Source organism: Carcharodon carcharias, chromosome 14 (genome assembly GCF_017639515.1).
Source record: "Carcharodon carcharias isolate sCarCar2 chromosome 14, sCarCar2.pri, whole genome shotgun sequence".
Classification (NCBI taxonomy): Eukaryota; Metazoa; Chordata; class Chondrichthyes; order Lamniformes; family Lamnidae; genus Carcharodon; species Carcharodon carcharias.
In genome coordinates, this window is record NC_054480.1 from 43757799 (window position 1) to 44014341 (window position 256543).

General features: G+C 43.3%; 2 protein-coding genes across 2 annotated transcripts; both read right to left on the minus strand.

The window, feature by feature from the left end:
• Window positions 1–95357: 95357 nt before the first annotated feature.
• On the minus strand, window positions 95358–198241 carry ada (adenosine deaminase). Its single transcript, XM_041205606.1, has 11 exons — window positions 198026–198241; window positions 195008–195069; window positions 179105–179227; window positions 158205–158348; window positions 150598–150713; window positions 146921–147045; window positions 119332–119403; window positions 112623–112724; window positions 112375–112442; window positions 99331–99460; window positions 95358–97364 (listed from the first exon to the last, which is right to left on the minus strand). The coding sequence occupies exons 1-11, from the start codon at window positions 198071–198073 to the stop codon at window positions 97260–97262; spliced, it is 1095 nt and encodes a 364-aa protein (XP_041061540.1). The 5' UTR covers window positions 198074–198241; the 3' UTR covers window positions 95358–97259.
• A 20799-nt stretch (window positions 198242–219040) lies between these two features.
• On the minus strand, window positions 219041–243263 carry ccn5 (cellular communication network factor 5). Its single transcript, XM_041204709.1, has 5 exons — window positions 243145–243263; window positions 242399–242615; window positions 233776–234024; window positions 222749–222963; window positions 219041–220147 (listed from the first exon to the last, which is right to left on the minus strand). Exons 1-5 carry the CDS (start codon window positions 243202–243204, stop codon window positions 219896–219898), a joined length of 993 nt encoding a protein of 330 aa, XP_041060643.1. The 5' UTR covers window positions 243205–243263; the 3' UTR covers window positions 219041–219895.
• Between the last annotated feature and the right edge of the window lie 13280 nt (window positions 243264–256543).

The following is a 256543-nucleotide window of genomic DNA, read 5'->3' on the forward strand; positions in this document are numbered from 1 at the left end:
TCCTTCATCCCTAGTACCATACTAGTAAACCTCTTCTGCACCCTCTCCAAACCCTGAACACCCTTCCTAAAGTGTGGTGCAGTGAACTGAACATACTCCAGCTGCAGTCTTATCAGAGTGTTATAAAAAATTAGGATAGCTTCTTAATGCTTGTCATCTATGCCTCTATTAATAATTCCAAGGATCCCACATGCCTTTTTCAGAGCCTCTTTATCCTATCCTTCCATTTTCAAAGTTTTGTGTCCATACACCCCCAGGTCTCACTGTTCCTGTGGCCCCTTTAACATTGCACCATTTAGTTCATACTTCTTCTCCTCATTCTTCCTAGCAAATGTATCATTTCACATTTCACTGTATTAAATTTCATTTGTCATGTGTCTGTACATTTGACCAATCTGTATCAGTTCTCATGAAGTCTGAAAACAATCTTGTTCATTGTTTACTACATTTCTGAATTTCATGTTGTATAAACCCAGGTCCAGGGACTGATTTTTCCCCTCCAGCACTGGGCAACTCATATCAGGAGGCCAAACTGGAGATGTGGGGCACTGCAAATTTGTACTTACCAAGCCATTCATGATGGATGTCATTTTCCTTGGGGCAGGAAATGTTGCAGGTCACCCAATGCTCATGTAAAGTAATGTCAAAGGATCACCATTTAAATGTCTTCTGCACATACAATTTTCCGTAACATTGGTATTTTCAGCAACTAGGGTGGGTTCCTGAAGACTGCTGTGTAAACCACGTCAGGTAAGTCAGTTCATGAACCTTGAGGGAAGCTGGCTGTGCAGTCGGGAACCTTTTGACAGCTAAGTTTAAAAGGTCTTGCCAGCATCAAATGTCATAATTAGATGTTTTTTGAGAAGTTAACTATGTCTTTAATGCAGTGATTGATCATAGGGCTATGTCCTTAAAAAATAAGTGACTATTAAATTGACCAGCATTGTGTAAGTGTTCAGATACTTTAGAGTACTTTATCCAACAGTAGTGATAATCTAATTTAAATGGGTCACCTTTCAGTTTTACATTGATTTAAAGTCCTGACATCTGTAGAACCCCTGAAAAAAATTGAACAGATGCCAGACTTCACTGAGTGAAACTCCATCTGGTATGCCTTTGAAAAAAAGGAGCCAATGGCTGGACGCCTTGTCAGGCAACTTCAAAGACTCTGTTGTATTAGTTCTATAGGTTTTTCTTATTCAGTTATGCAATGAAATCTCATTATGAATTCATGGTTGAATTCCAAACCCCATTAATCGATTTAGCTCAGCAGGTGTTGTTGACACAACTATAGAGAGGACAGTGTACATTGTTTGATTGACAGTTTTGTGAGCAGCTAATAGGATTACATTTTGAATGGTTGTTTGGTATTTTGACAGATTAGTGAGCACTTGAGAGACAAAAGTTTTTTCAAGGGGAGTTTCAATGGCTGTGTGTTTGATTGGCAGTTTTATGAGCTTCTAAGAGGATTATATTTTCAACAAGAGGTTGAATAATGATTTTTAAAAAATTTTATGAGCATTTCAATGACTTCCCAGTGTTATTATATGGCCCACGGCTTCTGTGGATACTGGGTTTGTGGGTATGGAGGATGCATGGTGCATATGCAAGGGACATGGGGGCTAGAAGGGACTATGGGGGCATGGGTGCATGGAGGGAGCATGGAGGATATGAGGGACATGGTGAGGGACATGGAGTGAGTAATGGAGGGTTGGTGAGTGGGAGGTTAAGGCGAAAGGGCTGGAGAGCCTAATATCCACATAGAGAACTGGGCCAATGTTTTTCAAAAAGGAATCTCACTGTAAGGTACAAATAGAACTTTAATACTTCCATAACATAACAATTAAAACAAAGCAAAAGGAAGTACAGTCTTGTCAGATAAAACTCTATAGCATGAAGTCCAAGCATTGGTTAGCTGTTGCTAGTCTATTAATAACTTTGCTATTATTCGTTGTAATATCCTGGTGAACATTCAGAAGCATAAGCCCAAGGAATTTGTTTTCACTGATTTATTTGTAGAGTGTCTAGCTCTGGAAGACCATTCTAAATAACAATCTCAGGCATTGTCTTTCAAAAGAAGCATGTCAGGGCATTTGAATACCTTGAACACCCTCTTTGCTTGCATTCATGTTTGACATTTAAATGGCACAAATGTTACCTACCATTAGCACAAGTTGGGATGTTAACTATATTCTGCTGTAAGGTGGCATGAGCTGTTTCATTATTGAAGGAGCTGTAGCAATGGAATCATTGGAAAATGACCTCACTCTCAAGTTTTATGACAAGCTTTTACCCTTTAAAAGCTGCTCCCTTTTCTGCCTTTTGCGCAATAAGTTAGGCTAGGTTTTCCCGTGTCTGTTTGAAAGAGATTGTGCTTCTGTCATAAAATTCAGCATGGCATACTTCCATGCTTAAGGCTGAAATTACAGAATTGGAGGATAAATTATAATGTGTGGTCAGTATCAAAAATAATGTATTCAAGAGTTTCTTTGCCTTTTAAGTTCAGCCTTTTTTGTGTTTTTTTTTGTAAATGATTACCAGATTGCCTTAAATTTAATTTAACTTTCAAGATTCAACTGACAGACCAAATTTGAATTTCCATATTTAGACTACACACTGCTTCTTTTGTAATGCAGTTGAAGGGCATGTGGAGAATAGGCACTACTGATTAATTCAGCTTGTGCTTCTAAATGTTCACCAGCATATTGCAATGAATAGTAGTGAAGTCATTAATAGACAAGCAACACCTAATCAATGCTTGGACCTCATGCTACAGGGCAAGTTTGAGGGGAGGTGGGGTGGAGAGTGGAGGGCAAGAATGCAGGCAAGCGGGCAAATACATTTTCCCACTTACCTGGCCAAAACTATGGCCACAGGCGGATTTCCACTCCACAATGGTGGCCCAGCAGCTGTGGCCATTTTCTAATTGTAAAATTTTAAAAGTCGCTGACAGGGTGCCTCAAGTTGAAGGCCTCTCTGCCTTACTTACAATGGCAGGCTGCAGTGCCTTCCATGCTGGAGAGCCCTCCCGCCATCCTTAATTGGACATCGAGCATGCCCTTTTGTCAATAATTGGCCGATTCAGGGAAAATCACTGCCAGGTGACTGTTTCTCACACTGCTGAGTTGGAATTCCCATTTTACCCCAATGTCAAGGTCCCGAACCAAAAGGTAAAATCCTATCCATTGAGTCTAATTGACAACTCCTCCTCCCTATGATCGATGCTTTCCATTGGTAGTGTAGGGTTGGTTCATTTACCCTTGTAATCCTACTTTTGGCACTCTTGCCTGAGTTTATGCATATTTTGATATCTTTTAGAATTTGAAGCTTTATTTCTTCTCATTTCCTGTAGTCTGCCTGTATGGATAATCCCCTCATTCATAAAATAAACACATTTTTCCAGTTAACCTTAAATGTAGAAGATTCTAAAACTTTTTGTTTTGTTCTTGCCAGGCTCAGTCTTGATGTCACATTGCATTCTTCACTTCTGCTTGTTTGTCTCCTATTTCCTGGCCTACAGTTCAATATTGCCACTTTAATTCCTTCTCATCAAATTGCTTCCTCTCCTGTTGCTGTGTATTAATGATAAGATTTCAGCTGATATGACAAGAGTGCAAGTTTCCAACCATCTTTGTGAGTTTTAACGCATTAAAATCCTGTAAAAAGGGAGCATCAGAAATTTCAATTGAGCTGTTACACCAGGAATGTTTGTCCCTTTCCTAGTCATTGTATGTTGAAACCATAGCACTGAGAAAGAATTGTGCAAAGACAGAATGAAATAGTCAGTGAACTAGGGCAGCATTAGTATTTTTTCAGAAATAACATTTTGGGATTGTTTTACATTTGGGTCACTGCTATGACAATTGGAATGAGAATAATGTTTTATTTAACTTCTTAAAAACATCAGGCATCCTCATAGCCAGTAACGCTATTGACTTATGTAGCTCCCCCTGTGTGAGCATGGATTAAGATCTTTCTCGTTCCTGGGCATTAATCTCTTGAGTTTACTTCATATTTCATGGCAGTTACATCAAAATTGAAAAGAACGGTTTGACTTGATATCACCAGAAACAGTTTGCAATTCGCACATCAATTTTCTTCACATTCAAACTGACATATTTTATCTAATCTTCCCTCCTTCCTTCCTTTCCCTCACCCACTATTCAATCTTTCACCTCTACCTTTCCTGCCTAGCCCCTTATCCCTTCTCTTGCCCCTTTATTCTCTTTCTCACCCTTTTCCCATCCTTCTCTCTCACCTCCTTCCTCACTCTGTTTTCCACTGTTTTCTGCTTCCTCTGAACACTTCCATCCCCACCCTTGCCTCTGGAGTGTAAGAACATGAAAATCCATGGTTATGGATGGATGCCTACCTTTTCGGTCACTAATGAACTCACCATCTGGGAAGGTCAGGGACCTGTTTCAAAGATGCAGTTTATGGTTGGGAATTTCACAGAATCACACAATTGTTACAGCTCAGGATGGTGCCACAAGTGGCTTAGAATCCGCCAAGTGCCAGTTTGTGGGGATTAGATAATAAGGTCCCACATGCTGTGGGCTGGAGTTAATTTCATTTCTTGCTCGAGGGAAAGCTAATTCTTTCCCTCCAGCAGAACGAAAGAGGCTGGAAACTGCAGTCTGCAGGTTCTCTATTCAGTAAATGTGTTTAATTTACATTCTCCAACACTTGGGCTACCGTTTTATGATCTTCTGGCTTGTAAAGTGACAGAAGTTTTTTAAAATTTATTTGTGGATAACGATTGTTCTGCAAGATAACTTTGATGTGCTCAATTTCTACGCCAAGCTTGCTAGGTGAGCAAATGGCAAGGGCCCTTTTACAAGATTGCAGATAAGCCCAATCTTACACCATGTGAAGCTATTCAAATCGTTATCCTCACCACATTATTATTTGCTGTGTATCGTGCAAATTTGCCAAAGGCCACCATTTTTCGACATGAAAAGAGCCCAGTCTGCCTCAAATTACTCTGGAAAGGCAAAGTATCTCAAAAATTTGAACAGGTTAAGCAAGCTGTTTCATGCTGCTATGATGCAGTGGCTATACAAGTGATATTTTCAACTATCAGGATGTTGCCGTCAATCCAGAAAGACCTTCTGCCTACCACACAATCGAACAACATCATGTGTCAATCTCAGCGCCCGTGCAATGCCAAGTACGTAGTCATACATCTCAGTGATTGGCTGATTGAGACAAACAGCATGTTCCTCAGCTGTTTGTAATAGGCAGAGTACAGGACGCACTCAACCAGCCCATGCTGGCAAATCCCAAAACAAAACATCTGCTGTGAGATGTGATTCCGTGATTATTCCATTTTGGAAACTCGGGTGTTATTACAACCACCACAGGAATGTTTATGGTGGTACACTCCATCAATTATGTGTAAATGCTACAGCAATTTAAGTTGATAGCAATTGCATAGTTATATGTGGAAATCGAGCTCATAAAATGGCTCTTTTACACTTGCTAGAAGCGACATATGTTCATACACAGGGACTCGTTCTCTGCAAGCAAAAATAATATGTTCAAGCTTTGTGCCTTTTTGAATTACCTGGGAGATTGGGGAGCCTACAGTTCCATCAGGCAGAGAGCCACAAAGGACGGGGGTATAGGGGTAGTGTCATCTTGGGGTGGTAGTGCCCACGATGTGCACAGGGTACCCCAACAATGGATGTACCCCCTTCCTTCCTGCTTTTTCACCACAGATGGTGTGGGCAGCATAATATTCAAGTTAATTGACTTGTTAACAAGCTTATTGCCCATTAATTTTTTTTTTAAATGGTGGGCAGGCTGTCAATTTTGGCACCTGTCGACTTACTGTATTATTGAAATCTGTTTTGTTAAAGTCAGGTTCTCAACCCAATGTCATCACACCAGATTTTACACATGGGTGGGATGGCAGCAGTCCTGATTTGCAAACATAAAATCCAGCCCCATGAAAGACCAAAAAAGAGACAGAAAGAAAAAGTTTAAATTGAAAGTTAACATTTTTGGCAACAATTAAAACCCAAAGAAATTAGACTCCATACTTGTAATAATTCATTTTCAGTGCCAGAGAGGTTGACTGTCAATAGTTAACATTTGATATGTCATTACAAGCGTACTTAGACTGAAATTAACAAGACATAACTTCCTGTGACAAGTTTAGTTCACAGAATCAACAACCTCTCACCAATTCATGCATTTCAATGGGGAGACAGATCATGAAATACTGTTTTTTGTGAAGATTATGGCAGTGCATCTCATCTCATAGAACTATTTTTAGATTTCCACATATAAATCTATGTGAAATTATTGTAGCATTTATACATAATTAATGGAGAGAACCACCATAAAATAAACCGTACAATGTACTTTGTAGCCTTTTTTAACCTGTTGTACATTTTATTTAAATATAATTGACCAAGTAATTGCAAATTGAATAACGTAAGCCATGAGCTTGCAGGACTTTTTGAAAAGAAAATTAGATTTTTTAGATGAAATTACTTGAAAAACACAGAAAACATTCCTGTGATGGTTGTAATAACACCTGAGTGTCCAAAATGGAATAAATCATCAGTAACGTCCTCTCACCTCTTAAGTAAACAAAATTATTGAAGCATGAAGGCTCATTGGCTCTGCTGTTAACATTTTGTTTTGGCAATTGCTAGCTCTGATAAGGAATTGAAAAAAAGTACATGCCATAGATGCAGTGTAGATTGTTAAGGTAGCTCTTTTGAACTACAATTCCATTTAACATCATGGCAGTGGGTTTCAGTAATGGATTCCTGCTAGCTAATTCCCATTTATTTGAAAGGGCATCTAATGAACTTAGTTTCAATTTACTTTTTTGGCAACCAATTATCCTACAGAAAGTAGTGTTGAAGAATGGCTTTGGAAACTTACCAAAGACATGTTTTTATAGTACTGGGCAAGTTATTTCCTTTCAACATGCTGGATGAGTTAATGTTTTAATTCTACCCCTCCTAAGGCATATGTCAGTATGCATCTTAGACTTGTGAAAGTGTATCCCCTTAAGAGTATGACTTTCCATGTAATTTCCTTTTTAAGAAGCTCATGAAATTATTGCAATTTTGTGTGTTCTAACATTCGTTGTGGAAAGAACAATTAGCCCTCTATCTTTTCGTTTCCCCAGACTCCTGTCCAGAGTCTAAGGGTAAATTTTTTAAATCTTTTTTCAATATTTCTTAAAAATCAATTTGAAACCCTTCATTAAAATACCGCTTTCTCTTTAAAAAATATTTTATTCTGACTTCTATGTATATACTTATTACTTTTCCCTTCTCCCTTTCATTGTCTAATGGCGTGGCGGGGAAGCTCCTCTTTCTCAGGCATCTGGAGTCCAGGAAAGGGACCCTAAGGAAGACAGCCCCCTAGCTTTGACAATGATGCCCCCCCCAGCCCCCCACGCTCCCTCACCGGACCCTCCCTGTCTGGGCCCGCCTACCCTGTCCCACTCACCCTGTTCCAGGCACTCCAGCTGCAGTGCTGTTACTGGCTACCATTCCCAGTGGTGCTGCCGACACTGGAGAGCTGTGACCTCCGAATGGTTGGCTGCTCTCTGAGGTGGGATATTCACCCGCTCCAGGAAATCTGGGGGAAAGTTGCCCCAATGAGCTCCCGGATATGGCCACGGCTGGGTCGCTACCAGTTCTCCCTCTCAATGTTTCAGATCAATGACTATTCATCAGAACAATAAATTTATCCACTCCTAAGTACTCTAGCTGCAAATGAGAACCAGTGCTGAAAAATGATTTTGCAAACAAAACAGAGAAAGTCAAAGTTTTAACTACAAACATATTTTGCTTTTAATTATCTGTGAATTTAAATGGATGAAATTTGATATTAAGTACTATTGTGCCAAGCTGCCAGTAGCACATGGACCAATGACTTGCCAGGCTTACTATATCCAGAGAAAACCTGCCCTTAGCTCGACAATGCAGCTTTCAAATTACCTAAAAGTTGAATAAGAAAGATATTATTCTTGAGGAGAAAAGGAATTGGAAATAGTGGTACATCTATTGAAAAATGAGAAGGTCATTAATGTGAGAAAAGTGGCACTGACTCCATGCATTTCCTTGAAAACTGAAGGGCAAGATGTTGAGGATAGCATGTGACTATGCTAAATTTAGAAAACAATGCTGGTTTGTATATGAAGAGCACTCATTATTCAAAGAAATCCAACACTCGTATACAGTGAAGAATATTGGCAGCTGTTTTTTTTGTGAAATCAGACAGGTTATAAGATTAAATAATAAATAAATATAATGACAAGCCAAGAACCCTTGGATGAGATTTGAATGCATTCCTACTTAATTTAAGTAGAATTTAACCTACAGGGAGGGATGCTGAATTTCTTTGCAATGCTAATAAATTGATCCTGCTCTAAAGGGCTTTTTAGGAATTGTTCTGCAACTGTGTTGCATAGGGGTTAGCAGCAGTGGAACTTGGTGCATCTTCATCTTAGTCCTAAAATTCTGAAAGCCCTTTATGACCACATATCCTCTCCATTGAAAATAGCCTCAGACAAAAATATGTCATAAGGCCTGCTTGTGACATGTTTTTAGTTTATTGCTTCCCCTCTTCCACACATCATATTGTGTGCCTTTTATAATAGTCAATATATCCTATTTTTTGTTTTCAATCTATAAATTTAAAGAAAACACTAATCTTATTATCTAGATTGAGCTCATGGAAAGCAATTACACAGACCTGGTAACAAATGATAATCTTTTAAAACAAGCAATTATACTGATGTATTAAAGTATCAATTTACAGGTATGTTAACTGTTTCCTTATTACACTTGCAACTTTGTGATCTTGTAAGTCATCTATAGATCATCTTTTAAAATTGTGTATCTTGATTGCAATTGTATAAAGCTTCTGTTGGAGATGGAAATGCCACCAAGGCAGATATACATTTACAACACAAAATCTTATTCCTCAATAACAAAATTTCATTTGTAAATGTTTTACCCAACTTTTCATAGTATTTAACATTTCATTAATTTCCTAACACAAACTAAACTTGCTTATCTTAATTTCAACAGTGATTGATGGGACGAATGTGCAATGTTCATATGCTGAATGGCTATATATTTACTTTTATATACGGCAGGATATTGAGAGCGGGGAGCGGAGCCCGCTCGCTCACACATAAAATGATGTGGGATGATTCCCGACGTCATCCCGCGTCATTTCAATTTTCAGGTCGGCGGGGGCGCAGCCGAATCAGCTGTGCGCCTGCCAACCTGTCAATGGCCAATTGAGGCCATTTAAAAACTAATTGAAGTATTTAAAGGACCTGCCCGTCCAACTTAAGGTTGGCGGGTAGGCCGGGAGCCCTGGCAGGCTTCAGAAAGAGCATGAAACCTCATCCACGAACGGGATGAGGTTTCATGTAGGTTTTTTAAAATTTAATAAAAGTTTAATTAAAAGTGATGGACATGTCCCAACTCATGTGACAGTGTCACGTGAAGGGACAAGTCAGGGAAATTTTATTTTTCTATATTTCACATTTTTGAATTTGGCGCCGATCTCCCTGAGGCAGCACTTATCCTCAGGGAGATGGATGCATGTAAAAGAGCGCACTCTCGGCTTAGGGAATCCTGCCCCCACCTGCACAGGGAGCGCAAAGCGCTTCCTGGCAGACATCATGATGGGAGGGCCTTAATTGGCCAGCTCACATAAAATGGCGGCACACCCCCAATTGGGGGCACCGATCGGAGGCGCGCCCACACACGCCCACCCCTGAACTTCTCTCCCGACAGAGGGAAAACTTTTCCCATAGTGTAGTTTGTGTTTCTGTTAAGATGTGTTTTGCACCAAGGTAGTTCAGGGTTCTGAGGATTAAATGTCATCATTAGTGAATGTTTTTGTTTATGACTTTTCATTTCCTGGAAGAACCGTTTTGATTAAACTTAGTTTTTCGAGATATGTTTTGTATATGTTTTTCAAAGTCAGTTAACCCGGCAATACATTCTTATTGAATTTAAAGGGCTTATTTATAAAAACTGGGTTGGTACTGGTTATATTTTCTGTGTCCCCTGTGTTTATTATTGGATGATAGGACACCCAAAAGTGTCACACAACTACTATTTCCTGAAGCATTTAGAATAAGATTATGGCATATTACTGAAAGTAAACCTAATTCTGATTGGGTCTTTTTTTTACGTTTTCTCTTATTTGTCCATTTTTTGTGCACTTTTGAGAGTTAAGTTAACCCATCCTTTGTCAGGTAAAGGGAAAAATGAAATAAACAGCTAACGTATCCCAATGATTTCAGCAGGATTGTAGTTGATGCAGTTATTGACATGCTTTTGCAGAAACTAAAGTATGCTCACAAGCTATGGTTGAGGAAGGGTATTTGCGTGTAACAGTGCTCTTAGTATGTGCTACTTGTTGAAATCTAGCACAATGAAGCCACGATAATCTAGTCTTGGTAAAATGATTTCTTTACTACTTATAAACAGCTTTTTAACTGGCATGTACAGTTCCATGTCATTGATTGTGTAAACTGTCATTTACTTTCAAGATCAATCTCTTTATGAATAGCACATTCTTCTTGCAGGGGGAAAAATTGGCTTTATTGCATTACTAAGCATTAGATTTTACATTGATTTGCTTGCTTTGAGAAAGTTAATATCACTTGGCTATTTTTAGATGACAAAATGTAGCAGCAATAATGCAGAATCAGATTGTGAGCTTGCAGCAGGATTAGTCTCATCCAAGGTTGCATGTCTGCATCAGAATCATTCAGGTTCTACTCTGGAACACTTGAACCATTTTGCAAAAGTAGCCTGAAGTTGTGAGATGTTTACATAACTTTACAGAGTGTGGATTCCATCATGTTGTAATATGTTCTATCTTTACATGGCATTCCGAACTGATCAAGTCAATGCCTAGGATATTGTCAATGTGTAAATAAATATGTATAGGCAAAGCAAGCCATTAACCAGCAAGGGGAAATCAGCTAGCAGTTTCAATGCAACAGGTTTAGAAGGTGGGGGAGTAATTAGACCTGGAATGGAAGCAAACGCGGGGATTGTTGGGGAGAAGAGGTGCCAGTGGGAAAGAAAGAATTTACACTTATAAAGCAATTTTCACAATCTTGGGACATACCGAAGTGGTTGGTCACTAAAACGTGTAGTCACTGTTGTACTGTAGATAAATACAGCAGCCAATTTGTGCACAGCAAGATTCCGCAATCATTATTGTTATAAATGATTAGACAACCTATTTCAATGGTGTAGACTGAGGGATAAATGTTTATCAGAACACCAAGGAGAACTCCTCTGGTTCTCTTCAAAGATTGCCATGGGATATTTTACATGCTTACAACTTTATATCTCTCAGTAGCCATTGACATAATTGACCACACCATCCCTTTCCAATGCCTTCAGTTGTCTAGCTGAGTGGGACTATCATTGCCTATCTCCACTCTTGCTTATTCAATGATTGCCAGGGATTCTTCTTCAATGACTTCTCTTCCTTTTCAGTGACATAATACAAAAATATAACATCAGATTTCACATATACCATGACAACATCCAGCTGTGTCTCACCACCACTATTCTCAACCCTTCCAGCGCCTCAGCATTGTCAGACTGCTGATGAACATGCAGTTATGACCGAGCTGCCATTCCCTCCAATTAAACATTGGGGAGACCTGCTTCAGCTTATCCACTGATGAAGCAATCATCCATGTTTATGTTCCCTCCAGACTTGACTTTTACAATTATTTCCTGGATGATCTCCCATGTTCCACCCTGCACCAACTTACAGTCAACCAAACCCCTGCTGTTGAAATCCTAGCCCGCACCAAGTCCCACTTGCCCATCAACCCTGTGCTCGCTGATGCATATTAGTTCCCAGCCCACCAATACCAACAGAATTTTCATCAAATAGATATTGGGAGCACCAAAGCCATTGGGCTGAATCGTCCCAGATTTGCACTAAGTGCGGTAGCAGGTGGGTAAAATGACGTTTTACCCACCGGCTACGATAGCGGGTTTTTCCACAGTAGTGTGCCAAACCCGCCACATTATTTATGCATTCCCGGGAAACATGCCGTTACCATGGCCGATGGAGTGTGTGACCTAATGTGTGCACTGCTGTGCGGGCTCAACTCCATCGCTGATGCCATAGTTGGCCTTCAACAGTGTGTATGCGAGAGAGGTGCCAGGCAGCTCGAACTCACTCCAGCTACCCATTCTTCTCAAGGAGTCATCCTGAGGCCCCCGGGCACCCATAGGGAGGAGGATCAGTAGGTGCACACCCCAGAGCCATCCATTCAGGTCACTCCGGATGTGTCCAGCCCATCCGAATCCCATCTTCCTGTGTCCTCAGATGCTCCAGCTCTGCAGACTGTGGGGAATGCCACTGCCACACAGCAAGACCCCGAAAACAAACCAGAAGCCTCCAAGTCTCCAGAGGACACCCACCAAGATTATCACAGACAGGGTGTCACAGTCAGCAGGCTGCCTCCATTTCTGCTGTGAATGTTCGTGGAGCACCAAGATGTAGCGGCAGGGTTAGGGAAGTTAAGAAGAATTAGTTGCGCAGCCTGGGCATGGGTGTTAATCACTTGCACATACTGTTCACTATTGTCATTAAACTCCCAAGAATGTTTCCCTTCCTATGGCTCCTTATTCTGATGAGCAGTGTTCTGGTCACTCAGATGTGAAACCTTTCTGCACAAGATAAAGGCAGGTGTCTCAGTCCAGGGCCTCTTTCCTGTGCTTTGTGCAGCCTTCAAACCAAAGTGATGGCCCAGCCTCACACTCCCTGGACACATTACTGATGCCTGCACCTCAGCGGTGCTTGTCATTGCTGCCAGAATGTAGAGGGCAGGTGCTACAGAATTTCGTTATTCTCTCTGTGTGGATTCAGCACCTTTAAGATGGGGCTAGCCCCCATCTCTTCAGCATCTGTGACCAGTGAAGCTGTGCTCCTTAAGGGGCCAGGTGCTGAAAGAGGATAAAGGATCAGATGCTTTTAAAGTCTTATGGCTGCGTCTCCATCATATGACCCTGATCACAGAGCGCAGACATTCTCAGAGGCGATGTGAAGATCTATGGAGTGTCTTCACTGCATGTCGTCATCATCCTCCTGCAATCAAACGACTATTAGGGCCTCCACTGCATCTCTATGACAGGAGCATTCTCATAAGCCAGACTGTAGTCAAAGGTTCACAGATGCAATATGAGGATCTATGGCATCACCTCACTGCATGTTGTCATCATCCTCCACAAATCAGGCAGCTATGAGGGTCTCCAGAGCGTGCCTGCCTCATCGAGCCAGCACGAGGGGCCTCATCCATGTCACCGTCACCTTCGAGGACCTTCCCACCCTCATCCCCATCGGCGTCCTGCTCACCCGAGGAGACCCCCAGTTCCTCCATCTCCTCCTCAGTCAGCTCGTCTCCTTGTTACAGCGCCAGGTTGGGGAGGGCGCAGCAGACAACGACGATGCATGACAGCCTCTGTGGACTGTATTGCAGGACTTCATCAGACCAGTCCAGGCACCGGAACCTCATCTTCAGCATCTCGATGGTCTGCTCCATCAAGTTGCGGGTTGCAGTATGAGCCTTATATCGTCACTCTGCTGCAGTTTGAGGCTACCGCACGGGTCTCATCAGCCACGGCCTCTGCCCATGTGCCCAAGGATACATCCCTGCAGCTTTGGTGGACCCTGGAAGACTTCAGGGATCTGTGACCGACTGAGGATATAGGAGTCATGCACACTCCTTGGAAACCGTGCGGACACCTGCAGGATGTATTTCTGATGGCCGCACATCAGCTGCACATTCAGCGAGTAGAACGCCTTGCAGTTGCTGTAGTTCAGTTGCATGTTGTGACAGAGATCTGAGTGCCAGGTGAATGCAGTCGATCACACCCTGCACCTATGGGAAACCCAAGATCTGGGAAAATCCAGTCGCTCTTGCATCCAGGCTGTCCTGGTTCCAGGGGAGATGCACAAAGTTGTGTGCCCTCATAAAGATGGTATCCGTGACCTCATGGATGACTTTGTGGGTGGAGGCTTGTGAGATCCCACAGAAGTCACCTGTGGAGCTGGGAGCCTCAGTCACTCGCTTCTCCATTGTCTTCACTCTCTGTAGGCCATCAGGCTCCATGACCCTGATATACTCCTCCTGCAGGATGAAAGAGAGAGATATGTGGTTAGCATGGGTGTACTGAGAACCTGTCCTGGTTAAGTCTGAAGGACCCTTAATCATCCCAGAGAGTGCTGGCCAGCACTTAGATAGCCAGAGTTTAATGTACTGCATGGCTGCCCGAAATCCCATCCTCCTCTGCCCCACTCCACCTGACCAATTGTCAACAGCTTTTCCCATTGGACTGCATGCTGTGCTCTCAGCTCAGGCACAGGCATTCTCCTAATCTGCACTGCAAGGCTGCACATTTAGCTTGAACCATTGGGGAAGATCGGTCGAAACTGGGATGCTGACGTTGCAAGGCGTAGTGAGTGTTTCCAGCACTGACTGCCCCATGGCCAGCTTTAGCAAGGAGATTCTACAACTTGTGCAGTTACCCAACTGTTCTGCAGTCTTCTAAAATGCTCATGACTTTGCAGTCTGTGCTGGGTGGATAAAAAGATTTGGAGCACTTGGTGGCACTTTGATACCTCTGCATGCTTGAGTGGGCAGATAAGCTAATAGCCCGACTCCTATAATATCAATGTGGCTGCGCCTGAACTGTCTCAGCACAAAGGAAGATGGTTGTGGCTGTTGGAGGTCAGTCATCTCAGCTCCAGAACATCACTGCAAAAATTCCTCAGGGTAGTTTCCTTGGCACAACCATCTACAACTGCTTCATCAGTGACCTTCCTTCCATCATAAGGTCAGAAATGGAGATGTTGTTCGCTGATGATTGCACAATGTTCAGCAGTATTCGCGACTCCTCAGATATTGAAGCAGCCTGTGTCCAAATGCAGCAAGACCAGGACAATATCCAGGCTTGGGCTGACAAGCAGCAAGTAACATTTGACCCACACAAGTGTCAGGTGATGCTCATCTCTAACAAGAGAGAATCCAACCATCGCCCCTTGATGTTCAATGGCATTACCATCACTGAATCCCCCACTACCAATATTCTCGGGGTCACCATTGATGAGAAACTGAACTAGACTAGCCATATAAATGCTGTGGCTACAAAGCAGATCAGAGGCTACGAAACCTGCGACGAGTAACTCACCTCCTGACTCCTCAAAGCCTGTCCACCATCTTCAAGGCACAAGTCAGGAGTGTGATGGAATACTCCCCACTTGCCTGGATGAGTGTAGCTCCACAACACTCAAGAAGCTTGACACCATCCAGGACAAAGCAGCCCACTTGATTGGCACCACATCCACAAACATTCACACCCTCCACCACCGATGTACAGTAGCAGCAGCAGTGTGTGCCATCTACAAGATGCACTGCAGGAATTCACCAAGGCGCCTTCAACAGCACCTTCCAAACCCAGGACCACTCCCACCTAGAAGGAGAAGGGCAGCAGTTAGGTGGGAACCACCTGGAAGTTCCCTTCCAAGTCACTCATGATCCTGATTTGGAAATATATCACCACTCCTTCACCATCGCTGGGTCAAAATCCTGGAGCTCCCTTCCTAACAGCACTGTGGGTGTACTTACACCACATGGACTGCAGCGGTTCAAGAAGGCAGCTCACCACCACCACCTTCTCAATGGCAACTAGGGATAGGCAATAAATGCTGGCCCAGCCAGCAGAGCCCTCACCCCATGAATGAATTTTTAAAAAGCTGCAGAGGGATGGTCACTTTATACAGGCTTCCCTAGTGCATGGCTGCTTCCCTGGCCCACACTACCCTGCACCCCAAATGTGTGTGTGCTATGTTCAACAGCAGGGCTGCCCCTGCCCTTGCCCTTGCCCTCCCCCCACATGTCGCTTCAATGGCAGGGCTGCCCTTTCCCTCCCTCCCCTGCAAAGCTCTTCAAACTTGAAGTCCGGTGGGTGACCCTGGCGAGTGCTGCACTGTACTCACCTCCGAGTTCCCCTCAAAGTGCAGCCCACCAAGGCTGCGACTTTTATGTGCTGTTGTGAACCATATCGGCATGCTTTCCCACCAAAGTGGACTGACGATCCAGCAGTGGGGGAAGATTCCGGTGAACTGGCCTAATAATAATATGCAGATGTATTACAATGAAGTGTTTTGTCATTTTTTAACAATTAAGAATACACACACAACTATCTGCTTCTGACCCTCAACTTCCTGTGTAAAAAACAGAAGGTTCCTTTATTCCTTATCCTACACCAATGGGCAATACATCTAGGACTTAGCACACCCTACTGTCAGATTTTTTATATAACACTTACTTTTAATTAAAATGTCCTTTTACAAAAATGCATAACCATTAAACACAAACATCACATCTCCTCCCTCTTCAGCCAGGAACAAATCAGTCAGGCAGTTTGCAAATTTGATTTGGTCTAGAGAGAAGTGTTGGTTTAGGTATCTCAGTTTATTTGCTTAGAAATGGAAGGTTCTGCTGTTCCACTTGTTTCTGTTCAGGTTCAACCGTTGCACTTACTGGCGCTACAGGTTTGTCTGTTGAATCAAGTCGAGTTTCACCAAATGGAGCCGATGTTTCCCAGAAATCTTCTGCCGTGACTGTAGATCCCTGGAAATTTGGTTCCTTGGATTTGGCTTCTCTAATCTGGCTAGTGTGTCTCTTCCAGATTCCACAGGAAGATTCAACATCATAGGTCAGTGGTCCTCGACGCTTGTTGATTCTTCCCAGGAGCCACTTTGGTGTCCCACAGTAATTTCAAACCCAGACCAGATTAAACTCACAATCTGGTTTACTTGTGTCATGTAACCTTTTCTGATCAAGTTGCCTTGAACCAATCTTTCTTTTCAAATCTGGACACAGCAAATCCATTCTGGTATGGAGTCATCTTCCAAACATCAGCTCAGCAGGAGATATGCCTGTTGTTGAATGTGGAGTGGTATGATACATCATCAAAAAGTTCTTCAGCTTCAACTTCCAATCTGTTTGCATCCTCCCCTTCAATATGGCCGTTTTGAATGTCTGGACAAAGCGCTCCACTTCACCATTTGAGGATGGGTGGTAAGGCAAGATAAGAACCTGCTTGATCCCATTGTTTTTCAGAAATGTTTGAAATTCACATGATGTGAACTGTGTGCCATTGTCAGACACAATCTGCCCCGGCAATCCAAAAGTAGTGAACACATTCTGGAGAGCATCAATGGTCTCTGCTGAAGTCATCAACTTCATGGAAATAACATGAGGCCACTTTGTGCGGGCATCCACCACAATCAGGAATATGTGCCTGAGAAGTGGTCCAGCAGAGCCCACATAAAGCCTCTGCCATGGGTGGTCAGGCCAAGTCCACGGATGTAATAGGGCAGGTGCAGGAGAAGACTTAATTTCTTGGCACGGAAGGCAATCACTGACCATGCCTTCGATGTCTTTATCCAGGTGTGGCCACCATACATGTAGACGAGCTAATGCTTTCATTTTGGTGATTCCCATGTGACGGAGGTGAAGTTCTTCTAACACTCATGTTTGGAATTTTGGAAGAATAACAACTCTGATTCCCCATAACAAACAACCATCTTACAGAGTCAGTTCAAATCTATGCAAGTAGTAAGGTTTAAGCTCAGTAGTCACTTCTTGAGGTATAGACCAACTCTCCTGTGTGTACAGATAAACTTTGGAGAGCAAAGCATCCCTCTGTATTTCAAGTCGAATTTGATCTGCTTCAACAGGTAACATGTCCCTCTTGTTCACATTGAAAACAGTGACTTCACTTTGGGTTGTGGAGCTGTGGTGTAATGGAAGTCTGGAAAGCGCTTCTGCATTTTCATGATTCTCAGTAGAGTGTAATGTAATTTCGCACTGGTAAGCAGATGAGATCAGTGCCCACTTTTGTAGGAGTGCAGCGCCAAGTGTCAGGGTTTGTGACTTCGGGCTAAGAAACCAGGTCAAAGGGTCTGTAATTTACGTGAATTTATGCCCATACAAATATTGGTGGAACTTCTTGACTCCATAGATTAGTCCAAGCGCTTCCTTCTCAATTTGGTATAATTTTGTTCTACCTTGGACAGTGTGTGTGAGGCATATGCATTGGGCCTTTCAGTGCCATCAGGAAATGTGTGGGAGATGACAGCTCGAACACCATGTCCAGATGCATCATAGGCCAGGCTGACAGGTAACCTTTCATTGAAATGTGCCAGGACTTTAGCAGATGTGAGCTCCTGCTTGAGTTCCTTGAAACTTTCCTGTCAGACTTGTGACCAATCCTATTTTGTATTCTTTCTCAGCAGATTATTCAGTGGTGCTGCCTTGGTAGCCAAACTGGAAATGAACTTTCTGTATTAATTCACAAGTCCTAAAAATGAACGAAGCTCCTTAATATTGTTGGGCTGTGGTGCATTCACCACTGCCTCCATCTTTCTGGGTGAGGTTGAGAGGCCAGTTATAGTCACCACATATTCTGATAGACCCATCATCCTTCACTACTGGGACTATTGGAGCTGCCCACTCTGCGTAATCAAATTTCTCAATTAAAAGAAAGTTTTCAAGTCGCTCTAGTTCCTGCTCAATTTTCTGTCGCATTGAGTAGGGAACTGAACGTGGTTTGAAGAACCTTGGAGACGTTTTGGCCTTCACAGCATGTTTCGTTTCAATGTCTTTAACAACTCTAAGACCTTCCTTGAAGACACCAAGTCTAACAAGGACTGCAACATGGGGATGCAATGCATTTTATTTATTTTATTCTAGTCCAGTCGAATTTCTTTTAGCCAGTTCCTGCCCATAAGCGTTGGACGATCCCCTTTCACATTGATAAGTGGCAACTTTGCTATTTGATCTCCATATTTAGCTTGAATGGACATTTTTCCAAGAATATTCACAGGCTCATCAGTGTATGTGCTATGCTGATGGAGGGTTTTCGCCAATGGGCATTCCTAGAAAATTTTCTCCCATATCTTCTCTGAATCAATAGAAACAAATGCTCCAGAGCCAACCTCCATTTCAACCATTTTACCATTTAAGACAATGCCAACTTTTAGTCCTTCATCTAATTTCAGATCAGACTGAATGCAATTCAATTGCTTTTCTGCATTGTCACTGTTAGTTTTACTTTCTGTTTCATCTGGACTCACGTTACTTTTGTATTTTGTTTCCATGTGATGTACTTTTTTAAACTACCTGTTTATTTTCAAGCGTGACTTGTCTGTGTGCTCCTCATGATGCCATTTTCTTGGTGGTACTGCTTTACCGTGATCAGCCCTTGATTTACATGCATACTGTATGTGTCCTTTTTTTCCACAGTAACAACAATCAGTGGTTTTCCCCTTATAGGATTCTGCATTATGTGCTATTCCATTACAGTGGTAACATGTTTGAAAGCAAGTATACCCTGACTTTACTATTTTAACTTCAGTATTGTTAGAATGCGCTTTCAAATCTCCAGATTGTTTCTCTGCCGTTCCTATGCTTTGCGCAATTTCAGACGCTTTCTTCAGTGTCAACTCTTGCTTTGCTAACAGCCTACACTGAATTCTTTCATTTCTTAATCCACAAAACAAGTGATCATGCAACATTTCTCCCAGGTAACCTTTAAAGTTGCAATGTTCTGCTAATTTTCTCAACTCACCAGGAACTGGGAAACTCGCTCACTCTCATGCTGTTCTCTTCAGTGGCATGCAGGATGGATTCTCATGCACATGGCTTTACTGTGAAGCAGCCACAGAAGTTGGAATGTCACAGCTAAGGGTCTGCTCACAATGAATGATGGTCGAGGGGGTGGAAAGGAAGGTCCCGCTGTGTTTGGAAGAGGAAGATGTACCGGGGGGTGGGGGAGGAAGACCTGGGATTGACTGGCAGAGGAAGAGATGTCAGGATGGGGTGAGGTTAGGAGGGGGGGAATGAAACTGTCAGGGTAGGGTGAAGTTGGGAGGGGGGAATGAAGATGTCAGGATGGGGAGGTTGGGAGGGGGGAAATGAAAGTGTCGAAGGAGAGGTTAGGAGGCGGGGAAAGAGTGGGGAGGAGGGATTAACAGGGGAGAAGATAGCAACTGAGGAGCTAGGTGTAAGGGAAGGAGTGTGGAGGTGGAAAGGGATGCGGAGAGGGGAGAGAGTCAGTGGGAAGGAAGGAGTGCAGAGAGGAGAAGGAGTCCGTAGGGAGTAAGGAGTGTGGAGAGGGGAGAGAGTAAGGCTGAAGAAAGGAGCCGGAAAAGGGGGAAAGACTATGAGCTGAGGAAGAAGAAAGGCTGGAAGAAAAAGTAAGGAAGGAATAGTGCTGGAGGAAGAAGTAAGGCTGGAGGAGTCGGGACGGGGGAAGGACTAAGGGTGGCAAAGGAAATAAGGGTGTCTGAAGGAGTCAGGAAGGGGGAAGGACTAAACGGGTGTGGAGTCCGGTGGAGGGAAAGGACTGGGGGTGGGGGGCGGGGGAGGGGTGCGGGGGGGCGGGGGCGGAGTCTGGTGGGGGGAAAGGGTTCCAAGGGAGGAAGGTGCCCCAAAGGGGGAAGGGGCATGGAGTGGGGGTGTGCCCAGGTGAATGTGCAAGGGACATCTCTGAAAAGTCCATGACTGCTTCCTGGGGAATGAACTGAGGGTGAGCACGGAACGAGAGAATGGTGAGAATGACCGAGGGCAGAGTGAGGCGGTACAGTGGGAGGGTGAGGATTTGACGGTAGTGGTAGAAGGAATGGCGAGGGTAGCTGGTGGGGACTCAGAAGCAGATATGGACCCTGGGAGTGGGAGGGAGGAGGTCGGGGTGGTGAATATGGATGGAGGTGGGATTTTCGGAAGGAAAGGAACATGCATGTTCATCTGGACTTCCCCGCATGTGAGCTTCTGATGGGCCGCAGGCTAAGAACCCACCTTCCTTTCCTTCCTCACACGATGCCACCAAATGTCCCGGTGGAAGACCATGATCAGTCTAGAAAAAAGAAACTTACAGTGCAAGTCAAACCCATACTTTTAACCAGAAACACAGGGCTCATGACCTTTCCACTTTCGAAAGGGGAGAGATGGTGTGGATTAGAGAGAAGCAGCGAGAAGGTCCTGTAATAGAGAAGTTACAGCAACTGAGATTGTATCTGGTCAAGACACTCAGTCATCATTGAAAGGAACAGAACTGCCCTGATTTCAAGAGACAGAAGACCATTAACAGCATGGACTGCATACCCTGAACCTCAAGAGAACATCACACCTACAGAACCAAAAATAATGGAAACCAAGCATGACAATCCACAGGAACTGACCTTGGAATAAATGGATTCCCAACTACGTCAGAAGGAACTCTGCACCTATTCAGGAAGCCTGGTGACACCACCTTGGAGACTATCGTTTTAAAAGCAGAGACTTTGGGGGGAGGCATAGGAGGATGTGTACATAATAATATGGGAATAAAGCTGCAGGGAGAGAGATGTAGAGTAAAGGATTAACTCTATTGATAGCTGCTGAGCATGTATGTAAGGACCTATATCATAGTGATGTCACTCATTGAGAGAAGATGATTGAGAAACATCTTAGAGAGGAGCTGTACCTATGTCCTGATGTTCTATAACCTTGTAAATAGGGATGTAAATAAAGGTATTTTGAACGAAAGACCATTGGCTCTAGCAAGATCTTTTCTAGAGTACGAAACCAAGGAATCCCCAGACAAACCAACAATAACAGGTATTTAATGTCCTCACCAGTGCTCAATCTGGCTTTCCACTGAAACCACTTACCTCCAGAGCTTTGGTACAAACATGGATGCAAGAGCTGAATGCAAGAGGAGAAGTGAGAGTAGCAGTCTTCAATCACCCAAGGAGCCTTCACATAACTGAAGTCAATGCGGAAAAACATACTGATGGTTGAAGTCATATCTGATGCAAAAGAAAATGATTGTTAGGAGTGAGAATGTCACTGCAGGAGGGCCTCAGGGAAGTGACCATCTGCAATAACTTTCCTCTATTGTAAGGCTAGGAGTGGGGTTGTTTGCTGGTGTGCCTACAATGTTCAATTGATAATAAAGCAGGTCATGCCAGCATACAGCAGGACCTGGATAACATCCAGACATGGGTTGATAAGTGCTATGTAAAATTTGCACCACATAAGCAAAAGATAATGATCACCTCGCATAAGAGAATACCCAACCATATCCCCATGATCTTCAATGGCACTACCATCACTAAATAAGTGGAGTAATTAGAAGAGTTGCCACTGATTAGAAATGGAACTGGATCACTGTGGCTACAAAAGCAGGGGGAAGTATAGGTTGGATACCTTACAATGAGTAGCTCATCTCCGGACCCCTTGAAACCTATACATTGATAAAGATCAAGTCAACAGTCTACTGGAAAACTCACCATTCATCCAGATGGATGCAGCTGCAATAGCATTCAAAGCTTGACCTCTTCCAGGACAGAGCAGTTTGCTTGATTGTTCAGGCCCCTAGTTTCAATATTTATCCCTTCTGTCACCAACAAACTGTGGCTGCAATATGTACCATCAATAGGAGGCACTACAGCAGCTCACCAAACTTAGTTTGACAAAACCTTCACCCCTCAAGACCTCTACCACTGAGAAGGACATACGAACATTTGAACAAGGAGCAGGAGTAGGCCATTCAGCCCCTTGAGCCTGCTCCACCATTTAATAAGATCATGGCTGATCTGATCGTAGCTTGAAATCTGCATCCCACCTACATCCGATAACCTATCACCCCCTTGCTTACCAAGAATCTACCCACCTCTGCCTTAAAAATATTCAAAGGCTCTGCTTCCACCACCTTTCAGGAAGAGAGTTCCAAAGGCTCACGACCCTCTGTGTGAAAACATTTCGCCTCATCCCTGTTTTAAATAGACAACCCTTATTTTTAAACATTGACCCTTAGTTCTAGATTCTCCCACAAGAGGAAACATCCTCTCCACATCACCCTGTCAAGACCCCTCAGGACCTTATGTGTGTCAATAAAGCTGCCTCTTACTCTTCTAAAGTCTAGTCGATACAAGCCTAGCCTGTCCAACCTTTCCTCATAAGACAACCCACCCATTCCTGGTATTAGTCTGGTAAACCTTCTCTGAAATGCTTCCAAGGCATTTACATCCTTCCTTAAACAACGTGACCAATACTGTACACTGTACGCCAAATGTGGTCTTACTTGTGCCTTGTACAACTGAAGCACTTTGTATTCAATTTGCCTCCCAATAAATGATAACATCCTATTAGCTTTTCTAATTACTTGCTGCACCTGCATGCTAGCCTTTTGTGATTCATGTATTAGGACACCCAGACCAGTTCCCCTCTACCCACAGCACATGTTACTTCTTCAAAGAACAATAAGTTGGTTAAACATGATTTCCCTTCCACAAAACTATGTTGACTCTGCCTGATAACTTTGAGCTTATCCAAGTGCCCTGCTTTAAGAATAACTTCTTTAATAATAGCTTCTAACATTTGCCCTATGACAGATGTTAAACTAATTGGCCTGTAGTTTCCCACTTTCTGTCTCTCCTTTTTGAATAATGGAGTAACATTTGCTATCTTTCAATCTAATGGGACCATCCCTGAATCCAGGGAGTTTTGGAAAATTAAAACCAATACATCAGCTATCTCACCAGACATTTTTTTTAAGACCTTAGGATGAAATCCATCAGTACCTGGCTCTTGTCAGCCCGCAGCTCCAACAATTTACTCAGTACCACTTCTCTGGTGACTGTAATTTTCCTGGCTTCCTCCCTCACTTCCATTTCCTGATTTATAGTTGCTTCTGGGGTGTTACTTGTATCCTCTATAGTGAAAATTGATGCAAAATACCTGTTCAATTCACCTGCCTTCTCCTTGTTTTCCATTACCAATTCTTCAGACTCACTTTCTATAGGACCAATGCTCACTTTGTTAACACTTTTCATTTTTAAATTATTTATAAAAACTCTTACTATTTGTTTTTAGATTTCTCTGTAACTTTCTCTCATACTCTAATTTTTTCCTCCTTATTAGTCTTTTAGTCATTCTTTGCTGTTCCTTATATTCTGTCCAAGCTTCTGACCTGCCACCCATCTTTGCACAATTATATGCTTTTTCTTTAAGTTTCATACTATCTTTAACCTTTCTAGTTAACCACGGATGGTGTGTCCATCCCTTGGACTTTTTCCTCACTCGTTGGAATTTATCTATTCTGCGCATTCTGAAATATCCCCTTAAATGTTAGCCATGGCTTTTCTACTGACCTATCCCTTAACATAATTTGCCAATTCACTTTAGCCAACTCAGAAGAAAAGCAGCAATGTTGTGCGTAGACCATTGCTTCCAAATTCCCCTAAGCTAGTGTAGGAAAGGACGGTGTATATCCCTGGGAGAAACTTGGGGTGGGACTTATGGGGTTTGTAGATAAAGAGCATTTTAAAAGAAAGGCAAGAGGAATGGAACAAGTTGAACAGCCCAAGGAAGAAAGTACTAAAGAAATAAGAGGTAAGGCCATATGTGACTAGATGAAGAAGACCACACCACCACCATGTCAGTTTAGACACATGGGAGCAGAAGCCTGAGGAACTTGCTCATCCTAGTCCAGTAAAGGCTGTGACAGGAGTTCTGGAGTGACACAGAATCATGTGGCCTACAGGAAGCACGCAGATAACCCTTAACCCTTTTCCCTCCTAGAATGAAAACGCAGACTAGCAAAGGTGAAAAATAAAAACAAAAATCCATTAAGAGACAGCTCCAGACTATGAATAAGCAGACACACTCGCTCCTTGGCCCAATTGGGCCCCAAGGATCAGGAACAAATAACTTGCATCAACTTGTAAATTGTAATGCTTTCAGTAGACCTAATTATGTTGGAAACTTTAATGTTTCATTCTACAACTCCAGTGAGCAATAATCGACATGGCCATGATAAATAAACTCTTGAAAAGTAGTAAAATAAAAAAGTTGTAGCATAATTCCCAGGAACTCCTTTCTCTTGTTCAGTTACATTAGCATTTTGCTACTGCTATGAATTGCTCTTTGGTGTCTATTTGAAGATCAGAAGTAATTCTATTGATTTAAGAATGTTCAGACATTAACCAAGCACTTATAGCTTGGCTAAAGTAATGGGATGCACTCTTTAATTGACTTTCAAAGAAATTCTATTGATTCAACATAATTAAATATGTCAGAGTAAGCCAGTCTCTGTATGGGAAGTCAATTAAAATCTTCCTGAAGTGGCCATTAAGTTCAAAATGTGATAGTCTGTGAACATGATAGAATAAGGTAACAGTACTACCTCTGCTTTCTGTTTTTGACTTGGATGCTGGAGTAAGTACTTAAGGAGCAAAAGAAGCCAATATTTTAATATAATGTAAATGCCCCATTTCACTAATATGTAAATTATAGTATTATGATTGAATAAAATCTGTGGTCTATTTATGCTTACAAATACAAATTAGTGTAATATTTCTGGTTTCTAAATGCTTGCAACACAATTTCATTTTGTGAGTAGGAGCTTTAACAGAAAGTCAAGCTAATATTAATTTAGGCAGCACAACTTAGCTGCACAAAATGTACTTTACAGTATTACATGGTTAATTTGTAAATAATTACATCTTTGTAAATGAAGGATGGGTCTGAAATTATCATAGGCATTAATTTGTGTGACTGTCCTATATTAAAAATGTGCATTATATGATTACATTGCTTCTTGTTAGGTTACAGTATCGAATTTTTCAAATAATTATGTGTACCGACATTGTGGGTCAAGTGGATTAAAAGCTATACTTCTATCACATTCCAGCATTCAGTTTCTGTTTTCTTTTTTAATTTACTTCATTCATGGGATGTGGGCGTCACTGGCTAGGCCAGCATTTATTGCCCATCCTTTAATTACCCTTGAGAACTGAATGGCTTGCTATGCCAGTTCAGGGGCATTTAAGAGTCAACCACATTGCTGTGAGTCTGGACTCACATGTAGGCCAGACCAGGTAAGGACAGCAAATTTCCTTCCCTAAAGGACATTAGTGCACCAGATGGGTTTTTACAAGAATCGAAAATGGTCCCATGGTTATCATTAGGCTTTTGATTCCAGATTTTTATTCAACTCAAATTCCACCATCTGCCATGGCATGATTTGAATCCAGGTCCCCAGAACATTACCCTGGGTCTCTGGATTACTAGTCCAGTCTTCAATTTGAGAATAATGCATTCAAACATATAATCATCAGAATACCAAGTAAGATTGCTGGATTTTATGTTTCTGTGTTCATCTTGCAACAACAATTCTATAGTGTACATTCGTTAGATTAACTCCATGTTTTGAAGAAAGTACTGTTGTTTGTACATGCGCAATCTGGACAGAACTTTCTGCTCTCGCTGGTGGTGAGCTTGTAGGTGGGAAGGGCTTATAATTGGGCGAGATGGTGGTTTATGGGAATCCTGTAGCCTTCCTGCCAATGCCAGAATTAAGTTTATGGTCGACCTTCCTGTCCCACCACCTAGTGAGGCCGTTATGTGGCCAATTAATGACCATAGGAGAGCCTCATCCCACTGCTGCTGGTATTAGCCCAAATTGGGGGGGTGGGGTAAGGGAGGAAAGGTGGGGGCCCACAACCAAACTGAGTGGTGTAGTGGTATTGTCACTGGACTAGTAATGCAGAGATCCAGGGTAATGGTCTGGGGACCCAAGTTCAAATCCCACCACAACAGATGGTGAAATTTGAATTTAATAAAAATCTTGAATTAAAGGTCTGATGATGACCATGAAACCATTGCTGATTGTTGTAAAAACCATCTGGTTCACTAATGTCCTTTAGGGAAGGAAATTTTCTGTCCTTACCTGGTCTGGTCTACATGTCACTCCTTACCTACAGCAATGTGGTTGACTCTTAAATGCCGTCTAAACAAGGGCAATTAGGAATAGGTACTAAATGCTGGCCTAGGCAGCGATGCCCATATCCCATGAATGAAAAAAAACTCAGTGCCTGATTGAGGGACTGGACATTCGGAAAGTGGAACTCTCTGAGAACACCCCCCTGCCCTTATTTCTAACCTCCTATGCACCACATCCCCTGTAATCCTCACCCTGCGAACCCCTTCCCCCCACATTATTTACCTACAGCCTGGGTTGCTCTGTGATCGTGGAAATCTGGTGCCTGTCCTTCCAGCATCAGCTATGTCCTCCCCAGTGGTGCTGCTCAGCACAAGAGCTGCTGGCCTCTAATCGGTCAGCAGCTCTCAAAAGGTGAGACTTGCGCCTCCAGGGACTTGACTCCAGAAGAAGACCCATTGCTGATCTCGACACTGCCTGTTTTGCTTGTGGTTCGAGGGCCTTCCCGAAAAGAGGCAGCGCGGATCCAGTGCCGGCTCTCCAGTTAACAGGCGAGACCCCGACACCTCAACAAGATTCCACCCTCTGACTATACATTAAAACTTCTACTCATTCTTTGTTGTAGCTGTCTGGGTACAAATTATTCTGTAGTTACTGCTGCCATCTGTAGGAAATTCCAAAGGTATCAAATTATCACAAATACCTTTTCAATAGTTCACATTCCTGACAAACAGTATGCTGTTTGAGGAGCAATTTGCACACTGATCTAGCAGAATGACTTATTTTCAAGTTTGAGGTATCTTTTCTATTGTTGATCTGAGTTGGAGACAACAGTGTTCAGTGAGCTGAATCCTAAGATTATTAAAAAAAAGAAAAGACTTGCATTTACACAGTGCTTTCCATGACCATCAGACATCTCAAAGCACTTTACAGCCAATGAAGTTATTTTTGAAGTGTAGTTACTGTTGTAATGTAGGAAATGTGGCAGCTAACTTGCACTCAGCAAACTCACACAAACAACAATGTGAAAATGACCAGATAATCTGTTTTTTAAGGGATAAATATTGGCTAGGCTAGGACAGTAAGACTAACTCCCCTTTTCTTCAAAATAGTGATATGAGATCTTTTACATTCATCCAAGCAGGCAAATGAAGCTTTGCTTTAACATCTCATCTGAAATATGGCACCTCCATCAGTGCAATGCTCCTTCAGTACTGTACCGGAGTGTCAGCCTTGATATTTCTGCTCAAGCCTGAGAGGGGGGGTTTGAACCTAGAACCCTGTGATTCAGGGGCAATTGAGCCATGGTTGTCACAGATGAGTATCATAAATATTAGCTATCTTCCAATATTACCACTTGCTTTCAACAAAATACTTTTGTCTTGTTTTCAGATTTAAGAGTTCAGAACTAATGTTGATTTTTAAATATCTGTACTATTTTAATAGTAATGAGTTAGCAATTCAAAATCAATACAAGCAACCTGCTTTTACAGCTTTGATAACTTGGAGCTACAGTGGCTTCAAAATGTATTTATAAGCTGAAGCAATTCACCAGTCTTATAGATGGTTTAGATGATTAAGAGATTTGCTTCTTCAAAACATGCTGGTTTCATTTGGTTTCTGGTGGTGCTCATTGTATTGCATATCCTCTTCCACCGCCTCTCTCAGCCCATATCCTGCTCTATGGAATACACCCCATCCTCCTCCCTATCTGTGGTGGATGTAACACCTCTCATGGTACTATTTTGAAGAAGAGGAGAAGAATTGACCTCAGTGGCTTGGCCTATATTTATCCCTTGATCAACATCACTAAAACTGATTCTCTACTCATTACCACATTGTGCACGGCAATGCAGCGGGAGCTCATTTGTTTCCCACAATACAACAGTGGGTACACTTCAGATATACTTAATTGGTGCAATCTGCTTTGTGATATTCTCTGGCTATGCAAGGTGATATATAAATGTAACTTTATCTTTTTCCTAGCATTGGGGGAATTTGACTATCTGGGATCTGTTTGCCCACACACATGCACCCTTTTCTAGTATTGCTACAGATCATCATCAAGCTGTTGGGGGCGGGGGGGGGGGGGGGGGGCAACGGGGGGGCATGGTCCAGTTGTGAGTGGGAAAGGAAAGTGTCCGGAAAGGGAGTGGAGGTGTGAGGTTGGGAGGGGGGTAGTGATGGTGTCGGAGGGGTGAGGTTGGGAGGGAAGGAACAAAGGCTTTAGGGGAACTAGAGCCCCAGCAGGTGCATTGAAAATGCTAGGGACATTGAGATGAGTGCGATGAAGGCTCCACATGGGTGGGAGAATGCTTGCATGAGGCTCCAATAGCCCTGCCACACACACACATCTCCCTCCAGAATCACTCGTGGTCTGGCTGCATGCAGCTGAACTGTTAGTGGACAGGAGTGGGCTCACGAAGCCTGTAAATGAAGCATGAAAGCCACCAATATACATTCTTCACTGAAAGTGAATATATTTTCAGATTATGAAGTGACAAACTGTGTTCACCCATGCAACCACTTATGATCAGAAATTCTTAACTTTTCTAGGCCTACTACTTCTTCTAGGTGCTGCACTGACATCCACAGGAGAGATGGAGATAGTCTGTGCAATGGTTGGCCCTGTTGCCTCTGATGACTTTGGCATGGGTGCTATGGAGAGCCGAGGCCTTGAGGGCCCCAGCTTGTTTTGGCTGTCCTCTTGTGGACCAATGACAGAAGATGAAGTTGAGGGGGCACGGGCAAAAGGGACTCGAAGGGAGAGGACAGCTTCTCAGATTTCTGAGTGGATGACCCTTGGGTGTCCAGCTGCCGCTCCTCCTTCCTTCAGGTGCTCAAGGGCCCTGGCCTGACTCCTTGAGGGGAAGAAGCATCTAGAGGGATGTTGACGTGCCATTTCCCTCTCACGTTGCCACTGCAGGAACTCACCTATGGCTACCACGATGGGGCATGTACGCATCTCCACATTCTGCTGGACCGTGGCGCAACACTGCATCAGAGAGCAGGCGGAGACACTCCTCTGACTCATGCCTCTGTTTTGAGGGCTTCCAACAGCTTTGCATGATTTTCCCCTGCCTTCTGCTAACTCTCCACAATGAGTTGAAAGGCCAAATCCAGAGGCTCGTCACCTTACTTGGACCTCACAGAAGCCTCTTCCCCAGCAGTCCTCAAGTGCCAGGGAGCTCAGCTGTACCTGCCTCCTCCTACTGCAGACACATGTCAGTGCGGTAAACCACCGGAATGTAAACCTGAGCCTGCTCTACATCTAGGACCCACCAAGGTGTAATTCTATGTGCTGGTGGAGGATGTGGGTAAGCGCTGTGACAGGTCTTCCAGACTGTGTATTTTCAGCTCTTCAATTTAGGAGGTGTCCTCTTGGATGGAGGTGAGGACCTGGATGGAGCTGAGGGACTGGCTGGCTGAGGGTGTCGGTCACTGTGCGCTCCCTGTGAACCAAAGTAGAGATAATTCATGCATGGCAGCAGAGTCAAAAGCAGGAGAGAGAGCACTCACTGTTACATTGAGAGAGGGATGATGTGGTGCAGAATCTGCACATGCATGTTCAGCACCGCCGTCACCATCACCGCAGGCATGGTCCATGTCCTCACCAGTCAGCGCAATGGCACACACCTCAAAGTGAGTGAGGGGTCTAATGTGGGTCACTCCGCCCCTGGTCTGGGATCTCTCCTTGCTGATGTGAGCCAGCTTCTCTTGCATGAAAACCGATGGAGAGAGTGTGAGCAGGATGCATGGCACTGCATGAAATGTTTGTGTGGTGAGTGGAGTCATGGATGGGATGAGGATGCGATCTCCAGAGGATATGAGCCTGATGGAGATCTGAGGGTGTGTGTGAGAGTTAGTAGTGTTGTTCCTTGAGGTGCGAGATCCTTGCAGATGTGTGATGGGTTTGCGAGTGCATGAGTTGAGAGTGATGAAAATAGTGACTTAACCTGATGGAACGGATGACATCATTCATCCTCTTCCTGCATTGGGTGACTGTCCTCTTTTACAGGGCGTTGGAACACTCCGCTGCTGCCACTGCCTCCTATGCTGGATTAGCGACCTTGCTTACTGGCCTTCACCCAGAGCGGTGGTAGTGGACTTTCTGGCGGGCCTCTACTGCATCCAATAGGCATTTGATGGAGGCGTTACTAAACTTGCGGGCAGCCATCGGTCCCCAGCAGCTTCCTGTCCTTTGAAGAGTGCTAGCCCTGTTCAGGGGCGGCCTTTAAATATGATGCCCGGTTTACTGGCCTGAGGTGATGGCGGGGCAGGCGAACCAGAGGTTGCCCCACCAGCAACTCAGCGTGTTTCCTGGAAATGCATAATTAATGAGGTGGGAATGGGACAATATGGCATGAAAAGCTGCCATTGTGGCAGACAGGTAAAATGTCCCTTTTCCCGTCCGCTATCACACTTAGTACAAATCTGGGATGATTCCGCCCTATGGCTTTGTTCAATTTGATAGCACTGTCTGGGAATACGCAATTACTACAGCAGTGTTTTTTAATATGCCAATTGCGAATTGGCCATAGGTATGAGGCGAACTGATGTTTTTCACAAGTGAGATATTTTAACCAGATGGACATTAGGACTCTGTGGCAGCCCATTTGTCTAAGGATACAGTTCCAGCCTGTATCTGACACAATCTGTAGTCACATCAATAGTAAGTAAAAAATCCTGCAGGAAAAACAATCCTAAACATTAAAGGAACTGCAGCTCCATTAAGGTATGTGGTAAAGAAGCCGTTGAAGGAAACAAAAAGCAGCTTGAAATATTTTAGTTGCTACACCACAACTGGATGCTGTGTGGTGATGAGTTGCTGTTACTAACAATATTATTTGACAGAGCTGCTGTCAGTCCGCAGTTTTGCTCACCCTTAGTCCTGTCCCTCAATCATAGTTCATCTCTGGGAGATTGTTACAAGATTCGCCTCCATCCTTACATACATTTTGTATCATGTGGCAAAAAAGATAACCTGATTGCCTCAAGTTTGGTAAGCATTGAAATCCTATTGAACAGGATTACAGAATATTATAGTTCATTAAGTTTTAACAGAAATCAGCCTGTTCTCAGCTCTCAAAGCATGATGGTAATTTAGCCAACCTTGGGCATAAAGTTAATTTTTAATAATGCCATTATGGGACTCCTACCTCAGAGTTTCCTATTTACTTTATCATTTCCAGTATCAGAAGACCTATTTTGGAAATGCTCATAGTGCTATCATAAATACACCATAAGCATTAGTTCTGGGAAGCTAGCGAAGATGAAGGTGACTGGGGAAAGAAAGTGGTTGAGGGAAAATGGGGGACAGGAAAGTGAATAGGGGAAGAGCGAGTGAATTAGAATGCAAATGGATGGGGGAACAATGAATGGTTTACAGGGCTAATTGAATAGTGGAAGATGGAGAAAACAACAGAATTGGGCAACAGTGAGGTTCTTACAGAAAAAAAATGAGGGTGTGAAAGCAGAATTTGGATTTCCAAGAGATGGGTGAGAAGCAAACAGCAATGCAATAACGTATAGAAGAGTGGGAGGCATGTACGAGATATGAGGGAGTATGTGAGAACTTGTTGGCAAGGGGCAAAAGGCCAACAGATGAAGCAAAACAGGAAAATGAGAGATAGCATAAAAAGATCAAGGAGATAGGCCTGGGTGGGGTAGGTAGAGATGATGAAAGGAAAATGTGAGAGAGTGAAGACAGTTGTAGGGACATAATGAATAGGTCAAAGAGTGAAAGTAAATGAAAGCTGAAGAAAGGGAGCTGGACAATATAAGAGTGTGATAAGTGGAGGGGAAAAGAAAGGGGAGATGTGGAAGGCATCAAAAGAGAGTCACAAACAAGCTTCATGGAGGGGAATAGCGTGACAGAAGAAATGAAGAATGCAGAGAAATTAGTTGGAAAAACAATAGGTTGAAAACACTGAACATAGGAAACAGCGCTGCCTCCATTATCAAAACTTCCTCTTCTGTAACTTGCAACTTTGAATAAATTACTTCTCTGATTTTGTTGCATCATTCACTCCCAAAAGCAGGCTGAGTGACTCATTTTAATGGAGTTGACTTGCACCCTACCCTCTATACACTTGTGTGTTTGCAGAACCCAAGAGTGTAAGAGCAAAACACCGCAACCCAAATCAGATATCTTTGTATGTGATATGTGTTTTTCTTCAATCTTTCTTTTAGATTGAGCTAGCACTGGAAGGTGCAAGGTCAGTTCAAATTATTAAAATATTTTTTACAGTAGGATGCACAAAAGTGCAATACTTATAGTCAGATTCACTTGATTCTATCCATCAAGATTATCTCCAAGAAGCAATGTTAATTTAATTACTGTGCTATGCCAATCCACTTCCGTTGCCATGTTGGTTAACTTAGAATAACTTATCTGTTTCCTGTCTTTCCTGAGCCTGCCATTTTTGGAAACTTTACTTCATCTGCCACACCTATTGCAAAGCGAAACTCTTCTTTAATCGCCGTCAAAATTCTGCTTTATTTCTGACTGTTAATGGTTAAAAAGAGGTCAAAAATCTTCCAATGTAGGTGTGAAGTGAAATGTTCATCAAGTACAGAAGCAAGCCACTGAATAGCTAATCATTGACAGTTTGTGGAAACAGCATCAAGGTCAGCTAAGACACAAACCAAGATACTGTCTATGCTGGAAATCTGAAATGAAAATGGAAAACACTGGACATATCGAATGCACTTGGAAGCATCTGTGGAGAGTAAAATAGTTAATGGATGGAACCTTCCAGTCTGGATTATAAATTGGCAGGTGGGAGTGGAAGTGAGAGTGATTTCGAACTGGTGATGGGATGGCTGGCCACACGTGATTGCATGCTGGTCAGCTCTCTAGATATGCATGCACAAAGAGCATGACAAATCTTGTGGTGGAGTAGATGGTAAGTTGGCACAAACCTCCCCCATCCCACCTCCCCGCTCCCCCCCAACCCCCAGCCCTCACGTCACGGATGCAAAGGTCCAGGTACCATATTTAAACTGCATCTGGATGGCCATGCACTTATTGCAAGCCATCAGCATCTGCCTGGGTCTCAGAGTGCGCATCAAGCCTGCGGCCAAACCTGCCTTCCTGGATATGTCTCAGAACAGACAAAACATGGCTCCAAGGTTCAGTGGTGCCTCACTTCAGGTGCGGCCCGAGGCTGTCCAGGAAAGGCCAGAGGTCCTGTTTCTCAGGTATTACATCAGGAGACCCTCCTGTCAATCCAAGGCAGCCTGGATGGAGGTAGTAGTCCAGGTCAATGCCAGCCATGGGACCCACAAATGAATGTGGCTCCAGTGCAGGAAGAGGATGAACGATCTGCTATGTATCAGAAGGGTAAATGGCACTGTCTACTCACTGCAAAGTGCCACTTAAAGCATCAGGCAGTATAATTGTGAGTGCAGAAGGATATCAGATAGGAGGATTGCGTGCAGGACTCAGCAGCAGATGGAATATGTGGACTGAATGTCTGGCAGTTACTTCTCGCTGTGAATGTTGTATCAGTTGCAGGACAGTGTAGGTGTCAAACGTTTATTATGGAAGGCTCAGGAGCTGGCATAGGTCCTCTCGTTCATACATTCATTTGCATGAAGACATGCTGCACTGACCAGGGTAATGAAAGACATGTCCACACACACTCCCTCAGACACCATTAAGCTAACTTACCTTGGATACATAATCAAGAGACCCTTGGCTTTGTGTCTTGGATGCGCCACTGTCATCAGACATGACCGTCTATCCGGGTACCTCGATGTTCTAAACTGGCAGATTGTTGCCATCTACCACCTGGGCACTATGGAGCTGTCACCTCCCACCCTCCTTCCCTCTGCCCCTGCCTTGGACAACAAGAGATGCCCTGCAGCACATAGTTTGCTGCAGCTCACAGCCTTGCTGGAATCTTGCTTGAATGAGACCCACGAGTCATGAAGGAATGGTACTGTTTTTGGGGATTGAGATAGAGAGGACAATGCACCTGAGCATGGTTCTCCATCTGGTTGGCTCATGATTATTAGGGTGCCCCTTTACTTGGCCCATTAAGTACGCCAGTAACTCTTCACACCAGCAAAGACTCTCCTACTTGGGTTTTGGCTATTAGTGAAAGACTGTGCTCAAACCTATTGATCAGAAAAGTGGTATGCATTACTTTTCAAAAATGCTTCCACCCTCCCCTGTCACCCACAAAGATCCCCCATCATCCTTCACCAACAACACACTCTCATTCCTCTCCCTGCCCGTTACCCTTGAACCTCCACAACCCTGCAGCTACCACCCTACCAGATTCAACTCCTCCCTCACTGTCACTGTTCTCTCTGCTTCCCTGTACCCTCATTGAAATTCTCATAATCCAACCATGGACATCAGCAACCCCACCCCACATCTCTTTCTCATACTCACTACACAGAAAGTGCCCCCCCCCCCCCCAACAACAGGACAAATGCATTCATTACATGCTTATCCTCCCAACATTCCCAAAGAGTCTGACTTCCTTCCCCAAACACCCTCCCACCCAGCCCAGAACAATCTGACTTCCTTCCCTGGACACCCTGGCACCCTGCCCCAGATAATCTGACTTCCTTCCCTGGACACCTTTTAATCCTGCCCAGCTGACCTTTGCACCTTTGCCCAGCCCCAGTTCCAACCTTCTCCAATGACCCTGCCTCTCGTGTCCAGCCTCCTTGACGCTTGCCCAGTAGACTCCATCCTCACTCCCTTGGTCACTCTCCACGCACCTTGGACAACCGACACCTGAACTCAATCATGCCCTACCATGGAAGAACCCTCCTGAAAGAGGTCAAGGCAACAGCTACTCACTCCAAAGTCCAGAAAGATGACTACCGCACCATTCATATGCAGTCATGAATCTGAAGGCATGTATTTCTCACTCCAGATAATTTAATTGGGAGAGGGAACTTAACTCTGACAAGTTGGCCTTTTAATGACCATGCATAACATGTAAATGCATGCAAAAACTCTTCACGACACTTTCTGTCAGGAAGCTGAACCCGTCTTCAAAGTTCCAAGAACTTAATTGCAAAAGTTCATCCTGCCATCGGGATTCTGAATTTTGTCTCCTACACAATTAACATCCTCTGCCCACCTTTCTTCCTGCTCCCAGCAGCAGCAGGAGATTCCGCCCAATGTTTCGAGTCTGCGACTTTTCACAGAACACAAGATTAGCTCATTCACAACTTATCTTAACTACCTAATATCTCAGCCCTTTGTGTTTACTTTCATTAATTCACAAAGCTTTTAACGTTAAAAGTAAAATCCTGAAATATGACATTAATAATTCTTAAGGTTGTCATTTTCTTTCCTGTCAGTATTGCTTTCAGCCGTTAAGCTAAGGATCAAAATAAAACAACAGCAAAGTGAATGAGTGCTAGGGAATGTACAAATCAAAAATGAGGAGTGTGCCTAGGAAGCTAAGAATTTATGAAAATAATTTTTCCCTGAATAACTGGTCAATGAAACATAACAATAGAAGAAAGGGGGATGTGAGCTAATGACCTCTTCCCAAAAGCTTTTGGAAATAATTTTCAGCTGACATTTTTCTTATCTGCAACTGAAATTTCTAATGTACAAAATTTTTTAGTCAAAAGCCATCATGAATTATGGTGACATTTTCACCTTCGCTACCTGGCAGAGTGGATCACTCACTCTTGCTCAATTTTCATTCTGTTGATTTTGGAAGTAAAGATGAAAATCTACCCTGACATACACATGACAGCCTTTCTCTCTCTTGTATTTTTAAAAATCTTTATTTTAAGTTTTCATTTTGCGGTCTTAGCCTTAGCTTCAAACAGATATTCTTTCTCAGAAGACTTGAAGGCAGTTATTAACCACATCCCTGTTCAGGATACGCATGGATCCTGAACATGTGTATTTCTTATAAGTGCCTAACATAGTCCTGTATATCACTACAACAGACTGCAAATTATTTTCACAGAGATGAAAACAAAAAACTGCGGATGCTGGAAATCCAAAACAAAAACAGAATTACCTGGAAAAACTCAGCAGGTCTGGCAGCTTTCTATTGCCAGTAGTTCTGTTGAAGGGTCATGAGGACTCGAAACGTCAACTCTTTTCTTCTCCGCCAATGCTGCCAGACCTGCTGAGTTTTTCCAGGTAATTCTGTTTTTGTTTTGCAAATTATTTTGTTGCTTTTCAATTATCAATCTCCTCTGAATCTCCCATGGTGAGGTTACAAGGCACAAGTTTGGGGGTGGGGGAAGGATGTTGCTAGGGGTTAATTTGAGGTCTTGTTGGAGAGGGAAAGGATTAAGGTAAGGGGGACAGCTTTCAGATGATTCGCAGCTGATATTTTAGTGTTATATATATATATATATTTAGCAGACTCTACACACATATGTAGAGCCTGTTATGACATTGCTGATAAGCTGAGGCATACATTTTCTTATCCGTCTCTGATGGCATTCTCACCCATTCTCTCTCACCCACTCCCTTATTCTCTTTTACTCTTATCCTCTCTCTTTCACACTCTATTTCATGTTTTCTCTCTCTCTTTCACTTTCTTGCTTTTCCCCCCTTTCCTGCTTTTCATCTCTTTAGCTCTCTTTTGCTTTCTCCTTCTTCTCTTGCATGCACACACTCTTTCTTTTCTACCTTTCACTCCTGCCCCGTCTTGTCTTTTGCTCTCTCACTCATTCATGCTCTCTTGCTTGCACTTGATCACTTTCTCCTTTTTGCTCACTCTTTCTCTCTCTTTTGCTCTCACATTTTTCTCATTCTCACTTTCTCTTACTTTATCTTTCCCATTCTTCCTTTCTTTCTCTTTTGCACTCTCCCTCTCTCTCTCTCTTGCTTTGTTCTCTCCTCTGTCAGTAAGAAGCATGACCACTGGTCACAATGACTGCAGACAGGTTGAAATGCTGCAGTGGGGATGCTGCTCTACTTTCCTTACCTCATGTGCCACAACTCCAACACACAGGGCAGAATTTAATGCCCTCCTCCAAAGCAGGCTTGGAGGCAAGGGGCACTTAATCAGGCTAAAGGGTGACCCCACTGCCTCCCCACCTCTGACCCGATTAAGTCCGGGGAATGAAGGCTCATGTACGGCCTTCCCATCTTGATGTCCATTGGGGGCCTGAAGTAGGATATTACTGCCCACTCAAGGGCCTCATCCCACCTATTCAACCAGCAGCAGGCGGAGCAGTTGCTACACAGGAAGTCAAATAGATAACCTGTCATGTTTGCTTGTGGGTTCATGGGGTGGATGGAGGTGGGCTACCCGCTAGCGTTGGTGGGGGCATCTGGAATCAGGATGGGGTGGGGGCCCGCTGAGAGCCACCCCCTGCCCTTTCCTCTGACACCTCCTACCCCTGACCAGAATGTGACTTGAGAAAAAACATCAGACTACTGAGAGACACCTGGCCTAAGATCCGAATAAAGGATATCAATTTTCTATTGCCAGTAGTTACACAGAAAGTAAAATCATTCTGAAAATAAGTATAAAATGGTCCATTATTTTGGTACATGGTTGCAAGTTTATTCAACAAAGTGGAGTGCAGCTGAATTAGTGAACTTTGATTATAATTGCAACTCTATGATAATGTGCTGTGAAATAAAACAGCTTAATGATTTGTGTCTGACCTTGCCTTGCTAAGTGCCTTCCAAGAGATTGAAGACATACCAGTGTGGAAGACACACATATCCAGTTTAGGTCACAAAGGGGTATTATTGTTACATCCCAGATTACACCATCATGCAAGTATGTATATATATATAACATATATATGCAGTGTGAATCAACTCCCATAAAAGTAAGACTCTTGTGTCATTTACAGAAGAAACTGATCCCACAAAACCTGCGATGGTATGTACAGAAGATCTGCATTTGTAATGGGCACAAGTCTGGTACTTAGAGGTAGGTTAACCTGGTTTATACAGTTGGGATGGGGAAGATTTGAGTGTAATAAAACATAACTTGTAGTCCTCGACTGACAGCTTACAACACTAGAGACAATTTATTAAAAGCGGATTACATTGGCTGGATGGATTAAGAATGAGCTTGGGAGCAGAAGATAGAGGGTGGTGATATATAAAAAATGCTCTGTCTAGAGAAAAGTAACCATTGGAGTTCCATATGCCCCTGAAGCCTGAAGTAAACCAGTTTCTTCGAGCAGTTTTTGATTATCATTTCACAGGAAAGAAGGAGCAATTAATGCCTCCAGTGACAACAAATCCAATTAATTGAAGTCCATTAAATCTTTCCCTCTCTCTCCTTCATCAAACATAGTATGTGCATGTTGGGAATTGCAGGAAAGTGAATATTGAATATTATTGTTCTGTAACTTGAAAGGATATCCATGCTGAAAATGTGATAGGATGTACACTCATTGGCAAAAGCCAAAACGGAAAAGGATTTAGAAGCCATTATGGAACATAGATTGAATGTATCTTTGTAAGCTTGTTATTAATGAAGAAAACTGGGCACTGGGGATGTATCTAGATGACATTGGATACAACCAAAATGTACACCAATTCTGGAGTATTGCAAGCTGTTTGTATCTTCTTTGCCATAGAGTGATATAAATGCATTAGAAAACGTTTTCAAAAGAATGCCCATGATCAATCCAGATCATGGGGTGAATGGGATGACTAAACATATCTTCACTGGAGGAATCTTTGCAATCAACTTCTTTGTTATTAACAAATGGTCAGCATTATTTCCCCATTGTAGACCGCTATGCATTATAAACATTGACAGCACAACGGGTGGAGATTTACTACAATACACAACTAATGCAAGATATGCCAGATAGTGTTGATTCTGGATATTGAAGCCACAATTTGAATCGATCTAATCCATGCTGCTGTCAATTGCTGGGGATACTTTGGAGATGATTTTAGTTTCCAATATGGCTTAAAATTGGGCACAGACAGGATGTACCTGATCAGGGAATTGGAGATAAATTTGATCTGTCTAATTAGAGAAACATGGGAAATAGATGCTGGAGTAGGCCATTCGGCTCCTCAAGTCTGCTCTGCCATTCAACTAGATCATGGCTGATGTTCTACCTAAATGCCACTTTCCTGCACTATTCCCAGATCCCTTGGTATTTTTAATATCTAGAAATCTGTTGATCCCTGTCTTGAATATACTCAATAACTGAGACTCTACAGCCCTCTGGAATAGAAAATTCCAAAGATCCACCAACCTGAGTGAAGAAATTCCTCCTTGTCTCAGTCCTAAATGGTCCACCTCTTATTCTGAAACTGTCTTCCCTGGTTCTAGAACCCCTCCGCCCCTGCCAGCCAGGGGAAAAATCTTTCCTGTCAAGCCCTATGGTAATTTTGTATTGCCCTTGGATGAATGGAATTTCAGACACGTTGTGGGGCAGATGGTGGAAGCTCCCATTCAGAAGAAGAGAGACTTTGGACAAAATCAGTTTTGTGTTGTTTATGGCCCTGTACCACCAGTTCTTGTTCTCAGTCACAAAAGTTGAAGAAGTTGGACAATTATTTCAAATAGAACCTATCTAAACAGCCTAGCAGGTGATGGATTTCTTTAACAAAAACAAAACTAGCTGGAAAAACTCAGCAGGTCTGACAGCATCTGCGGAGAGGAACACAGTTGACTTTTTGAGTCCGTATGACTCTTCATCAGAACTAAGGAAATAGAGAAATGAGGTGAAATATAAGCTGGTAGCGGGGCGGTGGGACAGGTGGAGCTGGATAGAAGGCCAGTGATAGGTGGAGGCAAAGAAGACATTGCCAAAGATATCATAGACAAAAGGACAAACGGGTGTTGATGGTGGTGATATTATCTAAGGAATGTGCTAATGAAGACATTAAGGGTAGCAAGCAGGACAAGCAAGTGGCAGATGGCCCTAGTGGGGGTGGGGTGGGGGGAAGGGATCGAAATGGGCTAAAAGGTGGAGATAAAACAATAGATTGAAATAAATTTAAAAATAGGTGGGAAAAGAAAAATATATTTTTTTTAAATTATAAATAATTGGAAAAAGAGGGATTGGAAAGGGGGTGGGGATGAAGGAGAGAGTTCATAATCTGAAGTTGTTGAACTCAATATTAAGTACGGAAGGCTGTAAAATGCCTAGTTGGAAGATGAGGTGCTGTTCCTCCAGTTTGCGTTGAGCTTCACTGGAACATTGCAGCAGGCCAAGGACGGACATGTGGGCATGAGAGCAGGGTGGTGTGTTGAAATGGCAAGCGACAGGGAGGTCTGGGTCATGCTTGCGGACAGACCGAAGGTGTTCCGCAAAGCAGTCACCTAGTCTGCTTTTGGTCTCTCCAATGTAGGGGAGACCGCAGTTTAAGTTGCTGAAGCATATATTCTGGTAATTTGAGGCACTCAGCTTTGTGAAAGCAGTTTGCCCATTTTGCAAGCAATCTAGCACCTTGCAGCATGGGTGTCTTTCTAGAAATCTACTATATTTGGCATATTTGGAGGAGGATTACTTGGATCCAGCCTTGTTCTCTCTACCTCAGAGAACTGTGGATGCTCAATAGTTGAGTATTTTCGAGACAGGCCACAACAAATACTCCCGCATTTAACAATACAGCAATCTGTGCAGAGATAACAGTCCATCAAGAAAGCAGTAACAGACAGAAACCTTTAGGACAAGCTGAAAAATTCATGCCCAGGAATTATTTTGCAACTGTCCTTCTCAGCACAGCAGTGAATGTCACTAATACTCAGCAGTGTGCAACACATACAAATGCTAATCCACTATTTGGTAGAGCAAATACTTTCATCACTTTTTCTATCAACATCTAGAAACCATTCTCCAAATGGATGAAGTTTCCAAAAGCTAAGGTGTCATGGACATGTTGGCCCCTGTGCTTCTGTCCTGTGCTTCTGTCCACCATAGTGCAGACTCATTAATTGCAAAGGCAATTTGTGCATCATTTGTGCAACTCCATTGTGCAACTCCATTGTGCAGCTGATCTGAGACCATATTCAAAGGAACATGCAAATCATTTCCCACATTCTTGGTAACTGCCATGATTCCTTTATTTCAAACAACTTAGTCCCCACCCTCATCACCCATATTGTTTAGGCTTGCAAAACAGTGAGAGATTAGTTGGAAATTGTATGGAAATGCCTATTGCAAGCCTGATTTACTACACCTGTACACAAAATACGTAAACCAGCTGAATAAGTATTCATACAAAATCTATGCTTCCACAAGAAGCATCAAGGACACCACATGAATTTTGAAGTAATAATTTTTGATGGGAACTGGAATACAGCCTAACCAGAGTGCTTAAGCATCAAGTTACTTGATGCACTTGTGCTGTTGGGATAAGGGGGGCACTTTTTGGAAGGCAACCTGCAATTAGTGGAGTGCCACAGAGATCAGTGCTGGGGCCTCAATTATTTACAATATATATTAATGACTTAGGTGAGGGAAGTGAATGTACTATCGCCAAGTTTGCGGATGGCAGAAAAATAGTTGGGAAGGCAAGTGGTGAAGATGACACAAGGAGTCTACAGAGGGATATAGGCAGGTTAAGTGAGTGGGAAAAAACTTGGCAGATGGAATATAATGTGAGAAAATGTGAGGTAATGCACATTGGCAGGAAGAATAGCGGAGCTGAATATTATTCAAATAGAGAAAGACTGCAGTAGGCTGCAGCACAGAGGGATTTGGGAGTCCTTGTGCCTGAACTCCAAAAAGCTAACATACAAGTTCAATAGGTAATAGGGAAGGCAAATGGAATGCTGGCCTTTATTTCAAAGGGAATGGAGTATAAAAATAGGCAAGTCTTGCTAAAACTATACAAGGCACTAGTTACATCACATCTAGAATATTGCGAACAGTTTTGGTCCTCTTACTTAAGGAAAGATATATTGGCATTGGAGGCAGCCTAGAGAATGTTCACTAGTTTGATCCCAGTTATGGAGGGATTTTCTTATGAGGAGTGGTTAAGTAGGTTGGGCCTGTATTCATTGGAATTTAGAAGAATTAGTGGTGATCTTATTGAAACATGTAAGATTCTTAGGGGGCTTGACAGGGTAGATGCTGAGAGGTTGTTTCCCCTTCTAGGAGAGTCTAGGACCAGAGGGCATAATCTCAGATTAAGGGGCATCCATTTAAAACAGAGATGAGGAAGAATTCCTTCTCTCAGAGGGTAATCAATCTGTGGAATTCTATACTGCAGAGGGCTGTAGAGGCTGGGTCGTTAAGTATATTCAAGGCTGAGATAGACAGAGGGAATCAAGGGTTATGGGGAAAAGGCAGGAAAGTGGAGTTGAGGATTATCAGATCCACCATGATCTCATTGAATGGCGGAGCAGACTCGATGGGCCAAATGGCCTACTTCTGCTCCTACATCTTATGATCTTATGCTGTGGAGAGGGGGTGGCAATTTCCCTCTTGAGGAGAAAGACACAGTGGGGAAATTGCTGGGGAGAACCAGTTGCCAGAATTGTCTGCCAATATCTGATTTTAATGAGTGCTTCATATAATGCCCCCCTTGCACTCTCCACCCCACCCTCACCCCGCACTACCTAACCTGCTGCATTAACAGTCCCATTAATCATCATCTCTATTCTCTGGAAGTATGCATTACTCCACAACTACAAAGCAGAATTCAGCACATTTCAAGTTCTAACCTATGATGTTGTTATGGGAGCACACTCAACACAATGCAAGGAAGATACCACCATATTGTATTACGCTACATTATTTTATTTCTACTATTTGCCAACACTTGTGTCTTCCATTGATCATTTACTGCAAACACGAATGAACTACTGCGACAAGGTGCACCCCCAGTGGGCTGGAGATTGGAAGGGAGGTGGCTGGTTGCCATAAAGATCCTTAATGTGGTGATGGTGGCTGTACTTGGCAGCCTTTGTACGATTTATTGTAGACTAGAGTGCAACCATTTTGTTTTGCATATTCCAGTTTACAACTGACAGCCTATCACTGTTTGCTTTGGAACAGATTCTCTCTGGCCTATTATCAAGAGTAATTTTCAGAATATGCTTTGTATTATAAAGCAATAAAAAATTTGTGTTAATCTATGGAAATAATGTAATGTTTATGGAGTATTGCTACTTTTGGTGCAGTTTAGTCTGTTTTTGTAATGGCTGTCCCAATGTTATTGCTGGCATTCCCCTTAATTGATCACAAAGGGGATCACACAGAGACTAAAGACTAATAGAGGCACTAGAGTTGGATTTCAGATTTACATATCTGTTTTATTTATGTGCAGCCAGAAAAAATAGGCAGTGTTTTATATGGAAAGAAACCAAGGAAATTAGTGAGCTCAAAGCTTAACTGGGTCTGATGACATGCATGATCACTTTCCAGCTGTGGTCAGGCACCCAAGTTCCCAAATAGCAGAAATGATGTGATAGTAAAAACATTCAGCAATGTCTTCTGGCTTTGAATATGAGTTTGAACCCAATGGAAAATCTTTAATTGAAAACAAAGCACTGGAAATGCTCAACAGGTCAGGCAGTATCTGTGGAGAAAGAGAGTTCAGGTTTCAGATCGATGACCTTGTGTCAGGCATGGAGGTTGCATCATCTTGGAGACCATCAGGAAGTCAATGCCCAATGAGTGGAGCAATGACCTGGAGACGATGCAGTGAAATCTGTGGATGGAAAAAAAATGTAAACCAGTCTGCTGGATTTTGACAATCTCTGCTGAAAGCACTGTACCTCATCTTTGTGACTTGCTAGAGACTCACTACCTGGAAGAGAAAGTTAAATATCAAGAAGATCACCAATTTGAAGTGGCTGGGAGCTCCTGAGAATGGCATGGGAGAGTACCTGTTCAACACAGCCTAGGGGAGAGCGATTAACCTGACTGCTAGGGTGAAGTCTATAGTATTTAGTAATCTTGAACAAAAACAGAATTACCTGGAAAAACTCAGCAGGTCTGGCAGCATTGGCGGAGAAGAAAAGAGTTGACGTTTCGAGTCCTCATGACCCTTCGACAGAACTTGAGTTCGAGTCCAAGAAAGAGTTGAAATATAAGCTGGTTTAAGGTGTGTGTGTGGGGGGCGGAGAGATAGAGAGAGAGAGAGGTGGAGGGGGGGTGTGGTTGTAGGGACAAACAAGCAGTGATAGAAGCAGATCATCAAAAGATGTCAACGACAATAGTACAATAGAACACATAGGTGTTAAAGTTGGTGATATTATCTAAACGAATGTGCTAATTAAGAATGGATGGTAGGGCACTCAAGGTATAGCTCTAGTGGGGGTTTTTTAAAATTTTTTTATAATGGAAATAGGTGGGAAAAAGAAAATCTTTATAAATTATTGGAAAAAAAAGGGAAGGGGGAAACAGAAAGGGGGTGGGGATGGGGGAGGGAGCTCACGACCTAAAGTTGTTGAATTCAATATTCAGTCCGGAAGGCTGTAAAGTGCCTAGTCGGAAGATGAGGTGTTGTTCCTCCAGTTTGCGTTGGGCTTCACTGGAACAATGCAGCAAGCCAAGGACAGACATGTGGGCAAGAGAGCAGGGTGGAGTGTTAAAATGGCAAGCGACAGGGAGGTTTGGGTCATTCTTGCGGACAGACCGCAGGTGTTCTGCAAAGCGGTCGCCCAGTTTACGTTTGGTCTCTCCAATGTAGAGGAGACCACATTGGGAGCAACGAATGCAGTAGACTAAGTTGGGGGAAATGCAAGTGAAATGCTGCTTCACTTGAAAGGAGTGTTTGGGTCCTTGGACGGTGAGGAGAGAGGAAGTGAAGGGGCAGGTGTTGCATCTTTTGCGTGGGCATGGGGTGGTGCTATAGGTGGGGGTTGAGGAGTAGGGGGTGATGGAGGAGTGGACCAGGGTGTCCCGGAGGGAGCGATCCCTACGGAATGCCGATAAGGAGGGTGAAGGGAAGATGTGTTTGGTGGTGGCATCATGCTGGAGTTGGCGGAAATGGCGGAGGATGATCCTTTGAATGCGGAGGCTGGTGGGGTGATAAGTGAGGACAAGGGGGACCCTATCATGTTTCTGGGAGGGAGGAGAAGGCGTGAGGGCGGATGCGCGGGAGATGGGCTGGACACGGTTGAGGGCCCTGTCAACGACCGTGGGTGGAAAACCTCGGTTAAGGAAGAACTCTTTCTTGGACTCGAACTCAAGTTCTGTCGAAGGGTCATGAGGACTCGAAACGTCAACTCTTTTCTTCTCCGCCGATGCTGCCAGACCTGCTGAGTTTTTCCAGGTAATTCTGTTTTTGTTTTGGATTTCCAGCATCCGCAGTTTTTTTGTTTTTATCTCTGTGTTTAGTAATCTTGTTTACTTAGTCTTGTGTATAGGACTGCCATCCTATAGGGAATGATGGCTTGTGACTTGGTACAAAGAGCTGAGTGATCTGGACTTAAGATGTGAAATATAATATTAAGTAACTGCAAATAAACTGTTCAGCATTGAAATAAATTCTGACAAAAGGTCATTGACCTGCAGTGTTAACTTGGTTTCTCTCTCCTCAATGCTGCCTGTCTTGCTGAGTATTTCCACCATTTTCTGTTTATGTTTTGGATTTCCAGCATCCAAAGTATTTTGCTTTTGTATGGAAGATCTTTTACCTGCTGTGACTGGTCTGTGTATTTGATTAACACTTGCAGTTAGTCTCTGATAGTAGGACCCCGGGCAGGATATTATCAGCAGCAGACAATTAAGAGGCTGCTGCTGGAACTGCAGTTCCTACACTCAGGGATGAGACTCAATAGTTCAAATTGTTCCTTTTCTAGGCCTGAGCCTGAATGGCATTGCAGTAATAATGATCATGTTAAAAGGAAACTTGCACTGATAATTATGAGCCCTAATTTCCTGTAAAGAGCTTAATGGGCAATTAATGTGTAAACCTAGAAAGTGGTTAAAAATAATGGGGAGGTTAAGGGTGAGACTCCATTTGTGAGGCAAATGGCTGATCAGTGTAGATCGACCAGCAAGTTCTGGAGATTTGCAACTCACTTCTTCCCTGAACTTGCTAGCCATTTTGCACATTAATAACTGCATTCTTTGGACATTAGGGTAGTGGGTGTCTGTTGGTGGTAGAGGCAGAAATTTTAAACTCTTCTAAAAAGTACCTGGATCTGCACCTAAAGTGCTGTAAGCTGCAGGGCTATGGGCCGGGTGCAGGAAGGTGGGATTAGAAAGGGCAACTGGGTGTCCTCGGGCTGGCATGGATAAGATGGGCCGAATGGCCTCCTTCTGTGCTGTAATTTTTCTATGGTTTCTATCTTGCATTTTCATTTCTAATTTTTCCAGGAAGATCTGCATAGTCCATTATATTTAGAGTTAAATACCAAAACATATGGCAATGTGAGGAATATGGGTGGCAATTTATTAAGTTGCAGAGGATGGAAGATTGGGGAGAGTTGATCAGAGCTTGTAAATGCAATATTTTCATAGCTTTTTATGATGTGGGTATCTATGTGAACACCAATTTCTTCTTAAGTCTGACACATGTTGCAATTCATTCTATCACAATTTTCAATTAAAGCATACTATTGTTCTCACATTTCAGCTTTTCTATTCAGTTTTAGTGGTGCTGATTCACTCCTCCTCACTGAACTTCTAGGTAATGATTTGGTATGTTATAGTTACTTGTCATTGGCGTTGTGAATCATGTGGCTCTGAACTCCTTTGTCATTATATTAGGTGTCTTTCTTTCTTTCTCTCTTTCTTTCCCCCTCTCCCTCTCTTTCTCTCTCTCACTTTCCCTCCCTCTCTTTCTCTCCCTCTTTCTTTCTCTCTCTCCCTCTTTCTTTGTCTTTCTTTTGCTCTCGCTCTCTTTCTTTCTTCCCTCCTCTCTGTTTCTGTTCTCTTTCTGATCATGCCAGTAGCACTCATGCACTACTATCACTCTCCATTCCTGCTTGTTAGCCTGTCTATTTTAGGGCTGTGGATGGCAGTGGCAAGTCCCTCACTCTGTTCCTCCTATTGCCACTCATTGACATTTCAGCCTGTGTCTGCTTGCTTGGCTCTGTTTATATTTTAATTCTTTAAAGTGCTTATACTGTACAAATGCAGGATATATCATTTTAGTACTTTTAAAAAGCTTAGTTTCCAGCTCAATAATGGGAGAAACAAACTTTTTCATTTTTTTAAATTGACAATTTTGGAGTAAGGGAAAGAGGTAGAGAATTGGAGGGAGGCTTAACAGAAGGCAGTGATAGGGGTTATGGAGAGGAGATTGTGTGGAAAGGGCATAAGTTAACATACAGTAAGGGATTATTGCAGAGCAAGTAGCAGGAGTGATAAAATATTTGATCTCCCATGCCATTACTTATAGTGAGCAGGAAGATTGGTAATATAAATGATACCAGAGTCTTGCCCAACATCATCTCATTCAAATAATGCAAGAGAAGAGCAAGAGTAAGGCCCTAATATAAGTTCAGTATGCTCAATTTGAATGTTAGCAATGGATTTTACATCACCATGAAAATTGAATTTTGTCATTGGACTATACAACTGATTAAATTGGGCAAAACTCCAAGACTGATCTATAGAAGAAAATGTCTTCCAAAATAATAGTCATGCATGCTGTATGCAGTCTTTGAGCATTTAAAACATGGATATTTTATCCAAATCCAGTAACGAGTCCTCTTTATATGTGAAAAACATGTTTTGTTTTAGTTTGATCGGGATTTTGTATAGTGAACAGCACCCCACTGATTGAACTTATTTATTCATTCAAGCTGGCATAAGAGTGACTGATCTGATCTCAGCAATCTTGGCAGTGGTTCATGGGTATTAATAGGTTTTAAACACTATCATACTTACTGGTGTCTTGAACTCGGGCTTCAATTCGTAAATGGCAATTAACTTTCCCACGAGAAAATTAAATAAAAATGTGAGTTTCAAGGCAAGGGAGCTCCTAACCTTTCCTTTCTGACAGCAATAAACTGTATTTAAAAACAACACAGCTCTATATTTTATTAGAGAGAATGATTTTTTAAAATATCATTTCTACTCCAAGCCAGAAAACTTGCCTTGGCTGTGGAATTGATGTTGCACTTCTTTCAACTGGAGCATCATGTATTTGTTCCAAACTATTTGTTGCTCAGACTTGCATTTCTGCTAAGCTGCTACGTGGAATGAATATTTCACATTAATCGTAACTCATGCTGACTGATCCTTGAGTAGCATTGACAGCAGCAGTTGATAACAACATTGTCTGGACTGCTCTGCTCACTTGCCTTTTCATCCAGCTGGACAACAGCTTAGCTTGTGGAATGATAAAAGAGAAAAAAAATTCAAATGATTTTTATAAAATCTAGAACAGCCGCAGTATTTGTCAGAACTTTAATGGAAATGGAATTATGGGGAATTTAATGCCTGCTCCGACCAACACCGTCATCACTTCCCACCACCATGCCCCCACCCCCGCCACCCCCCCTCGGCCCTACTGAAGCAACTTTGGAGGCAAGCGGGCTGTTTAATTGGGCAGGAGGGTCCAGATGTGGATGCCGCCACCTTCTAACTGAGCTCTGGGAGCGGAAAGGGTGGAGGACAGTCTTCCTGCCTTCAGGCCAATTGAAGGCTCCTTTGGGGAGGCAGTGGCATTTGGTATTGTCACTGGACTAGTATGGACTAGTAATCCAGAGACCCAGGGTTTGAATCCCACCATGACAGATGGGGGAATTAGAATTCAATAAAAAAATATGGAATTAAAAGCCTAATGGTGCCCATGAAACCATTATCAATTGTTATAAAGACCCATCTGGCTCACTAATGTCCCTTAGGGAAGGAAATCTGCTGTCCTTACCTGGTCTGGCATACATGTGGCTCCAGGCCCACAGCAATGTGGTTGACTCCTAAGTGGCCTAGCAAGCCACTCAGTTGTATCAAACTGCTATGAAGTCTATAAGGAATGAAACCAAATGGATCACTTCGCATCCGCCCTGTCAACACTGCAAAGTTCCCCTTGCTAGCATCTTGGGGCTAGTGCTAAAATTGGGAGAGCTGCCCCACAGGCTAGTCAATTAATAGCCTGACAAAGTCGTCCTCACGGAATCATATCTTGCAGATGATGTCCCAGACATGACCATCACCATCCCTGAGTATGTCCTGTCTCACTGGCAGGACAGGCCCAGAAGAGGTGGCAGCACAGTGGTATACAGTCTGGAGTGTGTTGCCTGGGAGTCCTCAACATTGATTCCAGACCCCATGAAGCAAGTCAAAAATGGGCAAGGAAACCTCCAGTTGATTACCATGTACAGCCCGCCTCCCCACCCATTAGCTGACGAATCAGTACTCCTCCATGTTGAACACAACTTGGAGGAAGCACTGAGGGTGGTAAGGGTGCAGAATGAACTCTTGGTGGGGTACTTCAATGCCCACCACCAAGAATGGCTCACTAGCACCACTACTGACTGAGTCCTAAAGGACATAACTGTTAGACTGGGCCTGCAACAGGTGATGAGGGAACCAACAAGAGTGAAAAACCTACTTGATCTTGTCCTCATCAATCTAGATGTTGCAAATGCATCTGCCCATGACAGTATTGGTAGGGGTGACCACTGCAGAGTCCTTGTGGAGACGAAGTCCCGTCTTCACATTGAGGATACCCTCCTAGTGTTGTGTGACACTATCACTGTGTTAAATGGGATAGATTTCGAATGGATCTAGCATGCATGAGGTGCTGTGGGCCATTAGCAGCAACAGAATTGTACTCAAACACAATGTATAACCTCATGGCCTGGCTTATCTCCCACTCTACCATTACCACCAAGCCAGGGGATCAACACTGGTTCAATAAAGAGTGCAGGAGGGCATGCCAGGAGCGGCACAAGGCATACCTAAAAATGAGGTGTCAGCCTGGTGAAGCTACAACTCAGGTCCACTTGCATGCCAAAGAGCATAAGCAACATTCAAGATACAGAGCTAATCAATCCCACGACCAACGGATCAGATCTAAGCTCTGCAGTCCTGCCACATCCAGTCATGAATGGTGGTGGACAATTAAACAACTCACTGGAGGAGGAAACTCCACAAATATCCCCATACTCAATGATGGAGGAGCCCAGCACATCAGTGCAAAAGATAAGGCTAAAGCATTTCAACAATCTTCAGCCAGAATTGCCGAGCAGATGATCTATCTCGGCTTCCTCTGGATGCCAGTCTTCAGCTAATTCGATTCACTCCATGTGATATAAAGGAATGGCTAAAGACACTGGATACTGTAAAAGCTATGGGCTGTGACAATATCCTAGCAATAGTACTGAAGACTTGTGCTCCAGAACTTGCCACGCCCCTAGCAAAGTTGTTCCAATACAGCTACAACACTGGCATCAACCCGGCAATGGAGAAAATCGTCCAGGTATGTCCTATACACAAAAAGAAGGACAAATCCAAACCAACCAATTGCTGCCTCACCCGTCTGCTCTCAATCATCAGTGAAGTGATGGAAGGGGTGATCAACAGTGCTATCAAGTGGCACTTGCTTGGAAATAACCTGCTCACCGATGTTCAGTTTGGCTTCTTCCAGATCACTCAGCTCCTGACCTCATAACAGCCTTGGTTCAAAAATGTACAAAAGAGCTGAACTCCAGGGGTGACATGAATGTGATTGCCCTTGACATCAAGGCAACATTTGACCAAGTGTGGCATCAAGGAGCTGCAGCACAACTGAAGTCAATGGGAATCGGGGGAAAACTCTCCACTGTTTGGAGTCTCATATGTAGCACATAGAAGATGATTGTTGGAGGACAATCACTTCAGCTGCAGTTCATCACTGCAGGAGTTCCTCAAGGTAGTGACTTAGGATCAACCATCTTCAGCTGTTTCATCGATGATCTTCCTTCCATCATAAGGTCAGAAGTGGGAATGTTTGCTGATGATTACACCATTCATGACTCCTCAGACACTGAAGCAATCCATGTTCAAATGCAGCAAGACAAGAACAATATCCAGGCTTGGGCTGACAAGTGGCAAGTAACATTCATGCCACACAAGCGTCAGGCAATGACCATCTCCAATGAGAGAACCTAATATGCGCTTTTTGATGTTCAATGGCATTACCATCACTGAATCCCCCACTATCAACATCCTGGGTATTACCATTGACCAGAAACTGAACTGGACAAGCCATATAAATACTCTGCCTACAAGAGCAGGTCAGAGGCTAGGAACCCTGCAACGGGGTAACTACCTCTTGACACACCCCAAAGCCTTTCCACCATCTACAAGGCACAAGCCAGGAGTGTAATGGAATAATCGCCACTTGCCTGGATGAATGCAGTCCCACAATACTCAAGAAGCTCAACACCACCCAGCACAAAGCAGTCTGCTTGATTGCACCCCATCCACAAACATTCACTCCCTCCACCACCGATGCACAGTCACAGCAGTGTGTACCATATACAAGATGCACTGCAGGAACTCACCAAGGCTCCTTTGACAGCACCTTCCAAACCCATGACCACTACCATCTAGAAGGACAAGGGCTGCAGATGGAAACACCACCACCTGGAAGTTCTCCTCCAAGTCACACATCATCCTGACTTGGAAGTATACTGCTGTTCCTTCACTGTCGCTGGGTCAAAATCCTGGACCTCCCTTCCTAACAGCACTGTGTGTATACCTAAACCACACGGACTGCAGCAGTTCAAGATGGCAGCTCACTATGACCTTCTCAAGGGCAATTAGGGATGAGCAATAAATGCTGGCCCAGCCAGCGACACCCCCATCCTATGAATGTATAAGGGCCTTATTCTGCCACACATGGTATTCTGATTTGCCTGAGGCCTAGTGGGGTTGGGGTGGGGTCCACCGTTCTCAGGCACTCTGTGCCCAATTGAGGGACCTGGCATTGGGAGTAGGGGACCCATGGAAAGCTAAGCCACTACCCTTGTTTTCATTCCCCCCACCCACCCCACCCACCCACCACCGCTACTCATATCGAGCCCACACTTAACTCCCTTCACTGATCCAGTGATGATCCCTGGGTATAAGTCTGAGTGTAGTACCAGCAGAGGCTACCACTCTGGTGGCACTGCCGGTACTGGAGAGCTGTTCGCTTCTGATTGGCCAGCAGTGCTCGGGGTGGCATTTACTCCCTGCCTGAGGTTTAACTCAACAGGAGGACCAACACTGTCCATGTAAGTGTCAGATTGCCTTGGAATAGCATTGGACCTCCCGGAGAAAAGCGGCATGGATTGTCATCAGTTTTCCAGCCAGTGGGTGGTTCTTCCATCACTAACATTAAATTCTGCCAAATATCTCTGCGTACTGACATCACCTTTTGGAATTTAGTAGCCAATTGTAATATTCATTGAATTAAAAAAAACATCCAACTAAGTTCAATGTTGTGGTTCCTGTTGTTCTTGTTAAATATTCTCTTAATGTTTTGAAAAAAATTAAATAACTGGCTTATCCAGAAACTGTCAATTGGCCGCAAAATAATAGCAACAATAAAGATAATGATTTTTGATTGATATGATCTTTTCATACTACAAACTCCAAAGTATACACAAAGTAGCAAGAAAACTATTCCTTGATCCTGTTCATGCTGAGTGTATGCATGAAGGCAGACAAGACAGTTATTGCCTGTCTTACCTCTCAAGTGGGTATAGCAGATCAAATGATACTATTTGAAGAAGAACAGTGATGTTCTTCAAGTGTTACGGATAATATGTTATCCTTTGACTAACATCATTAAAACAACCTATTTTCCTTATTGCTGTTTGTGGGACCATGCTGTATTCATGCTCCTGTTACCTCTAGACTTGACTTTTCCAATGCTGTCCTGACCAGTTTTCCACCTCTACATTACATAAGCTGGAGCTCATCGAAGATCTGCTGCCCATGTCCTAAATCACACCAAGTGCCTATCAATTATCACCCTATGCACGTTGATCTACCCTTGCTCCCACTCTGTCCAGTGCCTCAATTTTAAAACAGTCAGCCTTGTTTTCAAAACCTTCCATGGCTTCACACCACCCCATCTCTGTTACCTTCTCCAGCCATACAACCCTCCAAGATTTCTATACTATTTTAGTTCTGGCCATCTGCCTTCATCTACCTGGCTCCCAGCCTCTGGAATTCCCTCCCTTTATATAATTCTTTGCATCTCTATCTGTTTTTCTTCTTTAGGATTCTGTTCAAAACCTATCCTGTACTTCATCTGTACTAATATCTCCTTGGCTGCATTTGCTGCTCCCCACAGCCAATGCTGGGCATGCATAGTTGATTCTGTTGCTCCCTTATGTCATAGAAAGTGATGGAGTCAGCTGCAGCCAGGACCAAAAATGGCAATGCTCAAATAATCACAGCTGTGTTTTCTCCCCTTGATCTGGTAGCTTTAAGTTTTTTAAAAATTCATCCACGTAGTGTGAGCTGCACTGGCTGGGCCAGCATTTATTGCCCAGCCCTAGTTGCCCTTGAGAAGGTGGTGGTGAGCTGCCTTCCTGAACTGCTGCAGTCCTTGTGGTGTAGGTACACCCATAGTGCTGTTAGCAAGGGAGTTCCAAGACTTTGACCCAGCAGCTGTGAAGGAACGGCGATATATTTCCAAGTCAGGATGGTGAGTGACTTGGAGGGGAACTTCCAGGTGGTTGCACTCCCATCTATCTGCTGCTCTTGTCCTTCTAGATGGTAGTGGTCGTGGGTTTAGAAGGTGCTTTCTTAGGAGCCTTGGTGAATTCCTGCAGTGCATTTTGTAGATGGTACATGATGATGGGTTATTGGGTGTATCCATTGCTTTCATCCCTACATCTGCACTTGGTATTTAAAGACAACATTCTCATTCAACACTCTTTGTCCATGTCAATTTAGTTTATTAAAGCCACATAATAAAACAATAATGTTTCAACGATTCACACATTTTATTAATATGAGTCAGTTTTAGCATTTGCAAATTAATAATAAACATCTATTATTTGAACATATTTGCTCTTGAAAAAGTTTTACATCTAATTTACAATTAAGCCAAGTCCATCCTTTTCCACTTCTCAGGCAGCAAACTTTGCAAAATAGGAATGATCCAAGACTTTGTGTTACTGGTCAACATTTTTTTTAAATGAAGATGTAATACATGTAATAAAGTTTGCTAGTAATTTGGGACATGTGTTTCTACCATACTTTATGTTGTAAGAAAGGAATTTATTAATGCATTTATAAAGTTTATTTGTTAGCAGTCTCTTACAAAAGCTTCGGAACTATTCATGCATGAGCAGAAGTGGCCTGGCAAGCTGGGCGCAGCAGAATGACGGTCATTGGCGTTCTGCACATATGTGACCCAGTGTGCATGTGCAGAGGGCCCACCTTACAATGGCAGGAGCTACAATGTATCTCCTTATGCGATTTGGTGACAAATGTGAAGTGCCTTGTGACAAATTACTGCGTTAAAGATGATACAGGCTGATTTTTGCGGTGAACATTAGAGCTGAAGTGCTTGCAAAGATTTGTGGTAGGTCAGAAGATTGGTCAGCAAAGAAAGACTTAAAACAAAGAAGAAAAAAATAGAGTATGAGAGAAAGCTAGCTAGGAATATAAAACCAGATAGCAAGAGTTTCTACGAGTATTTAAATAGGAAAGGAGTAACTAAAGCTATTGTTGGTCCTCTGGAGATTCTGAGGAATTGATAATGGAAAACAAGGAAATGGTAAAGGGCTGAACAGGTGTTTTGTGTCTGTCTTCACTGTAGAACACTTAGGGCAGAATATTCTGTTCGGTGAGCGGGGGGGCGGGGTTCACTCGCCAACACATAAAATGATGTAGGTTGATGTCGGGCATGCGTCTCGATGTCACCCCACGTCAGTTAGATTTTCAGTTTGGTGTAATTAATATGATTAATGGACCTACCCGTCCAACCTTAAGGTTGGTGGGCAGGCCAGGAGCCCAGGCAGGCTTCTGAGAAAACATGAAACCTCATCCACAGGGGGGATGAGGTTTCATGAAGGTATTAAAATTTTTATAAATTATTTAAATAAAATAAATTGACATGTCTCAGCTCATGTGACAGTGGCACATGAGTGGACATGTCAGTAATTTTTTCCCCTTTATTGAAACTTTCAAATCTTAGCTGATCTCCCTGAGGCAGCACTTTGCCTCAGGGAGATGAGTGTGCTCTTTCACACGCATGCACGAAAGAGCCCACTCCCGGCTCAGGGAATCCATCCCCCCCATCCGCACAGGGAGCGCATAGCCCTTCCTGATGGATTTTATGTTGGGTGGACCTTAATTGGCCCGCCCACGTAAAATGGCGGCACACCCCCAAACGGGGGCTCCGACCAGGAACCTGCCCACTCGTGCCCGCTCCCACATAACCCCACCCAACAGGGGGAAGATCCTGTCCTTAGGCCGGGGTTTTTGGGGCCCGCCACAGTGGGCTTCCCCGTTGCAGATGCAGCAAAGCATTCAAATCTCCATTGTCTTTGGCAGGACTGCAAGATCCCGCCAGCAGGAGAGGCTGGAAAATCCCACCCTTGGAAAACTTCCCACATTAAAACAAGCCATTTTTCTCATTGCTGTTTGGGGGACCATGCTGTATTCATGCAAAGATACTTGAAAATCAAGAAGTGAACAGGAGAGAGGAATGTAAAACAATCTTCATCACCAGGGAAAACATGCTGGGAAAACTTTTTGACCTAAAGGCTGAAAAGTCCCAGGACCAGATGGCCTGCATTCTAGGGTCTTAAAATAAGTGGCTGCAGAGATAGTACAAGCATTCATTATGACCTTCCACAATTCCTTAAATTCTGGAAGGGTCCCAGTGGATTGGAAAATAGAGAATGTAAGTTATATTCAAGAAAGGGAGGAGACAGAAAACTGGAAACTATAGGCCAGTAAGCCTAACATCTGTCATAGGAAAATTGCTAGAATCCATTATTAAGGAGGCTATAGCAGGATACTTAGAAAATCATAAAGTGACCAAGCAGAGTCAACATGGCTTTGTGAAAGGGAAATAGTGTTGAAATAATTTATTAGTTTTTTGAGGAGGCAACAAGCAAGATAGAAAAGAGGAACCTGTAGAATGGAATACTTGGATTTCCAAAAGGCATTTGATAAGGTGTGACATTAAAGGTTAGTATGCAAAATAAGAACTCATGGTGTAAGGGATAACATATTAGCATGGGTAAAGGATTGGTTAGCTAACAGGAAGCAGAAAGTAGAGATAAATATATTTTTTTCGGGTTGGCAAGCTTTAACCAGTGGAGTGCCACAGCGTTCAGTGCTGGGGCCTCAACTATTTGCAATCTACGTCAATGATTTTGATAAAGGGACCAAATATATGGTTGCTAAATTTGCTGTTGACATCAAGATAGGTAGGAAAATAAGTTGTCAAGAGGAGATAGAGTCTACCAAAGGATATAGACAGGTTAAATGAGTGGGCAAAAAATTGGCAGATGGAGTATAGTGTGGAAAAGTGTGAACTTGTCCACTTTGGCAGGAAGTATAGAAAAGCATTATACCATTTAATTGGAGAGAGATTGCAGAACTGGGTATCCTGGTACATGAACCACAAAATGTTAGTGTGCAGGTACAGCAAGTGATTAGGAAGGCAAATAGAGTGTTGGAATTTATTGCAAGGGGAACGGAATATAAAAGTAGGGAAGTTTTACTCCAGCTGTACAGGGCCTTGGTGAGATGACACTTGGAGCACTGTGTACATTTTGGTCTCCTTATTTGAAAGAAGATATAATTGCATTAGAAGCAGTTCAGAGAAGGTTCATCCGACTCATGCTTGGGATGAAGGGCTTATTTTATGTAGAAAAGTTGAACAGATTAAGCCTATACCCGTTGGAGTTTAGAAAAATGAGAGATGAGCTTATTGAAATATATAAGATCCTGAGGGGACTTGATAGGGTGGATACTGGGAGCATGTTTCCTCTTGTGGGCTAAACCTGAACTAGGGGACACAGTTTAAGAATAAGAAGTCTCCCTTTCAAAATGGAGGTGAAGATTTTTTTTTCTCACTCAGACAATTGTTAGTATGTGGAATTCTACCTCCCCAGAAAGCAATGAAGGCTGTGTCACTGATTTTATTCAAGACACCGAGTTATATAAATTTTTGATAGACAAAGGATTTAAGGGCTATGGGTGGAGGTGGGCAGACAGGAAAGCTAAGTTGAGAACACAACCAGATCAGCCATGATCTTATTGAATGGTGGAGCCGGCTCAAAGGGCTGAATGGCCTACTCCTGCTTCTAAGTTCTAAGTTCCAATGACAACTACATTCTTTCAATGTAGGTTCCAAGGACAACAGATGACACTACCACTGGAAATCTTTTTTCCTATACAATAAGGAATGGAGGCTTCTCACAAAATAAACATCTTGTTTAAAAATGTAATTGGATTATTTACCGTTGAAAATTTATCAACAGTAGTTTGCACACAATCTGCTGCTTCTGCATGTTTTCACTAAAATTTTTGGCTGCAAGCATCTTAAAGAACTTCTACACTTCTCAGCTTTGGTTCTATTGACAGGATGCATCATTGGCTGCTGGTTGGGGAGGTAAACAAGCTTCACTTCCTATAAATGAAGCTGCCATAAGAGAGAACATTTCTTAAAATAGAAAATTGGTTTAATATATTGTCAGCCAGATGTCTGCCCTTATAAAGTTAGCATGAATTTGCTTCAGTCATTTGTTATGGATTATGTTATCTCTGCTTATTCAATTGCAGGTGCAGCTGCTTCCAAATTTGTTTCAAATGAAGGATATAAAAGCCTCATTAAAAGAATTCACTACTTCAGCACGGTCAGGTCGTAGAGATGCCGTGCCTGACATAAAGGAGCCACAGGGAACTTCAGATGATACCGGGAATACAAGCAACTCAACCACAGATAAGGACAGGAATGCAATCAAATCAAAAGGTTTTTAAATCATTCCAGATTTAACAATTTAATCTCTTACCAGAGGTTAAGCATAAAGGTTGCTCTCTATAGGGGAATTATTTTTTGAACTTTGTATGGTTATAAGTTCTAACTTTTTAAATGAACTTTATCTGCAAAACTACCTAATATGAGTGTTTTAACACAGAATATTAAATGATTCTGATTTGAACCTACATTAATAGACTTCTCAAAAGCAGAGTGCTTAAAGACAGGATGCATTGAAAACTCAAGACGAATTGGAATGGGAAAAGACCATCTGGTTCAATCATTACATTTCTTCTTCCTCCTCTTATTCCCTCCAATCCCACACTTTCACCCACCCCCCACCCCTCCCAACACATCAATGCAGGACATCTTAGACTGCAAACATTACCACAAGCACCATGAACATAAGCTTGGTTCTGTTGCCAGGGTGCAGTTTCGACTGTTGGTCAGGAAGAAAGAAAATTTTACTCCTCACAGCTTAAACTAACAAAATCAAGAACATATTTTTACAATAAGTTGATTTAATGTTTCATTTTGCACCTGGTCTGTTTAAATTTAAAACCCGCTTTAGTGTCATTTTACTTTAAAAATAAGGCAAAATGCAATGTTTAATTTTTTTGATGTGTGTTCGTTCTTCAATTCCTATTGGCTTTTGGCATCACTAACATATCCTGCCAAAGGCATGTGATTTGCCCTAAAACTTAGTCTTTCCACAGTAATGCAATAACTGCTTATTTCTCAAGGCACTTTGCCCATTCTATTGGCACTTCATTTTGAATCCTTTAAATTAAAAGGAGAAGTACAATTCTATACAAGAAGTTGCAGAATCTGCCACAGTTATATTCATCCTAGGATCTTAAAAGTTTTAAGTGGCAGCAGAGATAGTGATGCATTGGCTGTAATCTTCCAAAATTCTTGAGGTTTTGGAAAGGCCCCAGGGGATTGGAAAACTGTGAATGTAAAACCCCTGTTCAAGAAAGGAGAATGACAAAAAGCAGGAAACTATTGGCCAGCTAGCCTAACATTTGTCATTGGGAAAATGCTGAAATCCATTAGTAAGGAAGCATTTAGAAAATCATAATGCAGTGAAGCAGAATCAATAGGGCTTATGAAAGGGAAATCATGTTTGACAAATTTATTAGAATTCTTTGAGGATGTAATGATCAGGGTGGGTAAAAGGGAATTGAGTAGATGCAGTGTATTTGGATTTCCAGAAGGTATTCAAATAAGGTGCCACATAAAATATTACTGCACAAGATGAGCTGTCATATAAAAGGTTACTGCACAAGATAAGAGTTCATGGTGTTGGGGGTGATATATTAGCATGGATAGAGGATTGGTTAACTACAAGGAACGGAGGGTCAGGAATAATGGGTCATTTTCAGTTTGGCAAACTGTAACCAGCGGAATGCCAGTGGGATCAGTACTGGGGCCTCAACTATTTACAACCTATATTAATGACTTGGATAAAGGACCAAGTGTACTGTAACCCAATTTGCTGATGAGGCAGGAAAGCAAATTGTGGAGAGGATAAAAAAAGTCTGTAAAGGGATATAGTAGGACATGAGAGTGGGCAAGAAATTGGCATACGGAGTATATTGTGGGCAAAACTGAGTTTGTCCACTTTTGTTGGAAGAATAGAGAAGCAGAATATTATTTAATTGAACAAAGGGTGCAGAATGCTATGGTACAGATGGGCCTGGGTGTCCTTGTACACTAATCACAAAAAGTTAACATGCAGTTATAAGAAGTAATGAGAAAGGGATTTAGAATATTGGCCTTTATTGCAAGGTGTAACGAGGAAAAAAGGTAGGGAAGTCTTGCTACAACTATATAGGCATCAGTGAAACCACACCCAGCTTACTCATATGGTTTTATTCACCTTATCTAAGGAGGCATATATTTGCACTGGAGGTAGTTCAATGATGGTTCACTAGGTTGATTTCTGGGTTGAAGCGGATGTCTTATGAGGAAAGGCTGGGCAGGTTGGGACTTTTTTCATTGGAGTTTAGAAGAATGAGAGGTACTTTTATTGAAACATTTAAGATTCTGAGGGGGGTTGACAGGACAAATGCCTAAGGATGTTTCCCCTCATAGTGGAATCTAGAATTTGTTTTTTTATATTCATTCATAGGACGTGCGCATCACTGGCTAGACCAGCATTTATTGCCCATTTCTAACTGCCCTGTTATGACATGGCACATGATGTGTACCAGGTGGACCAAATCCATGAGGGAAACATGGTCATGTTATCACAACAGTTTTGCAATTTGTATTTATTACGAGAAGATGTGTGCACTGAATTCAGAAGTAATGAGTCCACTAAGACCATTAAAGGTTTTAAAAGTTAAATTAAAATACTTATTAACAAAATAAAAGATTTCAAGCATATACATAAGACTACAATTACTTAATACTATAACAACTCCTAAAATTCCTAATTAACCTGACTCCCAGTTACACATCCCCTTTAAGGCAACAGTCCAAAATAGATTTTAGATTTATAAAAGAAAGCCAGCAATTTTGCACGTTAGCCACTTGACAATGGAATTCCAAATGGCTTTCTCCAACTTCAGTTACTGGACACAGCCGACTTATGTACAAATAGCTGGAAGCTTCTTCAAGGCTGTTTCACACACTCTTGTTTGATCTTACATGGTCCTCATCTCACATAGCCTTTCATTCTCCTTTATATATGTTTCTCTCCCTTTAATATGTAAATTCCATCGTTCCATATGGCTTTGGAAGTGTACCTTTCCCATAATGTAAAAATGTTCACGTTACCAATATTGTCAGTAATCTTTGGGAAAAATAAATACACTTCTTAGCCTTGCTTATCTGGCTAGTTATAAATAGACTAACATCCCTTTTAATTCCAAACAATCCCTTCACTTATCTAAAAATGCAAATTCCCTTCACAACTTACATGCTAAAACCCCATCCATGTTTAACCATTAGCATTTCAAACACATTTCTATACCTAGCTTCTTTTGATAATTTCAAGCTTGCAGTCTACCTGACTCCAAAATGTAATTAAATCACACAGACAGAACCAACTAAACTCACCCCCAAAAATCTGCTTTACAACAAACCAGAAAAACATCCTGAAAATTATTATACTTTCACAACACCTCCATCCTTATGGAGAAATGAACTGTCATAATTTAAAAAGATGGCTTCATTTTCTCAACTCATCTCACACTATTTACTATACTTACCTATATACCCAAACTATTACATTACCAGGTGCATGCATTAACAAAACAATATATAAAAAATCCTTGTTATTAACAGAGGTCTTTTCAGCCCAGTGTCTAGGTTTTAAATCTCCAATTTCCTTTGAACTTTAAACTCTCAACAAGGCGACTGCAATTAGATTTTCTCATCCAGCCATATGTATAATATCATGAAAGTATAATAAATTTCATAATATTTTTCTGGTTTATTGTGAAGTAGGTTTAGCGGTAAGTATAGTTGGGTTTGTCTGTGTGTGGTTTGATTACATTTGTAGCCAAGCAGACTGCAATCTCATCAAAAGAAGTTAGTGCTTGACATGCTAATGAGTAAACATGGGTGCTGGCTTAGCATGTTAGGTGTAAAGGGAATTTGCATTTTCAAATAAATGAAACAATATTTGGATTTCAAAGGGTTCCAGTCTTTTACAAGTAGCCAGATAAACAAGGAATTTGTTTATTTTTATCAAAAGTTACTGGCAATATTGGCAACATGAAAGTTTTTATATTGTGAAAAAGGTACAGTTTCAAAGACATATGAAAGAATAGAATTTACATATTAAAAAGAGAGGAACATATTTAAAGGAGAATGAAAGATTATGGGCAGAATCTTGCCCTTGTTGAGCGGATTTGACGGGGGCAGGTAGGGTCCAATGAGAAGCCGACCATCGCCCGCAATCAAGGCCGGAAGGCAATTTCACGCTGGCGAGCCAGTTAAGGCCCTCCTAGCGTGAAATGCAAGTGGCAGCGCTCAGTGGTGCCTGTGCGGGCTGTTTTGGGGGGGGGGGGTGGCAGTGCGAGCAGGGCAAGTACGAACTTCGTGCAGGTGCACGAGTGTGCGCTTCATAATCTCCCTGAGGCACAGAGCTACATCAGTGAGATGAAGCATTTTCAAAAAAAATAAAGAAATGCATAATGTAATAAAGCATGTCCCCTCATGTGACTCTGTCACATAAGCAGGGACGTGTTATTAATTAAGTTTTACATTTTTCATTTTATTTTTATTTTCTTCAGGAAACTTCATCCAGCCCATGGATGAGGTTTCCTAAAAGGTGGAAAGGCCAGTTGGCCTTTTCGCTTCCCTGCTAATCATAAGGTTGGACGGGCAACAAAAAATTAATTTAAGAACCTTGTTAATGGTCTTAACAGGTCTTTTAATTGTCAGTGGGCTTGTTGCCGACTCCAGTGCATGCCCGCCAAACGAAATATTGCACGACTGCGCATTGACGTCGGGGCGCTCAACTACACGCCTAACCGCTGAGCTAAAAATTTCACCCTATGTGTCAGAAGGCCATGCAAGATCTAACAGGGCTGTGTGAAATAGTCTTAATGAAGCCTCCAGCATTTGTGCATAAGTGTGTTGTCATACGAAACTGGAGTTGGGGAAAAGCCATTTGGAATTCCACTGTCTAGTGTATTGTGTTAACTTTCTGAGTTTGTTTTAAATCTAAAATCTATTTTGGATCATTGCCTTAAAGAGAATGTAACTGGGTGTCAGGCTAATCAGGAATTTTAGGAGTTATTATGGTAGTAATTGTAGCCTTATGTATGTGCTTGAAATCTTTTATTTTGTTAATAAATATTTAAATTTAATTTTTAAAAATCTCTGAAGGTCTTGCTGGACTTATTACTACTGAATTCAGTGCTCGCATCTCATAATAAGTGCAAATTACAAAACCATTATGATAGCACGACCTAGTTTCCCTCATGGATTTGATCTGCCTGGCACACATCATCTGCCGCATCATAACAATAATCTAGAAATTAAATGGTTGCAGTAATAAACTCTATCTGAACAGTCTTGCACTTGGGTCTCAAAATTTGTCCAGAAATTTTGAAGGATTGTGGTCTGTATAAACAGTTGTTTCTGATGAATTGTTTGCAACATAAACCTTGAAATACTGTAATGCTAACGCCAAACCCAGCATCTCCTTTTCAATCGTTGAATAGCTTCTCTGTCGTACGTTCTGTTTTCGTGAAAAATACACTATCAGTTTCTCAATTCCAGTTTCATCTTCTTGCAACAGTACAGCACCAATACCTGCATCACTTGTGTCAACGGCCAAATTAAATTGCTTGACATAATTAGGTACTGCCAAAACTGGTGTCATAGTCAATACAATTTTTAAACTGTCAAATGCCTTCTGACACTCTTGTGTCAATTGAAACTTCTTGTTCTTTTTTAATAGCTCAGTCAACGGAACAACCACATTGCTAAAATGCAGTAGCAGTAAAACTGCTACCGGTAAAACCCACTCATGCCCAGAAATCTCAAAACTTCTTGTTTGGTTGTAGGCATGGGGAAATCCACAATGGCTTTGACTTTCACATCTATCAGAGCCACCTCACCATGTCCAATGGTTTGGCCTAGATATGTAACTTGCTCTTTTGCAAACTCACTTTTAGCTAAGTTCATCACCAAATTAGTTTCTTCAACTCAATTAAACAGTTCTTCCAGATGTTGTAAATGCTCCTCCTACATTTGACTGAAAACTATCAAGTCTTCAATATAAACGGTACAATTGCTCAGCTCTGCAGTTACTTTGTTAGTCTTTGAAATGTTGCTGGTACATTTTTCGTACCAAATGGCATAACTTTAATATATTGCATCTAATTTCACAAAAAATGCTATCTCCTTTGCTCTCTCTGATAACAGTACTTGCCAATATCCACTCAGCAAGTCAATCTTTGTGATAAACTTTGATTGTCCCACTTTCTCAATGCAATCTTCCAACTATGATATAGGATATGAATTGCTTTTGTCACTGTATTCACCTTTCGATATTTCACACAGTTTATGTGTTCCATCTGCTTTTGGTACCATCACAATAGGCAAACTCCAGTTACTGCAACTAGACTCAATGATGTCATTTTGAAGCATGAATTCAATTTTTTTCTGTACTTGTGATAATTTTTCTGGACTTAATCTATAAGGTTATTGCCTTATTGAAACTGAATCACCCACATCTATATCATGGGCAACATTTTCCCCCATCAGGGGGGATGTACGGGAGTGGGTGCGAATGGGCAGGCTTCCGATCGGCGCCCCTAGTCGGGGGCGCACTGCCATTTTATGTGAGTGGGCGCATGCACGCGCAAGAGCGCACAGATCTCCCTCAGGCAAAGTGCTGTCTCAGGGAGATTGGCTCCAATTTAAAACTTTGAATAAAGATTAGAAAAAAATTTCCCTGCCAGGTCCCCTCATGGGACACAGTTACATGAGTTGGGACATGTCCATAACTTCTATTGTAAGATATTCTGCATTTTTTAAATCACTCGTGAAACCTCATCCTGCCCATGGATGAGGTTTCATGTTTTTTCACAAGCCCGCCTAGGCTCCCGGCCTGCCCGCCAACCTTAAAGTTGGACGGGCAGGTGCATTAATGAGTTCAATTGGTTTTTTAATGGCCTTAATATGCCGTTGACTCAAATGCGTGCCCACCAAACTGACAATCTAAATGTTGCAGGGTGACATAAGGACACACGCCTGACATCACCCCACATCATTTTAAGTGTCGGCGAGCAGGCTCCACCCCTGCTCGCTGACTGGAAGATGCTGGTCCATGTGTAGCTGCACTTGTCCTCCCCAGCTTATTTCCACAAATAGCTTTGTGTGATTGCAATAGCTTGTCCAAATCACTTTGACACTTGTCTGGAAGGTAAATCAATATTATACTTAAATTTACAAGTACCCCCTCATTATCCAATTTGGTTAGAGGAAAATCAATTTCAGAATCCATCATTTCTACTTCCTTCTCCTTATCTACCACCACTAATACCTCCTTTTGATCCTCTTCCCTATCAAAGTACTTTTTAAGCAAATTTACATGGCACACCATCTGCTTCTTTCTTCTATCTGGAGTATCTATTAAATAATTTACTTCACTCAGTTTCATTTCAATTCTGTAAGACCCAATAAAGCTTGCCTTTAATGATTAACCCAGAACTGGTAATAAAACTAACATTTTTTCCCCAGCAACAGGGCTCTCCCATCTGCCTTTGCTTTCACGACCTGCTGTGATATCTTTAAATGTTCCCTCGCTAACTCACATGCTCTGTTCAATCTTTCTCTGGGCCTGAATATTGCCATCGGCATGTGGGGGCGGGCCCAACACGCTGATGCGCAAATGACGTGAGATGATATTGGGCATGCGGCCCAATGTCATCCCACGTCATTTAGATTTGTCATTTCGCAGGCATATGCCAGAGGCGGCTGCGTGCCCGCTGAACTGTCAATGGTCTATTAGGGCCATTAAAAACCTAATCAAGCTTATTAATGATGCTGCCCGTCCAACTTTAAGGTTGGCAGGCAGGCAAAGAGCCCAAGCGGCCTTCGCATTTTTCAGGAAACCTCATCCACGGGTGGGATGAGGTTTCCTGAATGTTTTATTAAATAAGTAAAAATTTTTCCCAAAATATAAAAGCATATCTCATCTCAGGTGACACAGTCACATGAGGGGACATGTTTAGGTAACTTTTTAAATGCTTTGATTAATTATTTTGATATCAACTTAATCTCCCTGAGGCAGCTCCGTGCCTCAGGGAGATTGCTGAGCTCTTTTGCGCGCATGCGTGAAAGAGCTCAGGCTCCGACTCTCCCTCCTCCCCCTGCCCGCACAGGTACCACTGAGTGCTACTGGCTCTGCATCAAGCTGGGCAGGCCTGAATTGGCCTGCCTACATAAAATGGCGGTGCGCAGCCCGCGCACCGTGTCTGCTCTTGCCCAACCCACCCGACATAGGTAAGTTTCTGGCCCTGAAATTTGTCACATAACCCAGGAGAGTAGTTTCCAAATTTTGACCCACCAATTTCTCATGAACCAACTTCAATGGTTCCCTTAACTTATAACCATAGACTAATTCAAAAGGACTAAATCTGGTCGATGCATTAGAAGCTACACTGATAGCAAATAACAAGAATGGAATTCCCCTATCTCAATCCTGTGGATCATCATGACAATAAGCCCTCATTGTGGCTTTTAAAGTTTGATGTCATCTTTCCAAAGCACCTTGTGATTCAGGGTGGTAAGCTGTTGACTTAAACTATTTTATGCCCAAACAGTTCACTAATTCCTTAAACAGCTGTGACATAAAATTTGAACCCTGATCTGATTATATTTCTTTTGGCAAAACATATCTTTTAAAAAATGTAGTCAACTCTTGCACAATTCTCTTTGCTGTAATATTTTGCAAAGATATCACTTCCAGAAACCTTGTAGATACATCCATTATTGTCAGCAAGTATTGATTTCCACTTTTAGTCTTAGGAAGGGGTCCTACACAATCTGTCATGAGCCTAGTAAAAGGTGCCTCAAGTGCTTGAATTGGAATTAAAGGTGCTGGCTTAATCTCTGCTTGTGGTTTCCCCATCACTTGACATGTGTGACATGTTCTACAGAATCTGACTAAATCTTTATGCAATCCAGGCAAATAGAAATGTTTCTGTATTTTTGCCTGAGTCCTCCTAATTCCTAAATGTCCCTTATTGGAATTTCATGAGCTACTCTTAATATTTAATTTCTGTATCCAGATGGTATAACAATCTGATGCACTTCCATCCATTTTCACCTGCTGAAACTTGATATGGTCTCCAATTCCTCATTAACACATTACGTTTAAGGTAATAACATTGTCAAGAAGATATAATTCTCATACTCCAGAATTTTACATTCGGTGTGTGGGTGCATGCCCGACATGCATGAGCGTAATATGGCGCCTGATGATGTCAGGACTGTGTCTTGACATCATTGCACACTTGGGCGATATTTCATTCACAGGCACACACCAGAGTTGGCTGCGCATCCGCCGATAATTGAAAGGCCCATTAAGGCCATTAATGAGCTAATTAACTTGAAATTTACGCTGCCCATCCAGCCTAATGGTTGGTGGGCAGGGGAAAAGGCCAAGCAGCCTTTACATTTTTTAGGAACCCTCATCCACGAGCAGGATGAGGTTTCCTGAAGCTAATACAAATTAAATAAAAACATTATTTTGAAATTAAGAACATGTCCCATCTCATGTGACACAGTCACATGAGGGGACAAGTTTCATTAAATTTTTAGAATCTTTATTAACTTTTTTTAAAGAGCACTTCAATCTCCCTGAGCCAGTTCTATGCCTCAGGGAGATTGAAGCTCACTTTCGTGCGCATGCATAAACTGCGTGCTAGACCTGATTCTCCCTCCTCACCCCACCTGCACAGGTAGCGCTCAGTGCCGCCGCTCACGATCCACACACGGCAGGCCTTAATTGGCCCACCCACATGAAATCGTGGTGCGGAGCTGATCGCAGATGGCAGTCAGCTTCCCGGCTGCCTCCACCCACTCCTGCCGAGCCCGCCTGACAAGGGAAAAATTCTGGCCATAACGTTATTGGAATTTATTGTAAAATAGTGAAATAGTGGAATGTGTATATGTGTGTGTGTGAGAGAGAGAGAGAGATTTAATTGCTTAAGAGGCAGCTAGTCTGGGTGCTTTGATCTAAGAAGTGAGGGTACGTTTGAAATGTTAATTCAATAAACATGGGGAAGTTTGAAAACATAGGTGTAAAGGTAACATTTACATTTTGAAAAAAAAACCATACTGGATTGTTTTCAAAGGAGGGGTGATATGTGTCACCTAGCCAGTTGAAGTTTAGAAACAGTATGTTTATTTTTCCCAAAGATTACTGGTAAAGCTTAGTTCTGTGAGAGGGTTTTACTATCAAGGAGATAAAGTCCAAAGATAGTGAAACAATGGGTATTTGCATTCAAAGAGCAAGGTATGTATAAAGAAGGAGCAAGGACTGTGCGTAAGGGAAGGCATTTTTAAGATCTTACAAGTATGAAAAACCTTCAACATCTGTGCCTCAAGCTGCTGTCTTCAAAGGACTAAAGTTAAGTAAACTCACTTGGAAGTCGACTTGTTCAGGCTATCGTGTTTCTTTACCTGGGTCTTTTAAAATCTATGGGGGAAATTTTCTCCCCGTCATCAGGGCTGAGTAGGAGCAGGCGCAGTGGGTGTACAGCATATCACCGCCTGCAATTGGCTGCGTGCCATCATTTTACGTGGGTGGGTCAATTAATGCCTGCCCAGTGTAAAAGAGCGCAGAAATCTCCATGAGGCACAGAGCTGCCTCAGTGAGTTTAATTTCATTGTGAAAAAGTGGATAAAAGATTTTTAAAAATTATTTGGACATGTCCCTTCATGTAACAGTGTCACATGAGCTGGGACATGTCTATGAATTTTAATAAAAAATTTTATTAAAGTTTAAAAACCTTCATGAAGCCTCATCCTGCCCTTGGATGAGGTTCCATGAAAAATAAGAAGGCTGCCTGGGCTCTTTGCCTGCCCGCCAACCTTAAGGTTGGATGGGCAACCTTGTTAATTGTTTTAATTGTTATTTAAATGGCCTTAATAGGCCTTTGATAGCTCGGCGGTGCGCAGCCGACTCTGGTGCACACCCGCCAAACTGAAGATCTGAATGACGTGTGGTGATGTCAGGACCCACGCCTGACATCACTGCTCATCATTTTACGCATCAGTGAGTGGGGCCCGCCCCCGCACGCCGACCAAAAGACCCAGGCCTATGTGTCTTACTGTTGCCTTAACGAAAGGAGTTCGATTGAGTAGGGGATTTAGAAGTTATCATAGTAATTTGTAGATCAATGTATGTATTTAATATCATTTCTCTTCTTAATAAATCTTTAATCTAGTTTTATAAAAACCTTGGTGGTCTTATGACTACTGAATTCAAAGCATGCATCTTGAAATTTATACAAATTTAAAATTAGTTGTGCGATTTTGGAATTGTCTGCCTCAGAAGGTGGTGGAATATTTTTAAATATTGAATATTTTTAAGGCTGAGGTAGATAGATTCTTGTTTGGCAAGGGAATCAAAGATGTTAGATGGGAATGTGGAAACCGAAACACAAGAAGATCAGCCATGATCTTATTGAAAGGCAGAGCAGGCTCGAGGGGCCAAATGGTGTACTCCTGTTCCTAAGATAATAACAAAAAACTGCGGATGCTGGAAATACAAAACAAAAACAGAATTACCTGGAAAAACTCAGCAGGTCTAGCAGCATCGGCGGAGAAGAAAAGAGTTGACGTTTCGAGTCCCCATGACCCTTCAACAGAACTAGGTGAATCCAAGTGGGGGGGTGAAATATAAGCTGGTTTAAGGTGTGGGGGGGGGTGGTGGTTGGGTGGGGGGAGAGAAGTGGAGGGGGGTGGTGTGGTTGTAGGGACAAGCAAATAGTGATAGGAGCAGATCATCAAAAGATGTCACAGACAAAAGAACAAAAGAACACAGAGGTGCTGAAGTTATGATATTATCTAAACGAATGTGCTAATTAAGAAGGGATGGTAGGGCACTCAAGGTATAGCTCTAGTGGGGGTGGGGGGAACATAAAAGATTTAAAAACAATGGAAATAGGTGGGAAAAGAAAAATCTATATAAATTATTGGAAAAAACAAAAGAAAGGGGAAAGAAACAGAAAGGGGGTGGGGATGGAGGAGGGAGTTCAAGACCTAAAGTTGTTGAATTCAATATTCAGTCCGGAAGGCTGTAAAGTGCCTAGTCGGAAGATGAGGTGCTGTTCCTCCAGTTTGCGCTGGGCTTCACTGGAACAATGCAGCATGTGGGCAAGAGAGCAGGGTGGAGTGTTAAAATGGCAAGCGACAGGGAGGTTTGGGTCATTCTTGCGGACAGACCGCAGGGGTTCTGCAAAGCAGTCGCCCAGTTTACGTTTGGTCTCTCCAATGTAGAGGAGACCGCAATGGGAGCAATGAATACAGTAGACTAAGTTGGGGGAAATGCAAGTGAAATGCTGCTTCACTTGAAAGGAGTGTTTGGGCCCTTGGATGGTGAGGAGAGAGGAAGTGAAAGGGCAGGTGTTACATCTTTTGTGTGGGCATGGGGAGGTGCTATAGGTGGGGGTTGAGGAGTAGGGGGTGATGGAGGAGTGGACCAGGGTGTCCCGGAGGGAACGATCCCTACGGAATGCTGACGGGGGTGGGGGGAAGGGAAGATGTGTTTGGTGGTGGCATCATGCTGGAGTTGGTGGAAATGGCGGAGGATGATCCTTTGAATGCGGAGGCTGGTGGGGTGATAAGTGAGGACAAGGGGGATCCTATCATGTTTCTGGGAGGGAGGAGAAGGCGTGAGGGCGGATGCGCGGGAGATGGGCCGGACACGGTTGAGGGCCCTGTCAACGACTTTGGGTGGAGAACCTCGGTTAAGGAAGAAGGAGGAGATGTCAGAGGAACTGTTTTTGAAGGTAGCATCATCAGAACAGATGCGACGAAGGCGAAGGAACTGAGAGAATGGGATGGAGTCCTTACAGGAAGCGGGGTGTGAGGAGCTGTAGTCGAGGTAGCTGTGAGAGTCAGTAGGCTTGTAATGGATATTGGTGGACAGTCTATCACCAGAGATTGAGACAGAGAGGTCAAGGAAGGGAAGGGAAGTGTCAGAGATGGACCACGTGAAAATGATGGAGGGGTGGAGATTGGATGCAAAATTAATACATTTTTCCAAGTCCCAACGAGAGCATGAAGCGGCACCAAAGTAATCATCGATGTACCGGAGAAAGAGTTGAGGAAGGGGGCCGGAGTAGGACTGGAACAAGGAATGTTCCACATACCCCATAAAGAAACAGGCATAGCTGGGGCCCATGCGGGTACCCATAGCCACACCTTTTACTTGGAGGAAGTGAGAGGAGTTGAAGGAGAAATTGTTCAGTGTGAGAACAAGTTCAGCCAGACGGAGGAGAGTAGTGGTGGATGGCGATTGTTTGGGCCTCTGTTCGAGGAAGAAGCTAAGGGCCCTCAGACCATCCTAGTGGGGGATGGAGGTGTAGAGGGATTGGACGTCCATGGTGAAGAGGAAGCAGTTGGGGCCAGGGAACTGGAAATTGTTGATGTGACGTAAGGTGTCAGAGGAATCACAGATGTAGGTGGGAAGGGACTGGACAAGGGGAGAGAGAAGGGAGTCAAGATAACAAGAAATGAGTTCCGTGGGGCAGGAGCAAGCTGACATGATCGGTCTACCGGGACAGTTCTGTTTGTGGATTTTGGGTAGGAGGTAGAAAAGGGCCGTCTGAGGTTGGGCGACTATCAGATTGGAAGCTGTGGGAGGAAAATCCCCAGAGGAGATGAGGTCAGTGACAGTCCTGGAAACAATGGCTTGATGTTCAGTGGTGGGGTCATGGTCCAGGGAGAGGTAGGAGGAAGAGTCTGTGAGTTGACGCTCAGCCTCCGCGAGGTAGAGGTCAGTGCGCCAGACAACAACAGCACCACCCTTGTCAGCGAGTTTGATGACAATGTCAGGGTTGGACCTGAGAGAATGGAGTGCAGTAAGTTGAGAGAGATAGAGATTAGAATGGGTGAGAGGAGCAGAGAAATTGGGACGACTAATGTCGCGCCGACAGTTCTCAATGAAAAGATCAAGAGAAGGTAAGAATCCAGAGGGAGGGGTCCAGGTGGAGGGAGAATATTGGAAGTGGGTAAAAGGATCTGTTGAACAGGGAGAGGACTCCTGCCCAAAGAAATGAGCCCGGAGATGAAGACGGCGGAAGAAGAGTTCAGCGTCGTGCCGAGCCTGAAATTCATTGAGATGAGGGCGTAAGGGTATGAAACTAAGTCAAAGACAGAATTACCTGGAAAAACTCAGCAGGTCTGGCAGCATCGGTGGAGAAGAAAAGAGTTGACGTTTCAAGTCCTCATGACCCTTCGACAGAACTTGAGTTCGAGTCCAAGAAAGAGTTGAAATATAAGCTGGTTTAAGGTGTGTGTGTGGGGGGCGGAGAGATAGAGAGAGAGAGAGGTGGAGGGGGGGATGTGGTTGTAGGGACATTTGATGATCTGCTTCTATCACTGCTTGTTTGTCCCTACAACCACATCCCCCCCCTCCACCGCTCTCTCTCTCTATCTCTCCGCCCCCCACACACACACCTTAAACCAGCTTATATTTCAACTCTTTCTTGGACTCGAACTCAAGTTCTGTCGAAGGGTCATGAGGACTCGAAACGTCAACTCTTTTCTTCTCCACCGATGCTGCCAGACCTGCTGAGTTTTTCCAGGTAATTCTGTTTTTGTTTTGGATTTCCAGCATCTGCAGTTTTTTTGTTTTTATCTCTATGAAACTAAGTCCTTTGCTAAGCACTGAACGTTCAGCGTCGGAGAGGGGAAGGTCTGGAGGTATAGTGAATACACGGCTGGGGCTGGGATTGGAAGATGGGGTGGGGACAGAGGGACAGGCAGGGGTGGAGGGTCCTAGATGGGTGTTGGTGTCGATGAGTTGTTGGAGCTTGCGTTCCTTAGCACTTGAGAGAAAGAGAAAAAGTTTCTTGTTGAGGCGTCGGATGAGACGAAGAATAAAATGAAACTGCGGGCACGCGCAGCTTTGAAAAAGGGTACGGCGGTGCTGCTGGAGGGAGAGGTCGAGTGTGTTCATATGGCGGTGCATGGCACTGAGTGTGGATCTCAGAATGTGACAGGAACAGCAGTCCAAGAAACATTTTATGTCCCGGAGATACCTGTAATCCTGGGTGGGTTCGAAACATGAGGGGTGGAATTTCAATTGAAATCCACGTGGGGTAAGTCAGAGACGGAGACAGTCACTGAGAAAGGAGATATGGCTGTGAAAGCGAGTTTTTAGTAAATACCTTGTCCTGTTCCTATTTCTTATGTTCTTATGCTGTGTGCCAGATGGACTAAATCCACCAGGAATTTAGAAGAAAAAGAGGTTCTTTTATTGAAACACTTAAGATTCTGAGGCAGGTTGACAGGGTAAATGCCGAAGGATGTTTCCCCTCATAGGGGAATCTAGAATTTGTTTTTTTATATTCATTCATGGGATGTGGACATTGCTGGCTAGGCCAGCATTTATTGCCCATCCCTAATTGCCCTGTTATGACATGGCACATGATGTGTGCCAGGCTGACCAAATCCACCAGGAAAACTTGGTCATGCTATCACAACAGTTTTACAATTTGCATTTATTATGAGAAGATGTGTGCACTGAATTCAGAAGTAATGAGTCCACTAAGACCTTTAAAGATTTAAAAGTTAAATTAAAATATTTATTAACAAAGTAAAAGATTTCAAGCATATACATAAGACTACAATTATTTAATACTATAACAACTCCTAAAATTCCTAATTAACCTGATTCCTAGTTACATGCCCCCTTTAAGGCAGCAGTACAAAATAGATTTTAGATTTTTTTAAAAACAGCAAGTTAGCACACTACCCACATGACAGTGAAATTTCAAATGGCATTCTCCAACAGCTGACTTATGCACAAATGGCTGGAGACTTGTTGATGGCTGTTTCGCGCACTCCTGTTGATCTTACATGACCCTTGCCTCACATAGCCGTTCATTCTCCTTATATATGTTTCTCTCTCTTTAATATGTAAATTCTATTGTTCCATATGTCCTTGAAACAGTACCTTTCCCATAATACAAAAACTTTCATGTTACCAGTATTGCCAGTAACCTTTAAGAAAAATAAACACACTCCTTAGCCTTGCTTATCTGGCTAGTTGTAAACAGACTAACATCCCTTTGAATTCCAAAAAATCCCTTCACTTATCTAAAAATGCAAGTTGCCTTCACACCTTACATGCTAAGCCAGTATCATGTTTACTCATTAGCATTTTAAGTACATTTCTACACCTAGGCCAGAATTTTAATATGACACACGATGACATCAGGCGTGCATCCTGATGTCACTGCACACCCTCACGAGATTTTGCTAGGTGGGCACGCGATGAGCATGGAGGCACGCCCGCCATTAATTAATGGGCCAGTTAAGGCCCCTGAGACACCAATTGACTCGGAGTTTACGTAGCCTGTAAATTTTTAGGGCATCACGGGCTCTTTGGGCACACGGGTAGGCCACATTTTCAAAAACCTCATAAAGAGGGGTGAGTGGGCTTGCTAATGTGAGATGTTTGTACTTTAGCTTATAAGTTGCTGTTGCTTGCTTGTGTGAACAGGACATCTTCATTTCGCTTCAGTGCTGCTTTGACAGAAATAAGAGGCTTCAGTTCAGGACTCTGGAGGAGTTATATCACTTGGATTCTTCCAAGTATCAGACAGCCTCCCCTTACCCTGTGAATGGGGTCTCTGCTGGAGGCACCTCTTCTGAGGAGGAAGAAAGGGCCAGAAGGGGGAGGAGGCCAGGAGTCCATATTCAGGCTCCAAAGAAGCCACCTGTGGGTGGACTGGCGCAGGCACAAGGGACGCAGGGCCAACAGGAAGTCCAAGGCAGAAAGAGCCGCAGAAGGCACCACTATCTAGGGTGTACAGGTGGCAATGCAGCTACCTCTATATGTCTGAGGTGCAATGCCGAATGAGGCTCCACCTCTCTAAGGAGACAGTGACCTCCATCTGTCAGATGATCAGCTCTAACTGTGTGGGTGGACACACCATGCTAATGGTGCTGAAGGTCACAGTGGCCCTCAACTTCTATGCCTCTGGCTCTTTCCAGGAGTCGGTGGGTGATCTTTGTGGAGTCTCCCAATCAGCTGTCCAGAGTTGTGTCGAGCTGGTGACAGACATTATGTTCAGGCGTGCATTGACTTTCATTCACTACTGCATGGACAAGGCCGGCTAGGCAGAGCGAGCCAGAGTGATTGCTGGGTTCCCCTGCATCCAGGGTACAATCGACTGCACACATGTGGCCATCAAGGCACCAGTAGGTGAGCCAGGTGCCTTCATCAACAGGAAGGGCTTCCACTCCACGAACGTGCAAATAGTGTGTGATCACAGGATGCAGATTCTGCAAATCTGTGTAAGGCACCCAGGCAGCTCCCATGACGCTTACATCCTGAGACACTCCCAGGTGCCAAGGCTCTTCGGTGCTCCAGCCCGGTCGGATGGATGGCTGCTGGGTGACGGCTGTCCCCTCAAAAGGTGGCTCATGTCACCTCTCCCCGCCCAAGAACAGAGGCTGAGCAGGGGTACAATAGGAGCCATGCCTCCACAAAGGCTGTGGTAGAGAGAGCCATATGTCTTCTCAAGATGCGCTTCCGATGCCTGGACCGTTCAGGAGGCGCAGTCTAATACCCCCCAGATCGTGTGTCACTGATAGTGGTTGCGTGCAGCACTCTCCACAATCTGGCACTAGAAAGGTGGGACACAGTGGAAGAAGAAGATATTGACGCAGCTGCCCTGGCAACAGGCGATGAGTCCAGAAGTGAGTCTGAGGACGAGCACGGTCAGGAGAATGCTGAGGGATAGACGCTGACCTGGGCAACCTCCAGGGAGCCAGGGACACCTGGGATGTTTTGCTCCAACACAACTTCAGCTAGCCTACCAAATAAGAACCACCACCACATGCCAGGGCTGCAGGCTCCATACTTGATATCTGACAGGAACATTTGCTTGGTGAGCAACATGCACCATGTGCCATTTCAATGAAGTTCAATGACAAACAAGTCACTCATAACATCATGGGTTACCCTGCACCTGCAAAACTAAAGAAGCACCCAGAGGCTTGTCGAACAGAAATACATTTAATGATGTGATGTCTGGCATACATAATACAAATGAAATTGATAGGTGTTATCCATCACACCAAATAACATTTAATGTAAAAGTGGGGCAAAAAAGTATCACCAGTTACAAGCCTATGTTGTGCTTAAGGTGCTTCAAGTTTTCACTTATGGGTGCTACGTCTAGGTGCTCCCCCCCCCTTGCTGGAGACAGCCTGCTCACTCTTCCATCCTGTTGGCCTTGATGACCTTGGCGGAAATCCTCTGGCCCGTGGAGCCTGTGCTGGCCCCGCCTGGGAGGGAGCGGCCAGTGCCACAGCTGGCATCTCCCCATTTGCCGCAGACTCATTGGATGCCAAGGTCACTGGCTGAGGGGCGGAGGAGCTACTGCCATCATCCAGAGCGCCCTGAGAGGAGACCACAGAGACAAAAACAGCTCGTGCACCAACATGAGGTCGCTTTGGACCTCCCTAGTCGCTATTGATGGATGGGCACCGAGCTGGGATACTGGGTGCCCAATCCATCTCCCACACTAACAGTGATCACCTGAGGTCATTGCTGGTGTGAGGGCTTGCAGGTCCAAGCGCATCCCCAGGAATCCCTGATTCAGCTCCTGGGGGAGCCTCTCCATGAGAGTTGTCGCTCTCTCCATGGAGGAGTCATTGCGCTCGGCCATGAGGGTCATTGCATTGCTCATGCTCCACAAGGACTCCTCCATAACGGAGACTATGACACGAATACTCTCATGTGTCTCCACCTGATCCTCCCACACACCCTGCTGGACTTCCAGCATCTGCCTCAGGGACGACTCCGGAGGCATGACATCAGACATCAACTGAGCATTGTCCTGGTCCCCAGCAGTCCTCAAAATGCCAGTGCCCTGGGCACTCTCTGCCTCCGTCTGCACCTCAAGCGAGTGTGAAGTGCCCTCACCGATGTGCACCAAGATACTAGCCGCCAATGTAATGCCCACCGAGGTGCTGGTATCTGCATTGATGCCTGCTTGGCCGAGAGGGTGTGACGCAGGTGCATTTCCATGGTTGCTGTCCTCTGGGGGCAGTGGTAGGCCTTCAGGCTCCTCACCCCGATGGGCTGCTGGTGAGCCTGAAAGGGAGAACAAGGATATGTCATTAGTTGAAGTCATTAGATTGTTACTGTGCATGCCTGGCACCCGGATCAGGGTGCTCTCATCTTTCCATTATCAATGGGGGTTCCATGTTCGAGGCTCACATCAAAATAGAGACTACAGTGGAATGGTTGCTATTACAGACATTCTGACCTCAGTGCACTGCACTCTTACCTCCCTTTGCACCCCAACCTCACCACGGCTGGTTGACCTAGGCGCATGGCGCCTCTCCAGCCCGGGTCTCCTGCTGATATCGAGTTTAGATGAGTAGATGGGGCGGTCCTCCGCCAATCTGCAACCTCTTGGCATTGTTATGGGATGTCTTCTCCCGAAAGAACAGAGGAACATTGATTAGTCCACCCTGTACCTGCATTGCCATTGCAGCCTGGCCAACCCCACCTGAGGATCACCTCACAGGGCTCAGCTGATTCGTGACCCTGGAGCCTCAAGACACTCATTCCAAGCAGCCAGGACTCACCCCCTGGCCCAGATGCTGCCTCATTGAAATTTGCCACTCACAGTCTAAGATCTCTGAGATCCATGGGTGGCCAGCTCCTAACTGCTGTGCTAAGTGACCCATGCCAACATGGTACTCACCCTTCACGATCACAGGAGATCATTCAACCGCTTACGGCACTAAACCCATGTGTGCCTCACCACATCATGGGAGCTCACCCTGGATGCCACCTCCTCCCAGGCATTTTTGGTAAGGTGGCTGGGCCTCCTCCCCCTGTTCCTGGGGACAAGGATCTCTCTCCCTGCTGCCACCACCTCCAGGAGGGCTGCGAGATGCTCATCAGAAAAATCGCGGGGCCAACTGCCCCACCGACCTGCCCTCCCAGATGCCATGTCCACCAGTAATGAGCTCCATGATGTCCATGTGCTTCACTGATGGCCTTCACATGGCTGCTGCGGCCACTTTTGAATCAGCCGCCGGGTCACCATTGAACCTGGTGGACACTGAGCTCCTGCCCCTACCCGCTCCTTCTCGCTGATACCGCTATCACGTCTTATACTGGGCGGACCTTAATTGGACGCCTGTGTAAAATGGCGGTGCACAGCTGATTGCAGGTGGCGGTTGGCTTCCCCTGCCTGCTCCCGCCAAGCCCACACGTCGAACGTAAAATTCTGGCCTTAGTTTCTTTTGATAATTCCAAGCTTGCAGTCTGCCTGACTCAAATTTAATTAAGTCACACAGACAGAACCAACTATACTCACCTCCATAATGCTACTTCACAACAAACCAGAAAAATACTATGAAAATAATTATACTTTCGTAACGTGCCCTTAGGAAGGCGGTGGCATGCTGCCTTCAGTGGTCCATGTTATATAAAAGTATCCATAGTGCTGTAGGAAGGGAGTTCAGGATTTTGACCCAGTGACAGTGAAGGAACGGTGATATAGTTCCAAGCCAGGATGGTGTGTGACTTGGTGGGAAACTTGCAAGTGGTGGTCTTCCTATGCACCTGCTGCCCTTGTTCTGCTAGGTGATAGAGGTCACGGGTTTGGACGATGCTGTTGAAGGAGCCTTGGTGAGTTGCTGCAATGCATCTTCCAGATGGTACACACTGCTGCCATTGTGTGTCGGCGGTGGAGGGAATGAATGTTTCTTGTGATGGATGGAGTGCCAAGCTGGCTGCTTTGTCCTGTATGGTGTTGAGTTTGTTGAGTGTTGTTGGATCTGCACTCACCCAGGCAAGTGGAGAGTATTCCTTCATACTCCTGACTGTGCGTTGTAGATTATGGACTGACTTAGGGGAGTTAGGAGGTGAGTTATACACCGCAGAATTCCCAACCTCTAACCTGCTCTTGTAGCCAGGTAATTATATGGCTGGTTCAATTCAGTTTCTGGTCAATGGTAACGCCCAGGCTGTTGAAAGTGGGGGATTTCTAGATGGTAATGCCATTGAAGAGTAAATGGTTAGATTCTCTCTTGTTGGAGATGGTCATTTCCTGGTACGAATGGAACTGGCATGAATGTAACTTGCCATTTATCAGCCCAAGACTGAATATTATCCAGGTCTTGCTGCATATGGACACAGATTGCTTCAGTATCTGAGGAGGCACGAATGGTGCTGAACATTGTACAATCAACCCGAATATCCCCACTCCTAATGTTATGATGGAGGGAAGGCCATTGATGAAACAGCTGAAGATGGTTGGGCCTCAGACACTACCTTGAGGAACTCCTGCAGCATTGTCCCGGGACTAAAATGGTTGACATCCAACAGCCACAACTATCTTTCTTTGTGCTGGGTAGGACTGCAACCAGTGGAGAGCTTGCCCCGATTCCCACTGGCTTCAATTTTGCTAGGACTCCTTGATGCCACTCGGTCAAATGCTGCCTTGTTGTCAAAGGAAGTCACTCTCACCTCATCGCTTGAGTTCAGCTCTTTTGTCCATGTTTGGAGTAAGGCTGTAATGAGGTCAGGAGCTGAGCGGCACTCGCAGAACCCAAACTGAGTGTCAATGAGCAGGTTATTGTTGAGTAAGTTCCAGTTGATTGCACTTTCCATCACTTTGCCATGATCAAGAGTAGACTGATGGGGCTGTATTTGGTTGTATTGGATTTATCCTGCTTTTTGTGGACAGGACATATCTGGGCAATTTTCCAAATTTCCGGGTATGTGCCAGTGTTTTTGCTGTCCAAGAACAGTTTGGCTAGGGGCGTGGCAAGTTCTGGAACACATGTCTTCAGTACGATTGCTGGAATGTTGTTAAGGCCCACAGCCTTTGCAGTATCCTGTGCCTTCACCAATTTCTTCATATCACTTGGAGTGAATCAAATTGACTGAAGACTGGCATCTGCGCTGCTGGGGACCTCAGGAGGAGGCCAAGATGGACCATCCACTTGGCACTTCTGGCCGAAGATGGCTGTAAATGCTTCAGCCTTATCTTTTGCACTGATGTGCTGGGCTCCTCCAACACGTAGCCTCTGAGAATGTCTGATTCCTGTCTGGCTGAGAGCAGCTCGCTTGCGCTCTGTGATCAGGGTCATATCATAGAGATGCAGCCATGAAACTTTAAAAGCACTTGATCCTTTGTCCACCTTCAGCACCTGAGCCCTTCTGGAGCACAGCGTCACTGGTCACAGATGCTGAACAGACGGGGGCCAGCCCCTCCTTAAAGGTGCTGAGAGCACACCGAGAGAATGAAAGAACTCTGTGGCGCCTGCCCACTATATTCTGGCATCAATGACAAGCACTGTCGAGGTGCTGGCATAAGTAATGTGTCCAGAGAGTGTGGGGCTGGACCATCACTTTGGTCTGAAGGCAGCACAGAGCACAGGGAAGAGGCTCTGGACTGAGACACCTGCCTTTATCTTGTGCAGAAATGTTTCACATCTGAGTGACAAGAACAGTGCTCATCAGAACAAGGAGCCATAGGAAGCGAGGCATTCTTGGGAGCTTATTGACAATAGCGAACAGTATGTACAAATGATTAACTCCCATGCTCAGGCTATGCAACTATTTCTCCTTAAGTTCCCTGATCCTACCACTACATCTTGGTGCTCCCCGGACATCCACAGTGGAGATGGAGGCAGCCTGCTGACCGTGAAGCCCTGTCTGTGATGACCTTGTCTGGTGTCCTCTGCAGGGCTGAGACCTGGAGGGCCCCAGCCTGTTTTCAGGTACTGCTGTGTGGCAGTAGCACCCTTCTCAGCCTGTGAAGCTGGAGCTGCTGAGGTCACAGGAAGAGGGGAGCCGTACAGGCTGGACCCTCTTGGAGTCACCTGGGTGGATGGCCCCCGAGTGTGCACCTGCTGATCTTCCTCCCCATGGGTGGCCAGTGGCCCCAGGCTGACTCCTAGAGGAGAAGGGGTAGCTGGAGTGAGGTCAAGCTGCCAGGCACCTTTCTCGCATAGACACTATTGGAGGCCAACTATGGCATCAGCGATGGAGTTGAACCTGCGCAGCAGTGCAGGAGCGCAGTCCTGGACCAAGGTCTCCATGGCGGCCGCCATCCTACCAGTGTTGACCTTGGTACATTGGCATGTCGGCGCTATCACCTCAGGCTGAAGGCGGACGGACTCCTCCATCGTGTCTTGCAATCTGAGGAGTGCAGTGGATATCCCTTCCTGATGTTTCCGAGCTTGTCTTTGCAGCTCCAGCAACTATGACATGACTGAGTCTAGAGGCTCGTCATCTGACTCAAACTCAGGAAAGTTGTGGCCCCCAGCAGTCCTCTGATTGCCACAAACCTGGGAAGTCCCTGCCGCCACCTGCTGTGGATCGGACCAAGCAATGTGCTCACCAGATTGTGATCCCAAGGCTATTCTAAAATGAGGTCTCACCGAGATCTGTTTCTCTACGCTGGTGGAGTGTGTGGGTGAGCACTGTGATGGGACTTCGGGGGGGTGCCTCCAGATTCCTCTTTCTTCGGGGCTTGTTTGGAGGACCTGGGTCATGGTCTCCATCGGCTGTTTGGTAGGTTTGCCTGTGGAAGCAAGGGGAGATAATTAGTGCATGGCAGCAGCTTGTGAAAGAAGACACATCACTCACAGCATGGTTGTCTGGTGGATGTTGCACTGCTGGATCCTCACTTGGTAGAGCAGCGCCGACCTCACCATCAGCACAGGCCCGGTCCAAATCCTCGCCGGCCAGCTGGATGGCTCTGTTTTCAAAATCCGTGAGGACCTTGATTTCGGGCATTCCACCACCGGTCTGAGACCTCTCCCTCTTCTTGTCTGCCAGCTTGTCCTGCATGAATAGAGATGGAGAAAGTGTAAGCAGGATGCCTGCCAGGCCAGACGATAAGCCTGGCCTGTGTGGGTGGTGAGTGGTGCAATGGACGGGAAGAGGACAATGGTGGTGAGTATGAGAGAGTGAATGGTGATGTCCCTTGAACCAGCATTGAATGAGGTCCCTCTGTGTGTGTGGTGGATTTTTGAGTGTGTGAGTTGAGTGATGAGAAGAGTGACTTACCTTGGTGGAACAGAGGAGATCATTCATCCTTTTGCGGCACTGGGTGGCTGTCCTCTTTTGAGGACGTTGGCGCTGACCACTACTGCCACCGCCTCCCACCTGGGTTAGTGCTGTTGCTGCCCACCTATGGCCAGAGCAGGGGCTAGAAGACATTCCGGCAGACCTGCATGGTATCCAAAAGGCATTTGACGGATGCATCGCTGAACCTGGGGGCTGTAGTCTCCTTCAGTTTCAGGGCCCTGTCTTCCGTGCAGCAATGGTGGTCTGGCGGCACTGAGATGTGTGCTTGCAGCTGGACTTTAAACATGGCGCCAGGCGTGATGCAGCGGTGGGGTGATGGCGGGCGGGCGAATGAGAGCCCGTCCTCCATAAAAATGGTGTGTTTCTCGGGAGTGCATAATTAATCTGGCGGGTTTGGGACAATAACCCACCATTGCAGCCGATGGGTAAAACATAACTTTACCTGCCTGCTACCGCACTTAGAGCAAATCTGGGACAATTCCGCCCAGTGTCTCCAGTGTATTATGCTTAGCTTCTGCATTATTAGTCCAGTGAGATTACCACTACACCATCGCCTCCTCCCTCCCACAGTTTCAAAGCAAGGGATCGCCCATGTAAGACGGAGATAAGGAAGAATTTCTTCTCTCAAACTATTGTTAATGTTTGAAATTCAACACCCCGGAGAGCAGTGGAGGCTGGATCATTGAATATATTGAAGACTGAGTTAGACAGATTTTAGATCAACAAGAAAGTCAAACATTAGGGGGATGAAAGTGGAGTTAAGGCCACAATCAGACCCATTATCATCTTATTGAATGGTGGAGCTGTCTTGAGGGGCTAAATGACCTCCTCCTGCTCCTGTTTATTATGTTCTAATGTTTTAAAAAATAGACAACTCCAAGGGCCTAAATAAAAATCTATATATTAAACATTGTGCACAGAGCATACTCTTCCTGTCCATAAACATTCCTTCTTTATAGCACTTGATCTTTCTATTCTGTTGAAAATTATGTTGACATTTCTTCACATTTTTGTGTTAAATGTCAGAAATTGACACATTATTTGTATTTCAAGGCCTTCAATTTTTTTCCACAGAAGACTCCAAAGAAGAAAAGCACAATACTACAGAAGTACAGGCTAATACTAGTCAAACAAAGCAACAGGAGGAAAATAAGTGAACACAGACTCTTATTAGATGGATGAATGAATGCTGAGAACACATATGACAATATGAAACTGATTTTGATCTTGCCCTGAGTAAAAACCTCTGACAATATGGCTCATTCCATTACTGAAGGAATATAAAGAACTATGTAACTGACAAGTAACTGTGTATTGAATGGATTTAAGCTATTTGCACCAATTAACGTTGCTGATTTTTTTGTTCTAAATACCTCAATATATTGATAGTACTCACTATTACAGCTGAGGTAGCTGACAATTGGTATCTGGAGAGCATTAATAAAATTAAAGCTTTGCATAAAATTTCCATAGGATAACATTTAATATATATAGTTTATCCACTGCCTTTGGATCTCTTGACATATCACAAACAGATTATAGCTATTTTGTTCCAAGCAGTGGGCCAAAGAAGCTTCCAAATTTTATCAATATGACATTAAAACTTCAGCAACATATTGCATATATTTCACTGTGATTTAATTCCTTGTGTTGACAATTGGGCCAGATATTCTGGTCAATTATGAAAGAATGGCTTCAGCCGCTCATTACATCTGCGCTTGTCCACAAATTTTCTTTGCGGTTTTGCATTGAGCTTGCTGTGATTGGAAAGCCTTTTTGGAGAAGCACCCTTTACAAGGGATCTGAACCACTGTGAACAAGGCAAACAATTGTGCATCTCCTTAAACAATCAAATTGAAAAATTGTTACTGAAGCACCTAGAGTCTGAACAAAGCAGTATCAGTTAGAATAGTTCATTCAATATCAAACCATGTACAGAAAATGAAACAGAGAGAAAGAAAGATGGAATTAAGAGAGAGATAACAGATCTAAAAAAGAAGGGATCTCCAATAAGTTAAATCTGAAGGAGTAAGATGCGACACTTGTAAAAATTAATTTTCTGTGTCAGGGCTGGAGAGGTGTTTGGCAACCATTAAAATTTATCATTCTGTTAAAAAAGTTTTAGACTGGAATGGACAAGTGAGCTTAGGGGATATCTAGTGGGTAAGCGCAGCAGCGTCACACAGTTCAATGTGTTTTAACAGAGTCTCGCAGCAAGATACTGGTATTGCAAAGCTTCGGGAGAAGCAGGGCAACTCAGACAGCAACTCTCTGATTTCTGCATTTACCTGTGCCATTTGAAGTCAATGGATATTGTTATCTGATTTAAACTTTAATAACAATGAGTGCTGAAAGCCTCAGTGCCATTTCTACAGCAAAATCCCAGCCATTAAAACTCTACTGAAGTGTGCACAACATAAAGTAAATGGAAAGCAATACTCACAGGCAAGGTGTTTTAATTGCTTACACAAAACATTTGTGTTACGGATGCTGAATAGATGGCAGACTCAACTTTGTATACCTGTACGAAAATCAATAAATTGAACTTACAATCAAAAGCTTTCTTCCCCTCTTAGTGACGCAAATGGTGTTTAATATTTCAGTGAAAAAAAATGTACTCTACTGCACTATAAACTTAATAATAATGTAACATTTGTCTACTCAATGTAAGCCCACTCATGAACAAAGTAACATGGGATACCTGAAGTCTTCCAAAACTAGTCAGTAATCACTTAGTCTTCACACAAAAATCACATTTCACATGTAATATTTCAGATTTAGAAGACAGCGTCATACAAATCTTAGAACTTTAGCTTATCTTAGTGAAGGTGCAGAAAATTTGGATTTATTTTAAAATGCCAGCCAGGACCTGCAGCTAGGGTGCCAAAGCATACACAGACAATCACAGCTTTACATGAAAGCTAAAAACTTGTACAAAGGGCTCAGCTGTAAATTTGCAATTAGGAAATGGGAGACACACACAGGCGGGGACAGGGGGTGACTCGATCAAGAAATGGGGAAAGCCATTTAACACCATCTGATAGCCTCGAACCGTATCTAGTCAGCCCCCATAAGCCATTTGTATAGAACAAACATACATTCTTTGCTATCTTCAAAAGGAAAATGCCCAGGCTCTGCACTGCAATTACTGTACAAGAACACAATTATTAGCCCACTGGGGGGTCATTGTGCTGTGGCCTTTGTCCATCTAATACCATTAAGCTGTAAGATAGTAAAAAATATATAAACTGTGCTCATTTGAACCTCGGTGGATAAGCGCTTGGATTGCCCAGTGTTTGCTCCCCGCATGCATAATAAAGGAACCACTTGAATATTGCATCTGAACTTTGAGTGTTGAAATTTTGTACCAGAGTATTCCTCAGACCTTTCATTAGCATGTTTTACTATATTAAAGGTGCTATAAATAAAAGTGGTTGCTGTTAGATGAATGATCCAGAGTATGAATTTGTCCCTAAATATGTTTTCAACTAGTGATTCAGGCCTAGATTTTCATCCACAAATTGGGTACGCAGAGTTAGGAGAATTCTTGGCCCCTCGAACCCAACTTTTAAAAATGGCTGCCCCGGTGTCAGATTTTTGGTTGAGGTGGGGTAGGTGAGCTACTGGAAGTCGGTGCAGTTGACCCCGGAAGTAGTGAGGAGCATGCCGGATGCAGAGGTGGGCTGAGTGGAAGACCTGCCTCTGGCCTCTGGCACTATTTCCAAAATTTTAAAAAAAGATCACACTATGAAACATCATCTCTAAACGTCACCCGTGGTATCTCCTGTTCCCAACTCCCCCCCATCCCCCATAACCTTTCATAACCTCCATGTCAACATATGCCCCTGTATCTAACCCCCATGGCCCCTCATAGCCCCAATGCCAACTTAGTGCCAACTCATGCCATCCCATACCCTCCACCCACCACCTTTGCCCTTACACTTACCATGCCAATTCACCCAGTATCCACCATGGGCAGACCTCAGGGCCCAATCAGAGCTTAGATAAAATAAAAGAATATAAAAGAAAGTTCTAAGTATGTATTGCACACCACTATATTGAAAAAACACTCATTCATAAAAATCCATTTACTAAATTTACATTCTTTCAATTACATTAAGCCTTATAACAACAAACATTTATTTCAAGTGCACAATCCATTTTTGGGATTGGAATTCATAATCCCACTTCAAAGAGTCTATAACCACTTTTAGATGTCAATCAAAAGGTGAAATGGCAGGCACCCAACTGTGATAATGGGTGTTGCTGAAATCAGTCATGCAGCATTAATCCAACAATGGAAGCCTTCAGATTTATGTCAACAGACAGTGTGAATTAGCAAGCATGTTTTTTACACTACAGACATTTTTTCTAAAGATTTAAGGAGCAGGAGTTTTAATTGCCTTGCTAGCTTGATAGATCTCTTTGACAGGCACTTTTGACAGTTCCTCTTGACACATTTGACAGGTCAGTTCCCTTTGACAGGTTCAATTGACATTTGCATTTGACAGTTTCGATAGTTCATTTTGGCAGGCCTGTTGACCGTACCAATAAGTGTGATGTTTAATGACTTTATGCAGTTTTTAAGAACGTTTGTGGCTCTTTTGAACAATTCCAAAGGGCACCTGACCTCCCCCAAAAGTGTTCTGGGACCAGGTCCAAAGGGGTGCCTTACCTTTCCAAAGGGTTTCCCGGCTATCTGAAGAAATTCTATTCAAATCCCAACCGACGTTAATACTGGACATGTCAGATCCCAGGGTGAAACCTGACTTGAGAGACCTTAACAATTTCTTTTAGAAACCTATGGAGGAAAGTTAAAGAATAAATTCACAGGAGTTTACTAATGAACTTTTAACATAAATAATAAAACATTTATTAAACAAGGAAAAATGAACGAAATTACACCAGACAAAAAAGTTGGAAGAAATCAGTACAAGCACAAGAAAATGATTCAAACTCATACTATTCCTTTTATCCCAGCAATAGCCTTACAGACACAAAAACCTGCCACTATCTTAACACCGAGGCTTCTTGCTTGGGCTGGTCCAGTTGCAAGCGGTTTTCTTCCAGTGGATTTCTGAGCATTCACTAGATACTTTTTCCCCACTGGTATCTCCCCCTGAGACAACTAAAACCATCCTCTAAGCTCTTTTTTTAAATTTATTTATGGGATTTTGGTGTCGCTGGCTGGGCCAGCATTTATTGCCCACACCTAGTTGCTGTTGAGAAGATGGTAGTGAGCTGCCTTTTTGAACTGCTGCAGTCCATGTGGTATGGGTACACCCACAGTGCTGTTATGAAGGGAGTTCCAGGATTTTGACCCAGTGACAGTGAAGAAACAGCAATATATTTCCAAGTCAGAATGGTGAGTGATTTGGAGGGGAACTTTTAGGTGGTGGTGTTCCCATCTATCAGGTGCCCTTGTCCTTCTAAATGGTAGTGGTTCTGGGTTTGGAAGGTGCTATCGAAGGAGCCTTGACAAATTCTTGCAGTACATCTTGTAGATGGTACACACTGCTGCTGCTGTGCGTCAGTGGTAGAGGGAGTGAATATTTGTGGATGTGGTGCCAATCAAGTGGGCTGCTTTGTCTTGGATGGTGTCAAGCTTCTTGAGTGTTATGAGAGCTGCATTCATCCAGGCAAGTGGGGAGTATACCATCACATTCCTGGCTTGTGCCTTGTAGATGGTGGAGACAGCCTTTGGGAAGTCAGGAGGTGGGTTACTTGTTACACTATTCCTAGCCTCTGACCTGCTCTTGTGGCCACAGTATTTATATGGCTAGTCCAGTTATGTTTCTGGTCAATGGTAAACCCCAAAACGTTGATGGTGGGGGATTCAGTGATGGTATGCCATTGAACATCAAGGGGTGATGGTTGAGTTTTCACTTGTTGGAGATGGTGATTGCCTGACACTTGTGTGTTGTGAATGTTACTTGCCACTTGTCAGCCCACGCCTGGATATTCTCCAGGTCTTGCTGAATTTGGACTTGGACTGCTTCAGTTTCTGAGGAGTCGCGAATGGTGCTGAACATTGTGCAATCATCAGCGAACATCCCCACTCCTGACCTTACAGTGGAAGGAAGGTCATTGATGAAGTAGCTGAAGATGGTTGGGTTGAGGACACTACCCTGAGGAACTACTGCAGGGATGTCCTGGAGCTGAGATGAGTGACCTCCAACAACCAGAGCCATCTTCCTTTGTGCTAGGTATGACTCCAACCAGCAAAGAGCTTTCCTCCTGATTGCCATTGACTCCAGTTTTGCTTAGGCTCCTTGCAAAACTAGGACTTCAACTGCAGAACAAATACGAGTTTCCAAAACTCAGTTTCCCAGCAGCCTTACAAAATTTCTTACTAGAGAGCTGAGAACTTCTATCTTCACTCTGACATACACACTCTGATCTTTCTTCCGGTCTTTCCCTGTGTCTCTGTGTATCACTGGACCCATGTCGCTAGCAATAGCAGCTTTTTTCTACTTTGTGTTTTTTCGCCATAATCACTATACTAACACCTTTGTAACCCATCCCTTCAATTCAAGGGTTGTAAAACCTCATTAAAAATTCATACATACAAACAAATCCTGAAAACCTGACCTTTTGGTTTGGAGGCTCTCTAGACTTCCCGGCACCTAGCTTACAAAAAAACTAAATGAAACCAATTCCATGTACCATTTTTCTTAACGGACAAATATAAATATAAATTAAACTTAATGCTATACATTATTCCTAACAATACACAAAGTGCAGATCTGCTCTTACCAGGTCAACTCTGCCACAAAAAAAATCTGACTTCAGTCGAAGCAGCTGCTAATTTAAATGGCCAACTGGCTCTGTGAACCACGCATGGGCAAAACACGAACTGCCCCTGAAGACAGTACTCCCTCCAATCCAGCAACTACTACATAGGCCAGTTGAAGAGGAGAAATTATAATCCCCGATCACACAGCAACCACAGAGATTCAGGCTTCCTTTAACTGGTCTTATTCAAGCATATGCAAGGGAGCCACAATCATTCCTAAGAATGAAGACACAGCTCCCAGATTGGTTACATTTCATTACTTTTGTACTTTTTCTTATCATAATACATTTGAATACATCCAATCGGTAACTGACACACTGGTCTCACGCTAACTCTATCCTATTGAGTACATAAACATGTGATTTTGCTAACCAATTATTCTAAAGGATTTATACATAATTATATTATCCAATCAAAATTAAAACATGTACGCAAAGACCTTGGTTCTCACAACTCAAGACTGTTTGTGTTTCATCAAAGCCCCCTCTTTGTGCATTGTTCATATCTAAGCTAAAATCATCTGCCCCTTCCCTATGTGAGAGAGGAGTAGACTTAATCTAACTTATGTCTTTTCTTGTGTCTTTAGTCTGACTCTCAAGGCAGTGCAATGTTCATCTGGTAATCGTCAACTCTTAATATGCTTAGCAGACATGTCTGCATGGAGATTTTAAGTGTTCTTCAGTAAATTCTTACAGTGTTCTCTTTTAGCATTTTTAATTTTCCCCTAATAGTCCCCCCTTTTGGCTCTTGGCAAAGTCCAAGCTAGCCACACCTTAAGTTGAGAATTCCTCTTCTGGTCCTTCGGGTGGCCAGTTGTCCAGACCGCCAGAGGAATCCTAAACCATCTGGTTGTACAGCCTAACTTTCCCTTCTCCTGTCTTCTCACTTCAAGTATGCATAGGTTGGGGAATTGATGCGTACCTTTGGTTTGTTACTGTCTGTGGCTGGAGAGTCCCTTTCCAAGTTTTATGTTGGTAGCACAAAGTAAATCCCCATAAAGGAACTCAGCCATTGAGTTGAGGAAGCACCATTGCCTTAAATGCTTTCTGAATTGGTAAAACGGAGAATGTAACTTTGCTTGTGTTTGTAAATACCTCCAGCGTTTGGCATGAGCACACAATGTAATTTCTTGATTCTGAACAACAACCTTTAGTACTCACATTGGTACTATGTCTTTTACATAAGATATATATCCACGTAGCCCTACGTGGAATACCATCCCCATTTTATCAACTCCTAGGGACTTGAACCTATAGCTGTTCATTAAAGCCCCATTTGGATGATGTTCTTGGGAAATGGCCATGATAAATTTTATGACTCCATCCTCTCCTCCACCTTGAGGTTGCATAATTACCAATTCCTGCCGCTCCTTGCATAAATTTATGAGATTTAATTGGTAAATTGACTCGAACATGTGTTCGGGAATTGTTCCGAACCTGATATCCTCTATGTTGGATTTTACCCCATCAATTAGATTTCGTGCTAGCATATCGCATGCCCTCCCTGAGGCTTGTGATTCAGCTGTGACTATTATCCCATCTGCAGTCTGCCTAAGAATCCGTAGCAGACCTTCTCCTTGTAGCTCCATGAATGTCAGGGCATGCTCTGTTCCGTGCGCACTATAGTGCAGTCATCGGGTGGTCTCAGCAACCACCCAGGAGGCATAATCATTTAAGTCATAGATCTGACCTGAATTAAGCATGGAATTGGCACTCCCAAACAGCCCTCCGATGTCTCCTAATATACTTCTTTTTAACCTAACTTGTGCTTTTGCTCTAATTCCCGGAATGATTCGAAATTTATAGTCATTGACTATCCTCTTCATTGGCTTCTAGCCCATTTTATGGAATTCTGGTGGCTGTGACAAGTGGTATGTAATACATTGTATGTCACTTCCAGAGAGACCATAGTTACATCATGTAATAGTGATCTTCACTTTCCTATCCTGACTATCCCATCCAGGGAGGAACTTACTACTTCTGGACATTGACTGGGTCTTTGATAGCCATTCGTAGTCAAAGTAAAACATTGTGTATCATAACAATCATGCCTATCTATTACATATTTACATGTTTCTTGACAATATTGTCCCTCAAGACCCGGTTCCCAAAAGGGAGGTAGGTCTGTCTATCCGGTAGTCACATTAATCTCTTGATACATCCAAATGCTTGTTGATGAAAAACTGGTACATCCCCCATTCCACCGACCCAATCCAGTTCTATTGAAAGGGGGGTGTATGTTCACCATTGTCCTTACCCTTGGATAAGTACCACCATCCCATGAAGTTCCCGTTGTTACACTCGAGTGGTGTCAATCGAACTGGCTGCCCTGGTGCTGTTAAATGTAAAGTACTCTTACGACTCTTTGTGTGATCACACGTGGGTGTTCTGTTCCCAATTGTTCGTTTGATCTGTCCGTGTAGTGACTTGATCCGTAATCCAGGTGTTGGGCTTTCTTATCCATTCCCCACTTCCTCCTTGGGGAAGTAGTACCTACTGCCCAGGGTGAAGGCAGGTGTCATTATTGACTTTGATGGTTGGTATTTCCCATGCCAGAGCTGACATGCCCGTAGCCAGGATCACGGACCTGTGGAAACATTAACATTGGCTCCCGTTGTCTAATTACCGCTTGGTGATTCATCATATATCTTTAACTGCGTGTAATGCCTCCATTTATTTCTGATTTTCATATCTACAAGTGCCCACGCATTACTTGTCATACTTACCTCATATGGTCCATGCCACCTGGGGCAAACCCTGTTTGCTCAGGGCTCAAGCTGACCATCACCTTATTCCCCACTTGGGGGGGGTCCATTGTTGCTCTTTGGATTTGCCTGTTTCCATATCCTTGATCATCTGTCAGTCCTTAACTTCCTCTCTCAACTCATGTAATTGCTTACTTAATTCCCTTACATTGTCCCGTATTCTTCCTTTCAGTGGCCCTACACCTCCTCCTCCTACTATAATGCCTTCAGGTAATTGCATGGCCCTTCCTGTCATCAGTTCAATGGGGTGAACCCAGTGGTCCTATTTGGGGTAGCCCTAAGGCGCATCAGAATGCTGGGCCATACTGTGGCCCAGCTGTTCCCTGTCTCCTGAATTGCTTTGGCTATAAATGTTTTTAAAGTTCGATTCATTTTTTCCAGCATCCCTGAACTCTGGGGGTGGTAAGGAATATGGAATTTCTGTTTAATCTCCATAAGATTACACACTTCTTTAATAACTCTCACTGTGGAATGAGTTCCCTGATCTGAATCCATCTGGGTAGGCACCCCCCACTCCTTCCAGTTTACTATCTCCTGCTGCTGTCTCATGTCGGACCTCAATTCCTTAAGCTGTCTACATAACTCTACAATGCACCTTCTTATCCTATCACTTCCAGTGGCAGTTCTCTCTGGGAGCTGCTTAACTCTGCCTGCCATCAGGGGGTTAATCCTGTGGTCTTACTCTTTGTAGCTCGAGTGCATATTATAATAGTAATACATCTATTTAGCCTTTTCACAGCTTTCTCTTTACCTGTATCCATCTTGTGGTAAACTGTTGTTAAGTATTATTTCTCCCTACCCTTCAATTGCCTCAACTACAGATACTGAATAATTTTACCTCTAAGGTTTTTTTTTCCTGACCACGATCATACTAAGATTCTCTTGAGGTCAGTTTCTCTACTGTCTTGATCATTTAAAATGTTTCCTTACTCTTTAGGCCATTTTAACTATTCCATGTCAACGGGGATCTCTGTCTCTAGACCTTTGCTTATCTTAGATAAAAACAAAAAAACTGCGGATGCTGGAAATCCAAAACAAAAACAAAAACAGAATTACCTGGAAAAACTCAGCAGGTCTGGCAGCATCGGCGGAGAAGAAAAGAGTTGACGTTTCGAGTCCTCATGACCCTTCGACAGAACTTGAGTTTGAGTCCAAGAAAGAGTTGAAATATAAGCTGATTTAAAGTGTGTGTGTGGGGGGCGGAGAGAGAGAGAGAGAGAGAGAGAGGTGGAGTGGGGGTGTGGTTATAGGGACAAACAAGCAGTGATAGAAGCAGATCATCAAAAGATGTCAACAACAATAATACAAAAGAACACATAGGTGTTAAAGTTAAAGTTGGTGATATTATCTAAACGAATGTGCTAATTAAGAATGGATGGTAGGGCACTCAAGGTATAGCTCTAGTGGGGGTGGGGAGAGCATAAAAGATGTAAAAAAAAATAAAATAAATAAATATTTTTTTTTTCTCTTTTTATAATGGAAGTAGGTGGGAAAAGGAAAATCTATATAATTTATTGGAAAAAAAAAAGAAAAGGAAGGGGGAAACAGAAAGGGGGTGGGGATGGGGGAGGGAGCTCATGACCTAAAGTTGTTGAATTCAATATTCAGTCCGGATGGCTGTAAAGTGCCTAGTCGGAAGATGAGGTGTTGTTCCTCCAGTTTGCATTGGGCTTCACTGGAACAATGCAGCAAGCCAAGGACAGACATGTGGGCAAGAGAGCAGGGTGGAGTGTTAAAATGGCAAGCGACAGGGAGGTTTGGGTCATTCTTGCGGACAGACCGCAGGTGTTCTGCAAAGCGGTCGCCCAGTTTGCGTTTGGTCTCTCCAATGTATCTTCCCCTGTGTGGTTCCAATGTCTCAGTTGATGGCCAGATTATCAAATTCAGTTCCCTTAAAACAGTTCGTACATCATGGTGTCCTTTTTCCCTATCTCTTTCTTCTACCCTTAATCCTTTCCTCATACCATTTCACACATGCAATAGCTACCATCTTATCTTGTTCAGGTTGCCTGGAGAGACTTTACAGTCTAATAAAGTATTCTCATAACAGTTTTGAACCAGAAATCAAGCATAGACATGTTTTGCTTCCTTATCTTCTTCTCAAACAACATCTTATTGTCTCAAAAGTAATCTTTTATCCCTCAGAATTTTAGAATACCAACTCATACGTATCAATCCTAATCAGCTTGGAAGCTGATGATGGGGGTTGTTCCTTACTAGTCTGCAAGGGGGTGATACAAGGGTTGGTTCATCTCAAACAAAGGCAAGCCATGTTTTATCTTTACAATACCTTCAAATTGTGATTTTTGCCAGAAATCTCAACTCAATCCTTATACTCAAAACTTTGGAATGTTTGAGTATACTTTTCCTTTAATCTAATATGGGGCTTTAGACTCTAAAGTGCTGAACTACACACACAAATGATAATTTAGGGACGAAAACACATTAAAGCTCACATACAAACAAACACACGTATAACGGTATGTATTTATATTCCTATAATATTGAACTTAACTCGAAACAAAGCTTCAAGTAGCAGTGGGGGGGAATAAAGGGGTCTTGGAGGCTCTGCCTATAGGGACAGTCAAACTGACTGAAGCTCACATTTTCTCTGCTGCTGCCTGTCACTACTCACTAACTCCCCTAGGGGTACCCCCTTTCTCTCTCTTTCCTCAGCACAAACAGCTCTTGAAACTTAGATCAATTCCATTCTTTTAAGTTGCAAAATTTCAGTCAGGTCCCCTGCTGCTGTGATTGGCGCAACTGGACGGAAAGTAGGAAAGCTCTCCCAGTGTCCCAGCTAATGCTTATCCCTCAACCAAAATCAGTAACCACAGATTATGTGGTCATTATCTGATTGTTGTTTTTGGAACCTTGCTGTGCACAAATTGTCTGCTGCATTTTCCACATTACAAAAGTGGTTACACTTCAAACTATTTCATTGACCATAAAGTGCTTTGGGACATCCCATGGTGGAAATTTATTTTGTCTGACATTCTTGCCTCTTTATTTCAATATTTAATTTCCCCTTTAACTAAAGTAATGTTAGATTTTAGATTCTAATTACTTTGTACTGATTTATTTCCAATGAAAATGTGAGAAAGTTATACTGTGCATGGGCAATAAAATGCTGGCCTCACTAGAGAAGTCACACCCCGTGAATGAATAAAAATTAGGATTCTAATAATCTTAATTTTCACTTCTCCTTCATTTCAATCACCTCACACATAGAAATAATACATGCATGCAAAAGAAGAACCATGTAAACTGCTCCCAAACGACACTTCATCTTTAAATGAGTTGTTCCTAGCCTCCTTTTAGACACATTTATAGAATTATTTTATATGCTAAATTTTGAAAGTTTTCTCTTTCACCTTTTGATGACTCCAGTAGCAATAAATATAGAAACAACACAGCATTAGTTTTTTTTAAAAGGGTTTATTTTAATATTATAAGTTGTTTGCTTAATTCCACTTTATAAATCATCTTTACACATCAATTCAGTTTCTAAAATCAGACCATTTGCAGTCAAACTTCTAATCAAGTCTTTTTTAACGAATCTTCTGTAAAGGAGTGTCATTTATGGAATTGTTAGCTATGCTCTGTTAGACATTGATAAGTTCTAACTAACAGTATAGAGATGGAGATTTAGACAAATACAATTGGAATTCGAGATTAGTTTGAAACAGTTTTGAAAAAAGCCTCAAATTTGAAGTTATTTTTTGTACATTTTACAAATTATCCATATGTAAAAAATGCTTCAGTACACGTGAATTCTGTATATGTACAATAGCTGCACTTCTTATAGGAGTGACATATAAAAGGCGTGTGCCAGCACTTCCTTTGATACATTTAAAGGAGGACATCAATTTTGATTTGTTCTCATTGTAAAGTTTTGGAAAGGTATTTAAATATTTTTCCAATACTCAACTTTCAGTGGTATACAGTGGCAGTGTGATCTAAATAAACTGTGGGAGTGTTTTGCACAACAATTTGGAAAAAACAGCTGCACAAAATGCTTCATTTATAAGCCTTCCAAGAAAGTGCAACGCTGAGACAATGATAACTACTTTTGTTTCCACATCAAATGAAACATATCTCAGTATCATGATATCACTACAGCAAGGATAACACAGCTGTAATGTTCACAGTTGAACATTAAGACTTTGTAATCAAAAAATTGCACCTGAATGTTTACTGAAATGTTGAGAATGTAACTAGTTCCTGGTGGAAGAAGTGCAAGCTGAAAGTAGCTGGTAGTATAGTATAAAGGATATGCAGTAATGTATATGAGACACACAATGATATTTTGTGAATGCTCTAGTAGCTTACCTGTATAGTTATGTATACTAATTGCAGCAACAGGAAAAATACTTTAAATTTAGTTTTTATAACTAAACATAAATATACTGCACACACTAACACAATACGCTATAAGTCCCCAATTATTTAAACCATGAAAGATCCAGATCAGGGATATAACAAAGCCACTGAAATATGTGGAGGGTCTGCTTTTGGTCTTCCATTTCTAAAAATTGGAATGCTTCACTTCTCAATAACAATAAACTAATTATAGATTGTAAATGAAACTATGCTCAACCATTACTATTCATGGAGCATCAACCCATTTCCAATCATCGTCTAGTGATATAAATTAATTCCCGAAAGACCAAATGGGCCCTTTGTCAAAACAGGTCAGGCTTCCCGCATTCTCTCTTTCCCATCATTTTCTACAAGGCATTGACTGAGCAAACAATTTCTCTTCACATACATTAGATTAGCATGATGATGCAGTGTTCTTATGTTGTGCTTATTGATATGAAATCCATAGTGCGCAAGTTGGTATCCCGTATGAGGGAATTTGTCCATAATTCTGGGTGTGCAACTGGAACCAACCAATACAATTGAATGAATCAGCCACATTAAAAATCTTTTATTAGTCATAGTTTAGTAATCATTTGGAATACGTGTATTTGAAGTACCAGGCTATAAAATCCCTTAATGTAGAACATATAAATTATGAAACAATGTTCTGTGCATTTTAAATGATTCTTTAAAATCATTATCCAAATAACTTAGGACGTTGTGATTTAATTTTGTTTACATTCTTGATTGCAAAGAACTTGAAAATCATTGAAAGTTAAAAGACAATTTAGACCACACTTCACTCTTCATAAATTTGCAAAGAATGTTGTCTTACACAATAGTCACAATTTGGACAGTCAAAGGAATATTATCGGATAATTTCAATTTTCAGTCTGTAATTGGATACGTCACTTGGAAAAGTAATTTCCTATTTGTATTGGTGATTTGCCAGTAGTTATTTAACACACAGTGCTTTGTACCATCCCATAAGCCTTGTATAATGTGGATAGAAGTTCTTCTTTTTCCTTATCAGGGAGAAAGCAGGATCTAGCTGCATTAATATTCTGTAAGTTAGCATACAAAATGTCAGTTATGAACCAGTTATTTGTATTCAAATATTTTTATAGAAAACATGACATTCCTTAGAAAGCAACTTAAACTTTAATTTCTCCTTCACTCAATATAAATTTTGTAATTAAAATTGCTAGGAAGTCTTCAGGAATCCTGTTGACTCATGTTGGTACTTCTCAGTGCCTTAGCTAAGATCAGGAGTTCACTGCTAAAGAAAATAGAGGGACAAGCACACCTCCTACTGATCCACCCAGAACATATAATTTGTTATTAAAGGTTTTTCAGATGCTCAGATTTGTCAAGAACTTGATTAACTCAGTAATTGATCTTCAATGGGCCAAAAGACCTTTTCCCCATTTTTGGCTTTTCTTTGATTCTTCCACTTATTAAGCAAACAACAGGAAGAACAAGCTAAAATGGTTCGCACTTAAAAGGATTCCAAAATCAAAAAATCTCAGTGACAACTCCCCTTTTGTGTTTAATTAATTTAATTAAGTATCCTACGGCTTGTAAATGCGATAGTCAGTTAATCAGCAGATTAAAACACTCTGACCTGGAATATGTTTACTGTGATCTGTGTTTGTAGGGGATGGAGGCTAACCTTTGCTGCAACAAATTTAGCACATGCAAGCATTTTGCTGCATATCAACATTTTAAAAGGCCAGCCAAGTCCTTACAAATGAGTCAAACCCGTGATCAGCAGGTATTGAAATGTTAGGTATACAGTTTCACCTGGCCCCAGATATGAACCTCCCAGGCACTGCTTCTAAAAACCCAGTAGAATTGTATCTTTTGAATTCCAAGTAGCAACAGCCTTCGGTCTGGGGCAGCACTTGCTTAGGGGCAACTGGAGACTGAACCAACAGGTGGAGGAGAGATTGTGACACAGCAGGGTGTGCTGGAAGAGGATGGGAGGAACTGGTTAGATTGTGCTGAGATTTGGGACTGGTGGGGTAGAGTGAGATTAGAAATGGGATGGGGTGAGCAGTCAGGAGATTGGGCCTGGAGTTGGGGAGAAGGAGGTTCTCTTGTGACAATGAAGTACAGGCAAATAGAAGTCAACTTGTGTGGGAACCTTCAGGTTGCATGCTGTGCAGCTTAGAGGGGACATTGCAAAAGGCACTCACTGCACCCAAGTTGCAAGCCCCAACTTTACATCACAAACTTCAATACATGGAGGAGTGAGATGCAGGTTGGTTACTTAAGAGCCTGCTGTGACCAATAGTTGTGCTATGGTGTTGGGTGGGGAGGAGGGGGCAGCATTCCTATTTCACCATGGTCCACAAAAGGGGAAGAAATTTTTTAAATACTTTCCCTACCGTTTCTTACAGTGGCTTCCAGCAGTTCCTTTATGGGCCACTTTTAGGTTGCTATTGATTTGGAAAAACCATTCAGAACATGTCTAGCACATGACCCACCAGGTTATTCACACATTTTGCAAAATGATCCTAAAGTAGGCCCAAATTTGAATTGATTCGATGTTGACATCAGGCAGCTGTCAATTGTGCCTGAAAACAATGAGAACCAATTTAGGGTGCCAGCCAGGATGCCAGTGTAAATCAGATACAGGACCAGGTTTTCAGAAATTCATATACATTGTGCCCAATATATGGGTGAACACGTACCAATTTCTACCTGGTTTGCCCAAATAACTTTTGCTGCATTTGTCTGATACCAAGTGCCAGAATGTTAGATCAGAATCACCGTGTAAATTGAGTTTGCACCCCTGATCTAAATACTACACTGTTAGTAGATTTCTTGTGTCTTCTCCACACTGTTTCATAACTACAATAGGTACAGGATATCAAGGTCAGCGTTAAATAACCAGTTAATATAATGCTTAAACCTACAACAACATTAAACCTATTTATAAAGGTAATCATTACTTTCCAGAAAACCCCAAATGAGATATTTAATTTTCAATTTAATTTTTGGGCTAGAATTTCAGTATTAACTTACCACTTTCATGAAATCGTCTTCTGTGAAACCCATGTATTTTGATGCAATGTGATAATCTTTATCTAGTGTGGATTTGAATATCAGTGGATCATCGCTATTCAGAGAATAGTTTGCTTCATCTTCTCTGAACCTGTGAATGTATAAATGTTAGGAAGATCAAAGGCTTAACACTCGTGGGAAGCCATGTGCGGTACCTTTGTACTGTAAAGACAACAGAACCTTCTCCAACACTGTGACTTTGTCCTCTACACATTATCAGTCCTATTGCTCCTTTTGGCTTTTCTGTAACCGCAACCAGCTTTAAAATGAATCATAATTTATTTTGTCACATTTCTTTAATCATTAGATCATAAGTAATAGGAGCAGGAACAGGGCTTTCGACTCAGAGAGACTGCTCCACCATTTGAAAAGATCATGGGTATTCTGATTGAGGCCTTAACTCCATTTTCCTGCCTGTTCTCCATAAGTCTCTTGTAGATCAATCATCTGCCTAACTCAGCCTTGTATATATTCAATGACCCAGCTTCCACTGCTCTCTGTGCAAGACCCTCAGAGAAGAAATTCCTCCTCATCTCCATCTTAAATGGGAGACCCGTTTTTTTTCAAAAAAAACTGTGCCCCATAGTTCTAGATTCCCCCATGAGGGGAAGCATGCTCTCATCAACTACCCTGTTAAGCTCTTTAGAATCTCAAGTGTCATGACAGTGTAATAATTTTCATATTTTTCTGGTTTATTGTAAAGTAGGTGTGTGTGTGTGTGTGTGTGTGTGTTTGTGTGTACAGTACTCCAGGTGTGGTCTTGCCAATACCTGTACAGGTGTAGCAAGACCTTCCTACTTTTACATTCCATCTCTCTTGCAATGAAGGTCAACATTCCATTTCCCTTCCTAATTCTTCTCCTTAGCCAATCCCTCGGGATTTAGTGCTTCCACACTAAAAATGAGTTCTCAGGTGACTGAAGAGTCTCTGTCACAGGTAGGGCAGACAGTGGTTGCCACGCGCTCCTTTCACTGTCAATGCTCCTAATTACTTGCAGAATGTGTATGCTAACTTTTCGTGATTTGTGTATACCACCACCTTTTTAAGGGCCATTAGGGATGGGCAATAAATGCTGACTTAGTCAGTAATGCCCACAACCTGTGAAAGAATTTAAAAAAGGACATATTAAAAAAAGCCACCACGAAACACATCTTCCCTTCACCCCCCTTATCGGCATTCCGTAGGGATCGCTCCCTCCGGGACACCCTGGTCCACTCCTCCATCACCCCCTACTTCTCAACCCCCTCCTATGGCACCACCCCATGCCCACTCAAAAGATGCAACACCTGCCCCTTCACTTCCTCTCTCCTCACCGTCCAAGGACCCAAACACTCCTTTCAAGTGAAGCAGCATTTCACTTGCATTTCCCCCAACTTAGTCTACTGCATTCGTTGCTCCCAATGTGGTCTCCTCTACATTGGAGAGACCAAACGTAAACTGGGCGACTGCTTTGCAGAACACCTGCGGTCTGTCCGCAAGAATGACCCAAACCTCCCTGTCGCTTGCCATTTTAACACTCCACCCTGCTCTCTTGCCCACATGTCTGTCCTTGGCTTGCTGCATTGTTCCAGTGAAGCCCAATGCAAACTGGAGGAACAACACCTCATCTTCCGACTAGGGACTTTACAGCCTTCCGGACTGAATATTGAATTCAACAACTTTAGGTCGTGAGCTCCCTCCCCCATCCCCACCCCCTTTCTGTTTCCCCCTTCCTTCTTTTTTCCAATAAATTATTAAGATTTTCCTTTTCCCACCTATTTCCATTATAAAAAAAAACCCCCCACTAGAGCTATACCTTGAGTGCCCTACCAGCCATTCTTAATTAGCACATTCGTTTAGATAATATCACCAACTTTAACTTTAACACCTATGTGTTCTATTGTACTATTGTCGTTGACATCTTTTGATGATCTGCTTCTATCACTGCTTGTTTGTCCCTACAACCACACCCCCCCCCCTCCACCTCTCTGTCTCTCTATCTCTCCGCACCCCCCCACACACACCTTAAACCAACTTATATTTCAACTCTTTCTTGGACTCGAACTCAAGTTCTGTCGAAGGGTCATGAGGGCTCGAAACGTCAACTCTTTTCTTCTCCACCGATGCTGCCAGACCTGCTGAGTTTTTCCAGGTAATTCTGTTTTTGTTTTGGATTTCCAGCATCCGCAGTGTTTTTGTTTTTATTAAAAATCCTTCTGTACTCCAGCGTTCTACAGTCTCTCTGTATTTAAATATTCTACTTTTCTACTCCTCCTGCCAAAATGGACAGCCTCACTTTTTCCCCACATCTTCCCCACATTATATTCCATCTGCCAATTTTCTGCCCACTCACTTAATCCATCTATGTCCCTTTGCAGACTTTATGGCCAGGATTTTCCCCTTGGTGATTTGGGGGTGGGGCCCGCTCACCGACGGGAAAATGACACGGGATGACGTCAGGAAGAACCCCCGACGTCATCCCAGTCCATTTAAATCTTCAGGAAGGCAGGCGGACAGCGAAATCAGCTGTCCGCCCGCCAACCTGTCACTGGCCAATTAAGGTCATTGACAGGCTAATTAACCTTGTTAAAGACCCTGTCTGTCCAACCTTAAAGCTGGTGGGCAGGCCAGGAGCCCCAGTGGGCTCCTGATTATTCATGAAACTTTATATACTGGTGTGATGAAGTTTCATGTCTGTTTTTTAAAAATTTAATAAACATTATGTGTTTCTTATTAACATGTCCCATCTCATGTGACATCGTCACATGAGGGGGACATGTTAATAATTTTAATATTTCTCTATTTTTTGCATTTTCTTACCTGTCAGTAAACTCCCTGGGACAGCACTTTGCTTCAGGGAGCAGCGCGCTCTTACGCAAGCATGAGCAAAAGAGCGCACTTTGACAGATGGGGAATCCCTCCACCTCCCTGCAAAGGGAGCACATAGCGCTTCCTGTCAGGCAGGCCGCTGGGTAGGCCTTAATTGGCCCGCCCACTCAAAACAGTAGCGGGCCCCGTTTCGGCAGTGGAGTTCGGCTGCCCGCCCACCTGCCGCCAAGTCGGTGGGGTCCACCTGCCATCCGAGGGCAAAATTCCGCCTAATGTTTTACCTGTCGGCTGCAATGGTGGGTTTTCACGCTGTATCATCCCAAACCTACCGCATTATTTATGCATTCCTGATGAACACGCCATTTCGATGATGGGCAGGTTCTCATTCGACGGCCACACCATCATCTCGTGCTTCATCATGCTGCCACATTTAAAGTCCAGCCGCACACACACATCTCAGTGCTTCCAGCCCACAGCTACTGCAGGGAAGATGTCCACAAAAAGCAAAAAGGCTGCAGCCCCCAGGTTTAGTGGCGCATCACTGGAACGCCTTTTGGACACCTTGGAGGCCTGCTGCAATGTCCTGTACCCGCTCGCAGGACAGGCAATGGCATGATCAACTAGGCTTGGGAGGCAGTGGCAGTGCCAATGCTGCACGAAAGAGGTTGGCCATCCAGTGCAGATAGAGGATGAATGATTTCATCTGTGAAGCCAGAGTATGGCGACCATCTCATCACTCTAAACTCAGACACTCAAGCCCATCACACATTCACTGGCATCTCACTTACTGCCAGCTCAAGGGACATCACCACCCATTCTCACACACATACCCTCACATGTCGATGTGGCCTCATCTCCTCTGGAAACTGTCTCTTCAGCCTTCACCATCTTGAGGCCACTTGCACAGATCAACATGTGCCCCCACACACACCCTGGGTTACCCTCCTTCCCCAGTACGATCCTCGTCCTGAAGCCTCTTCACTTGCCTAAGGCCATTTCTCCCCTTTCGCTAAGCAAGCCCTAGCCCTGCAGCCATTGAAAAGCCACCCACATATGGCTGATCTGGTAGGTAGGGACCTGCCGTGAGCCCCCCTAAAAGTGATGTGGTGCTGTCTGTGAAGCCTGGCGCTGATGACTGCAAGTCCTGACCAAAGCAAGGTCAGCAAACAAACTTTGAAGTCCCAAGCGAAATGCAGCTCGCCAGATGCACGTCGCTTACGTGCTGTTGCGAAACACGACGATCCAACTGGTGGGGTGCGGGGACGATTCCGGTAGCCGAGCCTAATAATAAAATGCAGATGTATTATAATGAGGTTCCTCACGTCCGATGGCAGGAAACACGGCCTGCCATCGGCGGGCTGAGCGGACGATTGCAGACTGGTTTCAAGCCATTGTGAAACCAATTGCACCATATTGTTTGTTCATGTCACCGAGCATGCCCGACGCTGGCAGGCATGGAAAATTCTGGCCTTTGTATCTCCTCACAGCATGCTTTTCTACAAATCTTTGTATCATCAGCAAATTTGGCTACAATGCAGACTGTCCCTTCATCTAAGTCATTAATATAGATCGTAATGGTTGAGGCCCTAGCACTGATCCATGTGGCACTCCACTGGTTACAATTTGCCAATTTGAAAATGACCCATTTATCCCAACTCTGTTTCCTATTAGTTAGCTAATTTTCTATCCATGCTAATATATCACCCCCATTATCATGCGCTCTAATCTTGTGCAGTAACCTTTTATGTGGCACCTTATCAAATGCCTTTTGGAAATCTAAATACAATACATCTACTGGTTTACCTTTATTCACCCTGCTCATTACATCATCAAAGAACTCAAATAAATTTGTCAAACATGATTTCCCTTTCGCAAAAGCATGTTGACTCACCATATTGCATTATGATTTCCAAAAGTTCTGCTGCTACCTGCTTATTAATGGGTTAATATTTTCCCAACGACAGGTGTTAGAAACTACAGTTAATTTCCTGCTTTCTGTCTCCCTCCTTTCTTGAACAGGGGTGTCACATTTGCAGTTTTCCGATTCATTCTGGCCTTTCTAGACTCTTGGGAATTTTGTTAGATTACAACCAATGTATTCACTATCTCTGCAGACACTCCTTTTCAGAGCCTAGCATGCAGGCCATCATGTCCAAGGGATTTGTCAGCCTTTAGTCCCATTAGTTTTCCTAGTATTTTTTTTCTCTAGTGATCGTGATTGTTTTAAGTTCCTCACTCCCTGTTGCATCTTGATTTCCTACCACTCACGGGATGCTTTTTGTCTCTTTTACAATGAAGATAGATGCAAAATAGTTGTTCAAAGTCTCTGCCATTTCCTTGTTTCTCATTATTAATTTCCCAGTTTCATCCTCTAAGGGTCCAACATTTACTTTAGCTATTCTCTTCCTTTTTATATACTTGTAGAAGCTTTTTCTGTCTGTTTTTATATTTCTTGCAAGTTTTCTCTCACATTCCAACTCCTCCCTATTTACTATGTTTTTTGTCAACATTTGTTGGTTTCTAAAATTTCCCCAATCTTCTGGGCTACATTAATTTTTGCAGCATTGTACAACTTTGTGCAACTGCTTCTCTATTGCCTTACCTTTTAACTTATTTTCCCATCGTACATTAACCAACTCTATCTTCTGACCTTTTTAATTGACTTTATTTAAGTTTAAGGCACCAGTTTCAGCCCCAAATTTCTCACCCTCAAACTGAATGTGAAATTCTATCATGCTATGATCACTCTTACTTAGAAGTCATTAATTAATCTTGCCTCATTACGCATTACCACCATTGCGCAGAATCCAGCCTCATTCTCAATATTAGTGACAAAACTTTTCAGTACAGTATGTGTACTCAATAAAATCACTCAATATTCACTAACTCCAGCATTATACATAGGATTCTCTCCTTTGACTTCCAAAGTAAAAAGGTTTCTTGAAGTCCTAGAAACATGGGGTGCAATTTTATGGCCCTGTTGTAGCAGGGGCAGGACCAGAAAATGCAGTGAGCCTTTCAAAAATCCATTGACTTCAGCAGGACTGGAAAATTCCTGCCAACATAAAATTCCAGCCATACTAACTGGAGTAGACGGTTCAACAACTCAAGTATGTCTACCATTTTACTAGATCGTGGCTGATCTGCAGCTCGACTGCATTTACCTGCCTTTGATCCATATTCCTTTGTACCTTTTCCTAATAAAACTCAGCCTTGAAAATTTCAATTGATCTAGCAACTACTGCCTTTTTAGGAGAGAGTGTTCCACATTTCCACTACCCTTCTGTGTGAAAATGTGCTTCCTGATTTCATTCTTGAATGGCCTACAGTCTTGAATGGCCTAGTTCTCTTGTTCTGGAATCCTCCACTAGAGGAACTAATTGCTTGATTTACGTTCTATCCAATCCTTTTATCAATTTTAAATACCTCCACTAAATTACCCCTCAACCTTCTAAATGCAAGGGAATACAAGGCAAATTATCATCATAATTTAATCCTTTCAGCCCTGGTATAATTTCAATAAATTTGTGTTGTATCCAATCTAAAGTCAATGGGCAGAATTTTGCCCTTGACGGAGGGGCGGGCCCAACCGACTCGGTGGCGGGCAGGCAGCCAATTGCTGCCGCCGAAACGGGCCATGCCACCATTTTGCGCGGGCGGGCCAATTAAGGCCCACCCAACGGGTTAGAGACTCCCGTGTATAACGGAAAAATCGTTTCAGCGATGGGCGTGTTCAGACCGCTGGTTCCAATGGGGAACCGGCAGTCTGTATAAGGAGTGGCCAGGCAGCCTCATTGAGGCATTTCACCATGGCCACTGACAGAGAGCAACATGCTGGTTTCAGGGCACAGGAAGAGGGGGGCAGGCTGCAGGATAGGCCAGCGGGGGGGCCACTGTGCCCCTCGGTTCTCAGGTGCCTGCCTTACTGTCCTCCTTGAAGAGCTGTCCAACCGTCGGGATATTTTGTATCCAGAGGATGGGAGGAGGAGGGCCCCCCCACATCACCAGGCAGGCGTGAGAGGAGGTGGGGGAGGAAGTAAGCGCCCATGATGATGTGCGGCGCACAGGCACGTAGTGCCGCAAGCGCTTCAATGATTTGCTGCACTCTGAAAGGGTGAGTACCATGTCAGCCTTGGCCATTTGATCCAGCAGGTAGCCTTAGCCTATGAGCCCCACACCCCCTCACGTCTTACTGTCATTACTGCATTGGGCATCTGGCGCACGCTGGGTGGGCAAACAGGTAATGACCATCCTTACATCAGCCTTAGTGGTTGAGGAGAAGATGGGTTCTCCCCACAGCATATGTTGGTGTTTGTCACATTTGAGTAGTCTGGGGGCAACCTGCAGGGGAGGCAACTAGACACATACTCAGAACTCCAACACATGTCATATTGATGGTGATGAGATGGTGGAAGGGGAGCCTCAAAGTGTCGTGGTCAAGAGCCATCTGCTGGCCTCGGCACCACACTTAGTTGCGCCTCCTTGCCATGGGCGCTAAGACCTGTGTGTTATTCAAAGTGATGGAGGCCGAATGTGTCCAAGGCGGCCGTTGGGGGAGGGGGTTGGGACCAGCCGTACTATCTTCTGGGGACTGATCACCAGTAGTGTGGACAGGAGCCACTGGAAGCCTTATGTGGGCCACTGTGGTTGGGCGCTGCGTGCATGTGCAGAGTACATGAGTGATCAGCCCCAATAAATCCTCTTCTCTGTTCTGCAGGCAAAAACCAAGCACAATCTCAGGGAGTGCCAGAGGACTGGTAGTGGGCACGCCGTGCTGCAGCGCCTCACCACCTACGAGGAGCAGGCCATGGAGCTGGGGAGGAGGCAGGCGGCAAGGGTGGCAGGTGTTGGCGAGGCTGGGGGCAGCGGTCAGGTGCTTGAGGTCCACAGTCCCAACCACTCTGTCCACCATCCAAAGCACTGATGGTTGCTGCAATCGTTAATGCAACAACACTGTTCATTCACAGACTGAGACACTCAGACGTGTGGGTCATACACAAAGGTCCCTCAGCCCCTTGAGGATTCGCATCTCCAGCACCTTCCAAAGTCGCCTTATCCCATTTGTGACCACTATCCCCATGGCCTAACATGCCATGGCATCGCTGCTGCACAGCCAAAGACGTTTTGCATCTTAGGAGGGTTTGTACCACCACCACCCTTTCAGCCAGTGCGTCCCACATTACTCTGTCCAAAAGGTCCTCAGCACCTCATCTGTCAACCTCATGGCACTCAACTTAAATAAATGCCACCACGTTAGTCATCTCTGCACCAAGGGGAAATGTTGCTTTCTGTCCACCCATTCTGTGCCCCTCATAATAGTATGAAGGTCAATAATGTGGCCTGTCAATCTCCTGTGCTCCACGGCAATTGTTACAAGTGTTTGCAATGTTTCCTCATCACCACAACTCTCCAGGCCAGCATGCATCCAGGTCAGGTACCTCTGCACTCTCCCCACTCCAATGGCACATAACATTCCATGTGGCATTCCTTAGGCCATCTGACCAGCCTGTCTGTTTGCACATCTAATGTTTGGGCCTCCTCTTGACTATTTTCCACCCCACCAATGTTCGTCTCCTTAGGTTCTTGAAGGGTGAGCGACTTATGAGGCTGGCGGGGGAAAGGGATGAAAGGTTTAACTGACTGAACGTTAACTGATGCACTGTCCTTGTTGTTAATTTCAGCATCACCACCACAAGGCTGCGGCTAACAAGTCCAGAGCCCCCCCTCCAAACCTGAGGGCCAAGACTTGCAACTTGTGGCACAGCATTTCAGTCAGCCAGGCAACAGTGCAGCGACAAACACTTCAGTGGGGAATGTAACGTCGGCTAGTGTCCCGGGGCACAGTGGAGAGGGCACTTCACAGTCACTGGAGGAGATGGCAGGGACAGAGAGTGCTGATGACGTGCCTCTGGAGATGTCATCAATGCAGCAGCTGCAGGACAAGCAGCAGGATTCGCGGGAGCATCTGGCAGTGTTGCATGTGGGTGTGCTTCAGTTGGTCTCTGTGGTGGAGGAGTCCAGGCAGAGTGTCAGTGATGGCATGAACCTCAGGACAGAGCTTCGGTCTTCTTCCACTGAGAGATTGACAACTCTCGTGGAGAGGGGCTTTGATGAGATTGAGAGTCTTCTGATTGGGTTATGCTCTGACCTGCAAGCCCTCACAGTAGTAATGGCTGCAGGTGGGAGATGTTCTGGGCACCAAGTATCGGCGCTCGGTGCCCATGCATCTGTGGTGAGCAGGGAGGTCCAATGTGACCTCATGTCGGCGCAGCAGCTGCCTGTCGTCATTGCGAGCTCCTCTCAGGGCGCTCCGGATGAGGCCAGCTGTTCCTCCACCCCTCTGCCAGTGACCATTGCATCCGTTGAGGCTGCGACAACTGGGGAGGTGCCAGTTCTGGAACTGGCCACTTCCTCCCAGGCAGGGCCATCACTGGCTCCACGGGCCAGAGGATGCCCACCAAGGTCATCGGTGCCAACAGGACAGCAGAGTCAGCAGGCTGACTCACAAGCCACTCTGAGTGATGGGGCGGCACCTAGACGTAGCATCCGCAAACGTAAGCATAAGGCACATTGGGCACTTCATGGGTTTCTCACTGGTGCTTTTGTGTTGCCTTAGATTAGGGAAAATATTGTTCTGTTTGTTAGAGAGATGCTTCTCTTTGAAGTTGGACGGAATAAAGTCTAGTTTTTTGACCATGGCTGAGGGTGTTTCCTTTGTGCTGCATTTGTATGTTTCACAGACATCTCATGAGTGTTTGAGTGGACGTTGATGTTTCTGCACTAAACCCTTAGTTGCAGCTGATGAGGTGGAAGATGTAGCACCTAAGTGCCACGTGTGGAAGCGCCAGGCAATGCTGGTCTTACTGATCCATGTGTGTGGAGCTAGCTGAAGGTTCGTTGGATTATAGTGTCTCAGGTGTCCCTGCCTCCTTGGTGTAATAGCAGGTCGGCATGCAGCCCCGCATCATTGCCCTGTGCTTCCTCATCCTCTGAGCCACTGCTGGGTTCATCATGTGCAGCCTTATCCAATGCGTCAAGGTCTTCATCATCAACTGCATCCCCCCTTTCCAGCGCAAGATTGTGGAGAGTGCAGCATGCTACCACTATCAGAGAGACACGATCTGGGGGGGTAGCGGAGTGCGCCCCTGAGCAGTCCAGGCAACAGAAACGAATCTTGAGAAGACCAATGGCTTTCTCCACCACAGCCCTTGTGGAGGCCTGGCTCCTATTGTAGTGCTCCTCAGCTTCTGTTCTTGGATGGCAGAGAGGCGTCATGAGCCACCTTTGCAGGGGGTAGCCCTTGTCACCCAGCAGCCAACCATCTAGCTGAGCCAGAGCACTGAAGAGCGCCGGCACCTGGGAGTATCTGAGGATGCAGGCATCATGGAAGCTGCCTGGGTATCTTGAACAGACTTGTAGAATCAGCATCCTGTGATCACACACTATCTGCATGTTCATGGAGTGGAAATCCTTCCTGTTGACGAAGGCACCGGGCTCACCTGCTGGCGTCTTGATGGCCACATGTGTGCAGTCTATTGCATCCTGGACGTGGGGGAATCCAGCAATGGTCACGAAGCCTCTGGCTCGCTGTGTCTGACTTGCCTGGTCGCAGCAGAAGTGGATGAAGGTCAATGTCTGTCTGAACAGAGCGTCTGTAACCTGCTTGACACAAATGTGGACAGCTGATTGGGAGACACCGCAAAGATCACCCACCGAGCCCTGGAAGGAGCCAGATGCATAGATGTGGAGGGCAAATGTGAACTTCAGAGCTGCTGGCATGGGGTGTCCACCCACACAATTAGGGGAGATCTCAGGGCCAATCATCTGACAGATATAGTTGACTGTTTCCCTTGAGAGATGGATCCTCCTTCGGCACTGCACCTCAGTCATATTGAGGTAGCTACTTCACCACCTGTATATCCTGGCAGTAGGATAGTGGTGTGATCTGCAGCCCCTTCCACCTTGGACAACCTCTTGGCCTTGTGCCCCTTTTGCCTGCGCCTGGCCTCCCAAAGGTGGCTCCCCTGGAGGCTGATTGACAGCTCCTGGCCTCCTCCTTATTCTAGCCCTCCCATCCTCCTCAGAGGAGCTGCCTCCAGTGGAGATGTCAGAACCCATACCCATGCTAAAAGGAGGCCTCCGGAAAGCTGCAGGCCCGGTAAAGATTACTGTCTGCAGACTGGTGAGCTGAAGCTTCAAAGTACACAGAAAGCTCTTGGAAATCGACGTGAACTGCTGACAATCACACAGGCAAGTTTAAAATACTTTCTGCATTAAATACTTCAGGAAAAACATGAACAACCCCTCTGAGCCCATATATCCCGCCAGTGCATGAGTTTTGATCAAAAATCACTTACCTGCCTGCCCACTGGGCCCGTGCGCCCAGCCGAAGTTCTCACGGGCACCTCAAAATCCTCGTTGATTGGTGACTCAATGGCCTTAACAAGACCGTTAATTAATGGTGGGCGCGCATTGTGCTGCATAGCACGCCCGTCGACCTAAATATCGCAATGCCACATGCTGACATCAGGACGCTCGCATGACAGTACGTGACATTTTAAGTGCTGACGTGTGGGCTCTGCCACCCGCACATCAACCAGAAAATTCTGCCCAATGTATCTTTCTTGGGACAAAGTCCCCAGAAATGAGCACAATGTTTCCAGAGGAGTCTTGATCAGGGTTCTGCACAACTGAACCATAGCCCATAACTTCCTGTCTTTAGAACTTTAAGCCTTCTTGAGATAAATGCTGACTTTACCTTATCCTTTTAGATGTTGGCACCTGTGCACTAGCTTTTAGTGATTTATGTACCTGGATATCTAACTATTCCATTGTTTCTGCTGTGTTGCCATTTATAAAGTATTTCAATGCATTTTTCTTGGATCCAAAGTGGATTACTTCACACATTCTCAAATTGAATCCATTTGCACAGTTTTGCCCACTTGCTTAATCTATGTCTCTTTGTGGCATCTTGCTTGCATCCACACAACTTTCTGTTCCACTTAATGTGGTGAAACCTTGGATACACAACACTGTATTCCTTCATCTGTTATTGATATATATGGTGAAACACTGAGGCGAACCATTTGTCACATTCTGTCAATCAGAGTACATCCCCTTTATCGCTACTTTTGGTCTTCTACCTCCAAACCAGTTGTCAACCTATGTTCTAAGGTTACCTTCAATTGCATGCATTCTTTTTACTATTTGCTTGAAGCTTATCAAATGCTTTCCAGGAGTCTATATGAACAACATGTATAGGCACTATACATATATATATAGGCCCACCGCAAAAAAGTGCAACCAAATAATTTTTAGATAAACTCCCTCACCTGCCTGCCAATTAGTGTTATCTCCACATTCTTAAATATTGTAGAATCCAACAAGAGTGTCAACACATTGTCTACTTTTAGGCTATCAGAGGCTCATGCAACCACCCAGTTCGAACTCTTCGCAGTTATCCCACCTCGTTGAGGGTAGGACAATCTCCACTCAGAATCTTTCCAATATGATTTGAGTGGAACCCAAACCTGCATCTGTCCCTGTGCCACAGTACTGAAATTTATGTTAATACTAAGTGCTATTAACCTGCTGTTCGATGTACAAATTTAACAAACAGTAAGAACTTGTTTGTAACAGTTTGAACAGGATATACTGAAGCAGCCCATGCCAATTTGCAGCAAGGTCTAGACAACATTCAGGCTTGAGTTGATAAGTGGCAACTAACTTTCGTGCTTCACAAGTGCCAGGCAAAACCATCTCCAAGAAGAGAGAATCCAAAATCTTGACATTCAATGGCATTACCATCGCTGAATCCCCCACAATCAACATATGGGGGTTACCATTAACCAGAAACTGAACCGAACCATCCTTGTAAATACCATGGCCACAAAAGCAGGTCAGAGGCTGGAAGTTCCGCAGAGAGTAACTCACCTCCTGACTCCCCAAAGCCTGTCCACCATCTCACTGAGTGCGTCTGTGCATATGTGCTGACTTCCACATTCACCCTCCTCCCCTCCGCACCCAGGCAGCACTGAGTGTTTCAGCACGCAATTCATGCTGGCTGACTAGTAATTGGCCAGCCAGCGTGAAATTGCGGTCGGGGCCTGATCGCAGGTGGCGTACTGTTGCGCTGCCACTCACGAGCCTGCCCACCATGCCCACCCAACGAGGGTATAATCCTCCCCTTGGACTTACCTTATACTTGGATGCTTAGTTAAATCTGGGTCACAGGCTCCAGTGAGATAGCTAGACCAGGGGCATACCTGAAAAATACAAAGACATCAACTCAACGCCTTCACAACTTAGCAGGCAGAAATGTATGGTCCATTGGCAATCATGCAGAATATCATGACCTTTTTAATTGAAAATAATTAAATAATTCTGCCATCAAAATATTTAGAGTGAAAAATTAAATGGTAAATATATTTCCAGGATCTCCCTACCTCAAAATGCATATTCATTTTTAACAAGCGCTTGTAGAGACAAGGATCTTCAACTGTGTGATACCCATGTCCAATCCGTTCAGCCTTCAAAATGTCTACTGCCTAACAATAAATAAATGTAAGATAATCATTAAAGTTGGTGGAAGCCAGCAGAAAAACTATGATTTGCAGTTTTTCAATTAACATTAAAAACCAGGAAAAATGTGTTCTTCTTCTAGCACTATATTTTACAAAGTATTTTGACATGTTCCTAAAAACTCAATAAGGAAATCACATTTTCTTTTTTCAATGTTTTTAAACTCCCAACCACAAATTCTAACCTCCATGTTGCCTTCCTTCAGAAAATAAGTCACTCAGATTGCTAGAAAATAGGGATAGTTTAAGTAAGTTATATTTGTATTTGCGGGTTAAAAAGGCAAATCCTCAGGTCTAGTTTCATTTTAGAGTGGAGACAGTAGGTCTAAGGCTTTGTTTGTTTGCCTGCATTCTAATGAGATTTTACGACTCTTGAAGGGAAGGTAAAACAAACACAAGGTAGAAAAAAATCTGTGCTGTTGCCTAGCAACAGGAGGCCCCACAGAGACAGAAAAGAAGTTTCAATACAGCTTGAGTGCAGTTGGTCAAGATTTGGCAAGGTGTGATGCTACAACCTCACAGAGAGGGTAGAGGGCAGGGGATTTGGTGACTTGTCAAAGGTTGCACAAACTTTGGGGGCTGCTGTCACAAGTATCTCAAGCACACGACAGTGAGATGAAGCAGGAGCTAGAGAGAGGGAGAAAGTTCTGCGCAATGCCCTCTGCAAAGTTGGAACTGAACACCTCCATGCTCCTGGCTGCCTGGCAGGTCAGGCAAGGCACTTAGAATCTTTATCAGCATTCTCCTGGATGCTGGCCGTGGAAGCCCCAGTCTGCATCGCCTGTATTAGAATTCGTCCAAGGCAAATGCACTATCCTTTCCCCCAGTCTTGGCTGCAACCCACCCACGTTTCATAGTTCACACATGCAGATCACAAACTCTAGACCAGCATCTCTAACTTGCTGAGTACCAGTATCTGAGCTGCAAGTTGCAAGTGACAGGGCCTCTTCATCATCTGTACTGTAGTGTTGTGCTCTTTCTCTGTCTCTCTCTTCCTCCTGGTTCTCCTTTGGGTGGGCAAGTGGCAGTTTATGGTCTCTGAAAGCAGGCAATCAGAAGGGGTAAGGATGGGGTGAGGTGGAAAACAAGAGGTTTGGGTTCCACCAGAGCTCCTGATCTCATTATAGCCTTGGTTCAAACATGGACAAAAGAGCTGAACTCCCGAGGTGAGATGAGAGTGATTGCCTTTGATATCAATGCCACATTTGACCGAGTGTGGCATCAAGGAGCCCTGGCAAAACTGGGGTCAATGGGAATTAGAGGGAAAGCTCTCCACTGGTTGGAATCATACCAAGCACAAAGGAAGATGGTTGTGGTTGTTGGAGGTCAGTCATCTCAGCTCCAGGACATCACTGCAGGCGTTCCTCAGAGTAATGGCCTAGGCCCAACCATTTACAGCTGTTTCTTCAATGACCTTCCTTCCATCATAAGATCATGTGGGAATGTTTGCTAATGTTTGCACAATGTTCAGCACCATTCGCGACTCCTCAGATACTGAAGCAGTCCATGTCCAAATGCAGCAAAACCTGGACAACATCCAGACTTGGGCTGACAAGTGGCAAGTAACATTCACGCCACACAAGTGCCAGGCAATGACCATCTCCAACATGAGAGAATCTAACCATTGCCCCTTGACATTCAATGGCATTACCATCACTGAATCCCCTACTATCAACAGGGTGTTACCATTGTCCAGAAACTGACCTGCTGCAAGAGCAGGTCAGAGGCTAGGATTCCTGCGATGAGTAACTCACCTCCTGACTTTCCAAAGCCTGTCCACCATCTACATGACAAGTTAAGAGTGTGATGGGATACTCCCTACTTGCCTGGATGAGTATAGCTCCCACCACACTCAGGGAGCTTGACACCACCCAGGACAAAGCAGCCCACTTGATTGGCACCCAATCCACACACGTTCACTCCCTTCATCATCGACACACAGTAGCAGCAGTGTGTACCATCCACAAGATGCACTGCGAGAATTCACCAAGCACCTTCCAAACCCACGACCACTACCATCTAGAAGGACAGGGGCAGCAGATAGATGGCAACACCGCCACCTGGAAGTTCCCCTCCAGGTCACTCACCATCCTGACTTGGAAATATATCGCTATTCCTTTGTTGTCACTGGTCAAATTCCTGGAACTCCCTTCCTAACAGCACCATGGGTGTACCTACATCACATGGACTTCAAGAAGGCAGCTCACCACCACGTTCTCAAGGGCAACTAGGGATGAGCAATAAATGCTGGCCCAGCCAGCGAAACCCACATCCCGTGAATTAATTTTTAAAAACACCATCAGCTGCTTGCACATCAAGACAGATAGCAGGATGAGCATAAGCAGAGCATTGAGAAGGGGCATAAGACAGTAATATATTAGCATCCTCAAGGTTCTCAGTGTGCCTTCTGGTGCTCCAATGAAACCTGATGTCTTGCCACCTGTTCAGTCTCCATAAGCAAGGCCACTAGCTCCCCATGTGTGAACTGCAGAACCCTCTCCCTGCCCTGGTGCTCCATTTAAGCACCTCCCACATTTAGCCAGTATTAGTACAGGCAGCCAATATCAGCCCCCATCCACTGAGTGCAGCTCCCCTTTAAGTGGGAGGATGGGGTGGTGGAGTAGACTGCCTTTAAGAGGAGCAGGCTGGCTATACCACACGAGATTGACATATGTGCCCACCTCAAACAGCCAGCAACATGGCCTCGCTCAGATCAACACTACAATCAGGTAAATCAAGTAGGTAATGGCAATGGGCATGGGCAGGTTGTGAACAGCAACACCAGGGGCAGGATTTTCCCCCGTCGGGGGCAAAGTTAAATTGCGGGCGCGCACAGATTCGTCTCCAATCGGCACCCCTAAATGGGGGCACAGCCATATTTTACGTGGGTGGCCAATTAAGGCCCGCCCAGCATGACATCTGCATTGAAGCACTATGCGCTCCCTGTGCAGGCGGGGGGGGGGGAAATCCCTAAACCCAAGAGTGTGTTGTTTCGCGTATGCGCACGAAAGCGCACACTCATTTCCCTGAGGCTAAGTGCTGCCTCAGGGAGATTGGCTGTTCTGTTCTGTCAAAAATATTAAAACTAGAAAAAAAAAATCCTGACATGTCCCCTCATGTGACACTGTCGCATGAACATGACATGTCCATAATTTTTTTAAAAACTTTAATAAAATTTTTAAAAACCTACATGAAACCTCGTCCCGCCCGTGGATGAGGTTTCATGCTTTTTATCATTCCTGCCAGGGCTCCTGGCCTGCCGTCAGCCTTAAGGTTGGACGGGCAGGTCCATTAATTAGTTAAATGACTCTGTCAATGGCCTCAATTGGCCATTGACAGGTCAGCGGGTGCACGGCTGATTTTGCTGCGCCCCCACCTACCTGAAAATTTAAATGGGGCACGGTGACGCCAGGAGTTCCGCCCGACATCACCGCACATCATTTTTTGTGTCGACGAGCGGACCCTGTCCCCCCCGCTCGCCGATGGGAAAATCCTGCCCCAGGGCCTGAAAAGGGCCATAATGAATTTTTAGACCAAAAAATATATTTTACCACCATAAAGGACTCTTCTTATGGCAGGGTTGAGAACCCTTGTATTAATAACAAAAACCTTGGAAGCATATAGGAACGATAATTCAGGACAAAATTAATAGTCACTTGGACAAAAGCAGGTTAATTAAGCCAAAATACTGTGGATGCTGGAAATCTGAAATGAAAACAGAAAATGCTGGAAAAATTCAGCAGGTCTAGCAGCATCTGTGGAGAGAGAAACAGAGTTATGTTTCGAGTCCATATGCCTCTTCTTCAGTACTCTGAAGATGCTGCCAGTGCTGTTGAGCTTTTCCAGCATTTCCTGGTTTTATAGCAGATTAATTAAGGAAAGCCAGCATGAATTTGTTGCCAGAAAATCCTGTTTAACTAACTTGTTGGACATTTTTGATGAGGTAACAGAGAGGGTTGATGAAGGTAATGCTGCTGCTGTGGTGTACATGGACACTCAAAAGGTAATTGATAAATTGCAGACTTGTAAGTAAAGTGAGAGCTCATGGAATAAAAGGGACAGTAGCAAAATGGATAGGAAATCTGCTGATTTACGGGAAACAGAGAGCAGTGGTAAACAGTTGTTTTTCGGACTGGAGGAAGGTTTGTAGTGGAATTCCCCAGGGTCTGTGTTAGGACCCCTGCTCTTCCTGATATATGTAAGGACCTAGATATTGGCGTACAGGGCACAATTTCAAAATTTGCGAATGATACATAACTTGGAAGTAATATGAACTGTTAGAAGGATAGTATAGAACTACAAAAGGACATAGGTTGGTGAAATGGACGGATAAGTGGCAGATGAAATTTAATAAGTGTTAAGTGATTTATTTTGGTAGGAAGAATGCAGAGAGGCAATATAAAATAAAGGTTACAATTCTAAAGGGGATGCAGGAACAGGGCCACCAATCAGCGGCCGCCTCTGACCCAGCTAGGGCGAGGCTGGGTGCAAATATGCCGGCCAATGGTGTGGGGGAGAAGGGGTGGGACCTCAGCTCATCAATGTCCCTTGCTCTGGGCACTGGGGTGGGTTTTGTTGGTGCAATTTTATTTATTTTTGCACATGTTGCTTTATTTTTGTTTTAAATTATATATTTTTTTGCATTTGCATGTGTTGAAGGTGGTGGGGCAGGTTGGGAGAGTGGTTAATAAAGCATTCGGCATCCTGGGCTTTATTAATAGGGGCAAAGGGTACAAGAGCAAGGAGGTTATGTTGAGCTCGTATAGAACACTAGTTCAGCTTCAGCTAGAGTATTGTGTCCAGTCCTGGGCCCTACACTTTAAGAGGATGAAGGAACTGAGCGCATACTGGCTAAGTTTACAGATGATACAAAGATAGGTGGAGGGACAGGTCGTATTGAGGAGGCAGGGAGGCTGCAGAAGGATTTGGACAGGTTAGGAGAAGGGGCAAAGAAGTGACAGATGGAATACAACGTGGGGAAGTGTGAGGTCATGCACTTTGGTAGGAAGAATAGAGGCATAGAATATTTTCTAAATGGGGAGAGAATTCAGAAATCTGGAGGGCAAAGGGACTTGGGAGTCCTAGTCCAGGATTCTCTTCAGGTTAACTTGCTGGTTGAGTCAATAGTTAGGAAGGCAAATGCAATGTTGGCATTTATTTTGAGGGAACTAGAATATAAAAGCAAGGATGAGGCTTTATAAGGCTCTGGTCAGACCACATTTAGAATATTGTGAGCAATTTTGGGCCCCATATCTCAGGAAGGATGTTCTGGCCCTGAAGAGGGTCCAGAGGAGGTTCACTAGAATGATCCAAGGAGTGAAAGGCTTAACATATGAGGAACGTTTGAGGACTCTGGCTCAATACTTGATGGAGTTTAGAAGGATGAGGGGGGATCTGATTGAAACTTACAGAATACCGAAAGGCCTGGATAGAGTGGACGAGGGGAAGATGTTTCATTAGTAGGAGAGACTAGGACACGAGGGCACAGCCTCAAAGTAAAGGGAAGACGTTTTAGAACAGAGATGAGGAGAAATTTCTTTAGCTGAGAGTGGTGAATCGATGGAATTCATTGCCACAGAAGGCTGTGGAGGCCAGGTCATTAAGTGTATTTAAGACCGAGATGGATAGGTTCTTGATTGGTAAGGGGATCAAAGGTTACAGGGAGAAGGCGGAAGAATGGGGTTGAGAAACTTATCAGCCATGATTGAATGGTGGAGCAGACTCGATGGGCCGAATGGCCTAATTTCTGCTCCTATGTCTTATGGTCTTATGGGATATATATGCCTAAATCAATAAAGGTGACAGAATAGGTTGAGCAAGTGGTTAATAAAGCATACAACATCCTGAACTTTATAATAGGGCAATCGAGTACAAAAGCAAGGAGGTATAATAGTGCTGTATAAAACACTAGTTCATCCTCAGCTGGATTACTGCATCCAGTCCTGGATAACACCCTTTAGGAAGGATGAGAAGGAATAAGAGAGGATATAGAAAAAAATCATGAGAATGAAGTTCCTCATCCCTGGAACCAGTTATGTAGATGGTTTGGAGATGCTGGGACTTTTTCGTTGAAGAAGAGAAGGCTGATTTAATAGAGGTATTCAAAATCATGAGGGGGCTGAACAGTGTATAAAGGGAGAAATTGTTCCCATTGGTAGAAGGGTTGAGAGCCAGACGACACAGATTTAAGGTAATTGGCAAAAGAAGCAATAGCGACATGAGGAAAATCTTTTTTGTGCAGCAAGTGGTTAGGATCGGGAATGCACAGCCTGAGAGTGTGGTGGATACAGACTCAATCATGGCATTCAAAATGGAATTGGATCATCACCTGAAAAGGGAAAAATGTGCAGGGCAACAGGGAAAAGGCAAGGGGGTGGCACTAGGTGAATTTCTCTCGCAGAGAGCCAGCTCAGATACAATGGGCCGAATGGCCTTCTGTGCTGTAATTTCTCAGAGAAAAACTGATTTGGTGGTCAATCAAGACCATGGCTTGATTTGTATAGGGATTCAAAGTTAATCATTGCTGTAATATATTAAACAAACCAGGTATAAATAACCACATAGCCTCCCTCACCTCTTTGACCACTGTAGGAGGTCCAACTTCACCTGCATGTACAGTTCGATGGATGCCACTTTTAAAAGCCTCCTGGCAAAGTAAAAAAATCAAGAAAATAAATATTGACAACTGTAAAGAGCCAAAACAGAATTGATCTTTCTTTTGATCGAAGTTTGCCCTCACTTGATAAAACTGTCATTGTCAAAGTTCTAAGAACTTGCATTCATATAATGCCTTGGACATCCCAAAGTATTTTACAGTCAATTATGTTTTTTTTGGAAGTATGATCACCATGTGGATGTAGGGGATTAGAAAAACCAATTTACATATCACAAGGTCACACAAACAGCAATAAGGGAAATGCTCAGATAATCTGTTTTTAAGTGGTGCTGGCTGAGGGACAAATATTACTCAGGAAACTTGAGAACTCCTCTGCTCTTCTTCAACTGTACATTTGACTTGTGAAAGCAAATGTACTGTCAATTTAATATTTCGCCCAGAAGGTGACACATTCGACACTCCCTTAGTACTGCAATGAGCCTAATCACGTTCTCAAGTCTCTGGAATGTGGCATGAAGCCAGATACTTCCACTTCAGAAACAAGGGCAGTACCACTGATTCATGTTTAGCATGTCATCGGCAACAAGTATCTTGTCTTGGCACTTGTAGAGCTCTGTTTTATTCCAACTCAGGCTGATGGGATTAAAGTCTTTCTGCCCTACCTTTTAAAAATGTTCCAGTAAAATGAACTTGGGCTGTTTCAATTTAGACCGTGCTTTCCCTGCTGATAAGCTAGCACTAATTTGGTAATTTCACTGAGATAAGGAGGATGACAAGAATCATAGGGTTGAAATTAATTGTGATAGCGGAGTGAAATTTTATCATGCAGTTGACCAATCCTATCTATACCTGACTTTAAACTGCTCAAGGCAGACTCAGTGTACTAAAAATAGGAAATGATATACCGTGCAACAATACGCTCGGTGCAACCACAGGTTCCATAGCCTTAAGTTTTCTCAGAGTTGTAGGAATCATAACTTCATGTGGCTGAAACTCTATTTGCACCATAAACACAGTTTGTACCACACTTTCAATGAAGTTACAGTGGTGAGAATAACTAAAGAAATTCCTGGCCATTGTATTAAAGGGAGGTCTTGTGGTGCAGTGGGTAGCTTCTCTGCGTCTGAGTCAGAAGCTCTGGGTTCATACAAACAAACACATAAATTAGGAGGAGTTTCCCACTTGGCCCTTCAATGCTCTGCCATTCAATTAGATCATGGATGATCTGATTGTAACCTCAACTCCACATTCCTACCTACCCCTGATAACATTTCACCCTCTTGCTTATCAATAATCTATCTACCTCTGCCTTAAAAATATTCAAAGACTCTGCTTCCACCACCTTTTGTGGAACAGAGTTCCAAAGACTCAATCCTCAGAGAAAATATTTCTCCTCACCTCTCTTAAATAAGCGACCTCTCATTTTTAAACAGTGGCCTCTAGTACTAGATTTTCCTACAACAGGAAACATCCTTTCCACATCCACCCTGTCAAGATCACTCAGGATCTAATATATTTCAATGAAGTTGCCTCTTACTCTTCTAAACTTCAGTGGATACAAGCCTAACCTGTCCAACCTATCCTCATTAGACAACCCACTCAATTCAGATATTAGTTTAGTAAACCTTCTCTGAACTGCTTCCAATGCATTTACACCCTTCCTTAAATAAGGAGACCAGTACTGTACACAGTATTCCAGATGTGGTCTCATTAATGCTCTGTATAACTGAAGCATAACCTCATTACTTTTGTATTTAATTCCCCTTGCAATAAATTATAACATTCTATTAGCTTTCCTAATTACTTGCTGTACCTGCATACTAGCCTTTTTTGATTCTTGCACTAAGACACCTAGATCCCTCTGCATCACAAAGCTCTGCAATCTCTCATTCATATGCTTCTTTTCAATTTTTCTGAAAAAATGGAAACTTTCCCACTTTCCCCCATTATATTCCATGTGCCAGATATTTGCCAACTCAATTAACCTATCAAAGTCCCTTTGTAGCCTCCTCGTGTCCTCTTCACATCTTACTATCCTACCTATCTTAGCGGCATCAGCAAATTTAGCAGCAATACCTTTGGTCCCTTCGTTCAAGCCATTTATATAAATGGCAAAAGATGTAGCCCCAGCACAGATCACTGTGGCACACCACTTGTTACATCTTGCCAATCAGAAAAATACCCATTTATGCCTATTCTCTGTTTCCTGTTAGCTAGCCAATCTTCTATCTATGCCAATATGCTACCCCCTACACCATGAGCTTTTATTTTTCACAATAACTTTGGATGAGGTTTCATGTTTTTTCTATTGCCCGCTGGGGCTCCTGGCTTACCCGCCAACATTAAGGATGGACAGGCAGGTCCTTTAATTGTTTCAATGATCCTGTCAATGGCCTCAATTGGCCATTGACAGGTCGGCGGGCGCACAGCTGATTTGGCTGTGCCCCTGCCTTCCTGAAAATTTAAAAGGGGCGGGATGACATTGGGGGGGTCCCCCTCGACATCATCCCGTGTCATTTTATGCGTCAGCGAGCGGGCCCTGCCCCCTGCTCGCCGATGGAAAAATTCAGCCCCAGGTCTTGATGGCCAAGGAAGGTGCATTCACAATACGTCCCAACAGGTTGAGTATCAACTTGTAAATCCTTCCAACACACGCCAATGGCAGGAGGTAAGAGTGGGAGAGATCCGTGGTTAGCATGTGGTGGAGAGGAAATTCGAGCTTCTACCATTACTATTCATAGCTTCAGGCTACAATATGCATGTAATGCATGCAGAAATGCACATTGCCACAGCAACTTGGACTGCTTGGGCACTGGGGGGGGGTGGGTGGGGGTGGATGGCCAGTGTGGATCAGATTGGTGCCAACATTACAGGCCTCAACAAAAACAAAAATACCTGGAAAAACTCAGCAGGCCTGACAGCATCTGCGGAGAGGAACACAGTTAACGTTTCGAGTCCGTATGACTCTTCAACAGAACTAAGGAACAATAGAAAAGAGGTGAAATATAAGCTGGTTTAAGGTGGGGTGGGACAAGTAGAGCTGGATAAAGGGCCAGTGTTAGGTGGAGATAACCAAAAGATGTTATAGACAAAAGGACAAAGAGATGTTGAAGGTGGTGATATTATCTAAGGCATGTGATAATAGGTGACATTAAGGGTATAAAGCAGGATGAGCAAGGTACAGATAGCCCTAGTGGGGGTGGGGTGGGGGGAAGGGATCGAAATAGGCTAAAAGATAGAGATAAAACAATGGATGGAAATACATTTAAAAGTAATGGAAATAGGTGGGAAAAGAAAAATCTATATAAATTATTGGAAAAAAGGAGGTTCGGAAAGTGGGTGGGGATGGAGGAGAGATTTCATGATCTAAAATTGTTGAACTCAATATTCAGTCTGGAAGGCTGTAAAGTGCCGAGTCGGAAGATGAGGTGCTGTTCCTCCAGTTTGCGTTGAGCTTCACTGGAACATTGCAGCAGGCCAAGGACAGACATGTGGGCATGAGCGCAGGGTGGTGTGTTGAAATGGCAAGTGACAGGGAGGTCTGGGTCAAAGAAGAGTCATACGGACTCGAAACGTTCACTGTGCTCCTCTCCGCAGACGCTGTCAGACCTGCTGAGTTTTTCCAGGTATTTTTGTTTTTGTTTTGGATTTCTAGCATCCGCAATTTTTTGCTTTTATATTACAGGCCTTAATCCTAGTTCTGGCTGGGGTGGATTTGGGACCTGTCCCCTTGCCCTACTTGTGGAGGTCGTGGCACTGATGGTCGGGGCTGCCTTTGGGCAGAGAGCGGAAGAAGAAGTATTAAAGGGTCTATTACAGGGACAATGAGCTCCCACTGCCTTTTCTGTTGTGCCAATTCATTTAAACCAGTTTCAAAAACACTGGTGCTTCACCGCATAAATGCAGAATTTACATTATTGTTATGTATAAAATGTTATTCCTCAGTAACGTTTTAAGTACACATGCACTTATTTCATGTAGATTATTTTAGCTGGTGTGTTTGCCCTTCATAGTGGAAGATCATGACATCAACAATAATTCATTGAGTTAAGTTTCAGGTGCAATGTGTTTGAAGATGACAGATCAGTCCAATTTGAGCACAAAAGGATCTGTTGCATGCTGGACACATGCTGGAAAAACTGCTTGCTGCTCTGGACTTGCAAAGCTCATGTTTCCTGTTGGCTAGTGCGATTGTTTTTATCATAAGTGGTGGTGCTTTTTATGATGAGACTGCGTCATATAGAGAGTGATTCTGTGTGAGGTTCTCCCATGTCTCAGGGGCAACATTGAACCTCTGTAGCAAGATCTCCTGGGTGTTATTGAAAGGCCATCCGTCTGTGCTGGAAAAAACATTTTGAACAACTCCTTGACTGTGGATTCAAAGTGGCAGCTGATACTCTCCAGGCTATTCCGCAGTACCCTATAGCAGAATTCAATGGTGAACCACCATCAAATGAGAGAGCTGCAACAAGCAATCAAACAGATGAAAAATAACAAAGCCTGAGGCCTCAATGGTTTCCAGCTGAGGTCTTCAAAGCTGGTGTACTTTTGCTCACTTCAAATCTCCATGCAAGAATCCCATGGATTTGGGAGGAAAAAGAATTCCTCCCCAACTTCAGAAGTGTGACAATTGTAACCATCAAGAACATGCTGTGGAAACTATCGAGGTATTTCCCTCTTGTCCATAGCAGAGAAAATCCTGACACGTATTCTCCTGAATTGCCTCCTTCCTGTAACTGAGGAAATCTTCCCTGAGACAGTGTGGCTTTAGACATTCCAGAAGAACCTCTGACATGGTTTTGTTACCAGGCAAATCCAAGGAAAATGTCAAGAACAACACCAGGAACTTTTCATTGCATTCATCGACCAGATCAAAGCATTTGAACCTCAGTAAATCATGAGGCTCTGTGGATTGTGCTCCAAAGATTTGGATGTCCAAGAAACTTAATTATGATTCTGCAATTGTTTCATGATGATATAACGTCAACTCTCAAGTGGGAGATCTGAAACAGACATCTTCAAAATCCAGCCTGGGGTCAAGCAAGGCTGTGAGATAGCCTCTATACTATTCATTATTTACCAGACTGTGGATATTCACTTCAAAGATAAACCACCTTCTGGTGTGAGTATTAAATGCCTTTTAGATGGAAAACTCTTTAATCTCTATCCCCTTCATGCCAAAACTAAACTGACCATTGACATACACGATGTACAGTTTGCAGGTGACTGCAGTGTCTTTGCCCACTCTGCACCAGATTTGCAAGCTACTCTCGATCTCTTCAATTCTGCACCAAGAGAAAGCTTCAACTGTACTCAAACTCTCCTTGAAGCATGGCAGCATGGACCCTTGGTGACTGGGAACAGCTTGCCACCAATTGTTCAGAGTAATGACAATTTTTCTATCGAGAAACAGCCTGTTCAGTCACATGACCCACGACAGAAACACACAACCCTCAAGTCATTCTTGAATCAAATCACGGTTGGCAAAACATTGAACCTCTTCAACAGGCCTTCAGGATGTCCTTGAAGTGCTTTTTCTGGCCTCTATGTGAACATTCCTTGTCAATTAGTAGGACAGCTATTTTGGCAAGTGCTTATCGGGCATTCTGGTAACATATCCTGGCCACTTGCTGAGCTCTCTTCATCAAAGAGTAGATGCCAGGCATATCAGTCAGGGACAGAATCTCCATATCAGAAATGTTATCTTGCCAACTAATCTCGAGTAGTCTGAACAAGCAGGTTATGTGAAAGTGATATAGCTTGTTTGCATGCCTGGAGTAAACTGCCCGTGTCTCACAAATATGCAAGAGGGTGTGTGAAGGACACCTACTCTGTATACCATCATCTTTTGTTGAGACTAATCTCACTTTGTTCCCAGACAGCTTTTCATAGCTTGCCAAAGCCAAAGCTGCCCTTTGCTATTCTAGTGCTGACTTTGTCATCAATGTGAACTACACTGGAGAGGATGTTTCTGAAGTAGGTAAATTTTTCAATTGCTTCAAGCCGTTTACCAGTGACTTTAATAATTGGCTTCACATGATGCTTTTGTGGGGAAGTTGGTACTGACCTCAGCCTTTTTTGGTGCTGATGGTGAGTCTGAAGTTATAATATACAGGTAAGAAGCGGTCCATGTTCTGTTGCATTTCTTGTTCTGAACACACATTTAGGGCACAGTTATCAGCAAACAGAAAGTCATGAACCACAGCTTCAGGCACCTGGTTTTGGCTTGTAATCCCCTCAAAATGAAAGTTTTGCTGTATATGTGATATGTAACGTGGATTCCACTTTCGCCAACACAGAATGCTTCAGAAAGTATGACAGAGAACATCATGCTGAACAAAGTAGGAGCCAACATACTGCCCTGTTTCCCCCCATTTGTGACTGGGGAGGAAGCCAAAGACTTTCCACTATTCAGGAAATGATCAAGCATGCCATTGTGGGATTGTCACACCATAATAGTGAATCTTTAGGATTGCCAAATTTTGACAAAATCTTCAGGCCCTCATGACTAACTGTGCTAAAGGCTTCAGTCACATAAACAAATGTTGAGTACAAATTGCAGTTTTGTTCTTGGCATTTTTCCTGGACTTGGCATACAGCAAACACCATGTCAACTGTACCGTGACCTTTTCTGAAGCTGCACTGACTCCCTGGGAGAGGGTGGCAAAGTGGTAATGTCACTGGAGTAGTAAGTTAGAGGCCCAGGCTAATTCTCCATGGACATGGGTTCAAATGCAAGCAGGGTATCTGGTGGAATTTGAATTCAATTAACAAATCTGGAATTGAAATGTAGTCTCAGTGATGGTGGCCATGGAACTACTATCGACTGTCATAAAAACTCATCTGGTTCACTAAGGCTCTTTAGGGAAGGAAGCCTGCCACATTTACCTGACCTACATGAGACTCCAGACACACAGCAATGTGGTTTACTCTTAAGAGCCCTCTGAAATTGTGCCAAGCCACTCAGTTCAAGATGGCAACAAATACTGGCCTTGTTATCGTTGCCCACATTTCATGAAAGAATGAAAAAAAACTGTTGGAGACAAGAATAGTGTGAGAAGAAAGGAGTGAGCTTTTGTACCATACAGTCGTCTACACTTTTGGTACTTTAAACTTCAATAGCTGAAAGTCATAAATAACAATAAGAAAACATGTTGGACAGGATTTCCGGTCCCGCAGTGGAAATTCCCACCTGAAGTCAACAAGCTTTTTGCTGTTCTGTCAAATTTTCCACCCTACCCACGACAATTCCCAAAGCATCCAGGACCTGAAAATTTAGGGCATCCTTTGGCTCTGTATCAATTTTAGTCTGTTTATGATTCTGTGAAATATCTTGGAACATTTTTGTACCTCAAAAGGTGCTATATATCTTTTTGTTGGCATTGTCGTCCTGAAGTACTACCTCTACAAGTTTGTAAACTTGTGGGTTTATGATTAAAAGTGATAGCAAAAGTCATTTATCACCATCCCTTTAGAAATTATACTTTTTGGATAATACTGTCTTTCTTGCCAATTTTCATTATGATATTAGTTACTTAGTACAACTGTGTATTTAAGTTTTTTTTTAAACACAAAAATCTAGACTAACAATCCAGTGCAGCACTGAGGGAGTGCTGCACTCTCAGGTGAATAGAAAAGATCCCATGGAATTATTTTGAAGAAGGGCAGGGAAGTTATGCCAGGCGTCTAAGGATTTCTCCCTCAATCAACAACTCAAAAAAAAAACAATTATCTGATCATTATCGCATAACTGTTTTTGGGCTATTGGCTGCCATGTTTCCAATATTACTATGGTAACCACAATTCTCAAAGGAAATTATTCAGCTGCTTGACAGACTTCTATTTATACCATGGATGTCTTGAGAATTCCAAAAAAGTACACTGCTTTTGATGTAATACTTCTTAGAGGACTACCAAATACGTAACTGTGTACAGAACCTTTCTATAGCCATTTGTTTCACTTTTGAGAAGCAGAAGCAGCTTTTAGAGCTGCAGCTATTTCCTATTTCCCTTCACCGCACTCACCACTAGGTCCTGGAAATCATTCTAGCTCAAAAGTTCCTGTGCAAGCAAAGGAGATGCAATTCTTGCCTTTCACCTCTACCCTTCCCACCATCCAGGGCCTCAAAACACTCTGACCAGGTGAAACAGCAATTTATTTATATTTCTTTCAATTTAGTGTTGTTGCTGGTCACAATCCATTTACATCGGGAGACCAAACACAAATTGGGCAATAGCTTTGCCGAACATCTCCATTCAGTCCGCAAGCATGACCCCATGAGCTTCTGGTTACCTGTAATTTAAATTCTCCACCTTGCTCCCACTCTAATCTTTCTGTCCTCAGCCTGCTGCAATGTTCTGAAGAAACTCAACACAAGCTCAAGGAACAGCACCTCATCTTTCAACTCCGCACTCTATAGTTTTTTGGACACAACAATTGAGTTCAACAATTTCAGATCATAACTACTGCCTCACCCAGACTGTTGATGATAATTCTGCTATTATCATTTACAGCTGCTTTAGAACCATCTTTTGTTTCTTTCCTTGTCCCATTACCATCTTCATTTGTCATTTAATCTCTCTTGCCTTCCACTCAATCACAAACTTTCCCTTTTGTTCTTCCCTTCTCTCACCCCTCTCCCTGCCTCTGTACTGGTTTAAACCTTGTTACTTCTCCAATTTTTTGGGGGTTCTGATAAAAGATAATCAACCTGAAATGTTAACCTTGGTTGTCCCTCCACAGATGCTGCCAGACCTCTGAGTATTTCCAGCACTTCCTGGTTTTATTTCAGATTTCCAGTATCTACAGTATTTTGCTTTTGTGGTAGTCATTAATTTGCTACCGATTTCCTTCCAGAAATCCCCACTTGAAGTTCTGCTCTTCTCTCCAACAGGATCTCCATTTGTCACTTCTACTTTTCATTGCTGCTTCCCATCTCATGTTTGATCAGTTATCTATCAAAACTTGCTTTCACAGCCGCATCATTTTCGTAAGCAACTGTCCATATCTCTGACTTATTCCATGTGTATTTCAACATAAGTTCAGCCTTTCTTGTTTCACATCCACCTATGATTACAGATATCTCCCAGATAGTCAGTCTTCCTTAAAACACTGCCCTCATTACAACCCAAGATTCACACCCAGCCCCATGCACCACCGCATGCATGTTCTTGATTTCTCTTCAGCATCACTGACTCACTATCTCAAAGCTGTCCTGCTCCATAGCTCTATTTCATCGTTCTCCTTGTGTAGTGCTTTAACAAAAGTCTTTTTTTCTTCCTTTCAAGTGTTAAGGATCACAATGTTCAGCAGCTCCTGGAGACCAACACTTCCTTAGATCCTTCTTCCCCTTCACCTTCCTCTGACTCGACCCCACCCTTCCCCCCAACACCCCCAACCCACCAGGATGCTGATCAACAACAGTGCTGTCTTTGTCAGCAGGTTTAATGACAATGTCAAGGTTGTCCCTTCGAAACTGTAGCACTCCATTCTTTCAGGGAGAATCCTGACATTGTCATTAAATCTGAAGACAAAGACAGCTCTGTTGTTGTTCAGCAAACCAACCTCTACCTTGCAAGATCCACCACAGGACTCCCTTAGTAAATCCATCCTTACAACCTGTTCTTGCCCCACAGAATGGATTTCTTCTTATCTCAGCTCTAATTTTTTTGTCCCCTTATCAAGCCTCTTCCTACTTACAACAGTGACTCTTGTAACTCCCTTCCCCACTTCCAGTTTACTAGGTCTAACCATCTCTTTTCACCAAGCATGTGCAATCCTTTGACGCATTTACTAACAGCCTCTCCCCCCATCAACCCCCACCCCACCAGGATAGAAAGAAAAAAGAAAAATTACAGCACAGAAGGAGGCCATTCGGCCCATCTTGTCCATGCCAGCCCGAGGACACCCAGGTGCCCTTTCTAATCACACCATCCTGCACCCGGCCCATAGCCCTGCAGCTTACAGCACTTTAGGTGCAGATCCAGGTACTTTTTAAAAAGAGTTTAAAGTTTCTGCCTCTACCACCAACTTGGGCAGCGAATTCCAGACACCCACTACCCTCTGCGTAAAAAAGTTCTTCCTCATGTTCCCCCTACACCTTCTGCCACTTATCCTGAATCTATGTCTCCTGGTTCTAGAATTCTCCATCAAGAGAAACAATTTTATCCTGCCCACTCTATCTATTCCCCTCATAATTTTGTACACCTCAATCAAGTCACCTCTCAGCCTTCTTTGTTCTAAGTGTACATCTTCTCTGTATGCTCTGCAGATCAATTGTGTCATTCCTGTAATGTGGTGACCAGAACTGTACACAAAATTCCAGCTGTGGCCTAACCAGCATTTTATACAGTTATATCATTATATCCCTGCTTTTGTATTCAATACCTCATCCAAAAAAGGAAAGCATTCCATATGCTTTCTTTACCATCTTGGCCAGCTGTCCTGCCACCTTCTAGGACCTGTGGACATGCACTCCATGGTCTCTCACTTCCTCACCCCCTCTCAATATCCTCCCATTTATTGAGTATTCCCTTGCTTTGTTTTCCCTCCCCAAATGCATTACCTCACACTTTTCCAGACTGAATTCCATTTGCCACTTTTCTGCCCACTCAACCAAACCATTGATATAATTCTGGAGACAACACCTATCCTCTTCACTATCAACTAAATGGCCAATTTTTGTGTCATCTGCAAATTTCCCAATCATACCTCCCACATTTATGTTGAAATCATGAATATATACAAGCAGCAAGGGCCCAACAATGAGCCCTGTGTAACAACACTGGAAACTGTTTTCCATTCGCAAAAACATCCATTGACCATTATCCTTTGTTTCCTGTTGTTGAGCTAATTTTAGATCCAACCTGCCATATTCCCCTGTATCCCATGAGATCTCACTTTCCTGACCAGTCTGCCATGTGGGACATGTCAAATGCCTTACTAAAATTCATGTAGGCAACATCCATTGCACTACCCTCATCAATCCTCCTGGTTACTTCCTCAAAAAATTCTATTTAGTAGGACACCATTTTCCCCTAACAAAACCATGCTGACTATCTCTGACCAATCCAAGCCTTTCTAAATGACAAGATCATCCTGTCTCTCAGAATTGATTCCAATAATTTTCCCAACACTAAAGTCAGACTGACCAGCTTATAATATTCTAGCCTATCCCTTTCACCATTTTTAAATAATAGTACAACATTTGCAGACTTCCAATCCTCTGGTAACTCACCCGTATCTTGTGAGGATTGGAAAATGATCCTCAGAACATCCGCTATTTCCTCCCTGGCTCCTTTAACAACCTGGGATACAATCCATCCGGCCCTGGTAACTTATCAAGGATGTCAGTTACTCCAGTACTTCCTCTCTCACTATACTTATTGTATCTCATGTTTCACACTCCTCCTCATTAACTAGAATGTCTGCATCATCTGAGGATAGAGACAAAGTACTCATTGAGAACCCTGCCCACATCTTCAGCATCAATGCACAAGTTATCATATACATCTCTGATAGGCTCTACCTTTTCCTTAGCAATTCTCTTGCTCTTAATGTACTGGTAAAACATCTTTGGGTTTTCTTTGATTTTATCTGCTAATATATTTTCGTAACCTCTCTTTGCTTTCCTAATTTCCATTTTTACTTCACCTCTGTACTTTCTATACTCCTTTAGTCTTGCTACAGTATTAAGTCTTTTGTGACTGTCATAAAGTTTCTTTTTCTGCTTTATCTTGACTGTATATTTCTGGATAACCAGGGGGCTCTAGATTTGGAAGTACCACCCATTTTTTTGTGGAGACATGTCTACAATGTGCCCATAGAATCTCTCTTTTGAATGCCTCCCACTGATTTTATAATGTTTTCCCTTCTAATCACTGTACCCAGTCCACTCTCACCAGCTTACCTCTGAGCTTCATAAAATTTGTCTTCCCCCAATTTAGAACTTTCACTCCCGCTTTATCTTTGTCCTTTTCCATAAATCTAACTGTATTATGGTCACTAGCTCCAAAATGGTCCCCCACTGCTACTTCATCCACTTGCCCAGTTCATTTCCTAAGACTAATAACTGAGGGCCCTCCAGTTCTTCCTTGAATGTTGGCCTAACCAGTACCCGTCCAACGTCCTGTACCAGGGTGAGCTTGTTCTTACATTGAACAACTTCTCCTTTGATTCCACTCATTTCCTCCAGACAAAAAACGTATTGCTATGGAAACCTGTATGGGCTCTGGTTATAATGAAAACAAAACAGGAAACATTGCAAATATTTAGCTGGTCAGGCAGCATCGGTGGAGAGAGGAACAGTCAACTTTTTAGATCATTGACCTTTCATCGGAATTGGGAAAAGTTAGTATGTAATAGATTTAAGCTAGTGAAATGGGGAGGGTGGATAAAGAACAAAAAGGAAAGATCTGTGATGGGGTGGAAAACAGGAAAGATCAAATGGCAAAAGAGTTGGTTATGGTGTTGGAAAAACCATGTCTTCATTAACTGGATTTTTCTTTTAAAATATGGAAAGATTGCATTATCTGAACATTTAGACACTGACCAGTGTCATAAGGGTCATAAGTTCGCCATGGAACTGTCAACAAGCATGCTTTTTTGAGAAATTGCCTGACCAGCGTGGTACTTGAGGAAGAGCTGTTTATTTGTTTTGAACTGCAATCACTTTAATTGATGAGGAGGAAAACAAATAAACTGGTCTTCCTCAAGTACCATGCTGAATTAATGGCAAGTGATTTACTGGAAATCACAGGGCAGAGACAAGCTTTAAGTTTTGAGCTGCTGTTTTGTGAATTCAGTCCTTTTGAGGAATAAGCTGAGCAGGAAGGCTACCCTAACTGACACTTTCTTTCTCTCTCTGCCTTGGCTGAAATTGTATACGTGATTATAAGCCTGTAGCCAGAGAATCTTCCTCTGAGTGTAATTTGTCTGCATTTCGAACCTGCAAAGCTGAGACAGAAAGAATTGATCTAGTTCTATATTCTCCTCTGCACTGAAACTCTGTTGGTGAGATTCTCCAGATGTCTACCAGGACCAGTGGCCCGTCTTCACATGAGGGAGCTCCAGATCTACAGCATCGAGACCCTGCTAACTTCATCTTTTATTTTATAATGCTGCTCCTCTAAAGCTCAACTCTGCAGAGAGATCCTATCTGTTTGTCCTTTGTTTGTCTGTGCGTGTATCTGTGGATTCGTGCGTGTGCAAAGGAACAGGTAGTTATACTTCCACAGTAGAATCATGGGTTAACCAGTTGTTGCAACCTGTTTAAAATAAATTGCTTCATAATAAATCAATCATTCTGAGTTTATTAAAAGAAACCTGATTAAAGTCTCTTTTATTCTGGGTCTAACAGTAGTGAAGGTAAATAATTGGCCATTTTGGTGAGTGAATTAAATTTTTAAACTAATGGTGCAACCTGCGGAGTAGTGGGGCTAGATAAACTGTGCACCCCTCCCTTCCTGGTTGTAACATAAATTGGAGGCTCTTGTGGGATCTGAAACGTGGACAACAGGTGATTGGACGAAGAAAAATAATAATTGGTAAAGGATGAAAGGTCAGATACTAGGTTTCTTATACATTAGCAAATCAATATGGTGTTGGAAGTTGCTAAGACTTTTCTAAAGATGGAAGACTTAAACCTGACTGGCTTACATAAAGTAACCAAGATTAATCTAATGGAATTAGCAGACAAGTTGGAATTGGAATTAACCATAGGGGTGAGGAAAGCAGGCATAGTTGATGTAGTAGCATTGTACTTGAAATTGGAAGGGATGCCAGAGAGACCATGTCCTCCAGGGGATGAGTCAATTGAATTGGCTAAGACTCAGTTACAAATGAAAAAAACTTGAATTGAAGGCAAAAGAAAAAGAGAGATGAAAATATTTGAATTAGAAAAGGAAAGAGAAAGAGAATTGGCAATGTGAAAACTTGATCTCCACAGGAAGAAGTTAGCAAGGATGGAATGAGAGCAGGAACAAGAAGCAAGGGCAAGAGAGAAGGAATGAGAAAGGCAATGTCAGCTTAAGAGACTGGCATTAAAGCAAGAGGTTCTGAAGAAAAATCACCTTCAACCCAAAGCCCAGTGGGGAGGTGTTTAATTTTGTGCAAGTCCTCCCAAAGTTTGAGGAAAGGGATGTAGAGGCATTTTTTTATTTCATTTGATCAGGTAGCTAAACAACTGAAGTGGCCAAAAGAAATCTGGACATTGCTCTTACAGAGTACATTGGTAGGTAGAGCTCATGAATTTTATGCATCACTTTCAGGAGAGCTTTCTATGGATTATGATACAGTAAAAAAAGGCTATTCTTAATGTGTGTGAGTTGGTCCCTGAGGCATACAGGCAGAAATTTCTTAACATAAGGAAACAGCCTGGGCAGACCTATATTGAATTTGAGAGGGTAAAGCAATGTAATTTTGATCATTGTATATGAGCATTAACGGCAGAGACAACATGTGAGGCTCTTAGGGAAATAATCCTCCTGGAAGAATTTAAAAATTCACTTCTTCCATTAGTTAGAACTCATGTTGAAGATGAGAGGGTTGTAACAGCTGGACAGGCAGTGGAGATAGCTGACGAATATGAACTGGTCTATAAATCTAAACCCTTCTTCCATCACTCCCACAAACCCGAGAAGGATAGAAGGTGGAAAGGTGAAAGGAAGACAAGTAGCCAGGGAAGAGAAGGGACAGCTAGGAATGCTCCAAAAACTCCTCCTCAGGCCAGAAAGGAAGGTGCTGAGGGTGGAAGTGGTATTCTAAGGCCTAAGTGTTTCCATTGTAACAGGGTTAAATTGTTCAGGCAGATTGCTGGAAGTTGCGTGGAAAATCCATGGGACATATTCAGATACGTAAGGCTGATTCAGGAAAAGGAGCCAAGTTGTAGCATTAATTACAGCTGTGAGACCGGGTGTCAACACTGCTGTGAGTTCAGGAGAGGTGAATGAGATACATGAGAGTTATAAGGAACCTTTGTTGAGAGAAAAAGTAACCCCTTATCCCTCAAATGAGACAGCTAAATCTATAGTTATATGAAGCAATATAGCAGCCACTCGTACAATTTTGCTGGGGAAAGGCATAACTTTTCCCACCAGAGAGCACATTAAAAGTGAAAAGTTTAATGAATGGTATGGGTGGGGAGTATACACCTGTAACTTTGTACTGGGTGCACTTGGAATGTGACCTTGGAGTGTGACCACTGTCTGGGACAGTGATAGTAGGGATTGTTCAGAAGTTACCCGTGGATGGAGTTGACTAACTCGTGAAAAATGATGTAGCCGGATTAAAGGTCGTGGCTTTTCCCATAATTACAGAAAGCCCAAATAAGGTTCAAGAGATGGAGCAGTTACAGGAAAAGGCTCAGAGAATTTTTCCTTTATGTGCAATGACATGAGCAAAGGTTAAGCAAAGTCCATCATCAGAGGTCAAAGTGATACCGCAGACAGATGCCCGGCTAGCTGAAACTTTCTCTAAAAGACTTAGATAATCGGAAAGAGATGTTTAATAAATCTTCCCTAGTTGAGGCTCAACAAGCTGATCCAGAGTTAAGTAGGATAGCACAATCAGCCAAACTGAAGCTGAAGCTGTTCCAGAATGTTGTTATATTAAAAATGGGATACTTTTGAGGAAGTGGAAGCCTCCTCACAGACCTGTAAACGAAGAATGGATGGTTATTTATGAGGTAGTGGTACTGCCCAAATATAGCAAAGAGAAATTACAATAGCACATGACATTCCTGTGGTAGGACATGTAGGGATATGGAAAACTCAAGTGTGGATAAACTGGCAGTTTTACTGGCCAGGTCTTCATAAGGACAGGATGCAGTTTTGTAAAATGTGACACACATGCCAGATAGTGGGGAAGCCAGAACCTATAATCAAACTGGCACCCTTAATTCACATACCAGTTTTTGAAGAAACATTTAGTGAAGTGTTAGTAGACTGTGTTACCAAAACAAAAGCAGAACACCAATATACCCTTACTATTATGGATATGACAACTCAATTTCCAGAGGCCATCACTTTAAGAGCAATTACAGCTAAATAGTAGCAGAGAAGTTAATCCAATTTTTTTACTTGATTCACTGCTCAAGCAACCTTTACTACACTGCAGAGAACAACACAGATAGTGTAAGGCAACTCCATTCAGTCCACAAGCATGACACTGAGCTTCTGGTCACCTGCCCATTTCACTCCCACTCTGATCTCTTTGTCTTTGGTCTCCTGCAGTGTTCCAAATAAGCTCAAGAGAACCCTGAGAAACAGAACCTCATCTTTGGATTAAGTACTTTGTAGCTTTTGGGATTCATCATTGAGTTAACAGTTTCAGAGATAACCTCTGCTCCCATTTTTCAAGCAATAGCTGTTATTAAAGGTTTTTAGTGTCAATTACACCTCTCTAGATCCATTTGTTTTCCCTTTACTTGTACCAGTATCATTCCTTTTTGCTTTGCACCTTCATCCCTTTTATCATTTAATCTTTCCCGCCCTCAACCCTCTCACAAAATTTTTTTGTTGCTTCTTTCCTTTCCTTGCTTAAAACCTGCATAAATCTCTAGCTTCTTCCATCCGATCAATGATAAAACATTAGCTTTGTTTGTCTCACCATAGATGCTGATTATCCTGTTGAGTATCTCCAGCATTTATAGATCCTCTTTCCTGCCCTTGACATCCAAAAGCATCTACAGACAATTAAGTACTTGTAAAGTGTAGTTGCTATGATAATGTAGGAAATGCTACATCCAATTTGCATGCAGCGATGTCCCACAAACAGCAACTTAATATTGACCAGATAACCTCCACTTTTTTTTGTGATAGAGGGGTGCTTTTCCCATTGCATTCTTGCAAGGTACCAGACAGAACTAGAGTGCTACAGGTGTACTGCACCTTGGAAGAGAAGAGTGTGCAAAGTTTTTAAGGCCCCGGACATGGTCTTGCATTGTGATCAGGGGGCACAATCTTGATCATACCTGCAGGCTTGCTGAGGGCAGGGGAGAATCTTCTGGGATCTCCAGGGCTCCTACAAACCCTCCAATCCCTGGACAGTCTCATGGAGAATAGGACTGGGGAATTACAATGTGGAACAAGGAAATGGCAAAAGGCTTCGAACAAATATTTTGCATCTGTCTAAAAGCATCCCAATAGTAGTAGAAAAATCAGGAGGCAAAGAGGAGGGAGGAGGTTAAAACAATTTAGAGAAAGAGGTACTAGGAAATCTAATGGGACTAAAGACTGACAAGTACCCTGGACCTGATGGCTTGCAGCCTAGGATCTTAAAAGTGGCTGCAGAGATAAGGGATGCAAAGGTTGCAATCTTCCAAAATTCCATAGATTCTGGAAAGGTTCTAGCAGACTGGAAAATGGAAAATGTCATACCTCTATTCAAGAAAGAAGAGAGATAGAAAGCATGAAACTATAGGCTACTTAGTCTAGCATGTCATTGGAAAGCTGTTAGAATCCATTATTAAGTAAGTGGTAGCTGGATCAAAATCCTGGAACTCCCTTCCTAACAGCACTGTGGGTGTACCTACACCACATGGACTGCAGCAGTTCAAGAAGGCAGCTCACCACCACCTTCTCAAGGGCAGCTAGGGTTGGGCAATAAAGGCTGGCCCAGCCAGCGAAGCCCACGTCCCATGAATTTTTTAAAAAGGACAAGTAGAAAATCATAAATCAATCAGACAGAGTCAACATGGTTTCATTAAAGAGAAATCACGTTTAACAAATTTATTAGAGTCCTTCGAGTAGGTAATAAGCCGGGTGGATAAAGGGGAACTAGTAGATGGAGTATATTTGGATTTCCAAAAGGCATGAGGTACCACAAAAAAGGGTACAGCACAAAGTCATGGTATCAGTGGTGATAATATTAGTGTGGATAGAGGACTGGCTAACTAACAGGAAACAGAAAATCAGGATAAGTGAGTCATTTTCAGGTTGGAAACTGTTATCTAGTGGGATGCCACAAGGATCAGTGCTGGGGCCTCAATTATTTGCAATCAATATTAATGACTTAGATAAAGGTCCCAATGTATTTGTAATAAAGTTAATCTTCAGGCAACTTTTCTTAGTGGAAACAACTGACTTTATTTACAAGACAGCAGTAGCAACTGCCCGCGTTCAGCAAACTCCATAACTAAGAAGTACTCTCCCTTTGTCAAGGTTCCCCACACTGCTAACACATTAGTTTACACAGGTCATGTGATCTTACATCACAGGATTATTATTAAAGCTACAGTCCAACCTTCCAAAACCGTAATTACTACAGTATTGTAACCAAATTTGCTGATGATTCAAAGATAGGTGGGAAAACAAGTTGTGAGGAGGACACAAACAGTCTGCAAAGGAATATAGATAAGTTAAGTGAGTGGGCAAAATTTGGCACATGGAGTGCAATGTAAGGTTATCCACTTTGACAGGAAGAATAGAAAAACAGAATATTATTTAAATAGAAAGAGACCACAGAATGTTGTGGTACAGAGGAATCTGGGTGTCCTCATACATGAATCGTAGAAATAAACCACTTAGGTACAGGAAGTAATTCAGAACACAAATGGAATGTTGGCCTTGATTGTAAGAGAGATGGAGTATCTAGTCAGGGAAATTGTGCTACAATTGCACAAGGTGTTGGTGAGACCATATACTGTACTGCATACAATTTTGGTCTCCTGATTTAAGGAGGTATACTTGCATTGGAATTAATTCAGAGAAGTTTCACTAGTTTGATTCCTGAGAAGAAGAGGTTGTCTTATGATAAAAAGTTGAGCCTATACTCATTGAACTTTAGAAGAATCAGAGATGATTTTATTGAAACATACAAGTTTCTGAGGGGGGCTTGACAAAGCAGATGCTGAAAAGATATTTCCCTTCATGAGGGAATACAAATAGGGAGCATAGTTGAATAACAGGTTGCCCATTTAAGACAGAGGTGAGAAGAAATTTCTTCTCTCAGAAGGTTGTGAATCTTTGGAATTCTCTACCCCACAGAGCTGTGGAGGCTAAGTCATTGAATATATTCAAGACTGATGGATTCTTGAACAATAGGGGAGTCAATGGTTACTGGGAGCAGACAGAAAAGTGAAGTTGGAGCAATGATTTTATTGAATGGCAGGGCAGACTCAAGGGGCCATATTGCCTATTCATGCTCCTATTTCTTATGTTCCTATATTCAGTTAAGAGTCCTGAAGCAATGGGAGATCTGGAATATCCTCTCCCACTGGTCTTGCACCTCCTACAACTGCAGGTCTTTTACAACCATTAAGAAACCTTGACACAGCTTATTGGAGGCAAGCACCCGACAGAGTTGCCTTCCCCAATTCTTTTTTCTTGTATCTGGGAACCAAATGTTTCCTGGGTGCAAAAAAGAAGAAAATCTACCCCATGAAGCCTTCAATGTCCATTGGACCTGGAGGTAAATGAGGAAAAAGATGAATAGCCTCATGGAGGCTTCCAAGGGATGGCTAGCCAACTATAGTGAAATGTAATGCATGCATCCACTAAGTTCCCTTTAATCATGCTGCGCCCTGACTGAGGCTGCATGCTAATCCCTTAAAACAGCTGTATCAAAGTTTTACTTTGCAATATGGCAATAGGACAATCCGTAACTGCTGTTCTAAACTGCAACTGTTGTTTGATGTTTAAAAGTGCTTCCGCAAAGTTTACCACACAGCTAACATGCATGATTCATGTCCACACATGAGCTGGACGATGGCTATATGATGTCACAGATTTATGTGCTTTCCAAATCTCTAATAGCAGTACTAATCCAGCTGCAGAACATGGTGCTGCACTAAAGTTGCATTTTAGACTAGTCAATATGAAAAAGTAATGCTGTACGTGGCATGGACTAATGGTTGTGTAAGCTCCATTTTAGGCCTGCTTTTCAACCAACATTTCAACGCATCTTCTTCTGACATGTCAGCTTGATTCAGTTGCTAGAGGTTTGGCTAAAGGAATGTCTGGTTATGGTGCTCTGGTCTTAAGAACTACAGGTGGTTTATTTACAGGCTCATGATACTTGGAAGAAAAAAATCAGGGGCATAGGGAAAGAGCAAGGTGTTGGGACTAACTGGATTGCTTTTTTGAAAGAGCCAGCACAGGCTTGATTGACAAAATGGCCTCCTTCTGTGTTATAGCATTCAATGGTTCTGTAAGGGATGATGTGTCCAATGTACTCAGTCTCTTGGTATTTCAGAGTAGACTGAACTGACTGGATATTGGCATTTTTGTATGCTGGAGATCGCAGGAAGAGACTGACTAGAATCATCCATTTGACATTTCTGACTGCAGATATTTGCAAATAATGTTCTAGGCCACACACAACTTGGCCCCTTTAAGTTACTGCATGGGCACAGCCCACGCACTTAAATAAATTACACCCTCACTCCAAAATATAAATTAGAGGGAATGTTACTTGCAATACTTCAACCTTGGATGGATTTTTACCTCATTAGCCGGGCGCGGCGGGCAGGCCTGGGGATGGTCGCGAAGCCCTCCGCCACCCGCGATTGGGCCCCAACACCGATTTCACACTGGCACAGAGTTGCCTCAAGGAGCTGAAGATTTTTAAAATCAAAAGTAAAGAACTTAGAAATGTTAAAAACATGTCCTCTCACGTGACTCTGTTCCATGTGTAGGGACATGTTATAAATGGTATTTCAACATTTTTACTTTATTTTTAATTCCTGTTGGAAACCTCATTCTGCCCGTGAATGAGGTTTCATAAAAAACCCAAAGATCGCCTTGCCGATTAACGTGCCTACCAGCTGTAAGGTTAGACAGGCAGTTAAAAATTGCATTCAGTCAATACTTTAATGGCCTTAATAGGCTTGTTAATTTTCGGCGGGCATGCTGCTGACTCCCATGCATGCCCGGCGAACAAAATATTGCGCCTCTCGAGCCTGTTCCACCATTGAATTAGATCATGGGTGATTTGCAGCCTAACTCCGTACAGCCATGTCTTTCTGCTAATATCTTTGTTCCACAGAAATCTATCAATTTCAGGTTTAAAATGAATAATGGACCCAACACCAACTGCTGTTTATGAAAAGCAGTTCTGAACTTCTACCACACGTTGTGCATGGAAGCACTCTCCAAGTTCACTCTGAAAAGCTAAGGGTTCCCTGGTCCTAGACTCCACAACCAGTAAGATTGGTTATTCTCTATCCACCTTATCAGTTCACCTTAATATCTTGAAGATTTTGATCAAATCACCCCTTAATCTTCTAAGTTTCAGGAAATGCAACCATAATTTGTGTAATTCCTCCTTGTAAATTAACCCTCGCTGGGGGAGGGGGTGGTATAGGGGTAATGTCACTAGACTAGTAATCCAGAGGTCCAGGCTAATGCTTTGGCAACATGGATTCAAAGCATAACAGTTGGTGGAATTTACGTTCAATTAATAAATCAAGAATTAAAAGTTGGCTCAGTAATGGTGAACATGAAACCGTTGTCAACTGCTGTATAAATCCATCTGGTTCACTAGTGTTCTTTAGGGAAGGAAATGTGCTGCCCTTACCTGCTCTAGCCTACATGTGACTCCAGACCCACATTTGACCCTTAACTGCCCTCTGAAATGGACTAGCAAGCAACTCAGTTCAAGGGCAATCAGGGACAGACAATAAATGCTGGCCTTGCCAGAACACCCACATCCCATGAAAGAATTTTTTAGAAATCCAAGTCTCATTTTGGTAAGTCTGCAATCTCTGCAAGGTCTCCTCAGGTGTCACACTTAGAATTGAATTCAGTACTCAAGGTGTAGTCTAACTAGGGCTTTTTATAGTTGCAACATGATTCTTAACCCTTTGCATTCGAGTCCTGTACATATAAATACCAACATTCTATTAGCTTTTTTGGGTTTTTTTGCTAACTGTTCAGAAACATTTTAATGATCTATGTACCTAAGCCTTTTAGAACCTCCACTGCTTCTATAACTTACCCGACTCCTTTGACAGCACCTTACAAACCTGCAACCTCTACTGCCTATAAGGACAAGGGCAGTAGACGCATGGGAACACCAACACCAGCATGTTCACCTTCAAGCCACACACCATCCTGACTTGGAACTTTGTCGCCGTTCCTTCACTGTCACTAGATGAAAATCCTGGAGCTTCCTTCCTAACAGCACTCTGGGTGTACATACACCACATGAACTGCAGCAGTTCGAGGCAGCAGCTCACCACCACCTTCTCAAGGGTAGTTAGAGATGGGCAATAAAACTGCTGGCCTAGCCAGCAATGCCCGCACCCTGTGAATTAATTAAAAAACAAAATTATCTACCTTTTTCGGGTCCAAAGTGGATGACCTAACATTTTTAAATCCATTTTCCACAGTTTTGCCTAGTCACTTAGTGCAGGATATTGAGAGTGCTGAGCGGGGGGCTCACTGATGCGAGATGACGTCGGGCGGAACTCCTGACATCATCCCGCGTCATTTCAATTTTCAGGTCAGCGGGGGCGCAGCCGAATCAGCTGTGTGCCTGCCGACCTGTCAACAGCCAACTGAGGTCATTTAAAAAGTAATTGAACTCATTAAAGAACCTGCCCGTCCAACCTTAAGGTTGGCGGGCAGGCTGGGACCCTCGGCAGGCTTCAAAAAATGGCATGAAACTTCATCCTCCGGCAGGATGAGGTTTCATGTAGGTTTTTAAAGATTTAATAAAATGTTAATTAAAAATGATGGACATGTCCCAATTCATGTGACAGTGTCACATGAGGGGACCTGTCAGGGAAATTTTATTTTTCTATATTTAACATTTTTGAATTTGGCGCTGATCTCCCTGAGGCAGCACTTAGCCTCAGGGAGACGAGTTAGTTCTTTCCTGCGCATGCACAAAAGAGCGCACTCTCGGCTTAGGGAATCCCCCCCCTCCCGCCTGCACAGGGAGTGCATAGCGCTTCCTGGCGGATGTCACACTGGGCAGGCCTTAATTGGCCCGCCCATGTAAAGTGGCTGCGCGCCCTCAATGGGGGGTTCCGATCGGAGGTGCCGATCAGAGGCACGCCTGCACGCACCCGCTCCTGAACATCCCCCCCCCCTCCAATGGGTGGGGGGGAAATTCTGCCCTTAATGTATTAACTCTACTGTAATTTTATACTTCCATCTTACATTTTCCATCTTACTTACAACATTGCCTATCTTTGTATCATTGGCAACTTGCAAACTGTTATCTAAGTTAATAATCAACAGTGATTGGCTGACGCCCCACAGATCTCTCTAGGATGGCACAATTCACATCTTGCCAATTACCTCTGCTATCTCTCCTGCCATTCAGGCGATCATCTCACAAGGTCCATAATTGCCTGAAGTTCCATGAATTTCTATTTTAGCTAACAGTTTTTTTGAGGGACTTTATCAAACGCCTTTTGGAATCCACATAAATAACATTCATAGACATTCTCTTACCCATTAGTTTGGTCCCCTCTTCAAAATATTTAATCAGATTGGCCAGGTATGACCCACCCTTCACAGTGACATCAGGCAAGCAACGTACCACGTGAGACTCTCAATCCTGCTAACAAAGGATGCTTTTCATCCCCTAATTATTGAATCCCTACAAATTGGTCTCCTCCTCTCTTTCGGTAGCCTCCTGCTAAAGTTTGTGGAATTTCCTCCTCCTGTTGATTAACTAATTGCCCACTACTCTTGAGTAAATATGGTCAAGTTGGAGATTTTCTGTGATCTGTTGTATGCATTTATGGCCCTGTATTTAGTAAGTAGGTAGCTCTGTGTTGTACGTAGCTTCACTAGGGTGGTGGCTCCTTTAAGATATGCTTGCTGCTCCTGGCATGCCATTCTACACTTGCCAATAAACCAATATTATCTTCCAAGAATGACAGTGATGCAGGAGATGATACATGAATTACTGGATCAAGAGGTTACAGATTGTGGTGATATATAATTCTGTTGCAGTTGATAGCCAACAACATCTGGTGGATGCTCAGTTGTATCCTACTAAGCACAATGGCAGCACCATCACTACATGAGGAGCAGCCTCATTTTAACTTATTGAGGACTGTACGGCTGTGTGGTAATCACTTCTACAAATCATGTGACAGTCGGTGACAGTAGGCAAGCAAGACAACAAGTAGGCTACTGCTTGTGTTCGTTCTCTCATCATCTCCCATAGGCCAATCCTAGCAGTTGTGGGCACTGAAGACTGTATCCAGAGTACATTCTTCACCCTTGCTTCTGCTGTGCTCCCTCCAACATGGAGGAGTACTAATTTATCAGTGGGAGAGGAGGAGGTAGTACGGGTGGTGAGAAGGTGGCACAGTAAAGCTCTTCCAATTTGTGCAGCAGTACCAACTGTTGGTAAGGAAGACATTGCAAGGTTGACTGGATTGGAATTGCCCAAGTCTGGTTATAATCAATGGCTGGGTATTTACCACTTCAGATGGCACTTGCAGTTTAAAGCTGGAGTCAGGTATCAGTAAACCAGGTAGACATGGCATGTTCCTATCCCTGAAAAATGTTAGTGAATTAGTTGGACTTTTATGACAATCCAGTTAGTTTGCAAATGTCCAGAAGTGTTGAATTTAATTTCACAACTTGCTGCGCTGAAACTTGAACTCGTAACCTTTGGATTTGTTAGCCTGGGTACCATAAGGTTACCATACATTAAAATGACTTTATGCCTATGAACAGGATTATTTTAAGCTGTTCTTTCTGCGCACTGTTTATATTAGCGAATAATTGTACTACCTTCCACTGAAGTGATGGCACTGCTATTTGTTCCTTATGGAATCTCAGTGGCTGTTAAATTTTGGGGACTTGTTGTGGAATTACACCCATGGCCTTGGCCCTTCCTTGGAAACATTAGTATTTTTGAATTGAACCCCCAAACACTGTCTGCGAGATTTGCTAAACTGGAGCTTTTTTTTAATATTAATTATGCGTTTTCCTCTTCGCCTATGCAAGCTCACACTAAGTGCTTGCAAAGGTTCCAATCAAAAAATAAAGAGTTCTAGCCTTTCATCACCACAACAAGGTTGGATGCCTTTAATAAACATTTGTCTGTTGTATTTCTGCTCAAAACTAAGCAAATTGCAGGAATAAACTTGACGACATATTTTGATGATTTGACTGACAAGATCTGCTCAAGTATGGATGGGTGTACTCTGTGTTGATATATCGTGAAGGAATTATATGACCCACCTACCCCATAGGTGTCAATAAGGTATGTGGAGGATGTGCAGGAAATCTCTGCTATAAACTTATAATTCAAAACAAGCCATCTATCAAAGATTATGAGTAAATGCGGTAATCTATTTTCAAGTTAAAAATTCCAATGGTCCTCTTAATACAATCTTAGAAGCAAAATTATATATTTTGGTGCTGTATCTGTGCTTCATTTTACCTACCCAATTTTCAATTTCCCTTGCATACAGGAGTGACTGGTCAACAAATGACCCATCATTTGATTCACAGCTGCATTGTAATATGGGCTTACTGCTAGCACAGATGACATGCTATTGATGAACGACACTCATTGGTCTGCTTTGATAGATCAGAAAACTGTTACAGACAGGGCTGGGCTAGTATTGTGAATAAACCTATCACCCATGGCATTGTAATTTGGAGTGTTAAGCACAGTTGTAATACTTTGATGCCAAGATACAGTAGTGCCCGCCCTATCCTTTCAAGGCTACAGCTCAAGTATTACTATGGAGTATATACCAAGAAAAGTTAGAGCCTGATTGCTGAAGGGAATTCACTGATGATTGGATGCTGCTTGAAAATCCTTGGCTTCTGCCAAGGGGAGATGCCAGGTTATGAAGTTCAGAAAAAGCAGCATGTAAAGATTGGCTTGCTTTTTCTTCTTTCTCTGTTTTGGCAGTGTGATGGTCATATACAATTTGACATGTATAAACAGATGTACTGTTCATGTCACTATGTATATGAATAAGGCACATAGCCTTTATCCACTACAGTGCAACAAAGTTAAGTTCAAAACTAATACGTATTTTTTTTCTTCTTCAAACCAATGAGTATTGAAGGTATATAAAAACAGAAAATCATTTATGTAAGACAGAAATTAAATATTAAAGCTCAATATTATTTATTGGATTGATGTACAGCTGTACAGTTGCCTATTTTCTCACTTATAAATAAAAACCTGAATGAGGGAGAACAGTAGAGGGGTTTAGATATAAAAAAATTACGTGTTTTGATTTCTTTATTCATAACATATTACTTAGCCTGAAAGTGCTGTTTTGTGATCTGTAATGTACAAAATAATACTCCATTGACATGACAAGAATTCTCATAAATTATGAGCAAAAATTACTTCCTGCACAGTAAAATATTAGCAATATTTAATAATCAAAAGGATCCAAAAGGACATTTTAAAACACACTTTAACCACCACCTTCTGAGCAGTCAATCAGATGCACAACATGCTCAAGTCAGAGGGGGATGGGAAACACAGCCAATGAAGTAACCAAGTCTACCAGATGCAGGAGGATATGCTATCTATAAAATATATCTTAAGAAGCTTAAATTAGTATACTGATGAAGCTCTAATACAAACCTAGCCTAGTGGTTTATAGTCACAGAATTGTCTCAGGGAATCCCAATCGTCCAACCAAATGCTCAGCAGAAACCTTGGGCAGAATTTTACGTCCTGCAAGCGCCTGACCAAATCGGGCGTAAAATCGCGCGAGCAGAAGTTGGGTGAGTGTCCCAACATCATTGCGCACTTGCGCGATATTTCACTCAGCGGGCGTGTTTCCAATTTTTGCGTCCACTGACAATTAAGAGGGCAATTAAGGCGCAATTGATTCCGATTTTTCATTGCCCGCCCAACTTTACGGTTGGTGGATGGACGAATTGGCCAGGCGGCTTTTGCATTTTTCAGCAAACCTCATCCAAAGGTGGGATGAAATTTCCATGATGAAATAAAATAGAAATAAGTTTCTATGGACAGCATTCTTATCAGCTATATTTTCAGGTGATTGATTATAATGCATGGACACTTTTTTTCAGCTGTTAAAACCTATATTTCAGCTTTTTCAGGTCTCCAGCTGCCTGAGGCAGCTATTTGCCTTTCAGGGAGCTTTTGCTCAGCGCTCACCTGTGCCTGCGGAACTGTTATTGCCCGACCTCTTCCCACCCCCACCCCAGCAGCGCTGAGCATTTCAATGCGCGTTTCATACTGGCTGGCTGTTAATTGGCCAGCCAGCCTGAAATCACGGTCAGGGGCTGATCACGGTCGGTAGTCCTTTTCCCAACTGCTCCCATGCCAATTGGGCACATCTGCCAAAGGTAAAATTCAGGCCCTTGTTTATGTGGTGCACCTAAGACTTCCACCTATGATCCACTGATCAGGAGAACCCAAGGATGCTACAGTGAAGAGGTCCTCTACAGATCCCAGGAGTGTATACTGAAATGCTGATGAAGTGCAGCAGGGGATGCACAGAATGCATTCCGCAACAATCACTACCTTTTGTAATTTTCATGTTTCTAGAAGGGAAAAATAGAATCTATCTTATTTTTGAATTTAGTTCCAGCATTCCCCATTTAATTCATCGTGTTGAGGATAAACACCTACCTCATAGGCCATGCAATGGCCTGAGTTGATGTCACAGTTTAAAGATTCATCACCTGCCAAGTCAATGCCCACAACACCTTCATTGCGATATTTCTTACACAGGCTCACAACTTCAGCAGACCATTCTGAAAATATATCAATACCATCATTTTGTCTTTTTATGATTGCATTCTTCAAGGAGGCATTATTATAACTCAATATTGTTTTCAATAACCTACTTAATTGTTTTAATAAGCAGCACTCTTTAGTTTTACTTGTATAAACAGCTATTTGTATTTTATAGCAGCTTTAATGCAATAAAACACCCAAAGTACTTCATAGGAGCATTATTAAACAAAATTTGACACTGAGCCAGAGAGAGGGAGATATCATGGCAGAGACCAAAAACTGGGCCAGAGAGAAAGAAGCTGCATCTCAAAGGAAGAAAGAGAGTTACAGAGATGACCAGAATAGGCAAGCAGCTGAAGGCATAACCACCAATGGTGCAGCCATTAAAATCGAGAATGCTGAAGAGGCTAGAATTAAAAAGCACAAATTTCTCAGAAGATTGTGGGGTTGGAGGAGATAACAGAGGTAAACAGGGGTAGGCTGATGGAGGGATTGGAAAACAAGAATGAGAATTCCTTTACTGGGAGCCAATACAGGTCAGGAAGCATAAGGCTGATTAGTGAATGGGATGATGTGAGTTAGCACATGGGCAGAGTTTTGGGTGAACTCAAGTATACAGAGGGTAGAATATGGAAGGCCAGCCAGGAGTGCTTTGGAACTTTCAAGACATCCATGCGGATTTCAGCAGCAGATGAATTGACTCAGGACAGAGTCAGGCAATACCACGGAGTTGGGAATAGTTGTTCCTATCTTAAGACTAAACCAAAGCGAATTTGATTCATGTCTGCCACACAAAAACAGTAACTTCATGCCATGGTGTGCATTTTAATAGTGAGCCAGGCTGGGAAATGCCATTTTTGAAGCTAATGCAAAGAGTGACACAATTTAGACACCAAATTTTGGATATCCATATTTGACCACACATCTACATCTTTCCTGAAACTGCTGTACCATTTGAACATAAATTACAATGAGTGCAATAAGCTTAACTGTTATTTTGACTGCAAATTTTAGTGCAATATGTTTTAGAATTAATAAGAGAACAGGTTGTAATGGATTCAGCAATGAGTAACAATCCAGAATGAGCTGACTGCAGAGGAGCATCTCTCAAATAGTGACAATGATATGGTTATATGTTGATATTGAGTTTGGAGGGGAGAATGGACGGTCACAAATAAATTTATGTCAGGCAAGTGTCAATGGGGTGAGGAATAAATTGACCACAGTAAACCAGATTGAACTTTTAATAGCTAAACGTACAGACAAAAAGTGAGAACTCTTCAAAGGGGTATTTGGTATGAGACAAAAGGCAAAGGCTCCACTTGTACATTTAAGCAACTGCGGCCAATAAATGAGGTAAGACCAAGTGTCAGGATAAATGAAATTGTTTACACGTAAGCAATGTGGAAACCCAGCAAACTGAAGGGGCTAAAAATAGCAAGCAACACACGTGCAGAAAGGTAGTATGAAAAATTAGCAAGGGATATCAAAGTTAACAGCAAATGTTTTATAAATATATTGAGAATCATAATGGAGAATATGGGCCCATTAAACTCAGATGCAGGCCAGATTATAAATGAATAATAAAGAAACAACAGACTTGATAAATAACTGGGGTACTTTATATCCATTTTCACAATGCAAGAAGAGCACAAATTACCAATGGTACAAGGGAGTTTAAAAATAAGTCCAAGGAGAGGAACATGGTGGATTTAATATAAGTAATGAAAACAGTCATGGAGAGATTAACAAGACTAAAGATAAACAATCTCCACAGTCTGATGGCATCCCACCCCAAGGTGCTAAAAGAACTAGGTGGTGAAATTGATGATGCACTTGTCACATTTTTCCCAATGTTCTCTGGATTCACAAATTGTACCCCTTGGATTAAAAAATTGCAAAATGTAACTCCATTTTTAAGAAAGGAGGTGGGAAGGATGCCGTTTACGACAGTCAGGTCAGATTAACAAATTCTGTTAGTCTGAGCAAATTCTATTATTTACCATCAGAGACAGAGTACTTGAGCACTTGGACAAGTATCAGCTAATCAGCACAGGTTTATTTTGTGTTGGTCACACCAGACCAATGTAGTTGACTTTTTCTTGTTAAAAAAAAACTCAGCATGGGGTCAGGCAGCATTGGAAAGTAGGGGATCCAAGGGCTGGCATAACTTTGGGGCAATGGAAAACACAATGAGATTCCAAGGGTTTCTAGTACTGGAGATGTGATTTGTGTTTTGGAAGCATGGGGAGGAATCCAACCTCCAGGAGCAATGGGGTAACTGGGCAGAAAATTCAGTCTCTCTCCATCTCTTTGCCCCAGGGGCTGTCTTGTGTACTCCCCTATCTCATGGTTTCCTCACCACCAGCTACTCATCTTTCCTCTAACTTATCACTTGTATCAAGATTATACCATGACACAGCAGTGCCAGTTGCCAACTGAACTGGTAGGCAGCTAGTGAGGAAATGGAAAACAGAGGACAATTAATGTGGGAGGTCAGAGAGGAGACAGAGGCAGCTGGAGAGTGCAGACTAGGGTCTAGCAGCAGTTAAGGGAAATTAAAATCACATCAGGTAACAATCCTTCCTCCCACCTCCAGAATCCCTGTCTTCTAATCCCTTCCTTTGTGCTGAGCTTAGAAATGGGCTTTTAAGGTCAAATACTTTGTACAAGTAAAAATGCGAGTACAGAAGAAATAAGAACAAAAGAACAAGAAATAGGAGGAGTAGACTCTGCTCTGCCATTCAATAAGAAAATGACTAATCTGATATTGGATCAACTCTACTTTCCTGCCTGCCCTCATAATCCTTGACTCCCTCATAGATCAGAAATCTGAATAAATTTAAGCCTGAATTATACAAAGACCCAGCCTCCACTCCTCACTTGGATAGAGAATTCCAAAGGATAATGATCCCTTCCTCATTTCCATCTTAAATGGAAGGCCCCTTAATCTGAAACTATGCCCTCAGTTCTAGATTCCCTCATGAGGGAAAATGTCTTCTCAGCATCTAACCTGTCAAGTCTCTTCAGAAGCTTATATGTTTCAATAAGATCACTTCTCATTCTTCTAAACTCCAATGGATATAGGCCCAACATATTCTACTTCTCCTCATAAAGCAACCTCTTCATCCCAGGAATACAATGTAACTCTCAGTGTGGCAAACTGGCACAAAGACCAGACGATAATCACAAGGTGGCTTGAGGAGGCTTCAGGTAGATCAAGGCAGCAATGACATTGATCGGAGGGAAGCAAATGCAAAATATACTGTAGGAATGACAAACGCCAACCTTGTTTCTTCCAGCTTTATCATACGCCAGTCAACCCAAGATAAGCCTAATCAAGTGGTCAGTGGGATGGCATCATCGTGTTTGGGGACTCAGCTAGCAGGACTGAATCACAACTCAGTATACTAAGTAGAAAATTGAACAGTGACAGAGAAACATGACAGAAAAGTGTTAGGTGTTTCAGGGAGCAAGTCTGACAATTGCTGAAAATGCTGCAAGTTAGAAATAAAATTATTAATAATTGGACAGGTGAAAATATATTTATACCAGCAATACCATATTACCTGGCATGTGACGCATGCAGCAAAGAATGGACCTTGCTTTGATTTTAAATTCCTTCTCTCCTTCCTGGAGACCCTGGTTGACAAGGTGAACTACTTCATCTGGAGTCAGGTCCCCTCTGATTACGAAAATTAACACACAGAACAAGTGAGGCTCTAAATCACTAGTTGTCACAACAAATAACAGATAGATTAATCAGACAACATTTTGTGCATATTTATGCAGTCAAGCCTGGATAAAATGTTAATAACTTCTACATTGATACTAGTTCATTTCAGAAGTGCTACACGGTACATATTTTTAATAAAATACTGAAGGTCCCTGTGTAAGTAATTCTATATATCCATTAGGTTTATTGTAGGGTGGCCACTGTTTATTTTATAGACCAAAGGTTAAACACTAGCAAATGAAGTGTCCTTATTTTTACAAATGCCCATCTGAAAGAATGACTGAAAAGTCAGCACAAATATGAAGAAGTATGAACAGCACCTCAGCAAATAAACTAACATAACACCAATCTTTAATAAGGGACATAGGAAACATTACACTTCTGAGTATCACACTATTATTATCTTGTTGAATTCAACACCACTGACAATTCCTGTAAAGTGGTTTTTGCATCCTGTATGAACTGGTACGTTCCTTTACCTGCCCAATAGCCCGGCAAACAATAGCAAGACTCAGGAGCTGAATAAAAAAGATTTTCCACTGCATGTACCATTTGCCATGACAGTATTATTCTTGTTTTCAGTAGGGAGGCAGATTGGTTGCCCCTCAGAGAGAGACTATGGTTACTATTACAAAAACAGGCTTAAAATTTCCTTCTAAAATGACAATAAGGCTAACAGTGCTCACTGTTATTTAGGTGCAAATGCCACACCAGCTTCAGGTGGGAGCAGATGCACGATTAAACACAGAAATTGAGAGATTGTTTTCGCAGATTCACCAATCTACTTTTAGCTTTGTGAAGTGCAAGGGTTCTGTTCTTGTATGGTAGGTACGAAGTAAGGTCATCACAGGAATCTTGAGCCCAAGTACCTGAAGGGTTAATTACTGTTCGTCAACCTCTGGCACTGAAAATTAACTATCACAATGTGGTGTCTCACTCCTTCTGATTTTTATTGTTGATGGGAGATCTTTTTTTAAATTTAAGGAAGTTTTTTCCCCCAAAAACTTCCTTTTTTCTCTCGATCTAATTTCTCTCACTTTCTCTTTCTGTGCTTCTTTTGACATTGACTTCACCATTCTAACTTACACTCCTTATTCAGACCTTGCGCTGTTTGCTTCACAGTCCTTCAATCTGATTGGTTAAGGAGATACTCAGTTGCTTGCTCTGTTCATTCAGATCCCAGGTTCCCTGTAGAGGATTTCCATCTCGAACTTCCAATAACTCGCAGCCCAAATCCCATGCAGGTAAGGTCAAATCTGACTAACCATAGGTGCTGTACGCTGATAAATTACAGGGATTTTTGGTTCAATTTATGTAGCACTTAAATGTAGAAAAATGTTCCAAGGCACTTCAGTTGCATTTACATAAATTGATTTTTAGTATAGCTATTAAAGATAATCAGTTGAGCTGGTAAAGCAGCTCATTTATGCTTGCTAGAAGTGACATATTTTCATACACAGGGACCTATTCTCTATAAACAAAAGGAATAATTGCAAACCTTGCACCTTTTCTGTTCAGTTGCCCAGGAGCTTGGGGAGCCTATCGTCCCCTGTTCCTTTCTCCATGGCATTGCCTTGGCCAATTAGAGTCAACTTGCCAAACAATCAGCACCCTTATCTCATATAGTATAAATTGTTGTGATCGTTTAAAGTTTGGCATTCTTGCATCTGGCCTGATGAGTGCAAGACAAAAAGCTTCAGTAACATGTTTCTCTTTTCAACAATATTCAAGTTTTATACTACCATGTGACTGTTTGCTATTAAATAGGCTACCACCAGCCTATCAGGTACTGCAGGGCAGGCCATCACTCACTGCATAAAAACACCTTTTCCCATCCCCCACTTTGCCAATTATCTTAAATGAATTCCCTCTGGTTAGTGGCTCTCTTGCCATTGGAAAAAGCTTCCGCCCATCAATTCTAAAAGCACTCAAATTTGAACACAATTACATCTCAACTTAACCTCTTCTATTCTAAGGAGAATAATTCCAGCTTCTCATCTCTCCACATAACTGAAGTGCCTCGTCTCTGGTACCATTCTGGTAAATGTCCTCTGCAACTCCTAAATGAATCTTCAGAAACAGCATATTAATTGTAGTTTACAAATTTAGCTACTCTTAGCAAATCAAAAACAAAGATACTTCTCCTAAGCTGTCTGAAACATAAAATTGATCTTTGAAGGTGGATGTTCACTTCTTATGTAATGAAACATGACCGCAGAATGGAAAAGTCCAGTCTCCATGCTAACTTCAAATTAATTGATGAACTGGATGCAATACCAATAAGCCAGCACAAAATAATTCTGCTCAGTAAGATAAGAGCCCATGGTGTTAGAGGCAAGGTATTAGCATGGATAGAAGATTGGCTGTCTGGCAGGAGGGAGAGAATGGGGATAAGAGGGTCCTTCTCAGGATGGCGGCCAGTGACTAGTGGAGTTCCGCTGGCGTCAGTGCTGGGACCACAACTTTTCACTTTATACATTAATGATCTTGATGGAGGAACTGAGGGCATCCTGGCTAAGTTTGCAGATGATACAAAGATAAGTGGAGGGACAGATAGTATTGATGAGGCGAGGAGGCTGCAGAAGGATTTGGACAGGTTAGGAGAATGGGCAAAGAAGTGGCAGATGGAATACAACATGGGGAAGTGTGAGGTTATGCACTTTGGTAGGAAGAATAGAGGCATAGACTATTTTCTAAATGGGGAGAGAATTCAGAAATCTGGAATGCAAAGGGACTTGGGAGTCCTAGTCCAGGATTCTCTTAAATTTAACTTGCTGGTTGAGTCGGTAGTTAGGAAGGCAAATGCAATGTTGGCATTTATTTTGAGAGAACTAGAATATAAAAGCAGGTATGTGCTGCTGAGGCTTTATAAGTCTCTGGTCAGACCACATTTAGAATATTGTGAGCAATTTTGGGCCCCGTATCTCAGGAAGAATGTTCTGGCCCTGGAGACGGTCCAGAGGAGGTTCACGAGAATGATCCCAGGAATGAAAGGCTTAACATGTGAGGAACGTTTGAGGACTCTGGGTCTACACTCGATAGAGTTTAGAAGGATGAGGGGGGGACCTGATTGAAACTTACAGAATACTGAAAGGCCTGGATAGAGTGGAGGTGGGGAAGATGTTTCCATTAGTAGGAGAGACTAGGACCCGAGGGCACAGCCTCAGAGTAGAGGGAAGACCTTTTAGAACAGAGATGAGGAGAAACTTCTTTAGCCAGAGAGTGGTGAATCTATGGAATTCATTGCCCCAGAAGGCTGTGGAGGCCAAGTCATTGAGTGTATTTAAAACCGAGATAGATAGGTTCTTGATTGGTAAGGGGATCAAAGGTTACGGGGAGAAGGCTGGAGATTGGGGTTGAGAAATTTATCAGCCATGATTGAATGGCGGAGCAGACTCGATGGGCCGATTGGCCTCATTTCTGCTCCTATGTCTTATTGTATTATGATTGAGATGTCCATCAAAGCAGTACAGCCTAATCATTGACCCATCCTTTCTCAAACATCTGACTCATGTCTCCATTCCACACATAGCTTTCAGTTAACACCACTATTCAAGTTGGTTTAATACAATTTATATGGCACCGAATAGTGTATGAAATTCAGGAACTTGTAAGGCATTAACACATGTTGATGCTTGTAACTACAATAGATAAACATTTAATCTATTTTTCAAAGAGATAGTCTGGCTCTAACAGTCAAATTGTCACCTGTTATTAACAATATTTAGGATCACAACGGCCTTGGCCATCAACCAAAGCATCGTAAATAACAAATGCACAAGGCTCGAACGTCCACAGACAGTTTCTCTAGTTTCAGAGCAGTCATGTATCACAATAACTAATCATTACAAGGTTCCTTTTTTGAAACCTTTATGTGCCAGATCCAGCAAGATAAACCATGTAACTAATAGAACAGGGAAAACTGCTTCATTTTTATCACAGAATTGATCCGAGAAACTATTTTCCAGTGAGTTTAATGTCAGTTGTGGGTAAATATTATGAGGCAGAGGGACTAAGAAACACCTAGATTGATATGTTATCTTAAGAGGGAGGGTTGGTATGAATTTTTGGAGAAGTTTAGCTCAGAAAATTTACTGGAATTCCTTTGAGGAAATTGTGAATAATAAAAGCTCTGTGAGCACAATTTATCTAGTTTTGGGGTTCACAAAAAAGGAAGAGCAAACTAAATACACAAAAAAATGCATGCTGATGAACAGTACATGGAATTTAACATCAGCAAAAAGAAGAGAGAGAAAGGAAACGAAATAAATAAATTGAGCGAATATAAATGCCAGCTCTGAGATGTAGGTCAAGGCAGGAGGGAGATCTGAGTTACTGGTGCCCCTTATCTGTTAAGCAGTCCCCCAGGTTCGAGGATGACTTGCACTCCAGTTTGGTGCAATGAGTTCTGAGGTGGCTGATAAGCCCAATGCACAATCTGCAGACTCCGCCATATGCAGGGCAGATGGCGCTTGGATAGACGGGTTGATTGGAAGTTTGAGCGTTCCTTCCGATGCCTCGACTTCACCTCTACACATTTCTGAAGTCTCTCAATGTGGTTAGTTCCTTTCCAGATGAGCCTTCTCCAATTTGATTAGATGTTTGAACTCTTCAGTGATCCTTTGAGAACATCCCCAAAGCATTTCCACTGTCCTCCTGGGAGTCTCCTGCCACAACCAAGTTCCAGGTAGAGCAGTTGCTTCAGGAGTCTGGTGTCAGGCATACGAACTACGTGTCCCACCCTGCAGAACTGGTTTTGTGTGATTAGCACCTTGGTACTGAGCAAGTTGGCTTGGGAGAGGGATGCTGCTGTTGGACAACTTTTCTTGGCACTGAATTTGGAGGATTTTGTGAAGACACCACTGGTGGTGCTTCTCCAGTGCATTGAGGTGTCTGTTGTAGGTTGTCCAAGTCTCTGAAGTACATAGGAACAGAGGGCCACTGTTGCCCGGTAAACCTTTATCTTAGTCTCAGGTTTGAGATCCAGCTCCTCAAATATGCTTTTCCTCTGTTGGTCAAAGGATGAGCAGGCACATTGGAGGCAATGACAAATTTCGTCATCTATGTCTGCCTATAATGCATTCAAACCCAGAGCACATTACTTACTATTGCTGTACAAAGCTTAGAGCACAAATCCTAGGAGGTGACAGATTTTGTACAATGGGCTAGTATTGTTCTCCTAGAGCACTGTATAACATTGCTGTACTACAAAACTATCTTGGCATTGGAAGTAGTGCATCTGAACAGATACCTAGTTTTGGGCATCTTAGCAATGAGGGAACATTGGAGTAATCAATCCACGGGTCTTCAAAGGAAAGAAAGCACCAATAAATTGTTCATGTATTCAAGATCCTTAAGAGAATAGATAGATTGAACTGCAATACCACTCTTGAGAATGCCTTCAATTCTAGAATCAGGGGTCTCAGCTCAAGTTAAGAGGGATAAGGTAGACTGTTTGGGCAGAATTTTGCCGTCGGCGAGCAGGGGGCGGGGCCACTCACCAACGTGTAAAATGACACAGGATGATGTCGGGCAGAACCCCCGACATCATCCCGCCCCATTTAAATTTTCAAGAAGACGGGGGCGCAGCAAAATCAGCTGTAGACCCACCGACTTGTCAATGGCCAATTGAGGCCATTGACAGGATCAATTAAACAATTAAAGGACCTGCCCGTCCAACCTTAATGTTGGTGGGCAGGCAAGAAGGCCCGGCGGCAATTAGAGAAAACATGAAACCTCATCCAGCGGCGGGATGAGGTTTCATGCACGGTTTTAAAAATTTTAATAAAGTTATTCTGTAAATTATAAACATGTCCCATCTCATAAGACATTGTCATATGAGGTGGACATGTTAGCGGATTTTTTTTTTCTATTTTTAATATTTTTCAAAGTGGAAGCGATCTCCTTGAGGCTGTATTTAGCCTCAGGGAGATGTACGCACTTTCGTGCACATGCTTGAAAGAGCACACCCTCGCTTTTAGGGAACTTGTCAGCTCCAACAATTCTCTCGGTACCACTTCACTGATGATTGTAATTTTCCCGAGCTCCTCCCTCCCTTCCATTTCCTGATTTACAGCTATTTTTGGGATGTTATTTGTATCCACTATAGTGAAGACCGAAACAAAATATCGGTTCAATTCATCTGCCATCTCCTTATTTTTCATTATTAATTCTGCAGAATCACTTTCTATAGGACAAACACTCACTTTGTTAATTCTGTTCTTAGTTAAATACCTATGGAAACTCTTACTACCTGCCTTTATATTTCTAACTAGCTTTCTCTTGTACTCTAATTTTTCTTCCTTATCAATCTTTTGGTCATTCTTTGCTGTTTTTTATATTCTGTCCCAATCTTCTTACCTGCTACCCATCTTTGTACAATCAAACACTTTTCCTTTAAGTTTGATACTATCTTTAAATTTTGGAATATCTTGGAATTTTTCTTTCTCATTGGAATGTATCTATTCTGTGTATTCTGAAATATCCGTTTAAAAGTCCACAACTATTGATCCATCCCTTAACCTAATTTGCCAGTTTGCTTTAGCTAGTTGTGCTTTCATGCCCTCATAATTGCCCTTATTTAAGTTTTAAATACTAGTCTTGGACCCAGTCTTCTCTCCCTTAAACTTAGTGTAAAATTTAATCATATTATGATCACTGCTACCTAGGGGCGCCTTCACTAAGGATCATTAAATGACCTCAATCGCATTGCACAATACCAGGTCTAGTATGGACTGCTCTCTGGTTGATGCCTGAACATGCTGTTATAGGAAATTATCCCGAAAACGTTCTATAAATTCATCATCTAGGCTACCTTTGGCCATCTGATTTTCCCAGTCCAAATGCAGATTAAAATCCCCCATGATGATCACCGTACCTAAAGCTCCCATTATTTCTTCCTTTATACCTCATCCTACTGTAAGGTTACAATAGTGGGCCTGTACACTGCTCCCTCAAGTGACTTCATGCCTTTATGATTTCTCATCTCTACCCAACCTGTTTCTACATCCTGGTTTCCTGAATTTAGGTCATCCCTCTCTAATGTGCTAATACCATCATTAATTAACAGAGCCATCCTTCACCTCTTCCTAGTTTCCTGTCCTTCCTAAATGTCATGTACCCTTTAATATTCAGGTCCCAATCTATGTCTATCTGTGTCCTTTCACCTGTACTGAATGTTAAGTTGATACTGGACTGGGAATAACATTAAGGGCTCTTTTTTCTGGTCATATCTTGATGAAGGTCATAGGAATTATAAAACAAATAACAAATTCTCTAAAATTACTCAGTGTAAAAGAGTTCTTTGCAGTTTAACAAAAAATAATAACTGGAATAAGAAATATTTAAAATTATATTAACTATTAAGCATTGTTGTCAAAATACTGAAAAAAATTATTACCTCATGTATTGTTTTTCAGGTAATGTATTTTGATTACTTACGGGTTTTGGTTCCAAGGAATAGGAATAACATTGGAGTTGGCAAAAAGATGAGGACTGTATCTTGCTTCAAAATATATAACACCTTCTCTTGCTTTCATTTGCACAAGTTCATAAGCTATTCTTTTCACAGCTTCCCGGTCTCCACTACATGCAAAAAGAAAAATAATAAAAATCAATGTTTATTTTCAGACAGAGAAACCAAAATCATGGATATTTGAATACAGGCTTCATGGTCATCGTCAGACTTGTAATTCCAGATTTGTTATTGAATTCAAATTTCACTATCTGCCATGGTGGGATTCAAACCCTCATCCCCAGAACATTACCCTGAGTCTCTGAATAATTCAGTGACAATACCACTATGCACTGCCTCCCTTGGAGTTGACATGTAGCAAAGGGGCAAATAATGTATATCTGGCACAGCAACAGGTTTGGGACAAAAACATGACCCATCAATGGCCTTCCCAGGGCTCATGAATCCAAAAGTCAATTATAGGTATACAAATAATAAAAAGGTAATGAGAGGAGGGTTGAGGCTACTAGGTATCAAAACAGAGACCTACACATGGAAGTAGAGGGCATAACTGAGGTACTGAATGAGTACTCTTCACCTCTCTTTACCAAGGATGAGGATGCTGTCAAGGTCATAGCAAAAAGGTTGAGATACTGGATGGGTTATAAATTGATAAAGGGAGGATATTCGAAAGGCTGGCTCCACTTAAAATTGATAAGTCACTAGAATCCGATGGGATGCAGACAAGGATGCGGTGGGAATTAAGGGTGGGAATTGCAAGGGTACTTGCCATAATATTCCAATCCTCTTTAAATAAGAAGATGGTTCCAGAGGACCAGGGAATTTCAAATGTTACACCTTGCTCCAAGCTTTTTTGGTGGAAAAGCTTTTGAAGTGATAAATCCTTAACAAAATTAACAATCACTTGGACAAATGTGTGGATTAAAAAAGAAACCCACTTTAAATTTGTTAAAGGCAAATCAGGATTAACCAGCTTGATTGAGTTTTTTAGTGAGTAACAGAGTCAAGGAGGATAATGCAGTTGATATATATATGGACTTCCAAAAGGCGTGTGATAATGTGCCACATAGTATACTGGCTAGCCAAGTTGAAGAGAGAGTGGCAGCATGAATACAAAGTTTGCTGAGTGGCAGGAAACAAACAGTCAGGACATCCTCACTTAATGTCATCCTGTGTTAACATCGATCTCCAGTTAGCATCCAGTACTCTCATTGCATTGCCGCTAATTCACATTAATATCGCCATACGCCTGGACGTTCCCGCGTAACTCTCTTGTCGAGCTTGCAAGAGCTGGGTCTTGGGTGAGCTTGGGAGCAGACAATTTTGGAGGGCTTGGGAAGAATCAATTGCTGGAAGCAGCCGAGATTTTCATTTGTGCTGGGCCCAGGTTGCAATGTAGTGGTCTCCAGTGGTCTTATTAAAGGCCACTGGTTAAACAGTCACTGGCTTGTACAGTATGGACAAGTAGATTGTGTGCTGTGCGATTTTGAACTCCGCAAAAGAGCAGTTACCTCCCATTGCCTTGAATTGTTGTGGTATTATTCATTAATTTTATCCATAAAATTCATTCATAGTGAGCTAAAAAAGAGCCAATGGTTATGAAGTGCTTTCTGCTGAGAAAATACAGTGAGAACAAGTTACCCTTCAAGTGAAATTAGATATTATGAAGCACTCTGAAACAGGTGAACATGCAGTGAATATTGCTTGAGCTCTTGACTTGCCAGCAATAAAGGTAAGAATTATTAAAAATACTGATAAAAGAGTTTGGTAGTTTGGTGCACTAATAATGTCTTTGGCTCCTGTTAGATTACATAGAAATAATCAGAATGGAAATATGATAAACATAGAAAGGTTGCTAACCACTTAGACTGAACTTCAAACTAAACATTGCATGCCTATTAGTTTAATGTTTATTCACGAAAAGGCTAGGAGTTTGCAAGGCTTCACAGCTTGGCAAGTACCCAAAATTTATGTTTTCTTAGCTTTAGCACGTAAGAATAAATTAATTGTTGACATTTTCTACATTTTCTTAACTTCAAAATGTTAATCTGCATATTAGCATGGAACTGTATATTCCAAAAGCCCTCCCCAGAAACATAACCCTGCTTAGAATGTCGTATTTACATTTTACATAACATCACAATTCCCAGGAGCCAATTAACGATGTTAACCGAGGAATTCTGAAAGTGATGAATAGTTGTTTTTTGGACTGGAGAATGGTATGTAGTGGGAATCCTTGGGGGAACGTTATTAGGACCATTGCTTTTCTTCATCGATATTAATGACTTAGACTTGAGTCTACAGGGCACAATTTCCAAATTTGTAACTTTAGGAAGAATATGAAGGGTGCACAAAAATTTACAAGAATGGTTCCAGAGATGAGAGGTTTCACATAAAGGGATAGATTGGAGAATCTGGGACGATTCTTCTTATTGAAGGGGAGGTTTTGAGAAGAAAAATTCAAAGGAAATTCCATAAAGTTATTCAAAATCATGAAAGGTCTTGACAGAGTAGATGGGGAGAAATTTTTCCCATTGGCAGGGTTGAGAACCTGAGGACATAGATTTAAAGTGATTGGCCAAAAAGGCGACATGAGGAAAAACTTTTTTAAAATAAATTCAGATGGCAGAACTTTACAGCCCCGTTTCGGCGGGGACTGGGCCGTAAAATGTGGTGACCCATTATAAACCCCATTGACTTCAGTGGAACGTAAAATCCCATTGCTGTAAAATTTCGCCCAAAGAGTGGTTACAATCTGCATTGTACTGCCCAAAAAGGTGATGGTGGCAGATTCAATCATGGCTTTCAAAAGGGAACTGAATAAGCACCTAAAGGGGAAAAAAAAATTGCAGGGTTGTGGGAAAAGGGCAAGGGAGTGTGTCTTGCCAACTTGGTCTCTACAGGCCAAGTGGCCTTCTTCTGTGCTGTAACCAGTCTATGGTTCTATGAGTTGCGAATGCTGCACGTCAGTAGGTGTGATTTTCTGCAACAGTGACTGGCTATCTTTAAGCTTCTGATTTGTAACAGCTCCAATCAAGCTCTTGCGATGAAAGTAGGAGGAGAGGGCCAATTGCCAAGCAAGTTCTCCAATTTCAATAAAGCTGAAAATCTAGGAGCAGATAAACTGATTTATGGTGAATATGAGATTGTTAAACTGAGAGTGCAATTTATGGAAGCATCTTAATAGGTTGTCTGCAAAGCATCTTGTGTTGTTCATTGTAAACTTGATATACCATTGCCAAATGTTCATGGTTCTTAATGCACAGGCATGGTCATGTTTTTCCATGGCACTAGGTAACTTGTTTAATCAAATTATTGATTGTCACACAATTTTTGGCAAGTAATAAGGACAATATTACTGATCTTCTACTCACAAGTGTCCTAGGCACTTCGTTGACACACAATATCTCACATTCCTTCTTACAACATATATCCCTTCCATACCCTTCAAGAGAAAGTTGTACAGTTAGACAGGGGAGAGGTGCAGAATGGTCACCAAACCTGTGACTCTGCAGTCCTCTTGAGAACAACCACTAACAGTTTTAGAATTGTTGACTAGAGAAATCCCTCATCTCTGGAGCCATTCTTGTACATCTTTATGCATATAGATTGGACAAATCAAATTGGTAAAAGAGGATGAGGTCATAGAGTGTATTTAGGATAGTTTCACAGAACAATACGTTCAAGAACCAACCAGGGAGCAAGCTGTATTATACCTGGTAATATGTAATGAGACCGGAATTAACAAACTAATAGTAAAGGATCCCCTAGGGAAAAGTGATCTGAACATGATGGAATTTCACATTTAGTTTGAGGGTAAGAAATGTGGGTCTTAAACTTAAATAAATGCAATTACAAGGCTATGAAGACAGAATTGGCTAAAGCAAGCTGGGAAGATAGGTTAAAAGGTAAGATGGTAGAGATGCAGAGATAGATATGCAGTGGCAGTCATTCAAGGAGGTAATTCATAACTCTCAAGGATATATTTCACTGAGAAAGAAAAAGTCTGTGAGAAGGATATATCATCCATGGCTAACTAAAGGAAGTTGTCAACAGAAGGTAGAGAGTCTGAAAAGAGATTTAAATAGGTTAAGTGAGTGGGCAAAAATTTGGCATATGAGGTATGATGTGGGAAAATATGAACTTATTTACTTTGGCAGGAAGATTAGAAAAGCAGTATATTATATAAATGGAGAGAGATCGCAGAACTCTGACACACAGGGATCTGGGCATCCTGGTACGTGAATCACAAAAAGTGTAAAGCGAGTGATTAGGAAGGCAAATGGAATGTTGGCATTTATTGTAAAGGAAATGGAATATAAAATTAGGGAAGTTTTACTGCAGCTGTATAGGGCCTTGGTGAGACCACATCTGGAATAGTATGCAGAGTTTTGATCTCGTTATTTGGAAGAAAAGATATAATTCTAACAGAAACAGTTAAAAGGTTCACTCGACTCATTCCTGGGATAAAGGGCTTACCTTATGAAAGTGAGGGTATGCTCCTAAGTTCTATGTTTCTATGTTCCTAAGGAAATTAAGCATGGAATCAAATTGAAAGAAAAGGCTTCCAATGCTGTGAAGATTAATAGTGGGCCAGAAGATTGGAAAATTTTTAAAAACCAAAAAGGATGACTTAAAAAAAATAAAGAGCAAGAAATTGGAATATAAGAGAAGACTAGTAAGAAACTTAAAATAGACAGTAAAAGCTTCTACAAGTATATAAAAAGGATAGGAGTAGCTAAAGTAAGCATTAATCCCTTCAAAAGATAGGATTGGGGAATTAATAATGGGAAACAAGGAAATGGCAGAGACTTTGGACAAGTTATTTTTATCTGTCTTCACATTAGAAGATATAAAAAGCATTGCAAAAGTATTAGAAAATCAAGAGGCAAAAGAGAGGGAGGAGCTTAAAACAATCACAATAACTAGAGAAAAACACTAGGAAAACTAATGGGATTTAAGGCTGGCAAGTGCATTAGACTTGATGGCTTGCATCCAACAGTCTTAAAAGAACTGGTTGCAGAGATAGTGGATGCATTAGTTGTAATCTTCTAAAATTCCAGAGACAGGAAACAGTCTGTGGAAACAAGCAAGACCACTTGGTTCACATTGTCATTCCTAACTTAAGATGGCATCTTCTGTAGTCCCTTATCTATGCAATTGTTTAAAAAGGACCAGGATATGACCCTCAACAAGATGCAAACTAAAAAGCTGACCTCAAGCCGAGTGACACATAACGCAGGGTGGTAACCACCCTGATGTTTAGAGTACCTGTCCTGTATCCATTGGTCAGAATAGTTAGACAGATGATTGACACTGGGTAAGCTACCAGCCCCCCAAAAAAGAGCATATAGATTGGTGTCACATTTGTGGTAGTGGGCTGAGGTGCTGCTGAGATGCTGGTGAGGGGTTGAAGTGCTGGTGAGGTAGTGGTGCTCATTGGGCAGCTGCCTTCTTCAGATGGAAGATGGATCAGAGGAGAGTGGAATGCTGTTATCGCAAGCTGTTATGGATCATAAGTCTTTCTCTGTTTAATTAGTTAATGTATCATATCTAAACTGTTGCTTCTTAGTAAACAATCTTAAAATTACATATGAATAGGCAACTGCCAATTTAGGTATCTGTAAGCCCTAATCCAGAAATCTTTCAGGGGAATAACAGGAGATGCCACCTGATACTTGTATCCCAGACATATAAACCCAGATCAAAAACAAAAACAGAATTACCTGGAAAAACTCAGCAGGTCTGGCAGCATCGGTGGAGAAGAAAAGAGTTGACGTTTCGAGTCCTCATGACCCTTCGACAGAACTTGAGTGCGAGTCCAAGAAAGAGTTGAAATATAAGTTGGTTTAAGGTGTGTGTGTGTGGGGGGCGGAGAGAGAGAGAGAGAGAGGTGGAGTGGGGGTGTGGTTGTAGGGACAAACAAGCAGTGATAGAAGCAGATCATCAAAAGATGTCAACAACAATAATACAAAAGAACACATAGGTGTTAAAGTTAAAGGTTGGTGATATTATCTAAACGAATGTGCTAATTAAGAATGGATGGTAGGGCACTCAAGGTATAGCTCTAGTGGGGGTGAGGAGAGCATAAAAGATGTAAAAAATAAATAAATAAATATTTTTTTTTTTCTTTTTCTCTTTTTATAATGGAAATAGGTGGGAAAAGGAAAATCTATATAATTTATTGGAGCGGAGGCTGAGCGTCAACTTGCAGACACTTCCTCCTACCTCTCCCTGGACCATGACCCCACCACTGAACATCAAGCCATTGTTTCCAGGACTGTCACTGACCTCATCTCCTCTGGGGATCTCCCTCCCACAGCTTCCAACCTGATAGTCGCCCAACCTCGGATGGCCCACTTCTATCTCCTACCCAAAATCCACAAACAGAACAGCCCCGGTAGACCGATCGTCTCAGCTTGCTCCTGCCCCACAGAACTCATTTCTCGTTATCTTGACTCCCTTCTCTCTCCCCTTGTCCAGTCCCTTCCCACCTACGTCCGTGATTCCTCTGACACCTTACGTCACATCAACAATTTCCAACCGCTGGCCCCAACCGCTTCCTCTTCACCATGGACGTCCAATCCCTCTACACCTCCATCCCCCACCAGGATGGTCTGAGGGCCCTTAGCTTCTTCCTCGAACAGAGGCCCGAACAATCCCCATCCACCACTACTCTCCTCCGTCTGGCTGAACTTGTTCTCACACTGAACAATTTCTCCTTCAACTCCTCTCACTTCCTCCAAATAAAAGGTGTGGCTATGGGTACCCGCATGGGCCCCAGCTATGCCTGTCTCTTTATGGGGTATGTGGAACATTCCTTGTTGCAGTCCTACTCCGGCCCCCTTCCACAACTCTTTCGATGATTACTTCGGTGCCGCTTCATGCTCTCGTCGGGACTTGGAAAAATGTATTAATTTTGCTTCCAATCTCCACCCCTCCATCATTTTCACGTGGTCCATCTCTGACACTTCCCTTCCCTTCCTTGACCTCTCTGTCTCAATCTCTGGTGATAGACTGTCCACCAATATCCATTACAAACCCACCGACTCCCACAGCTATCTCGACTACAGCTCCTCACACCCTGCTTCCTGTAAGGACTCCATCCCATTCTCTCAGTTCCTTCATCTCCGTTGCATCTGTTCCGATGATGCTACCTTCAAAACCAGTTCCTCTGACATGTCCTCATTCTTCCTTAACCAAGGTTTTCCACCCACTGTCGTTGACAGGGCCCTCAACTGTGTCCGGCCCATCTCCCGCGCATCCGCCCTCACGCCTTCTCCTCCCTCCCAGAAACATGATAGGGTCCCCCTTGTCCTCACTTATCACCCCACCAGCCTCCACATTCAAAGGATCATCCTCTGCCATTTCCGCCAACTCCAGCATGATGCCACCACCAAACACATCTTCCCTTCACCCCCACTATCGGCATTCCGTAGGGATCGCTCCCTCCGGGACACCCTGGTCCACTCCTCCATCACCCCCTACTCCTCAACCCCCTCCTATGGCACCACCCCATGCCCACGCTAAAGATGCAATACCTGCCCCTTCACTTCCTCTCTCCTCACCGTCCAAGGACCCAAACACTCCTTTCAAGTGAAGCAGCATTTCGCTTGCATTTCCCCCAACTTAGTCTACTGCATTCGTTGCTCCCAATGTGGTCTCCTCTACATTGGAGAGACCAAACGTAAACTGGGCGACCGCTTTGCAGAACACCTGCGGTCTGTCCGCAAGAATGACCCAAACCTCCCTGTCGCTTGCCATTTTAACACTCCACCCTGCTCTCTTGCCCACATGTTTGTCCTTGGCTTGCTGCATTGTTCCAGTGAAGCCCAACGCAAACTGGAGGAACAACACCTCATCTTCCGACTAGGCACTTTACAGCCATCCGGACTGAATATTGAATTCAACAATCGGCTCCCTCCCCCATCCCCACCCCCTTTCTGTTTCCCCCTTCCTTTTCTCTTTTTTTTCCAATAAATTATATAGATTTTCCTTTTCCCACCTATTTCCATTATAAAAAGAGAAAAAGAAAAAAAAAATATTTATTTATTTTATTTTTTTTTACATCTTTTATGCTCTCCTCACCCCCACTAGAGCTATACCTTGAGTGCCCTACCATCCATTCTTAAATAGCACATTCGTTTAGATAATATCACCAACCTTTAACTTTAACACCTATGTGTTCTTTTGTATTATTGTTGTAGACATCTTTTGATGATCTGCTTCTATCACTGCTTGTTTGTCCCTACAACCACACCCCCACTCCACCTCTCTCTCTCTCTCTCTCTCTGTCCGCCCCCCACACACACACCTTAAACCAACTTATATTTCAACTCTTTCTTGGACTCGAACTCAAGTTCTGTCGAAGGGTCATGAGGACTTGAAACATCAACTCTTTTCTTCTCCACCGATGCTGCCAGACCTGCTGAGTTTTTCCAGGTAATTCTGTTTTTGTTTTTGTTTTGGATTTCCAGCATCCGCAATTTTTTTGTTTTTATATATATATATATATATATATAAACCCAGATAGCCACTGCATCACTTGTCAAAGCACTTATAGTTACATTTGGGAGCATGTAAAGATGCTCAAGAAGTCTTAATGTTAGTTGATATCTTTTGATAGGCTCTGAACCTGTAGGCAGGCAATATAACGATGAACCTGAATGGAGATTCTACGAAGCAGACATACACATTTAACCAGGCTCCATTGCTACTCTTCTTCCTAGATCTGCAAAGAGAAAAGTATGCCCAGAGAATGTTCAGTGCTGAATGCAAGTATGCCCACCAGTAGCTTCAACTGTATAGATAGCTACAGGTAGGAGATGTTATGTAGTTTTAAAAAACCTGCCAGGAAGGGTACTTCTTTGTCCAACAAGACTAAACTATACAGTAATTGAAGTGTTAAGTACAAGAAAAACATGAATATGCCTTTGACAACAAGAGTCCAGTTAAAAAACACCCTCCTTTTTTGTAGCATCCATTTTACAACAGGCCATCGGTACCTTCACCATAGAGACTGCAATGGTTCAGGGTGGTAGCTTACTACCAACTTCTCAAGAATGGAGATTAAGGATGGATAATAAATGTTAATTTTGCCAGTAATACCCTCATCCTGTTAATGAATAAATAAGAAAAAAGGTACCACTCAGATCATAAGATCATATTTTTGGAGTCTATTCATTCCCGTCTTTTACAAGCACCCAATGAGTGCTTCCAGATTGAACTGACATGTAGACAGTTACATGGAATAGGCATCAGGCCTCCATGCAAATGCACTTTAGGCACCTCATTAACAGTCTTGCAAAAAGCAGCCAATATTCGTAAAATGTTATGTGTAAGGTAGCTTCATCCTGTTGGCAATTTGCCTTTGATTCTTTAGAGCTAGGGGTAATTCCGCAATCCTGGGCTCCCATTGGGAAACCATAATCACAAGGAACATGGGTTGGAGAATCAGGGGGCAAATGTTGCCATTCCAGCACTGCCCATGTATCTCACTGGGAACACAAGATGGCAGAATTACTATCAATTGGAGTACTTTTTCCCTTTCCATTTCCAATTTCCTCAAGAATGTACTAGTTTCACCAAATAGTCAACATTTACCTGGTCTTTAATAGCAATTGCTTTTAGTCTATTCAATCATGATGGTGATCAAAACCAAGCCCAATTTCATCCTTACTCAATGTTCAAATGCAGTACTTTCAAAGCATTTGCAATATAGCATTAAGGGCCAGAGACATTGTGCGGCCTTCTACTTTTGTAGCATTTTTCTACTTTCTTGCCAAGATCAGCTAATAGCAAACCCAAGGTACAAAAGCTGGGGTCCATGTTCTGAAATGTGAAGAAGGAGAATATGATCCATTGCGACCATGTACCACCAGCAGGGCTTTGCACGCAACAGCTATCTCATCAGAAAACTGCACCTATTCGGCCCAAATTAAATCAAATCAAATCAATGGACAGAAAAATCACACATATCTGGTTACATACCAGCTGAGTACAGGGCACAGGATTTTGGAAAATTTCAACCAGGGACTTTACCTCTGAGCTATTAGACAGTTATTAGCATCAAAGAGTATATTTAGCACTGAAAGGTCACATTTTGCAACATGAGTAGGAATAGGAATTACTTGGCAACAACAATTATGATTGGACTTTAGTCTCTAAAGTCAACCATGGTCAGAATAAAATGGAACTGAATTAAAAATCTCAAACCAAATGCAGAACACAAAGAGCACATTTTACATCCCTTATGAGTGTGTAGTAGAATTTGAAGAAAGTGATCTTTACTCAATATTGCTGTGAGAGCAACTCCTGTGCAAACACGTTCAACACTCAATCTTCCAGTCAGGGCTCATTATCATGAGGCAATACACAATATGGATGGAACAAACCATACCAGGAGGCTCCCAGACTTAAACTCTGGTAAGTCAGCTGAGCTCAGCTGGAATTGTGATAGACATTGTACAACTGACCTTAGTACCCTTTCAGCAGTGGGGTTGGGAGAAAAGAGAGAAAAACAACCACACACACACAAAAAAAATCAGCCAGGGTTAATGCTCTGATTGATATGCCATAATTCATGCAGGAAAATGTGCAAGCATGAACTCAAGTGAGAACCTCCTACAGATGAAAATTCTGTCAACGCCAACTTTAGACCCAGAGATGGATAATTACCAGTTGAACTACATACGGGAGGCCAGCCAGCATCCATTCAACCATATCCTAACAATTTCAGGTGAAGGGGAAAGAAAAGTTAAGAAAAAGGCAGCCTGTTTTGGATGTTTTATGCCTGATGCACCAATACAGCAAATAACTAAAACATTGGCCATTAATTGATGAAATGCAGCCATGCAGCATAATTAATGACACAATGAGCATGTGAGGCCATACACAGAAGCAAAGTGCCTTGTCACATGGGAAGAGGAGGAGGTGAGAGCAAATAACCTTCCCAGCAGCTGATTATATAATGCAACAATTGTCTTGCCATCCTCTCAGCTGGATTTATGCTGCTTATTCTGGAGAGAGGAAAACAGTAAAATGAATCTCAGAACAAAAGCATCTACTGGATGAATTCAACTTTTTGAGCATATAAATGAGGGTCTCAGCTAGAAACTTATGTAAATCGTAAGTACAGAAGCAATAATATTAATAGAAGAATGTCTTCATGGTTAACACAAATAAATGACCATGTTGTTTCAGTAAAGTTAGAAAAGCGTACAAACATATTCCTGTGCTTTGTTATTCACGCATGTCAACACTGATTAAGAAGTCCCTTAGGTCCTTGAATGCCAGTTACTTTGCAGCTCAATTGTTGAATAATGAGGGAATGAACTAGGTGGATTCGGCTGATGTGTTGAATGCATTTAGCTTCAATTAAACAAACAAACAAACTAATTATCAGGAGCAGAAAAAAAGCAAAATACTGTGGATACCGGATATCTGAAGCAAAATTAAAAATTGCTGGAAAAACTCAGCAGGTCTCGGATGCTCGGTGGAGAGAATGACAGAGTTAATATGACTTTTCTTCAGAACTAAAGAGAGGTAGAAATGTGGTGAAATATACACTGTTTAAGGGGGGTGGGACAGGTGAAGCTGGATAGAAGGCCAGTGATAGGTGGAGGCAAAGAAGAGATTGCAAAAGATGTCATAAACAAAAGGTTGAAGGAGTGTTGATGTTGGCGATACTGGCTAAAGGAGGTGCTAATGGGGACATAACGAGTAGAAAGCAGGATGAGCAAGTGACAGATGGCCCTGATGTGGATGGGGTGGGGTGGGGTGGGGGGAAGGGACGGTGTGGGGAAAAAAGATCGAAATAGGCTAAAAGGTGGGGATAAAACAATCAATGGAAATAAATTTTAAAAATAATAACAGAAATAGGTGGGAAAATACATATTTGTATAAAAACTTAAAAATAAATATTGAAAAAAGGGGATTAAAAAGGGGATGAGGATGGAGGAAAGAGTTCATGGTCCGAAATTGTTGAACTCAATGTTAAGTCCGGAAGGCTGTGAGGTGCCTAATCGGAAGATGAGGTGTTGTTCCTCCAGTTTGCGTTGAGCTTCATTGGAACATTGCAGCAGGCCAAGGACAGTCATGTGGGCAAGAGAGCAGGGTGGTGTGTTGAAATGGCAAGTGACAGAGAGGTCTGCGTCATGCTTGCAGACTGACTGTAGGTGTTCTACAAAGCGGTCACCCAGACTGCGTTTAGTCTCTCCAATGTAGAGGAGACCACATTGGGAGCAGCGAATGCTGGAGTGTTTGGGCCCTTGGACGGTGAGAAGGGGGTAAGTAAAGGGGTAGGTTTAAAACGCCTTAAGCAATTGCATGGGAAGGCACGGTGGGAGGGGGTTGAGGTGTAGGGGGTGATGGAGGAATGGACCAGGGTGTCCCGGAGGGAACGGTCCCTACGAATGCCAACAGGGGGGTGAAGGAAAGATGTGTTTGGTGGTGGCATCATGCTGGAGTTGGCAGAAATGGCAGAAGATGATCCTTTGAAAGCAGAGGCTGGTGGGGTGAAAAGTGAGGACAAGGACCCTATCATGGTTCTGGGAGGGAGATGAAGGTGTAAGGGCAGAGGCGCAAGAGATGGGTCGGGCATGGCTGAGGGCCCTGTCAACCACTGTGGGTGGGAAACCTCAGTTAAGGAAGAAGGAAGACATGTCAGAAGCATTGTTTTGTAAAGTGGCATCATTGGAACAGATGCGACGGAGGTGAAGGAACTGAGAGAATGGGACGGAGTACTTACAGGAAGCGGGGTGTGAGGAGCTGTCATTGAGGTACCTTTGGGAGTCGGTGGGCTTGTAATGGATATTGGTGGACAGTCTATCACCAGAAATTGAGACAGAGGAGTCAAGGAAGTGAAGGAAAGTATCAGTGATGGACCACGTGAAAGTGATGGAGCGGTGGAAATTGGAAGCAAAATTAATACATTTTTCCAGGTGCGATGAGAGCATGAAGCGGCACCAAAACAGTCATCGATATTCCAGAAAAAGAGTTGTGGGAGGGGGCCAACTGGAACAAGGAATGTTCCACATACCCCATAAAGAGACAGGCATAACTGAGGCCCATACAGGTACCTATAGTCACACCTTTCATTTGGAGGAAGTGAGATGAGTTTAAGGAGAAATCGTTCAGTGAGAGAACAAAAGTTCAGCCAGACAGAGGAGAGTAGTGGTGGATGGGAATTGTTTGGGCCTCTGTTCAAGGAAGAAGCAGAGAACCATTAGACCATCCTGGTGGGGGATGGAGGTGTAGAGGGATTGGACGTCCATGATTAAGAGGAGGTGGTTGGGACCAGGGAACTGGAAATTGTTGATATGATGTAAGACATCAGAGGAAATGTGGATGTAGGCAGAATAGACTGGACAAGGGGAGAGAGAACAGAGTAATGAGACCCGTGAGTCGGGAGCAAACCTGCTGTGATGCAGCCTTCACCATAGAGAGGGAGAACACAACTGAGCATCTTTGACATCCAGTTACCTCAATTATAAGGGTGTCACTCTAGTCGGCTATTTGTGCTGATCTTGAAATCCATCCACCCAAAAAGACCCTCCTCTCGCCTCAATGGAGCTCAGTGACTTTAACTGCATGGTCAAGGTCAGGTTGGAAAAATGGTGCAAATCACCTTTCAAACTCATTCCAATACCTTCTGCGCCTCCCCCCTGACGCCCCCAGCAACTTCCCCACCATGATCCTGCACCACTCTATGCCACCATTCCTCTCCCTCCGTCACTCTCTGTCTCTCTGTCACTCTTGAACTCCCCCCCATTACCCTGGACTATATCATGATCCACCTCTAAATGTTTTTCCTCCCCCTCAGAGCCAACACCCATTACAGTCCCCATACCCACCCTGATCCTACCCCCTCCCGTTATCTGAACCACCTGTCTTGTCCCCTTCCACGATCCACCCAATGAGAGCTTCACCTATCAGAATCTCACCCTGGACCTGCCACCCTCTTGCATTCCACTCCCCCTCTGACTGTGACTGTTCTCTCCCATCGCCAGTACCCTGAGTTCTCCTCCCAGGAACCCACCATCAACACCACTGACCACACCCTCTAAAACATTCCTTCCCCGCTCTTCTGCCCAGATCAATTCCCCCCTTCCCCACAGACCATTCTCTCTACTCCCACTTACCCAGACATTTCCAACCCCCTCCCCCTGTAAGACTGTCTCCACCTACCCAGCCTTTAGTCCACCCTTTCATCCTAACCCCCAACCCCCTTCCAGCCTTCACCTGCCTCCCTTGTCCAGCCTTGGCATGGCATGCAAGTGAATTTATGCAAGGTGCCCAAGAAGGAAAATGTAACATCTACATACCTCCAAGTTATGGAAGAGGAAAAGCTCGCCAGCTGCACGCCACTTATATATAGTTATAAAACAGTCGTTCTAATTATCCACTGGCAGGAACTTAATTTGGCGGGGAAATGCAATTTCGGCAAGTTGGCCTTTTAAGGAGCACACATGAGATGCAAACGAATGCAAATGTGGTTCCCAACAGATCAACAGGAAACTTGACCCACCTTTAATTCACCAAAGTTGAGGGAGCAAAATTTCAAACTCATTTTCTATGGGCAGGAAACTGATTGTTACAATCACGCCAAATTTAGCACCCCGCTGGTCACAATATCCACCACTGGCAGGAGCAGACAGCTCTGCCCAAAGTCCCCAGAGCACCAATGCGGGCCTTTTAAACAGCCCACATCGACACCCATGTGGATGAATGAAATCCCAGTTGTTCAGGGCACTTTCTCCCAGGTTTGTAGCATCGGGCATTTTCCCGACTTGAGAGCAAAAATTCAGTCTTTTGGTGTTTGTGGAACCTGGCTATTTGCATAAAAGCAAAATACTGCGGATGCTGGAAATCTGAAACAAAAACAGAAAATGCTGGAAAAACTCAGCAGGTCTAACAGCATCTGTGACGAGAAAAACAGAATTAATGTTTCGAGTCTGTATGACTCTTCTTCAGACCTCTGGAGTCATACAGATTCATATGGACTCAAAACATTAATTCTGTTTTTCTCTCCACAAATGCTGTTAGACCTGCTGGTTATTTGCATATTGGCTGCTTTTGGAAATGCTAAAGACATGAAACAAACAACGCATTTGTATAATATCTATCACTGGCTGTCTCCCCATTGACCTTTTCTTTTTAGTCACCATTTATGTACTAATGAATGCAGCATAAAACTTGTTAACAAAACAAATGTACCGTAACAGGCAGCATTCTGTTGAACCATTATACAGTCTAATGATTAAGCTTTGTACGCTCTGGTGTTGGGTTAGAAAAAGGTAATGAAAAAGAAAAAAATACAGTGAGCTTCCAATCAATAAAGTGCAAGTACATTAACAGAGTCCATATACTGTGAATTATACAGGTCTCTTCATCTGTATGGATGCAAATTTCAATTGCAGACTGCATAATAGCTGGTTAAATGATAATTACAAGGCAGTAACTCAAATGAAGCAATTCAAAAACCAATAGCGAGATTGGACATTATACCTTCATAGCATGGCATAACCAGCTTTAATTTTATTGTCTCAAACATTATTTGTTATATTATGTACCAATATGGCAGGCATACCCATAAAGAGAGTGTGAAGTCAGAGAGAGGATAAAACAGTGAACGTTCATTGAAAGTTCCATGGCCTTGCGTCCAATTCAATAGCTTTTTCTCCTCAACCTTTTTTGCAGCTTTAAACAGAGTCAGCCACCCCATTCTCTTCCTCCCCCTCTCTGGAGCTATCACAGTTCCAGTTCTACCTATTCAAACATAGGCAGCACATCTTTGCACAGGCTTCTCCTCCCGAGTCCACACATTAACTTGTGCGATGCTCCAAGATCTCATCCTAAGATCCCTCTTGTTATTCACCTAGATGCTGCTACCCGCCTCTCACCATGACTTCGGCTCTGCTGCCCAATATCAAGCCATTGACAAGCATAAGTTTTATCTTGTTTAGAGCAGCAAGATAAAAGCAATCCTTTCCGACCCTTGTTAGGCAATTTGTACCTGAAGCCACAAGGGGAACCGACCATTAGTAGACCTTGACTGAAGCTTCACGTTTCTCACGTGGTGTATTGTCATGCTTGTGCACTGTTTTGCTGGATCATTAGCTGCCTAAATACTGACTGCATTCCAACCATTGAAACTCTATCGCGTCCAGGCTTGACTTCTCTTTCTTCTACCCAACATAAACTCAATCTCAAGTAGAACCCCATCATCCACTTCCTAACCTGGGCAAAACCTCATTCACTTCACCGGCAAAAATTCAATCTTCTGATAGACCTCATCCTCACCAACCTGCCTGCCGCAAATGCATCTGCCCATGACAGTAGCAATAGGACTTACCACTGCACAGTCCTTATGGAGGCGATGTCCTGTCTTCACATTAAGGATTCCCTCCATCATATTATGTGGCACTATCACCTGTACTAAATGGGATAGATATTGAACAGATCTAGCAACTCAAGACTGAGCATCCATGTCTTGCTGTGGGCCACCAGCAGCATCAGAATTGTACTCAAACACAACTTGTATCCTCATGGCCTGGCATTTCTCCCACTCTACCATTACCACCAAGCCAGGGGATCAACCCTGGTTCAATGAAGAGTGCAGGAGAGCATACCAGAAGCAGCATCCAACATATCTAAAAATGAGGTGCCAACTTGGTGAAGCTACAACACAGGACTACTTGTGTGCCAAACAGCATGAACAGCAAGTGAAAGACAGAGCTAAGCGATTCCACAACCAACAGATCAGGTCTAAGCTCTGCAGTCCTGCCACATGTGGTGGACAATTAAACAACTGACTGGAGGAGGAGGCTCTACAAATATCCCCATCCTCAATGATGGGGGAGCCCAGCACTCAGCACAAAAGATAAGGCTGAAGGATTTGCAAGAATTTTCAGCCAGAAGTGCTGAGTGGATGATCCATCCCAGTTTCCTCTGGAGGTCCCCAGCATCACAGATGCCAGTCTTCAGCCAATTCGATTAATTCCACGTAGTATCAAGAAATGGTTGAAGGTGTTGGATACTACAAGACTATGGGGCCTGACAATATTCTGGCAATAGTATTGAAGGCATGTGCTTCAGAGCTTGCCAAACCTAGCCAAATTGTTCCAGTACAGCTACAACACTGGCATCCACCCAGAAATGTGGAAAATTGCCCAGGTATGTCCTGTACACAAAAAGCAGGACAAATCCAACCCAGCCAATTACTGCCCCGACAGTCTAGACTCGATCATCAGTAAAGTAATGGAAGGGGTCATCAACAGTGCTATCAGAAGCACTTGGTTAGCAATAACCTGCTCACTGATGCCCAGTTTGGATTACTCCAGGGCTATTCAGCTCCTGACCTCATTACAGCCTTGGTTCAAACATGAACAAAAGAGCTGAACTCCAGAGGTGAGATAAGAATAACTGCCCTTGACATCAAGGCCGCATTTGACCAAGTGCGGAATCAAGGAGCCCTACCAAAACTGGATTCAATGAGGATCAGAGGGAAAACCCTCCACTGGATGGAGTCATACCTAGCACAAAGGAAGATGGTTGTGGTTGTCAGGGGCCAATCAACTCAGTTCCAGGACATCACTACAGGAGTTCCTCAGGGTAGTGTCCTAGGCCCAAACATCTTCAGCTGCTTCATCAATGACCTACCCTCCATCATAAAGTCAGAAGTGGGGATGCTCGCTGATGATTGCACAATGTTCAGCACCATTTGCAACTCCTCAGATACCGAAGCAGTCCATGTCCAAACGTAGCAAAACCTGGACAATATCCAGGCTTGGGCTGAGAAGTGGCAAGGAACATTCATGCCACGTAAGTGCCGGACAACGACCATCTCCAACAAGAGAGAATCTAACCATTGCCCCTTGATACTCAATGGCATTACCATCACTGAATCTCCCACTATCAACACCCTGGGAGTTACCATTGACCAGAAACTGAACAGGGTTAGCCATATAAATACTGTGGCTATAAGAGCAGGTCAGAAGCTCAGAATCTTGCAGCAATGACTCACCTCCTGACTCACCAAAGCCTGTCTATCGTCTACAAGGCAGAAGTCAGGAGTGTGATGGAATACTCTCCACTAGCCTGGATGAGTGCAGCTCCAACAACCCTTGAGAAACTTGACCCCATCCAGGATAAAGCAGCCGCTTGACTGGCACCCCAAACACAAGCATTTACTCCCTCTGCCATCAACGCACAGTGGCAGCAGTGTGTTATTATTTATTCATTCATGGGATGTGAGCGTTGCTGGCTAGGTCAGCATTTATTGCCCATCTATAATTGCCATTGAGAAGGTGATGGTAAGCTGCCTTCTTGAACTGCTGCAGTCAATGTGGTGTAGGTACACCCTCAGTGCTGTTAGGGAGGCATTCCAAGATTTTTGATCCAGCAACTGTAAAGAAACAGCAATATATTTTCAAGTCAGGTGGTGTTTTGCTTGGAGGGGAATTTCCAGGTGGTGGTGTTCCCATACATCTGCTGCCTTTGTCCTTCTAGATGGTAGCAGTTGTGGGTTTGGAAGGTGTTGGCAAAGGAGCCTTGGTGAGTTGCTGCTGTACATCTTGTATATGGTACACACTGCTGCCACTAGTTTGTCGGTGGTAGAGGGAGTGAATGTTTGTGGAATGAGTGCCAATCAAGCGGGCTGCTTTCTCCTGCTTGGTGTCAAGCTTCTTCAGTGTTATTGGAACTGCCCTCATCCAAGCAAGTTGAAAGTATTCCATCACACTTTTGACTCAAGCCTTGCAGATGGTGGACATTCTTTGGGGAGTCAGCAAGTGAGTTACTCACTGCAGTATTCCTAGCCTCTGACCTGCTTTTGTAGCCACAGTATAGCTGGCCCAGTACAGTTTCTGGTCAACAGTAATACCCAGAATGTTGATCGAGGGGGATTCAACAATGTTAATGCTTTTGAATATCAAGGGGAGATGGTTAGACTCTCTCTTGTTGGGTGTGGTCATTGCCTGGCACTTACGTGGCACAAATGTGACTTGCCACTTATCAACCCAATGTCTTGCTACATATGGATACAGACTGCTTCCCTATCTGAGTCATCAGAAATGGTGCTGGACATTATGCAATCATCAGTGGACATCGCACTTCTAACCTTATGATCGATTTAACAGCTGAAGATGGTTGGGCCAAGGACACTACCATTAAGGAACTCCTGCAGCAATGTCCTGGGACTGAGGTGATTGACCTCCAACAATCACAACCTCCAACAATCACAACCACCAACAATCACAACCATTTTCCTTTGCATTCAGTATGAACCCAAACCATGGAGAGCTCCCCTACTGCCCGGTTACTATTGACTCCAGTTTTGCTAGATGCTTGGTGCCACATTCAGTCAAATGCAATGTTGATGTCAAGGGCAGTCACTCTCACCCCACCTCTAGAGTTCAGCTCTTTTGTCCATGTTTGAACCAAGGCTGTAATGAGGTCAGGAGAGGAGTGGCCCTGGCAGAACACAAACTGAGCATCAGTGAGCAGGTTATTGCTGAGTAAGTGCCGGTTGAAAGCACTGTTGACGAACCTTTCCATCACTTGGCCAATGATCTAGAGTAGACTGTTGGACCAGTAATGGGAGCTGGGTTGGATTTATTCTGCTTTTTGTGGACAGGACATGCTTGGGCAATTTTCCATACCACTGGATAGATGCCAGTGTTGTAGCTGTACTGGAAGAGCTTGGCCAGGAGTGCGGCCAGTTCTGGGGCATAAGTCTTCAGTACTGTTGCAGTAATGTTGTTAGGGACCATAGCCTTTGCAGTATCCAGTGCCTTCAGCCATTTCTTAACATCATGTGGAGTGAATTGAATTGGCTGAAGAGTGGCATCTGTGATGCTGGGGGGCCTCTGGAGGAGGCAGAGATGGATCATGGACAGATTTCTGGCTGAAGATGGTTGCAAATGCTTTCAATTCCAGCTTAATGTCTATCTTTTGCTCTATCTTCAACAATGAACCTTTGTTCATCTCATCTGTGCCCTGGAACCCTCTTTCCAAAGCCTTCCACATTGTCACCTCTCTCCCGATTTTCAAAAACCTAGCTCTGCAACCAATATTTTATCACCTCCTTAACCGTCCTTTCAAATTCAAGCACAGTTTACTCAGCCAGACATACAGCTAAAATTGCAACACAATTTACCTTCGACCTTCTCATGAATTGGATTTGAATCTGCTCCTGAGTAGGTGAGGAGGATCCCAGCTGGAAAGCAGTATGGCTTTCCAGTAAATTTTGCAGATCAGGCTTCAATACCATCACTGGTGCCCCAATGCAATTTTAACCAAAGACCTTCACAGGGAAACCAATTTGGCTTTCACACCAGGCCAACCTGGTGGCGGGAGAGATCAGGGCATGAAGAGGCCCAGAAAAGCTGCATCTTCTTTTAAATTTTCTTGTGACAAAGAAATCTTGCTCCTCATGCCCAGTCCTCCGACACCCTTCCCTTGCCGTGATGTTCTCCAGACCCCTAACCATTTAGTGGAGAGCAAGGAGCTGTTCTTATGTGACTGAAGGCAGCCTGCTGTTACCCCACTTCCCACCTGCCAGGTTCAAACAGGAGGCTTATAGGGTCTAAACACGAGGCCTGTAGGTTAAAATATCCTAGGCTCATTGAGAAGAACTGGACTGTTTGCCAGCCTGGAGATAAAAACGGGGCTTTAGTCTTCAGTTTCCTCTGTTAAAAGCACTTATGATGTTTTGCAGTGTTAATGGTAATATGCAACTGAAAATAACATAACACATTACTCAGATCAAATCCAATACTTGCCTCATAGATTTGGATAATCAAAGTAAAAGCAAACCTTGGTTTCAAAAGAAGAACTGAAACAGTAAAATGTCAACTTTACTTACGCAATAGCTGGCATGTAGTAGTTAAACAATTCAAGAAACTGAGTCAGATTACGGGGTTCTTCATATCCAATGTAGTCCATAAGCCCTTCCATAGAGTCAGCTGGTAATCTGATACCTCGTTTTCTAAAAATTGGGAAAAATATTCAATTTGGATAAATTCCCCAAGTGATCACAGATAGTTCCATTATGGTCATAATCATTAAGAATGGTATATATTAATGTGAAGCATATTATTTGATGCAGATTATCAAGAAAAAAAATTACATATGGGCTTCAACTAATAAACCAGTTATACAATATTTCTAAATATGGGAATTTCCAGGGGGCTTCTCCTCTCCGGTGAAATCTCTCTTTACGAAAAGAGAAAATTCAGCATCAAGAGGTTTGTTTTCTTGGATAGATGGGTGGGAGGGAGAAAAAAGAAAAGTGAAGAGCAGTAAGAGGCGAACAGTCAGAAAGGGGAGACTCTGAGTGAGACAGAGACTAAGTGACTATATTTGGGAATTTGGTTCAAAGTGGGAATTGGGTGCATAGGTGGAAAGAGGTGCTTTAGGTAAGGTTTACTGCACGAAGTAAAGTGCAATGAGTGGGGAGTTCGGTAAAGGGAGGGGAGGAGGTGCTTTTTCTCTTCTACTCTTTTTCAGCCTCCAGTATTTGATTTCCACTTTGGTGCCGCAGAAGGAGGAGGTAAACCAGTAACTGGTATTATTGGTTTTATCAGTATTGTAAGTACTGTATTGTTTTATCAGTATTGTAAAGTTTACTGGCAGTTCCAAAACCTATTGGGAGATGTAAACTTTATCAATTATAATTAATTAATTAGCAATGAATTAACACATATTGATGATAGGGCAGGTGGTATGCTGCCAAAATGGGAGCTTCTGGATGCCAGTGTGATCCAAGGCAAACACATCTACAGTAAGTGTTTGTAGCTGCAGAAAGTTCAGCTCCGAGCTATTGAGCTGGAGGTTGAGCAGCAGGCACTGCAGCATATGAGGGAGGAGGGAGGTTACTGGACACTTCATTCGAGGAGGCGGTCACATCACATAGGATGGAGTCTTCTGATTTGGTCAGTGGTCAGAGACAGGAGGGTGTGACTGCAAGTGAGGCAGGTAAGGGGGCCCAGAGGGCAGGAGGGCAGGAGGTTCAGCCTTTGCAATTGTCCAGCAGGTTTGAGGTTTTCTTAGCTTGTTTGCATGAAAGTGGGGGCCTCAGGGTGGATGAACTAACTGGCCATGGCACCATGATCCAGGAAACCGTTCAAGCGGGGGATTACAAGGAATGTAGTGGTAGTAGGGGACAATAGAGTCAGAGGGATTGACACCGTTCTCTGCAGCAAAGAGCATGAGTCCAGACGGCTGTGTTGGCTGCCCGGTGCCAGGGTTCAAGACATCTGCTTGGGGCTAGAGAGGAACTTGCAGTGGGAGGGGGAAGATCCAGTTGTCATGGTCCATCTTGGTATCAATGACATAGGCAGGACAAAGGAGGAGGTTCTGCAAAGTCAGTATGAGGAGCTTGGCACCAAATTAAGAAGCAGAGACTCAAGAAGAGAGGAAGGGATAAACCAGGGAACTACAGGCCAGTCAGTCTAACCTCAGTGATGGGGAAACTATTGTAAACAATTCTGAGGGACAGAATTAATCTACACTTGGAGAGGCAGGGATTAATCAAGGACAGTCAGCATGGTTTTGTTAAGGGGAGGTCATTTCTGACCAATTTGATTGAGTTTTTCGAAGAAGTGACCAGGTGTGTAGATGAGGGCAATGCATTTGATGTAGTCTACATGGACTTCAGCAAGGCTTTTGATAAGATCCTGCATGGGAGACTGATAATGAAGGTAAGAGCCCATGGGATCTAAGGCAATTTGGCAAATTGGATCCAGAATTGGCTCAGTGGCAGGATGCAAAGGGCGATGGCCAAGGGGTGTTTTTATGACTGGATGCCTGTGTCCAATGGGGTTCCACAGGGGTCAGTGTTGGGTCCCTTGCTGTTTTTAGTATATATAAATGATTTAGACTTGAATGTAGGAAGGTTGATCAGTAAGCTCGCGTTTGACATGAAAATTGGTAAGGTGGTAAATAGTGAGGAGGATAGCCTTACATTACAGGAGGATAGAGATGGGCTGGTCAGATGGGCTGATCAGTGGCAAATGGAATTTTATCTGGATAAGTGTGAGGTGATGCACTTAGGCAGGACAAACAAGACACGGGAACACACGATGAATGGTCGAACCCCGGGAAGTACCAAGGATCAGAGGGACTTTGGTGTGCATGTCCACCGGTCCCTTAAGGTAGTGGGACAGGTAGATAAGGTGGTTAAGAAGACATATGGGATACTTGCCTTTATTAGCTGAGGCATAGAATATAAGAGCAGGGAGGCTATGCTGGAACTGTATAAAACGCTGGTTAGGCCACAGCTAGAGTATTGTATGCAATTCTGGAATCTGCATTATAGAAGCTGTGATTGCACTAGAGAGAGTGCAGAGGAGATTTACCAGGATGTTGCCTGGGCTGGAGAGTTTTAGTTATGAGGAGCGATTGGACAGACTGGAGTTATTTTCCCTGGAGCAGAGGAGATTGAGGGGGGACATGATTGAGGCGTATAAAATTATAGGGGGCATAGATAGGGTAGACAGGAAGGAACTTTTCCCCTTGGTGGAGGGTTCAATACCAGGGGCTATAGATTTAAAGTAAGGGGCAGGAGGTTTAGAGGGGATGTGAGGAAGAATTTTTTCATCCAGAGGGTGGTGGGAATCTGGAACTCACTGCCTAAAAGGTGGTAGAGGCAGAAACCCTCATAACATTTAAGAAGTATTTGGATGTGCACTTGCGATGCCATAGCATACAAGGCTATGGGCCTAGTGCTGGAAAATGGGATTAGAATAGTTAGGTACTTTTTCGACCAGCGCAGACTCGATGGGCTGAAGGGCCTTTGTCTGTGCTGTAGACCTCTATAACTATGACTGTATGACAAAGGTCATGATCTCTGAATTATTACCTGAGCCATGTGCGAATTTGCATAGGACAAATCAGATTAGGGAGATGAATGTGTGGCTTAAAGACAGGTGTGGGAGAAGTAGGTTCCAGTTCATGGGGAACTAGCTCCATCACTGGGGAAAGTGGGATCTGTACCATTTGGACGGTCTATACCTGAATTGTGCTGAGGCCAGTGTTCTTGCGGGCTGCAAAACTGGGGAAGTAGAGAGGGTTTTAAACTAAGTAGTGGGGCAAATTTGGGAAGATGCGGTAAATCAATGAGTAGAGACAAATTAGAAGAGAAATATTATTACAGGAAATGAAAAACAGACCATTATAGGGAAGGGATAGAGAGTACAAATCTAATAATAAATCAACAGATGAAAGTGGCTCTATTATTTATTGATGGTATTAGCAAAATATAGAGAGATCACCGAAGTTCAAGAAACCATGATGTGGAAACTGTTTGGCTAGAGATGAGAAGTAGTAAAGGCAAGAAGTCACTTGTGGGAGTCGTATACAGGCCCCCTAATAATAACCAGATGGTAGAATGGAGCATAAATGAAGAAATAAAGGGAGCTTGTCAGAAAGGCACGATGAAAATCTTGGGAGATTTTAATCTACATATAGACTGGAAAAGTCAGGTGGGCAAGGTAGCCTAGATAAGTAGTTGTTTAGAATGTTTCCAGGATATTTTCTTAGAACAGCATGTTCTGGAGCCAACCAGAGAGCAGACTATACTAGACCTGGTATTGCACAACAAGATGGGATTGATTAATGATCTCATAGTGAAGGCACCCCTAGGTAGCAGCGACCACAATATACTTGAATCTTACATTCAGTTTAAGGGCGAGGGGAGCGGGTCTGTTTTTAAACGATGTTTAGACTATGGCCAGGATTTTCCAGCCCCGTCGTGGGTGGGACCTACCGCGGGTGAGGCAGTGCCCCAGCCGGAAGCCCATTGACTTGCAACGGGACCGGAAGATCACGGCGGCGGGTGGTTGCGGAAAATCCCGTCCAATGTTTTTAAACTTAAAGAAGGGTAATTATGATGGCATGAAAGCAGAACTGGCTAAAGTGAATTGGCAAATTAAGTTAAGGGATAGGTCAATGGAGATGCAGTGGCAGACATTTAAATGGGATATTTCAGAATACACAAAATAGATACATTCCAACGAGAAAGAAAAAGTCCAAGGGATGGACACACCATCCGTGGCTTACTAGAAAGGTTAAAGATAGCATCAAACTTAAAGAAAAAGTATATAATTGTGCAAAGATAGGTGGAAGGCCAGAAGATTGGACAGAATATAAGGAACTGCAAAGGATGACTTAAAGATTAATAAGGACGGAAAAATTAAAGTATGAGAGAAAGCTAGCCAGAAATATAAAAAGATTGTAAGAGTTTCTATAAATATTTCAAAAAGAAACGAGTTAACAAAGTGAGCTTTGGTCCTATAGAAAGTGAGTCTGGAGAACTGATAATGGAAAACAAAGAAATGGCAAATTAATTGCACAGGTATTTTGCATCAGTCTTCACTATAGAGGATACAAGTAACATTGCAGAAACAGCTATATATCAGGAAATGGGAGGGAGGAAGTCAGGAAAATTACAATCACCAGAGAAGTGGTCTTGAGTAAATTATCGGAGCTGTGGGCTGACAAGTGCCCAGGTCCTAATGGACTTCGTCCCAGGGTCTTAAAAGAAGTAGCTAGTGAGATAGTTGATGCATTGGTTTTAATTTTCCAAAACTCCCTAGATTTGGGGAAGATCCCATTAGATTGGAGATAGCAAATGTAACTCCATAATTCAAAAAGGGAAGTTGACAGAAAGTGGGAAACTATGGGCCTATTAGCTTAACATCTGTCATAGGGGATCTGTTAGAAACTGTTATTAAAGAAGCTATAGCAGGGAACTTGGATAAGTTTAAGGTAATCAGGCAGAGTCAACATGACTTTGTGAAAGGAAAATCATGTTCAATCAACTTATTCGAGTTCTTTGAGGAAGTAACATGATGTAGATAAAGGGGAACCAGTGGATGTGCTGTACTTAGATTTCCAGAAGGCAGTTGATAAAGTGCCATGTCAGAGGTTATTGCAGAAAATAAAAGCTCATGGTACAGGGGGTAACATATGGGCATGGATAGAAGATCGACTGTCTAACAAGAAGCAGAGAGCAGGCACAAATGGGTCTTTTTCAGGTTGGCAAAATGTAATGAGTGGTGTGCCACAGGGATAAGTGCGGGGACCTGTTTACAATTATATAAATTACTTCGATGAAGGGATGAATGGGATGGTTGCTAAATTTGCTGATGATGCAAAGATAGATAGGGAAGTACTTTGTGAAAAGGACATATGGAGGCTACAAAAGATATAGATAGGTTAAGTGAGTGGGCAAAGATCTGGCAAATGAAGTATAATGTAGGAAAATGTGAAATTGTCTCTTTTGGCAGAAAGAATAAAAGAATGAAATAAAATGGTGAGAGATTGCAGAGCTCTGAGATTTAGAGGGATCTAGGTGTCTTAGTGCATGAATCACAAAAGGCTAGTATGCAGGTACAGCAAGTAATTAGGAAAGCTAATAGAATGTTATCATTTATTGCAAGGGAAATTGAATACAAAAGTAGGGAGGTTATGCTTCAGGTATAGAGAGCCTGGTGAGACCGCATTTGGAGTACTGTGTACAGTATTAGTCACCTTATTGAAAGAAGGATGTAAATGCATTGGAAGCAGTTCAGAAAAGGTTTACTAGACTAATAACTGGAATGGATGGGTTGTCTTGTGAGGAAAGGTTAGACAGGCTAGTCTTGTACCCGCTGGAGTTTAGAAGAGTAAGAGACGACTTGATTGAAACATATAAGATCCTGAGGGGACTTGACAGGGTGGATGTGCAGAGGATATTTCCTCTTGTGGGAGAATCAAGAACTAGGGGTCACTCTTTAAAAATAAGGGGTCGCCCATTTAAAACAGAGATGAGGTAAAATGTTTTCTCTCAGAGGGTCGTGAGTCCTTGGAACTCTCCACCTGAAAAGGCAGTGGAAGCAGAGTCTTTGAATATTTTTAAGGCAGAGGTGGATAGATTCTTGGTAAGCAAGGGGGTGATAGGTTATCGGGAGTAGGTGAGACGCAGATTTCAGGTTACTATCAGATCAGCCATGATCTTATTAAATGGTGGAGCCAATTTGAGGGGCGGAATGGCCTACTCCTGGTCCTTGTTCATATGTTCGTATGTAATATGTTTGTATGTAATATCCTGGTTATCATCATTACACACAGCAACATGACACAATCACAATTGTAAGGTACTATTTTCATAGATGTTATCAATAAAGTTGGAAAAAAGTGTGAAAGTTGAAACCACGTTCTACAAAAATATACAAAAATAAACATTTGAATTTGCATAGCTTAACATAGAAAATTAACTAAAACATTTCACAGAGGTGTAATCAGACTAAAATAGGCTCTGAGACAAAGGATACCATATTAGGAGGGATGTGCAAAAGCTTGGTCAAAGAAGGAAGGGGGAAGTGGACAGACAAAGTGGTTAAGTGAGGAAACTCGGAATGTAAAACCTAAATGTGGAGGTTGGGAAGTGTTGATGTCCAAAGGGACATGGGTAGCCTTGTTCATGGGTCGCTAAAAGCTAGTATGCAGGTGCAGCAAGCAATTAGGAAGGTAAATGATACGATGGCCTTTCTTACAAGTGGATTCGAGTACAGGGATACAAGAGTAAAGATGTCTTGCTGCACTAGGTATAGAGCCTTGTTGAGACTGCAACTGGGGTATTGTGCACAGTTTTGGTCTCCTTATCTAAGGAAGGATATACTTGCCATAGAGGGAGCTCAACGGAGATTCACTAGACTAATCGTTGGGAAGGCCGGATTGTCTTAGGAAGGGAGATTGAGAAAACTGGGCCTGTATTCTCTAGAATTTCAAAGAATGAGAGATGATCTTATTCTTACAAAGCTTAACAGGGTAGATGTGGATAGGATGTTTCTCCCAACTGGTGAGTCGAGAACCAGGAGACACAGCCTCACAATAAGGGGCAGGCCATTTAAGACTGGGATGAGGAGGAATTTCTTCACTCAGAATGTAGAATCTTTGGAATTCTCTACCAGTGGAGGATGTGGAGGCTCAGTCATTGATCATGTTCAAGACAGGGATCGATAGATTTCTGGATACTAATGACATCAAGGGATATGGGAATAGCGTGAGAAAGTGGCATTGAAATAGATGATCAGCCATGATCTAATTGAAGTAAGCTCGACAGGCCAAATGGCCTACTCCTGCTACTACGTTCTCAAAAGGCTGAAGATGCAGCTGTCAAAGGCGAGCTGAAAGTGAGGGAGGGATGCAGAAGAAGTCAGAGTCAGAGCATCAGAGCTCTGGGGGTGGGTACTGGGGTGGTAATGAGAATTTTAAATTAGGAGATTTTGGTGTACTGGAGCCTTTGTAGGTCAGCAAGGGCAGGACTGGTGAGTAAGGACCTGGAGTAGTATAGGAAAAAGACAGCAGAGATTTGGTAAGTTGAAGTTACAAGGAATGGAAGGACAGAATATTTGAATAGTCAGGTCTGGAGCTGATAAAGACATGGATAAGAGTGTCAGCTGATGGACTGAGGCAGGGTCTGAGCTGAGAAAGAAGAGAAAGCCAAGAGGGAATCCTTGGGGGTTTCCAGAGGTATTGCTGCACAACTGTGAGGAGAAGCTGCTTCTGGAGATACTGTGGTTAAGATGAGAATAGGCAGGAATATAAACAAATGAGGTCAAACACTCACAGATCTGCACAAAAGAGAATGGAGTGATCGATCATGTCAATGGATGTAAAAAAATAAAAAAGGAAGAAGGTGCCCCATGGTCACAGATACAGAGAATGTCATTTGCCTATGGCCATTTCAGCAGTTACTCCACTGCCCCCCCCCCCCAACCCCCACCACCCACCATACCCCCAGCCCTCAATGCAAAGAAGCCACTTGATCTCCTGCCCCACCAAAACCCCTCCTGAAAATCAATGAGTTACCCATCGAAACTACAAGCCCAATCATGAAAATGGGTAGCTCTGTTTGCTCCACCCAATTGATCAGCACCACACATGAAAACCAATTCCAACCTAACTGTGATCAACCCATGAGATCACTCCAACTAGTATAATGAAAGTGGCACCGGTTGGATTAACTGGTATCCAAAACATGACTTTTCAAAATTGACAGATTTGTCATTTGAAAGGGACTTCATGTAATGCAGACTCACATTTCAACGCAGTACTGAGAGAATGCTGCATTGTTCAAAGTGAAATTTTACAGGTGAGATGTTAAACCAAGGCCTGACTATTCAAAGAACAGTAGGGGAGTTCTTCTGGTGTTCATATGCCACATTTATCTTTCAATCAGAAGTGAAACAGATCATTCAGTTATTCATCTCATTGCTATTGTGCATAAACATTGCCAGCATTATAACAGCGGCTACCCTTAAACAGCCGTGAAGCAATTTGGGATCTCTGGAGATCAATTGATCTCAAAAGTAAAACAAACAAATATTTATCCAATATGGGACTCTGACTTAAAAACGCTCAGCTCATTTTGTGTTTTAATATGCAGTTTGCTGGTGATGACATTGGAGTATTGGTCAGGCATGCCTGAAAGGAAACAGATCCTCATAAGGGTCCTATTAAACCATCTACTAGACAGCCTCGTAGACAATGTCCTCCCAGAATCACAGTGTGGTTTTATAGCTAACTGTGGGACAGCCAATATGGTGTTTGAAGCAAGACAACTATAAAAACTGCAGAAAGCAACACCAGGATCTAAATATGCTGTTCATAGATCTGACTAAAGCTTTTGATAGTGAGTCGACCTGGTCTGGGCATTTGCTCTCCAAGCTAGGGTTAACTGACTCAGGGAAGGATACCTGTCTCCATTGAGGTGGAAGCCCCGTCTCTGGGAGCTGCCAGCCAATCCGATAGCAGGCAGATCTCGACTCCCAGCAACGCCATCTGGAACGGTGGCCACTGCTGGGATTGCAGGCAACCTACGCTGGGGAGCCGGGGAGCCAGGGAGCCAGATGCAAAGGGAAGTTTGGAGTTTTGCCGGGGCCAACCTGCCACTAAGAAAGGAGAAGGGAGGGAGAACAGGGAAAAGCCTCCATTAGGCACAGGGTGCTCAAACAGGAGGGAACATTCCACATCACTTTCCCCCATGCCTCCTGCCCCCCGCAACCCCCCCACCATCCCCCCCTCTTCCCCCCAACCCCACGCTGGTAAAATTCCAGCAGAGGCAGGTTTACGGTGGACACGATTCCACTGGATTTTCCAGCCCTTGCAATTGGTCACTCTAATGTAGCTAAAGTTGTACATTCACTTTCCTGGCCTGTGCTTTGCTTATGCAGCTTTATGATCTGCCACGTCTATCTTATTTTTTGCCTCCTAATGCAATACAGTTGGGAAAAGGTGGATTTTTTTAAGCCACATCATTGCTGCAAAATTCCATCTTCATACACACAAGTTCCCTGGAGGAGCTTACTGGGATTTTACAATGTATAACTGGGAGCCTAATTGGGAGATCTAGTAGCAAAATGCCCCATTCAGTTCCAACTGAACAATATTTCTCCCTTATTAATATCCATTCTGGTCATCAATCCGAAATGTTAACCGTTTTTTTCTCTATCAATACTGCCTGTTTCCAGCATTTTCTGCTTTTATTTCAGATTATCAGCATCCATAGTATTTTTCTTTAGGGCTTTCTGGCCTGATTTCAGATCTAAAAATAATTTCAATTAAAAAATGAATAACATGTATGCATACTAAAAGTTAATCTTGCTGACAACTTGATTTTCAAAACATAAGAAATAGGAACAGAAGCAGGCCATTCAGCCTTTCGAATCTGCCTTGCCTTTCAATAAGATCATGGCTTATGTGATCTTGGCCACAGCTTCGCCTTCCTGCCTGCCCTCCAAACTCTCAACTCCCTTGTAGATCAAAAATCTGTCTAACTCAGTTTTGAATCTATTCAGTGGCCCAGCCTCCACTGCTCTCTGGGGAGTGAATTCCAAAGATTATGACACTGAGAGAAGAAATTCCTCCTCATCTCTATCTTAAATGGAAAACCTCTTATTCTGAAACTGCGTCCCCATGTTCTAGGTTTTCCCAAAAGGGGAAACATCTTCTCAGCACCTCCTCTCCCAAGCCCCTCAGAAACATGAATGTTTCAATAAGATCACCTCTCATTCTTCTAAACCCCAATCAGGCCCAACATGCTCAATCCTTCCCCATAAGACAACCCCTTCATCCCCGGAATCAACCCACTGAGCCTTTTCTGAACTGCTTCCAGTGTCAGTATATTTAAAAGGATATTGATAGAGATACTTTCCTTTTAAGAACTATCACTAGTATTGCTTAAAGTACAAATTTATATTCACTCTATCATTCATTTCTTGAATCAATGATACTGTCCACTACAACTTGCATATTTTAAGAAATATTAATTTTTCAAACGAGGTATGTCCACAAATTTAGCAGGGTGCATGAATGCAGCTTTGTGAATGTCAGTAAAATTGATCCAAATCCCAACTTACTGCAGAGATCTAAATGTGCACTTTTTATCTTAGTATCTGTTGAAACATGTTAGAAAACATGACCACATTACCTGAAGCTGAGCTGAAATTTCAGGAATTGCATGCGGATTACAAAGTAAACATATTGATTGTTCAGACTAGTGAACTTACAGCTTTTCAAACATATATCTTTAAAAACATGATAATATTACTTCCTAAAGCCTTGAAACAAAAATATGGGGAACTTTTTACTTACCTTACCCATGGGGAGCAGTTCTGTCAGATGGTTTTCAGGGACCTACAATTCGGCATTCCCCATATACTGTGCAATTTAACTTCTGTGGAGGCCATGGGTTGGGGGTGGGAGAGGTGATTATGGAGGCTTCTTTGTCCATCAAGTCCTCGCCAGTATAATGCTGCTGAGTTTCCAGATGCACAAGAGATCCGACCTGACTCAAACATGACTGACCTTTCACAAATCCATGCTGACTTATTTGATCAGCTAATGCTTGACCAAACACTCATGCACTCTTGTCTCTGATACATTCCAGTAACTTGCTCACAACTGATAAATCCGTAGTTACTTCTGTTCTCCCTTCCTTCCTCATTGACATTTGCAGTTTTCTAATCCAAGTACATAATTCCTGAATCTAGAAAGCCTTTGGAATTAAACCTGAATACGGCTTCACAACCTCATTATTTCCAACTTGCCCATCTTCTGGCCTCAGTTAAAGCCTGAAATTGTCAATTTGAGTTGATCAGGAAACACATTTTTGAGATTTTCACCCCAACCACTTTGTCCAACCCAAACCCACCCATTTTTTTGTTAAAGACCACCCTCCACTCCCCCATTTTCCCTTCATCTGAAAGAAAAAATTGATTTCAATATAATAAATTTCATGAAGAATAGCTGAGTTTAACAATCTTGCTTCAAGTGGCACACACTTTGTCTGAAAAGAGAGTGAAAGTGAAAGTGATAGTTGAAGGAGGGTAAACATGCTATTTGGCAGTTCCAAAGTTGCAATATTTTCCTGATATAGAACTTGTCCTGTCAGACCTTCACCCTACTTAAAATAGCATCAGCCTCAGCCACTATCAACACAAAGTCAAATCACATAAAGTAACCAATCAATTTCACCCATTTAGTGCCACATCCAATTTTGCTGTGTTATTTCCTCCTCCTCCCACCAAATTGTTAGATATTGGGTGGAATTTTCTGTGCCTGTTGGCATCGGGCATGCGTGGGTGGACAATATGGCGGGAAGGCCAAAAATCAGTTTCACGACAACATGAGACCAGTTTACAATCGACCGCTCTGCCCATCAATGGTGGGCCCCCTTTTCCGCCACCAGACATCGGAAGCTTCACTTTAATACATTTTCATATCTTTACAAGCCCTGCTCGCCGGAATCATTCCCCAATGCTGGATCATCCAGGCACTTTGACGTGACTGCATGTGCCAACGTGTTTCACAATGGCATTTATAAGGTGTGCATGTGGTGAGCTGTACTTCGAGGGGAACTCTGAGGTGAGTGCTCACTAACGTTGTGCAGCGCTCACAAGGGTCGCCTGTGCACTTCAAGGTTGAGGAGCCACGCATTCAGGAGGAGGCAGAGGCAAGTTGCATTTTCCTGCCTGGCTGACGGTGCGGTGCTGGGGCAAGGGCTGCTCTGCAGTTTGGGCGAGGTTGGACAGGCAAGGGCTGCACTGCAGTTGATGGTAGTGCACAAGCACGTGCAGGGAGAGAGAAGCAACCATGCATTAGGGAAACCTTTTATAAAAAGTGACCATTCCTCTGCAGCTGAGACAGTTCATGCGTAGCCACATTGACATGCTTGGAATAGGGCCTCTAGCTTCTCTGCCCATTCAAGCAACGCAGAGGCATGAAAGTGCCACCAAATCCTCCAGAACTTTTCACCCTTCGGGCACAGACTGTAAACTAATGAATATTTTAGTGGACTGCAGAACAATCGGACGACTCATTAAGTTGTAAATCTCCTCGTGAAAGCTGGCCATGGAGCAGTCACTGTTGGAGGTACTTACAAACCCTTGCAATGTCTTAATTTAGGTTTGGACCAGCCTCCCCATTGTTCAACCTATTTACATGTGTAAACAGTATCTTTACCCAAACATCAAATTGGTCATTAGGAAGCTGGATCTTCTTTAAATCATGAAGCTCTATGGATCATCCTCCAATGCTTTGGTTGCCTGTTGAAGTTTGTCACCATCCTGAGACTCCTGCATGACAACATGGCCTCCACCATCCTGAGTGGAGGATCTGAAACTGACAACTTTCACTTCCGGACCGGGGTCAAGCAAGGTTGCGTGATCACCCCCACCTTGTTCACCATTTACCTGAACATCATCATCCAAGATGACCTACCACCTAGTGTCAGCATTCAGTATCATCGGGATGGGAAATTCTTCAACCTTGGTCGCTTCTGGGCAAAAACAAAACTCACCACCATAGAAACCCATGACCTTCGGTTTGCAGATGACTGCAGATGGCTCACTATGTGCAGGACCTGCATAGGATGCCTGACCTCTTTAACACCTCGTATAAGAGGCTTGTCCTGCCCTTAAACATCACCAAGACAAAGGTCCTTCATCAACCTCCCCCGGGCCAGTTGAGCATCCCCTGTGCCATCCAGGTAGATAGGGTGGCTCTGGAGTATGTGCAGCACTTTCCTTTTCTTGACAGCCACCTCTCCCAAGGGACTGTCATCGATGAGGAAGTCCAACACCAAGTCAACTGTGCCACACTGCCTTCTTCAAGCTGTGCCAACGTGTCTTTGACAACAGAGACCTTCACAAGTCAACAAAGTTTCTGGTTTATAAGACCGTTGTGTTGACCACCCTCCTCTACTGCAGTGAAACATGGACTGTCTACCGACGCCACATTAAGATCCTTGAGAGCTTCCATCAGGGGTGCTTGCGTTGAATCCTGGGGATGAAATGGGAGGACCACTGGACTAACGTGAGCGTCCTCCATGAAATTGCATCTACCAGCATTGAAACCCTGTTCCTGCGGAACCAACCCTGGTGGACGGACCATTGTGTCCAAGTGCCCAAAAACCATCTCCCTTGACAGGTTCTCTTCTCACAACTCTCTGGTGGCCAACGCTCAAAAGGCAGCCAAAGGAAGGGGTATAAGGATACGCTCAAGGTAGCTCTAAAGCATGGAGGCATTAACACCACAGACTGAGAGGAGAATGCTGCCATTTGCTCAGCATGGCATCACCTGGTCCATCAAGGTGCAAGCCACTCTGAAGCTCAGGGACTCAGCAGCGAGGTGGAATGGTGGTGGCAGAGGAAGGAGAAGGAAGCCAATGCAGAACTACGATTTCCACTCCCCTGCACAACAGCGTGCCCCAACTGCGGAAGAACACGTGGATCCAGAATTGGGCTCCTCAGTCATATGAAGCCTCATCAAGCCTGATGGATGTCATCCTCAATTCTGAGGGACCATCACCGTCGATTCTGTGTGGTGCATAAGTGAAGCATTTAAGAAACAGATCATCATCTATATATCTACCACCTAAAATGAGTCTGCTCTGAATTTAGTCTGAAGCAACGTGACTTCATGGTTGCTGTGCACTATGACTGCATATCTAGTCTTGGCGGCATCATTCAACGTAACCTTTCATCCAACCTTGATGACAGGCACAACTAGCTGACACAGAGATTCATAATTTCTCCTGTAGCCAGGCTGGTGTTACTATTTTTAAGAATAAGTGTTTAAAGTTGGAAGAATGGAATAATTTCACACACAGATGAAAAAGAATGAATAATAGCATATTGTACACTTTGTCTGTCAGCAGGGATCACGTGATCTCCAGATTCCCCAAGGTAGTGGCTTGTCCTTCATTTAGTTACATATTTATAGTAATACAAATGCATACAATTTAAAAACTCAGAAAGTCAAAAAACCTGGCTATACACATTAGCATGTTAATTAAGTTAGAAAGTCCACCAATGCAGTTCTTTGATGGCCCAAGAGGCAGTGACAATTAAAGCACTGTTCATTCAGAAAGTTTTTAATCACCATTGACTTTAGTGGGAGTACAGCTATAATAATTAACTGGAAATATATTTCAGCTCTTTCCTGGACTCGAACTCAAGTTCTGTCGAAGGGTCATGAGGACTCGAAACGTCAACTCTTTTCTTCTCCGCCGATGCTGCCAGACCTGCTGAGTTTTTCCAGGTAATTCTGTTTTTGGTTTATAATAATTAACTGTTCACTGTGTTGGCTGTGGAAATGGCAGAGTGGCACAAAGGGTAGGGAAATTGTAGTGTAGCGGAAGTAATGACATAAACTAAGGGAAGGAACTTAGTGGATTCAATATAAGTTAAAAAAAATGATAATGGAGAAAATTACGAGACTCTTGATATGCAAATCTCTATGACCTGATGATCTTCATTCTATGGCATTGATAGAAATGTGAGGAAATTGCAGACATATTGGTCATAATTTTGCGAAGCTCTCTAGATTCAGGAACTAAATACTTGGATTAGAAAATTGCAAATGTCTATTCAAAAAGAAAGGAAGGTAGAACATATGTAACTAAAGATTTGTCAATTGTGGGAAAGCTACTGGAATGTATCAGAGACAGAGCGACTGAGCACTCGGTCAAACATTAGCAGATCAAAGCAAATCAGCATGGATTTGTGCAAGGTCAGTCATGTTTGACCAATTTGGTAAAGTTTATTGAGGCATGGTGAATAGGGGACTGTCTATGGATATCATCTGTATGATTTTCTGGAAGGCATTTGATAAGGCTGTGTAAAAGAGAGATAATTGGTAAAAGAAAAACAAGGACCAGAGATAACCTTATTACGTGGGCCAGTAATTGGGTGAGAATTAGAACACAGAGATTGGAGTTAAAGTGAACGTATTCTGATTGGTGTGTTGTGACAAATTATGGTCCCCAGGGATCTGTATTGATGATTTCACTTTTCTTCATATATACTAGCTTGGATGAATGGAATATTGTGCATCCAAGATTGTAGGAGTTAGGAGTCACGTTAAATGCATAGATGGAAGGAGAAAGTTACAAAATGGTATAGATAGATAAACAAAGTCATAAAAGCTAAGGCAAACAGAGTTCAGTGTGGGTAAGTGTTAAGTGTTCCACTTTGAATCCAAGCAAGGCAAACTGGAACATTTTCTTAGAAAGAGACTAGGATCCACGGAGAAGCAAAAGAATTTAAGTGTCTATGTAGACATATTACTAAAAGGTGGTGCAAAGGTTATTTAGATGGAGGGGGATAGGCCTCAAAAGCAAAACAGTTGAGAACCCCTTCTCAAGTGAATTAAAGAAAAATCCACCACATGAAAAATATGAACAGATTGCTTTGATTTTACAATCTGGTAAACAACTTACTTGCCAAAGTATAAAATTGTCTCAGGTTTTATAGCCCCATCAAGATGAAGATGAAGCTCCACCTGTAACAAAAAAAAATGATAATTTTGTTACATATAAGATTCCTGCACAATTAGCCTAAATATGGAACTGGATAACCACAGTCACTATTATGCATCTCAAACCATTAAAACATAAAATAAAGTGTGCTTCTCTGCTAATCTCATTTGTTAAGTTTACACGTGGCCTTTAAAATTGCGTGATAGCTTCCGAGAACAGTGATGCTCAGAATATTTTTGGATCATAAATAATTTGTAACAAATTACAAATGCATAACAAGTGCAAAGATAATGTACTTTAATCCTAACACAATAAAGTTAACTGTTCCTATTTTTCTGCAATTATCTGGATCAGTGAACTGGCTAATAATAACTTGCTTTCTATGCATACAGATTACAGAAACATGTATTTTGACCATTGTATTACATTACCAATTCCACAGTGTCTTGTTTACACAAGCCTCCAATTTAGCAGGCACTAGGCTATAAGAGGTTCCATTAGGTCAGGAGAATGAAGGGAAGTGGGGTAAGGAAGACTTGAGAGTGCTGGGATCATATGTGGTGTAGGAATCAGCAGAAACTAACAGATATGAGAGTTAGGAGTCCAATTTAACAACCCTGGTCATTAGGTCATTAGATTTCTTCCTATACTACAGCTAGGTCCTGACAACAATGTTGCTAGAATTGACCTCCTCTGAATTTCTTGTCACTGTTGCAGGGACTCTTATCAGGAGACCCGAATGATCCCCAGTGAAAAGAGCACCTTTCACACCTGATTCACCCCATACCCTTTGATCTGCAATGCATCATCAGAGAATTTAAGAGACCTTGCAACATTAGGTTGTCAATTTTCACTTCTAGAATATGTCATTAACAGGTTGGCAACAACCTCAAGATGGAGTCAGTTGCCATGCAATCCAATTAACACCAATGAAGAGGCCGACAGCACCTTGAAAGGAGCCCAATGCTAGTTTTCCAAATTGTCACATGATTGGCCCCATTTAATGTACAAATCCTAGGATTCCACTGCCATTTTTAGGTCAGAGTTGGCCCAAGTGTGCACCATGTACACTTTGACCAGTTCTATAGAAGATGGAGTCAAAGCCCCGTCAAGATAAGGCACAATTTACTTTGTGGAGCATTTGTTCCTCTGAGCCCTGCAAAAATAACTCAGGCATCTGTCACCATTCCCTGCAATCCCCTATCCCCAATCACACTCTTATCTTGAGCATGTCCAAGATGGCTCAATATTGGAAGACCTCAACCTGGAGAGGTGCATCATGACACCTAGTTGTCATGACATCTGTCCCCCCAATGCCCCTCCCCCACCCCCGCCAGCTCACCAGGCCAATATAAATAAAACCAGTGCTCAAAATTATGAGTTCCTTCCTCAATCCCCCTAAACGTTGACTTTGATTCCTAAATCTTTCTACCAATTTGATTGTTGTAAAGTGAATTAGAGGGTGAATTCCAAATGCTCGCACCTTCCCATTTGAGCTAGCATAATCAACTCTCAAAGATTGTTCCAGAATCTCGAGGAATAAAAGTAATATCCTATACTGGAGGGAAAACCGAGGATTTAAAAAAAAGGTCCCAATAGTTTTTAAGTGTTTTCTTCCTTTATAAAATTATTGAAGAAAGGGTAATAGGTTGTTTGACTAGACCTGGCAGTTGGAGGCTGAAGGCCATGCTATGAAACTGCCCCAAAGTTGGCAAGTGCTTTGAACACATGAAATGTAAAAATAAAAGCAGAAATTGCTGGTAAAACTCAACAGGTCTGGCAGCATCTGTGGAGAGAGAAACAGAATTAACGCTTCCAGTCCGGTATGGCCCTCCTTTATGAAATGGGGGTTGCTTTTAAATTAACTGTCCCAGTTGGCCAAGCTCCCAATCGTCCATCGTGCTGAGTGCTTACCTGCTGCAACCAAATGAAATTGGCACTGCTCCTCTCTGTCTGGCTCACGTGTTCGGTTGCTAAAAGCAACAGCTGCACGCAAAATCCAGATCTAAATCCAGCTTAAACAAATTTCACCCTGTACATTATCATTCTAAAATGAGTCTAAAAATTGTGCTAAAATAGACGCATGGAACAGGATAGGCCTGGATTAAACAAAATACAATGACAGGATTCTGTGGTTTTGCAGACCGGTTTCAGTACTGTAAACTCCAGAATCAGCTGTCACCCCAACCTCTGGAAGGAAGTATGGAGGTTCCCGCCCCCATGGACATTGCTTAAGGATTTACACGCTTCAATCCTTCTTAAGTGAACCTGGAATTAATTCATCCCTATTAATAAAGTATTTCAATTTTAACTGCTGGAAGGGGAGCTCCACCCACGAGCACAACACCCAAGCGTTACCTCCTCTGCTGGGCAGGTAGAAAGAGATTCATGGTTAGAATTGAACATGCTGGTTTCCAATTCAAGACCAGCATTTGCAATTTTAATGCATTATTACTCAACCCTTCAGCACGGATTGTACCTTAATGACGATTCAGCAACTAACAGAAATCTAATGTGTTCTGGCATGTGGAAGTTCACCCATTGTGAAAGTTCCTGAAATGAGACTAGACATGACCAAATTGCTTCCTGTTGCACCCATCTACACCGAGGTCTTCGTTTTCTATTAACATATCTAAATATTGGACAAGGGCTATAAACCTAAAACAAAGGGAATTGTTCCTATCCCGTTGAATACGAAACAAACGGCTAAAAGGCGAGTGACCGAGCAGTCAACTGACAGACAATAATCAAAACGCTTTCGGCTTTGAATTTACCAAACATGGAAATCAAAATAATTCAAGATACAACCAAACCAAGTATTCATTTCAGACAAAATAAAATCAAGCCCGTCTTTGTCTCAGTAACCATTATTTTGCTTTATGTTAAGGTAACGTGCTTTGCAATAAAAGGGGATTACAGTATGACGATAGAAAAGCAGTCGCCACTGGTAAAGCTTAACTGCCTGCTCGCGTTTCTTACCCTGGCTTTGTTGAATATCTGTACATTGTTTGTTGAGTTGTGTGCCATGTTGAGACTATTTTTTCCCCAAGTGAGTTTGATAGCTTCTGAGACGCAAAATCTAGTTGTTTGCTTCCCTTTTCTTTTTGACCAACCAACAGCCCAACTTCCTGTCGCTTATTTTCATTTTTGTAGACTTTAGTCCCGCCTTGGCTCCGCCCGCAAACCCAACAGGAACATCTGTCACTCTAGTTCTAATCCTCCACTGCTTTCAGACACACTGACCACAGGACATTGATAAATGTCGGCAGTGTTTCACACGAGTTCTACCAAAGCTAGTTTACTATTGGAATGAAAGGATTTCTGTGAAACGTGTCTCTGGCTGCCACTGTTACGTCATTAAAGAGTGAACCCGTGTATGTCAGAGTTAAGCACCTTGGGTTGCAGGAGCTCCCCTAATAATTCCAGGAGAAATTCAGGACTAGAAGCTGAAACTAAATTCCAGATGTGGACTTACTTGCTCTTATCTCCATCTGCCGACCCTTCATCCCTTGAGTCACTCGCCTGGAAATGAGAGAAACAGAAAGGGTGATTTAAACTCTACCGGACCACCACAACGGGCCCCCCATTACCCTCCCGCTCCTCGCCCCACTCCCCACTTCCAGGCTGCTGCCTTTCTGCAAGCTGTAGTTTTAGCCTGATCTTTTAAGCAGACTAGCAGAACACCTTTGGCAGAGCAATGAGGTTTTTCTTTAAGTATGCGGTTGAGTTCTACTGCTTTCTTTGGGGCCTGAGTGCAATTTTAACATGAGGCCAAAAGGGAAAGTTATTGAACTTTTCATATCAGGCCAAGCTGATCTGGGGACAGAACAGCCCACAAAGCTGAATTTTAATTTCTTTTGTTTCATTTTGGACCAGGATGTACTCTGGCTGGGGTATTTCAAAATCCATCACCAAGAATGGCTCAGCAGCACCTCTACTGACCAAGCTGACCAAGTCCCGAATGACATATGTGCCAGACTGAACCTTGTGTGGGAACCCTCAAAAGGGAAAAACCCATTTGACTTGCCCTCACCAATCTAGCTGTCACAGATGTATCTGTCCATGGCAGTATCAATAGAAGTAACCACTGCACAGTCTAATGAAGACAAAGTCCTGTCTTCACACTGAGGATACCCAAACCTCCCTGTTGCTTGCCATTTCAACACTCCACCCTGCTCTCTTGCCCACATGTCTGTCCTTGGCTTGCTGCATTGTTCCAGTGAAGCCCAACGCAAACTGGAGGAACAACACCTCATCTTCCGACTAGGGACTTTACAGCCTTCCAGACTGAATATTGAATTCAACAACTTTAGGTCGTAAGCTCCCTCCCCCATCCCCACCCCCTTTCTGTTTCCCCCTTCCCTTTTTTTTCCCAATAAATTATAAAGATTTTCCTTTTCCCACCTATTTCCATTATATAAATTAAAAAAAAACCCACTAGAGCTATACCTTGAGTGCCCTACCATCCATTCTTAATTAGCACATTCATTTAGATAATATCACCAACTTTAATTTTAACACCTATGTGTTCTATTGTACTATTGTCGTTGACATCTTTTGATGAGCTGCTTCTATCACTGCTTGTTTGTCCCTACAACCACACCCCCGCCCCCCCGCTCCACCTCTTTGTCTCTCTATCTCTCCGCCCCCCCACACACACACCTTAAACCAGCTTATATTTCAACTCTTTCTTGGACTCGAACGCAAGTTCTGTCGAAGGGTCATGAGGACTCGAAACGTCAACTCTTTTCTTCTCCGCCGATGCTGCCAGACCTGCTGAGTTTTTCCAGGTAATTCTGTTTTTGTTTTGGATTTTCAGCATCCGCAGTTTTTTTGTTTTTATCTCTGTGTTTAATTGACTGCCACTGCTCTTCAAGAAATGCCTACCTCCTTGAAGAAGTTCTGTTCCTCTCTGCGACAAGATTTCCGTATCTCTCTGTTGTCTTGCTCACCTTCCTTGCTTTCCATTTCCCTCCTAGTGTTTGACAAGGTGTTTACTAAAACCCGCTTTCACAGCCATATCTCCTTTCTCAGTGACTGTCTCCGTCTCCGACTTACCCCACGTGGATTTCAACTGAAATTCCACCCCTCATGTTTCGAACCCACCCAGGATTACAGGTATCTCCGGGACATAAAACGTTTCTCGGACTGCTGTTCCCGTCACATTCTGAAATCCACACTCAGTGCCATGCGCCGCCATATGAACACACTCGACCTCTCCCTCCAGCAGCACCGCCGTACCCTTTTTCAAAGCTGCGCGTGCCCCCAGTTTCATTTTATCCTTCGGCTCATCCGACGCCTCAACAAGAAACTTTTTCTCTTTCTCTCAAGTGCTAAGGAACGCAAGCTGCAACAACTCATTGACACCAACACCCATCTAGGACCCTCCACCCCTGCCTGTTCCTCCGTCCCCACCCTTTCTTCCAATCCCAACCCCAGCCGTGTATTCACCATACCCCCTAACCTTCCCCTCTCCGATGCTGAACGTTCAGTGCTCAGCAAAGGACTTAGTTTCATACCCTTACGCCCTCACCTCAATGAATTTCGGGCTCGGCATGATGCTGAACTCTTCTTCCGCCGTCTTCGTCTCCGGGCTCACTTCTTTGGGCAGGAGTCCTCTCCCAGTTCAACGGATCCTTTTACCCATCTCCAATATTCTCCCTCCACCTGGACCCCTCCCTCTGGATTCTTACCTTCTCTTGATCTTTTCATTGAGAACTGTCGGCGCGACATTAGTCGTCTCAATTTCTCTGCTCCTCTCACCCATTCTAACCTGTCTCTCTCTGAACTTACTGCACTCCATTCTCTCAGGTCCAACCCTGACATTGTCATCAAACCCGCTGACAAGGGTGGTGCTGTTGTTGTCTGGCGCACTGACCTCTACCTCGCGGAGGCTGAGCGTCAACTCGCAGACACTTCCTCCTACCTCTCCCTGGACCATGACCCCACCACTGAACATCAAGCCATTGTTTCCAGGACTGTCACTGACCTCATCTCCTCTGGGGATCTCCCTCCCACAGCTTCCAACCTGATAGTCTCCCAACCTCGGATGGCCGGCTTCTATCTCCTACCCAAAATCCACAAACAGAACTGCCCCGGTAGACCGATCGTCTCAGCTTGTTCCTGCCCCACAGAACTCATTTCTCGTTATCTTGACTCCCTTCTCTCTCCCCTTGTCCAGTCCCTTCCCACCTACATCCGTGATTCCTCTGACACCTTACGTCACATCAACGATTTCCAGTTCCCTGGCCCCAACCGCTTCCTCTTCACCATGGACGTCCAATCCCTCTACACCTCCATCCCCCACCAGGATGGTCTGAGGGCCCTTAGCTTCTTCCTCGAACAGAAGCCCGAACAATCCCCATTCACCACTACTCTCCTCCGTCTGGCTGAACTTGTTCTCACACTGAACAACTTCTCCTTCAACTCCTCTCACTTCCTCCAAATAAAAGGTGTGGCTATGGGTACCTGCATGGGCCCCAGCTATGCCTGTCTCTTTATGGGGTATGTGGAACATTCCTTGTTGCAGTCCTACTCCGGCCCCCTTCCACAACTCTTTCTCCGGTACATCGATGATTACTTCGGTGCCGCTTCATGCTCTCGTCAGGACTTGGAAAAATTTATTAATTTTGCTTCCAATCTCCACCCCTCCATCATTTTCACGTGGTCCATCTCTGACACTTCCCTTCCCTTCCTTGACCTCTCTGTCTCAATCTCTGGTGATAGACTGTCCACCAATATCCATTACAAACCCACCGACTCCCACAGCTATCTCGACTACAGCTCCTCACACCCCTGCTTCCTGTAAGGACTCCATCCCATTCTCTCAGTTCCTTCGCCTCCGTCGCATCTGTTCCGATGATGCTACATTCAAAAACAGTTCCTCTGACATGTCCTCCTTCTTCCTTAACCGAGGTTTTCCACCCACGGTCGTTGACAGGGCCCTCAACCGTGTCCGGCCCATCTCCCGCGCATCCGCCCTCACGCCTTCTCCTCCCTCCCAGAAACATGATAGGGTCCCCCTTGTCCTCACTTATCACCCCACCAGCCTCCGCATTCAAAGGATCATCCTCTGCCATTTCCGCCAACTCCAGCATGATGCCACCACCAAACACATCTTCCCTTCACCCCCCTTATCGGCATTCCGTAGGGATCGCTCCCTCCGGGACACCCTGGTCCACTCCTCCATCACCCCCTACTCCTCAACCCCCTCCTATGGCACCACCCCATGCCCACGCAAAAGATGCAACACCTGCCCCTTCACTTCCTCTCTCCTCACCGTCCAAGGACCCAAACACTCCTTTCAAGTGAAGCAGCATTTCACTTGCATTTCCCCCAACTTAGTCTACTGCATTCGTTGCTCCCAATGTGGTCTCCTCTACATTGGAGAGACCAAACGTAAACTGGGCGACCGCTTTGCAGAACACCTGCGGTCTGTCCGCAAGAATGACCCAAACCTCCCTGTCGCTTGCCATTTCAACACTCCACCCTGCTCTCTTGCCCACATGTCTGTCCTTGGCTTGCTGCATTGTTCCAGTGAAGCCCAACGCAAACTGGAGGAACAACACCTCATCTTCCGACTAGGGACTTTACAGCCTTCCGGACTGAATATTGAATTCAACAACTTTAGGTCGTAAGCTCCCTCCCCCATCCCCACCCCCTTTCTGTTTCCCCCTTCCCTTTTTTTTTTCCCCAATAAATTATAAAGATTTTCCTTTTCCCACCTATTTCCATTATATAAATAAAAAAAAAACCCCACTAGAGCTATACCTTGAGTGCCCTACCATCCATTCTTAATTAGCACATTCGTTTAGATAATATCACCAACTTTAATTTTAACACCTATGTGTTCTATTGTACTATTGTCGTTGACATCTTTTGATGAGCTGCTTCTATCACTGCTTGTTTGTCCCTACAACCACACCCCCGCCCCCCCCGCTCCACCTCTTTGTCTCGCTATCTCTCCGCCCCCCCACACACACACCTTAAACCAGCTTATATTTCAACTCTTTCTTGGACTCGAACGCAAGTTCTGTCGAAGGGTCATGAGGACTCGAAACGTCAACTCTTTTCTTCTCCGCCGATGCTGCCAGACCTGCTGAGTTTTTCCAGGTAATTCTGTTTTTGTTTTATACTTTCCATCATGTTGTGTGAAACCATCACACTGCTAAATGGGATAGATTCAAACAGACCTAGCAGGTCTAAATTGGCATCCACCTATGAGGCACAGACAGCCATCAGCAGCAGCACCAGGCATACCTAAAAATGTGGTGTCAACCTGGTGAAGTTACAACACAGGCCCACATGCATGCCAAAGAGCAGGAGCAGCATGCAATAGAGTTAAGTGATTCCACAACAAACAGATCAGATCAAAGCCCTACAGTCCATCCGCATCCAGTTGTAAATGGTGGTGGGCAGTTAAACAGTTAACAAGAGCAGGAGGCTCCACAAACCATCTCATCCTCAATGCTGGAGGAGCCCAGTACATCAGTGCAAAAGACCATGCTGAAGCTTTTACACCCATTTTTGTCAGAAATGCTGAATGGTTTTGGCCTCACCCTGGTGTCCGCAGCATCACAGATGCCAGCCCTCAGCCAATCTGAGTCACTCCACATGATACCAAGAAATGGCTGAAGGTGCTGGTTACAGCCAAACTGTTCCAGTACAGCTACAACACTGGCATCTACATGATAATGTGGAATTTTTCCTAGTTATGTCCTGTCCACAAAATGCAGGACAAATCCAATCTGGCCAATTACGATCCAATCAATCTATTCTTCATCATCAATAAAGTGATGCAAGGTGTCCTTGACGGTGCTATCATTCAGCACTTACACAGCAATAACCTGCTCACCGATACTCAGCCTGAGTTGACCAGGGGCCCTTGGCTCCAGACTCAATACAACCTTGACCCAAATATGGACAAAAGAGCTAAATTTTAAAGGTGAGGTGAGAGTGACTGCCTTTGACATCAAGACAGCATTTGACTAAGTGTGACATCAAGGAGCCCTCGCAAAATTGAAGTCAATGGGAATCTCTTCACAGCTTGGAGTCATACCTAACCTAAAGAAAGATGCTTGTAGTTGTTGGAGGCTAACTATCTCAGTCCCAGGAGATGGCTTCAGCAGCTCCTTGGGATAGTGCCCTAAGCCCAACCATCAACAGCTGCTTTATCATTGACCTTCCCTCCACCATAACGTCAGAAGCAGAGATGTGCGCTGATGATTGCATAGCGCCCAGTGCCATTCACAACTCCTCAGAGATACTGAAGCAGTTTTGCCCACATGCAGCAAGGCCTGGACAGCATTCAGGCTTGGGTTGATAAGTGGCAAGTAACATTCAGTAACATAACTGCCAAGCAACGATCATCTCCAAAGGTCAGTATCTGACCATCTCCCTTACCATTGCTGAATCCCTCACTAGCAACATTCTGGGTTTTACCATTGACCAGAAATTGAAATAGAGCAGTCATATAAATACTGTGGCTACAAGAGCAGTCAGAGGCTGGGAATTCTGTGATGAGTAACTCACCTCCTGATTTCCCAAAACCTGGCTACAAGGCACAAGTCGGGAATGTGATGGAATACCCTCCACTTGTCTGGATGCGTGCAGCTCTATCAGAACTCAAGAAGCTTGGCACCATCTAGGACAAAGCAGCCTGCTTGATCTGCAGTGGCAGCAGTGTGTACCAATGTTTAAAAGATGCACTGCAGCAACTCACCAAGGCTCTTTCAATAGCACTTGCCAAACCTGCGAACTCTACCATCTAGAAGGACAAGGGCAACTAACACATGGGGATCACAATGAATCAATTTTGAACCAGTAGTCATTGATTCTGAAGGTCCAGCAAAGGAATATAGTGACCTCAAGTCTTAATGTGCACCAGCAAAACCAATGAACCAGCAGAGGAGTGAGAAACAGCTGGAGTGAAATTCATGGATCAGAGCAATTACTCCTGGGAAACAAATGCTGGCCTTGCCAGCAAGACCCCATCCCATGACCAAAAAGAAGGGCTTGCAAGGGTCCTCCTCTAGGTCGCTCAAGGAAACATTATCCCTCCCATGACTCCAGTCCCTCTCAAACATCTGAAGCCGAGCCAAAGTGTTCCTAGTAATTCTCAGAGCTAAGGGAAATTGGGGGATTAATTGGTTTGGCCTGTTTTGTAACTGCTACCTCAAACACTGGAGAGAATTTTAGCTCTCTTCTGGTGGCAGCTTAAAAGACTCTTGGATGATGGTTGGGATTTTCAAGTTAGAAACAGATGATGTTTGGCATCAACATCCTTTAATGTGAAAGGGCTGAAATATTTGAAATATTGGGTGCAGTGGGTGCAGTCACTGTTCTGATCCACGAGTTTCACTCCAACTCTTTCTCATGTCTCTGCTCGTTCATTGGTTTTGCTGGTGCACGCTAAGACCTGAGGTCACTATGTTGCTCTGCTGCACCTCCAAAATCAATGTCTGCCAGTTCAGAATTGATTCTCTGTGATTCATTGGCCTTCTGTTTCAACCGGAAACCTCAGCCACATTTTAGGTGACACCCTGCCTTTGAATGCCTCTCAACATTCCTCTCCTCCTTTAAGACTTTTCCCAAAACCAAAAACTTTATGAAGCTTTTGGTCACCATTCATTGTATTTCATGTGGATTTAATGCGGTAAATAGGTTTGAAATAAATAAATGGTAAAGCTTATTTTCTTACATCAATCTTGTTGTAACAATAACAGTATAGCAATGTTTTCCAATTTTTCCCTTATATCTCCATGAAGCACCTTGGAACATTTTCTACATTGAAAGTGGTTGTAACTTGCTAGTGCTTATATTGTTGAAAATATTTTCATTAAAGAAATTAAATTACATTTAAAAATATCCAGGATTTTAAAATGCTGACGTGCATAGATGGTGCTTATGTAAGCAGATTTATACTGTGTGCAAAGGACTGGAAGACATGGGTTAAAATCAACAAAACTCAAGTGAGACTGGAGATAAGAAGATTCCTCCCCAAAAAAAAAGTGGTAGGACTGTACGAAGAACAGACCACAAATATTAGTAATCAATGTTGTGTTGGTTAACTTGTATGAAAAGTAACTGGATAAATATTTGGTTTTGCAGTTGGAATATAGGGATGAGGTTAAGAAGAAATGATCAAAATGTTACTGTTTTGCTGGACTCTGAGAAAAAAGGATGTATGTTGCTTGTAAAAGGCTTTCAAAAGAAGTTTGAGCAGTAAATGGATGGTCTGGAGTTTTGCTTAATACTCATCAATTGTCTTCTTTCAATTGATTTTGACTTCGGACAATTTCAGCATTCCGTGATGCAAGGCGTAGGCATTTCCTGAATTCTTGGAAAAATATTGAATAACAGTTTAATCTTATGCCCTTCCTTCTTTGTGAATTAGGAAATATTCATTCTAATATTTTCCCCCTTTCCCTCAAGAGATTAAATGGATGAAGTTTAGAACATGATAGATTTGATAGTACACTATTTGTCACAAGCTATTTGGCTACTTCTTAACATACTTTCTTGTATTTTTCTACCATGAAGTTATTTATTCTTCTCGTAAAGAATAGGCTGATTTCAGAATGTGAGAAGCCTAAGATAGGCTCAGCTTAGTCATAGGGCTGAATTTTACATTGATCAGGTGAGCACGCACATCCACATCTACTCTCCTCACGTACTCCTTCTCGGCCTGCAAAATACGCTGCAAACCCAGTCCCTGCGCGAAAAGATGGAAATCCCTTGTGAAGTCAGACATGGGCTGGGTGTGCATTTTGCAAGCCTTGAAAGTGTGCAGTTCAAGTTTTGCCAAGCCCAAACAAAAATTCAGCATTCACTGTCAGGGCCAATATAGTTAACTGATGAGATTCATCATTATTGTGGGAAATGTAAAAGATGGCTTTTAACACTTATAGCACTGGTGGCCTTTACACAACTTCGGAAAGATGGGTTTAATAATTCAATTGGTTGCAAAAATTGCAGTTTTAGCATAAACCAAAGTCACAGAAACTTCCTTCAATCAGTTTGTACTAATATGGTAACCTATTTACCTTAAACTATGGAGGCCAGAAACAAAAGTAGAAGTGCACTCAGCAGGCCTGTCAGCATTTGTGGAAAGAATGGAAAATTTAACATTTTGGGTGGGGATGGACCCTTCATCAACTTGCTGTTTCCAGTATTTTCAGTTTTTGTTTCTGATTTCCAGCATCTGCAGTTTTTGAATTTTTTTTGCTTATGTTGAAGGTCATGTGAGCAGAGGCTTACTCTTAACTGCCTTGTGTTGAAAATTGCAGAGGGGGAAGCAGTTTAGGTACAAAAGGAAATTTTTTTTCAAATCTTTCCTGAAATGTAAGCATTGTTGGCAAGGCAGCATTTGTGCCCATCCTTAATAGCCTTTGAGAAGGTGATGTTCAGCCACATCCTTAAAACACAACAGCCCATCTGGTGTAAGTACACCCAGAGAGCTGTTAGGATGAGAGTTCCAAGATTTCAACCCAATGATAATCACGTGTTGGTGCAGACTTGATGGGCCAAAGGGCCTCTTCTGCACTCTGTGATTCTGTGGTAATGAACGGCAATATAGTTCAAAGTCAGGGTGGTGTGTGACTTGGAAGGGAACTGGCATGTTCCCATGCTTCTGCTATACTTGTCCTTCTAGGCGCTTGAGGTTGCATATTTGGGAGATGCAGCCGAAGGAGGTGTGACAAGTTGCTGCAGTGCACCTTGTTGCCAGAGTGCATCAGTGGCAGAGGCAGTGACTTTTAAGGTGGTTGGGGTGCCGATCAAGCAGGCTGCTTTGTCCTGGATGGTGTTGAGCTTGCTGAGTGTTGTCAGAGCACTCATCCAGACAAATAAAGATTATTCCATCACACGCCTGACTTGAGCCTTGTAAATTGTGGACAGGTTTTGCAGAGTCAGGAGTTGAGTTACTTGCCACAGGATTCCCAGCCTTTGACCTGCTCTTGTAGCCACAGTTTTTATATGGCTGGTTCAGTTAATTTCTGATCAATGGTAACCTCCAGAATGTTGATGGTGGGGAATTCAGCAAAATTAATACAGTTGAATGTCATTGGGAGATGATTAGATTCTATCTTGTTGCAGATGGTCATTGCCTTGTATTTGGGTACTTTATTTGCCATTTATCAGCCCAAGCCTGAATACTGTCTAGGTCTTGTTGCATATGGACACAGACTGCTTCAGTATCTGAGAGGTCACGAATGGGCACTGAACACTATGCAATGGTCAGCAAACATCTCCATTTCTGACTTTATGATGGAGGGAAAGGTCATTGATGAAGCAGCTGAAGATGGTTGGGCCTAGGACACAACCTTGAGGAACTCCTGCAGTGATGTCCTGGGACTGAGATGATTGACATCTAACAACCACAACCATCTTCCTTTGTGTTATATAGACTCCAAACAGTGAAGGGTTTTCCTCCTGATTCCCATTGACTCCAATGGCAAAGTGAGCATTTGTTGCCCATCCACAATTGTCCTTGAGCTGAGGAGCTTATTAGGCCATATTTCTCTGGGCTTAAAGTCACATGTCAGGCAGACCAGCTAAGGACTTCCTTCCTGAAAGGGCATTATTGAACCAGGTGGGTTTTTATAACAAGCGATAATAGTTGTCATTGTCACTATTACTGAGGCTAGCTTTATATTTAGATTTACTAACTGAATTTAAATTCTACCAGCTGCCATTGGGCTGGGGGGGAATGGTAGTGGATGGGTGGGGGGTGGTGGTGTGGGTGTTGAATACTGAGCGATGATTGTTGAAAAGTGTTCCTGTTGAGAGGCTTCACTACATTTATCTTATGAACTTTCCAGTGGAGTTTGTTAGTGCTCATCACTGAAAGCACACAAGTTCATCACTAGCTCATTGTGCATAGTGTGAATGTAAGTGTTTACAGGCTTTTTTCCCATTACTATCAAAGTTTCATATCAGCTTGATTATGTAAATTACAGAGTTCCCTTACACAATGGAGCATTGTATCAGTTACACAATTAGAGTTAATAATTAGCTGTTGTTGCACTTGTTTTCTGGAAGGAAGCAAATGGCAACTCCTGAAACATTTACATGCACCCTACAGAACACAGAGGCCTCCTGACACATAGGTCCATAGATGAATTGAAAATGATCTGGAGCTTATATGCTGGTATCAAAGTATCTCTATGAGGCTTTGGATCTTCTGTGGTGCTTCTTTATAAGCCTGATAAATAAATAATTTGCAGTGGGAATCTCAATGGGAAAAATAGTTTGTGTTGCCCTATGTAAATAGCCTTAATTCCAAATGCAACCAGAAGCCTGGAAAATAAGGATAGATTTATCTTATACTCTCCCTCATTTCCAGCACAATTTAGGTCTGGATTTAAAAGTGGAGTGACCTAACTCCTATATGCTGACTCAAGTTCACCAGATTTATGACATACTAAACCAGTGGAGCTTTTGGGTCATATGTTCATTATGCCATCCATTATGTCAATCATGAACTGCATTGATAATAGATAAAGCCACCAATAAGCAAAACAAATTAGAAATGGATATCTTAACAATGAGTAGTACAACATCTACTTGTATATTTGAACAATATATATCAGTGAAACACTACTCTTCTAAATACAGAATTCAAGAGATGAGATGAGAGTGATTGCCTTTGACATCAAGACAGCAGTTGATCGATGGTATAGTGGTAATGTCACTTGACTAGTAATCCAGTGGCTCAGGCTTTCAGTTATGTAAATGTAGTTGCCTCTCAGCAATCATTCTGTTACAAGTGTGAGGTTTGTAAGATTATTATTTTTTAGAACATTATCCTTTGGTTTATAAGATTATCTTAGTTTGGGACTGTATCTTTAAATGCTGATTAAATGAAAGGGGTCACATGTCTTATGCTGGAGTCTACCTAACAACAAACCTGGGCGGTTTAATTGTTAAAGGTCAGTGGAAGACTCAGATTGTTTTTTTTAAAGGAAAGTGCCAAATATTTATACCTAGAAACAATGAAAACTGTTTCTAAGTCCACAATAAAAAGACCCTGAATCTCCTAAAACCCAGAAAGTTGTTATTGATATCAGGCTGTAAACCTGAAACCTGTCCCTTTCTTTCTAAGATAAAAGGCAGTGGTGATGGATAGCTGATTAACATTTCAACTTGGATATGAGACAAATGTATTTCCTGTTGCCATGGAGAAGGGTTTGATGAAAGCCATTTTAAGATCAGGTTACAGGCTTCCATATAAACCCAGGAATATTACAGAGAGGAAGCAGTTGTGGTTTTTAGCCCTGTAGGTCTACAGCCAACTGGGAAGTACAGAGCAAGGAAGAGATAGATCCTAGCCAGGCCTGCACCTTAAGTAGAGAAAATGCTGATTCTATCATTCACCACATGGAATGTGGGTGGGAGCTCATGCTCAGTTTTAAAACCAAGCTCTCAAGGAGTTACAACAAGGCTGGAGGATTCCCCGCAGCTGGAGCTAGAGGGATAATCCACAGGAAAATTCTTATGGTGGAAGGTAGTATTGGAAAAGGGAAAGAATAGAAGTAAAATCTTTGGCAACTTCAAAACACGTTGTTAAAAACAAAAAACTGCGGATGCTGGAAATCCAAAACAAAAACAGAATTACCTGGAAAAGCTCAGCAGGTCTGGCAGCATCAGCGGAGAAGAAAAGAGTTGACGTTTCGAGTCCTCATGACCCTTCAACAGAACTGAGTGTTATATAGACTCCAAACAGTGAAGGGTTTTCCTCCTGATTCCCATTGACTCCAATGGCAAAGTGAGCATTTGTTGCCCATCCACAAATGTCCTTGAGCTGAGGAGCTTATTAGGCCATATTTCTCTGGGCTTAAAGTCACATGTCAGGCAGACCAGCTAAGGACTTCCTTCCTGAAAGGGCATTATTGAACCAGGTGTTAGCACATTCGTTTAGATAATATCACCCCTTCAACACTTCTTTGTTCCTTTGTCTGTGAGATCTTTTGATTATCTGCTCCTATCACTGCTTGCTTGTCCCTACAACCACACCATCCCCCCCCCCCACTTCTCTCCCCCCACCCTCCCCCACCTTAAACCAGCTTATATTTCAACCCTCTTCTAATATTCACTCAGTTCTGTTGAAGGGTCATGAAGATTCGAAACGTCAACTCTTTTCTTCTCCGCCAATGCTGACAGACCTGCTGAGTTTTTCCAGGTAATTCTGTTTTTGTTTCAAAACACTTTGTATTGGTTGCAGGAGAAGTGGGTGTCTAGTTAAGAGAATGAGTAACATAACAAAATTGTGGGTTTCCAGTAAATGTAGAAACAGGCAAATTCTGTTCCTTTTTTAAAGTATGAGTTGCCTACAATAAAAAGTGTTTAGTTAATAGTGTTCTTTTTTCATTTGCCATATTAAAAGTTTAAAACATGAAAACTTGTGTGTCCTTTCAGCGAAAAACCGAAGGTTCAAATTTCTCTTTACCAGTTATCGGTCTTTACAGAGTTCATAAAAATTCTTGTTAAGAAAGATATTAAAAGTTCATGTTTTGATCCATACTAAAGGTGACATGTTTTATCACTGCCTGAGAATTAATTTCATTAGGCCATCTTTATCAGCAGATTTGTGTTGTTAACCACAAGCTGTAATGCTGACTATCCAAGACCTTTAGTACTAGCTCTGTCTAAAGTCAAAACAGTTGAGCTAATTCTGCCAAAATCATGTTAATTAGACTTTGTTTGTTAGATAAAATTTATCTCTACTTTTATTAATTAATAATAAAGCTCAATGCTCATGCCAATTAATTCAATTTGGGCTATCTTTCATCACGGACAGGAATTGGATTTTAAAAATGCACTTGACTCTTGTTGTAAGGATCTGTGTGATAATATTACCTCTATTTTGAGATGACTATACCTTGTATACCTTGACTTTTGACTCCTATTACCTTTTATGTTGTAACTCACTTTAGCACATGCTTATTATAAAAATTCACCTTTAGCCACTGGGGTAATGCACCAAAGTACCCAATAAAAGGCTGTGTACAGTAATATACACCTATATGTGTCAGCTGGGACTCAGTGAGTAGCACTCCAGCTTATGAGTGAGAAGCTGTGAGTTCAAATCCCATTGCTGGACTTGAGCCATGAAAATCACGGCTAATGCTCTGGTGCAGTGCCGAGGAAGTGATGCACAGTGGGAGGTGCCACCCTTCAGATGAGGCTTTAAAGGGAGGCCCTGTCTTCTCTCTTGGGTAGATGTAAAAGATCCTACAACATTATTTCAAGAAAGTGCTGGAAATCTCCAGTATCCTGGGCAATATTTATCCCTCATTAGAATCACTAAAACAGGTTATCTGGTCTTTATTACATTGTGGGAGCTTGCTGTGTACAAATTAGCTTTTGCATTTCTTATGTTACAATAGTGACCACACTTCAAAAGTACTTCATTGGCTGTGAAGTGTTTGGGACCTTGTGTATTTGTGAAAGGCACTATATAAATGCAAGTCTTTTTATTATCAATCAGCTGCACCTCCAAGGCCAATACTTCTTTCCTGAGATGAAAACAGAAAATGCAGGAAATTTCAGCAGGTCTGGCAGCATCTGTGGAGAGAGAAACAGAGTTAACGTTTTGAGTCCGTAGGACTTCTTCAGAGTTAAAGAGAAGTAGAAATGTGATGGATTTTATACTGTTTAAGAGGGGTGGGAGCAGGTGGAGCAAGAAAGAAGATCAGGGATATGTGGGAGCTAAGGAGAAATTGACAAAGATGTCATGGACATAAGACAAAGTGAGTGTAAAGGTAGTGGTAAAGACTAAAGAAATTGCTGATAGAGGCATAAAGGTAAGAGCAGAATGTTTTAATAGCAGAACAAGGTTCAACGCACTGTGAAAGCACAACATAGAAACAAGTGACTGATAGCCCTGTTGGGAGGGTGGGGTGTGGTGGGTGAGTTGGGGGGGGTGCGGTTTGAGGTTAAAGTATTTAAAAAATGAATAAATAAATCAAAATAAATAGCAAATTAAAATTAAAAAGACACAATTGGATTTTAAAAAGGGGTAACAATGGAGCAGAGAGTTCATGGTCTGAAGTTGTATCTTGCTCCACCTGTTCCACCCAATCCTAAACAGTATAAAATCCATCACATTTCTACTTCTCTTTAGCCTTGACGAGGAGTCATACGCAAACTCGAAACATTAACTCTGTGTCTCTCTCCACTGATGCAACCTGCTGAGTTTCTCCAGCATTTTCTGTTTTTATTTCAGATTTCCAGCATCCATTTCCAGTATCTTGCTTATATCTTTACTGTGGTTTGGTGCTCAAAGCTGAATATAGTACTCTGGATAAGATCTGGGCAAAGCTCTGTGCAAAGGAAACATCATTTCCTTGCTTTTGTTTTCAAACCCCCTTGGGATAAAGGTAAACCTTCCACCAGAGGAATCTCATTCCCTGTTCCTCCACACAACATGCAAGGAATCCTCAGAAAAGTTAAATAAAAATGCTAAACATGGCCTCTTCTGACCTGTGCTCTAAATGCAAGTTGTGTAGTGCTGTTGCTGACATTATCATTAGGTATTAATAACCATAGAGGTTTCTGTTCTTAGTTACAAAACTCATGGTGAAGTTCTTTTTTTCAGCTTATTTTAGGAATCTTTATAATCCAAGATAGGTTAAAAAGGAATAACTTTATTAAAAAAACACTAATCCACCTGCTCTACTCATTCGTCACAGCCCAGTATCTTCTTCTGCTTCATATGCTTATCTACTTTTCCCTTAAAAAGTTTGATGATTTCTCCCTCAATATATTCCTGGTGGCGAAGCATTCTATACCCCAACAACCCACTCTTTAAAGAAAGTGTTCTAACATATAGGCCAGAATTTTACTGTCGGTGCCCCGGGCTCGGTGGGAGCGGGCGGGGACAGTTGGGAAGCCACCTGCCGCCTGGGATTGACTCCGCACTGCGATTTTACGTGGGCAGGCCAATTAGGGCCTGCCCAGTGTAAGACACAACAGCAGCAATGGGGAGAAGGGGCAGGCAGGTGCAGGAGCTGAATGTCCACCGGGTCCAATGGCGACCCAGCGGCCGATTCAAAAGCAGCCGCGGCAGCCGTGGGAAGGCTGCCAGTGAAGCACACGCACCTCGTCATGGAGCGCGTTACAGGTGAATACGGCAGGCGGAAGGGCAGGTCGGCGGGGCAGTCGGCCACGGGTTTTCCTGATGAGTATCTCGCTGGCCTCCTGTAGGCGGCGAGAGATCCTTGTCTGCAGGGACGGGAGGAGGAGGCCCCCCCCCCCACCCCCCCACCTCACCAAAAATGCATGGGAGGAGGTGGCATCCAGGGTGAGCTCCCATGATGTGGTGAGGTGCATATGAATGCAGTGCTGTATGTGCTTCAATGATCTCCTGCGATTGGGAAGGGTGAATACTGTGTTGGCATGGGTCGCTTAGCACAGCAGTTAGGAGCTGTACATCCCCCCTCTCCCCCCAACACCACCCCCCCACCCCAACCTTGGATCTCAGAGGTCTTACACTGTGAGTGGGAAATGACTATGAGGCAGTATCTGGCCAAGGGGGTGAGCCCTGGCTGCTTGGAATGAGTGTCTTGCGGCTCCAAGGCCACAAATTGGCTGAGCCCTGCAAGGTATTCCTCAGGTGGGGTTGGCTAGGCTGCAATGGTAATGCAGGTAGGGTGGACTACTCAATGCTTCTTTGTCCTTTCAGGAGAAGACATTCCATAACAATGCCAAGAGATTGCAGACTGGCGGAGAACCGCTCTACCTGTTCATCCTAACTTAATATGAGCAGGAGGCCCTAGAGCTGGAGAGGCGCCATGTGCCCAAGTCAACCGGCCGCGGTGAGGTTAGGGTGCCACAGGGAGGTAAGAGTGCAGTGCACTGAGGTCAAAATGTCTATAATAGCAACCATTCCACTGTAGTCTCTATATTGATGAGAGCCTCGAACATGGAAGCCCCATTGACAGTGGAAAGAAGAGGGCCCCCTGATCCAGGTGCCAGGCATGCACAGTAACAGTGTAATGACTTCAACTAACGACATATCCTTGTTCTTCCTTTCAGGCTCACCAGCAGCCCATCGTGGTGAGGAGCCTGAAGGCCCACCACTGACCCAAAGGACAGCAACCATGGAAACACACTTGCATCACACCAGCTCAGCCAAGCAGGCACCAGTGCAGATACCAGCATGTTGGTGGGCATTATATCGGCGGCTAATATTTTGGTGCACATCGGTGAGGGTACTTCACACTTGCTTGAGGTACAGGTGGAGGCAGAGAGTGCCCAGGGCACCAGCAGTTGGAGGACTGCTGGGGACCAGGAACCTGCTCAGTCGGAGGCTGATGATGTGCCTCTGGAGTCATCCCTGAGGCAGAAGACGCTGGATGTCCAGCAGGGTGTGCGGGAGGATCTGGCGGAGATACTTGAGGGAATGCGTGTCATGGTCTCCGTTGTGGAGGAGTCCTTGTAGAGCATGAGCAATGCAATGACCCTCATGGCTGAGCTCACTGCCTCCTCCATGGAGAGAGTGGCGACTCTCATGGAGAAGCTCCTCCAGGAGCTGAATCAGGGGTTCCCGGGGATGCACTTGGACCTGCAAGCCCTCACACCAGCAATGGCCTTAGGTGGTCAGTGTCAGTGTGGGAGATGGATTGGGCACCCAGTATCCCAGCTCGGCGCCCATCCATCAATGGTGAGCAGGGAGGTCCAAAGCAATTTCACGTTGGCACACGAGCTGCTTGTTGTCTCTGTGGGTTCCTCTCAGGGCGCTCCGGATGACGGCAGCAGCTCCTCTACCCCTCTGCCAGTGTCCATGGCATCCGATGAGGCTGTGGCAACTGGGGAAATGCCAGCTGTGGAACTGGCCACTCCCTCCCAGGCGGGGCCAGCACAGGCTCCACGGGCCAGAGGATTCCTGCCAGGATCACCAAGGCCAACAGGACAGCAGAGTGAGCAGGCTGTCTCCAATGCCAGTGCCAGCGAGGGGGGAGCACCTAGATGTAGCACCCGCAAGCAAAAACTTAAAGCACCTTAAGCACAACAAAGGCTTATCACTGGTGTTATTTTTGTCACCCAGTTTTACGTTAAATGTTATTTGGTGTGATGGATAACACCTTTCAATTTAATTTGTATTATGTATGCCAGGCACCACAGCATTAAATACATTTCTGTTCAACAAGCCTCTGGGTGCTTCACTAGTGCTGCAGGCGCAGGGTAACTCATGATGTTATGAGTGACTTGTTTGCCATTGAACTTTATTGAAATGGCACATGGTGCATGTTGTTCACCAACTAAATGTTCCTGTCAGGTATTGAGTATGGAGCCTGCGGCCCTGGCATGTGGTGGTGGTTCTGAAGGAGCTTTGGATCAAAGCCTCCCGGGTTTCCCTGCCTCCCTGGAGGTTGCCCAGGTCAGCGTCTATCCCCTCAGCATTCTCCTGAGCGTGCTCGTCCTCGGACTCACTACTGGACTCATCGTCTGTTGCCAGAGCAGCTGCGTCAATATTTTCTTCCTCCACTGTGTCCCCACTTTGCAACGCCTGATTGCGGAGAGCGCAGCATGCAACCACTATCAGCGACATACAATCTGAGGGTTATTGCATTCCCCCCCTGAACTGTCCAGGCATCAGAAGTGCATCTTGAGAAGACCGATGGTTTTCTCTACCACTGTCCTTGTGGAGGCGTGGCTCCTATTGTGCTGCTGCTCGGCCCCTGTTCTTGGATGGTGGAGAGGCATCCTGAGCCACCTTTTGAAGGGATAGCCCTTGTCACCCAGCAGCCATCCATCCAGCCAGGCTGGAGCACTGAAGAGCCCCGGCACCTGGGAGAGTCTCAGGATGTAAGCGTCATGGGAGCTGCCTGGGTACCTTGCACAGACTTGCAGAATCGTTCATGGATTGGAAGCCCTTCCTGTTGATGAAGGCACCTGGCTCACCCACTGGCGCCTTGATGGTCACATGTGTGCAGTCGATGGCACCCTGAACACAGGGGAACCCAGCAATTGCTGCAAAGCCTCTGGCTCACTCTGCCCGGCTGGCCTCATCCAGCGGTAGTGAAGGAAAGTCAGTGCCCGCCTGAATAGAACGTCTGTCACCAGCTTGACACAACTGTGGACAGCTGATTGGGAGACTCCACAAAACACCTACCGACCCCTGGAAAGAGCCGGAGGCATAGAAGTTGAGGGCCACTGTGACCTTCAGCACCACTGGCATGGGGTGTTCACCCAGACAGTTGAAGCCGATCTCAGGGTCGACCATCTGACAGATGGAGGTCACTGTCTCCCTTGAGAGGTGGAGCCTCCTTCAGCATTGGACCTCAGACATTTTGAGGTAGCTGCATCGCTGTAAATCCTGGCAGCAGGATAGTGGTGTCTTCTTCAGCTCCTTCTGCCTTGGACTTCCAGTTGGCCCTGCCCCCTGTGTGCCTGCACCTGTCCTCCCACAGGTGGCTCCTCTGGAGGCTGAATAGGGACACCTGGCCTCCTCCCCCTCCTGGCCCTCTCTTCCTCCTCAGAGGAAGTGCCTCCAGAGGAGGTCACAATCCCCATTCCCTGGGTAAGGGATGGCTATCTGATACCTGGGTGGCCCCAAGTGGTGTGACTCCTCCGGAATCCTGAACTGAAGCCTCTTATTTCTGTCAAAGCAGCTCTGAAGTGAAATGAAGAGGTCCTGTTCTCATAAGCAAGCAACAGCAACTTATAAGCTAAAGTACAAACAACTCGCATTAGCAAGCCCCTCTTATCCCGCCGACCCCTGGAAAGAGCCGGAGGCATAGAAATTGAGTTTGAAAATGTGGTCTACCCGCCTGCCCATTGAGCCCATGTGACGCACTGAAAATCGCACAGGCTGCGTAAACCCCAACACAGTTGGTGTCTCAAGGGCCTTAACTGCCCCGTTAATTAATGGCGGGCACTCCTCCGTTTTCATCGCGAGCCCGCCTAGCGAAATATCACGAGGGTGCACAGTGACATCAGGATGCACACCCAACGTCATTGTGCGCCATATTATGGTCGGGCATGTCAGGCATATGCCTGCATGCCCAACGTAAAATTCTGGCCATAAGGCACTCTTACTAAAGGAAATAATATTCCCCTCTTCACACTTAATTTTTTAAAACTTCAATACATTTCTTGTCAAGAACTCCTGGGGAGTAATTTTAATTTTGATTCCTGCTATGAATTCAGCAACATCGAACTATGCCATCCATTTTACATCCCACCTGACTTCCACTGAAAGCCACAGAAGGCTGAATTGTGTGAGGTGTGCAATGGGCAGTCAATTCAACACCACCCATTTTACACCATGAGGCAAAGTTAAAATTACATCCCTAATATGATTGCTAAGGAACAAATTCAGGTCGGTTACTGGGAAGGCAGCTTTGCTCACATTACACCAACATCACATTGGCTTGAACGTTGCAGTCACTGGCCTTTATCACTTGCAGTTGTCCACAGAGTTTTTGTAGGCTTTTGCACTCCGACTTGTAATGAGAATCAAAACACTGCGGTGACCTCTACAGGAGATTTGAAACCAATGGAAACATTGCAAGTAATTGTGTATCCTCTTAGTCATCATACTGAAGAATCTTTACTGAGACGCTTTTAAAAGTAACTTTTCAGTTCCAGCAACTAAGATTTATCACATCGTTAAAAAGAATCATTTGTACTTGAATGGGCAAGCCATAAATTTCCCTGGTTTAATGAGTATCTATCACATAAACTTCTCAGCTTTATGCTCTTCATATATTTCAATGCTAAATCTACCAGATTAGAGCATAATTTGTGGAGGAGCAGAGCAACTCGGATAGCAACTGTGTTTAACTGTGCCTATGCGGATGCCAGAAATTGCTGTGCAGTCCTGTAAAGCCATGGAATAGGGGGAAATCATGGGATTTTTTTGCTCTTGAACAATGAGAAAAATTAAAGAAATAAATAGCCTCATTTAAAAATTGTGTAAGTAAAGAAAAAATCGACCTAGTTATTTAGAATATTAGTATGTATGTAAAATGATGAAAATAGATAAATGAGTACACATATTTTTATTTACAAAGTTAAAACATTCCCTACCACTTGTTAGGCATGTTATTACAGTAACACGTCTTTTTAATTAAAGTGTACTGATATATACAGAAATTTACAAAAAATACATTTCTCAAGCAAAAAGATTGAGAAAATACATTCTCTTACAACTTTGTGGTATACAGTCATGCAAGTAGTATTCACTTTTAATTAAAAATATAAATTATTGTATTGCTATTGATTGAGTTGTGATAAATAGTCTAATCTTCAACTATGCTGCAGCTGGTGTCTCTTCTACTGTGATGCTTCCTAGTGTTTACACTCACATTCTGCTATATGAAAGATCTGGGCAGTTTTCCTGTAATCTCCTACATTGTGCAAACAGTGCAGCCCTTGTCATCCTGTAGAGGGAGCTTATAGCCCAAAAAATGATTATTTGGTGGGGACTTTAAATCCTCAATTGGTCTAACTGAGGTCGTCAGTTAAACACCCAAGGTGTTCATGTAGGTTCAATATATGTTTCATACGTTACAGCAGCAATGAGCAGTGTAGCTTCAAAATCTAGTGGCATAGACTTTTAATGTTTCTGCAAAGCAATTCGTGGCTGCTATGTAGTTAGTGAAAGTGTTCACTTTGATTATTTTTGCTGTGAGATTATACTACTTAGTACTGGAAACTCAATATTAAAGGGTTGCTCCAAATATTAAAAGGAGTAGTTGTATACCTAATGCTTCCATCTAAATTATTTAGAAATATTGGCATGTTTAACTCTTCAGTCTAGCAACACTTTTTTTTTACGCTGTACAATCTTGTATGGAAATAATCTGCTCTTAGTGTTGCAGCATATTAGAGGGTTTCAGCTTATTTGTAAGCATGTGAGCAGTTATAATGACAAGCACAGGAGATGATGAACATCATTTGCTGTTTCACAACCCTGCCATGCTTACACTTGAACTCCACGAGTTCTGTTCTGATTTTATGTGGAGTGCAGCAGCGTCCATCAGAGCATGAGCCACAGTATCTGGGTCTGTAAGCCTCAACACTTATGCAGTTGTTGTATTCAAATTGAATTGGTTGAGGTGCCCTTGTTGTTGGCCTGCAAATCTTCCTTCTCTGAAAAAAAGGACACATGTCGTATGATATAAACAGAACACAAAAATAAGCCGTGAAAAGCAATTAGCTGGCTTGAAAATACATCTCACTTGTTTGTTTAGTTCATTATTTGTCCACTATATGTAATTTCCTCAATTTTAAAGCAGCAAAATTATCATTATAATTGACTTTAATTGAGACTGATCATAACTGCAAAACATCTTCCACATAATGGAGATACTGCAGAGCTTCACAAAATCAATCCAACTGCTATATAGGCCTGGATTTTACAGTCATCAGCAAATGAAAGGAGCTAGCCACTCATTACACTTACAGGTTTTCTATGGGCTTCTGAAATGGAACCTCCAAGTTTTGATCTTATCTATCTAATTGTAGCCAGTGTTTCATTTGCAATGGCTTCCCACTTCCGAACCTCTTGTTATTCCCCAAGGATCTATACTTAGCTTCTTCCATTTATCTTATGCATGCTGCCCCTCAGTGACATCATCCAAAAGCACAGAACCACATCACCACCACCTCTTTTGACTTCTTTACTGTTGCTAAATTGTCAGACTGTTTATTGGACATACAACCTGATAAACAGGAACTTCTTCCAATTAAATATTAGGAAGACATAAATTATTGGTCCCCACTCAAGCTCCTGAGCTATTGACTCCATTCCTCTCCCTGACAACAGTCTGAAGTTAAACTATTTGCAACAAAAACAAAAAATGCTGGAAAATCTCAGCAGGTCTGACAGCATCTGTGGAAAAAAAGAGAGTTAATGCTTTTGGACTCGAAACGTTAATTCTATCTTTCTCTCCACAGAGGCTGTCAGGCCTGCTGAGTTTTTCCAGCAATTTTTGTTTTTGTTTCAGATTTCCAGTATCTGCAGTATTTTGCCTTTATAAACTATTTGCACTCTTGGTTTCACATTTGACCCTAAGATGAGTTTCCTACCGCATATCCATGCTATCACTAAGACCAATCTATTTCCATCTCTGTAACATTGCTTGACTTCATCCCAACCTCAACTCATCTGCTACTGAAACCCTAATTCGTGCCTTTGTTACCTCTAGACTTGACTATTCCAATGCACTCCTGGCTGGTCTCCCACATTCTACCCTCGGTAAGCTTGAGATCATCCAAAACTTTGTTGCCCTTTACTCAAATTTAGTCATCCCTGTGCTTGCTGACCTACAATGGCTCCAGATCTAGCAATGGCTTGATTTTAAACTTCTCATCCTTCTTTTTAAATCCCTCCATGGACTTGCCCCTCCCCATCTCTGTAATCTCTTCCAACCCAACACTCTCAGACATCTGCACTCCTCCAATCCTAACCTGTTGAGCATCCCCAATTTTAATTGTTCCACCATTGGTGGTGGTGTCTTCAGCTGCCTAGACCCCAAGCTCTGGAATTCCCTCCCTACACCTCTCCGTTTCTCTTTCTTCCCTTAAGGTGCCCCTCAAAACCTACTGCTTTGACCAAGCTTTTGGCCATGTGTCTAATTTTGCTTTTTAATATTCGTTTGAAGTGCCTTAAAGTGTTTTATTACATTAAAGGTGCCATATAAACATAAATAGTTGTGTCAATTTTGGAACTTGCAGTAATTAGAAATCCAAACAGCACATGCCCTCTAGAGGATCTGGGACCTGTCTGAATAGGGCAAGCAACAGTGCATGCCCTTAACCAATCAGATTAAGGAATCTTTCTGAGATTTACAGAGTCTTAACCAGGAAGTGTAAGTTAGAATTGTCAATTCAATGTCAAATCAGGTACAGAATGGGAAATAAAGAGAGGGAAACAAAGATGGGACTACGAGAGAGGTAAAAGAGGCATCAAGGAAACATTTTTTAAAAATTCTTTTAAATCTTCAACAATAATTCAAAAATGAAAAATGAGACCTTGCACTTGTAAAATTTTCAATGCCAGCGAGGTTGTTTGGCAGCAATTAAAACCTACCACACCATTAAAATTTCACTTGGACTAAAACGGACAACCCTTGACTTTTCTAGGACATATTATAGAGCAACTTCATGCCCTTCCATGTATTTCAATGCCGAGTCTCTCAGTCGGATCTTGTTATTGCACAGCTTCTGGAGGAGAAGGGCAATTGAGACAACAACATCCTGATTTTCTGGTTTAACTGCACCATGTACAGTTCCGAAAAGTTGCTTTCTGGTTTACTCTTTAATAATGGTGGGCTTTGATAACCTCCCCATTATTTTTACCATAAAACTCAGGAATAGGGAATTGGAATACTGGAATAGGGCTATCACAGATGCCAGTGTTCTTCATTTGATACTCACACAAACACATATCTTGTAGTTTCCAATAACTACATAAACTCCTGTTTATGTTCTTGGCTGAACCCTTTGTTTATGTAGCAAATACTCAGCTTTCTATTTTCCCTCTCTTTCGGTATAAGGGTTCTCATTCAATGCATATAAGCAGTTTACATGGAGTATTATACCAATAATTCAAACTCTTAACTACAAATGTAGTGTATAGCCCTTATTTAGGTTATACAATTTTGCTTTTTTAATCTTATCATTGTGTGTTTCATCAAAAACAACTTGCTGAATAAATTACTAGCTAGTGAAAGATTTACTATTATTCACCATGTGAGCTTGTTTTGCATGGTCCTGTTGGCATGGTCTCACTATACAAAGTTGGCTTTGTGTCTCCAAAATACAATGGTGATTCTTGTTGGAAATCCGGGTAGACAACCCTATCCCACAGCTCCTGGAACAGGCACTCCACTCACTGCTTTGCTCTGGGCAGTTGTAAGGCACACTAGAGGGATATCCTCCATGGAATACTTCCGATCTGAATGCTGAAGATAAAATAATCAACAACCTTAGTTTTTTCAAAATTAGTCATAAAACGGAAAAAACAACTCGTATTTATTTAGGCTGTCAAAAACAAAAATACTGTATATTTAAGTCTAATACTTTAAGGACCCATTATATTATCACTGTAGGATATAACTTAAAAATGCTGTTCGGAATTTTTAATGCTAGCAATTTTTTTTATTATTCATTCATGGTACGTGGGCATCATTGGCAAGTCAGCATTTATTATACAGCCCTACTTGCCCTTGGGAAGGTAATAGCAAGCTGCCTTCTTCAGCTGCTGCAGTCCATGTGCTGAAGGTACACCCACGGTGCGGTTATGGAGGGAGTTCCAAGATTTTGACCCAGCCACAATGAAGGAATGACGATATAGTTCTAAGTCAGGATGGTGTATGACTTGGTGGGGAACTTGCAGGTGTTGGTGTTCCCATGCCTGCTGTCCTATTCCTTCTGTGTCATAAGGGCTGTGATCTTTGAAAGTGCTGCTGAGGATGCCTTGGTGAGTTGCTGCTGTGAAGGTGAAAGGGAGTGATTGTTTAAGGTGGCAGATGAGGCACCAATAAAGTGGGCTGCTTTATCCTGAAGGGTGTTGGGCTTGTTGAGTGTTGTTGGAGCTGCACTCATCCAGACAAGTGCAGAGCATTCCTCACACTGCTGACATGTGCTTTGTAGGTGGTGCAGAGGCTTTGGAAAGTCAGCAGCTGAGTTACACACCACAAAATACCCAGCTTCAGACCTCCTCTTGGAGCCACAGCAATTATGTGGCTGCTTCAGTTAAGTTTCTGGTCACGGTGATCCCCAGGATGTTGATGGTGTGGCATTTAACAATGGCATGTCAAGGGCATGTGGTTAGACTTTCTCTTATTGGAGATGGTCAGTTCCTGGCACTGATGCACTGTGAATGTTACTTGCTAAGTGTTACTGGCTAAATGATAGCTACACACAAAAAAGTTCTGTTTTAGGCTGTCTTCATTTATGCTCACTATAAACAACTCACATGGACATGCCCACAGCACGTGAATGAACAATATAGTTCAAGCTAAAATAATAAGTGTTTGTGGTTAATTTTGATGATTGGGGCTTACTTGCATATCAGTGATTAGCTGCCCTAACATTGGAAATATCGACAGAATTGAGAGGAGAGATTTTTCAACTCAGACCTCCAATTCTTTTTCTTAGGCTGTCCCTCGGGGTCGAGGATGACTTGCTTCCACACTAAAAATCAGTTCTCAGGTGACTGAAGAGTCCAATGCGTGACCTACAGTCTATGTCACAGGTGGGGCAGACGGTGGTAGGGGGAATGGGTGGGTGGGGTGCCCAGGTTGTCACGCACTCCTTTTGCTGTTGACCCCTGGCTTCATCTAGTCCTTGGTGATGAGGCTTGAGGTGTTCAACTCCTTCCTGGATGCTTTCCCTCCACTTCAGGCAGTCTTGGGCCAGGGATTCCCAGATGCCGTTGGGGATGTTGCACTTTTTCAAGGAGGCTTTGAGGGTACCCTTGAAGCATTTCCTCTGCCCTCCTGGGGGTCACTTGCCATGTCGAAGCTCCAAGTAGAGTGCTTGTTTTGAGTCAAGCATGCAGACGATGTGACCCGCCCAGCGGAGCTGATTGAGCGTGATCAATGCTTCAATGCTGGGGATGCTGAGTGAGAACACTGATGTTGGTGTGCCTGTCTTGCCAATGGATTTGCAGGATCTTGCAGAGGCAGCCCTGCTGGTACTTCTCCAGAGTTTTCAGGTGCCTGCTGTACATAGTCCAAGTCTCGGAGCCATATAGGATGGCGTAGACAACGAGCTTGGTGCCGGGTTTGAGGTCCTGGTCTTCAAACACTCTCTCCCTCAGGCAGCCGAAGACTGCGCTGGCACACTGAAGGCAGTGTTGAACCGCAATGTTGATGTCTGCCCTTGTTGACAGTAGGCTTCCAAGGCATGGAAAGTGGTCCATGTTGTCCAAGGCCTCATCGTGAATTTTGATACCCAGGGGTGGGTGGGGGGTCAGAGCAGTATGGAGGAGGCGGGTTGGTAGAGGACCTTTGTCTTACGGATGTTTAGTGTAAGGCCCATGCTCTCATACACCTCAGTGAAGTTGTTGATGATGACTTGGAGCTCGGCCTCCGGGTGCGCACAGACGCAAGCATCGCCTGCACATTGTAGATCAACATCGTGGGACGGGACAACCTTTGATCTGTAAGCAGCTCTACAGATGGCTAAAGGCTGTGGTCCAGCAAAAAACCCGCGACCTAAGGAAGATGGTGGATGGAGAAAGCACAGGAGATACAACAGTTAGCCGACAACCATGACGTGCAAGGTTTCTTTAGCGCAGTCAAGACCACCTACGGCCCAAGGCCCCACTCCACTGCTGGCCAAGAATGGAGGGGTGCTCATCAAGGACAGAGAGGCAATCAGCACCCGCTGGAAGGAGCACTTCGAAGATCTTCTGAACATCGACTCTGTCTTCAATGCGAGTGTCCTCGACTCCATCCTATAGCATACTACCCAACAGCACAACCCCAGCCCGGCATGAGGTAAAAAAGGCCATTTGACAACTAAAGAGCAACAAGGCATCAGGAGTAGATGTACTCTCCACTGAAGCACTAAGGCACGGCAGAGAAGCACTATTGACACAGATACATGGCCTTATCACCCACATTTGGAAGGAGAGCATGCCAGGAGATCTCAGGGATGCCGTAATCGTGACCATCTTCAAGAAAGGTGACAAGTCCGACTGCAGTGACTATAGAGGAATCTCCCTCCTGTCGGCCACAGCGAAGGTCATCGCAAGAATCCTCCTCAATCGCCTTCTCCCTGTGGCTGAAGAGTTCCTCCCAGAGCTGCAATGTGTATTCCGCTCACTAAGGGGCACTACAGACATGATTTTCTCAGCAACTGCAAGAGAAATGCAGGGAACAGCACCAACTCTTGTATGTGGCCTTCTGTGACCTCACAAAAGGCTTCAACACTGTCAACCACAAAAGCTGCCCCCAAACGTTTGCCACCATCCTCTGCCTGCTCCACGGTGACATGCAAGCATCCACCACAGACCCAATCCACATTTGGACTGGGGTCGTGCAAGGCATCAACGCTCTTCTCAATCTTCCTTTCCGCAATGCTCCATCTCACCCTCAGCAAGCTCCCCGCTGGAGTGGAGCTAAACTACAGAACAAGCGGCAACCTGTTCAACCTCCACCGCCTGCAGGCCAGATCCAAGACCTCCAATATTTAAAGGGTGAATGCTCCTAAGATATGGGTGAGGTAACATAGTGGTTACGTTACAGGGTTAATGATTCAGAGACATGGGGCAGAATTTTTCATATGGTGGGTGGACTGGGCGGGAACAGGCGGGGGCGGGCGCAGAGCCGATCGCCGCCCACAGTTGGCTCTGTGCCGCCATTTTACACGGGCGGGCCAATTAAGGCCCGTCCAGCGTAATACGCGACCAGCTCAGTGCTACCTGTGCAGATGAGGGCGGGGGGAGGAAGGAGGATTGGGGCCAGCACTCTTTCTTGTGAGCAAAAGAGCGCAACAATCTCCCTGAGGCACGGAGCATGAGGGGACATGTTTAAATAAACTTTTTAATTATTTATTTAATTATTTTAATACCTGTGCCACATGAGATTGGACATGTTTTTATTTTTTATGAAAACTTTTTTATCTATTTAATAAAAGCTTTAGGAAACCTCATCTGCTCGTGGATGAGGCTTCCTAAGAAACACGAAGGCTGCTTGGGTTTTTTGCCTGCCCGCCAACCTTAAGGTTGGACGGGCAGTGTTACTAATGACATGAGTTACTTTCTTAATGGCCATAATAGGCCGTTTATATATCGGCAGGTGCAGAGCCAACTGAAATATTGCGGGACTGCGCAATGACGTCAGGATGCACGCCCAACGTCATCGCGCGTCATTTTACACATCAGCGTGTCGGGACAACCCCCGCACGCCAACTGAAAAATTCTGCCCATGAGTTCAAACCCACCATGGTAGGTGGGAATCTAAATTCAGTTAATTAAATAAATTATGAATAAAAATCCAGGGTAATGGTGGCCATAAAGCTTCTGAATTGTCATAAAAAAACAGATCTGATTTGCTAATGTCCTTGAGGGATGGAAATCTGCTGTCCTTACCAGATCTGACCTATATGCAATTCATAACTACCCTTTATGAACATGAGGAATAGGAGCAGAAATAGATCACATGCTGCCCCTCAAGCCTGCTCTGCCATTGTGGCTGGTCTCCAGCTATAACTCCACTTCCCAACTTGCTCCCCATATCCGTTGATTCCTTGAGCAAGCAAAAATCTGTCTATCCCAGCATTAAACACATTCAATGATAGAGCATCCACAACCCTCTGGGATAATGAATTCCAAAGATTCGCAACCCTTTGAGTGGAGAAATTTCTCTGCATGATCGGCCCCAAATCCTGAGACTGTGCCCCTATCAGGGGAAATAATCTCCCAGTGTCTACCCTGTCAAGCCCCTTCAGAATCTTGTATATTTCACTGAGATTGCCTCACATTCCTCTAACCTCCAGAGAGTTTAGGTCCAAATTACTCAGCCTGTCATCATAGCACAACCCTCTCATCCCAGGTACCAATCTAGAGAGCCTTCGCTGTACCGTCTCCAATACAAGTATATCCTTCCTGGAAAATGGAGACCAAAGCTGCACATGATCTGGTCTTACCAAAGCCATGTACAAGTGTGCAGAAGCTTCCTTATTCTTGTACTCCAAACCCTATACAGTGAAGGCCAATATACCATTTGTCTTCCTAATTGCTTGTTGCACCTGCGTGCTAACTTTCTGTGTTCTTTGTATGAGTACACCCAAGTTCCTCTGAACATCAACATTTACAAGTTTCAAGCCTTTTAAAAAACTTTCTGCTTTTCTATTCTTATGACCAAGGTGAATAACCCCAGAGTTCCCCACATTATACTCTATCTGCCACCTTGTCCACTTAACCTGCCTATATTTCTTTGCAGGCGCTTTGTGTCCTCCTCCCAGCTTACATTCCAACCTGACTCTGTATCATCAACAAACTTAGATACATTTCTCTCTGTCTCTTGGTCTAAGTCATGAATATAGATTGTAAATAACTGAGGCCCCAGCACTGCTCCTTGCAGCACTCTACTAGAAAGTGCCTGCTAACTTAAAAATGCCATGTTTATCCCTACTCTCTGCTTCCTGTCAATTAACCAATCCTCTATCCATGCTAATATATTTCTCCCAACCCTATGACCTTTATCTTGTGTATTAACCTTTGGGCATCTTATTGAAAACCTTTGGAAATCCAAGTATGCTACATCTACCCTCCTAGTTACGCACTCAAAATAAACCAAAATTGTCAAACATGATTTCTCTTTCATAAAGCCTGTTTTAGGTTGAGTTTGGGTTGATCATGCTATGATTTTCTAAGTACATTATTAAGACTTCCTCGATAATCGATTTCAGCATTTTCCTGACAACTGTTGTCATGCTGAGTGGCCTGTGGTTCCTCATTTTCTCTCTCCCTCCTTTCTTAAATAGCGATGTTACATTTGCCAACTTCCAATCCACTAGCACCATCTTAGAATCTGGGGAACTTTGGAAAACCATAACCAGCTCATCCAGTATCTCTGCCACTATCTCTTTTAGAACCCAAGGGTTATGGACCATCAGGTCCTGTGGATTTGCCGAATTTTAATCCCTTATGTTTCTTCAACACTATTTCTCTGCAGATATGAATTCAATTTTAGCTAACAATCTCTTATGAGGGGCATTATCAAATGTCTTCTGGAAGTCCAAATAAATAACATCCATGAGCTAACCAACATCTTCTCAAGGGCAATTTGGTATGGCAATAAATGCTTGCCTTGCCAGCAACGATCACATTCCATGAATGAATAAAAAACTCCCCTGTCCACCACTTTAGTTACCATTTCAAAACATTTCATTAGGTTTGTCAGGCATGACCTACCCTTGACAAATTCATGCTGACTCTCTCTGATCAGCTGAAATTTTCAAGATATTCAGTCACCCTGTCCTTAACTGTAGACTGGCAATTTCCTGGCAACAGATGTTAGGCTAACTGGTCTATGATTCACTTGTTTCTCTCTCTCACTTTTCTTAACTAATAGCATGTCATGCTCAATTTTTCAACCTGAGGTTACAACTTTCCATGGTGGTCTTTGGCCATCCTAACTCACCCTCCCACCCTCTCCACATACAAACACTTCACTCTTCTCTCTCATTACTCCGACTGTTTTTTCTCCAATGACAATTGGTCAAGGCTACAACCTTCTTCTTACATATATCCACTCATCTGCTGCATTCACCCTCAACAGTCACAAAGAGTAGTTCTGAATTCACTTGAAGGTCTTTCGTTCTTGTTGTTATCTTTTCTTATTGGAGTCACCCCTCAGCTTTGACAATCTTGTTGCTTCCCCTTCTCTGCATGCCCTCCAGATGAAAGTGATGAATGCACACACAGCTGGATAACAGGTATCAAAAAATATTCATTTTCTTCAAATCTATTGCAAAAGCAGATGCAGGATGATGTGTAATAGGAAGAGGATCTGAAGAGAATTAGGGGAAGAGATTATTGCCTGCACCCAGGCACATACTAAGTCAGATGCAGGAGAAAGCCACGCAGCATTGGGCTAATGAGCTGATAAATGCATTGATGAAGGCAACAATGACACAAGCCCATACAAGGTACCTGTCTTTCTTAATGCCATCACTCAATTTCCTCTCACAATCCTGAATATAAATTGTGTGGCACTTCAGTATTGATATTCACAAAGCTGTTGAGGATTATCAACATACAGTAACCCTTGCTTCTTTTCCCTATCTACATGTTCTCTTCATTCTACACAACAGAAAGCTCAAGATTTGAAGAAAAACAATCCTCCCAGAGAAGCACTGTTACTTGCGCCATCTTCTCCAACTCGGAGAGAATGGCACCTCAGTTGAGATTGAGAGTTGGGTAGAGGCAGATGCACAGGATGATTCGCACAATACTAATAATCACAGAATTATAGGATGGTTACAGCACAAATGATGGGCATTCACCCATTATGTCAGTGCTGGCTCTCTGAAGGGGCAATTCACCTAGAGACACTCCCCTGCCTTCTCTGCGTAGCCTTGCACATTCTTCCTTTTCAGATAATAATCCAATTCGGTCTTGAAAGCCTCGATTGACCCTGCCTGCGCCACATTGTCAGGCAGCGCATTCCAAACCCTAACCACGCGCTTCATAAAAAAGATTTTCCTCGTGTCGCCATTGCTTCTTTTGCCAATTACCTTAAATCTGTGCCCTCTGGTTTTTGATCCTTTTATCAATGGAAACAGTTTCTCTGTCTATTTTGTCCAGACCCCTCATGATTTTGAATACCTCTATCAAATCTCTTCTCAACATTCCCTTCTCCAAAGAAAACAGTCCCAACTTCTTCAATCTATCCACATAACTGAAGTTTCTCACCTCTGGAGCCATTCTCGTGAATCTTTTCTGCACCCTCTCTAATGCCTTCACATCCTTCCTGAAGTATGGTGCCCCGAACTGGACGCAATACTCAAGTTGAGGCCAGACCAGTGTTTTATACAGGTTTAACATAATGTCCTTGCTTTTGTATTCTATGCCCCTAATGATAAAGTCTAGGATGCTGTTTTCTTTATTAATCACTCCTTTACCTGTCCTGTTGCCTTCAATGATTTATGCACAGATACGACAAGTCTCACTGTTTCTGCACTCCCTTCGGAATTGTACACTTTATTTTATATTGCCTCTCCACATCCTTTCTCCCAAAATGAATCACTTCACATTTCTCTGCATTAAATTTCATCTGCCACTTGTCTGCCCATTCCGCCAACCCGTTTATGTCCTTTTCAACTTCTACATCATCCTGCTCACAGTTCACAATAAAGGCATACTTCCAAGTTTTGCATTGTACACAAACTTGAAAGTTGTGCCCTGTACACCAAGATATAGGTCATTAATATATACCAGGGAGAGCAGGGGTTCTAACACTGACCCCTGCGGAACTCCACCTTACACCTTCCTCCAGTCTGAAAAACAACCGTTAACTACAACTCTCTGTTAGCTGTCACCCGGCCAATTTTGTATCCACGTTGCTACTATTCCCTGAGCTCTTACTTTACTCAGAAGTCTGTTGTGCGGCACTTAATCAAATTCCTTTTCTCAGGAGCAGGAGACACTCGAAAGGGAAGCCCAGGACCTGGCTTTGCAGAGCGCACACCCAGGTCCTAGCACTGCTCTAGAAGACCAAGATACAAATCTCAGAGACACAGCCTATTGTAAAAGAGTCTTTGGCCTGCACCCAGGAGTTGTCAACAGAACTGAAAAGCCAGCCTGGGAGTTGCCACAGCATGTCCAAGACAATACAGCAGTTCCATTCCAGCACGTCCGACAGCCTGCTGTTTACCATAGTGTAAGTGGTCACCTTTGGGTGTGCTACATGTAGAACTTGTTAACAGGAGTGGGGGGGGGGTTAATTTAAACAGCCCTGAATTCTCCTCTCACCGCCCATCCGTAAACAGAAAGATTTCCCCCTTTATAAATTATGGCGTATTTTCCCAACCCCTCAATTTTGGTATGATCAATTTCCATGAACAACACCACAGCAAACTCAAGACAGTGTAATTTCAGAGAGGTAGTTTATTCATACACACTCGAGTATTCATAAACACGAGAGGAGGGGTCCTTTTTCACTCATAGAATAAAAGGGGAGAATTGAGAAAGAAAAGGATTTCCAGGGCATAAACCACAGAATAAAGAATTATTGTTTCACATGAGTCTAAAATCCAGAATCCAAAGTCCAATGGTGTATTCTTTCACAGAGTCAGCAGGTTGACGACTGATGCTGGATATACCACTTTTCCAGTAGAGATGACTTCCACAATAAGATGGACACGTACAGATGAATTAGTTTTGTAAGCACTGGTACAGAAGTTCAGAAGTTCTAGTAGAAACAGCATAGATGGGGCCAGGCATTTAAACCTGGACAGAGCTCTGGTTCTGAACTGCTGCTTACTAGATGGAAGATGGCAGACTGATTGGCAGCACAGCAAGACAGGGTAACTGGTTCTCCCAGCTAGGACGGGTCATGTGACATGACTCCCACTTCTCCACTTTGGCTTGGAAAAGGATGTATATTCTTTTGTCTGGATTCTTGAGATTGTTAATGTTTCAATCATTAAGAATTTCAAAAGAGATTTCAGAATCCTTTGTCCTATCAGACTGGTTGCGTCCATTGGCCAGGCCTGGCCTAGAAAATGTAGATGACCCTTGTATTATTCCCTTTGAATTTAATCTCTGTCTGCAGTCACAGGTGTCATTCATTATCTTTTTCAGAGATAATCAGGTTTCAGCTTCTCTCAATGGGGGAGATGGTGGTGTAGTGGTAATGTCACTGAGCTAGTCACCAGAGGCCCAGGTTAATATCCTAAGGACAGGGGCTCAAATCCCACCAAGGCAGCTGGTGGAATTTAAATTCAATTATTAAATCTAGAATTGAAAGCTAGTCTCAGTAATGGTGATCATGAAACTATTATTGATTGTTGTAAAAACCCACCTGGTTCACTAATGTCCTTTAGGGAGGGAAATCTGCCATCTTTACTCAGTCTGACCTACATGTGACTCCAGACCCTCAGCAATGTAGTTGACTCTTAAGTGCCCTATGAAATAGCCTAGCAAACCACTCAGTTCAAGGGCAATTCAGGATGGGCAACAAATGTTGGCCTTGCCAGCAATGCCCACATCCCTTTCGTTTGAATCATAGCCAGCCTTGGCTTCAATCATTTTTTAAAGCCTTTGTTCCGTTTTTAAAATTTTATAGGTCAGCCATGATGATATATATATATTTTATAAAAATATAGAGTGAGGTCTTAGCCCCCTGACAAAGGGATGTGGATTTCCAATGTGCTGATGATTTCATTCAGTCCCATTTTCACCTCTCCGATTATACCCAGGCCATTGGCTTCTCTTCCTGCCCTTGAGTCGTTACCTCAAATCCACGAAGAATGTGTCCTTAGTCTCCTCATCTTCCACATCTACACCTTACTTCTTGGTAAAATCATTTGCCAGCATACCTATCCCCTAACCTCCTCCAACCTTATGTTCACCTCCGCTCTACCCCTAAAACCTTTTGTTTCCCTTTTTGCTGCTTGGAGATGTTTAAGTCCAACATTCTAATTTTCTCCTTAAAGCCATAAATCCTGAGCACCTAATCTTCTAAGGCCCCCTTTAGAAGCTGTAGCCAAATTTTTGAGCACACTTCCAAATAGCTCCTACTTGGGTCCAATATTATTTTTTGTCTGATTATGCCGATATGAAACTCCTTGCTCTGCTTCTCTTTATTAAGATTTGCTATATAAGTGAAGGTTGTTACTATAATGTTTGTGCAATATGGAAGAATCAGCAACTAAATATTTAATAAACAAGGAAGGGGTAGTACATCCGCTGCAAACCTGGACAGGCATTTGCCTTTATTATCAATTATGTAGATTAGTATCAATCCTAATTCAATCAAAATGGTTTTATCTTGCTCTACATGTTAAAGATGGGTAAAATATTGGCTATCATTCAAGGCTATCCATTTGATTATTTTGTATTATAAAGAAGCTTAAATGATACACTGAACTAGCTAAGTATGGTTTCAAACTCAGCAGTTCAGAACACATAAAGCAAGCCTATACTGATCATTTGGGCTGCCAACCAAATCAATCACTGTAACCTGTTCCTGTAACACACGAGGGTTGAAATGTAAACCAAGGATATTATTTGCTGAAGAACTCTGAATAATTACCTGCCAAGGTATTGCCAAAGATACCACTGTCTTGCTTCTCACATATCCATTGAGGACAGCATTCCCCTGGGATCTCGACACGTTTTGGGTAAGGGCAGTCTGGACCAGGCAGACGGATATCTTCACTACAGCGAGGGATGCAACCAATTCCTCCATCTGAGCACCAACAATGATATTTACAACTGGGCTGGAATACATCACCATCCTTATAGATCACGCCATTGAATTCGCAAGTTCCAGCTTCAAGTGCTAGACACAATTTAAAGATGTTCATAATTCATATCTCATTTACATTGAACGTCACCATAATATAGTTTAATATGTTCAAAAATATAACAATATGTGGTCTGTATTACTAAGTTATGTTATAATTGAATACATAATGGCAAGGAATTTGTGGTCACCAATGATGTCCATTACACATACGCTTGCCTACAGAGCTTGAATAGGTTTTTGCACTTGCACTGATTAGGGAGTCAAAATAGTGCAGTACCATTTAAAGAAGACCTGCAACCGGTTTGAACAAGACAAGCACCATGTATTTCATTAACCAATCAATTGAAGATTGCTCAACAAATCAGATTGAGGCATGCAGGAAGAGTTCAACCAAGAAGTGGATGTTAGACTATTTGACTCAATGCTAAATCATGTATGAAAAGTGAAATAGAGGAACGAAGAGAGAGGGAGATAAAAAGATACAGAAATAAAAAGTTTTTTAAAACATAATTTTTAAAAGATCTTCAACAATAATTAAGAAGGAATGAGACGACACAGTTGTCAAAATTAGCCTTCAGTGCCAGCGAGATTGTTTGGTAATGATGAAGACCTATCATGCCATTAAATTTCAATTAACACTCAAATGAAAAAAACACTTTTTTTGGTGGGTTTACTGAGGATCTAGTGGGTAGCTAATGCAACTTTGTGCAATTCCTGTGTTTTAATGATGAGTCTCTTGGTAAGGTACAATTAGACTTGCAGCTTCTGGAGGAACAGGCCAACTAAGAGAGCAGCTTCCCTGATGTGTTTTCTATTAACTGCTGTCTAATTTACTCTTTAATAACAGTGGTGTTGATAGCTACAAAATTATACTTACTGTAGAACCAGGGTCATTATATTTCTTAATTGTTTTTGACAGGATATTGGCCTGGATTTTGCAGCAAGAAAACAGTGAGACCATCAGTGTTCCTTGTCATCATGGAGTAACTAAGACAGCAACTTCTGGCACCTGCACATGAGCAATGAAAAGCAGAAATCTGAAAATTGCTGTCAGATTTCCCTGCTTCTCCAGAAGCTTCATATATTGGTATCTTGCCGAGCGATTTGGCATTAAAATAAATGAAAGGACATGAATTTATAGTACTTACTCACTGGATATCCGTTACACATGCCCACACAAAAAGCCTGGGCTTGTCCATTCATGTGCAAGGCCTGAATTTTTCAGGCAGCAGGTGGGCTCAGCAGAAGCGGGCGGGGTGGTTGCAGAGCCGATCGCTGCCCACGATCAGCTCCGTGCTGCTATTCTACGAGGGCGGGCCAATTATGGCCTGCCCAGTGTAATACATGAGCTGTAGCGCTCAGCGCTACCTGTGTGGGCGGAGGAAGGACAGTCGGGGCCAGCGCTCTTTCATGCATGTGCGCAAAAGAGTGTTTCAATCTCCCCGAGGCAGGGAGCTGCCTCAGGGAGATTGAATCGATATTGAAATAATTAAATAAATGGTTTAAGATTTATTTAAACATGTCTCCTCATGTAACTGTGTCATATGAGGTGGGACATGTTTTTATATTTAGGAATTTTATTTATTTATTTAATAAAAGCTTGAGGAAACCTCATCCCGCTCGTGGATGAGGTTTCCTAAAAAACGCGAAGGCCGCTTGGCCTTTTCACCTGCCTGTCAACCTTAAGGTTGGACGGGTAGCATTAACAATTACATCAATTACTTTCTTAATGGCCTTAATAGGCCGTTTACATATTGGCATGCACCCGCTGAAGGAAATATCACGGGACTGCATGATGATGTCGGGACGCATGCTCAACATCATCGCGCGTCGTTTTACGTGTCGGCGTTTCGGGCCCACCCCTGCATGCCGACTGAAAAATCTTACCCCAAGTGTATTTTAACAGCTTGTTAAGTAATTATCGACAAACAGCCTCTTCAGCACTGAAAATTTACTTCTATAAATGTGGAGCTTCATTCCTTCAGATCTTAATTATTTTTGGAGATTAAAATAAATTCAAAATAAAATAATTCTTTTTGCTTTTTCTTTCTGTCTTTTTCTCTCTCTCTTAATCCCATCGTTTGTTCTCTCTTTTTATTTTCTGCAGATTATTTGACATTAATTAAATATTCTAACCTACACTTCTTGGTTCAGATTCTGTGGACCCATTTTAGCGCTGAGGAGGTTGTTTTAACTCTCTGCAAGTAGGTGGATTTTGAATGACTTAAAATCAGGCCTATGTGTCACAGTGAGGATTCTTTATTTTGATTGGTTGAGAAGACATGTTGTTGGTTGTCTTGTTTACCAGGTCCCACATCTCCTGCAGAGGGAACCACGCTGTTTTACATTTGATGACCATAAGTTACCACTTAAAATGAATGGAAAGAGTCGTTTGTTCTCCACTGACCAGAGAACCTGGGCCATAGCAAATGCAAAACCCTCATTTAATACTTGCATATCTGTAAATTTGTGCACAGAAGAATGCACTGATGATTCAATTTTGTGCATAATCATAACGCTTTTGTACCACAAAGAAAAATATTGCATTTTTATAGCGTTTTTCATGATCTCTGGACATTCCAAACTGCTTCACAGTCATTGGTGGCTGTTCCTTTAGTTGCCAAGGCCCACCACCCCCCCCCCCCCCTCCAAATTACGTCTACCCCCACCGCCACTTAAGATGCTCCTTAAAACCTAACTCTTTGACCAAGCTTTTAGTTATCTCCCTTAAAATTTTCTTATGTGGTTTGGTGTAAAATTTTGATTGATACACTAATGCAAAGTGCCCTGGGACATGTTATTATGTTAAAGATGCAAAATAAGTGCCAGCTGTTTTTGTCAAGTGTCATGTGTAGAGAGGTTTAGTTAAAAATAGCTGCACTGTAATTAAAACATGCACTAAACAAGTTAATAATGTTCTGATGGTATTTTGAACTTTCGTTGCTATGTATCAGTGCACACAGAAGCAAACAGAATTATGGTGGGACAGCTGACTAAAATAAGTTCACTGACAATGAAACAAAGCCTTAATTCTTCCACCAGGTTTATGAACGAAAAATTGTAGTATTTCCAGATCCATGATGATTCTGGTATCATGGAATTTCCAGATCAAATACCCATGCAGTCAGAAAAATAGTAAACCTTATCTTGTGTTCTGCCTATTTTTTAAAAATAGGCAGCAAGATTCTTCAAGAATAATGTGATATTTTAATTAAAAATTCCTCTAAATGAGAAAAGACTGATATAAAATCCAGTACTGAATTGTAAACTCAGTGAATATTTGGTTGGGTCAGACAGTGAAGGCTGTTGGTGGATTGAGACAATGTACGAAGGCTGATCTAGGATTAGATAAGTAGATAAACATTTAAAATCCAATTGACCTAAGTAAAAATTCATTCAGGCCCATTTTCAGGTCAGTGGGGGAGGTTGGGGGTACAATTCATATTTTGTCCATGTTTGCTCCTGTTAAGGCAGCTGCCTCCTCAATTCCATGTTTTCTTGTGCTGATGGCCACCTGCACACATGACAAGGAGGTTTAACAGTGTCCAATACTAGCACACGTGTTCCATATAGCCTCCAGCTCTCTTACAGGAAAGCTGCTGCTGACAGGCACTGCTGCAATTCGAGAGAATAGAAATGGAGCGTCTGGGAATATAGAAGGTAACATGGTTCACAGATACATGACTAGAGGCCTTAGTCATAGAGCAAAAATGTTATGTTTCTGCAGGGGACCAATGAGACCCAAATGGACTACAATATGAAGAAAATGGGAGCAGGTGGCCAGAGAGGTCAATGCAAGGAGAGTGGCCCCAAGGACCTGGCAGCAGTGCCAGAAGACACTTAATGACCTGATGTGCATGATTAAATTCGATGAATGTTTCTTCACATGACATCACATATCCACCATTGCACCAATCTCTCACTCTGCTCAATGCACCACATCCCTATCATTCACCCAGCTGCAGTCCCTAGCACTCAGGACTCACACTTTAATACTTAGATACTTCACCTCATCCTCGCATATCTTCCAATGATGTCAGCCTCATATCCACCACTCATTGGCTCCAAATACCTCCAGCTATTCAGCATTGGCAGACAGATCACCCAAACACAGTGCAACACAATCACTAATATTTTTCCATAACTATTGCAGAACAGGATAGCATGAAATGCAAGGGAGCAGCAGAAAACCCACCGTGGCCAAACATGCCTTCATCCCCCTGAGCTCCAGCTCATGGGATCAGCTGCACAAAGCCAATCCTAACAACTGTCTGAGACTAAACCAGACTGCTCACAACCTTGGTGTCATATTTGATCCTAAGATAATTTTCTGACCAAATATCCACATCATCACAAAGACCGCTTAAATCCATTTCTGTAACATTGCCCAACTCCTCCCCTGTCTCAGCTCATATGCTCCTGAAACCATCTTCCTGCCTTTGTTACCTCAACACTTGGCTCACCCAACGCACTCTAGCTTGTTGCCCATGTCAGTGGCTCAGTTAGTAGCACTCTCACCTCTGAGTCAGAGAGTTGTGGGTTCAAGCCCCACTTCAAGACTTGAACATAGGTATCAGGGCTGCTATTGTGATGTAGGACTGAGGGAGTACTGCAATGGTGGAGGTGCTGTTGTTTAGATAAGACATTAAAACTGGGTCCCTGTCTTCCCTCTCAGGTGAGCGTAAAAGATCTCACAAAATTTTTTTGGAGAAGACCAGCTGAGTTATTTCCAGTGTCCTGGTCAATACTTATCCTTCAATCAATACCCAAAAACAGATTATCTGATCCTTATCACATTACTCATTGTGTGAGTTTGCTGTGTGCAAATTAGCTGCCGTGTTTCCTATATAACAACAGTGACCACAATTCAAAAGTGCTTCATAAGTTGTAAAGCACTTTGAGACAGCCAGTGATCTTGAAGGCACTATATAAATGCAAGCGTTACTTTCTTTACCCTCCATAAACTTGAGGCCATTCAAAACTCTGCTGCCCATGTTCTAACTCGCACAAAGTTCCATTCACCTGTCACCCCTGTTCTTGCTGACCTATATTGAAACCTGATCAAGCAACACCTTGATTTTAAAATTCCCATCTTTGTTTTCAAATCCCTCCATGGTCTTACCCCTCCCTATCTCTGTAATCTTCTCCAGCACCTACAACCTTCCGAGATATCTGCTCTTATCTAATTCTGGCCTCTTGAGCATTCCCGACTGTAATTGCTGGACAAGTGGTGACCGTGCCTTCAATTGCCTAGGCCCTAAGCTTTGAAGCACCTTCCCTACACCTCTCTGCCTCTCTACTTCACTTTCCTCCTTTAAAACACTCTTTAAAATCTAACTTTTTGACCATGCTTTTGGCCGTCTGACCTAATATCTCCTTATGTGGCTTGGTGCCATATTTTGTTTTATTGTGGTCTATGAAGTACCTTGGGACATGTTAGAGCACCTTGTAGAGCACCTTTAATGTAATAAGTTGTTGTAACATGTGGTATGGCCAAAAGCATTCAGGATGGTGTTACATTACTGCCTTAAGCCCCATCTTAACTCCCGTCTCACTCACATTCTGCGGTATGGCATAAGTTGCTAGATGCAGCTGCTCTGACTATGGAGCTCTTGCTTTACACCTCACCTTCCCTCACCCTAAACTTCTAATCTGATTTTATGCTTTTGGATATACAGGAGTTGCCACCTGGTTAGTCACAGTAACCTCATGAGGAAGAGAAAGAGAAAGGTTGGGACTTTCTGGCCCCACCTGCCACCGGGACCATCCGCTCTCATCGAAAATCAATGGACTTTTGGCTGGGCTGCTGAACCTCCAGAGGCAGGTCCTGCCATGCTGGGGTCGAAAAATCCCAGCCAAAGAGAAAGTATCAAAGTTGTGGGGAGAAAGAAGTCACTTGGCCTGATGCTCAAAGCCAACAGCTCAGGTGCAGGCACTGTGCAAACTTTAGAGGCTCATATAGAGTCAGGATCTGCACACAGTGAGTCTTTGGGCATAAGTTGGCTGAAGCAGGCCAAACAGAAAGGGCGGCTCATCTGCCAGCTCCCTGGAGGTCAAGGTCACAGGCAAGTTCTGTTGCAGGTAACTTAGATGAGCATGCCAGTGGGGCAGCATATAGAATAAAATTGATGAGCAAACATACCAAGACGCTTGGGTATATTGGCAGACCTGCCAGACAGCCACTTGTCACTGTCAAGGAATATAGAGGAATCCAGCTTCCACAGGGGACTGGGCATTGCACAGAGCTTGGAGCCCATCCTTTCCAGTGTGATGCTGTGGCTAATTCCATGGCAGCACTTTTGGGCCCAGATGTGATATAGCATCTGATGGCTGCTGTCTCAGCTTCTATTGCTGGACAGGCAGAATCCACCCAAAATCTCAGTGCTGCAGAGGAAGCTCAGACAGAGGTTGTGAGATCCATGTGTGTCGCCACGCAGGCGCACTGACATTGGATCTTGTGGTCCCAAAAGTGGTGAACGCTGAGATGTTTGCCACTGCTGAGGACCATGACAAAACCACATTTTCCGAGGAGCCAATTTGCACTCAAATTCTGAAGTTGTGGTTCACCAGAATGGGCTTCAGGGAAGCCCACATTATGGTCCTCCCAGGATCAGACAGTGTGTAAACTTGGGTTGTTCACCCTGCACTTAACACTGGCATTTGCACTGATTTATTTAGGGCACCCCTGCACCCACACCGCTTCCCCCAACACGACCCCTCTGACACTCCTCACCCTTCCCCCAATACCCCTGGGCTCCGCTCCCCACCGTAAGTGACTAAAAGCATGGTCCCATGCCACATTCAGCCTTCGGACCTTCTGCATCATCAACACCAATGGTGATACACAGTCCAATTTTGCAGCCATTGTCTTTTTCAATCATGTCCAGTACTGACAGTAATTGTTTGTTATCCTAGAGAATTATCCTACCTGTGTACATGTTAGTAAACAAATATATTCAATATTTGTCTTAATGTGCTTTGTGTTGCAGCCCATATTGGAAAAGCCAAGCACAGATTGGATGACCATTTTAACATATTTCTTTATTCTCTTCAGAAATGTGATCATGACCTATGACACATTGGGCTGGATTTTCCTGGTTGAGCCATGATCCTGATGTTTGTCTCAATTCTGGGTTAGGGACCTGGAATTGGCCATGGTAGGACATTGGGAGCAACCTTCGCAGAGGTGGCCAATTAGAAAGCCATCTCCAAGAGCCCTGTACAATAAGATCAGTGGACAGGGAAGCAGGAAGCCCAATCATAGGGCTTGTAGAGATTTCCAAATGGCAGCCCCACCAGGAGAGTTGGGTGCTGCTGAGGCAGGTAGGGAAGTGTGAGCACACATCAACGTGGATATGTTCTCTGACGCCTTCTACAAGTGTTACACTGAGAAAGCCCACAGCAGGCTGGGCCATCAGTGTGGAGGAGAATCAAAAGAACTTCTTTTGGCCACAGTAGCAGCATTTGGTCAGTTTATTGGGACATGGAGGCTCCACATCCACGGCCTTCTGCCGGCAGATCACCTCTAGAGAGCTGGCACACAGGTTGGGGGTTGGGGGGTGGGGGGAAGTCAGTCCCAACAGAGGGAATATCCTTTTCCATCAAAAAATGCCCCTGATTGGGCCCTCAGGTGGTGTAATGAGCTGTCCGCCACTTTGGTAGTGGGTGGCTAACTTTCTTCCCCCCCACCCCCAGGCACATCCCCGATGGGGACATTTCAGAGAGTTGTCCCAGCATAGCTCACTGCTATTTTCCTGTTCCCCCCAATTCTCCCTGCACCCCCATTCCCACCTCCACAGGATTGTGAAAATTTGGTCCATTATTTGAACTCTTTTTCTCGCTGTTCCGGAACCAGGTACCCCATCAATGTGCAGTAAAACATGGATTACACTCAATCTCTTCACCGGCTGCATTTCCCATTCCAACCCATCCACCAGCTGCCAATCCCTTCCTCCACCCAAGACAGGATGACTGAATCAGCCGCAGAGAGTTGGCATGTTTCTGATCTCCCATTGCCAGGAATGTCTTTTTGGAGCAGCTTCAACCCAAAGAGACACACCTCCTCACATTTATTGCTCAAATCAATTTGATGGATGGATGATATAAAAAGACTAAACTGTGCCTACTGGTGGATCTTAAAGCACAACACCATCATTAAAAGTGACTGAAAACACCTGACTGACATGAAAAGGTCGCAAGGTATTTTAAGTATTGTACAATGCAAATATATCGCAATTAAACACTGCAGAATTAGCCTGAGTTGGTGTAAGAAACAGATGGACATAGTGTGGAATGACCACGGGGCAGGTATTCTTGAAGCATATCATGCAATGGGCCGAAGGGCCTTCTTTCAAAACCTTACGTGTTATCCCATATATACACACCTTTAATTGGATAGTAAACTTACAGGTACATATCCCTCTGCTCCCAGAGTAGCTGATGCTGTGATCACAGAACAGATGCTGCTGGGGATCACACACGTCAAGCTCGCTGCAATATTCTCCCAACTGCTTAGCACAGACCCGGCAGCAACCGCAAGCATCCACAACCAGAAGGGCTCCCGGAGCGCAGCGGGGTAGATTCGGGGGACAGCGACAGGGGTAAGAGCAGAGCTGGGCACCAACCTGAGGGAGAAGATGGCAGTCATCAAAATATTATCACCGAGGAAGGACGTGGCATGGACACTGAAAACGGCGGACAATTGGAAAACACATACAGGTAGTACAGTTGTGAGGTGAGCAAAAGCCAGAGTGTCAAAGTGAGAAAATGGGGAGAATGGAGGACGTCTTGTTCCTATTTCAGATCCATATTTCCCGAAATTGTGTATTTCATGATTGTAGCCTGAATTACAATGTAAATCAGGGAAACAGGCGAAAAAAATGAAATTAAAGCCAATTCAGTAAACCAGATCGATATATGAATTTTCCTTTGTTGCGTTAAAGTCACTATTATTGTAATAATGCATAATTCCGCTGGATACGGCCCCTGAAAAAATACAAATCTTTGACATCTACCATAAGTAAAACGATTGAATTTACTTCACTGAGAATCTGTTCGCATGGGGCAATAGCTTAAATAGTTACGTTCTCTTTAATAATGTACTTAAGTATATCTACAAACGTGCAAAACAGGACTACAAATTGGTTTTCTCACCTTGTATGCAATGCACAGGATATAAAACGTTAACGTGCTATCTGCCCAGAGACTCCTCATGGTGTTTCTATGCTGTCTGCTCGAAGCAGCAATATGGAATTTCTGCAAAGCTGCTTGTTTTAAACTTTGCAGGCTCTTGCGAGTTGGGGAGTAGTATTTATAGGCAGCAGTGACGTTAATGGCAGACTGGACGGCAAACAGAGACAACTCTGGAACACCACCAACTTTGTCCTAATTCCGGATGCCATTTGACATTTTGACATTCGCTAACATGAGGTCCAATTAGTTATTGAATAACAGTTAAAGAGCCAAATAGAAAGTTGCGTTGTTTCCCTAACTCCTCCTGGTCTCCTGGTTGTTAGAAAATACAGCATTCTCACTGGATACGTCACTTGCAACTTGCATTTGACTGCAAATCGATTGATAAGCGTTCCGTACAATGAATTACATTTACTGAATATCCAGGATCACACTAATGATTGTTGCCTATGTTTGACCAATAAAAGTGACCACCAGCTGAAGGAAAATTCTGTAAGTGACCCCTTATATTCAGGATGCGCAACAAAATAGAATAGTTCAAACATAAGTCTAGCTTCAACAAAATCAAATAATATTACTGTACAAGTGTCCCAGACACACACTCGCAGTGTAATGGTGGATCCCCCCATGCTTTCTCTGCAGTGCCACCTGGGCAAGGACAAGGTCATTGAAGAGTGGACCTCCCATTGGCAGTATCTAGCCTTGACATGTGAATTGAAGGAGCCAGCCAGAGTGCATGGATCAGCACCCAAGGTAGCACCCTTCCCACCCTGCACCCAACACCCCTCAACAGCACACAGGTAGATCCAGCAAAAATCCTTAGAGAGAAACAGCAGAGCCAATCCCTAGGATGGTACTTCCAAAGAGAGTGAGGGTCAATTATTTTTATTCATTCATTGGATAGGGATGTTACTGGCAAGGTCAGCATTTATTGCCCCATCTCTAATTGCCCTTGAGAAGGTGGTGGTGAGTTGCCTTCTTAAACCACTGCAGCCCATGTGAGCTCCCTGTAACTGTAATATGACAAGTTTCTCCTCTGCCTCAGTCCACCTGCTACCTCTGGATTAAACTATTTTGATGCTCTCCTGGCCAGCATCCAATCTTCCACCTGTTACAATGATGAGGTTTATAAGATTATTATGTTCTGGAACTGTGTCTTTACTTCAAGGTAAAAAGGAGGGGGTCATATGTTACTACTTGGCGAAACAAAAAATGCGAACCCATTGGAAGCTGAGAGCAACTGTGAACTGTTTGCTCTAACGCCATAATTCTGTGGAGAGTGTGATGTGTATTAAGTATAAAAGAGGAATATTCCTTTTTGTGGTTAGAAGTATAAGTTGTCTACAAAAAGAAAATGGAGTTAGTCAATAGTTTCTTTTTAGTCATTTGTTATAATATAAGTTTAAAACGTGAAATCTTGTTATGTCATTCTTTCAGCTATTAGTCATTAGTCATTGGCAGCCATTGAAATATTCAGAGAAATTCCAGCTATTAACTGGAAGCTTGAATCTTTTTTTTAAGTTATCAGCCTCCATGGAGATTGTAACACACCCTTCATAAACTTAAGTTCATCCAAAACTTTGCTGTCCATATCCCAGATTGCACCAAGTCCTGTTCACCCATCACCCCATGCTTGTTGGCTCGTGTAGGGTCCCAGTCCATCAGTTTTAAATTTAAAATTCTCATTCTTGCATTCAAATCCTTCAATGTCCTTACTCCTTCCATCTCTTTAACATCCTCCATCCCTACAACCCTTCCAGAAATCTGTGTTCCTCCAATTCTGGCCTTGTATTTCTCTGACTTCCTTTGCATCACCATTGGTGGCTGTGCCTTCAGCTGTCCAGGCCCTGGTTCCGGAATTCCGTCCCTAAGCTTAGCATCTTCACCTCTACCCCTTCCAAATGCTACTAAAAACCTTCTTTTACCAAGCTTTTGCTTGCCTGTCCAAATGTCAGCTTCTTTGGTTCAGCATCAGTTTTTGTCTGTGAAGTGACTTGGGGAGTAAAGGTACTATATAAATGCAATTTGTACATCAAACAACTCGATTTATCGAGAGTAATAATGAACAGAAATAATTATAAATCACCCTTATTATTTCTCCTCTTATTCCTTAGTTATTTCTCTTATTTCCAGGTGTTTCCTAATGTATGCAGAATCAAGAGAATGGGGGTGTCTATAAGTGATGAAAGAGACACCTTATATCCAATCCATCAAAACAGGCATGCAGGCAATGAATAGCCCAGGTAGTGCTGGCTGCATTCCTGAGTCATGTTAATTGGGAGGCAGCACAATTATTGGGAATTAATTGGGAAAACAGGCATTTGCATGTTGCAGCTCCTGTGTGCCTGTTTTCAGATCAATTGAATTCCTAGCCTTATATATTTTAAAGCAAACAATGAATCAAACCTGAGACATTTCAAGTTTTTATCACTGGGGATCATTCTGGGAAGTGATAACCTGATAATAAAGGGTAACATAAGCACATTAGTGAGAAAGAATCTTGGCTCAGAAAATCAGAAAGTAGAATTAGTATGGGTAACGATTAGGAATAGCAAGGGTCTGAAAACTCTGATGGGAATAGTTTATAGGCTGTCTAACAGTTGTTATACCATTGGACAAGTATTAAACATGAAATTTTTGCAGCTTGTAACAAAGGCAATGTAATAGTTGTGGTAGACTTTAATCATATGCACCAGACCAATCAAATTGGCAAAGGTAGTCTGGAGGATGAGTTTGTGAAATGCTTTCATGACAGTTTCCTGGAACAATATGTTGTAGAGCTAATTAGGAAGAAAGCTATTTTAGATTTAGGATTGTCCAATGAGACAGGGTTAATTAGTAATGTCATAAAATCCGAAAAAATAGGAGCAGGAGTAGACCATATGGTGCATCGAGCCTGCTATACCATTCAATATGATCTTAGCTGATCTGATTATAGCCTTAACTCCACTTTCCTGCCTTTCCCCCATAATCCTTAACTCCCTTGTCAATCAAAAATCCATCTAACTTAACCTTGAATATTTTCAATGACCGAGCCTCCACTGCTCCCTGCGGAAAAGAATTTCAAAAGCTAACAATCCTCTGAGAGAAGAAATTTCTCCTCTATCTCTGTCTTAAATGGGAAACCGCTTATTTTTAAACTGTTTTAAATTCCTCCAAAAGAGGAAACATCCCTCCCACCACCTACCCTATCAAGCCTCTTCAGAATCTTATATGTTTCAGTAAAATTGCCTTTCATTCTTATAAACTCTTAGTACCAATCTGCTCAATTTCTCCACACAAGACAACTCTCTGAATGTGCTTCCAGCACAAATTTATCCCTCCTTATGTAAGGGGACCAGAACTGTGCACAGTAATCCAGGTGCAGTCTCACCAACACCCTGTAAAGATGTAGAAAGATTGCCCTACTTTTGTACTCCATCCCCTTTGTAATAAAGGCCAACATTCCATTTGCCTTCCAAATTACTTGCTGTACTTGCATGCTGACTTTTTGTAATTCCTGTACAAAGACACCCAAATCCCTCTGTACTGCAGCATTCTGCAGTCTCTTCACCATTTAAATAATACTCTGCTTTTCTATCCTTCCAGCCAAAGTGGACAATTTCACCTTTTCCCACATTATGCTCCATCTGCCAATTTTTTGGCCACTCAATTTATTTATCTATATCCCTTTTCAGGTTCTTTATATCCTCCTCACAACTTGTTTTCTTACGCACCTTTGAATCATCGGCATGTCTGGCTACTATATAGTCTATCCCTGCATTCAAGTCATTGTTGTAGATCATAAATAGTTGAGGCCTCAGCACTAATCCCTGTGGCACTACATTAGTTACAGTTTGCGAACCTGAAAATGGCCCATTTAACCATACTCTCTTTCCTGTACTTTAGCTAAGCCTCTATCCATGCTAATATATCAGCCCCAACACCATGAGCTGTTACCTTGTGCAGTAACCTTCTGTGTGGCATTTTATCAAATGCTTCTAGGAAATCCAAATACACTACATCTACTGGTTTACCTTTATCCATCTTTTTGCCACTCACTGACTGCACCAGGAGCTCCAGGTCGCTTCATTTTCACTTCATCAGGCGGGCAAGCCCAGGAATGGCCATGAGATCAACTGCCGCCCGCAATCGGGCTCAGACCACGATTTCACGCTGGCTGGCGAATTAACAGCCAGGCAGCGTGAAAGGCATGCTAAAAACCTCAGCGCTGCCAGAATGGGGGCAGGAGGAGCGCAAGTGCTGAAGTGTGTGTATGCGCAGGGGCGATCTCAGTGAAAGCTCCCTGTAGGCACAGAGCTGCCTCAGGGAGCTGACGATTTTTAACCTGCAAAATAAAAATTTCAAAAATAAGGAAGCCATGTCCCCATATGTGACTGTGTCACATGCAGAGGGACATGTAAAAAAGGAGGTTAAAAAATTTTATTGGTTCTTAGTCAGTGTTCGAAACCTCATTCTGCCTGTGGGTGAGGTTTTGTTAAAAATGCAAAGGCCGCCTGACCTATTTGTCTGCCCGCCCACCGAATGGTTGGACGGGTAGTGCAAAATTCAATTTAGTTAGCTGATTAAAGGCCTCAATAGGCCTTTTAATTGTCGGCGGGTGCGCTGCCGCCTCTCACACCCACCTGCTGACTGAAAGATCGCGAGATTGCGCACTGACATCGGGATGCTCGCCCAACGTCATCTCGCACTATTTCATTCCCATTGGGGTCAGGTGCACAACCGCCTGGGGGATGAAAAATTCTGCCCCTGGTCACTGAATCAAGGCACACTCAATGCCTGGCTCCCTATTGTCCTCTGGGACATTCTGGCATGGCGACAAACAAAGCATGGGTCATTATGCTTGCTTGGGGAACCAGGAAGAATCTAGCAGGAAGCAAAAAATCGGAAACCTGCCAGCATAAAAATAATTTGCAATTTTCCTGATTGTGGGCTAATGGTGGGTCATGTATCCCACTGAATGGTGGCATGAACTCCATTTGCATTCATTATCACTTCATGAATGCTTATTAAATTAGCTTCTTGCCAGAATCATGTGCTGCCTTCCAATTTTGCGTCTCACCAGTGGGAAATCACGTCGGCCTTAATCTCCTTTGAAAAAAGGGTGGTGTGCACAGGTTGGACCTCACTTCACTCGCGACTTTAAGATGACATACATTGCCTACCTTCCATAGCGCTGCGTCGGTCTCGTTATGATGTCAGTGGAATGCCATACTGCTGTAGGTTTGGTCTGCTCCCAGTGGCTGCCTCTGTAGTCATAAGGACACCACATTGCAGCGATACTCAGGTAGGGCTCAACTTTCAGACACTGACCAGTATTGCGACCATGGGGAAGGTGTAAGGCTGGTCTGCTACTGGCGGGTGCCACCGTTGTCCAGAAGGACACCACTGTGCAGCGGTACTCATACAGCGCTGAGCATTCAGAAACCATTTTTTCGACCAGGATGGGGTTGATGGGGACATGGGGGAGGGTAGGGATTGGAAAACACATGGGAGGCAATGGGGAAAGAAGGCTTTCCAAGGGTTTGGGGGAAAGGGGGACACATGGGGAGCAATGGGGAAGAAAGGGTTTATGAGGAAGGGGGCACGATGGAAGGCAGAGGGGAAAGAGGGCTTTGCAAGGAGGCAGAGGAGGAGGGGGAATGATGGGAGGCAGAGGTTAGACTGAGGGGTGGGATGCTGGAGCTATCAAGGGGAACTGAATTGCTGACAAACAAGGGGGTAAAAGGGATACCACATGTATGAATGGGGGGGGATGCACAGGGACTCTGGAATAGGAAAGTCAGGGTGGGGGTTGCTACTGCGGCACAAGAGGGATAGTTCACAGGGAAACTCATAAGGGGGAGCGGTTTTGGAAGGGAGACAGTGTAGTCTTCAGTCATGAAGGCAATGAAGAAAATCAAAGTCCTTGGCCTGGGGCTTGCACTCAGGAGTCAGAGAGTAGAGACACTCCTAGGCTCCGTGGACCTCATAGCCAAAAGTCAGAGATTGGAGATAGCCATGGGGTGCAGTGGGCATGCTGCAGGAACCTTCCTTAGGAACATGGTGTATTCCAGCTCCAGGGAGGGGCAAGGGCTGTGTGCTCAACTGGTATAATGCACAACTTGGTGTGCAGGGCTGTCTCACAGTCGCTGTCCATAGGCTTGTCTGTCTCTGTACTGGGCTCAGGTGGAAAGGTGATGGTTAAGGGAGGCATCTGCAGCCTGTATTTGGGGAACACATAATAAAGTGGGGGGAGGGGTATATGAAGCTTTCCTGGTGGTGGGGGGGGGGGAGGGGGGGCCTGGTTCACCTCAGTAGGTCACCGTGCACACAGCCTCTAGATGGGGAGGGCAGAGGTCTGTGTGGGGCATGATAGGCTCAGGGGGGAGGGTAGGAATATCGGCCACAGCAACTACAGGATCCAGCATTACTGGGGAGGCTAGAGAATAACAGTAGGGAGCTCTACCTTCTCATTGTGAGGTTCTGGGTAGATTTCTGGGACACAGACAGTAAGAGAGCAAATGGCAAAGTTCATTTTGAAATAGTAGTGCAGAGCCACCATCTTGCTGTATCAGAATTATGGTGCAGTTATAAATCAAAAGTGGAAGCGAATCTGAATGGGAGGGGCCAGAGACTGTGTGGGAGGAGCACCCTTAAACTTGTTGGTGCCACAAGAGTAAACTGGAGTCTGATTAGAGAGAAAGGAGGAAGACCTCCTTGCGATGAAAGCCATTGGAAGCCAATGCCTTTATCAGCACTGTAACAGGGATACTCAGAATTCAAGGCTGAATTTTTCTTTAAAAATATAGAAGGACATGGCATTATCTGGACATTTGGATGCTGACCTTATCTTAGAACTGTGAACAAGCAGGCCTCTTCCAAGAAATCACCTGACCAGCATTGTACTTGAGGACGATCTGTTTGTTTTGAACTGCAATCACTTTAATTGATGGGGAAAAGAACTGAAGAAGGGAAAGGCTCATAACTTGCTGGACATCCACATGGCAGAGAGGAAAAAAACTTAAGTTTGAAACTACTGGTTTTGAAGTCAGCCTTGTTGGGGAATAAGCTGAGAAAGGAAGGCTGTCCTAACTGGCTCTCTCTCTTTGCCTGGCCTGAAATTGTGTCTGGCTATCAACCTGTTGCCAAAGAATCCTCATCTGAGGGTAACTTGTCTGCATTTTGGACCAGCAAAACTGAGACAGGAAGAATTGATCTAGCCATATATATATATTCTCCATGCCAAGGTGTCCTTGGTGAGGACTTCCAGATGTCCTCTGGGATTAGTGGCCCATCGTCACACAAGGGAACTGCAGATCGAGACCCTTCGAATTTTATGCTTTATTTTATAACACCTATCCTCCACAGAGAGACTCTATTTGCTTGTCTGTATGTCTGCTGGGGGAATTTTTTTTGGAAGAGATAGATTGTTATACTTCCAGATTACAATTGTGTGCTAACCAGTATTTGCAACTTGTTAGCAAGATGTTTTGTTATATAATAAACAATCGTTCTGTTTATTGAAGGAGCCAGGTTAAAGTCTCTTTTATTCTGGGTACCAATAGTGAAGGTAAACAATTGACCATTTTGGTGAGAAAATTAAGCTTTTAAATTAATTATCCGGCCTGTGGAATAGTGGGGCTAGATTATACGCACGCTCCTCCCATCCCGGTCATAACACTCAACATCCCATCCACTGCATCTCAAAATTAACAAAGGAATGTTAAGGAAGCACAGGTACAGCATATATGGCATTCCATTAATGGAGACCAACATAATGTTCTTCAGCATTGGCATTCATAATGGACCAAAGGGCATCCAGTCATTAATCATGAGCAATTTATTGCTAATTAGTACACCAAATCAGAGATTGAAGCACTGAGCTATGTTAGGTCACGCATGTCATTGAAACTTTCTAATCCCACTGAGGGATTCAGATGCGACATTTCTGGGATGGCATCTTGGCCACCTCAGTGTCTGCTGGCACCTCAGAGACAAGGATGCATCAGCGACAATGCAAGTAGACCATTATAGTTGTGATAGGTAACAGATTGTGAGCTTCACTATCTTGACCCGTTAGTCATTAACGTCTTAAATTTTTCATTTCAGAGAGAAGGTAAAAGCATAAATGGATCCAGGGCTCAATGCTACATTTTTAAGGGTCCTAATGCAATAGAGGAGGTGAAGGGGGTAGAAGCGACGTCGAGCACAGCTCCAGGAGGAGGCCCAGCCTGAGGTCCAGGGTCAAGGGGAGCCAAAACATGAACACAAGGATCAGGACAGACCCAGACAACAGGTGACTCGCCAGACCAAGAGTACCGAAGAAGACTCTCCTATTTACAAATGAGTGAGAGACAGTGCCGCACATGTCTACACTTGTCCTGAGCTCTGGTACATCACATCTGCCACATTCTTTGTGAAGACCTGGTGCCATGTGGAGTTGGAGGTTATCCTCTGCCAGTGGCTTTAAAGGTGACCGCCGCACTCTATTTCTTTGCCTGTGGGCCATTCCAGGGATCCACAGGGGGCCTGTGCAGCAAATTGCAGTCCGCAACATATAGATGTATAAAGGAGGTCATAGATGCCCTTTACAGGAAGATACAGCACCATGTTAGGTTTATTCTGGGCGCAGATATCCAGGCTGCGAGATTCACTGGCTTCACAGCTACCTCAGGCTTCCCAAGAGTGCAGGGTGCAATCAACTGTATATATGTTGCTTTAAGGGCTCCATGGCAGCAGCCAGTACTGTTTATAAACTGCAAAAGCTATCATTCCAAGAATGATCAACTGGTGTATGATCATCAGAAGCAAATTATGTACGTTTGTGCCAGGTATCCTGGGAGTTGCCATGTCTCCTACATCCTGAGTCACTCCCAGGTGCCTGAGACGTTTGAAGGGCCTGAGCATCTACAGGCTAAAACGCTGGCTGATGACACTGGTATGTCGCCTCAAAGTCATTCCGAGGAGAGATACAACACTGCTCACAGCTCCACATGCTTCCTTATAGAGCAGACCATCGGGATTCTGAAGACATGCTTAAGAGGTCTGGACTGCTCAAGTGGCGCACTACAGTACACTCCCAATAAGGTTTCACACATCATCGCTGTGTGGTGCATCCTTCACAACCCGGCACTGCAAAAAGGTGATCCCTTCCCAGTGGGTGAAATGGAGGATGATGAGAGCTCTTTGGAGGCTGAAGATGAGGAGGCCCAGAACCTCAAGTAGGTGATGAGGGTCAGTTTGTATGTGACAGCGTTGTAGAGGAAGCATGATATAGGAGACATTACCACAATACTTTAATCGCTGCCAGATTCCAGGAGGAGTAAAGTGTAGGTATGGGGAGATGGTCACAGTTCACCTGGCCCTCAGTGCAATTCGATTCTTTCTCAAAGGATACCCAACCAGTCATATCAAGAACTAATCCAACATTCATACTTGCACCTTCTAGCCTCATGATTCACCAGGCCATTATCTTTAAGAAGGTCAGCGGTGTTCTCTATATGCACTCGCCCTGGGAAATAAGAGTCCACTCAACAACAAGAGCGATGTGAAAACTTACTTGAAGCAGTTCTTACTTGAAGCCACATTAATAAGAAACTACAGTGTCCAGTGAGATGAGGACATGGCTGGGGATCCCCTCCTCCCATCCATGCCTTGTCCTTTGGCACTGCTGCTGAAGAGACACAACTGCTGCCAGTCACTGCTGGGGTGCCCTCACACAATGGTGTATCGTGAAGAAAGGTTACAAGTGCATAAATCACACACTTCCAAGAAAGATTTTAACACATCTCCCTGACATCATACAAGGATGCAGAAACTCTCTTTAGTGAGGTTGACCTCACATGAATGTGAATCTCTCAGAGGGAGATTACGACCAAGTGGGAGGATGGCTGAACCTCAAAATAAGAGATTTCAAACATATATAATCACAACGCCTTCAGTTGACCAGGCCATTCATATAAACATCAAACATATTTACAAAAATGCAACATTTTCACAGTGGTTGCACACCTGTGACCCAAAAGTGAATTCAATACTTCCTAACTGTACCCCTACACCTGGGTGCTGCCCCGACATCCACAGCAGAGGTGGAGGCAGCCTGCTGACTGCTATGCCCTGATGTCTGCGATGACCTTGGCGGACATCCTCTGGTGGCCCCACACCTGGAGGGCCCCATCCTTATAAAGGTTTCCTGCTCAGAGTCAGATGCACCCTCCTCAGCCTGAGCAGCTGGAGTGGATGGGGTCAGAGGCAGAGTGGACTCTGAGCAGCTGGACACCCTTGGAGTATTCTGAGAGGAGGCTCTGGGGTATCTGGATGATGCTCATCTACCCTGTGGGTGCCCAAGGGCCCTGCCCTGACTCTTTGAGAAGATGACACACCTGGAGGGAGGTCAAGGTGCCTTGTCCCCCTGTCATCTGCATTTTGATGGTGCCCACCAGGGTGTGTGGCCATGGAGTCCAGGGCCATGCACAAATTCGGCAAGGTCTGCTGGACCAAGGTGGTCGCCAGCCTTCCCATGGTGACCTCGAGGCACTCACTTGTTGGGGCCACTACATCAGATAGAATGGGAACAGAGTCCTCCATCCTACGCTCTAGTCTGCTGAATGACTGCTGAATCTCTACCTGATGTTCTGCTGCCTGTTGTTGCATCTCCACATTGAGTTTGCAGCCGCTCACAGAGCCTCATTGTCTGGCTTGGACTGAGCGGGTGGCTGGCCTCCAGCAGCCCCCTGAGTGTCAGAGACCAGGGCTGTCCCCGCCTCTGACTGTTGCAGAAATGTGTCAGTGAGGTGTTCTCCAGTAGGTGAGCCTGGGCCTAATCCAAAGCTATGACCCACCGAGATGTGTGCCTCTGCACTGGTGGAGAGTGTGGGTGAGCGCTGTGATGGGTTTTCCTCAGCTTCCTCTTCTGACATGGTCTGAGTGGACTGCATTGTGGGCCTTGATCTGCTGGTGTCTAAGATAGAGAATCGAGTTTTAGTTGATGAGCAAGAGGATTGTAAGACTGCCTGTCACTCACTGTGATTGCCAGGATGTGATGAACTGATGGAGGTGTGATCTGTACTAGAACAATCCAATCTCCCCTTCCACTCAGGAGCGATCCCTGTCCTCCCCAGCAATCTCAGCTGCAGCCTCCTCGATCTCACTGAGGGCAAGGATGTCAGCTGTCCCTCCCCTGGTCTGGGATCTTTCCCTTCTGTTGTGGGGCAAGTTTGCCCTGATTGAAGACAAAACAAAGGCATGTGATGAAAAGGGATGGAGCATAGGCTGGGAAAGGTGCATGCCCCTGTGTGCCCCAGGAGGTCTGAGGATGGAGAGTGCGCAGTATGGTAGATGGGATGGTGGTTATGTGAAAGTTTCCATGAGACAATCAGTGATGATATGTGAGATCTCTGAAGAAAGAACAAAGAACAAAGAAAAGTACAGCATAGGAACAGGTCCTTCAGCCCTCCAAGCCTGCGCCAATCATATTGCCTGTCAACTAAACATTTTGCACTTCCGGGGTCGGTATCGCTCTATTCACATCCTATTCAGGTATTTGTCAAGCTGCCTCTTAAACACCACTATCGTACCTGCTTCCACCACCTCCTCTGGCAGCGAATTCCAGACACTCACTACCCTCTGCATAAAAAAACTTGCCCCGCACATCTCCTCTATAATTTTCTCCTCTCACCTTAACTCTATGTCCCCTAGTAATTGACTCTTCCACCCTGGGAAAAAGCTTCTGACTATCTACTCTGTCCATGCCACTCATAATTTTGTAAACTTCTATCAAATCGCCCCTCAATCTCCGTCGCTCTAGTGAGAACAATCCGTGTTTGTCCAACCTCTCCTTATAGCTAATAACCTCCAGACAAGGCAGCATCCTGGTAAACCTCCTCTGCACCCTCTCCAATGCCTCCATACCCTTCTGGTAATGTGGCAACCAGAATTGCACGCAATATTCCAAGTGTGGCCTAACCAAGGTTCTATACAGCTGCAGCATGACTTCCCAGTTTTTATACTCAATACCCCTGCCAATGAAGGCAAGCATGCCATATACCTTCCTGACTACCTTATCCACCCGCATTGCCACTTTCAGTGACCTGTGGACCTGTACACCCAGATCCCTCTGCCCGTCAATGCACTTAAGGGTTCTGCCATTTACTGTATAATTCCTGCCTGTATTAGACCTTCCAAAATGCATTACCTCGCATTTGTCCGGATTAAACTCCATCTGCCATTTCTTCGCCCAAGTCTCCAACCGACCTATATCCCGTTGTATCCTTTGACAATCTCTTCACTATCTGCAACTCCTCCAACCTTAGTGTCATCTGCAAACTTACTAATTAGTCCATTACATTTTCCTCCAAATCATTTATGTATACCACAAACAGCAAAGGTCCCAGCACTGATCCCTGCGGAACGCCACTAGTCACAGCTCTCCATTCAGAAAAGCATCCTTCCACTGCTACCCTCTGTCTTCTATGACCAAGCCAATTCTGTATCCATCTTGCCAGCTGACCTCTGGTCCTGTGCAACATTACCTTCTGTACCAGTCTGCCATGAGGGACCTTGTCAAAGGCCTTACTGAAATCCATGTATATAACATCCACTGCCCTTCCATCATCGATCATCTTTGTCACTTCCTCGAAAAACTCGATCAAGTTAATGAGACACGACTTCCCCTTCACAAAACCATGCTGCCTCTCACTAAATACGCCCATTTGCTTCCAAATGGTAGTAAATCCTGTCATGAAGAATCTTCTCCAATAATTTCCCTACCACTGACGTAAGGGTCATTGGCCTGTAATTTCTTGGATTATCCCTGCTACCTTTCTTAAACAATGGAACAACAGTAGCCTTTCTCCAGTCCTCTGGGACCTCACCCGTAGCCAGTGAGGATACAAAGATTTCTGTCAAGGCCCCAACAATCTCCTCCCTTGCCTCTCTCAGTACTCTGGGGTAGATCCCATCTGGCCCTGGGGACTTATCCACCTTAATATTCTTCAAGACGCCTAACACCTCATTTTTTTGATCTCAACATGATCCAGGCTATCTACACACTGTTCCCTAGACAAATCGACCGCTAAGTCCTTCTCTTTGGTGAATACTGATGAGAAGTATTCATTTAGTATCTCTCCCATTTCTTCTGGCTCCACACACAGATTCCCACCTCTGTCTCTGAGTGGGCCTACCCTTTCCCTGGCTACCCTCTTGCTTTTTACATATGTATAAAAGGCTTTGGGATTTTCCTTAATCCTGGTTGCCAGTGACTTTTCATGACCCCTTTTAGCCCTCGTGACTCCTTGCTTAAGTTTCTTCTTACTTTCTTTATATTCTCCACAGGCCTCATCTGTTCCCAGCCTTCTAACCCTTACAAATGTTTCCCTTT

What these genes read in the sequence shown, in the direction of transcription:
- ccn5 (XM_041204709.1), bottom strand. Translation starts at nt 243,204, where the DNA reads ATGAGGAGTCTCTGGGCAGATAGCACGTTAACGTTTTATATCCTGTGC. An exon ending in TCCTGTGCATTGCATACAAG is followed by an intron (nt 242,616 to 243,144) that starts GTGAGAAAACCA and finishes CTTCTCCCTCAG; the next exon opens with GTTGGTGCCCAGCTCTGCTC. An exon ending in ATGCAAAACAAGCTCACATG is followed by an intron (nt 220,148 to 222,748) that starts GTGAATAATAGT and finishes CCTTTTTTTCAG; the next exon opens with AGAAGGAAGATTTGCAGGCC.
- ada (XM_041205606.1), bottom strand. Translation starts at nt 198,073, where the DNA reads ATGGCACACAACTCAACAAACAATGTACAGATATTCAACAAAGCCAGG. An exon ending in AGATATTCAACAAAGCCAGG is followed by an intron (nt 195,070 to 198,025) that starts GTAAGAAACGCG and finishes TTTTTGTTACAG; the next exon opens with GTGGAGCTTCATCTTCATCT. An exon ending in TACTACATGCCAGCTATTGC is followed by an intron (nt 158,349 to 179,104) that starts GTAAGTAAAGTT and finishes TTTTGCATGTAG; the next exon opens with TGGAGACCGGGAAGCTGTGA.